Genomic DNA, 244,472 nt, shown 5'->3' on the forward strand with positions numbered 1-244,472 from the left:
CCTTCCACCTGGCAGCGTTTGGGATAAGCCCTTCCAACAAAACAGCCCCTCTGTAGGGTCTGCCTCGCTTTCTTTGGGGCCGGGAGCAGCCAAAAAGGCCCCCGGGATCACGGAGCTCTGCGCCGCTGCCCACCGTGTGTCCTGAGCGGGGATTTATCGCGTCCCCGTGCTCTGCGCCCAGCGCCGGCCTTGTCATGAGACCGAGGTGTTTCAAGCTTCAAATCCCACAGCTCTGGATGGCTCAGAAAAGACTTTGCTTGATCGATCCAGGCAGAGAAAGTGGGTTGGGGAAGATTTTTAAGACTTTTAAGAGAGGAATCCCGGAGCGTGCCCAACTTCTATCCTGGTTGTTGGCAGAGCAGCGCCAAGACGCTCGTGCCTCGTGCGCAACATTTCTCCCTCCGGCTCTGCAAATCAGGGTGCTGAGCCTTCGGTTGACCCGCTCCTTCCAACTGGAAGGTTTTCTATATTTTTCAAAAAGTCTTTAGGGTTTCAGGGCTATTGTGTGTTATTTAGGGGGGTCGTTCTCTGAAGGCCGTGCTTGCTGACAGACCTTTGAGCTCTTGAGGCTGCCTGGAGGACGTAGGAAGGAGGCAGTGCTTCCCCACGAGGTTATTTTTTTCTGTGCTTTTATTTCTCTTCGCACATTTTATATTGCTGCTTTATGCAATCTGATCCCTGGGGAAGGTTGTTATTTAGGGGATACCCATACAGCACCTGGCAAAATGAGATTTTGCTCAATTTTGAGGCCTCCAAGATCAATTATCTTTCCCGCATCAATTAAGTGCTCTGTAATAAACTCTGTTTTATTACCCAAAGTGATCTACGGCCTTCTCTTTATCTTCTCTTGATGCTGAGCAGCAGGAATAGCCAGGAATAAAGAAAACCAGAGAGAAAACAAATAGGCCCTGCCAGAGCCAAATGGGCTTCATACGGAGTCAATTTGTATTTTGCTGTTGCACACATTGCAGTGATTTTTTTTGCCATCCTTTAATTCATCTCTCTCCCAGCCAGCACGGGCTTGCAGGGATGCAGCTGACTGTGGAGTGAGCCCCGTGGTCCATAAACACTTCAGCTAAGATTAAAGGTACTCCGTGAAGGCTGAGTGTGTTTTTGTAAGGTGTTTCCAGACGAGAGAGAACTGGATTATCCCTCAACCCCGTCAAGAAAAACACCGTGTTGCAGAACCAGGTGAGACGACAAGTACCGAGACAACAGCAGCGTGCAAACTGGCTCAGGAAGCAGAAAAAAAATGTTGTGTTTGTGACACTTAAGCGGGCTTTATCGTGACGTGGGGCAGAGCAAAGATTTGGGGATTTGACCTGCTGAGGATTTCAGGTGCGTAAGAGGTGCTGGGTCATTGCTCACCAAGGGCTTAGGGTGGAATATTCCTAAAAAAAATACTATTTTTGCTGGCCAGACTGGCCTGGAAAAGCACTCTGTGACGTAAATTGGCTAAAACACGTGTACCTGGAGAGAGGCAATCGTTTAAAGATGACCCAGCAGGACAATTCATGGGAAGTTTGGCACATGGTGCCATCGGTGTGCTCCTAAATGCTGCGCTCCCCGCTGCCAAGTGGCAGATTTTTGTCAAAACGGTCGTTTTTCACTGCCTGGGGAGATGATGGCTTTGGGTGTTAAGGCAATCTATTGACATAAGATGCTTTGGTGTTGGGAAGACTTCTCCATAAAAACTGATAAAGATTTCAGTCCTGTCCATTAAAAAAAAAGACCAGGAATCGCATCCTCATCTCAGGCATTTAAGTTGGATCTAAACCTTTGGTGTAAGAAGAGCTGAAGAGTAGACAATTTTTTATTTTTTTTTTGGTTGATGTGTTGTTTATTTTTTAAGGAAAACGAGATAAAGACCTTCATGTAGAAACTCTAGAGGAGTTACCAGGGACAATCACTTCTACTGCTGTGTGTAGGGATAGCCAGGCCAACGTTTCAGCTCCACGAACCTGATGGATGCTGCAGGATGTCGACAATTTAGGCAAGGTGAGAGTAAACGAAAGGTGAGTTGGGCTGAGACGATGGAAAAGGGTTGGGGAAAGGTTTTAATTCTGCTGTGTTTGAAGAGCTCGTCTACTTATTGGATCAGCAAGATGATTACGTGGTGACTTCACTGTGTAAATGACCATTTTCAGAGGAGAAAGTCCTAATTAGTGAATACCTAGGAAAAAGGGATGCACATTTAGTGCTGGTGGCTGAGCTGCAGAGAGTAAAAGGAAAGTCATCAGGTATTTAACTCTTGGCACAGCTAACCACAGGAAATGATGCTTTTTATTTCTTTATAGGGGTGAATCAGCGTGAATACTTTCCTGATATATGTGCTCTTGAGCTGTCGGGCTGAAGTGGATGGAATTGTATCACCCGCGGTCGGGATCAGGTGGGTTTATCATCATGCAAGGAAAAGCTTGACCACGGAGAGCAAACCGTTCTGAATTTAAAATGCCCAGAAAGAAAATATAAACCTTTATCTTACCACGTTTTTAGAGCAAACAAACAGTAGTAAATTATTTAGCGAGGAAAAAAAAATCAGCTCTGAATGGGAACTGGTGCCTTTCATACCTGAAGCTGTATTTCTGCGTTCACCAAATAAGCGGTTTTAAGGGCATGTAAGTGGGAAGATTGTGTCTTCAGCATATAATACCAGGAACTTTTTTCAGGAACAAGTTCCAAAATGCTACTCCGGCCCTGAGGCATGGGGTTAAAAATAAATATATATAATTCTGCTGAAGCAACCTCTTCCATTTGGCTTCATGTAAGAGATAGCTTGGGTTTTATTGCAACAGCCCATGAGCGAAAATCGCTCACTTGGGCATGTTAATGCACATCCTTTGTATTTACTAGGTATAAACGGAGTGCTTTGAAAAACTTTCCTTTTTTTTTTTTAGGAAGATATTTGGAGTACTACTAAATGAAGTCCTATTTTCTGTCACTGACCGTGCCAGGAGTTGGATTTATTTATCAATAATAATTGTTCTTCTCTTGAAACCTACAGCGGGTCCTTCTCAGGTTTTCCAGTTTTGCACAGCATGTAATTGCTGGTCATTTCTAAAACCTGTCCAGAGCACAAAAAAATCAGGGTGGAGAGTCTTTATGACTTATTCTTGAAAAGTCAACTTGCAATTTTTCTTCTGTTCTTCCTGATAACGTTCTTCTGTCCTTTTGTTCCCCTGCCCTTTTTCCCTATTCCTAGACTTCTCTTCCATTTTTTATTAGTAACACACAGCTTAATTACGTATTTTTCATGCCACGTACCTTCAAATACCCTCTATATCCCCTAAGCTTTGCCTTGGTCTCCTTCATCCTCTAGCACAGATGTCTGGTGTCGTCTGGTCCACTCTGTATGGGTGGGATAAATCTGAAGTGTACCTTGAGGGTGAAAAAGTCAACAGTTTTGGGTGGAAATATGAAAAGCTCGTGTCAAAAGAAATGCGTTACAATGTATTAAGACGAGTTTTAGTGAAGACCAACCTCAACATAACCAAAAAGGGGTAAAAAAGCAACAGTAGGTGGCTCTTGAAATAATTGTTAGCTGTTTGGGAAGCTCCCTTGGGTTTTTATTCTGTCACGTAGACAGATCCCCAGCTGGGAGCAGAACCCCTTCATGGTGGGAGGCCTTCCCTGCCTCGTGAGGCTCTTGGCACTCAAAGCACCTTTTTAATAACCTGAACTTGCCAATTTTCACACCAAAGGCGCCGAGGGCTTAGCAGTTTGAGGTGTGATCCGCCGTCCTCTCAGTTTGCTTGGGCCAGCTTTGCTTGAAGGTGTGAGGAAGAGGAGCTCGAGGAGGGTTGACAAGAGGCCCAGACCCTGTGCAGCAGGTGAGCGTAGACTTCAGAAGGATTTTATTTTTATCTACAGATCTAGAAATCGGTGCTCAGAGACTAAAATTCCTGTGTATGTAGAAACTCCTGTGCTGAACCTGTGTTTCTTGTCTCTTCAAGAGCGAAAACATCAACCACAAAGTCCATAAAACGTCGAGTCCTGGTGGGAGCGCTTGCAAACATGCTGGAGAACTGGTCTGGGACCTCAGATTTAGGTATGTCATGGTCTCCTCTGCCTTAGGAGACATTGTGTGTGGGACTCAGACGGGCTTGGGTCTTTCTGTGTATCCTAACCTGTGCTTGCACACTGCTGCGTATGGGATTGCCACATGGATAACTGGGGGCACACTTGGCACGTCCTAAGATGTCCCTCGGTAACCTTCCCGCGGCTCTGCAACGCTGTCCTGCGTTTGCTGTGCATCTGCAACACAAATCAAAGAGGGAAACCACAAGCTGGAGATGCAGCCAGCATAAATGTTTGTCTTTCAGCAGATTTTACCCTGGAAAATCACCTTCAACATCGATCATTTCCCACCTCCCGAGCTTCAACAAGCAGCTGGTGTCCAAACCTGGAGCAGTTTCCCCTGTTGTCGAGGCCTGTAGGTGAGAATGAGGTTATCAGAGGGGAGGAATTTGTGGGCTCAAGGCCCAAATAAATTGGGTAGGCTTCACGCATCCTGTAGGAACAGAGACAAGCGACCTCAGAGTCTGGTTTCGGCAGCTTTGCTGAGGGGTTTGGAGCATATTTGGTATGTCTGGGGCCAGACTGTGACCTTAAGGTTGTCCTCAAGTATCGTTGTTGATGACCAACCTTGGATCTACTTCTGCTGTTACAACCAGAGCCCCTTCTTGTGGTCAGCCAGCCAGTCAAAATATTCCAGCTGCGATTGCTTCAGCGTAATCTCCAGGGACTCTGGAGAGTCACCAGGAGTCCAGAAACCAGGAGGGGAGATGCCTGGCCTGCATTTTGCAATGGGTCAGCCCTAATTGCAGTGCCCGGGGAGGCCATCTGCAGCCTAACAGGCACTGGGAGCTTTTCCTTGGCTTCTGCGACCTCCCACAGACCTTACTGCTGTGGGGTGGAGGACCCATCCCGAGCACGATTCACCCTATCAGCTCCTAAAACCTGCAATCCCATCCTAAAAACTCCTTTTCCCAAAAAAAAAAGCAGGATGGAAAAGCTGCATTAATACGTGCCCAAGCCCTGTCTGCATCCTTTGTTTCTCGAAGCTTTGGGATGGGATATTAGGGGCAGAGCAGTCAGGGCAACCTGGCACAAACAGCATCCAGGCTTGTTGGAGCGACAAAACGCCGCTCAAGCTGCTTAGGGAGGTGGAATTAGAAAAACAGATTTCACTTTTCTTTCTTTCTTTTTTTTTTTTTTTCTTAATAAAGCTTTCCTATGAAAGTCGAAAGCTGATTCAGCAAAACCGGGGGGGGAAACAACGCAGCAGGAATTTGAGCAACAGTTTCTGTTTGTCAGCCAGGGCCTCGGACAATGCCCATCTTTGTTCAGATGATGCGGGAATGAAATCATAAATAAAAAGGGCTGCTGAATGGAGCTGACATGCCGTGCCTCCTGGAAGATCCTGAATCAAGAAGGGATAAAGCAGCCTCGGTTTACAAACAAGCAGGCTTGCTCGTGTGCCCGTTATCTCGAGGTGTAAATCAGCCCCTGTTCACCCCTGACGCTGAGCAGATCTTGAAATTCGCCCCTGCAGGTTTGGAGCTGGTGCATTCGGGAGCCGCAGGTTGCTTTATCCTGGCTGGAAAACCCAATGGCTGGAGTGAGCAGGGAGCACGGCTCCGCTGTCGCTTCAAAGTCCCAAATTTACCTTAAATTCAGGTAAGGATCCGGTCACCTGTCGGTGACAGCTTAGGAGCACGGGAAACACGTATAAAATATTGAGGATGGAGCCCATAAAAGGCTTTTATGGGCTCCTCAGCAAGGAGGGGACTGATATTCAGCAGGCCTGATATTCAGTCTCCTCCAGCAGGGAGCAGAGGGTGGCCTGACCCCAGAGCAAGCTGCACTCGGGCGCTGTTTAACGACAAACCTTATAAATCAGGCCAAACCTCAGAAAAACACTTCCCTGACCTTGGCTCTGGAGATGTAGGGACACGGGAGCCTGTGTACACGCTGTCCTAAAGCAGTGTCATCGACCAGCTTGTCCCAGGTGTTACTGGGGCCATGTGTAGGATTTTTTTTTTGGGGTCGTTGAGGGTCTTTTTCAACCAAAATGATTTTACGATTCTGCTCTGGGCTGGGAACAACTCATCCTCAGGTGCTTCGAAGCTCGGGGGCTCTTCTACACCTGGCAGCTCCTCTGCTAAGGAGGGGGAGAGGACTCAGGATCTTCCCCCCACAGGGAAGTCCCGGGGAGGAGCAGTGGGATCAGCAACGCTGAGACTCATCCAGAAGGGACCCGAACCCTCTCCTCCCCCAGATGCCTGGCAGCAGGAGGAGCAGCTGCAGGAACGCAGATGTAGGATGCCTCTCCAGATAAGAGGAGTTGAATTATGCAGAATTAACCGAAATAGTTGCCGTTTTATAGTTGGTTTTTTTTTTTTTTTAGCAACTAATGACAAACAGCAGAGCTCGGCTTTGGCTCCGGTTGTCCGTACAGGATGGGATGCGAATTAACATAATCTTCATTAAAATATTTTGGAAGGGCGCTCTTTTGGTCTAAGTGGAAGAGTGGGAAAAAAAAAATAAATCAGGGTTCTTTCTTTCTCCTGTCCCAGTTATTTCCAGTATTTGCAATCGTTATCTTAAGGAGATGCTGTCAATTTAAGTATCACAAACATTTGATTTCCCCCCACGTGCAAACTTATTAACTTGTGATGGGGCTAGAAGGAAATAGGTAAGTACATTTCTATTTTCTTCCTTGCTCATCTGACAGCATTTCACTTATATCGTGAGGCTCCTTGCTTCTCCCACGTAGCTGGCAAGTTTTTCCCCGCTCGTTTCTCGTGGTCTTCCAGCGGGGAAAAGGAAAACAGCTCCGAGGGGCACTAAAATCCCGCAAGAGCAGCAAAAGCTCTCCGACGAAACTCAAAAACCGTCTTTTGGCTCCGTTTTGAGGAGATACACGAGATACGAAGTTCCTCGCGTCCTGGTAAGTAGCTGTTGGACAGGATGCAAGATTTGTAGGTCAGCGCTTTGATGTTGTTCCTGGAGCTGGCTGGGAGGCACCGTGCGGCTTGGACCTCGGACAGGAATTAAGGCCGGTTGCTGAGGATGCCGGGAAGAAGAAACAGGAAAAAAATAGAGAGATGATGATTAATTTTGTTCGAAACTTGCACCTTTTGAAAGCCCAGCCGTGGGACTCGTGCGTGTCCCTTCGAGCAGTGCCCGGGTGGGTGGACTTGAGCAGAAGAGGCTCGTCGGGCTTCGTGAGATGAGGAATTGGCCACGAATGAATGCTCAACGAGGAGGAGGAAAAGCAGGGGAAAAGATGGAAAACCTTAATGGATGAAATCATTAAAGTGAGCACGTGCAACGTGTAAATGAATCAATTCTTGTCTGAGTTGAGTTGTGGTGCCATAATCACCATCAGATCCCTTCTCTACCCTTTAATTTTCAGTTTCTTTTACCTCCTGGCATCTTATATGGGAATAGGGGTGCAGACCCTATTAGGCCAGGCTGAATGAGCAGAAGGAAGCTTCAATAAGCGAAAAACCCAGCCCTTCAAGTGTTTTTCTGTGCCTAAAAACTGCTTGCTCGTGATACAGGCTTGTTCCTTTGGGACTTTTCCGACATGGATTCACGTTCCTTGACAATAAGGTCAACGCTGATAAACCCTATTTAAGGAAACCCAACTTTTCTGCATAACCTTACTCATCTGGAAGCCGGCCAGGTCGATGGCTCTGAAATTCAGAGGGAAATTTGAAGGGTTATTACCCAGCTGACGCTTCGGGATCCGTGGCTGGAAATTCCCTGCGCTGCGCTGGGTGAATAATGCTCAATCCATCCTTCCGTGGGGGGTTTCTTAATTAAGAAATTTTTTATTGTAATTAAGATTTTTTGGGTTGCTCAAAAAACTGATGGATCTGTGGGGTGAGGATCTCCTTCTCAATAAAATCTGCAGATTTTATGGCAGAGGAGGATTGTTTTGGTGTGGCTCCAGCTAAGCTCGAGTGGCCTTTCTCTCGGGAATTTGCTCGGATTCATCTGTTTTCAGCCCAAAACAGGATAGGGGAAGAGGTATGGAAAGGAGCAAAGAATCAACCAGATTTGCCTGAAGGTTTCGTCTAAATCTTACATCATTATTTTGTCTGAACTGCTTTGCAACCATTAGGACAGCTGGCTAAGGAGAAGTGAAACTAAGGATAAAAATCCATACTTTATTTATCCCTTTCCCTTGTTTTTCGCCCTTATTACGAGTCAAATCAGAAGGAAGAGGTTTCAAATGCCTGCGCTCGGGCTGGGAAGTCAATGAGCTGTGTAATTTATGTCGGAATGCCAGCAGCCAAGCAGGCATAAAATTACAACTCGTTATTATTGCTGTCGGAGGAGCGAGGGCTTGGGTTTTTTTTGGGTCGTTACAGCCAAGTTTGGGTGAGGTTGTCCCGGGGAAGCTTTACCTGGTGCTGTGGGGCTGCCTGGTTATCTCGGGAGGGGAAGCCAGCAAAGAACGTGCTGTTCTTGTTCCCGAAAACGCTGCCAGGTCTTTCCCTTCCCCAGCACAGCCCTTGCATTGAATTTATTCTATCCCAACTCTTGCAGCTCGGAAACCGCCTGCGGGATGCAGCCGGAGCCTCCTGAGCCGCGTTACGCAGGGAAATGGTGGAGAAGCAACCCGCAGGCGGGTTTTTTTTGTTCAACCCGCCTTAAAAAGCCGCGATGCTGGGGTGTTTCTGGGGGAATAGTGCCCGATGGAGGCTGCTCGCTGGAGCTGGGGTGGCGTGGAGGGACGGGGAAGGTTGTAAAGCATTCCCCGTGCGGGGCGCCTTGTTCCTCCGGAGACGCAGGCTGACCTTCGGGGGAACCCAGCTGAATGGAGGGGCCGTGACAAAGCAATCCCAAAAAGAAAACCAGGGGGAGGGGGACGCTACGTCGAGCACAGACCCCAGCCTCAGCCCTGCTTGTCATATGGGGCCACCCCAAATTTATTAGAGCTCAGGAATAGGGCCTGCCTCTTTATTTCTTCATTATTTTTTGATTTAATTAGGGCACAGCGGACCTTGTAATTGGGGAAACTTGTCTGACCCAGCCGGGAGAGCATCACCTGCGGTCCCTAACTCCTGGAGGAAGGGCTTGCAGCCCCTGCTTTACTTCTAGGAAAAGGTTAACCGAGTAATTTCATGTAAATCTCCCACAGCTCGGGGCTCTTTGCTTTGTTTGCAGAGTCCTGCTGCTGCTGGATTGGAGCCACCAGGATGGGGTGGCCGCTGCTGGTGGGAGCAACGCTGGGAAAATGGAGTTTGTGCTCCTTTTTCTTTCATGTCCTCCTCGACAGGCTCACCAGCAAGGTCAGGTAATGATTGAACAAGGGCAGCTGTAGACCGCGTCCACCTGGCTGCTGGCCTCTGGGACTTGCTGGAGGCAAGAGACACAAAATGCAGCCCTGAGGAAAGCCTGGGATCGATTAAGAGCGAGACTTCCATGGTTTTTACAAAGCTCTTTATTTGTTTTTTGTCTTAAGGCTTATAAAAAGTGTTACTCCGAACCAAAAATCTTTCAGTTTTTACATATGTACAGCACGAGAAATAAATAAGGTTCTGAAGTCGTACAAAAACCACAATATACAAACAGGGCTTTGAAGCCACTCTGAGGATGGCGTGGTGACAAGCCTCAGCTACTTACCAAAAGCTTCGCTTATTGAAGCCTTTGCTTAAAACCATGGGAAAAAAAAAAAGATCTCCAAATGCGCTTGCTTTGGTTGGATTGAAGCTCTACAACAAAAAAAACGGAGAGCTGCAGGCCTCAAAGGGCTTGCTCGGTCTTCAGAACTCAGTGCACCATGTGGCAACACCCTTTTCAGACTGTCTTTCTGCAGGCCGATCGTTCAGGAGTTGTTAGGCCGAGTCTCCTGCCGAAAATTAAGAGCAATAAATAAATAGTTCGCCCCGGACAGGGTCGACTCTGCTGTGGGCTGTCCGACTCAGAGCAAAGCCCAGCTCATCTGGCACCAGGGAAATCCAAGCAGGGCGTTGGGGCAGTGAAGGCAGGCTGTTGTCTGTTTGGCTCAGTTAAGTGCTTCGCCTAAAAATCAGGTCTGAATTCTGAAAGGAGGTCTTAATTACACGCCGGGACTAGAGCAGCAACGGAGCAGGGGCCAACGGGGTCTCAGTAGTCACGAGGAGTGGTGCCGAGCTCTCCTGAGAGGGTTCAGTTCGTTACCTTCCTCCTCTGCTGCATTTGGTGGCAGGGCAGCTGCCTCTTGCGAGGGGATTAACACCTCAAAGCCTTGCTGGGGAGCAGCTGCCAGCACCACCAGCTGCCCTCAGCCCTGCAGCCAGGGCTAAATACGAGGAGGGGGGGGACGGAGCGCTGCCTTCAGACGAGGCGACAGGCACAGATCTCACCATCGGCCAGACACAGGACGGATTTTCAAGGCACGGGACGAGGTGAAGTGGCGTTGTGCTGATTCCCACCCCTCCCCTAAAGAGCTCCACACCCCTACAGAGCTCCCCGTGCTCGGTGGGTGCAGGTCTCACCTTCCCCCAGCCCCCAGCGCTATAGGATTTGCAGCAACGCCTTCGCTAGACGCTCATTTGTTCTTGGCAGCTCTGTTACCAGCAGCCTGCTGAGCAGCTAGCACAATTATCTTCTCAGCTCCCCCGGCAGGCAGACCAGAAGATCATTGCTGAGGTTTTAAGATCTCATCTGTAGCTCTGGTTAGTGGGAGCAGGCAGGAAACGCAGCGTCTAACAGGTCAAGGTAAGGCTAAATGCATAAGCCAGGCTCCCCAGGGAAGGGAGGACGTAGTTCTAGTTATTCTAGGTCCATCAATGTCTCCTCGGTTTCTTCCACCTGATTCAAGAGGTTTTGTCTTGAAAAAGACATTTGCTTTAAGTGCTACCAAGCCAGGTTTTTGCCAGAGCATCTTCCCACTTCTGTGGTCCTCGTGCATCCTGGTCACTCCGTGGTTATTCTTCAGGAAAGTCTTCAGAGCGAGTTTGAGACAGGCCTGGGAAAAGCAACAAGAGGGGAAAAAATTAAAGAGAAATAGCAGAGAATTCCTGAGAAATTGCGGGACACGGAGAACAGGTTTAAATGGAGGGTTGGTATTTGAGTTTGTCAGAAATAATCAAGAAATCCCTCTGCCCAGTAGCTATTCAGTGGGAACCTGAAGCCATCACGCACTCAAGAAGGTCGCAAACAAATTTTACAGGTCTTGACTCCAGGCTCTGCCTGTTCAGAGCCACTTGGGGTGGCCAAATCTTTCCAGGCTTGTGGCAGAGCAGCGAGTTCTCACGCAGGGTTTCCATTCACCGAATTGTTTGCTACCGTACACACAAACAGCCTGCTGGCTTCTGCCAGGCCTGGAGTGGTGCCAGCTCGTGTTTCTCAGCTGACTTGTGCAAAGCAAGATTAGCAGAGCTGGAGATGAAGCAGGAGGAGCCACTAGTGCAGCCCAAACAGAAGCAAGAGGTTTCTCTGCAGCTCGAGGTCTTCCATCAGGCTGAGGTGATGTTTGGGACGCTCCCCTCCACCCCTAACTTTCCTCTCCTCTGTTTTATAGGATAGTAGCAGTTATTTTACAGGGTAGCAGCATTTAATAGGTGCACCCAATTAGCTCTCCACTACTACTGCAAGGATCTTGGTGGATAGCTGCTTTTCCCTACCTTTTTTTCCAGTCGTCTGCGCACTTGACGAACCAGAGCTCTTTGCCAGGAGATATGCGGGTCAGCTGCGAGTCCTCTACACAGAAAGCAAACCTAGGAGGAAGAATCAGAAGTCAAGAGAAGGAACCTGTCGTCTCCGTGGTCAAAAACCAAGATGTAAATACGGATTGCAGGGAATTCTAGGGCAAGTTGTTTGGTTTGACATCTCTCTGGACCATCTTGATGCATCAGTACCTCCTCAAACGGAGGAGGCGATGTTTCCTTTCCGACTTTCAGATTCCACTTCATGGAATGGAAATGGAAAATGGAATGGAAAATACTACCCAAAGGATTCTTTAGGTATTATTTTAATCGCCTTGAAGTAGGCCAACTCAGTCCCCAAAGGCAGGGGAGACTGTTACAGGGTCGAAATAAAGGAAAAGAACATCTCAGAGCTGATCTGCAGTGACTTAAAATCTGGTTTGTGGCCTCATGCTGGCCAGCAACCCACTCCCCTCGTACCACGAAGGTGCATGAGGTGATAACAAGGAAGATGAGGCGTTCAGACTACCAGGTAAGTTCAAAAACACTCTTTTTTTTGCTGCTAGATTCTGAAAAATCGCCCCTTTTGATTGACGTTTCGAGCTAGGTGTGTGAGGCTGCCTGTTTGCTCCTACCTCTGCTGCGTCTCCCCCGATTTCACGCGTATCCGCCTGATGTGCAGTTCCTGGGCAGCCTTGGCAGGCCGGTACCAGTAACTCTTCAGCTCCTTCCACAGATCGTACCAGGACTGCGACGTGCCCTCCCAGGTGAGCTTGATTTTTAACAGCTCCCCCATGTCCTCTTCAGTATAGACCAGGAAGGTGTTGGTAGCATTGAGGCCGATTTGATCGAGCCTGGAATTAAAGCAGAGAGTCAACATTTCTCCCTTATGGAAGCAGGCCAGATGCTTATTCATCCCCTTGCAAGAGGTTAAACAGAGCCTCTGCAGCTTATCAGCTGCTCCACAGTCACCTGCCCCCGGTTAATTGCTGATTGCACTGCAGAAAGGGAGCTTGGGTGGCTGGTTCAGTCCAACGCATCACAAATTCGGCTGCTCAGCCAGCTTTCCATAGCTGAAGGGTGGATTTCACACCTTGGCTCTTCTGGGAGAGGCTAAAGGAGGTCAACAACACCTCCAGAGATCTAAATGCTCTCAGACTACCCAGATGGTGGAAGGAGAAAGCAAAATGCTTCACCAACAAGCCCCAAAGGCCAATACATAGAGCACTGGGCACAATTTACTTCATCAGCAATCAAGTTCCCAGCTGAAAAGCTCCTGAATGGTGAAGTGGGGCTGCTGGGTACAGCTGCAGTGCTGGGGTTAGCAGAGGAAAAAAAAAAAAAGCCACCTTGCCCAGCCCCTGGTTAGATCAGCTTACTTACATCTCCAAGGAGAGGGGCTCGGAGTCCCCGTTGGTGCCATGCAGGGTGACAGAGAAAGTGGGGTCAGCCTCTGCCGAGCCTTTGTAGCTGAAGACGTGCATTTTCATCTGGTAATGGTAGACTGGAGGGAAACAAGAAGAGCACACATTGAGCCAGCTGTGTGAGCTGAAAATACCGCTCAGAATTACTCTGTGAAGTAGCGTTGGCTGGCAAAAGCTAAACCCTTTCCTTATTTTTTTTAAAAGAGCAAAACCAAATCAACCTACGGGATTTCAGGTGCACCCCGCGCTTCCCCTCCTAGAAGTCAGCCTTGGCTCTTTCAAGAGAGAGGCAGCCTACCTTTGAAGGGCATGTCAGCTCTTGTTTTTAAGTACATCTTGCTGTTCCTTTTGTTCCGCGTTCTCCTGGCGTTGTAGCCGATGCCGCTGCAGCGGTTCTTCCGGCAGCTCAGGCAGATTCCCTTCTTGAAGCGACTGGAATCAGTACATTGAAACGCGAAGCTTTGTTTATCTTGGTTCACGAGGGAGTCCACAAACAGGTGCACAGACCGCTCGTGCTCACATTTAACCACTTCACCAAGTGCTAGAGGAGCAGAGCGGCAAGGGATACATTTTGTTTAAGTACTTGTCACCCCAGCAGCTGGTAAAGACACAGCGAGCAACAGCTTTTTCAGCTGAACGAGGCCAAACTGGACTTTTTTTTTGTTGGAAGAGCAGCAATTCGAGAGGTTAGTGCTAGATTCCTGAAGAGGATGGGTCGCTTAGGGCTTTATAGGGGATTCCAGAGGCAGCACGGGACAGCCACAGGTTATGATGAGGTGTTAGTAAGTGTTATTCGGAGCTAAAAGCAAGTCTAGTTTCCAAGGGTACAGACAGTTTAGGAGGGGAAAAAAGTCATTTCCTCTGCTCTTGTAAAAATCAACTCATCCCCCAGCATCAGCCCAAGTCTATTTGTCAGCAGCCTAGAGGTTAAATAAGTGATGAGGAACTTACTCCCGTAGGCAATCGCTCCCAAGACATCGCTTAATCCACAGCCGGGCTGGAAGTCTCCCCCGTTGGGGTAGATGTCAACGTGGCCTACGGGCATCTGGATCCCAATGCTAACCCCCAGCGTCTCCCTCGTGTAGGTGTGCAGGACGTCCACGAAGCTGGCATCGTCAGGGGAGAGGCGCTTGCTGGGGTCCACTCCTTCAAACATGGGGCCGGCTGGATCCAAGCCTGGCGTAGCAGGTAAGAAATTGGGTTATTTCACACGGAATCAGCAAGAATTTGATGCCAGGAGCCCTCCCGGCCAGGTGCTGCACAGCCAGACCCTGCCCCGTTGCAGATACTGCTCCCCAGGAGCCCTTCACCATGGGTTCACAAAGAAACAGATGAAGATACCCCATAAAACTCTTGGGGCGACACCATCCAGGCTGCTCCATTTCCAGCAATTACATCCAACAGGCAACCTGGAGCCATCAATCCGTGCCAGGTCAGTGACAAAAACGCTTCAGAGGTGGCAGAAGACTGCAGACCAGAAGAGGTCTAGCACCCCACAGGGACTGCTGGCAGCCAAAGCTGCCTTGGCTTCCATTTAGCTTATTTTCAGCCTGGCCATATGGAGGGACTAATAGGGGTTTTAAGCAGCAGCCAGGTCATTTTTACATCTGAGATCCCATCAGGGCTTTGAGTCTGTTACCTCTGAGCCTCGCTCACAGCCTTAAATTGGGGAACAGCTCAGGTGCTTAACTTGTTTGGTGCTTTTCCTGCTTTACCCATAGATTTATTTTTTTTTATTAGGCTGAGGAACTCACTGCCAATGTCAGATTTAAACCCTTAAAGCTCTCTTCTATCACATCCTAAGTTATTACACACTGAAATCTGTTTCTCTGAAGTACAAAGCATCCTGTCCAAGATCCTGTCAGAATGTGGAGTTGATTTCTTTTTGACCAAGCATCTCATGGGACAAACTGGACCCAGGGGAGCTCACCCTCATTAGTTTGAGCTACGATTACAGAATCAGTAACACTCACAGGCTTTGGATTTTGAGTCCACATTTGAGTTCAGAAGCGTTCGAGATCAATGGATCCTCAGATTTTTCACCGACACCCCCCACACTTCGATTTTTGCAGCTCAAAATTAAAACGGTTTCATGTGGAAAGAGAGCCGTGCCCCACACCGCAGCCACAGGTAGGAAGCTTGTCATTTCTGACCACACCAGCCCGAAACATCACAGCAAAACGAGACGAGGCTTTTCGGGGAAGCTTGCTGCCCCTGTTAGAGGTGAGAGGCTGCTTACAGAGCCACTTGCCTGTAATTCTGCCGATCGTCCCATGGACGTGGTTGCCAGCGAAGCCAGCGACGTGGGCGCCCAGGCTGTACCCGATCAGGTGGACGTTCTCAAGCTTAAAAAGAGGATTTTCCTGAAAAGGAAAAAGAAATAATCCGAGCTGACCCAAGCAGCATCTCCCAGGTAAGCACTGCAGCGAGGCGTTGCTCCACTATGCCTCGGGGTCGGGATTACACCAGCTCCTTCCCTTGCTCGTGAGCATCGGGGCTGGCGTAAACTCGGCTCCCTTGTGCAAGAATCGCTCGTGGAAGGTTGCCACAGCCCCCGTTCCCTCTCACCCTACCTGTAACCAGTCGAGGAGCCGGGCTATGCTTCTCCCCACCACCTGCGTGTTGTTCACCGCGTCCGTGTAGAGCTGGTGGGCCAGCGAGAGCCAGTCCACCACCACCACGTTGGCCTCCTTCTCCCGCTCCTGCAGGGCGGCCACCAGGCTGCCCAGCCACGTCTCGAACATGCCGCTCATCTGGGGGAGAGAGCGGGGTCAGAAGCTGGATTTTAGGGCCCCCATTAAGCATTCTGGGAAGTTTTCATCTAGGATATGCGTCCTGCCCTGATATAGGCTTCTCTGCAAACCCCATTACAGCATGCTTATGGGGTAGGACAGCCAGGTTTTGACAGATCCTGGCTGTAATTAGCCACCCTGCCTCTTAGGGTGGCCACCTTATCGCTCGTTCCTCAACAATTTGAGGAAACCTGATGGTTTGCAACATAATTTTTCAGTCCTGGAACTGAAGAGTCCCCAAGCAGCCCAGAAAAGGCAGAAAGGGAAAGCTTGGCAGGCTTCATCTGCCCTCTGCTGCTTCATTGAGGAGAGCAAATAAGGGATACGGAGCTACACGTGTCCCAACTACCACCTTTATGGGGTTAGTCCCATTTTAAGGGGATCAAAGCAGAAAAAGCACTGAATTGTGCTCACCCCATGAGGCACAGAGCCATATGGCACAGGTGCATTTGGAGATTTGGGGACTCCTTAAGCAACCCCTACCCCACGGTACGGGACTCCTGAGGGGTGGCAGCACCCGGTAGGGTGGCAGCTGTCCATAGGGTCACATCCCCTTGTCCCCCCTCACCCCCTGGCCCTATATAGGGTCCCCTTTAGGGCTCACCGTCCAGCCGTGGATGATGAAGAAGCTCTTGGCGGTGGCGTTGAAGCCGCACTCCTGCAGGCTCCCCTCCCGCCCCAGGGCCAGCGGGCAGCCTTCGGCCTCGGAGGCCGAGTGGAGGCTGAACCTCACCCGTGGCGACAGAGGGGTCGGCGATACTGTCGGCGATACTGTCGGCGACATGGGTGGCGATAGGGGCGACCCCCTCCCTCCTCGTCCTCCCCCGTCCCCGCCTCGGCCCCTGTGGGGTCCCCCCTCAGCAGTGAGGCCGGTGCTGAGGAGGAGGAAGGTGAGGAAGAGGAGGAGGAGGCTGCTCATGGCCGAGGCGGGGGGTCGAGGCTGTGGGGTTGAGGCAGGGGCCGGCCGGGAGCCGCTCTTATAAGAGGCCGCCTGTGGGGCGGCGCTGGGGGCCGCCCTTTAAGGGGCCGGTCCCATAGGGCACCCCCCTCCCCTCCCTTCCCAGTGACGTTTATGGGGTGGGAGGGGGCTCGGGGACACCTATAGGGACACCTATAGGGATAGGGACACCTATAGGGGGGTGATGCCTATAGGGGGGTGACGCTTATAGGGCCGCGGAGGTGGAGAGGGAGTGAGGGGCGCCCATGGGACACGCGTGGGGTGGGCTGGGGGGCGACCGGGGACCTGCTTTGGGATAAGAACCACACACCTCTTTTTTTCCCCTTCTTTTTTCCCTGTTTTCCTCCTTTTGCCCCCATTTTCCCTCCTTCTTCCCTCCCTTTTCCTCTTTTTTCCCCCCTTTTTCCCCTGTTTTCCTCCTTCTTCCCTCCCTTTTCCTCTTTTTTCCCCCTTCTTCCCTCCCTTTTCCCTCCTTTTCCCCCTCCTTTCCCCCTTTTTCCCCTCTTTTCCCTCCTTTCCCCTCTTTTTCCCTCTCTTTCCTCCCTTTTTCCCTTATTTTCCCCCTATTTTCCCCCCTTCCCTCCCTTTTCCCCCCTTTTTCCCCCTTTTTCCCTCCTTTTTCCCCTCCTTCCCCCATTTTTCCCCTCCTTTCCCCCCTTTTCCAACTCCTTTTCTCCTTTTTCCTGCTCCTTTCCACCTTTTTCCCCTCTTTCCCCCCTTTTCCCCCTCCTTTCCCCCCTTTTCCCCCTCCTTTCCCCCCTTTTCCCCCTCCTTTCCCCCCTTTTCCCCCTCCTTTCCCCCCTTTTCCCCCTCCTTTCCCCCCTTTTCCCCCTCCTTTTCCCCCTTTTCCCCCTCCTTTTCCCCCTTTTCCCCCTCCTTTTCCCCCTTTTCCCCCTCCTTTCCCCCCTTTTCCCCCTCCTTTTCTCCTTTTTCCTGCTCCTTTCCCCCTTTTTCCCCTCTTTCCCCCCTTTTTCCCCTCCTTTCCCCCAAAAGATGCTCAATCCAAAGCTCGAGCCGGCCATTTTAGGCCATTTATATGCATTATTAATCCCACCCTGGACACCTTTATTCTGCGGGCATGAAAACGGGGCGAGAGCGGGTCTCATATCTTCATTTCACACCCATCCTTCACGCTGCTGACCCTAAAGCTCTGACCCTACAGCTCCGGCCCTACACCCTTTGAAGCACAGCCCCTCGACGAGGGCCCTCGAAGCGGCGCGAGGCTCCGTAGGCCTCTCTGGCTCTGCTTGCTCCCCGCTAATCTCCACCGGGTTATGAAACCACCTCACATGCTCCCACAGCGTCACCCATATCCCCGGGGACCTCTCTGTGTCCCCTCACATCCTTCCGAACCCATTTCTTACACCACAGCCTCCGGATCCCTGGCCCCAAAGGACCGGAGGGAAAATAAAAACGCTTCAGCTGCCTCTCCGGTCACCGTCTTGACTCCAAATGGTCCCTTTGGTTGTAGTTTTACTCAACCACCGAGCCCCCGGCGCGTAATCCCGAGCTGAATGCCTTTGATTGTGAGGGAATATTTACAGCTCAGCCTGCCAGCGGCCCTACAAAGCCGCCCCGGGCCTCCTGTCCCACATTAAATCCCCTGGCATCTGGGCCTGGGGGGTCTTAGCGAGCACGTGCTCTCCTGGCCGAGCTGTTTGGGCGGCCACGGTGGGCCTGGAGGGGTAAATCCCCGCATTCCTGCCGAACCCTAATTCCTCTCGGCGTTGGGAACGGGATGGTTCGTACCTGCCTCCGGCCATCTCCAACAGGGGGAGGTTGCCAGAAGGCTTTGATCCCAAATTGGCCGCCCTCTCCCTCCCCGGCAGGTCCCCATCGTCAAGGACAAACTCTTCCCGCTCCCTTTGTGTTCTCCCAGATGTGCTTGAGCAACGTGATGTGGTTTCTTTGATGACTTTTATCTCTTTTTCTCTCTTTTTTTTTCTCTTTTTCTCTCTTTTTCTCTCTTCTCCATGTATCAATCTCATCCTGATCATAGGTGGGACATTACAGCACCTCCAGCCACAGCACGAGCACGGGTTGGAAGCCGGCCCCCGCATCAACACCTCTGCAACCAGCAAAACGAAAAATAAATAAATAAAACCACCTTTTTTTTTTTTGGTAATTGCACCTTTTTACCGTGCATGCGTTCCCTCCCTGTCACAGCCGGGCTGGAGCTGCTGCAGAGTCCGGAGAGGAGGAATTTGGGGTTGATGCACGGAGAGGGTATCCTCATCCACGCGCTTATTCCCTTAAATTTGCAGATTTTGCATAAACGTGGCCAAATCTGGAGGGGAAGCGTGGTCAGTAGATGTCCTCAGAGCTCAGATTGAAAGGGGACGTGGTTGCCCAGCTCCCTAATGCCTTCCTAGCCCCCAAAATGCCTTCCTAGCCCCCAAAACACCTGCCTTGCCCCCAGCAGCAGCAGCCTGGAGGGCTCTTCGGGACCACCACGTGGTGATCGCCCTCCAAAAGACCCCAAAGCAGAATAATGGGAAAACTTCCCAGCCTATATCCTGCCCCAGCTGTCCAGGGCTTGGTTTTGAGCGTTCCCAAATCCATCGCTTAGACGTAGAGCTCAGCGATACAGTTTAGTGGAGGACTTGGTGGTGTTCCTGAAAGCCAGGAACAAGCAGTCACGGCCCTGCACGACCTGCGTAAATGCTTCGCTGGCAGGGAACGCGTCGAATAAACACCGACTTCGGCTACAAGGTTATTCAATCGCACAGGAGGTTTGTTTTACCACTGATTTCCCCCTATCTGGGCGTGCAGGGGTGGATGAACCCGTCACTCTTGGCTGAGCCGCCAGCAATCATCGAGTCTTACAGCCTCACCTATTGATGTGTCCTTTTGCCCGTGCTCCTGGCAGGTCCCCACTTTGTTTTATAAAAAAAAACAACACATGAATACATCATTATATTTAACTTACATTTATTATACAACACGTATTTTATACCTATATTTAAACACACGCATGCATAAGGCATATTATAGAGCTCAGGGAGAAGGTGCGGGCAGCTGTGGGAAGGCTGCGAAGCCTTCAGCACTTTCCAGCTCCGGCGTTCAAGCTGGTTTTGATTTAGAACAGGTACTGGGTGCTTTTTGCCTTCAGGTTTTTCTGCTTAACCATTAGGGCAAGCGACCCGTTTGTATGGATTTCTGTGAAAGAAATCTTTGGGCTCCACAAGCCGCGGCTGTAAGGTAAATGCCAAGGACCAAGCAGGACGGGTAGGAACATCTTTGCCCCTTGTGGTTAGGATGTGGCTTCGGATTCGACTGATGAATGACCCCGGGGTGATTCCCATCGCGCTTATTTTTCACATCTCCCTTCCAGCTTTCTCTCAATGGCCCGTTGCTCCTGGGCTCTGCTGCTGAGCAGCTGCCTGTAAAGGTGCTGCCCATGGTTTCCTTCCCATGGAGAGCAGAAGTAACGATGGAGAGTTGCACTCAGGCTGGCCGTGAGTGGAGATTGCTGCAGTGGAAGTGCTTGAGGACCTCAGTTTTTGCTCAGTTTTAATCTATTACATCTGGACGCGTAGTGTTCCTGGAAACATCACCATTTCTGTTCCACAGAAAAAGAAACCGAGACACTAAGGAAGTGTCGAAACCCCTCTCAGAGAGATCTTCTTCCATTTTTACTGTTCCTCAAAGTCATGAGTCTCTTTTTCTCTAGTAATCCTTGGCTTAGAAAGGCTGTTGCGTGTGTATTTTGACAAGGCTCATCCTCCTTCGCATTGGCTTCTATTTATTTATTGTTTTCCACAGGAACCTCGTATATAAAATGAAGAAATAATATCTGCCCATACCCCAGCAGTGCTGTGAGGTTTCCCTGCTTTGAGGTCGGTCCTGAACGAGTTACTCGGAGACATTGAGGCTGTAAGAAAAGATGCAGAAAGCATCTCCTCGACAGCAAAGTCAAAGGAACCTTTTAAGGCAGGTGAAGGGGGAACTGTGGTTAAAATTACGGCTCTGCGCTTTCCGCCCGTGTAAATATTTGCGATAGCTCAAATATTTTCCGCATCTCATCTGGGCGAAATCCTAGCCTCAAAGCTGTGGAGTTTATTAGTGTTAAAGAGGAGATCTGAAAATATCCCAGTGGTCCGAGCATTCACGTGGGCAGTAGGATCTTGCTCTGCCTGCTTAATCTAAACAGAGTTTAATCCGGACCTCTCTCACACCAGGGATGTGCCTGGACAGCAGATCAACATTTTTTGTGTTGCTTTTTTATTCTCCCACTCCATCTAATTTTTCTTCTAAGCGTTTTGCTGTAGCTGGGTACCACTTTCAGGAGACGTTTTCGTTTTACTGCAAAGCTGCTTGGTCAACTTCCCGAGCAAACACAACCTACAACGAGAAATGCATTTTCCATTAACACATAAAGGTTCGATTTTTATATATATATATATATAATGCTGCAATAAATACTAGTTGTGATCCATAAATATGAATCTTTTGTTTTTTTCTCTCATGCTATGTGGTGTCCCTGCTCTCTAGTCTAATCCTAGCCTGCCATCTAGCTGCAGCACTTGGACTTGCTTCAGCCTCACCGAATTGATCTCCCACCTTGGCCTGAGGGTTAGAAAAATTGGTTTGTCTGGGTCTTTTTTTAATAAATAAGGTGTCTTATTTTAATAAAACAGGTGTCTTCCCTGCATAGCCAGGAAGCTGCCAGGGCAATTTTGGAATTGCTTTCAGTGGCGAATCTGCCTCTCCACGCAGCCCATCTCACCCCCTTCTTGTTGTCCTGGTTATGGGGCAAAGGCACCGGCAGAAGCTCCCAGAAGTGAAATAGGGTTAAGGACAGTAGGAATTACCCAAATGTGCTACAGACGGACTGAAGGGATTAACCTCCCTGGCCCTTTGGTGCCACTCGCCCCACAATAGGCAAAGGACCTGCACAGTTCCTGAAACAGGGCAACCCTGGATGTAGAATCCTAAAATAATTAGGGTTTGAAGGGACTTCCAAGATCATCTGGTCCAGCCATCACCCTACAACCAATGTCACCACTAAACCACGTCCCTAAACACCACGTCCAACCTCTCCTTGAACACCCTTAGGGACGGTGACCCCACCACCTCCCTGGGCAACCTGTCCCTGTGTCTATTGACACTTTCTGACAGAAAATCTCCTCATTTCCATCCTGAACCTCCCCTGGCACCACTTGAGGCCATTCCCTCTGGTCCTATTGCTAGTTATGGGTGAGAAGAGGCCGACCCCAGCTCCCCACCCCTTCACGGAGTTGTGGAGAGCAAGGAGGTCTCTGAGGTCTTTGGGAAGAGCAATAAAACTTCCCCTTCTCCAGATTAAACACCCTCAGATCCTCACAGGACTTGTGCTCCAGACCCTTCACCTCTATCTCTGGACACATCCCAGGGCATTATGTCCCTCTTGTACCCAGGGGTGCAAATATGTACAAACATATACAAATATATACATTTTTATTTGGTCATTTTGGGAATTTTGGACCTTCCACTGTCCCTTTACCCTTTTAACCTCCTCCCCACCGTTACGCCAGCACGATCCCTTTAGGATCTGCAGGACTGACGGACTTTTTCACTGCAAAACCCTAATTTTTAACCCTCACAAACGGGACGGGAGGGGCGGGCTGGGCGTTGGGGCGAGGCTCCGCACCCACAAGTGCTCGGCCACCGGGTTCAGGCTCCTTGTGGACCTCAAACAGCGTTTGGACCCCGCTCTCAGCCACTCTCTCTGTGTTATCGTGTGGTGCACGGCTCTGTCGCGACAGCCGATGGCCACGACAGAGCTGAGGGACCCCGCGCGTTGTCTCGCGAGAGCGGCCCCGCCGCTCTCCCCGCCTCCCGCCTGGCGCCGCCCTTCCTCTTCCCCGCCGCCTCCGTGAGGTGAGGGCTCATCGTCCGCCATCATCCGCCGCCATCCGCCTCCATCCGGCATCATCCGAGCCCGAACAGCTCGGGGAGGCCATGAGGGGCCTCGGGGGAGGCTCGGGCTCGCTGCCGCCATCGATGTTTGTGGCGCTGGTGCCGCAGATGGCGGAGCGCGGAGGTGCCGGGGCTGTGAGGGGGGAGCGGGCCCTGAGGCAGCGGGGAGGGAAGGAGGGGGGGGGACACACGTTTTCTTAAGGCATATTTAGATTTAATCGTGGAAAATCTATCTCCGAGGGGCCTTTTCAGCTAGCTGTCGGCTCTGAGGAAAGAGCTCAGCCTTCTCCATGTCTGTATTAGAAGCTTAATGTGATTTTTTTTCCCTTTTCTTCGCAGCTGAGCTCCCAGGATGGTCCGCTACTCGCTGGATCCGGAGAACCCCACGAAATGTGAGTTGTTTCCCAACCTCTATTTCCATGTTACACCCTAAAATCGTTGTTTTTTTTTAAGAAATTGGTCTCTTCTCTCCGCAGCATGCAAGTCCCGGGGCTCCAACCTGCGGGTGCACTTCAAGGTACGTGGCCGGTGCACGCTGGGGAAACCCAAGCTGGATTTTGGAAGCAGGTGGCCTTTATTTTCCCATTTTATCAGTTAATTACTGAAGTGTGGTGCTGTAGGTTACGGCCTGCATGTGCTCAAGCTGCTTGTAATGACCTTTATCCGCAGGAACAAAAATAAAAGGGTCTGTTCTTAGATTGCGGCCTTATAGAGCTAATAGAGAAGGAAACAGGCAATTGGGGGGAAGGTAGCAGGAGGAATTGGACTAGAAATAGTGATTTGTTGTATTTGTCTCTATTGGGAAGGATTTCCCTGCTCGTCCTGTCATTTTAGTGGCTGAGAAGTATGGCAGCAAGCTTTTGGCATGAGCGGTGATACGAGTTCATGCATTGCACTGGAAAACTTAGCAGGGAATATAAGAATAATTTGGGGTAATCACGAAAACGAAGCTGAGAATATGCTTTTCTGATGAGTGTTATATAGTGCAGGTGAAAAAAGTTTTATTTTGGTTTGTTCTTCTATTATAATCATATATTAAATGCAGAAATCAAAGAGTAAATTCATTAAGCACCGATACCTTATCCTTAATTTTTCTTCTGATGCTTTTCACTCTCTCTTTTTTAATCCCCTTACATAGAGGTTAAATTTTGTGCCTTGTTTGTATAGCTTGTGTTCTCATTGCTTCCTCTGAGGTGCCATATTGGATGTTTTAACAGGAATGTATCATTCAGGCTTCTGCTTTTTTGGATTAGTGGCCAAAGAGGGAGCTGTGATAAGGAGAAATCCTGAGTTTTAAAATTGTGGGGTGGAAAGCTCGGGGTATAAAAACAGTATAAAGGCATCAGAGAGCTGTGAACTCAGTAATGGGGGTCATACTAAGAATTGTAGGTGAAAATCCAGTGCTTTTACTCCCGTTGTAACGTGGAAAGAAGCGTTAAGAGAAGCTTTCACTGGGTTTGTTTGGTTTTTTTTCTTCTTGTCAGAACACTCGTGAGACTGCCCAGGCCATCAAGGGCATGCACATCCGCAAGGCCACCAAGTACCTGAAGGACGTGACCCTGAAGAAGCAGTGCGTTCCCTTCCGTCGCTACAACGGAGGCGTTGGTAGATGCGCCCAGGTGAGGGCTGGGATGAAGACCTGGGAAGGGTTTTGGGTTCGTTTCCTTACGGAAGGAACAAAAAGCGATGTTCATGTGGCGTGGATGATGGGCAGTCGTTGATAACGTCGTGTGAAAGCATCATTTTGAGCCAAGAGTTGCTCTGAGCTCTGATACAGCAAGCATCGCACCTATTTGTGGTATCAAATACCAGATTATATTTAATTCTGTTGGTTTGCTCTTGTGCGAGGCGTAGAATCTCGTTCCCTTCGATTGCTGTGATGACTTTCTTAGGACACCTTTGGATTCAACGTGAAAAGAAATTCTTACTCTGAGCAATCGAAGTAAAAGGACGCGTAATTACAAGCTAATAAGAATAAAAGGGTGAATTACATCGTGCTGGGACCAAAACCCTTCTCCTTTTCTCTCACAGGCCAAGCAGTGGGGCTGGACGCAGGGGCGCTGGCCCAAGAAAAGCGCGGAGTTCTTGCTGCACATGCTGAAAAACGCGGAGAGCAACGCTGAGCTCAAGGTGGGTGGGGTGGATGTTATTAAATGCACCCCGTTCTTGCGGCTCTGTGCGTTTGTGCCCCAGAGGAAGCTCCTAAAATCCCCCAAAAGCACCAGAGGGGGAGAGTTTGGTGCTTCTCTGCCTTGCGGCGTCGCGGTTCTGCTGCAGGATTTTATTTGTGGGGCGAATTAAGGCACAATAAGGCCGAATCCTTCGGGTTTTATTCCTTTTCCGCAGGGGCTGGACGTGGATTCGCTGGTGATCGAGCACATCCAGGTGAACAAGGCCCCCAAAATGCGCCGGCGCACCTACCGAGCCCACGGGCGGATCAACCCCTACATGAGCTCCCCCTGCCACATCGAGATGATCCTGACCGAGAAGGAGCAGATCGTCCCCAAGCCGGAAGAAGAAGTGGCTCAGAAGAAAAAGGTAAAAAAGCGGAGTGCTTTTAAGAGGGGTTTTTTTGGTGTTAAAAATCCCAAATTTGGGTAAGGGGGCGTTTTGGGGACGGGAAGGTTGCCGTGATGACTTCTCTTAGGACACCTTTGGAGTACCCGTGAAAACAAACACCGGTTCTGAGCAACCTCAGCATCATTAGGCGGTGTTAATTAATTAGGGAGGGGTGATTAATGAATTAATTAACTAATTACCGCCCCCCTGTGGTCGTTGCCCCCGCAGATCTCGCAGAAGAAGCTGAAGAAGCAGAAGCTGATGGCCCGGGAGTAGCCCTCCCCCCGCCCCCAATAAAGCTCTGTTCGCACCCGCCCCGTCTCTGTCTTCTCCGCGCCGGTGACGTCATCGCGGTGACGTCACGTCTGCGTGACGTCACGCCGACGAGTTGGGGGGTGGGGCGCGTGACCCGCGCGCGCCGCTCCCTATTGGTCGGGGTGGGCGGGGCGCGCCCGCCGGAAGTGCGGGGGTTGCTTCCGGTGCGGCGGCAGTCGGGAGGGAGGCGCGGCGCGGTGAGGACGGGGGTGAGCTGCGGTCTCAGGTGAGGGGGGGAGGGGGTGTTTTTTTGGGGAGCCGCCGCGCCGCCGTTCGTCTCCAGGGTTTGGGGAGAGGGGAGGGAGGCAAACGGCACCGGGAGACGGAGCTCGGCCGTGTAACGGCGGGTGGGGGACGGCTTGGTGCCGGGGGGCGCCGCGGGGATGGGCTGCGTGAGGTGGCCGGGCTAGGCCGGCTCGGCCTTAAGGGGCTGAGCGAAGCCGTTTGTGTGCCCGGCTTCTCTGTGTTTACGTAAGAATGAGCTGGGAACAAGAAGAGCGAACGTGCTTGTATTTGCAGTGTCACGCTTGCCCTCTGCGCTGCTTTAGGGAGAAACAAAAGCCTTTAACACAAAGGAGCAAAGCCTAAAGAAATTAACGTTTCACCCTTTGTTGTCGCCCTGTTTGTTTTTCCTAAAAATAAACCCTGCCAACCACAAAACAGCATCACGGAATCACAGGGGAATGTTGGGGGGAAAAAACGTTTCAATACGTTAGCCACTGGAACTAAAACAACCGACCTTGGTTCTGTAGCTGGCAGAAGTTGAACTTATTTTTCAGCCTGGACTCTTGATACCCAGTGACTGCACAGACTCAGTCCATTCTCAGAGAGGCAGCCTCTGTTGATTCCCCCACGTATATTCTTTAGCTAGTGGCTGAGGACTCAGCATCACACAGAGGATTTAATATCTAGGAAGCTCTAGAACAGGGAGCATAAATCTTTTCAAAGGGTTTTAATAGATTACCTCATTCCTATTATGTTTTTTTCTCTGCCTTTGGAGACTCGGCTCCTGTAAAACTGCCTTTGAAGTGGCAAAAATTACACTTGGAAGCAGTTGCCTGGAATTGACGTTACCAGGGAGTGGGGCTACACTTCTCTAGGACAGTTTGGGAGAGCAAAGCAAGGATCCCAAACGAGGATTGGCCCTTCGGATCACTGCTTATGTTTTTTTAGTTTGGTTTAAGCAAAACCTTTTTGGCTATGTCTTTCAAACTTGCAGCTGGAGGGGTGATGAATTAATAGCAATCTTTGTTCTTTTTTTTGTTAAGATGCCAGGAATCTCAGCCTTATTGTTCCCGAGGTCTTTATAACATGGGAACATACAGCTGTTCTCCAGGAATAACGGCAGTGTTTTTGAAACTTTAAAGATTTATTGTTAAAGAACCTTTTCTGTTTAAACATTAACTAAAATCCTCTCTTGAGACTTTGCTTTCTTACCTCGTTGCATGCAGAAAGTGTAATCTGAGGTTGTTTTTCTAAATCTGAGGTGGTTTTTCCTAGCAGCTTTGTCCCAGAACAAGAGGAAACCATGGTGTGCATTCCCTGTATCGTCATTCCCGTTCTTCTCTGGGTCTACAAGAAGTTCCTGGAGCCGTACATCTACCCTGTCATCGCACCTTTCATTAAGCGCGTGTGGCCCAAGAAAGCCGTGCAGGAAACGACAGGCACAAAACGAGGGCAAGGAGGCAGTGCTGGAAACCCCCGGGCACCTTCAGCCAGCGAAAGGGATAAGGAGGATGAGTCTGGAGTTCACCGAGTAAGATTAATGCGTTTAAGCCCCAAATCATCACATGTAAAATCAGCAGATGTAAATCTGGGGGCAGATTTCTTTATAGGTTTTCACTGGCCTTGCTTCTGAAAATCATTTTAATCCCCAAATGTCACTGTTCTGGTCTCTTTTGACGTCTCCTTTTAACGGTGCTCTCTTTTATTTCCAGTTTGAAAGCAACGGGGTTGCGAATGGAATCGCTGCAAAGAGAGCCACAGAACTTCCTGACAAGAAAACAGATTAAAGGAATTCATTCAGAAGGATTTCATTCCCTGGTATCCAGTATGAACTGGTGATTGATATTTCTCTCACTTGGAGGCACTTCTTTGCACATTTCAGCTGAATAAAACCCCTTATCACGTACAGCAGAAGGTCTCTTTTGCCACTAAAAATGGCAGCTAGCAGATTTCTTATTTAAAACGTTTGAAAACCGTGTTAAATTATTCTTCATTTCCCTCCCTTGGAACCACTTTGCATCTATAACCTATCGGGCATGACTAGAGATTTAGGTGAAATAGTTTATGGATTAAGCTAGCTTTGGAAGATAAACGTGTTGCTTCTTAGTTTCACTGACTGCGAGTGCAATACTTCATTCTTCCACTTCGAAACTAAGCTGTTCTTGACCTCGCTAGAGAACTATCAATTGCATTGTGGCAGCATAAACATTACGGTCAACTTACGAGGAATACAGACTGCTGTGTGAAATTTGCAGATGAGCTAAAAGAGTTACGCTATATGCAAAATTTCCGTAGCAAAAAGTCTTGATTTGATACTTCTAGTCATTTATTTTTTTCCTTTAAACGTTGTGCCTTTCTTTCCTGAAAAGGATCAGCAGGTGCATGATGCAAGAGAGTTGTTGCGTTATATTCTGTTGCAGTGGTTTCAAACGATGCAGGTCTGTGTTTAGAAAAAAAAAAAAAAAAAAGGACTAAAATCTTTTACCGTGCTTGTGTAATTTGAATGATAATAAAGCAGGACTTTATTTAAAATTTAGCTGCTTCGTACAGTTGTTCTTAGGAAAAGCTGTAGACAGTCCCCAGCCTGAAGGAGTTCATAAAACTACGCGCTTCACGATAAACAAAGCGAACTGAGCAAATCCTATGCCTCCTCCTGGGAAGATGTGTTCTGGTGCTGAATTGCATCCCAAAATGATGCCTCTGTGCTTTGTAGGAGCAGAACTAATAATTCCTGCTTTGTCCTTCTCTGCCAAACCAGAGGACTCTCTAAATGATTCCAAACTAATAATTAAACCAACAATAAATAAATAAATAAATAAAAAATCCAGGAATTTGGGGTTGCTATTTAGGATTTATGGCTTTCCCAGAAATCCTATGGGCATACCTTTTTATTTTAATATATAAATGTTTCATGGATAGCACGTAGAGGGTGGTATCTAGAGGGTATAATGATACCAAGAAGAGCTGGAAAATACTTTGGGACTCATTCAATCCTATTACACATTAAAGGGCTGTGCATCGAAGTGGTAAGAGGCAACTCGCTGCCCTTGAACTGACACCGGGGTCTGGGTTCGTTCTTGAACCGTGTTTTCTTCTACCGAAGACTTATTTGCCTGATAGGCCTGTCAGATGCCTCTGGTGAGGAATGTTGCTTCCTACCACTGCCTGTTTTTTTGTGAAATCGTGGGGATCAGTCTGCAGTGTTCACAGCTGGGTATCGGACCATTGTAATGAGTTGAATCAGAGAAAATTCCTTGTCCCATGTCACCTGATGCTGCTTTATGTCCCTTAATAAACCAGCCTATAAGGAAGTGAAGTTTGTATTACTGTGAAATCAGCTTTCACAACACCCTTTCAACATAAGCCTCCATCTGATCGGTGTTTCACAGACAGAGCTTTCTCCTAGACTGGTATCCCTTTGTGATATTAAAAGCTGGTTTTGTTATTCTGAGCATGCGCACGTGGTATAATTCATGCAATAAAAGACAATACTAACTGTGCACGTTTTGCACTAAGGAGCTCCATCTTGCTCCCTCATGCTCATGTCTTTATTTCCTACTGAAATAATTTGAGGTGAAAGATCACATTTGAAGACGACAGAAGCTTACTCCATGCTTGGGGCAAAAAAAGAAAGTATTAGTACTGTGTTAGTACACAGTAAATCAGACTGCAGTGAAAACTAGGCTTCTAGTTGTGTGCTTAGCACTCTAAACAAGTACAAAAAGGCCTCTCAAAAAGCAAAGCAGGCAGATAATGCAAATACGTCTTGTTTGTTAGAATCACACCGCTTGTGCTTTCTGGCATGTTTTAGTACATCCAATAGCTGCAGTTAAACACAGGAATACACAGTATAAAATTTGCCTGAATGTGGTATTCACTAGAAGTCTGGACAGGAAATCTGTGTTGCAAATCTGTTTTTTTTCTCTTCCAGGAATAGGTCAATAATCCTATTGGAGTGTAAATAGTTTAGCACACAAATAATGTGAAAAACAGGTGAAAGAAACAAACTGCCTGCTTTTACATCCCGAAGCTGGGCAAGGGTGCAGGAGGTCACCTGCAAAGTACTGCACGAAGTTATGTTTAAGAAAAGCAAGCAGAGAGAAAAGAAGGAAGTTCTGAAGTGAGAATACAAATACCAAGAAAAAATAACTGAGAAAAGTTCTTCATGTTACTCAGTAGAAGCAAGATTTACAGATCTATGGCAGCAGGTGGATGTCTACCAGAATTTAGTAAAGCAAGGTAACAGCTTCATTTCTACTGAAGACTTTTAGAAAATAGCAAGCTAGGCATCTTTAGGCACCAAACCACTTGTGCAGATCTCGCTCTAAGATCTCCAGTGCTAAAGCTGTCTGGGTGGATTCAAATCCTGTTGGGGATGGATCAGAAAATTCATTTGCTTGAAAATACCTGAAGAAAATGATAAATTCAAATCAGCCATTAATTTTTTTTTCCACTATGGGGAGGTCTAGGTGTGATGTGGTGCTTTCCGTGTGGTTCATGGAGGAACCTGGATGCTGAGGACTTAAATTAATTTGAGGGCTGGACTGGATGAACACAGAGCTCCCTCCCAAACTCCGCCATTCTGTGAAGCGCACCTCTATATTCCAAATATGTTCAAAAAAACGTAAACTAAAGTTGGAAAAGCTTTATTTTGCTAATTATTCAGCGTCCTAAGGGCCTGAACGTACATTTGTAGGAGGTTCTGTGAGGTAAAACGGGGCGCCAGCAGCCTCCAAAGGCTGCCACGGATGTGGTGCAGAGGGATTTTTATTTGGGTGTGTTAATCGGCCAGATGAACTCCGCCCAAGGAGCAGCAGGAATTACTGGGGGCAGCAGGAATTACTGGCGGGCAGCGCTTTTGCACCACTTTATATTTTATTGTGTATAAAAACCCCACAGGCCCCGCCGCTTCAGCTCCCTGCCGAAAACTACATTTCCCAGCGCGCCCCGCGCCGCGCCCCCTCCCCCCTCCCACCGGCGGCCCGCGCGCATGCGCGCTGGGGAGGCGGTGGCGACGTGGAAGGCCGGGAGCGGCGGCGGTGGGTGCGCGCATGCGCGGGGGGGGGGCGCGACCGTTAGGGGCCGTGAGGGGACCCTGAGGGGACCCTGAGGGGGCGGCGGGGGCCGCGCTCGTTCCCTTCGTGTGCTCGGTTTCGCCCCCCGGCGCCGCTATTTTTTGCTGCTTTTTTGTCTCCGGGCGCATTCTGTGCTGGCTTCCTGAGCCCCGAATCTCCCCGGGTGTGTTGAGTGCGGGGCGGAGCGGGCTGCCGGGCACCCAAATCCGCCTCCTGCCGTCGCCGGCGCTGAGGGTAAGGTGCTGGGTTCCCCTGGTGGCGGTCCGAGCTGGCTGTGTGGGTACAGCGCTGTTATTTCCTCCAGCCGACGCTTCTTGAAGGCAGGGGAGCGGAGAAACCCCTGCTTATTGGGCTCGTCGCCTGATTGTAGGGCACCGTGTTATGTAACCCCCGATTTTACCCCTTTTTCAAGCAAAAAAGCGGCCAGGTTGCTCCAGCTGGGGTGAGTGGTGTCGCTGCTCGGGTCGCAGGGTGCTGAGGAAGGCCCTGTTCCCTTTTCCACCCCTGCTGCTGCCTCAGGGGAAGCCCCTGGCCGGGTCCTGCTCTGGGGTTTTAACACCACAGCACCTCGTGGGATCAGTTCAGCAGGAAAAAAAATAGAGATATAGCAAATAAACGCTGAACTCAGGTGCCTTGGTGATTTTATCAGGTGGCCAGGAAGATCCCAGGGTGGTTTTAATGCGCCGATGGCTGACAGTTGGGCTCACGGGTTTGTTAAGCCTTGTGAATGTAAGAATCCTCCTCCTTTTGTGTGAGGAAGGTATCAAGAGTCAGAAATCCTGCTCGGTGGCTGATGAGCTGCTGTCAGAGAGGGTGGATAAAGGTGGCGATGACATTTCCTCAACGTGGGCTCTCCAGGGTGGAAAGCCTATTGAACCTGCTAGTAATTATACAGCTTCATTCGCAGTAGATCCTGAAGAGGGGATATAAATCGTGATGTGTAGGGCAGTATAAAATAACATATGCGTGCAAAACACATTTGGCTCTCTGTACTACGTCTGCCTTTTGTGCTGGAGGTAGGTTTCTGGTTGTGGGAAACATTTCAAGCAGATAGCTGTTGTAAAAATGCATGTAATGCCCAATTACAGGAGAGCAGAGATGCCAAAATAACTGTGTAGCCTGTGAGATAGATCAGGATTAAAAAATTGCAGCCCTTTTTAATGGTGTCTGAGCATCTTTCTGAGGCTTAAAGGTAGCTGAATTTTTATTTCTGAAATGCTGCCGTGGTTGATGGACAAGTTCTAGTTGTGTTGGTGGGAAACAAGGAGAACATGTTAAATGTGTGCAACTGCAATCCTCGTGTCCTTTCCGTAAAGAAATAATAGATCATCTTGGTTGATTAAAGCACTGGGCGACTGGAAGAAATTGGAGAGCAACTCCTGGGTTCTGCAGCTGGGCCCGTGCATGCAGACTGGGGGACAAGGGGCTGGAGAGCAGCCCTGCAGGCTAGGACGTGCTTTGTTCTTTATATTTTTTGTTTTTTTAAGCTCTGTCTTCCACGATAGTCTTGCTGAAAGCTATATTTTTTTCTCCTAATGCCTCTAGCACAAGCAGCAGGAGTCTCACTGGTGAGGGCAAACAAAAAGAAATACCTGTCCAAGGTGAAGAGCAGGATTAGTGTTTGAGTTGTTGCTCCTTGAAGCTTTCTCACAGAGGTAACATTTCTTACTGCCCCTGTGCCTTCCCTCTGTGGAGGGATGTGCTACAAAACCTGACGCTGTCGTTCTACCCTCGGATTTGTAGGCGTGATGAAGTAATTATTTAATAAAAAGTTACAGCTGGAATTATGTCGGAGAAACAGAAAAGTTGCTGGTTGCTTTTCCAGCAAAGCAAGCGGTGGACAACAGATAAATTGCTCGTAAAGACTTTAAGATGTGGTTTTCTTTTCTTGCTGCTGAGCATTCCACTTCGTAACAGTGGTGTCCAAAAATGTACCTGTCCCGAGGTGCTGGGACAGGTATAAATCCTAAAATCTAGTTCAGATCCTAAAATCTCCCCCCCATTGGTTGTAAGCGCCTGGTAGATGAGGGAAGGTGAAATCATGGTAATGGGTCAATTGCAATCTGCCAATGGCATCAGTGAAATATTTCAATACAATATTTCAACTGATCAACTTTCAGGCTGTTCGCTGAGAAACGAGGTTGCCCTGAAGATGGAAAAAAAATAACCAGGAAGGGTGAATTGGCAGATTTTGGAGGTTAACCTTGATGCTTTCGGAGGACGTCTGGAAACGTTAGGCTCAGATCCTGCATGTGAATATTCAACTGTGAGGAATAAACAAGGCTTAGACTGTTTATTATCCATGGGGGCAATCTCTGCTCATGTGTTTTGTAGATAAACGTTGCATGTGATGTTTAATCCACAAAGATTTGACTGTAGGTATAAATATTCCTCTAACATGAGGGAGCAGAGAAAATCCGAAGACGTGTGGGTAGTAGAATTCAAATATTGCAGCTAAATAATGCCTACTGTTCCTAAGTCTTCTGGGAAGCTCTGTCTTAGGATTTTGTGGGACGTTTTAACATTTCACAGGTGAAATGGGGTTTGAAATGCTGGGTTCTTGGATGCAAACGGGAATTAGACATTGTGTCAGCTTCCTTGGTACTTGAATATGCAGTGTAACATCTCGTGTTCTTGTCTTTTCAGTGATTCTGGCTACTTTGGCTGAAAGGAAAACAATGTCCTTTTGGATCAGTTGAGAAAGCAGCAAATTGTAAAGGTAAGCCAAGTGTTTATTATATAGAATTGACTTTTTTATTTTTTACTTTTTATTTTTTCAGACATGAAAGTATCAGTTCTTCATTTATTTTCCTGAGATTGTATTCAAGACGCAGCCAAGAGGCTAGATTGCCCCAAAGTCGTCTGTACAACCGTTCCTTATTCTTATATTTTAAAATGAGCACTTCATAATGTATATATATTTGTTTATATTTTGCCATATAGAGATATATTGATAGCTGTATCTTCATCTGTGCACGCAGAGTGTTTTTCAGGCTGTCTGCAGATTCAAGGGCAGCGTGGGAAGGGGGAACTGCTTTGCTCTAAGCCAGCTTTGCGGGCTGGATTAGTAAAATGTCAAAGTTGTGCGACCAGTTGGGGACTTAGTACAGGAATTATAGGTCCAGTATTAAAACTGTTCAAACAGAAGGTGGAGAGGGCGTGACAAGCTTTTCTCCAAGCCCAACAGTGCACGTACTGCTCCTCCATTTGTTCTTGGAAGCTGCTGCTGTGTCGAAGCTCAAATTTTTGTGCATGCTGAAGGGCAAAGGAAGATTTGGCACGCGCCAAGCTGTGAAGAGACGTCGTGTGTCTTGCCCAACTGCTTTTAATTTAAAAAGGAGAATGATAGTCCTGTAACCACTGTTAATAATTAACATTCAGGTCCTGTATAAGGTCAGTAGGCATAAGATTTATGAGTACCCCGATCTGTTTGGGATTGGGGTGGGTCCCGATGCGCAAAGCCACCTCTTGCATTCGGTCTGAAGCATCTGCTTCTCGTGGTGGAGCCGAGTTCCGCCACTGAACAGATGTTGGATGTACAACAGCATGACACAGACCAGGTTATGATCCTTTGGGGGTGTTCCCAGCTTGTTCAGGAACAAAAGGTGTTACTGGTAGTGGTAACAATGCCATATTGAGCTAAATGACTTGCTAATAAATTGTTTCTGTATTTTTTGAGCGAGCAGATGAATCACTTTTCAAGAGAAATATCACTTTTTTTTTTTTTTTTTTTTAACAAGAACTAGTTCAGAGCTCGTTGCCACCTGAACCTCAATTCTTCTACCTTTAAATGATGATCCAGTATCCTCTTATTATGCGATTTTGTCTCTCTTCTGCTTTATTCTCTAGCTTTTTATTGGCTTTATTTCAAAGGCAGTTCACACTGAGTCTTGTGTTTTTGTTTGTGTTTTTTTTTTTTTTTTAACTTGAAGTGGCAAAATTTCTTTTCAGGTAAGATGCGTTTGTTCTGTTCTAGGAGTAAACACCCAGAGTTTTGAAAACCTTTTTAAGCTTGTGCCGTCTAAGAATCCCCCAGTGCTTCTCTGCAGAATTCCCTGGCAGGATCTTACACCAGACCACTTAAATTTTTCTTCCTGCAGGTGATCCCCATGACCAAAGGGCTTCTGCAGGTGCTCCAGGTAGTGTCTTGAGAACTTTTTTTTTTTGCAAAATGCGACCTCTGTCAGGTAATGAGGTTATTGTACCTCTCTCCCTTTCGGTCAGGCTTAAAGGGAGCCTTTTAAAGGAGACCTCTTTATTTCTTAATAGTCTCCCTTATTCAATCCTGACTATACTGGCATCCTGCTCCTGAAATACTTGGGTACTGTGTGCTCACGCTACATCTCTAATACAAGTTCTTCAAGTAGCCTCCACAACGGCTGCAAACATTGCAGATTTTGGTTGCATCTGTTCATTTCTTTTCAGTTTTCCTTATTTTTTTTTTTTTACTGTTTATTAAACTAACTGCTGTGAGAGTTGTCTTGTCTGGAATTAGCTGCTTCTGCACAGATGATGAGTCTCAGCAGATTACTGCTAGAGTGATAATTGATCCTGCATCTTCGTTGAGACCAAGAGTTGCTTCTGGGAAGCATCTTCTACTATACCTGTTCCTGTCCTTACTCCTTGTGCAAGTTCAGCATGAGAAAATACTTCTAATGCCTTCCTACGTGCCTCTGTTTTCTACTTTTCAGTAACTCTTTAAGGCAGTGAACCAAAGCCTTACGGATTGCTGGTTTAAGATCTGGATATTCCTTATTTGTACCAAAAGTTGCAAATATTTCTTTTCTTTTTTAAGAAATGAAGATTTAGAAGGTGATCTGCCAAATAAAGAAGATGGGAGCGAATAGCAGCAGCATCAGCGAGCTTCCAGAAAACGAATACCTGAAGAAGTTGTCAGGAGCAGAGCCTATCTCCGAGAATGACCCCTTCTGGAATCAGCTGCTGTCTTTTAGCTTTACCACTCCAACAAACAGGTAAGATGGTGCTTGTGGAAGAAATAAACCTTGTAATATATTTATAGAAGTGCCAAGTCTGAAAACAAATGAGTATTTTTTATATATGTTCCTATTTTAGGTAGCAAGGGAATAAATGTCTGTATAAAATACTTTTTTGTTTTGTTTTTGTGAGTTCCTTTTGTCCTCATAGCTATATTTGCTATTTATTCCCCCTGATAGACAGAAAAATAAATAAATCAAAAGTGCACTCTGTAGTGTTAGGATTTTTTTGTTTGTTTTGGGGTGGCTTTTTCTGAGCTGAGCAAACCTCTGGTGTTTCTGCAGCGCCAGAAGAATCCAATGCATGATGTTTCCTCTGAACTTACAGTGAATTGTACATCCCCTGTGGCTTAATTGTAGGTTAGCTGTTGAGTTCCTTTTTTTTTTTTTCCTGTCTTTTTTTTTTCCTCCTCTTTTACAATTTAAAGGAAGTTTGGCAGTTTTGTACATCTTACCACTCTAGCAACTGATGTGGCAATAAACGGAACGTGCTCTCCGTAGCACGTGTCCAGAAATACGTGTGTTCAGACTCATTTTAACCCAACTCCGTTGCCCTGCATAAGGATTATCAGTTTTACAAGAACAATCTGGAATTCTTAATCTCTTTTTACATTTTACAGAGTGACCTGATACTTCTCTGTCAGGCAAACGTCGTATTTAAACCCTTTATTATTAGCAGTATTCCCTTGTGAAGTGCTTAGCTTTTGAATAAAGGTTCTTAAATGTCTAAACACACTTAAAACAGGTGTAAATAGACCAGTATGTGTTACTGCTGAAATATGGACCAGTTATCATCTTTAATCAATTGAAAATATATTTGAGAACTGTTCTGGCCGATGTTATTCACATCTTTCAGTTATTTCTTAAAGCAGAATCCCTGTCAAAGTGAATGAAAATCAAAGATTTTTTTTAAAGAAGGGGGTAAAACTGGTGCAGAATTTGACTACGCTGAGCTCTTGAGTATTTCGTATAAATGAGTGATTGAGTAAAGGATGAAACAAAATTTCTAGTGAGATAGTTCACGTGTTTTATGACTTCAGGGAAAATGGTCAAGGTAAGCAACCGAGTGGCATTTACTAACCTCTATTTTTGTAATGATTGCGGAGAGGGAAGGATTTTGGCTTCTGCATCATGGGAATAGCCAGAAGTTAGCAAGAAAACCTCAAAGTGTTGTAAAGCTTGTAAAGGACAGTACGTATTTGGCAGTGGGTGAGGGAACATTGCTGTCTCTTCTCTGAGGAAGCAAGAATTGTTTAGAGCCCACCTGTGACAAGCTGGGCAGTATTCTAAGAGGTCATGTATTGCTGCATTGGGGCTTTTAGGGGGAAGTAAAGAAGTAAAGAACTTCCTACCGAGGTAAAAAAAAAGTCTTTCGTAGCTTGATTTATAATTTTTTTTTTTGTGCCTATTTCGTGGTGTCGGATCTGGTGCAAGATGAGTGTGTTTAAACAAAAAAAGAAAAAATATTAAAAAAAAAAAAACACACAAACTTGATCCAAAAGCAGGTTGAAAGTTTAATTAGCTGAACACCAGATGGTGCTCTTGCCTGGCAGCTGGAAGAGATGTATTTTTAGAGACATCTTTTGTCCGGATTAATTGGAAGGAAGCTGACATTTCCCATGAAGTTGCACCTACCTGCGAGAACCGTTTGACAAATGATGTCAGACAACGTTGGCTGCACAGCACCCTCAACCGTTGTCTAAATCGGATAACCTTGCCTGCAGGGACAGAACGATAGAGGTCAGTGTTCATTTTAGAGATTGAAAGCTCGTGGAAGATCAAGTGAACCCTGTTTTGTTGTAATGAGGATGGAGTGTAGGTCATACTCTTGACAGGAGCAAGGTGCTAGTTTTGGACTGTGGGGGAGAGGAGCCAATTTTCACCTGTCAAGACAGAATTTAAAGTTTTCTGCTCTTCCCATTCTATTTTCCCATTAGCCTGTAGCAAAATTAGTGTGTTTATGGTAGGTGACACAATGCCTTAGCCACCAATCTACCAACACTTGAAGGAGAATGTTTGGAATCTCTTAGGCATTTTTCCTTCTTCTCTGTTCCAAATGAGTCCGAGTACCTGCTGATCGCAGCAGCTAAAGGAAAATCTGGGCTGAAATCCTCAGTTGGATCTTTTTCATTATTTGTTTAATCCCCAAACTCAAAAGCTCAAGACCTGGGCTTGAGAGTTGATCTGCAGTTGATGATTTTGCCTTTTTTCCTTTTCAGTTTAGTTGATTTCTTCCTCCATTCATCCATTATTTTTCATTTTCCTGCTTCTTTCTTTTGCTTTCTCTCCTCACCCCCACCTGATGGCTTAGTAAATGAGTGTGCTTGAGAAAAACATATAAAAAAAGAGGTTTACACACACAATATCTTCACTGGGATTATTTTTTTGGCTCAGTTAACTTCTGGATCTGTTTTTCTGATGAATGCAAGGTGGTTTGCAGGTGCAGTTTGCCAAATACTGGTGCTGGTGACTCCAAAGTTGCTGCGTTGGCAATCCTGATGCAAGATAACTCTTACCCACGCAGTAGCCCTTTAGCATTTACATGGGTCCTGCCCCTGCACTGCCCCTTCCAGTATTTAGAAGGATCTTCTGTGAGTTGAATCAGGAATTTGTCACGATTACTGAGCAGGTAAAATACCTGCTGCAAAAACTCCTGTAATTCTGTAAAATGCAACCTCCTCCTTGGCAGTGTTGTGAGTTACAACACTTTTATGATGGAAAACTTAAAACGGAGTGAACTAAGGCAGAGCTTGCTGAAAATCATGTGCTTAGTATTTACTGTCCTGCTTTTTTCCTTCCCTGGAGTTTTTAAATGAGTGGCTGCTTACAGAATAGTGTGCATGAGCCTTTAATGGAAAGACATAAAAACGAGCGACTTTTTATGTTGCCTTAATATGGCATGTTTTGAAATCGGTGCCATCAATTATGTGCAGCTTTTTATTCTTTGACGTCTTTCCTCTGAATACTCCATTAAAGTCAGCATTCCCACAGTATGAATTTACTGAATGGGCCGATTTTTCTGTTGTTTTTTTTTTTTTTTGTATTCAATGGCAAAGTGAAAACTGTCAGGAAATCTGCCCCCTGCTTTTTTTTTTTTTCTTCCTTTTTCAGAGGGGTTGGCTGACAGCTCCAATTCGGATCTGGTAGGTGTCCCTGTCTGTCTAGGTGTGTTTATAATTACAGTTTGTGCGCAGAGCACTTCGACTGGCAAAGCTGAGATGTTCTAAAACAGAACATCATTTTCTGCTGCTTAAAAGCCTCTTGCATCGTGATGCTTTTAAAATGAAAGCAGAAAAAAACATATTCTTCAAAGATAAGTGCTGGGAAGTAACTTTCACTCTCTTTTATTAGTTGCAGTTTTGCTCAAGTTTGTGGGGACTGAGTGTTGGTAAATATCAAGTCAGGCAACTGAAACAAATTCAAGCACTCTAAATTAACTCCACTAATTATTTCTTATTTTTTTTCTCCTTCTCTTTTGGAGTTAATGTGTTTTTTACAATATATGCCAGAACAGCTGTCACAGAATCTGGCTTTCTGGTAGGATGGAGCCAGAAATATAAATACGTTGTCAATGAAAACTGATTTTTCTTCTTTTTTGAGCAGTAGGCTGCCTAATTTACCTTTCTTCCCCACCTTTACAAAAACAACAACCTGCTGATGAACTTCTTGTTTTCTAAGTAAGCAGAAGTACCAACAAAATAGAAAACTTGACGTGAGATTGGTGATTAAACAAAAGAAGAGTGATTTTAGCAGGACAGAGGAGAACGCATGCTGTTTAAATACCCTTTCAATATTGTTTTACTTGGTCCATAATTGCTACCTAAACATAATGGTAACTCATAATTTTTCTTTCATATTTTCACTACACTCTTCTGAAATACAAAAGGGCAATTATTGTGCTTGTTTCTCTTCCCCTTTGTCCAAGGGTAAGTGCATCCAATCCCCAGATGGCATTTATATGAATCATTTAGTTTGCAAAAAACCTTCAAGATCTTTAAATTCAACCATCAACCTGACCTGCTGGGTCCCATCACTAAACCAGCATCCCTGAGGGGCTGCAGGTGGGTTGCCTGCACAGTAATCCTCAGTGGTAACGTGAAGCAGAGCAAGAGTTCACTTAGCTTGCTCGTTTATTGCTAGAAAGTTTTCTTAACAGAAGCTCGTTGGGCGTGTGCTAATTGTTCTCATAGACCAGGCGATGTTCTACTCTTCCAGCCCAAATCAGTCTCCTCTATAATTGTGTCCTAGAGAATACCGTGCCTCAGAAGCTTAATTTCTGAAGCATTTCTTTTGTGCCATCTTAGGAATCTTAGCTCTGGCATTTTCCACCTAAATGTTAATATAATGTTATCTTCTGTGTTCACAGCACACAAAAAACCACGCAGACAGCTTTTTCCAGGCCTCTCACTTTTCTTTCCTGCTGGAGTTGATGAAAACTGCTTCTAAGCTAGTGCTAAGCTTTGCCCCAGGTACCTGGAAATGGGCTTGTATGGTTTTTTTTGCCCTTCCCACAGCCAGTATGCTCTCTCCATGAATTTATCCTCGCAGGCCGAACAATTAGCAATAGTTTTAATTCTGTTGGGTGTAAGGACATTATGTTGTGTGCATAGTAGTTGCCTCTCCCTAGGTGTCTTTAATGCTCCAACTGAAGCTTTGCAGATGTTGCCTGGTGTTCAGGATGGCAGGATTCAGGCCTGTACTCTTGTTCTGTGAACGAGGGGAGAGAGAGGGGTGGTTTATAAGCATTAAACTTCATTTTGGTGGTGTTAGGAGAAAGAATCGCTCCGTTGTTTGACTTCTGAAGTTCTGAATTTCTCGCTTGGTTTGCCCCTGTTCTTGATCCTGGCAGCTGTGCGATTTGTTCCAGGGTTGTGTGTTTTTGAATAACTTGGAGGGGGGGGAAAAAGCAACGCTTGGAAGAATGCTTTCTTTTAAAACCTAAATGCTTAGAAATTAGGGGAAAATGAAATGTAATTAAAAGATTAGTGCATACGTCTACAGCTTAAATCAAAAAAGCAATTACAATAATCACGCAGGCTGTATTCCAGAAGTCCCTAGCATATCTGGATAATAGGAGTTGGATCGTTTTTTGTTGGATTAAGATTATTCAGGACCTAAGAAGCCTGTAGCAGGTTGGTGTCCAATATAATGTTCATCTGGCTTTTCAGCACTAGGGAGGGAATACGTCCTGATGACAAGTGGCCAGCTGGACAAAGCAGAAGTCAAAACAGAAAAATCCTTTTCATCCAGACCTAGCAAACAGCACTGTGAGAAATCTTAAACTTTTAAAAAATGAACTTGTTTCTTTCTTGAAGTATTTCCTATTGAAAAGCTTAGAAATACTTCTTTCAGTTCCTGTTCCTACCCATGTCTTGACCTCTTCTAGTCCTTGATTCTGGGCACAGGTTACTCATCAGAAATGAAATTGATGCTTAGGAAGCAACAGCACCTTTGGCACTCTGATTATGGCAATATTAATTTTTTTGCTATGTTTTTATATGAGAAAAATGCTTGTGTGGAGGCCACAATGTTGAGTTGAATTAAACCCCCTAAATTTTATCATGGCCTCTTTGAATTGAGGATGAATAGGAGGGGAGAGTCAGCCCAAGAACTCCTGGAGAACAAATGTCTACCCCTGACTATTTTTTTTTTAGGGATTTATTCTTTTTAACACCTTCTTTTACTGGAAAAAGTGAAATATTCTGTTGGAGGCCTGGAAGTAGTGTACAGAATGAAGAAGAACAGTTTGTAACAGGTGTAGGTAAGATACACTTCAAAGTGCACGAGAACTTTTTCCCCCTGAAAGATGATTTCATTCTGACATTTCACTGTTTACCTACCAGATTCAGTTTTACCTCTCTGGTAGCTGCTTTTCTTGAGGCATTGGTTGAACATCCAAAGTTTATTCATCTACCGAGCCTCGTGTAATAATTTTCTGATGAAATCCATCACTGCACGCGTTTCATCGTTTCAGAAAAGCGTGTTGGTTTTCTCAGCTGTTTTGAAATGTGAGTTTGGAAACCGAGTTAATTTCTTAAGCAAAGTGGCATAGGAGATCCAGAGAAGTGTTTCATCTTTGAGGATTGATTACTTCATACTGGTAGGTTTGTAAAGATAGAGTTATATAAATATTTCTACGTGTTTGACACAGCTGGTGTTCAGTTTCAGTGGCTGTTGGCAGGTTCTGTGTTGGTGTTTTATTGTTCTTTTAAGCTGATGTTTTTCCATTGAGGCGTACCAGCAGGCGATTTAGTGAATTTATGAAAAATTTGGTATATCCGACGTGATTCTTGCAGTAAAGTAATAACATTGGCTGACAGAGAGGGGTTCTTGGCATGAGGTTGAATGTCAGGGTGAGGATTCTGAATTTACGCTTTTTAATAAAATGTTACTTCACAGGCTAACTTTTGTTTTAAAAACAAAGCAGTTTCTTCTGCAGGCTGCAGTTCTCTGCCCGTTTTCAGTAGCATCAAACCAAACATGGCAACATCAAAGCCAGAAAGGTGGGAATAGAAACAAGCGATGGAGTGACATCATCTCACTGATGGACAATTCACTTGCAAATATTAATTTCCTCTTTTAATAGCTTCTCTGCTTCTGCAGCTGCAAGATTTGCTTCACATTGTACTGCTCAATACCTGTGTAAATCAGCTAAAAGATGGCTAAAACGAAGTGCTCCATAGCAATGCGTAATTATTTTGTAAAGAATTTGCAGTTTAAGTGTGGGAACTCCAATTATTAATATAACCACTCTTTTTTTTTTTCCCCTTAGTGCGGAATTAAAGCTCTTGGAAGAAGCCACTATCTCAGTCTGCAAGTCTTTAGGTGAGAAATTGTGACATCTTTTTGCCATGTGGTTGGTCAGTAAATTTAAGAAACACGATGCGTATATCCATATCTTTTTTTATATATCCCAAATTTTTAGAAACTTAGTCTGTTAACTATTTTTTCTAGAACTTAAAATGACTAAAACGATGAAATAACTCCATCCCTACTCTCTCTCTCTTTCCCTGTGCCCTCCGAGCTAATCGGGGATGAAAGGGAAGGGATAATACAAATAACATCAACGATGTTCAAAGAAAGTAAAAGCTAGTTGTGAAAAACCTGCACAGTTTCCCCGATAGGAAACTGCTGTGCTGTATGCAAGCCTTGGTAAGGAAGTGGTATGGGGCTTCACATTTGGAATATTTTAAATTGAGGCTGAAAAGTGCAAAAAGAACGATCTTGGAGTAGCAGGGCATGTACTGGGGAATCTTAGAAGTAAAATAACAGCTGCATGGGAAAACATGCTGCATTTGATGTGGAAATACTTAAGGCATTAAAATTTGTTTTCACTCTGAACTAAAATGTCTCAACTTATTAAAGGTACCTAATTATCATGTCTATTCAATTCCTTACCTAGTTGAGAAGAATCCTCGAACGGGAAACCTCGGGTCATTGATAAAAGTCTTTCTTTCTAGAACCAAAGAATTAAAAATATCGGCAGAATGTCAGAAGTAAGTACCCAGAAATAAAGCTGTGTGCCATTTCACGTTGTTTACCTTCCTTTTTTTTTTTTTTTTTTTTGCTAGCTGCTTTGCTCTAGCTAGTTAACATGTTTACAGACTGAAAGTTAAGACATTGTTTGAAATAATTAAAAGCGTTTCATACTTTATCAAGGATAGATCGTGAAGTATAATAGATTGTTGGGGGAAAAAATAGATGTTTGTGTTCCGTGTGGTGCATAGCCATAATTGTGTACAGAAGAGATGTGACTTTAGGCTAACTTCTGCCTTCCCTATTGTGAAGTCCTGAGGGGTTTTTGTCATAATTTTCTCTGGGTGGACCCCACAGTAGTAAACATGCAGCACACATTCTCTGTTACCAGAACTCCAACCCCTTGGAACACAAATCAAATTTCAGAGGAGAACTGAATAGCCTGTGATGCATGAGATTTCCTTCCTATATGATAGGTGTAAGGGTTAAGAGTGTATATTATTCAAAGCAAATGTTAATTTAATTCTTAAGTGCTTGATTTAGAGAGATTTTAAAAATCACCTGTCTACCTAAATCTTGATTAATCAAGTTTCTCGGGAATGCTTTCCAATTGGATTGGGTTTGAGCATTAAAAAAACAAAACAAAACAAAAAAACACACACACACAAAAAAAAAAAAACTTTTGTATAAAGACACATTTCAAAAATGTTCTTTTTATTGTCTTCTGCTCTAGGAATCCCCTTTGTTACTCTGTCATGTATCGTGTGAGTTTTGATGCATGCTGGCACTTCACATGTTACTGATTCCCATTTGTTTCTGCTTCCTTTCTAGTCACCTCTTCATCTGGCAGGCTCACAATGCCTTATTTATCATCTGCTGCTTGCTGAAAGTGTTCATCAGTAGAATGTCAGAAGAGGAGCTGCAACTTCATTTTACTTACGAGGAAAAAACACCGGGCTCATACGGTATGTCTATGGCATTGCGAATAAAACAAATATTCCACAAGAAAGTAATGAGTTCTGATGTTGTAGTAAGAATCCAAAACTTTGTTTGAAAACCAGAAGTAATAATATTGCCACATCGTACACCACCTTTCACTGTTCAGGACAACCTGCGAGATTGAAAGCATATAGACAGTGTTAAAACTGGCTTCTTTCTTTGGAGTCTGAAGTAATTCGGTGTTTAACAGAAATATTCCCAGGCATCATTTGGCTTTTTTTTAAATAGTTATTCAAAACAGGCATTGTAGATTTAGAATTGTAGACTTATTATTGGTCATACTATTTATAAGCAGTAGCGATTGGGTTTGTAACAGCTCTTTGATTGGAAGTGATCCTTTGCGAAGGCAAAAGCTAAATTGTGGCTGATGGGCAATAGTTCTTCCAAAAGTACAGGGAAAGTGAGTTTAAGCAGAATGATTAAAAAGAAAAAGTGCTTCTCTAGGAAAAAAAATGTTCTGCATAAAAAAAGGAGATGGTTTGGGGGAATGGCTGTATTATTTGAACAATTTCCCTGCTACCAGCTGGTTAAACAAACAAAAGAAATTAAATAAAAAAAAAAGCTCACTTCTTGCTTTAGTGGTGTGGTGTAGCACGGTAAAAGAGCTGCAAAAGCTGCGATGTTTCCTTAGCTCGAACCTCTGCAATCTTTATTCTTTGCTCTGGGAGTTCCTAAGAGTATAGGATGACAAGTGGCTGTTATCACTGGGCTAGCTCCGTGTTTATAGGATCTTTGTTAGCACTTGACTGTAATTCTCTGTGACATTTATTAGTGATAATTTCGTGCATATTGATGGCAGGCGTACTTGGCAATTATCTTTGAGCTGAATGGGAGCTGGATGTTCCTGATTAGGAAGGTAATTGTGTGTGGTCTGCTGTTAGAGCAGGGGACTGAAGGCAGGAAATGAGTTCCTCATCAGCTTTCCCCGCTCAACTATGGGCTGAGGCCAGCTTCTTGTGCCTCGGGTTTCCACTTGGGGACCGTTTTCGGGACCTTTTTTGAGGTATTGAGGTTCAGAGCATGTTATGCTTATGTAGCCATCCGTTCTTGTTGTGAATAAATCCTTCATGTATAAAGAAATCCTTTAAAAAATATATATGGGGTGTATATATTAATACCTTCACTATATGAAATGTATGAATATACACTATATGAATTATAATATTATATAATTATCTATAATTATATATTCATATATTAATTATATATTAATATATTATTGTATAATATATGAATATATAATGTATGAATTCACTATATGAAAAGTATCATTTGCAGAGTGTAATGAAATGTTCTTGTATTAGGGCTTATTAGATTAAGCGGAATAAAATGATTTTTGTTTTTATTTTCGTAATTAAGCGTAGCTTTCTGGAGTATTCTTTACATTCTATAGAGTGTCCTTTAAAAACAAGAAAAACAGAATTTGTTCTGAAGTTTATACAGATTTATTAATACTTAGGGTGCACTCTTCAGTCTTGGCCTTCTGAGAAAGGTAAATTTCACCGTAAAACCGTGCGGTGGTCTTTTTTTTTTTTTTCTCTTCAAACCATTAGCATCATTTTATTTTCCTTTCAGCCTGGGAATCGTAGTATCATTGATTTTATTTATTTTTTTTTTTAATGACATCCTAGTAGCATTCTGTGAGTGTCAATACAGCACCTGTTAGCTCAGAGAGCCTAACTGCAGTGTCAGCACATTGATCTGCTCGCTCTGCAGTCAGTATCAGTCCCTGCTGTGTAATGTTTGGTATTTCAGGCAGAAATGTAAATGACAGAAATGATCTATGGAAAACATCCTTGTCACTGGCTACTGAGAAATGTTTTGTCATGTATGACACATCCACTATTTAGGTAGCATTTTATAACTGTCTCATCTGGGAGAATCGCCTCCCAGACTTTGCAGTTCATTGCTTTCACTCTTTCTGAACGTATTGATCCCCTTCCAGAATAATAAATCATTAATAGAAATTTGCTCCTTTTGGCAGTTTTCAGATGGTTCCTTAGGCCGGGAATTTACAGCCTTTACCACTTCATCCATAACTGGGAATTTGTGTATAACTTCGGAAGGTATTGCGCAACTTTTGGTTGTAGGAAAGTGCTTACAGACTTAAATCACATCTTAATTTCAGCTAAAACTTCTTGATATTAGTAAATCCTAAATTGGGCTGGGCTAAAGTGGACTGGAGTAAGTGATACTAGCGTAGACCATTCATCTTTTGCTGTTTCAGGACTTAAATACGGCTGGTGAAAAATGCATACTGGCCTTTTTTAAAACCGTGTCTCTTTGCAGTTGCTTCTTCACCACGATAATTTAGAAGATGTGCTTGGTGTTGCTCTGTGCAAGCGTGCTCTAATCTTGTCCGGACAGCTTCACCCTTTGCTTCTTTCCCCCCCCCGAGGCTTTACATGGGTCTTTTGATCCAAGTATGCGATCTATTAACGCGGAGGAGCATTGTGTGTGTTGTCTTTATCCTGCTATTGAAAGCCGCTGTTTCTGAAAACGCTGTGTTCTGTGTTTACAGCCCTCTCTCACGTTATAGATTTGGCACGCCTCCGGGTCATTGTCTCGGAAAGACGAGAATTCAACGAGAACGCCTGCGCCCCGATGGGGGGAAAGGATACATTAATTATTGGAGCTGAATGACATTGATTACAGCAATTAAGTTTGTTGGGGGGGGGAGGAAAAAGTAATTTGAGAACAGCAGGAGAGGCGAACATCTTCCATTCTACGTGATTGTGCCAACCTAGTAGTTTCTTCCTTTATTTTGAGTATCAAGTGTGGGGGAAAGCCCTCGAATACTTAGCTAGATGACTTTTCAGAACTTGTTCTGTAAGCATTTTTTTTAGATGCTCATTTTTTTTTTTTAATTTTGATTTCTTTTTCCTAACAGGAGCTGCATTGTTATTACTCATGGGGGATCCTATATAAAGGAAACCATGTTTCCATGATAAAAAATAAACCGATTTCCTTTAGATTGTGCAGTTCACTAGGTGACGATTTTTAATGCGATCTTAATAAACCCATTGTGGAAAGCAATAATTTGTGCTTTATCGTGGATATTCCCCCCGGCGTGCTTCTTAAAATTAAGTGTTTGGAATTGAGAACAACCTAGGTTAAACGGAGTGACACTGCCATAACCCGGCTATAGTGCTGTGTTTATTGCACGACCCGTTGATCTGAAGATACAATATCAACAAGCACTTGTGTGATCGTTGTGCTGTAATGCCACTTTGGCAGCGCAGAAGGAAAAACTGTGCTCTCAGGCATTCAGCACCATAAAACCCTGCACTTTTGTGTCATTTGTATCGTCTTATTTTATTCTGAGAGCATTAAAAAACTCCTGAGCCAAGGGATGCATCTTCTCTTACTTCTTATTATATGCCATCGTCAAATGGCTTAATGAACTTTTTTCCTCTGGCGAGGAACTCTTTTGTTCCACTTGCATTGAAAAACTGCAGGGCTGATTTAAAACACTGCCGGGTTCGTTGCTTCCAATAGCTGTAGCTTTCAAATAATTGTTGATCATCCCATGAATTTTTAGTTGCATTGTAAATCGGCTGAGAATAATGTTGCGCTTTTAAAATTCAAGAATCTTTACTTGTCGTTGAAATGTGTTTAAAAAAATCTCTCTTCCAGAAGTAAACCTGTGTTGTTGCAAAGTATTTTGTGGACTTAATTGTTTAAGAGTAGCAATAATGGGTGCTATAGGCTGGATTCATTTGGAAGTCCACCATTCAGAATATTGTTCAGGATGTTCTAGATGAATGAAGCTATTTTTTTAATCTGTCTCTGCTTATTCTTCATTTGGGGGAAAAAAATGGTGGGGAAATAGGAGGAGTGCAGGGAATTTTGAGAGGAGACCTGAACTGTGGGCATGTCAAAGTCCCTAGTGATCAATCTGTTAAAACTGTTAGTAAAAACACCATTTAATAAGAGCTTAGGTAAGTAGTGAAGTAAAGCTTGATATGTTCGATATTAGCACACATCTGATGATACCAGTATCTAATTTAACGTATCCAAATGTTATTAGTTTTTTGTTTTATATATAAAAGCCCTAGCATCTCTGCACTCTCTGGTGACGATCCCAAATGCATTCCATTTCAAGTAAAAATGCTGTCGTCTTAAATAGAATTCCCCTTCTGGTGTTTGTCCCTAAATTAAAACGTTGATCATCTGGATCTGTGCTTAAATCTATGCTTTCTTCTGGTGTTTGAAAATCCAGAAAACCTTTGGTATGCTTCTTTTTCAGGAACAGAGTGTGAAGACCTCATAGAAGAGTTGCTGTGTTGCCTCATCCAGCTCATTGTTGAAATTCCCCTCTTGTAAGTTGCCTTTTTTTGTTGTTTTTTTTTTTATTTTTCCAGCCCCTTTCTGTTTATTAAAACAGAAAACCCACTCCGTTTATTAAACGGAGCATTTGAGAGAACATAAAACTCAAAGAGTTTTGCATCTCCAGAGCAAAGTTGATCTGTTGACACTGCTTTTCCGATGCATCTGCTTTATCTGAGGTGTGTTGATTCCACGTCTCATTGCAATGTGAGCCGTAGGTTGAACAGCAATAAGTGGGACAATAAAACTTAGGAAAATGCATATTATGGTCTTGTTCTCCAGCATAAAATATTTACCATGTTGTAATGCCTTAATTAACACCTTTTGCCTGCATCATGGAAGGGGAAGTAAGGAAAAGTAGATACAGGAAAAGATTAGAGATTACTTTTTACTTTCTTTTCTCTTAGATCGTGTTTACTCTGTAAATTACGTCCCCGCTTTTTATCAGAGGGGTAGTTCCTTTCCTGCCTAGCTGGAATAAATCAAGCAAATTTTAAACCAAGCAAATTTTAAACCAAGCCTGTGAATTTTGGGAAAGAATAGATTGTCTCGGTGGCCTCCGTGAAATATTTTGATTTGTAATGATTTCCATAGTGGGGTTTAGGGCCACTTGCTAGAGGATAGGCAGCTTTGGCGGCTTACAGCGACGCTCCTAACAGAGCGTGTGCCTGTAAAGCTGCTAGTAAAGATGACTTTGTTGTGACAGATCATGCAAATCTCCACGCTGAGCCTATCTTTCAAACTGAATTCAGAACAGGAACGTTTTTGTTCGGAGCATTCGATAGTCTTAACAGAGGATTGTCACCGTTAGTGTGTCCCTCGGGTTCTATAGATGCAGTTTCAGGAAGGAGTACAGCTGGCAGCAGCTGTCTAGGTAAATCCAGGTTGAAAGTTTGTTTTTTTGTTGTTTTTTCCTTTCCTTCACTTAAATGCTGAGATTATTTTTCAGGCATGGAAGGCCATCCCCATATCCAAAATATATGCAGAGGTAGCTGTGTAACAGCCCTGCTAGCTTTGCTTTTGGACTCTGCAGCATTGTGGTCTGATATCTGAGAGTCACTATGAGGATCCGGAATAACCCTTTTGAGAAGCAGGCTCCGCTGCGTTGCACAAAATGTCAGTGGGGAGAGGTTTCGCATATTAACGTTTAATTTTGAGAAGTTTTATAGGAGCTGCAGCGTTATTGCGTTTCAGGAATCAGACTTGTGCAGTCCACTATAACGCTCGCGTTCCAGCACGTTGATGTTTGATTTATGGCTCCCTTGGGTCCGTTATGGATACTCTGCTGCTTCTTTGGTCTTGTTAACACCCAGGAGTCTACATTAATGACCCAAACTGCACAGTCAGCAAAAAGATACGACTCGAGCGTTTAATTGTATGAGTTTTACGTAGAAACCATCGCGTTTTGTTGCACAACGGAGCTCCCAGGGCTTGAAATTAGGAAGGTTTCTTTCAGCAGCTTGTTAAGGGCTGCTCTACATGACTGCACATCTGGTTGTTATCAGTACATTTTCACTTCATTAAAAACTGCAAATGCGTGTGGAGGAAAAATGAAATGCTGTGATCTGGTTACATCACCGTTATGTAGCACCCTGTAGTGCCAGGAGAAGTGAGTTGATGTTTCTATTGCATTCCATTATTTTTTTTTTATAGCTGAAATTGTTTTAGGCTGCGATCTTAGTGACTTCCACGTTTAAATGTTAACCGTGTTTGACTCGTTTAAGGGTGCTCCCCACGCTTCCTGGCAGCTTAAAAGTCAAATTTAACAAGAAAAACGGAGCGATGGCTGATTATAAAGCTCCATGGAATGATCACTGGGTCCGAACAATGCTGTTGAAAGATAATGAGAAATGTTTAGTTCTACTTTTCGGAAAAAAAAAGAAAACATTCAAGGAACTTTTATCACAATTGTAGTAGCTCCAGTGGTTGAAGAGCTATTTGAGCGTTTTTGGCAACTCTGACTGAGCATCAAAGGGACACTTCCATCTGTTGAAACTTAGGTTGAAGCCAGCAAAAGGATCCAAACTGAGAGGTCGGTGTTACTTTGCACTGGAGATCCTCAAGGTTTTAGGCTCTTGTGCTCTGTGTAGGAGAGATTTGAGCATGAAGGCAGCTTTGCTTGCTGCTGTACCTCGTGGCGCAGCAGAGCAAAATGTTCATCATCCTCGGAGAAGTTTTGCGTTGTGTTTTTTGGTGAGACCAGGCCTGGGATGTTTCCTTTTTGCCTCTGGAGTGAGTAATGAGCAAGTTTGGCTGCATGTGTGCTGTTCGATGTGACCGTGACACACAATCTGCTGTGGGACTGCTTGCTCAACAGCATGGCAGAGTAGGAACACCTTTAGTCAGCTGGTTTTTTGTTCAATAAATCAGTCTTTCAAGGTTTTTTAAATGATTATTGAAGAATTTTCATCACCCTTAGATCCCTTCTTCTGGTGGCAGACGTGTGGCCTCTTACGTGTTTAAAAGTCCTATGCAGAAGAATCTTTATCTGTCACATTCTTTTTTTTTCTTCTAATTTTATTCCTTTTTCACTGCAAATTGCTAACTCACATTCACCTTGCAACAGGCTTCTTAATCCCAGGCTGCAGCAGCAGAGGTCAGTGTCATTTATCGTGTGCTTTGCTGTGTAATCAAGCTCTCGATAATGTGCTTTCTCTGTGTGGTTTTCAGCCCTGTTTTTTTTACAAAAGATACTGGACACATCTTGAAAAACGCCCGCTTTCTAGTACTTCGTTTGTTCTCTGGTCTGGGTAGCGAAGACACCAAGGGATTGAAGTCAACCGTGTGTCCTTTTGGTGCCTTAAGAGCTGCTCTTTGCTTTCCTCGAGCATAATTGAGCTGTAATTAATGTCCCGTAGCACTGGCTGCAACGCTGCACTCTTGCCATCAGCGGGTGTAAAGTTAGGAGTGATTCCAAGAGGAAAGAGTGCTCATTTTGAGTTGTGCTTGCATCCTGAGACTGATAACCAGACGCTCTCCTTGCTTTTCAGTTTTCAGAACCGATCCTATTCTCTTCGGTGACTCCTCTTTCACCTTTCTGCTGGGCCCTCAGGAAGCAGGGAAATGCAACCTGGTTCCTGGATGATTTGAGAGGCTTTTTTTTTTTTGTACGAATCAGCCCTTTTGGCAACTCTCCGAAATTAGAAAACGAGTTACCTTTTAACCTTTTAATGCTCCGAGTAGGCAGCTCCGGCTGGGTGAAAGTTCAGGAAAATATTTAAGCAGGGAGGGGGTTTGGTATAGCGGTGCAAGCTGAAATTCAGAGGTTTTGTTTCTGACCCTTCAGCCTGTTTGCTCTGTAGGTGTGAACTAATTAGCTCTCGGCCTCTGTTTGCGAAGGTGTTGAAATAGTTGCATTTCACTGAGGTGTTAATGAACGTGTTTACAGGAGGATGTGTCTCCGGAGCAGTAATTGAAGCTCCTAGCAGAGATTTTCTTCGATCTTAATCTCGGGTCCTCTTTCACAGACCTCTCTCCGAGGCAGGGAACGAAGCTGAATGATGCGGTGAGCACAGAAAGCAGCTGCTGAAGTTCTTGGTAGATAATACCCATCCACTTCTTAATTTTGAACAGGAAAAAAAGCAAATTCCAGGAGGCTTGGGAGCTGTCCACTTGTCTGTGGGTGCAGGCAAGTAATGGCAAGTGCTCAAATAGAGAACTACTGCTCAAACAAGTCGCCTTAACTGGCTGCTTGTGTGCCCTTTTCCTGTTTTATTTTTGTTCGAGATTAGGGTTTCGGCCACGGAACTCCTTAAAACATTTGGAACTCGCAAACGCAGCCTCGGCATTGTGTCACGTTTGAAATAACTCTGCGAGAGCTGGAAAAGGGCAAGGGGAAATCCTCGTGCAGCTCGAGCTGACAAAACCTTTTGAGGGAACGATATGCAGCTGGATAGCCTGGCGTGTGGGTGCTGACTTCTTCGAGTTTTTGTCATTTGATTTAGTGAATCGTTGAAACTCCATCGAAACTCTGAACGTCATGCAGTTCTTCTGGTTTTCTGAAACAGATAAATGATTCCTACGTGCGATTGAGACGTGAGTTCATCATTTCTAGTTTCCTCCTTATCTGCAAGCAGGCAACTTGAAGAGGAAGTCCATTAGGAGAGTGATAGTTTTGAATAAAAAAAAAAATCAACGCTCCCCCATTCTATAGTCTCTCAATATAAATAAACAGCGTTTCCTTTGAGGTTAAAAGAGGTTCCTGGTAGTTCTTGTGACCCTTTTGAGGTGTTTGGAGTTCAGAAAACTGTGCATTTAACCCTGGTGGAGAATGTTTTGCTCTGAAGCTTTATCCTTGTGCTGCTAAGTTAAGGGTGTCTGTAGCTTAGGGGGTCACCACAGATACTGGGACTCCAGTTTGAGTGAAAATCCCCCGTTCAATGCCCCTTAATTGGGGTTTGAATAGAAAGAAAATAAGGAACTTGAGTTATCTGAACTTATTAACTGTTTTCATTCAGTTATAAGGTTGTTGAAAGCAGATTATTAAAAAAAATAATAAAAACACAATACAATACGGTAAGTTGTTTATTTTTATATGATTCAGCTTAAAGAAATGAAGAATTTTGTGATATCTCTTCAAATTCACACTTCAATTGTGTGATTTGTCAGAAAATAAGCAAAGAAACACCTGGAACCGAGAGCCAGCATGATGTAGCCTCTGTAAAATTTGTTTCCTCCCAACAAAAAGTGACCCAGGTATTTTGGATGTTGCAGCATGTCACCCACTCAGCCTTTTCATTCATCAAGTCATGCTGAACTCAGCTTTGAAGACATCCTAGTATTTTCTCAGCCTCGGGAATAAGTTTCTGGCATTTTGTGTACCTAACAAATGTTTCTCCCAAGTTTTTGGGTTTCTTTTGATAGGAGCAAATTTAGGAAGTGTTGTTTTCCTGGGGGCTGACGTTGTGATAATCAGTAGCTCTTCCCTGCTTTGCCTGGGACAGGCGTGGGTAGCTGAGCCCAAAGCATCACAGCTTGGGTGAGGGACTGGGAACCGTTCCTAGCTCGGTCTTGCTCCTGGCGCAGACGAACGTGCAGTGGAACCAGATCACAGCGTAACCCCTGGCCCGATGTAATTACCAGCATTTCCCCTGGCCGACTTCCTCCGTAGTGGGCAAAAAGTCAGGTACCTCACAAAACCTCATTAAAACGTACCTCAGGATTTGAAGGAAGAGTGTCATTTAAGCAGTAAGTCGCTTCCTGATGTGAAATGTTAGGGATTCAGAGACTCAAAGCACACCAGAAAAAATAGGAGCAGTGAGTTTGTGTAACCTTCACTTTCCAAAACATTTTTATATCGCAAGCAGTGCGGCTCGCGTTGGACTGCAGTCCAGGAAATCGTGCTTCCCATTTGCTCTTGCCGTTGAACAAATAACTAACAGTCACTTTCCTCAAACTCTGACCTAGAGCTTCTCCAGAAGAGTTTATTTTAAGCTATTTTCACACCACGATGTACGTATGAAGCGGCTCGTCCTTGTGTTTTACAGTAACGCGTGTTAGTTACAGTGTAATATTCACATTTGTACAATATTAAAGTACCTGAAAGTGCTAAAAACAGAACTGATTTCATTTAATGAATTGTTTTGATCAAGACCACTCCAATTCTAATCCTGAGATGAGTGAAGACTTCTGTGTCAGCCACTCCTTTCTGCTAACTTACTTCACTGTTGTTTTTAAGCTGTCGTTATTTGAAGGAGTAATTAGTGTTGTTTACACGTGGTTTTTAACTGTTAAAAACTGTTAAGTGCACTGCATTTGTGTGTTACATCCCTTTCTTAGGGATCCGTTCTTCCAGGCAGGTGGGATGGTGTTTGGCTAGCTGGCCATTTCCCAGACTTACAATGACAATTTTAACAGGACAAAGGACGTATTTTTGAGATCTATTTAGTATTTTTAGCGTGAAGTGTACTCCGAAAATCGCAGGTGGACTGTTCTGGGCAACGCTGTGATGTTTTCATGTTGTTTTCTGGCATATCAAAAAAAAAAAAAAATGCTTGCAGCAATAAAAAATAATGCATTATCTGTGTGAAGTGATGTGGCTTTTTCCTGGTGAGTTTAATTTGTTGGTTAGCTGTTCCCAGTTGAGGCTTGCTGTCAAATGCACAACCTCCAGTGAAGCCATTAAGTGTTCTTGTAACTCAGTCAGTAAACAAAGCCTGCAGATTAATCTTTCCAAATTTTTCCCTTTTTCCCGCAGAGATATTACCTACAGCATTTCCTTGGAAGCTGTCACAACGCTCGTCGTCTTCCTCTCCTGCCAGTTGTTTCACAAGGAAATTCTGCGAGAAAGTCTCATCCACAAATACCTGATGCATGGTCGATGGTACGTCGTGTTCTGTGTGCTTCTGGACCAAATAGCAGGGGAAAAAAAAAGCTTCTGATGGCTTGTTTAGGCTGTTTGGACTTGAAAACAAAAGACAGTGGAATATATTTTGATAGTAATTTGTTCTCCTCAGAAAAAGACAGAACACAAAACCATCTGTAAAGGCTTTTTTGGAAGGCCTGGGGTTTAAATCTTACAGCTCTGACTTCAGGAAAAGTGTTTTGGAAGCCATCTTTTTTTTTTTTTTTTTTTTGAGAGGGATTTCATTTAAACGGTTTAAACGGTTTTTTACTTATCAGGATGGTTTTTGGGTCAGCTGCAGGCCTTTTCCTGGAATATTCTGGTCTAGAGAACCTGAACCTAATGATCCTTCATGTGATACAGAGAAATAGCTTCTTGGAAGCTGGCAAATAACATGCAAAGTTGAGTTTTAAGCTACAAAGTGAGTAATATCACTTGTTCTGGCGAGTAGGTCTTGTTTAAACACTTCATCGTGGTGATCTTTATCCATTTTGGTCAGGCTACCATTTGTCCTCTTTTACCTTAAAATCAAATGAGCACCTTTAAACGCAGACAGATTTTTAGGAAGTGTTGCTGTTGTTTGGCCTCTGGAGGCACATGGTAAGTGTAGGTGCTGAGGATCTAGGGCAATGCGAAGAGCTCAAAGGCTATGGGGTGAGGAGAGTTGAAGATCATCATAACACAGCCCTGCTCTGTTCACCTCCCAATTAAATGGGAATAGGAGCCAACTGTGTGTTTCTTCAGGAATATTTTTTTTAAATACTGAAAACTTACTTATATCCAACCAATTTCCTGTTCCTTTTTCAGAATCACTGGGATGAGGTTCTGCGTTTCGTTCATCCTTGCGAATTCACCCCAGCCACACAAAGCCACATATTGGGGGGGTGCAGGAATTCTGTTGTTACCTATCCTATAAAACCAAAGCATGGAAGGAAAACTAAATGAATATAGTGTTTTTTTTCCCTTGCATTGATGTTTTTACAGTCGTCTTGGGGGTAGAAGAATAGAATAGTTCCACAAATTGACTTAAAAGTAGTGTTAAAGACAAAATATTTCTGCAACCGTGCTCCTGAAGGTGCTCCTACAGCATCCTGCTGAAGTCAGTGCATGGTCAAAACCTCGGTGGGTTTGGGTCGAAACCCAAGACCGCTATGCACCTTGCCAGCTTTTCATGGTGTAGTTGATTAGACTTGACTCCCAGGTGAGATGATGAGCGTCTCTTATTCCTCAAATAATCACTGGGACTTTTAAAAAGAGTCGAGGTCGAAGCACATCCTCCTTCCAGTGAACAAAAGCGCGTAGCCGAGCCAAATTTCGCAACTTGCGAGTCGACCTGAGCTGCCTGTTCTTTTTCCTTGCAGTCTCCCGTATACCAGCAGGCTCGTGAAAACTCTGCTCTACAATTTCATTAGACAAGAAAGAAGCCCTCCTCCGGGGACCCACGTCTTTCAGCAGCAACCAGACGGAGGAGGACTGCTGTACGGAATCGCATCCGGGGTGGCAAGTGAGTCTTTTAGCTTCTCTAAACCATTTGGCAGATCTTAGGAAGCAGTGGCCCATTTGACAAAGCACTTTTCAATTTAAAACGTTGGAATAAATATTCCTTAAAGGCTCTGTTGTTCAAGAGCTATACGCACTTTCAGAGAACGTGCATATGTTATTCTTTGCTGTTACTGTATGGATACAGCATCCTGCTCTTAGGTGGAAATTTCCTGCTCTTGAGGAGGAAATTTGGACTAGATGGGCTGAAGAGGCTCCTTCCAAACTCAAGGCTTCTGTGGTAAAAGAGAGTAGCCTAGAGATCAATTTCTGTAACATATTATGGTGTACGCCTTTCCTGGTAGGTTGACTAATGTTTTTCCTGGATGTTGTGAATAGTTTGTGACCTGTGGTTGGTCTGTTGGTTACAGATCTCTCTGAGATCTGAATTCTTCAGATCTTCTGTCTGAAGAATACAAAAGACTTCATGACATATCGTTAAGAAAACGGGTTTCAATATTTTTTACACTATGTACTGCCTTTTGATTGGTGCTTGCTCTCTTCCCCATGCCAGATGCGTGGTTTTTTAGCTGGGTATCGCATGTAAAAATCCTCCCTAAACTATTTTATTTATAATAAAAACTAAATACAATATCTTACGAACAGTAATAGTATCTACCACGTTCCTTGATTTGATAAATCTAAGTAATACTTTGCAAGTCAGTTGTTGTTATAACATATCCTATTTATTTGGATCTTGTGTGAAATCCAGCCGCTGGAAGCATCCCTAGGGAATATTAAACTTCGTGCCGCGGGTGGCCTGCCAAAAAATACTTCTGCAGGCTGTGACAGTGCGTGTGGATCTCCTCCTGGAGGCAGTAAAAGAGCATGCCTCTGTGATGTAGTGCCGTGTATCCGAAACATTCCTGCTTCTGTGTAAGGTGAGGTTACGTGGAGCCCGGTGCATTCGCAGGAACGCACTCATCTTCTTTCTGGCTTCTGGTTTATATGCTTGGGGCAGACCACTGCAGTGTTTGGGTTATGCCCAGAAGGGAAATGTGTCAGAAAACAGTTGTTTGGGTTGCTGTTTATTTAGACAGAGAAGAGAAAGCAATTAAATTGTTCCTTACAACGTGTTTTTTTTTCCTTTTGGAAGTCCCAGCAGGTACTTGCTTTTCCTTCTTGTCAGTTGCTGGAGAAAATTGCTTTCAAAATGTTTTCCAAAGCAGATTTCGTTCTGCGGTTTGTGCTTCAGCTTGTGACTGTAGAGTGGTTTTCACGGCGGATTTCGTTGCTACCTGCACCACATGTTTTCATTCATCTTGCTTCTAGTCGTGTAGTCATGCCTGAGTATATTTCTGCCTTAGTACAAAGAGCTTTTTTCCCCTCTTCACTCGCTTAACCTGTGAAGTCCATCCCAACTGTCACCGCCTTCCCTTCCCTCACAGCTCGTCTGGTAACATATCCCCAGATGACTTTTTACTTCTTTCCCATCGACTTTGCATTTCTTAATGCAAATCCTCAAGGTTTCTGCCTACGTATGTTCTTGTCTCTTCCTACGTTTCCACCCCCCTTTGCTCCTTCTTGAACCGTTCTCTTAACAGCTCCCTTGGCGCACTCCCACACTTATTTTTGTTGCTTCTTTCGTGAGTAGTTGAAGTGCCATCGTTTCTCCTGGTGAATTAAGTATCTTCATATGAAGCTTTAGGTAAAAGGGCTTTTGTAAAGAGCTCTCTAATAAACCATCCAGGAAAGGGGAAAAAATAAATGCCATCTCCTGTTGGAAAATTGGAGTAGTCCTTCTGTTTGTGCACACATGGTTAATTAATATTCTTCGCCTGCATAAAACGCTGGACTGTAGATGAAACTTAAAGACACTAAGATGGGTAGAGTAAATGGCATATTTTTATCCATATTTATTTTTATATTGATCCATGTTTATTTTAATGTCCATATTTATTTTTATCCATATTTTTATGTTATTGGAATTAAGCCCTTTGTCATCTTTCTTAAAGCTTCAGGTACACGTGTAATAGAGATTTTGAAAACAGCAACACAAATTGGTTGTTATTAAAAAAAAAAAAAAAAAGTGAGATTTGAGCAGATGTGGAAAAACTTCCAGAAGTGATTTCTGTATCGTTTTATTTTTGTATAGTTCTGTAAGCTTTTATGATTTTACAGGATATGTACTGAAAGAAGGAAAGAATTGAAAACTTTTATGTCTTTTAAATACTACATAATTCGTAAAGTAAGTCTAATGAAATAATCCATCATTCATTTAGGATGAAAAGAGGCAGGAGCCTGGTTTTTACAACCTTTACTTTTCATACGAAATTTTGAGGCCTAAGATAATCATTGTACGTGTTAATTTGGAATTATATAACTTGATGCCACAGTTACCTACCTTATTTTGTATTTTTTTTGTGCATATTTTGTAGCCTCTTGCACAGCAGCAGTACGTCTGCAGGCTTTTATAAGCGCTGTATTTCAAGCCCCACTCCTTCCTTTCCTTCCTCGTGATCCTGCAGGAGCGATAACTACACACAACACGAGCAGCAGTTTACCCTTTCCCACAGTTAACCTTGTCCTGCTTCTCATCCTTTGCAGCCTGTTTCTTTTCCTCTCGTGAACCTCCTTAACCCTGAAACCACACAGCCAACATCCTCACACCGATTTCTTCTCCTTCGTTTGACTGCATGCGAGTTGCCTGTGTGCTGCAAGTTCCTTTCTCTGCCTTGTAGATAAAGCACCTTGATGAGAATTGTGTTGCCAATTATGCCATCGTCCAATACACAGCTGCAGGTTTGGAGTGAGGGGGGGATGATATTTTAATTTTCTAACCTCATAAAGGACGTTTTTCAAGCAGCATCTTTGGCATTGAGTCAACTGTGTTTTGAATCCTAGTAGTCTATGACAGGAAGATTATAAAAAAAAAAAAAAATGTAAATGGTTTCATTTGGAATAGTTGATCCAGTTTACGTTTTGCTGTTAAAAAGATAACCCCACCTTAATGCATCTTGAAGTACTTAGGAGTTACTTAGTGTGTGTTCAGATAATTTTAACTGTGATGGGTACCAAGGTTTCTTCTTTTTCTGCTGGTGTTCTCATTAACAGGAGCACTTGCATGGTTATCTTTATAAGAAAACTGCTTGTTCCCATCTAGTGTTTAATGTCAATGAAAATGTGGATCTAAGACTTCTGTCCCACTCCTGTTAATCTTCCTTCTTGCTTACAGTCCATACCAGCAGCATCCTCTTGTCACTGCAATCATGGCTTTTTGATTCAGCCAGTACGTGAACATTTAGATGGGGTCCTAATCTTCAGATTTCTTTTAGTTTCTGTGAAGATGTGTCTGAACTGCAGCAGAACATCTGCCTGCATCTCAAGTGTGTGTTCTTTGAAATGAAGAAGTTGGGGGTTAATAGTCGTGTAGCTGGGGGAGGTTCAGTCTGCAAGAGCTGCCCAGGAAGCCGGATTTTAGGGCAGCTTCATCCTGACCATTATCTGTGCTGTGGGGACCAGGTGAGGAGATCTGAACGAAGGTCAAACTTTTCAGATAAAATTCATCTTCTGTGTTAATCGTAGTAGCACAGAAAAACATTGCCTCAGGCATAAATCTGTTCTGAGATTTCTTCTGCAGGGATTTCTTCACTGTCAGGCTCTCGTGTAGTTCCTTTGGTGTGTTTTTGTTTCTTTTTAGTTTATCTTTGTGGTTTGGAATGATGTGAGTATACGACAGTTACACAGCAGTAGCACTTCTGGTAGCGTGACCAGGCCCCAGGTCCAGCAAACATTTGGGGCTTTCAATCACGAGGATCTGCAACCAGCAGAATCGTAATATAATTACTTATGAAGTTGTTGCTCTGCCTTGTAAACCTCACCAACGTGTTTTTGGTAGTCAACCACTAGTTAGAAACAGCTGGGCAGGTGGCACAGACTTTGCTATGAGACCCCCCACACACAAACTCTTTCTGTAAACGTTGATGGCAACGATAGCAAAGCGTTTCTTTTAAGGAAGAAGGCCTGGTTGTTCACGGAAATCTTCCACTGACTCCAGTGAGCCCAGTTCCACTCCTGCAGGGAGCAAACGGTAGGATGGGTTTTCCTTCATTTCCTCTCAGGGAGACGCTGCTGGGGACCATATTTTGTAGCTAAACATCCTCAAAGCTTCTGTTTTTATTCTTTAAGTCCTCTCGATATCCTCTGTGATACCTACCTGATGCTGTTTTGTGGTGTGCCGAGGGCACTGCCCGTGGTGCTGCCTCTTTCCTCTTGTGAATCCCTCTTTTTCTCGCCGTGAATCCCTTTTGTCTCATCCTACACGTAGGTTGTAAGCTGTTGAGGAGAGGGACCATCCTTCAGCATGTACAGTACGTAGCATAACGAGGTTGTGGTTCGTTTCTGGAGCTTCTGATTTCTGTGGTAATACGGATCATAATTGCAACCAGATGTCCCAGCTTGTTTACTGCGAGTTCTGCAGCGAGTTTCACGAGGTGTGTTGGTGATTTATCTGCCTGACATTTATTCTGATATGCCAAAACCTTGAACAGCTTCAAATAACCCATTATAAAAGAGAAGTTGCTTTTTTTTTTTAAGCCCAGCACTAATAAACAAATAAAGAAATTAAAACCCGAGTCCCCTATTGGCTCAAAAAAAATATTTTTATTTTTTTTAGCAGAAATTGCTTGTTAAAGGAAAAAAAAAAAACCACAGATATCTTGCAAACATTAGGGCAAGTGTGAAAGAATTTTATATTGCTGACAAAAAATTGAGGCTTTGCAAACTTTTTCTAGCTCTAAGGGAATTACAGAAATTGAAACTGAGAACTGCAGAATTAATCATTACAAAACGTCACCTAAAATTTTTGTTTTTCGAAAAGAAAAACACTGTTACGCTGACAAGCTTGATCTTTCCTGAAATCCTCTGCGTTTCAACTCGGGGATGGCGAGGGAGCTGTTTTGACCTCTTCACTTTTGAACCAGTGTCACCGAGGGTATGGTTCTCCTCTAAAACATGTCTTAGCAGTAAACCTGAAAATGTTTTAACACGATTAACACCATCATTTCTGCTTCAGTTTTGAGCATCCTGCAGTTGATAAAGTGGGTTGACTGTGCTAAAATCTGGGAATCAAATGTCAAGTTTGCTGGCTCGGGGGCTTCCAATAGCCCACTATTTCTGAATTTATACTTCTCATGATTTTATACTCGGTAGCCAATTATTGGCAGGCCCTTTGGAGGGGTTGTAAAGTGAGTGGACAGGAGAAACTTCAGGTCAGGGTGAGGAACGCTGAAGAAGTACAACAAATGATTTATTTATTTTTTATTGACCCGTGTCCAGATTTGGTTTGCGGGTCCCCGAGTGGATTAATTTCATCAGAAGCTGCATTTGTTATAAAATTATGTGTTGAAATGGTTTCTCTTCGTTCTCCTGCCAAGTGGCTGCAACGCCTTTTTGGGATCGGAGCGTCCAGCCACCAGCTTGTTCCCATAAATCATAGCAAGGGAGCTGCTTTGCCTTCTGGCTGGTGCGTAGACTTCTCCTACAACACTTCTGGGGTCTGGGGGGGGGAGCTGCTGCCCATGAGGGACCATAGTTCTCCACTCCCTATCTACCAAACTTCTCATCCACTCTCCAGGGACGCCCCGTTTCTTCCTAGGTCAGGGATTCTGGAATTTCATCAACCTGGATGGAGCTCACAGTGTGATTTCTCTGGCGTCTTGCGGGGTATGTATTTAAGAGCGCATATTCACAGCGTCGCATACGTGGGCTTGAAGTGTTTGTTTCTGCTTTAGGGGGTTGATTTCCTGCAAGACTTCATTTCAATAGCTGTCGTTTCTAATGAACGCTTCCAACGGTGAAGGGAAAGTGTTCTCCTTTACCTTTTGAGCATAAAAAGCTTGGAAATCTTCCCATCTTTCTTTTCTTTCTCCAGATTAGAGCTGTACCTCCTTGTTTGCGTAGGCCCGTGGAGGAGCTGAGTTGTGTAAAGAATGATCTAAGATTTAATGAGACCTTTCACTAAAATCTTTGTCTCGAACCCACCAAGACAAACCCTTAATACGATTATAAGGTAGTTATTTTTTACTTCATGTTCTAGAAGGGCCCGTGGTAATTAAATGTGTTCTGCCAAACTGTAGTTTCCAACACAAGTATAAGATTTTTACATAACCTGATAAATGGCTATTTTTCCTTTTGAACAAGCCATCAAAAACATTTTCCCTCGTTCTGTGAAAGCCTTCCCAGCCAAATTAGAGCAAAGCCAAACAGATCATATGCTCAGCAGCGTATTAGAAGAAACTATTTGAACAGTTGCAGGTTTAAATGTTTATTTCCTTCCCCTGAAGCCAGCAACTGCTGTTGTTGAATAGATTTGGAACTTCTCTTTTCTGATTGAACTTTTAAGCTCTTGGTATGTGGTAGTCGTAGTATATAGCAGGGAACATTATTTTTCATGACAGTTGGGTTTGTCAATTCGTTCTCTTTCAAGCGAGTGGCGTTTTCCAGAGTGACTCACTTTGGGGAAAGAAAAATACTTTTAAGAAGAAAAGAATGTGGCACCTAGGAGTATGATGAAAAGAATGGATTTCCATTATTGAAACATAAACTTCTGCACGACGTGGAAATTCAATTATTATCCGTGTAGGAAAGTGTGAAGTTTTACTTCTCAATAACTTGATTTTTTTTTTATATGGATTTAGAACTTGCTCCAAGTCCAGAGCTGTGTGCTGCCAACCTGTGTTGGTCGATGTCTGGCTGATAAGTGCCTGCGACGGCCGTAAGTGTCACAGGTTGGGGACGTGGCTTAGCCAGAAGTGACCGGCTCCTTTGGTGTGCAGCAGGTTGCAGCTGTAGGGGTACAGACAGAGAAGCCATCTTCACCCACCTGTGTAGCTTTATTTTGTTTTAAAACAAGAAATGTGTTGATCCACATCTGCCCGCATCAGGGGAGTTGGAAGGGGATGGTCTTTAAGGTCCCTTCCAACCCAAACCGTTCTCTGATTGATTTTACTGGGAACAGCGTGGAGACCTTGAAATGAAATTCCACTTATCAGCTCTGAATTGCTGTTGTGGATGTAAAAACGTCGCTGATACAAACGTGATGAAGTTAATATTGAAGTTGTTACTGGTAAACAAGCTCTCCTTGCTGGAGTAGCATTAGAGGCTTGAGCACGCAAAATGCAGAGCGAGTTGGGCCAACAAGTTCTTGCATGTTATTGTGCAGCGTTTCAGGTAAACGTTTTCATGTTTGACCTTTCTAGATAAGCCCCTGGATCGTTTTCCTTCCTTTGTGCCAATCATTGCCGTTCTGTGATCTTTCCTTACTCATTTTGGAAGGTTTTTGTGAGGTTTAGAATCGCCTGTTACTGTAGGACTGCTGCAATTCAAAGGACAGATTAATTTTTATTTTTATTTTTTTTTTTACTTGGCGGAGATCCAAACCTCGTCTTCCTGTTGCGGATATTAATAATGACAGAGTTGAGACCCTGTCACTCTCCTGAATCGTGGAGGTAATAAATTTAGAAACCAGATTTCATAAGAGGGTTGTGGTCAGGAAAAGGACAAGGTTTTTTGTCTAAATGAAAAATTTGAGAATGAGCATAGCCCTGGAATAATTCCTAATAATTGTTAAGACTCAATTTCTTGCCGCTTCTCTGAATATTTTGGAGTGTTTTTTTCAGTATTATAAGGATCTGTAACTGATAATTATACAGACACAGAATCCCAGAATGAATGAGCAGGGAATTCTTACTTTCGTAGTGGTCTTAGCTCAAAGAAAACCACATGAATTAGTTAATCCAGTGAGTGAGATGGTTTTATGCTGCAGTTAAGTCGGTTTGAGTTAAATCCATTTATTTTTGCCATGAATATAAACGGGTATAAGCATATAAACGGGTAAGCATAGAAGCTACACAGTTCTTACCCTAAAGAGAACATACCCTCAAGATTGTCTTTAATCCTAGATGACAATGGCAAATTCTAGGATGTGTCACACATAACCCTTCCTAGCGCTCTGCTTGGCAAAGGGCACGTATTTACGGCTTCAAAATTGGTTCTGGTGTTGATCTGGGCTGTGGTTACCCACAGAGAATTGCTCCTGCAGCATCCCAGTAGCTTCAGTGGAAACCTTGTGAGGTCAGTCCCTCAACTTTTCAACCCCTGAGCTTTGGCGAAGGTGCTGAGTGCTTGCAGGGAGGAAATTAAATATGAGGGGGATGGATCTTTATCACGTTTTATAATTTTTAGCGTTGGAAGAAATAGAGATGTTTCATTTTTCGTAGTGTAGCAGGTAGAGCACTTCTTAAATAAATAAATAAAACCCACCCCCACCTCGCTACAGCCTCCTTTAAGGCTACTTGAAGTACCTTTAGAAAACTTCTTGCTATTTAGATGCTTAAATGATAGTCTGAAAAACTGTTTCTGTAGTCACTGGTGAACGTAATTCCATTTTCAAAGCAAAATTTTTGGAACTCTGTTGGATTTCTGTAGTGCAAGATCAAGCAGGTATGATGACATGCATGACAAATCACCTATAAAGGAAACTTTTAGAATTTTAAAAATGTTAAAGCATAAATGCTATAAAAACATGGCTGGAAAATAGAATAGTAATTGATCGTATAAGCTTGTTGGGCCAGGATATTCTTCTGGCAATGGGATGGAAGCAAAACCACTCCCGATCCTGCTGAATTGAAGACTGCTTTTCCATTTCACAACACGCAGAGCCAAGGCATGGAGAGGTTGAATTTCATCCGAACATGCGTGTGGCTGACTTCAGAGCTTCTCAAGGTACTCGTCCACGAACTCATCCCAAAGTCGTTCCTTTACTGAGTAGTCTGATAGAAGGAATCGGATTGATCTCATCAGAAAGCTGTCAAGATGACTCTTGTTCAAATTATTTTGCTGCGACCGGGAAGGGAGTGGAGGCCAAGCCTTCTTCCATTGACATCTTCGGGCAAAAAAGCATCAGTCTCGTAAGGTCTCTCCCAAACAGCACCCGGAGTATCTGCTCCCAAAACAAAGTCTTAACATCACACTGCAACTTCTAGGGGCAGGCCTGGTATTTCAGTTAATCCGAATAATGCTTTCGTGGTTGAGTGGTATTTGCCAAAAGCCTTAAACATAACCTTTGTCGCAGAGAAAGGTTAATGACACGTAACCTCCATCAGAGAACTGCTTGTGATGAAAAGCGTTTATGCAGCTGAAAGCACAGCATTTTACATTTTTGTCCTGTCAGTTGTCCTGAAATAGTCTTAGCACGGATGGAAAATGTGCCTGTTAGCCACGTTCCTATAATTACCCAACATTCTTCTTAATTTTTCTGTAAACTTGTAACTTGCACTGACTTCTGACACCGCTTGTTGCTGTTACAACCCTTGCGTTGGTCAAAAACCTTCACGAATCAACTCTGGATTTTGGTCTTTTTGAGCTTTTTCTTCCGCTATCTGGAGCTCTCACCCACTGAAGCTTTGCCAAAGCTGTCCCGTTGCCCAAACAAACAACTTCCAGCTTCTGTAGCAGTCACAAAAGAGAAGGCCTGGTGACAGCACTTGGTGCAACTGAGTGATTTAATTGCAGCATTCTTAAACGAACAAAGGCGGGGGAAATTAGTGCGCTCGGCTGGCCTGCGTGCCTTTGCCATTTATGCTAATGCTATTTCGTGAATTGAAAATACATTATGTTTAACGTGGGCACTTCTGGGACCGGGTAAGTTTGCTAAATAAGTACAGCGAGCAATATTAGTGGTAGGCTGTAAGCCTCGTGTCTCTTCTGCTTTTTTCTCTTCCCATTTCTGCACTCTTGTCTACTTGCAAGACCCCCTCAGAAGGGAGAATTTAGGTAAAAACTTATTTTGAGCAATACGTAGAGGATTAAAATCTAATTAGTGATTTCTAGATCGGTCTAAAATGTGTTTAAACACAGTCCCATGGAGTTTATCGAGTTAGGTTCATGCTTTGTCACACCATTTGTACCTACCGGTGGATTTTTCTTCTTGCTAAATAGAAAACGTTTCTCTCTTGCCATTTGGCTCCGTCGTATTTTCACTGGAAGAAGAAGAAGAAAAAAAAAAATCTCGTGTGCTTTTGCAGTTTGTGTATTGGAAAATAACGTGTTCTCAATCAGCGCTGGAGTTTCTCTTCCTGTCTTTTTTAACAGCATCTTTTTTCCTCTGTTTTTTTTGTTTTAACACCTCTGTCCTGTCCCTCCACATCACTCCCTAAAACTCAGGGCATGCATGGCTATTTTAGGTCGTTTCAGCACCTTAAAGAGCCAGCATAATTGCAAATTGCAGTAGTCAATCCATAAAGCATACGTATGACCCGTGTAAAACTTTGCTTTGGCACGTATTTACAGCTCTGCAGTTCATTAATTTTAAAGGAAATTTGCACGGTGGCTTGGCACAGGGCTTGAAAGAAGCATGAGGCAAGTACTGAAGATGGCAACCTGCAACTCTTGTAATTCCTGCACCTTATGTACAAAGGTAATTCTTTCGCTGTGCAGCACTGACATTTTCGTTGTCACTTCCTCCTCCTTGGGAGGCAGGACTTGAAAAGAGGTAATGCCTGTAGAAGTGACAATTTCGAGCGCTGCCTGCTTGGTGCTAGCCATAATTCCTTCTGAAGCCTTCTTCTGAGGCATCTTTATGCAACTTGGTGCTGATTTAAGTCTGTTTTTGGGTTGGTTGGTTAGTTGTTGTTGTTTTCTTTTCCCCCTGCCCTATTAAGGGAACATAAAGTGGGAAGAAATGCCCAAGAGGAAGGGAAGGGGCTGCCCGTTTTGGTGGAAGTTAGGTTAAAATCTCCATTGACACGCACCCTCTATCAGTGGGAAGTCGGTGGTTTTGTTTTTTTAGGAAGAAAACCAGATCGTGACCTGGAGTGGAGATTTTCCTTTCCTTCAAACTGAAGCAGAAATCGAATTGTGGGAGGTTTTAGGAGGGTTTGCAAGTGACTGGAAGGAAAATCCAGATCAAATCCAGATCCAGCACCTTGCTGGGCTGGCTGGGTTTGAGCTGATTAATGGATATTGTCCAGTGCCCTAACCAAGAGCAAAGAGAATATATTCAGGCCAAGGGCAGATAGAGGTAAAAATGCCCTTATTAAGTAGAAAATTCTCATTTTTACAGATAGGGGAAATAGAGGAAATAACAGGCTTGCAGCTTGACTACGATTATACAATGAGTTGACGTGACAGCTCAGAATGAAATGCCACTGTCCTGATCTTTATCCTCATGATTTAACTGCTGGGGCCTTGCTGCAAGGTTACTAAAACACACTGCTCGCGTGTGATAACTTGTGGAAGAGCCCCGCTTAAACTAAAACTGTTTCAGGTGGTTTTAGAAGATGTAGACAGAGCGTATGCATGTCTCTTTTTGCCTACTCTAGGGCTCCGTCACCAGATCCGCTCTCCTAATTCACCCTGACAGCTGGCTGGGGGCAGCGAGCAGACGTACCCAGCAGCTTGGCGACAGCATCAGGTTGTGATTTTGGGTTGGGATAACAGAAAGGCTGTCACAAATAATATCTAAAAATATTCAAATTGAACTACTCCACAGTAGTTTAATGCTGCAGCTCGAGCCAGCCTTTTAATCACAGAATTTCTAGGTTGGAAGAGACCTCAAGATCATCGAGTCCAACTTCTGACCTAACACTAAACCATATCCCCTAAGCTCTACATCTAAACGTCTTTAAAAGACCTCCAGGGATGGTGACTCTTCTAATGCCCAGGTTAGTCTTGTGCAGAATGAGTTACAGCATATTTTAAATCATAATTTCCCTTTCTCAAACATGGGCATAGACCAATCTTGAATACCAACATAGCTGCAGGTCGATCTCAGTCTTCCCTAATCGTGCTCCCAGAGACCGAACGCCCTGTGGTTTATGGGTTGGCACTGTTATGAAATCTCTACGAGCAGGAAAAGCCTAAAGAAATTTTTCTGGTAAAAAATTTTTAGGTGCCAAAATTTTCTGGAACTCGCCATGCATACTAGAAACAAAATAGAGCACCTTGAAATGTGGCTCCTCACGCTGGGGCAAATGGAGATCTTTTATCAATTTCATGCAATGGAGTAGTTTAACATATAAAATATAAAACTTTTATTAGTATGTTGAATGTAATTGTAGTCTTTTAAAGGATAGTTGAATGTTAGCACACATTTTCATATAATTTAAATATTAACTTCCAGTTTTTGATGGAGGAAAAAAAACATACAAGCAGGGTTAATGCTTAGCTTTTTTCTCCCCTGATAGTGCTGTATTTTTGTAGCTAGAGGATTTGATGCATCGAAGCCTTTCCCAGCACCGTTCCCTTTGCACTGGCCGTCTCCTCGAAAGACAAGCGACTTGGTAACAGATGCAGAAGAGGACTCTGAGTAGGGCATCACGCGTCGCAGCTCCGTTTTCTTGGTTTGCATCCAACCCTGGTGTCTGGTGACAAAAACTTGTTACTCTCTGATGCCTCTGGCCTTGATTTCAGGGCAGAGCACCAAGCCCAAGGGCAGGTGCTAACATAAAACAGCTCATTAATGTTGGCAGTAATCTGAATGCCCTTATTTTAAGGGTGAGCAGAGAGGCGGGATTCTTCCAAGTGAGGTGCTGTTTTCTGCTCATCCAGATACTGAAAAATTTTGTCCTGGTTTACCTTGATTTAGGGACAGGACTTAATTCTACGTAGCACTTTCTGTAGTGAAATCCAATCTCCAATTGCTCTTTTTTCAATCTTTTTCCAGACTTCGATTGTTTGTGATGAAACTTTCCATGCCGCGTATCTTCCCTAGGCTGATTTTTATTTTATTTCATCTTTTTGGCCCCGCTTTGATCGAAAACGGGTTTCTTCTGTTTTTGAGAAGGAGGTTAGGGAAAAATGGTGTTTAAACAGCTGTTTTATTGAGGAGCTTGAGTCTTCATGCCTCGGAACGGGCTCTTGAGATTTGGGAGGGGGGCTAGGGGAGAGAAACCATGGACAAAGATGTGCCATTTGCAATCCCTGTTAAAATTGACTAAATCTGGCCAAGCTGCAAGGTTCTGAAACTTGCTCTTTGCATACATTAAGCAGAAACTTGCTGAAAAACTGGCAGCAAAGTTGGTCTGAATGCAGTTTTCATGCCGCTTGGGTTCATTTTTGAAAGAAGTGCCTAAAATTACACCATGTCCATTATTTAATATGTAATTTGTATATTAATATGTGTAATTGATCCGAGAAACCCACGGATCCATGAAATAACAATCGTCAGTCCAAAGGAAAGTTCGAGTCGTCTTATTTATGGTTATGTCATCTGATACCAAAAAAAATGATGCCTCAAAGTGCTACTACGATCTTCATAAACGACAGAAGTGAACTGAAGTGCAGCATGGACGTCAGTTAGAAGGGGTAGGAGTTGCTTGTGAACTGCTCTGTTCGTGCACATTCTTCTCCAATTGTTCTTAGGGCTCATACTTTGGTATACCAAGATCAGGACTTGAGCATTCCTGACTTCTCCTGCATTGCAGAAGTGGGAGATAGTTTCACCTGGAGAGACCCGAGTAGGGTTTATGGAGCACTCTTGGACACCAGACCCTTCCAAGACTTGTCATCTTTTCATTTTCTGGAGTGTTTTTAAGATTTCTTGTGAATTTAAAACACCTCTTCAAGCAGGTAGCCGTCCTAAAAACATTGACTGGAATATCCCTGAATCATCCAATGATCTTATGCTTTGGGAAATTTCCTTCCTTTCTACTCAACTTCTAAAACTTTGGCCTTTTCCATCCTCTTCATCTGGTTTCTTTGAGGCATCAGTTTGGTCATTATAGTGTTGTTTTTGTTTTTTTTTTTTTACTTTCAGTGGACTAGCTTGATGGTTTCGTTGTCAAAATCCCTGCTGCAAATCAACCCTGCTCTCCTTTTGCCAGGATATTATTTGAGCCTTTTCCCATGTTTGTTTCTGTCCTCGGTTTTGTCTGGTTATGTTGACAGAAAATGTTACTGATTTGCCAGTGGGATCGCGTACACTCACAGCTCTCCCTCCTCTTCTGACCGAGCCACCACAACAACCAAGTACCAGGACAGTACGCTGGGCCAAAGCCAGAGGAGATTTCTATTTAAAGTCAAAAAATAAATAAAATCACCCAACAACTCCTTTTCAACATCTCTTCTGCGAGCTTGTTGTTGGCTTGAGGTTTGCTGTTCCAAGGCTGAGAGCTGATTGAGTCAGACAGTTGTAAAATTGAATCCGACTCTGGGTTGATTGCAGTTTTTTCCCACATTTCTCATATGTTTTTCCTCTCTCTCAGCCTCTTCTAACTTGAGTTCGCTTTCCCAGGTTTCAAATAGTCACAACACCGTGGCGTGTTCTTATATAATGCCATAAAACCTTGATATTTTTGTATTTTGGTCACGTTTGCAGCTTCAGGAATACAGGACAGTCTTCAAAGTTGCAGCAGAAATATCCTTCCGTCAGAAATTGTATTGCCTGTGCCCGGAGGAGTTGAAATAGTAGCTTCCAGCAAGATGTGCAGTGCATTAAGCAGCGGCTCTGACGATCCCGTCTGTCCTGGAAGTTTTTCATTCTGTTATTGCCGTGAAACAAGCAGAACTCCAAAGAAATTCAAGTCCCGTGACTCCTAGTTCAGTGGAGCTAAGGAAAATACGTGAATGTTTCCTGCCTTGTTCAAGTTGTTCTCTTTCTGTAGCTTTTTTTTTTGGAGTGTATTGGCTGAGGTGAATTAATGGCTTTATTACAGTGGCTTCCAGCTTTATTTGGCTTAATTTTAGACTTGATTTAGGAGTGTGGTTTGTAATTCACTTAATTCCTCACGGTGTCCATCATCAGACATGCCTGATACTCAGGTTTGCCTTACAGACAACCAAAAACCTCTTCAATTTCTAGCTAACAAAGCTGCCCTGTTCTTCAGTGTCTGCGTGCAGAAGAAAGCCACATCTGAGGACGTTCAGCGCATAACTTCTTGATGTGTTCCTGCTACGGCCATGTTGTCGAAAGCTTTGACAGCTCTGTAATTGAGCTGGAGATGGAAGGTAGTCTTATTTTGCAGTTCAACACGCAGGTTGGGCAATCCAACGGCAAATAAGGCTCCAGAAATGAAAAGAAGCCTGTATTGTTTTAGGCGTCACAGTAAGAGAACTCCTGAGATGTGGTGATAAAGAGGATATATGACGTAAAACAAAATAAACCTTTTTTTTGTAGTGAATAAGGGATGTGCTTTTTTGTTATTAAATTGATGCAATTTAGCATCTGTAGCATTTGCAGTGACCTTCGGGAGGTCGCAAAGTGTCGGAGCTGGGATTAAACGCAGGAAGAGAGGTAAAAAAGAGAAATGAAAGAAAAAAAATCTGTGTATATAATTTGGCCAGGCAGAAAAAGAGAAAAGATAACTGTGCCTTTTTATTTAAAGGCAGTAAACACTGAACTGGGAAGAAATGTTTTCTGGTCTTACAGAGAGAGTACCACTTAGAGGAATAAATGAAGTTGAACCAAGGAATACTTAGGCTGAGTATTAGGGGGAAAAAATCTGCACTTTGAGGTTTATTAGATTATGGAGCACTCTTCCCAGAGGATGTGGTTGAAGCTCCATTACCAGTCCCTTCAAATTAGGCTGGGTAAAATAACAAAATGTACTGGAGGGAGCGCTTCTGCATGGGTAGGGGATGAAGGCAGTTACCTAATCCATCTGCTCATTTCACTCGCTTCCGTGATTCATTTCCTGAAAAAACCTGCTTCCAAAATGTGTCGGTGACATCACGGCCTCAGCCTCCTCAGCCATGTCGATGCTTCTTGGTAGCGCAGCTTTCAGGTGGAGTTTCTTTGGGGGGGAAAAAAAAATAAAAAAAAAAAATCAGTTATGATCAGAGTCACGATCTTTGTTCCCCAGGCCAGCCCCCCAGAAACTAACCTTTCATCCAGGTTTTAAAGTGGCTCTGCTTCTGTACTGCAAGCTAGCTTGAAATAAGATCATCAGCTGTGTAAGTATACCTCATATCCCTCACAATTAGCAGTTTAAGCTTCTTAACTACAGCCCTGAGATGTTTAAGGATGTGCTTCTGAAACAGAAAATGACTTGAGACGTAACGTGAGCTCCGTCTTCGTGCAGTATTTGCCTCGCTGATCCAGCTTTTATGGTTCCGTGGACCGCTTTTTCCTCTCCCGTTCGTTCTTACATAACATCCCCGTGGCAACTCGAGGGATGGCTTACATGGAAAAGTAATCGTAGGAAAGTATTTCTGTATTTTTAGCTGTCTTCTAACACAATGCAGCAGCTGGAGACGAGGGCAGGAGCCAGCACAACGCGAACTGCCAGCTCTCCGGGGGCCACCAGAAAGCCTGCGTCAGACCACAATGTGAGGCTCGTTGAATTGACTTAAGAAATGTGACACACGTAAAAAACGTTTAAAAAAATAATCATAATAAAATAAAAAAAAGAAAACCTCTCAAGTTCCCAGAGCGGCTGCTTGGTCATAAGAAGGGTGAAATGCTAACGTCAGTGGTTTTGAATGATACTTTGCTCGCTGGTTTTGGTGGAAGAAGTACGTGATGGTATCAAGTGAATGTGGTGAAAATCTCTTGCTGTAGTTCTTCGTAATTATATTATTTAGTGTTATAGCATCGAATGATTTCCTGTATGCTCCCAAAACAAGGTGTGGAGCTAGGGCTTGATCTGCAGGACACATGAACCAGGGAGAGTCAAAACCACAGAATGGCTTGAGTTTGGAAGGGCTCTTAATTTCAGTGCTTTTTGCTGAGGACATTTTTAAGCCCTGTCTGTGTTCTTACCTGTCTTTTGGTTTGAAAACCTTCGAAATCAAGCTGTTAATATTTTATTTAGTCCTGTGACAATGTAAGTGTACGTAAACTTTTCTCCAAGTAAGTACAAACACGAACCTTACTCGTTTTCTTTACTGTTTCTTTAGTGTTTCTTTACTTGTTTCCTTATTGAAACGAGTAAAGGAGGCTGAGATTTCTGCCTCCTCCTGTTTACATTAAATAACAGTCTGGGAAAAAGCAGTTCCTTTTTGATGAATGTGTCATAACTTCATTTTGCCATGAAGTGTTGTTCCACAGGCTGTCAACCTAGATTAAAATCCCGGCCTTGTTTTCATGGCTCGGAAAAGTGTTTCTAGCCGTCTTAGAGCAGCTCTTGGATTCGCTATTGCAAAAGCTGCACCTCACCCTTCAAATGAGGTTTTCGTTTATCCTGGTAGGAACCAGATGCAAATATTGCCTCGTATTGTTCAGTTGTAGCTGTCGGAGAGCTCTGAAGGTAGGAGTTGATTTTCGAATCTGGAAAGAAACCCAAAAGGGGTGATTTTGTTGTTGGTTTAGGAAATGCTTCAACAACAACTTTGACAGCACCTGAAGTACCGGACTAGTACTGGAGCCCTGTTTGCTTTACCTGCTGTGTTTTACACAGAATTGTATGAAAAGGGGGAAAAAATATATATACACACGTGGTGTGTAGCTCTGAGGAAGAGCATGGAAAACGGAGCTGTTTGTTCTGCTTTTGAAACTAAAAGCAGCGTGTTCCCTCCTCGCAAAGTATTTGCCAGGAATAATTGGCAAAATGTTAATGTTGCTCTAATTGACCCCGAAAAAAAAATAATAATATCTAGTAATGTGGCTCCCTGTGGAAATGGATAAACGAATAAAGCTGTGTTGGAGAATGGCAATGAAAAGTGGATCGTGTTTTGCAACAGGCAGAGCTTCAAGAGGTTACTTGGGTCAGAGATCAACGTGTCTCGGTCATAACGACCTCCTTCTCCCTGGTGGAAGCTTCAGCTTTTGCCAGTGCTTTGGCCATCTCCCTCTTTTCCTAAATATTGAGGAAAGCAATGGTAGATGCCAACCGCAGAAGGATGGGACGGTGGAAAAGTGAAAAGCTGGCTTAGTTGAGAGTTATACCAAACTTGGAGAAGAAACGTGCTACGTTTGAATTCATTTAACAAATGACATTGATAAATAAATAGTAAATAGGCTGGTTTTTTTTGGTTTTGATTGTTTTTTGACTTTCTTTGCATGTATCTGGAGCAATCATGAGTCGAAAAGCAAACTTTACGGTCAACGTTTTTCTTTGACCTCCTCCTTCTGATTTGAGGACAACGGATCAAAAACATGGTCATACAGGGCTGTTAAAGCAACGTGAGATTTTTAAGAGAAGGCTCTAATTATGGTGCTTTTTATTATAAGAGGTCCTCCAAGCTGCTTAGCAGTGAATAGCATTAGTTCCCTTTGTCTTTGACGTGACAGTAATTGCCTTGCAACTGTGTTGGTGAAGGGAGCGTTGGGTTATTACAAAATCTGCCTATATAATTATATTGGAGAAAAAAAAATAATATTTGGCTGTTTTGAAATGTTGTTGGGTTAAGAGCACATTAAATTCTTTTATGTTTTCCGTTCCAATAGCCTACAGGTTTTTGTCCTGTGCAACTTGAAGCTGGAAGAGTAGAAGGCTGGAAACTCAACTGCTTGAATTTTTCTTGAAGAAAGTACATTAGAGTTAATTCTGACTTTTGACATTAATAAAAAAAAAAAATAATATGAAAGTCAAGATTATTTCCTGTTAGTATCTGTTAACTTTCTTCTCATGGTACCGGGGTGAAGTGTTGTTTTAGTTCTTCCATGTACCTGTGTGTCCGATGTTTCCCTCTAAAGGGGGATTTGTTCATTAAAATTTCAATGCCCCTAACGTTGTTTATCCCTTCTGCTTTTTCTCTGCAGCTGGCCTGCGGACAGTCTTCACGTTAGGTGGAGTGGGGAGTAAACCAACGCCGCAGCTGGAGCAGTGCTCCCCTCTAGCTCATCAGAGTCTGCTGCTTCTCCTGGTCTTAGCTAACCTGACTGATGCTCCGGATACACCAAACCCCTACAGGCAAGCTATTATGTCCTTCAAGAACACCCAAGGTTTGTATGTCCTTACTTCTAAGCATGAACTGATGAAAAAGAAGCATTAAGTTGCTGGAGATTCCCCTTACAACATTTATTTTCTCTCTAGCAAGCCCATGTAATACTACATTTTCCTCTGGGATTTTTGAGGTGGAGTTGCCCAGCTGCTGAAACTTAATTGAAGGGGGAGAGTAAAGAGGATGCTCTTTCCTTCAGACTTGATGAATTCAAGAAAGCTTCGTAATTTCAGAAGACACAAAGCTGACTCATAAGCAGATCACTTATCTGATAGTCTGGAGGAGTCTCCTAAAACTCTGTAGTACTTGGAGAAATTCTGGTTAGCTGGCATCACATCCCTTAGAGCTAAGATAAGCAGTTGAATTTCTAATTGTGTTGCTCGCTTCTTGTACTTCAAGTCTGAAGAGAAATTGCTGAAGTGTAAACGCTTTTATGAGGCTTACATACAGAAAGTTTCAGACTTTTTATAGTTCCAGGATCTGTATCAGGTGGGACACCCACACCTCAGGGGGTGTAGGTAGCGTTCGTGTGGTCGATCTCTACTGGTACAGAGATGATCCAGAACAGTGGGAAAATAGTAGCAGTAACATTGAAGTAGTAACATTGCCACACTGTTTTCTGCAGCAGAACTTTCCCAAATGAACGCGTTTTTACTAAGCAATAACCAATTCAGAAATCTGTAGCCTGTCGCTGCAGGAACTAGGGAATTTTAGTTAAATTCTTCAACTTCGGGTGTCTTGTTTGTAGAAATATGGCAATTTTTAAGTCCAGACTTGTAGAATGCTTGAGTACCCAGACTGCTATTGTTCCCAAAATACCCTCCTGCCACGAAATTGCTGTAGCTTTTCCATATGCTCAGCTTGTTTGTGTGCTCAGCAAAGATAGCCTTTGTATCCAGTTGCCAAGATGCTGACATAAATCATCCCCAAAAGGCAGATTTGCCCAACTTCGTGTGTCATCGCATGGTTTGGATGGGTGTTTCCGAGCAGAGCTGGACAGGAGCAGGTTTTAAATTTCTGTGGAGGTTCTTGAGAGCTGAGGAAGGGACCTCTTCTGCACTGGAACAAAACTTTTCACTCTCCAGAGGTGTTTTGTGAAGAAAGCAAAGGCAAAATCTCTGATTTGGGGAGATCAGGAGGCTGAGTGAGGACATAGATCTGGCTTTCTGACGTGCTGTATGAGCGCATTGATTGTCAGACTTGTTTTTTTCCATTTCCTCTGGAAATTCCTGGATATTCAAGATCTGTGCTGATGGAAGTTGTTGTTGAAGCTGGTAAAGCTACCTGTGAAAAGCAAAAAACCATTTTGTTCTCACTTCCAGCTCTGCCACGAATTATATTGTGAATATGAACAATTTAATGTTAGCTTAAGTGGTGTTAAACTATGTTTTGGGGTGTTTTAAATTATTTTTAATTAGCCTATATGGTTATGACCGTCAGTGTAAGGGTGGGTTTTGTTTCCTCCTTACTCTGGTATCTGTATGAAATATTCCACCCAGAGGATTTTCTAGAATTAACAGGTTATCTGCATGGTTAAAAGTATATTTGCTAAAGATTATTTTTGTTTTCTTTATTTCAGATAGCAGTGCTTTTTCGTCATCAAATCCGCACGCTTTCCAGATCAATTTTAACAGCTTGTACACGGCTTTGTGTGAGCAGCAGAGGTCTGATCAAGCGACCCTCCTCTTGTACATGCTTCTGCATCAAAACGGCAACGTACGGACATACGTGTTGGCACGAACAGACATAGAAAATCTTGTAAGTGTTGTTCTCCTTGCACTATACTCCTTGCTCCTGGAAATTTGGGTGTCAGCAGCTTCCAGTGTCCCCTGTTTTATCGTGGGGGCAATAGGATGCGAGGGCAGCACTGGTTCTGAATTATTTACCCCACTCACTTCATTAGGCCAGCTCAGAAGGGCAGCTCTGCATACAAATGGCTTACAGGGTCTGAAAGTCAGGGCCTACTTGGTAGATTTGATAAAAATGCAGCTGTAGTGGCTGCTTTAAATAGGATTGTGGTTAATAGCCAATATAGCAGACACCTGCCACGTTTTTTTTTGTAGGTTATAGGTTAGCTTCTGCTCCCTGCTACGTTTAGTGATGTCACAAACCACTTTAACAAACCTGACTTATTAAATAGCATTCTTTTAATAAAATAACGGCTGTCTAGGGGAATTGTTAACAGAAGAGAGAACCTTTTCCATTTGAAGACGTGCAATCCTGCCAGATAATTAGATCCCATGCCTGTTTGATGGCAGATAAGGAATGAGGTTGGTCTTAATCCAAGCTTGAGCAGATGCATTGCTAAAAATCGGGAGTTGATAGACACCACTGTTGGCAAACTCAGGCAGGACGGTCGATGTTGAATGGATGATTCAAAACTGAGCTCCTGGGTAGTCTGCAGATTATCTAGGGCTGGAGTTGAGTCGTTTTGTATAGATTCTGTCAACAAATCATCGCATTTAATTTTCTTTTATTGAATGGAGCATGTCAGGTTTCACAGCTGCTAAACGCATCCATTTGCTCTGGAGAGGCTGAGGTGAGGTGTGTGCATTTTCTAATCGTGGTGTTTGATATATAGCTCCCAGAAGAAGCACGAGGTGTGTGTGTTAAAACAGCTCAAGATGCAGGTCCTCAGATACTCTGTGATACTGTACGTGGCTTTATCAAGCATAAATTAGTGGGCTCTTCACACAGTGCCAGCTGGGTGAAGTAAAAGGGGCTGTGACATACGAGAGCAGGCCAGCATTCGGCTGAGCTCTCACCTTAAACTTGTGGCCGTTCTGGAGGTTGTTCCTTTTTCCCTTTATTCCACACATTATGTTTACTGTCCGTTTTTTTATTGTTTTGGGGTTTTGTATACTTTTCTGGCTTTGGTGCCCAGGAAGCATCACTAGCAGATGTTCTTTGGCATTTCCTAGGGTGGTTTTTTTTTGTTTTATTTTTTTTTTTTAACTTCAGTTTAATTTGCAAATTGATTCCGTGTGGATTTGTTAAATGGTACAAGAGATTGTATCTGCTCGGGTATAAATCCACCTCTGTCATTTGCATGTAGATCCCTTTTTTTTCTTGTTTTATCATTGATAATGCAATATATCTTTTTTTTTTTCTTACAATAACAGTTTGTTTGATAGAAAGAATAGGATAGGTCTTCTACATTTTATAGCAAGTCACTTTGTATAACTTCATCAAATACTTGGTTTAAATACCTGATGCTATCAGGGATGTTCATGTCTGGAATTTGGCTACGTGATCCAGTGGAGAAAAGCTATTTTAAAACTCTTTGCTTGGGAAACTGCTTGTGACCCCTGACTGAACACAGCACCTGCAGTTCGCAGTGTCTGTTTTTACCTGCCCCGTGTTTTGGGGGATTAAAAGTGATTTTTTTTTTTAATGGTGGCTGTACCTTCCTGGTTCAAAGCTCCTCCTGGTGAAGGAGTGTTAGTAATAATCCAGTAATGATACTTGAATGAAAGGCTCTCAACAAAAGGGCCTGCAGTACAAGTAGAAGTGGGAATTGTATGTTTGGTTTTTTTTTTTTTGCAGTTTCATTCAGAAATCATTCATTGGAGGGTGTGACTGCACGTTCAGAAGATCAGGGTATGCCAAGGTTTTTTGAATAAAGAGTTGCATCACAGCAGTTTTGCTTTAAAAAACCAAAAACAAACAAACAAAAAACACGTCTTTGCATGAGTGTTCCTGGATGTAGCCCTCATCTGCTTGGAAAAATGGATTGGGGGAGTTTTCTGTTAGCCACAAGAGTGAGTGTGGATGTTGCATCAAGCATGACTAATGCAGGGTCTTCTCAGCATGGCCCATGCCAGTGCGTAAGGAGATAGATATGAAAGTGTGCAAGTGCATTTTGGTTACAATTCTTGATAAATTTGAAGGTAGCTACAACTCTAACTCAATCTTGCCTCCTGATTTTTTTTATTTAAACGGTGGTTTGCCTGGATAGCTTTTGAACAGTACCACTTGTCCTCAAGGCACGTGTACCCCAGCAGTCAGTATACGAAGGAAGAAGTGCCCGGAGGAGGAGGAACGTAGAAACTGTACGTGTTGATTTGCTTTCCACCTGGACATGGCACGGAAAGTTTGCCTCCTTCAGTTCCTTCAAAAATTTAAAGGAAGGAAGTTAGCAATGTGTAATTTTTATTTTTATTTCCTTCTCTTTTGCTGTGGCGTTGTCCTGACCCTGGCTAAAGCATCTGTGAGAAAGGTTTCATGGCCTGCGGCACTTAGCTCGGTCTCGTAGGTTTTAGCAGAAACTGTCGTGGGTTTAACGTGTTCCAACTGTTTTTTGGGACTTGTTGATTGTAACAGAACATTCTGGTAATTTCAGAGGCTCATGCAGTGCTTGGAGTCCTGGCCTGTCACCAGAATAGGTTTCACATGATTCATCCTGTTTCACTCGGCTTGTTTTGAAAAACAGCAAAGCCTTTAGGTGTCTAGAGTCGTCTTGGAATGAATTCTGCTTCTCATTCCCTATCTTGGAATTCGGAGTTTTCTCAAGTTCCTTTTTTCCAGGGTATTTTGTGATTCAGGCCGATTTCTGCAGCGTGGGGAAGCCACGTTGTAGCGAGCCAGTGGAAAGCTAATTTTCAGTTGGTGAGAGGACAACGTTTGCATCTGGATTAGCTTTAGACTAGCATTCAGGTATGCTTTTGCAGTTGCAGTGAGATCTCCTTTTCATTATTATTGCAAGACCTTGGCTGGAGCTGTTCATCCTGGTGGAAATGTTGCAAGACCTTGGGCTGAACTCTCATCGTAATGTCAGCTCTCTTTGGCTGGGTGTTGTCTAGAATTGGAAAAACAGGCTTTTTCTAGCCTTAACCCAACCCAAACTGGTTCTTTGCTGGGATTAGCTCCACACACCAAAACGGGAGCTGAATTTCAGGGCTTAAAATGACCCTGTGCACCTCGGCTTTAATATGCCCGGCTATATTTCATGAGGAAATTCATCTCAGACCAGGCCTGTGCTAGCAGAAATGGTTAGAAACAACTCTTTTCCTGTCTGAACTGTTGAAAATCTCATTTAATAATTTCATTTTCCCAGAGTCTAGGAGGGAACTAAAGCTTTCAGAGCCTACAGGAGCGAGTATGGCTGGAAATCTCATTTCTTAGGAATTGAAATTCCGCGTCTCACCACAAGAAAGAATTTGTTTAGACTCTTTCGGAGACAGAACAAAACAGATGGAAGGTGTTTGAACACTCTACGTCACCGCTTAGGGGTGGTTATTTCAAGAGGGAGAAATTTGCTACGTTATTGTTAAGGGCAGGGAGGTTTAGAGCCTCCTCTGTTTATTGTCTGAGGTATTTGAAAGGCTAAACTAACACACGCGTTTGTTTTCCCTGAAAGGTTCTGCCAATTCTTGAGATCCTGTACCACGTCGAAGAAAGGAATTCACACCATGTTTACATGGCTCTTATAATTTTGCTGATCCTTACCGAGGACGACGGCTTCAACCGATCCATTCACGAAGTGGTGAGTCGTTTTAATAAATCATTCTTCAGACCCCGAAACGGCTTAAATCTTTATTTACAAAGGTGCATCTGCGTCTCTTTTCTCAGCAGACAGTGTTTATGGGCTGGATGTGTTCATCCAGGTTTGATGCCATGTATGGATTTCTTTTTTTTTAAGGACGAATAAACTACAGAGTCTTTTCAGATCATTCCTTACTGATGTGAACCAATGTGTTCCTGCTCCCGTTTCTCAAAGGAGATGCTGCATTACATCCTTTTCTCTATTTTTCAGTGTTCTCTGTCCCAGGTTAGCGTAGTGATAACCAAGCAGGCTGTCTCAAAGACGTGTAGTGAGAAAATGGAGGGGATAGAAAGGAAAAAAGAAATATTTCTCTCTAAAAACTTTCCTTAACCAGTTTGAAAGGAGTTTTTAGTTTGGAAAATAAACTTCCAGCTCAATGTTGCTTCCTTACTTGGCATTTCTTTTCTGTCTTTCTGCTAGATTAATATCTGTTTCATGTTGTCCACATAATATGATCCAAATTTTGACTAGCTGTGATGGGCCTTGACCATCTGTGCTGGAGATAATAATGGGTGATAACGTTCTAGTTTCCTAGCTTCTAAATCTAAGATAACACAGATGTCTGCACTGGTTTTATTTACATTCCTGCCTAGGAGGTGGAAACTGTCTTTTGGGGTTATGTGAAATTATTGACATGCAAAAAGCAGGAAGCAAGCGTCCAGGTACCAAAATAAAACTTCTCCCAGGTGAATTTCCAGCCTGTTTTGGAGCCAATTGGCGTTTTTTCTTGGTGCCAAATGGTCAAGCCTTAACAATATTTATTCTCTGAAATCTCAGACTATTTTCTGTATATATACATACGTAGCTCTGTATGTGGAAAGTAAGAAGAGATGATACTTATATCAAATTCCCTGGGAAGTACCTTTTAGGAAGCAGCTTTTAGAAAGAGCATTTTTGGTAAGCATGCAGATGACCGAAACATTTTCCTGAAGACTTTCTTCTGCCTCATGGTTCATATGCCTTGAACCTCTACGTTTGCACCATAAATGCATGTGTGTGACGTGTATATTCAAGTTCCATGTCACAAGGTCTTCTACATTATCTCATCATTATTTGAGCTTGTCGAGGGTTTAAGGTAATACCCACAAGTTTCACTCCTGTCCTCCATCATCTCTTTCCACGGTGTTCATTCATTTTAAAGGCTTTACACACACTCTTTCAACAAATTCCTTACTGGATAAGTAAAAGTGGAAGATTTCCCTAACATTGTTAGTGAGGATCCAGCTGCGGAACGAAAACATAAATCAAGTTTCCTTGTCCAGCTTATTCTTGCCATCACCACTAACCCTGCCAATGCAGTTCTCGTGTTTTCGGTGTAATGTGGATGTTATTTTACTACTTCCATTTTAATTACAAAAATATCTGGTTCCTTTTACCCTATGCTGATTTTCTCAGCCCTGCTTTTGCTTCTTCCATTTTCTTCTCAATTAAATCTTCGTTTTACTTAAGGCTTTCACTGACTCTGTTTTATTCTGTGGCTGTTCCTCCCTACTGCTCACTCCATAGTGCCTGGTGAGAAGCATCCATTTGGTAGTAGTGCTGTGTGGCTAGGATTTAGCTATTTTTGCTCTTGGCTAGGTAGTGAGAGGTGGCTGAGAGGTCCCAGAGTCTGTGAGCCCTGTGTATGTGAGCTTCTTTGTCACCCTGACTGTCTCCCCTCGGTCAAAATTTCCGTGGTGTACTCTGAGAAACACCTGAACGAAATGTGATAAAGAGAGTTGATGGCTGTGATTCAAAACCCTCAGGATTCCTTTATTTACAGAAAAAAATACAATCTGTTATACTTTCTAAAAGTGACTTTCTTGGTCAGTGGCATTTCTGACCTCTGTGGAGGGATGTGGATAGCCAAAGACAAATGTGAGCACTGCAGCTTAACTCAGGTGCTGTTGGCAAACGGATGTATTGGTAGCGGGATCTTACAGATCCCAGGGTGGGGAAGAGACATTGTGCCTCACTTTGCCTTTATAAAAAATAAAATAAAATAAAATAAAAGGATACAAAATCATACTGATTCATCAATTCTCCTCACCTGTGCTTTTGAATGAGAATTAGAGGTGTGTTTCCAGGTACGTATGACCAAGTTACTATTCAAAAAGTAGAGTGTAATGTAATTTATGCCTTAAACTTTCCTACGTATTCACTCCACGTGCCCTAAAGTCTGAGAGGGTATTCCAGGGAAGCGAAATAGTATGAATGGAGTTGGGAAAACGTTATGTGTTTTTGTCAAATGTAAACATCCAGCATCAGTTACATAACTAGAATGAGCTCTTGTTCACTGCAAAAACTTACCAAAAAAAATTATTTTAACAAATACAGGAGATTTTTTTTCCATCGCTTGGGTAAAGTATGAAGAACAAAAGAATTTAACCCGTTTTTCTCTCTGCTGCTGAATATTCTGTGTAATGTTCGTATAAGCAGCATGACTGCACGGTCCATTTATGGGCTATTTTCCTTTGTGGTATTTCACCCACGCTTATTTATTGATTTTTGAGATTAATTTTAGTGAGCGCAGTTTTCTAAATCTTGTGATTATACCGACTGGTAAAGAGCTCAGGAAACCACAAAAACTCTTTTTGACTGCTGAAGCATTTTTGTTGAAAATGAATGCGGTCTTAACCGCCTGGAAAATATGATCAAAACCATAGGTCCTGTTCCCACAATTGGCTTAATGCAGTTAGGGCCCTGTAACCATGTAGAGCTCAGTTTCTTTCACTAATAATAATAATAATAATAACAACAGGGTAAATGAGTAAATGCAAGAATTCCCCAAAGGGGGGCAAATATTGGTGATTTTTCTTTGCTGATTTATGAAACCGTAAATAAAAGGAGATCGGATGTCAAAATAACTTTGTGGAATACTTTCGGTGGCAGCAACCTACAGCACCACTCTAGTACTTTATGCCAGAATAAATACCAATAGAGTGTAAATCACAATTGAAGCGTGTTCACTTCCATTGTGATAAGAAATATCTCAGAAGGAAAGTTACGGGAAACGGAGAATCTCAGCGCTTGGTACGTACAGAATTCATACAGAATACAGCTCCAGTTGTTTGTGTCTGTGTTTTCTGCATGGTGTCCACGAGCCTGGTGTTAAAAAGGGTCCTTAATCAGCCACTGTTGGTTAATTTTTTTCCTTAAAGAGGAGCGGACTATTTCAGGAAGATGGGGTTGTCTCAGAAATGGCAACTCGCTGGCGTGGCTTCATCCGAAAAGATTGCTATTCTCTGAAAAGCTGCGTAGCTCCACGAAGGATCTGGAGCTCTTCACCGGAGAGGTCTGCACTAGGTCTCCAAGCAATCTGCTGTGATAAAAACTAGGAGAAATTGCAAAGAGAACGAGGACAGGCCATAATAGGGAAGAGAGTAGGGAAGAGAGTTTGATTAATGATCATTAGGATACTATTTTGACTGTCCCTTGCACTCTGAAAGAGGTTCAAGAGGCAAATTTACGGTGAGAATGAAGGTGGGAAGTAAATAAAAGAAAAGTTTTTTTTTTTTTTTTTTTTTTTTAAATAAAAAGAAAACCTCCAAAATTTTGAAGATCATACTTACAAAATATTATCCTCTAGAATAAGGCCTAGAGGATTCTTTTTTTCTACTTGGGTTTGCGTCTTAATCTCTTGAATAAGAGTTTTGGTAAAACATGTGTGTAATTTTGAATGTCTTGAATATTTATTTTTACTGACAGTATGATCTTACACAGTGCCTAGGGGAAATGCTGGGAAGACCTAGGGTCTTTAGGTTGCTCGAGTGCCTCTTGGGTCCTCAAAAAAAACCAAACACACATAGTAGTGATGATCTTTCATGCTTTACAGATCGTGGTGTGCATCATCTGCTTAGTTCGTAAGGCTTTAATGTGATTAAATGTGATTTAATATTCTTACAAGACTCCTATATAGAATATTCATCCTCCCCTGTAAGAAAATGATCGTGTAATTAATGTTTTTAAAGCGTCTTCAAACTGTGCTTTCATCTCACCTGTGCCTATTTTATTTTTCTTTGGTTTTGTTTTTAATGCAGAGAGTGATTATAATTATCTGGATCTTCAGTATCCTTCTGGACACAGATGTATGATTGGAAATATTTTTACGTGCTATGGCAATTAGTCCCTTAGCCTCTAATAAAGAAGTGGATTATAAAGATGGCACGGTTTCTGAGAGAAGAATGCATTAATACAGGGAAAATCCCTGTTTAAACAAGGTCATCTGCCAATTCTGAGTTTTGATTACCAGGGAATAAATAAATCGAGAATGAGGTGTCCTTAAAAGTTACTACGTACAGCACCTTAATTAAGTTTTGACACTTGTTAAAGAGCTTCATCGTTGATCTAGAGAGAGATCCTTGTAGCTTGTGAGTCCGTCTAGAGTTTTTGGTGATGCTACAATTTTGGTTTCTATAGATAGAGACATCAGGGTGTTTCATATCATGGCTGCAGCAGATGGGTTTTGAGAAACACCTGGAAATCTTCAAGAAAAACTCGAGGTTTTCTTGCACGGTGACCCAAAACAACAGCAAATGGAAGAACTTCCCTGTCTAATTACCAAATGCAAATCTTAAAGGGAGTAAAGGTGCTTATGGTGGTGGAGTACCAGAAAATGGTCGGGGACCATTAGAATAGGACTAAACAAAGATTTTTACTACAGGCTCTAGAGACCAATCCTGTTTTTTGGCAATAGTATGGGATAACTCATTTCTTTCCCGTTCTCATGCAGTCCTGTGATTCATAATTTCCATAATCGTTAAAAACCAAACCAAACTAGGATTTAAATATCTTCAGTGGGTGTAATGCTACGGGGAACAAAAGCCAACTTCAGTGGCTGATGGTATTTTTCATTATACATGGAGTTTCAATGAAACATCCTTTAAAATATCAAAGATAAAATCTATGCAGAGTGGTAGCCTTGCGTGGAATAGTCCTTGCTAAGCAAATCTTTGGTTTGACCCAAAATTATATAAATCCCTAAAGAATTTTCATGGTTTTAGGACACTTCTGCTTACTCCTTTACAGTTGGTTGCTGATAATTCTGGGTGTTGATCCTCTTCCTGCAGTAAGCTCTGGGATAGGGGTAAAGCTCATTCTCCCTGCTCATGAAGAGCACAAAAGGATCTACAAGCTCTTAAAAGATTAGAGAAGGTCATCGGCTGGGTTAAGGGGAGACCACCTACGGCAGGAGAAGGCTTTTGGTGTGAAGTCAGATGTTAACCTGTTGATCTGCTCTGCGTCCTTCAGCGTGTGTGCACTTGCCAATCGGTCAGAGCTTGCGTGTGCTGCCTCTTACCCAGTTTGTAATGAGGGAGAACGGGAGGGAATTGGAAACCCTGTGCAGGTGGCTAGGGTGGAAGTGGAGACAGAAGTGTAAAGGGTAAGATCGAAAAATATATCAAAATACATCAAAAATAGGACATCAAATATCAAAAATAGAATATCAAATATCAAAAATAGCATATCAAAATATCTCCTATACCAAAAAATATAGGAGAGTGGTGGCACAGGGCATGGAAATTAAGGACTTGTGAAATGTGATCGTCTTTCTGCACTTAGTTTACATGACTTCTAATAAACCTGATTGACTAGATGATGATATCGCAATTTTTTTTTTAATTATTTCTTTAGAATGCAATAGGTTTTGTCGCATTTAAGGCTGGAAGTTAATTTACCTATCTTAAGGAATGTGAGAGTGGACAGCTTTTTATGTTCTTATCCAGACCTAGGTGCTAAAGAACTCCTTTTTCTTCTTTTTCAGATCCTGAAAAATATCACTTGGTACGCTGAGCGTGTTTTAACAGAGATCTCACTTGGGAGTCTCCTGATACTGGTTGTGATAAGAACCATCCAGTACAACATGACACGGACAAGGGTAAGAGTTACGTGGAGTGCTTAAGTACACAGTGTGGGTTTCAAACTTCAACAGAGCGATTTCAGGTTCAAACAGGGTGTGGGATTTTTCTTCCTTCTGTCGCAACCAGTTGGCATCTGAAGCTACGGGATGGAAGCAAAAGGGGAGAACAGTCATATTGACTAAGCACGGCATTATGTGGTTCTGAACTTGCAACACAATTTCTGTATTATTACGTATTCAATTCATCAAATAGCATTTGCTGAAGTCCTTAATTCAGGTACAGAATTCCCATCTTCAGATGAAAAGGAAAAGTTCCTTTGGCTGATGAGGTGAAATGATGCCTGATAGGTTCTTTGCCTCTATTCAATCACTAAAAAATGGAAATTCCAGGTCGATTTGTTAGTGTTTTTATGAAGTAGGATGGTGGCTGGGTCGTGAGACCTTTCTAAGCTGTCACAGAGCAAAACTGCTTCAGAGCAGATTGGTCTTACGCATTTTTCATGCATGTGATTCTAAACCTTTTATCTTGAACATATAAGCTTTGTATTGCCTACTCTTAAATATTTTCAACGGTTAAATGCATGGAAGTTTTTACATGAAGTAGAAAAAATGTTTTAAATATATTTTAAACTGGAAAACTTGAGGATTTCATGTTTGTGATCACAAGAATTAGAAGAAATGAGAAAGATCTTAACGTATGTTTCTAGGATATGGAATCTGTTATGCTCAAGCTTAAACGTATATTTTAGATCTGAAAATGGAAAATAAATCCCTGAACACTGATGCATAGAGGCTGGTCACCCTCAAGACTCAAAATAATGTCTGAACATGGCTGCATTTCTTTCCAAATTTGAATATAACGTTGCAAGTCCTGCTATTAGTAGTAATACCAAGTCATTACGTGGATTTGAGATTAATTCTTCTTTTCCCTTTTGAGCAATGTCTCATTCCATGTTTACTTGTCTGAGGCCAAGATCATTTGGTACAGAAGATTTCCATCAGACTGTGGACTCTGAAGTTTGGTTCTGTGAAAACCCTTGAATTCGATAGGGCCATCATTTAATTGCTTCTCTGCTCAAATGGTTTAAGGGATGGTAACAAGAGGAGCAGAAGCCTGAAGTATCTTGTAATAGTTGTAAGATACATATGGAATAGTTTCCATATATATGGAAACAGAGATCTTGAGGATATGACTACAAAATGGAGAGAGAGAAATGGAGAGGAGGAGAATTTCTTTTAATATGCTACATCTGTGATATTTTTGTAAATTAATATTGCTTAAAATAAGAAGATGTACACATGTAGATATGTCTATATGCATACACACTCTGAAATCTGTGTGAAATGACTCCTAAGCCTGATTATCTAAAGAAAAAATATTTAAAATACCACCAAGTGTGTGCATTTTGCAGTTTTGCTATATGCTTTTGACCTCATCCTTTAAAGCAACACGTATCACTCTGTTGAGTGGTTTCCTGCAATAGGTGACAGTATTTATATATATATATATATATAAATAAATGAAAGTTTGATGTGTTTTTTTTTCCTCTTCCTTTCTGACAGGACAAATACCTTCATACAAATTGTCTGGCCGCCTTAGCAAATATGTCAGCGCAGTTCCGCTCTCTTCATCAGTACGCAGCTCAGAGGATCATCAGGTAAATATAAACCTTCTGAAATGGACTTCTCATCCTTGGTAAAACTCAGCAGCAGAGGAACTTGAATTTTATAAGCTGTAATAGGTAATGGTGAAGTAAATAGCTGAAACTGTATCAGAGTAACTAGGTAATACAAGAATAAAAAATCATCTTTTTCTTGGATCTTTCCTGAATGCACAAAAATAATTAGTTTCTCTTATCTCAGAAATTTCTGACTTTTGATTCTCCTAACAAAACAGCAGAGCAGCTGCTTTTAAACTGAAAGGTTTTCAGGGATTCGTGTAAATTACGCATTTTTAGTCATGTATCACGTTATAAAAATGCACTGTTGGCTCTCAAGTACTGGATTTTCAACTTGCTTGAGTTCTTCCTACACATTTGACAAACGATTTATTTCTTATGTCAGATGTAATGATTATTTTATGATGGGGTGCTGCAAATCTAGGCAATAAACCTTACACTGATGCTTCTCGAGTGATCAAGTATATTAGGTCGCGTAGTAATAAATACTCGATTGATCATAGAATGGCTCGGGTTGGAAGGGACCTTAAAAACCACCCAGAGAAGTAGTTGAAGTTGGTCTTTTCCATTTGTGTGTGTGTGTGCTACAGCCCAGTTGGTAAAGGCAGGTAATCACGTGTCAGGCATCCTCATCTTGGCAGCCACCGCTGCTCCATGCTCCAAGGGAAATCGGGAAGGTCCTTATTAATGCAAGCTGGAATAAGCTCTTACAGTGCTTGTCAAGTCCAGACAGTGTGCCAAAAATAAGTACATGATAATTGCGTGCCTGTACACTTTGTAAAGGGCTCGGTTAACAAGAAACACATCTCATTCTTAAACCACTGCGATTTAGGATGTAATTCTCTCCTAGCCTCTTCTCTTTTGGAAATGCCTGGTTGCAGAAGTATCGACTTGTAATCAGGATGAGTGCTTTCTGATTCTATCTTTTACCTGTTTGATGCACACACTCTTTTCATACCCTGTGATAACGAGTGCTTGAGAGCCAGCTCAAGACCCCAACGAGGCTGTGTAACCCAATTAAATTATCTTGCACTCCTTCTATGCGGCATTTCAACATCTGTGGAGTTGGGGTGCATTGTCATCTGTCTAGACGTGCGTAGTGGAAATGTGACTTTAATGTTGCTACTTTAATTTAGTTGTGAAATAATTGTGCTGTTCCTACTGAAGGTATCATTCTGTTGCTGGATTCATGCAGTGAGGAGGAATAACAGTGAATGACATAAAAGAGGAAAATAAAATATGTACATCTTAAAAATAGGTAAACATGGCCACCAAGATCGTGATTTAATTTGTCACGGTAGGCATGATTGCTTATAAAGCAAAATACCTTAATATAAAATGAATTAAATTCCGTTGTAAAATGTTTTGTACAGCTAGGAGTTGGGCGGGCCGGTGGAAGGAGGAGTTGGTTCCAGAGGCAGGCTGTGGACTTCACTGCTCCTATGGTTGAATTTTCATTTCAGGAGCTTTCAGCCAGGGTTTCCCTGGCAGGCTTAAGTACCGTGATGGAAATTGTTTAGCTTTATTTCTTGTCAAGATACATACTTCTAAAATAATAATCAAATATTGTAGTTATTAAGAAAAATAATAGGAATAAGTATTTATGAACACATTTCATAAGAGATTAATGCTTTGAAGCATACATTGTCCTTTCTTTTCCTATCTTACAAAGTCACAGGTTTTAAATTTAACCAGCAACAATGGACCCAACTTGCTCCATGATCCCAAAGTAGAATATTTTTATTTAGGTTCTTACTCTGATACTACTATCGGAGTGCAAGCTTGTGTGAGAATATAAACCACACTACCCTTAATTCAAAAAAACAAACAAACAAACAAAAAAAAAACCACACCACTTTCTCTGTGAAGGAAAAGACCAAAAAGAAGACAGGACTTCATAAGTAAGTATTTTAGGGTGTAGGTTTTTCAATTAAATAGCTGTGAAATACTGAACTTAAAATCTGCTTAGCAATACAAATGAATAGACGGTCATAATTTAAGCCTCACCAGATGCTCTAATGAGTCCTTCCTTAATGTGAGAAGTAATTCCATTTCCATGCAAGCTTTCTCCTAATCCTGTTCTGAGCAGAAATTGCCAATTGTTCTAAATTCTTAAGACTATTTTCTGTGAAAGAATTAGCAGAAAATATTCAATATATTACACTTACGATCTCGGTAAAATACAACTTCATGATCTTGGGTAATTTGTTTCACATTCCAGCAGGCATAAAAATTGTCCGATTTGTATGAATTTATCACAAGCAGCTGCGGGAAGTAAAAATAGATGTAAAAGAGGGTTTGTGACAAGATCCAGGGCGGTATTCATTTAACGTTGGATGCGTAGACTTTGTGTATACTGAAATCTTTCCCCTTTTCTGTCCATTGTTAGCACTGGTTTGGTTTTAATTACACAGAGCTGTGTTATCAGCGATGTGCCACGGATATTATTCCACTGTGCTGTGACTCTATCAAGAGCTGACATTTGTAGTATTTTTAAATTATATTAGCAGACTTACTAAAAAAAAATGGTAACAAAATGAAGAAAAAAACCTATATTGAAGTCGCTGTTGTCACAGATGATGAGGCTACAGTCTCTAAGCAACAAAACCCAGCCAGGTGGAGTGCTGCGTACCTGCTGCGAGGTTTTTTCCTTTGCTTGCTGCATTGGACAGCTTCTCTGCTGTCGGATTCATTTGTTCTGCTTCGTTCGACAGGTCCAGTTAACCACAAAGTGAACCGACAAACCTAAGTGATCCTGTTATCGCAGGTATTCAGTTTGGCCCTTAAAACCACAAGCTCCTGGGCATTAATTCCTTGATCCTATTTGGAGAGGGGTTTTATGACATTCAGCTTTTCGACAGCTAGCCTGCCTGCTCTGGGATGTGGCACACAGTGCAAATGAAGAAGTCTTCCCCTGAACAGCAGGATTTTGACATCTCATCACTGAGTCATTCTAGTAAATTACTGACAAAAAGAGGACGGATTACCTAAGGCAAATGTTTTTCCTCCATCTCTATGTAGGAATGTTTGCTGTTTCCTAAGCAGGCATATACCACTAGAGGTTGCCATACACCTCGCTAATTAGACGTGAACATCTAACATTAAATGAGCTTATGGGGCTAGTTCTACCTTTTTCCTATGCTGTTGTAACAGCTCTTTATGTGCATGGCTGTGTGACCCACTGTGAACACTTTTCCCCTTTAGATAACCTCAGAGAAATATCCAGAGGTGGCACAATTTTACCTGTGTCACGTTTCATTGACTTCTTTTGCTGTCTGGAGACTTCAGCTTGTTTCACCTCCCCAACCAAACCATTTGTTTTGTGGTTTACTGTGTGTATTATTTGATTATTTTTTTTTACTATCATTTCATCTTATGGGCTATTCTCGAATTAAAATATTTATGAAAGCTCTTTAGGAATAAGAGTGCATCGTGTTGCTTTAAACTGCACCTTTTGAGTCCAGGTAAAGACCATTTTTAATCCAGTGTCATCTCAAAGTTTGTCTTGAGTCTGTAGAAACGTTGCATTGCTGCTGCAAGGTATTTGTTAATAATTAGCAGCTGTAAATAGCATCAATTGGCAAATTTCATACTGGCCGAAAAGAAAGCTTTCTGGAGTTAGTGCTAGGAAATACGCGTGGCAGGACTGCAAAATGTAGTCCCCATCACAGTGCTCTTTTAACTTGATTTATTCCTAAAGAAATCTCTGGATTTTCTTAATGTGGCTGTGTGTTTTATAGTGCTGCCTGTGGAACCACGTAGCTGGTTCGTTGAAATACGGAGTAATTTGAATCTAGACTCTAATGATTTTATTGACTCCCAGATCAAAACGTGAGCTATAGAAACGTTTTCTCTGAAGGTTTTCTTCCATCTTTATGATTTTTTAATCACTAAAATTCGTGCCTTGCTCCTAGGTACCGGTAAACTGCTTGAATGCTTGGCTTTGCAGAAATGAATACTGACTTATTTGCAGAACAAGTTCACTGCTTATCCAAGAACGGGTTCGTTTACAATACAAATATCTGCTGGGATGGTCAGTCTGATTTTTGGTTAGTGCACAATGTCCCTTATTGTAGTGGTCATTGTTCTTGCAGTGTTTTCATTCGTCATCCTCATAGAATGGCACATCTTTGTAATGCTCCTGAGGTAATTTGATGGAGTGCTAGACCATTTATCTTCCCTTGGTATTGTTTCTGCCTACCTTATTATGGGTCTTACATAATCAGATTGATTTGTCACATTATCAGTTGTTATATTCTGTTATTCTTAAAAGAAGAGGGCGTGTTACTTGCCTCCTCTTTTCCCTAGACGATCAGTCGTTGTTTTTTGTTGTTTTATTTTTTTATGAATTAGGAACGAGGAGAAAATTAATCATATATTTCATGTCTTCTTGTGTTTGGCAGACTGATGCTGGACTCTGTAATGCATCTGTTCATTAGGTGTGGTACCCTGGCCTTTTTTTCCTGGCTTGTGACTATTTAAAGTGTTTTCTTACTTATTTTATATATAATATATAGGTGAAGTGGTTTTTTTTTTTAAATATGTAGGTGAGTTCACTTAACCTAACTTAACTCCTTAAAATGAGAGCCAGAGGAAGAGCTGAGGCTGAGAAACACATTCACATCCCTGCCTTGTAAGTCTGAATCCTATTTGCTTTTCTTTCTGGCAGCTTTTTGAATTTGTCCATGCTAAGGCCCTGTTCAGGTCTGCACGTGGAATTTTTCTGTTTTTATGGCTTTGGGGAGAAATTGAAAGCTCTCCTACCTACTTCACAAGCTTGATTTCTAAAGCGAAAAAGAAGTGTCAGCGTAGTTTCATGTTTATCATCATTTCCTTGTAGTATTAATGTGTTTTGGGGGATTGGGACTGCGGTTTCATTTGTTTTTTTGCTTTGTCTTAAGCTAAATTTCCCTCAAAAAGCATCTCTTTGTACAGAAGCAGCAGAGATTTTGCGTTGGCCAGGCAATTGGTTATTCAAGTAGTCCGGTTTGCGTGCGCCCTACAAAGAAAGGAAAACATTTGTGCAGCAGCGAGACCTGTGATCTGACCTGCTTCTTCAGGCCCACATGAAACTGAAAACTCTGAAACGATTGTGCGAAGGTGATGAAATTAGAACTTAACCAATTGCTTCGTAACATTTCCTAACGGCGGCAATGATGAGATGTAATTGCTGGCTCCGAAGCCGCCAGGCTGCTCGCATGGAGGAAGATAAATCCATTTCTCTCCCACGTGGCTCTTCCAGGCTGCGAGCCTTCTGATTTTCCTGCCTTTTTATTCCCTTTGATGTCCACGGTGCTTTTGGGAAGCCCTTTAACATTCAGCTTCCTCTTTCATTTGAGTGTGGCAATGGGACAGTCGGTGCAGAAACCAAGTGAAACCGAGTTACCCAAATCAAAGGCGGTTCTTAAGGAGCAAAACTGGAATAAAAAAAAAAATAAATTGCCAGGTTTCTGCATGAATGCTTCAAAGCTGTTTGGTTTCTAATTTCATTCTCGCTCGCAAACTTCAGGAAAGGTGCTTCTCATGCAGGAGTCTCGCTTTTAATTGCTAGAATTTCAGCGTGGTCGGCACTGCAGATTTTAAATGAGGTGTGCGAGGTGAGTGAAAGAAAGTAGATGAATGGAATATGCAATACTTCTGGCAAACTCATATTTCTGGCTTTATTGCATCAGGTATTAAATGAGAAAGAACCATGTTTTTCCAATATGAAGGTGCTTCTATTCTGAATTTGGGGGTGCAACTCTGTGACCCTATATTGGAAAAGTTTGATTTCAGAAATGTCAGCTTTCAGTTCTCAGTAAGCAAAGAGCAAGGTAAAAAAAAATAATAATAATAAAAAAAAAAAAATGCCAGTAGATAGAGTCATAGAGGAATAACCTTTATTTTTATTAATGCATAAAAGAAAACTAGTTGCTGTGCCCTTTATTACTCTTCTGTGGGTTATAACAAGGTATTTGCATTGCTCAGAGCTGCGTGGCTTGGAGGATGCTCTGAAACGTGCAGGTTTGCATCGTGCCGTACAGGAGCCTGGACTTCAGCAGCAGTTTCTCAGTGCAACCGCAAGCCTGATTTGTAGGCAAGCCTTTTAAGTTCTGGGTTCAAATTTTAATTGGGCAATTAAATCCCAATTTACCTTTCTCTCTATCATAATATCCAAGCGTCCATAATGGCAAACCCTTGAGAAAAGAGGCGTCTGATCTCACACTGGTGTGTATCAAGAGACTTCACAAGTCACGTTACGCAGTAATAAAAGATCAAATTCCGAAAAGTGCCCTTGGAATAAATGCCCTGTGGCCAGAGCTGGTAAAATATTGAACCCCCCAAGCATCAGCTTTCCCTTTTTGTAACCAAAAGCAAATGAATAGAGGGCGATGAACAGTTGCACTGAAGCAGTGATTTCTGCCTCTGCAGGCGTTGGGAGGGGTGTAGTCACCAATCCCTAGTTTCTAATAGTGATGTGTAAATATCTCTGCTCTGAGCTGTTTAAGAGTAAGAGGTAATGATTTCCCTTGATTTACTTCTTCATCGCACATAGATTATACTTGTGCTAGAAGGAAATTACCTTAATGAAAGTAATAGAAAGGAACCTAGTCATGCTGTTGCTAAGTTTTCTAAACAAGAGGCGTTTTGTTTTTTTTTCTAAATCAGAATTACGCTGCCTTTCATCACCTGTGTTCATGCCCTGCAGGCCTGACCGTGCTTTGGGAGACCGGTTGATAGAAACGATGGCATCCTCTAATTCCTGTCCCCTAAGTCTTTCTTCAGCTTTAGATGACCTACCTGCAACTCAACTAGCACGTTTGATTTTTTTTGTTGCCTGTCCTTTGCTTTGGTGGCATTTACTACGTGCTGCGTGCCTTAGATTTTAGCAGTAACTCCTACTCAGTATCAAAGGCCACAAAAATGACCGATTGACATTGCCTGGGAAGTCAGAATTAGAAGCCTCAAAGACATTTTGAAGCCTCAAAGACATTTTGCTTTTAATGCTGCTTAACTTTCAGATAGTTTTGTAGCCTGGTAGATTAGAGGAGAGCTGACTTAAATCCAACCTGGATGTAAATGATACCCTATTTATGAGAAACTTCTTTATAATGAGATTTATTTTTTTTCCACGCAGAGCAGTGTGGTACAAAAACCATCATCCCATTTTTCTGGGATGTTGCAAGTGAAAAACGAAGGGCTTTTCAGAAAGGGGCCTTCGTGGTATCCTAGTGTGCCGACTGCGTTTGAGAGATGACATTTGGGGAAGGGAAGATCAAACAACTCCAAGCCACCGAGTCTGAGGTTGGATTTTAATCCGAGGGCTGGTAGCAGAAGATGTGTGCACAGCAGGATACTCAAAGAGATTTTTATATCACCTATGCAGTGTTGGGTCTCTGGTAGTCGCAGCTTGCTCTTGCAGAGTGGATCAATCTTCTACTGAAATCTTTTGCTGACCTGTAAAATGTAGACGTCGTGATAATTCTTGCGTTTCTTGAGGGGAATTCATTGCTACAATTCATGAGGCTTCTGCCGTCTAGGAAACTGTGCAGCACTTCAGCATCTCTCAAGCCGTAAGTCACCGCTTGGCCGAATGTGTGAGTAGTGAGCATAATTCAAATTAGCACAAAACTTGGCCTCAGAACTAAAATTCATTGAAGTCTTGATACCTATTTCATCTGACACCAGCAAGTCCATCACTAAACCATGTCCTAAACCATCCACATCTCTGAAAAGCCTCCAGAATAATGTATTTTGGTTTTTCTTTTTCCCCAGTTTGCAAATTGATCTTGGATTATGTAGTGTGGGTTTACTGCTAATTGCTACATGGCAGGACAAAGCTTTAAAAACTCTTCTCTTTTTAGCAAGTTCCAGAAGGAACAGGCTTACACATAAATTGATTTCAGCATTTTTCCATATTTCCAATGAAATTGGACTATTCTCCCATTCAGGGCTAAAGAAGCTGTTTGCACTTTCCACCTGCAGGTAACAAAAACAAACCACCGTGACCAACAGCAAGCCAACAAGAAATCCTCAAAGACAAAAAGGACAGCAGGTTTTGTGACTTCTAATAGTGGTCTAAAAACTATTGTTGTCCTAGCAGAATTACAGAAACTGCAGTTTTGCTTTTGCAGTTTGTTTTGAATGGAACGTATTTATAGGACAGCGTGCCTTAAAAGAAATAACCAAGTGATTCAAGATGATGACTTGCTTGAACCTGTCTTTTATCTTCAGTTGGAAGCTATTTGGCTCATTAACTGCTCGATTGAGATACAACGTGTACTGTTTCCTTTTTCAGAAGTTTTCTTTCTGGAAAAAAAAACCAAAAACCTGTCAACTCTGATCTAGATAGATGAATGAGTAGTGAACTTATCAGGATTTACCTGACAAACTCAAATTGGATTCTGGCTGTAAGCAAGCATCAGTATAAAATAATGCAGTCGATTCTAAGTCCTGACTTCTCTTCTTGTATGGCTGCTGCATCTTTCCCATTTTAACTGGTGTCAATATTTACGTGCAGTGCTTTACCAGCTTTGCAGTTGCTCATAGATCTATGCCACATCGATCTATATACATACATAAGGAAATATATATGGATATATAAAGAAATCTTGCTTTTGGACCCCCCAGTTACATGAGCATTTTAGAGATTCGGGAAGGACAGAAAACAGGTGGACGTTTTTGAGTCTGTAAGCCAAGGTTTGTTTCTCACCACCGTAGACTTTCGCCTTATTTTGCATGGCTAAGAAGTAGAATATTGCACTTGAAAGCATCGGACACTTTTAAGTGGAGGGTGAAACTACAGGTACAGAAGAAAGAATCGGGATTTAACAACTTTAATGTGCATCAGGTCTTTGTAACTGGTGGATGACTCAACCTTTTTAATGGTAATGGCCTTCAGCAAGTTGAGGAAAGAACAGGCTTTTAGGTAAAGTAAATACACTTGGATCTGCAACGAATAAATCAATTTGCTGCGAAGCTGTGTAGAGACATGTTCCTGTAACTCGTTAATTGTGCTCTTGGGTCCACAAATAGGTTTCTCCAGATGCCGCGAGTTACGCGGGGCTCAGATTTGGAAGGATCCTGTTGCCAAACAGGATGAAGGCTCAGACCAGCAGTGCTGCAATACCCACTCTACTCATCATCTGACTGCCCGAGAGCCTCCTCTTCCCCTTTTTGCTCTGCCCCAGCATCTCTCCGGACAGGGATCCGAGGTCTGTGCAGCCTGCAGGGTTGTAGCTGGTGCGGGGATGCAGATGCCTGCTCCGATGCCCATGTAGGAGGCATCTCCTGTCACATCCCCTGTAGAGCCTGTGAATTATTGTAGGTGTCTGGCTGTTTGAGAGGAGCTGTCCCATACCTAGGAGAAGGTTACTGAGAAAGGGGACCAAGGTTTATTATAGAGGAAAGGGGAGAGAGAACGGTCACAACCTGAAGCCGAAGCTTCCAGCCTGACGGAAGATGACAATTTCTCATGGTCTTGAAAAAATGCCTACGAAAAACCACACGGAAAAGCTTTCGGTCGAGCACTGTCACAGGAGCCCGGAGAGATTGTAGGGTCTCCATCCCTGGAGGCTTTCAAGATCCAACTGAACACAATACACGTAATGTTTAGGTCGTGTGGTACATCAGTACCATATTTCGTAGCATCCTAAATAGCAGCTGGCTAAACAGAGCTGCCCGTTTGCCCAAAATTCAGATTTTAGATCGGACTTTTTCTGTGGGCAAGAAGGCAGCTATGCTTTTGATGGTTGCATTTCTGCTGTTCCTAGTGCATGAAACAGCATGGATAACGTTTTAGGCAGAGAATGAATTAAGCCATTCCCACAAAATCGTTGATCTAATGAGTTAATGTCGTCCTCTCTGTAGTATTTGAGTGAGTGTGGCGTGCGTTTTTGTTGCATTTGTCTTTGGGAACACGAAAGTAATGACTAATAGGCTTCCTCGAACACAGGTTATTTGACATGAACAGTAGTAAAAACTTCATAGCACGTCACGACCTTCTCCCGGCACGTATACAGATAGTTCAGGATGCTGACTAACATGTGCTGGAGTTTAATTAGCTTCTACTTTGATTGTTTTTTTATTAAAAAAAATGATTTCATTCCGGCTTTCCCATCGAGTCGTGTTGTAGCACAACTCCCTTTTGAAAGGATAGCAATTAGGATTCTTCCAACCTAGCAAAAGATGAATTTTTCAGATTCTACCGCAGAAACAATATGACCTAAATATTTAATCAGGCTTAGCAAAATTGGCTTTTTTTTTTTTTTTTTTAATTATTATTGCTGCAGATTAATCTCGTTTCTCTGAGCTAATACATGTGGCGTGTATGTTTTCAAGCCCTTACTTTTTCTCAGTAAAGCTGAAGATTTATAACCTTCGTAAAATCTGGCGTGCACTGAGATGAAGATTGTGAATTACTATTATTTAAACATCAAAATCGGGATTTCTTCTTTTGAATCCTGTATATGCAGTTTCAGTCTATATTATATTTATAGAGAGCTTAGTGTTTAGACCGCTCTTCTACACACCCTGCCCAATGTGCTTCGTTTCTGTGTTGCTAAAAAGACGTTGGCCTGGTGCTGTTTATGTTTTTGCCTTTTATATATTTATTTTAAAACTTCGGTTGCCTTCAGGAGAGAAAATATTTACTTTCTGGTTTAAATAAATAAGGATGGAAGTGGCTTTGCATGTTTTGCTTAGTGCTGTTTTCTTGTTCAAGTCTGTCCTTACGGTTTCAAAGAAGGCATATCATGAATTTTAGCACTTGATATTTTTTAACTGTTGATTTTTGCTACGTTTTTAGCTGGTGGCTGTAGTCTTGCGTACACCTCTTGGATTTACAAGGCGTTGAAGTTAAAAATTTGAAGTGATGTGATCACCTAAACCGAAGTATTTGCAATAAGTAGCAACTGCACAGTTTGCTTTTCTGGTTGTACCGTGTCAGCTGGCAGTCATGTAGGCCACATGTCTTGTTTCTGCTTCGTTGTTCCCTAATGATTTAAGTGTTTCCCATTGACAGATTTTATTTAAGAGTGCTAGAAACTGCGTAGAGCTGCTGGACAGGTCAGGCTTCCTTCCATCCTCTGCATGTGGGAGCTTAGACTGACTCTTTGGCCCAAGAATGGGACAATTTAGGACATGGGATTTTCTTCGGAGAAACGTGAAAAAGAGCAGGTTTGGAAGATCTTCAGCAAATTGTCATTTCTTTGTTCATTTTCTTTATCACTGTGTTTCATACAATGTCCTCTGAGGACCTCAGGCAGTCAGGGGAGAGAGATTCCCTACAGCTCTGCGGAAAGCCTCTGCACCCATTCACATGGGATGGGGCTCTGCTGTCACACCAGCAGCAGCACGGCTCCCCAGGGCTGTAGACATCTAATTCCCATTGACTTTAAAGTGTTTCTTTGCCTTTGCTTAAGTAAAAGTCACCAGAAAGCCTTTACCAATTTCCAGACTCTACAGAAAGGACACTTCTATTTGCCTTCATTAGAGCTGCACTAAAAGAAAAATAAAATGCAGATATATTGGGTTTATTTTTGATGTATATTTATGAATTATGCTTTTTTTTTTTTTCCATGGGCTTGGGTGGAAGATACTGTGTTTAAGAACTTTCTCTTGTGTTAGAGATCATGGGAGCATCCTTTTTTGTAACTACTGCTGATCCAGACAAATCGAAAAAGCTCTCAGAAAGCGGAGGACCAGAGCTCCAAAATTACTGGGAGGCTGAGATGAGCAGGTGAGAGTACCCTCAGAGCAGCCGAGTGTAAGCTTTCACCAGTCTGAAGATCTATGAGAACAATCTTTTGCCCAGCAATACTGAAGTTTCCCCTCTACCTTCTCATTTTATACCTTGCCTCTGCGCAAGATGAGGCAACGCCAGGATCAGGGAAGGAAACTTTTTCACAAATGCCAGAAACTTGAATAGAAAAAAGTTCTCAAGTCTAGTAGTTTACCGGTCTGTTCACCGATGTCAGGTTCTCTGTTTTCTTTTGGAGTATCAAGGTATTTTAGGTACGTTTTTATTCAAAAACATGCGTTTTTCATGGTTAGCAAACAAGGCTTTTCTGTGTTGTTTCTGGTGTTTCATTTAGTTTTTGCTCTTTCTTTCAATTCCCCACCCACTGTGCTTGGTGGAAGCTTTTGTGCTGTGCTGGAGAAAGTGAAAGACAAACGAGAAACCCCCAAGTAAACACCCTTGGGAATAAAAGAAACCCTTGGAGATCTCTAAATGCCACTTTCTGACTTTTCTCAGCCACCCTTGACGTCAAAGTGCAAATCAAAGGATTCCAGTGGCGTAGCTGAGGAGGGAGTCGGGTGCTTTGACTTGATCCCTGTCAGGTTTGAGCATCTGAATTTATCTTAAAGATGTCTTTATCTTCAAGATGTCATTGGCTTTCCATCTTTGTCATGCTCATTTCCAGCCACTTTGCATTTGGGAATCGTGGATGATCTGATGGAAGAGATGGTTTTTTACCAGATTCCTCTAACTGCAGTCTCCCAAGTATTGTTGCTCTTCTGCATTGGTTTCCATCTGAAAATCTGGTGGGATCCTTTTGGTTCTCGTTTCACAGTGGCTATTTAATACAAAGAATATTCTTAATTTAAGATTTATGGAACATATGAGAATTTATTTTTTTACTTAATAAGTTTAAACATGTAGAGGATATAGCTATAATAATATTTACGTAGTGAGAAGACATTCAAAGAGTTGTGGTTTTTTGTTTTTGTTTTTTTTTTTACTTTCAGTGCCTCAAAAACAGGAGAGTGAAAGCTTATTGTTATGTAAGGTGAAATGTGCATCCCCATGACAGCATTGATGGGAAGCAAAGATAAGTGATACTAGAGCGTGTCCTCGATTCCTTGACATTTAAAATTGTAGTCAAAAAAGTTATGGTGGCTTAAGAATTACCTCCTAGCGGCTGCTTCCTCTGCTGAAAGTTAGCATTTCTACAAACAAACTGCCAAAAAGGGTTTCTCAACTTTCTCAGCAAAGGTAGGTGGTTTATTTTAACCCAGTAGTAAATGCTATTTAAACTGAAGCAGTCAGAGAGCGTGGTCCTGATAAAATTTTAGGCTTAGGGGCACACCGACTGTGCCCCAGGATCAACTGTTTGACACTCTTTTCTATGCTGTTCTCAGGTACACAAGTGATTTAGTCTCCTGAGTGTGTTTTAGCTCCACGTAGCTGAGGGATTAGAGACAGAGGATTGTAACCCATGAAACACAGACGATCGGGGTAGAAAATTAGGAGTTTTAACCTATAAAACTAGGAAATCATGGCTGTTCATTGGGTAAGGATGCTGCGGACTGGAGTTCAGGTGTCTGTTTCTTTATTCTGAAGTCAATGAAAGAGACTCGACTTCAAAAATAACTCGGTCTTCAGTCTCTGCACGTGTAGCTTTGCCACTTCAGCACTCCAAGGGAATGTCCAAACGGGAGAGATACCCACACCTGGATGGCAGTGGGGCCGGCAAACCTCTGGTAGGAGCATCCTGATGCTTACGGAGATCTGTCTCATCTGTCTCCTAATGTTGAAGGCACTTTCTGGAGGACGTGCCGCACACAGTCCCTTGCCCCAGAGTTCCCCTGTGACCTGAGCTATCGCGTACATTTGGGGAATACTCGGTTGGTTTCTGATTGTAAACTTTCTACGTTGTAAACTAGGTTCAGATTCACACGTTTCTATTTTCAGGGCAAACTGAGAGAGGCAAAAGGGCCCAATTATTTGCATCTCTAACGCGTGAGACTTGGCAAATCCCTTTGCAGTACTGACAGAAGCAGCCACGGGCTAGCAGGTCCTTCTGTCTCGTGAAACTGTTGTTTTATGCCAAACTGCTGCGTTGCTCACATAGGCATCTTCCACTGACTCTTGGCACGCAAACCTCGTTGGACGTGAAAACGTGAATTAGTTTTCTTAAAGGAAAATTCCTCTCTTTCTGTTTTTTCTCCCTTTACCCTTGTCTTTCAGTTATACCTGCCGCCACTTGCGGAGATATGTATATGTCTTGGACAAACTGTATTTCCCCCACTCTCACTGCTCTACGCTGCAGCATTGCTTCTCGACCCTCAGTGACAATGGAGAGGAACTCTTGTCTTTAACTTGTTCTCACATTCTCAGATCCTATGCTTCCAGGTTGTTAACCTCTGCTCTCCGTTTACTGCATGCTGCATGCTCTGTGACTGATCTGTGCATGTTCGGACTTCATGCTGGATAACGTGAAATGGCACTGGGGATGGTTTGTGTCTATGGCATCGTTGGTATGTATCCTAAAAAGGGTGGTAGAAGTGGAAGTTTAATTATCTTTTTGTTTTTTTTTTTTTTTTTTTTTTTTGATTCAGAATACTTTATCTGTCATCAAAGGTCGAACCCCACTTCTGGAATTAACGCGTGTCCCTCGGGAGTTTTAAATCCTTTTTATGTTAGAGTGCAAATATCTTAATCCTTGACTGTGACATCAGGGCTGTGAGCTGTGATTCACACAGCTTTCACGCAGTTGTGTAGTTTGCTTGGAATTAGGCTGACATGGAAGTGTCTAACACTTCCCTGATGCCCAATTACTTCAATAATAATATATATAATTTGTTTTTCGAGAATGAGGATGAACGTTTCCCTCAAATTCAGTAAATTGTCACAGCACTTGCAGATCCCTCTTAATTTATCTTTTTTTTATATGCCTTATCAGTTTTGATTAAGGCAAAGGAGGGGAGTGTCAGCCCAAGCTAACAATATAACGTCGTGTTCATGATGCAGAACTGTAGATGCTCCACAGAAACTGTAAAAGAAGGGGAATTTAAAAATCAATTCTACTTGGGATAGGATATTTCCTCTAAGATGTTTATTCCAAGTAAAAAAAATTAAGTTTTAATGTTTCACTTCTGATGCTATGGACAATGAAATATTTTAACCAAAATGCCAGAAGCTTTAGGAAAACAAGTTAAAAAATTGCATGACAAAGTTGACGAGAAGATGGAAAGCATCCAGCCTGGAAACGCAGCTTCCCAGCTAAGCCAGCATACAATAGCAGCAGACCACACAGTAAAGCTAAGTAAAACCAGCTTGATTGTCAAGCGAGGAAAATACAACATGCGAGCTGAAATAGCTCTGCTGGTACAAAAGACATTTTATAGTAGTACTTAATGATGGAGAGTTACACTGAAGGATCTCAACAGGAGATGAAAATCTAGCTGTCCCAAGGGGCTTTCTCCGGATTAATTCGGAACAGGGATACAGTATTTAAGTAGGAAAAAAAAAAAAACACATAAGATTTCACAGGCTTTATTTTAAAACGAATAATAATCGTGAGGGCAGTGCACACCAAAATCTTGTTAAAGACGGGATGTTTTTACATGTAGGAATATCCTGAAAACGTGAAAGAAAGATGTCTTAATTATCCCAGCTTGTTTAAATGAAACTTTGGTGCTCTGTGCAGTGGAAAGTCTACAAAATTCTGTTGGCAAAGCCCTCCTTAGGAGGCTACGTGCTACACCATCCTTTAAAAGACTGGAGATGAAAGCCCCAATTATGGCTAAATCAGGTGGATTTCACATGTAGTCCTTCACCTGCAGACGGCTGACACTTTCTGCTCTTTTGTTAATATTCACGTCTTCTGAAATGTCTTTGGTTTGCCTGGTGGCTTGATTTATGAAATACAGCATCGATAACCATAGACTCTTATTTCCATATAGCAAGCTCGTGACGTTTTTAGAGCAGGAAAAAAACCAGGAAAACATACATACAGCAGTTTTTAGTAGATAATTGTGGTTTGGGTTTTTTTTATTGTTCTGATTATGTATGATTAGAAAATTCAAACAACTTCCAGAGTTTGTACCCAGAAAGATCACCTGCGTCAGGCTGGAATTGGTGTCAAATATAGTGGCATAATTAGAGCTGGGAAACAAAAAAAAAAAAAAAAAAAAAATGTGTTTTATGTGAATCTGTGCATGCATCCTGTATTAACCGCAGTGCTTTTTCACCCTGTGAACGACCTACTCGTAATTTACGCATTCCATCTCTCCTCTGAAGGCAGGACAGTAATTAATGACGATGATTTACAAATTGCAACCTTCCCGTTGCACGCCTTTCTGCGGGACTGCTGGTAAAAAGCGTAAGACTTGGCCTTGATGAGTGTTGTTCAAGCTACTACGGATTTGTGCAACGAACTGGTCCCCTGTCAAACCTGCAGACACATCTGGTGGCTTTCTTCTAAATTTTGAAGCAGAGGAGAGACGATGCCTATTTTACGGTGCATTAACATAACGTAAATACCGAAAGTGGGATTGTCATCTGTCACTGGTGATGTGGAATGTGTTCGCTCACTCATACCTGTTGAATTGCATGCTCGTTGTGTGATGTTTTAATGCTCGTGGGTGTTCCTTGTCTTGTTTTAAACCTGTGTTCAAGCTGCAGTCAATCCCAGGAAATCACTTCTTGAAAATGAGACGGGCTTAGCGCGTGCACTAGCAGCTAACGAGCAATGATTTGTTTTGGGATGCCGAACAAACGAAGGATGGTTTTATTTTCAGAGCTAGCTCGACATGGTGTGAAAGCAGGAAATACGGTTTTGCTGAGCTTCGTAAATTGAGGAAACATGTTCGTGAAGCAGCAGAGCAAAAGGAAAAATTACATGGGTTCATGTGAATTAAGTTTTTTGTTGTTTTTTTTTTTTTTTTTGCCCGGGGAAGAAAGGCAAAAAGAAACGCGATGTCAAATTTGCACGGTTTATCCGTTTTGCATATCTTTTATTACTTAATGCTAGGTTTGTGGGAACAGCAAAACATATCTAATAAGATTTTAAACCCCCCCCCCTCCTTTCGGAAGTGTTTTGGCACGTTGTCTGAAGCCTGTAGCGGATAAACTTTGCAACCATGTTCCTCCCATGCCATCAGAGTCAATGGAATTATGCAATTACTTTAATTTAAGAATGTGCAGTCTTTGCGGGATCAGGGCCTTGGAGGTTAGCTTTGAAAAACACTGCTGATTACCAGGAATGTTTCTGTAGCTGCAGTGCGATGGCGAAGCACTGCTTAAAGCCAATTTGTGTTCGTTATCCGGTTTCAAACTTTTTTTTTTTTTTTTTTTTAACCCCAAATGGGAGCTGGGGGGGCTGGATTCCAGGGCCGTATAGACCGTCCCGCGTCATGATGCAGGTTACTGGCCCGACCTCGAGTACAAACAGGAAAGGTGTCCGAATATTGTCCTTGAAAAGAGCGAAAATGAATGAAAACATTCGGGAGTCTGACATGTTTTCGTTGGCTTTAGTCTCTGCAGGGAAGATTGGGAGAAAGAGATGAGTATAAACGCAACTGAGCTCTGCCTTCTGCTGCTGTAAAAGGGCTGACAAGTCAACGAGAGGAGCAATATTTCTTTGACTTCAGGATCTTTTAATGGAAAAGGGTCCAGTTGGTGTGACACCTTCGGTATAAAGTCCCCCCCAGCAGCGTGGAGCAGGCTTTGGTCCACGGTTGTGGGTGAAAACCAAAAGGCTGTAATAAATTGCTGGGGGCAGATGAAATTGAGTGAGATGGAAAGGGTTTCCAAAGGTGACAAAATGTCACTTTTGCAGGAAAATTGGGCTCTTAAGTGCTTAACATCCTGCTGAACCCGAGGCAGAGCTGCTTTGGAAGATAAGACCCGTGGCTCCCCCAGTCACGGGAATTACTGAAAATCTTTATTAGTAAATAACTCAGGAAGAAAAATCTGCGAGAGAAGCAAAGTAATTTGTGATGGAGTAATTGGACCTTATGTAAAAACCTTTGAAGTCTTAATAAGTTTTGGCAAATGGCTTGTTTTTTTCTCACTTTTTCTGCATAGCCTCGTTTGCATCGTAGGTTTCAACTGCTCTGTGCACGCTCTGCATCCACCAAGCCAGAAGGCTGATGAGAACATCATTGGTACCCATTCAGGAATTTCAATCCCATTGCATTATCATCGTGTATAATTATGGGTTGGTTGGGATTGATTTTTTTTGGAGACGTGCTGTTATTCATCCAGCTTCTAACGTCGAAGCTGGAGATTACACGTTTTCATGTCAATTGACAAAATCTTTCTCTACAGGTACCTCTAAATCAACATTTCTTTAAAAAAAAAATAATCATCATGACGAGTTTTACTTTGAGTAAAATCATCAAAGCAAAAAAAAAAAAAAGTTAAGCTAATATTTCTTTGAGTTACTACAATTTAACGTTTTACTGCTTTTTGATTGTGATTTTTTTAGTCAGCTGCTGGTGATTTTCTTGAAGAGGTTTTTTTTTTTTTTAATTATGGAAAGATCACTTCACACTCAACGTCGAGTGACTTGGCAGAAGGAAATTGTTTATAAATTCCTTGCAAATTATTTGTCTGCGTGCTGCACAGCGTATTGATCAAGAAACCAGTGAGATATAAAATCGATGCTGCGGGTACGTGGTGGGTGAGAAACACAATCTCAAAATACAGTTCGAGTGGCTTTTCATCAAGTGGCTGCATGTCTACTGGAAACTTCTGCACTGGTTTATTAACTCCAATTTAGAACAAGATATTGAGCAGAGTTTTTAGGGAATTGGTGATCAAGGAAAGGAAAGGATTGCTGATACCAAAAGGAGATGAAAAGGTAAAGAAAGTCTCTAGTAAGGGGCCCTTTTGTTCAGCATGCACAAGTATAGTGCACTCCAGTAGCTGGAAATTGAAGCCCAACCAATTCAGACTCGTTCACATTTTCTACATGGCGGATGATTCATTGGAATAGTTTAACAGGGGTTCTGGATTTCCCAAGATTGGACTTTTTAAATGAGATTGGATGTTTTCCGAAAAGATACGGCCAAGTCCAGCCGCAGCTATTGGACTCGGAGAAGGAAGCTGCAGAGGGAATTCCTATGGTTTGTGTCAGACTAGCAGATCAAAGTGGCTTCTTTTGGCATTAAAAATCGGAGTTACAGGCAGCTTGCCACGCGGGATTTTGTTATTTTGTTTGTCTTACGGTTTTTGTTAAAAGGCTTCGTGCTGATTTAGAGTTTTCCTGTTGATCCGAACGCTGTCGTCCCAGGTACTGCCCCCCAGGTGAACGGACCCAAATAGTGCAAAACAGCACAGGCTACCAAAGCACTGCATCCTCCTGCGTAAAAAACAGAAATAATCATAAGAATTAATTTTTTAAAAGGAAAAAAAATGCCAGAGCCATGCTCTTTCTATGTAGTATTTTCTTTATTTCTTCCACCCTGGTAAAAAAAAAATTATCACGGGCATGGTCTAGATGCATTCTGCCACATTAGCATGTGAAACTCAAACGCATCCTGATCAGACAAAATTATTGTTAATTGAAGGCTTATGCGCCCACATTCCCATGAGATGAAATTGGACCAAAATTACTTTCACACGTTGCCATTGGAGCAATATGTTCAGAGACTTGGGGGGGGTGGGGGGGAGTTGCGTTCATACGTAATGTCTGGCAATTAATCAGGATTGGGGAGGGCATCTTGATAAAATATGTAAATGAGCTATTGTCTGGGGACTAAAATGAGAGATGTCCTATAGCTTGCCGAAAGAATTCAGGAGAACATTAATAAAAATGAATGTGAAACACTACTAAAAATGAACGTCAGCCTGGATGACGTTGAACGGCTTATAGCAGAAATCAGAATTTATGCTCGTGTAAGGCAATCTGCTGCTCAACCCCAAAAACTTGCCCTGAGTTTTACTCCTCTGTAGTATCTGCTTGATCTTCCTAGGGTGCAGAACATCGCCTCTCCAGCAGCTTCGCTAAGACCTTGTCGCTGGCAGCCTGCTCTTTGTTTTGTCCAGCCAGGTGATGCATTTTTATCTGTGTTGCTTTCCCAGCCAGCGTTGCTTGAACTTCGGCGGGTGAAGGCAGCTTGGTAAATTGTGTAATTATTGCCTAAATATAGAGGATTATTCACTTGGAAAATAACAAACACGTGTTGCTGATTCAAAACATCTTCTGATTCGTCAAATTCAAGCGCGGATTCTCACCAAAGCTACGTTTTGGCTAATGCAGAAGTAGTCCCCTTCATCATGAGCTCTTGTTGCAAATCAACAGGCTGTGGCTGTGATTCCAGGACTCATTCTGTTCGGATGAAACTAGTGGAAAGTGCTGGCTGCAGCTCGAGTATGCACTGATAATTGTGATTAAGATGTTCCAACCGGAATGCCTCAAGTTAAGCATCAAAATTTATTAATTTTTTTTTCCTCTGAATAGCGTGGATTACTTGCTTCCTCCAGTGAAACTGAGACCCAAATGTTTAATCCACACACATGGATGCCTAGAGACATTTTTGGGTGTCTACCTGCACTGTGAAGAGCTTTACAGACTTAAATATTTTGAGGAACTTCGTAAACCTGAGTAGCAAATGATTCACGAGCACCCCAGACGAACGATGGAGCAAATAAATGTCAAGAAATCGTAGCTATCTCTTGGAGATGAAGATGAAAGTGGTTGAAGGATTCAAACGATGCTGAAGGTTTGGAAACTGGCATCCAGATCGGTTCAGACCGATTTAAATTACCCAGAACATGCCAGTTTGGCAGAATTAGTAATATTATAAGAACTGTTCCTTGCATTCATTTTGTTTCCAGCTTCTAATGAGAGCATCCAACAGTAAGAACCATCATTTCCTCTTGCCTTTTGGTAACGCCACTCCTAACCACAGCATGAGAAATGGGGAGGTGGAAAAAAAAAAAGTCAGTTCTTCACTTGTAATCCTCCGAAGGCTTGATTTTTAAGTTGTGTGAGGAGGTTTTGGATCCCCGCGGCACGGCAGGATGGAGGGGCTGAGCGCTGCGAGCTGTGCCGAAGTGTTTTTCTTCCGCCGTGTTTGCCCGCTGGAAGTTGTGAGAAAACGTTGATGAGAGTGCTCCCACTGCCTCAGCCGCAGATCAGAGAAAAAAAAAAAAAAAAAAAAAAAGAAAAAAAGAAAAACAGTGGGAGAGGAAAATAAGAACAACCACAACTGGTTTCCAAAGATGACTAATCCTGCAGCCCCACTGTAACCTCCAGGACAGTGATTAGTGTTTGGCTTGTCTTCTAAATGCTGGAAAAGTTTTCTGGGGCATCAGCCTAGCTGAAAACGAGTTCAATACGTCTACATTAATGCAAGGAGATTATTTTAAGTTTCCATTTAATGTTCCTGCCTCGTGTGCTCCGTTACTCTTAAATACTTCTGGGTGCATAATGCACGGTATCGCGTTGCATCTGTATTCCTTATTAGTTAACAAAACCTTTTTTTATGGAAGAAGAAAATCCAATTTTGTGGGGAGGATAAAGGAAGGTGCATTAAGGGAAAGAGACCCATCAGGGCAGCCTTAGCGTCAGGAATGGTGATAGGATTTTTGGCCATCAGTTGGTGCCATTTCAGCCCCTGCAGTCGTGATTGCTCCTCGGTTTTGCAGAGCAGTTTTTAAGAGAATTCAATGTAGATGTGTTATTTTTCTCCGTAGTGCACGAAGATGCACGTCCTTGGAAGGCTTTCAAACTGGTGTTTGCCTAGCAGAAATGAAAAATTGGTCATTAAAAAAAAAATATCAGACCTTTTAATGTTGTATTCTCCCAATTAATCACCAAGCCATCCTCTTGCCGCTGTAGGATTTCACCCTGAAATATATTTCCTATCCTTCCCAAGATGTTTTGTAGTGTAATTGTGGCTTTGTGGAAGTGTCTACGTGGACTTTATATCCCGTTGTCCTAGAGTTTGTATTTGGGTCCCATGCTCCTCCTCTGTCATTTGCTTCCTAAGGTGGATTGGGCATTAACATCCTGGGAGGGCTGAACTTGCTTTTTGTACAGTATAGAAAACAGTTGGTGATGCTAATTCTCTTCTTGATCGTGTTTCCTTTGTCTTTGAAAAAGCACATTTTAGGGAGGACGTGTTTCAGGAGTTGGGGAGGATTTTTCGGCTGACAGAGGCAGAGAGAAATACCCAAGGGGATAAGATGCATGAATCTGAGTGGGAGGTAAAGCGCGAAAGCCCAACCTCTTTTCTCTGCGGGAATGAGGTTAATTTCCAAATAGATTGGAGACAATGTAAATTTAATTACCGAGCGACTTGAGGGACTGGGACTTAAATAAAAAAATAAAAATAATAAAAAAAAAACACACCACGTTGGTTCTCAAGATGGAAAAATATTGCACAACTGCAAGTCTGCTGAAATGAATCATTAAATCAAATCCGTATCAATTTTCCCACCGATCGTGGGGGTTGCATGTGCTTGTCGAAGGGCAATAAAATAAGTTCTCTTTAGGATGTGAAACTCAGTAACGAGCAAGGTTCTTTAGGATGTCGGTGTATGTGGGAAATAACCTTTTTCTATTGAAAAAGCCATAAATGAGAACCTAGAAGCGGTACCTAAAATAAAATCAGCTTTCTCTTGCTTAAGGGCTCTTCGTGCCCGTATTTTTAAATCTTACTTAAAATTATTTAAAATCCTATTTAAAATCTTACTAAATCATATTTCTAAGTCTTGTTGGTAATGTCTGCAGCACCTTTTAAACTCGAGAACAAAACTGAAAGAACAGGCAGATTACAGCGAAATGTGATTAATTTTTAGCTCTGTCAAGGTTGGGTCATGAAGTGCGGGTAAGGTGTGCTTTTTGCTAAAAACAACGACTTTCCGAAAAGGTGGAGGGAAAGTCTAAGGCTGAGCTCCTTCAGTAGAGCTGACAAACCTTATCCTGCGATGTGCTGCAGGGATTTTGATGGCATGGGTTTGTCATTTCTGCGAGAAGAGTATCAGCGATGGAGGCAAAAGCTGTGCAAATTCAGGACTCCAAACATTTTCCTTCTTTAAAGGGTTCCGGATGGATCTGTTCCGTTCCTGCCAACTTCCTGCTACGACAAGGGGTACGCAGAATTTCAAACCGGCTGCAATATATCTCCCAAAATGTTGTGTAAATGCTACAGGCTGCATTATGTTCTTGATAGTTATATGCTGCGCTCGGGGGAGTGTGTAGGAGTTGCGTTTGTAACCACTACAGGTCCTTGCTCTACCATTGCACAGGTTGTTTTTCTCTTTAATGTTTTTCAAGAGCCATAGAACAAGGCAGGGAAATCGCTCAGCTCCCCAAATTCACCCCAGCTTTCAACTGGCAACGCTAGGAAGGTCAAAAAAACGCACGGAAAATGAAGCAAACGAAAGGCACCGCAGTTATTTTCCAACAGAGGAACGGGCGTGTGTGCTGCTGAGGGGCTGCAGCTGCTAAAAAGTCTTCGAAAGGAAAAGGTTGAATAACAGGAATTAAGATTTTGCACGTTTATATCATAAATTCACACAAAGTCAACGAAGGGGATTGATGTTGGCACTACAGTGAAGGATATAGACCATTTTTACTTGTGATACTTCTTTCTGAAGCACGTTGTTATCCTTTTACAGGAAATGTTTAGTAATAGGGATTGTACTTAATCTTGGTCTCAGTATCGAGAACTATTTAATATACTACTTTATTTGATGTTATCCCGCATTTTCCCTTTTTTTTCAAGTAGTGGCACCTTTATGTGCTTCTGAAAACTTCCTACGCATTTCTCTTTTGAAGCGTGTCTATCTGCGTGTCCGTGCTATTTGCACAAAAGTGGGATTTCCACCAAACATCTCTTGGAAGGTCTCTCTTGGAAGGTCTCTCTTGGAAGGTCTCTCTTGGAAGGTCTCTCTTGGAAGGTCTCTCTTGGAAGGTCTCTCTTGGAAGGTCTCTCTTGGAAGGTCTCTCTTGGAAGGTCTCTCTTGGAAGGTCTCTCTTGGAAGGTCTCTCTTGGAAGGTCTCTCTTGGAAGGTCTCTCTTGGAAGGTCTCTCTTGGAAGGTCTCTCTTGGAAGGTCTCTCTTGGAAGGTCTCTCTTGGAAGGTCTCTCTTGGAAGGTCTCTCTTGGAAGGTCTCTCTTGGAAGGTCTCTCTTGGAAGGTCTCTCTTGGAAGGTCTCTCTTGGAAGGTCTCTCTTGGAAGGTCTCTCTTGGAAGGTCTCTCTTGGAAGGTCTCTCTTGGAAGGTCTCTCTTGGAAGGTCTCTCTTGGAAGGTCTCTCTTGGAAGGTCTCTCTTGGAAGGTCTCTCTTGGAAGGTCTCTCTTGGAAGGTCTCTCTTGGAAGGTCTCTCTTGGAAGGTCTCTCTTGGAAGGTCTCTCTTGGAAGGTCTCTCTTGGAAGGTCTCTCTTGGAAGGTCTCTCTTGGAAGGTCTCTCTTGGAAGGTCTCTCTTGGAAGGTCTCTCTTGGAAGGTCTCTCTTGGAAGGTCTCTCTTGGAAGGTCTCTCTTGGAAGGTCTCTCTTGGAAGGTCTCTCTTGGAAGGTCTCTCTTGGAAGGTCTCTCTTGGAAGGTCTCTCTTGGAAGGTCTCTCTTGGAAGGTCTCTCTTGGAAGGTCTCTCTTGGAAGGTCTCTCTTGGAAGGTCTCTCTTGGAAGGTCTCTCTTGGAAGGTCTCTCTTGGAAGGTCTCTCTTGGAAGGTCTCTCTTGGAAGGTCTCTCTTGGAAGGTCTCTCTTGGAAGGTCTCTCTTGGAAGGTCTCTCTTGGAAGGTCTCTCTTGGAAGGTCTCTCTTGGAAGGTCTCTCTTGGAAGGTCTCTCTTGGAAGGTCTCTCTTGGAAGGTCTCTCTTGGAAGGTCTCTCTTGGAAGGTCTCTCTTGGAAGGTCTCTCTTGGAAGGTCTCTCTTGGAAGGTCTCTCTTGGAAGGTCTCTCTTGGAAGGTCTCTCTTGGAAGGTCTCTCTTGGAAGGTCTCTCTTGGAAGGTCTCTCTTGGAAGGTCTCTCTTGGAAGGTCTCTCTTGGAAGGTCTCTCTTGGAAGGTCTCTCTTGGAAGGTCTCTCTTGGAAGGTCTCTCTTGGAAGGTCTCTCTTGGAAGGTCTCTCTTGGAAGGTCTCTCTTGGAAGGTCTCTCTTGGAAGGTCTCTCTTGGAAGGTCTCTCTTGGAAGGTCTCTCTTGGAAGGTCTCTCTTGGAAGGTCTCTCTTGGAAGGTCTCTCTTGGAAGGTCTCTCTTGGAAGGTCTCTCTTGGAAGGTCTCTCTTGGAAGGTCTCTCTTGGAAGGTCTCTCTTGGAAGGTCTCTCTTGGAAGGTCTCTCTTGGAAGGTCTCTCTTGGAAGGTCTCTCTTGGAAGGTCTCTCTTGGAAGGTCTCTCTTGGAAGGTCTCTCTTGGAAGGTCTCTCTTGGAAGGTCTCTCTTGGAAGGTCTCTCTTGGAAGGTCTCTCTTGGAAGGTCTCTCTTGGAAGGTCTCTCTTGGAAGGTCTCTCTTGGAAGGTCTCTCTTGGAAGGTCTCTCTTGGAAGGTCTCTCTTGGAAGGTCTCTCTTGGAAGGTCTCTCTTGGAAGGTCTCTCTTGGAAGGTCTCTCTTGGAAGGTCTCTCTTGGAAGGTCTCTCTTGGAAGGTCTCTCTTGGAAGGTCTCTCTTGGAAGGTCTCTCTTGGAAGGTCTCTCTTGGAAGGTCTCTCTTGGAAGGTCTCTCTTGGAAGGTCTCTCTTGGAAGGTCTCTCTTGGAAGGTCTCTCTTGGAAGGTCTCTCTTGGAAGGTCTCTCTTGGAAGGTCTCTCTTGGAAGGTCTCTCTTGGAAGGTCTCTCTTGGAAGGTCTCTCTTGGAAGAAATGGTGTGTAGCTGTACAAGTATGTACACACTCATGTTATACAAAGTCAAGTAGTGGGATTTCATGATAAATTACCATGCATTTTTCATGTCAAGTTGTATTCTCTGTTCCTTCCAACGTCTTTCATGTCCAACTTGACTTACGCAGAAAGGAATGCATAACTAAAATTTTTAAATTGCCCAGAAATTCTGTATTTGCTGGTTTCCTTGGGAAACCTACTTTGCAAACCTCAGTCACTCAAATGAAGATTTATTTTTTTCGTGCGGCTGGAGAGAATGATTTTGGATCGAAACCAATCTCCTTCCTCTTGGGAGGCGAAGGGTGGGAATAGTTAAATACAAATTTTGAAAATTTGTAGGTTTTGTACCAAGAAGGAGCATCCTTCTGAACAACTGCCTGGTGAAATCGTAGGGGTACAAACCGTCTCTCTGAATTCAGCTTGTTAGTAGCAGCTCAAACCACCTTTTCTTTATTTTTGTGCACAACTGCAGGTGTATGAAATATGTTTCAGATGTGGTTCAAACTCGACTTTTGAGCCAAAATCGCTGTTGCTCTGTAGGTGGAGATACTCTGCTAAAGTGGGTTGTAACGCGTTGTCAAATCAAGATACTGTGTTTACACATTTCTTACATAAAAAAACAAAAAATATATATATTTTTTTTATCGCTTCTTCCTTTTTTTGTGGCCTCAGGGCATGCTGAACGCATGCCATCAACCAAGACAACAAATGTTCGTATCCTTAATTACTGATCTTAAATTCCTGTGGTGCTCACCAGCCTATCTCAGTGGTTCGCAAATAACAAAAAGTGGTTCGCTCCATAAAAAGCAAAATACGCCTGGCTTTGAATTTATAAGCCACGCTTCATCACGAACAATTCAGAAGTTATCTGCAGATGCAGGTGCAGAATCTGTCAAATTTTCTTCCCGTGTAGGGTTTTAGAAGCCTAGAAAAAAGGCATTGCTCCGCAAGAGACGATCCATGCATTGAAGATGGAGCACTCCTTAACGGTGAGGTGGATGGTCTGGTTTGGGACTTTGTGTCTTAGTGTGAAGAGGACTGCTAGCAATGCACGTATGCTGATCTTTGGGAGTCTGTTAATTCCTAATGTGGATCCAGGTTCATTTCCATGAGTACACAGCAATTTCCTTTGGAAATGCAGCAGTGACCCCAGTGCATATGTGTGCACACGGTGCATTTAAACAAACCAGCATCAAGTAAAAGTTGCTCAAAGGATAAAGATTTGTCCTTAGCTTGCATGGCAGCGATGTTTCTTTCATTTTCTTCTTGTCGTTTCATTGTTCGGAGTCTGTGTTTTTTTGGGGGGGAGGAGTTTTGCTCAGCCTGCTTTCTCCAGCAATTTCCTCTGATTCTCACCCACAGAGCTTTGTCCTAATTCAAGACAAATGTCTTCTCTCGGCAGAAGTGAATTAAGAGCGAGCGGATGAAATGGAAGAACTGCAAACTCGGTTGTCCATTCGGTTTTCGTATAAAATATTAACAGGACAAGCATGGGGAAACGCTGAAAGGAAAATACATTCATGCCTTGAGACTCCTATGGCAGATTTCAGGGCCGTTGTGCTAGGAATGAACCTTATAATCAGTTCGACCCTTCCTGAGTTTTACAAACACTCGCTGCAAATGAAACCCCAGGCTTACTTTTGTAAATATTTACTTCGGTCTCACCAGCTCAGATTCCTTGCTTCCATGTTTCTTCTGGTCTCATTGTCTTTCTGGTTCCCTTTTAACAGGAAATCCTGCTTGCTAGTGCGAAACCTCCATTAAGGGTTCAAAGCTGCTTCTGAATTTGCTCATACACTTTCGTCCCAAGCGTGTGTGGTGACCGTGTGCTTTTCTGCTTTTAGGAATAGGAAAATTTCTTCTTCCTTCCTCTGGGAGGCAGAATTCATCATGTCTTCATAGCACATCAGTTGGAGATCTCTGCTCGCTTGTAAGCAGTGGCAGATCCAAGTATACTCTTTAAAATTCACGAGAAGCTTTTGCCGTGAACTAAAGATACCTTAAAGCGCTTCATCTATTACGATCAGGTTTAGGACTGTAGAATTAAAAGAGTGCTCTGCAGTGCTTGCTGTTGAACAGGGAGACAGGAATGAAAAAAAATGGAAATCATTTGGTTACCCATACTGCATTAAAATCAGTTGCGGTGCTTTGGGATTTGCCCAGCAATACCAGGCGGCTGAGTCAGGCTGAGTCACACAGGGTATTTCCAAAGAGACACAGGTTTGTCTTTTTGAGGAGGCCCTAGAGAAGTCAGAAAAAGCCTGATCACTGAGCTGAGGGTCCGTACGTGGCAATACCAGTCCAACGTGGATGTGCCCTTTGCTCCCAAAAAGCGCTTTTCATTTCTTGGGCCTTTAAACACTCGGTGGTGAATAAGTCCATCAGCGGTGACTGTACGAGTCATCTTCCTTGCGGAGAAGACCTTTGCGGAGGTTGCACGCCCTGAGTTTGTTGCCCGTGCATCATCTCCACGAGTCAGATGGACCCTAATGGTAAGCGTAGCAGAGAGTTTTTCGGCAGAAATTTCATGTCACGCTTCAGTTTTACAAGGTTAGAGAAAGATACGAAGTATGTTACTACGTTCTGCCTAGTGATTTGTTGTCTTCATCGCTCAGCTTCTGTTACCCGGGAGCCTACATCTGCCAGGCATTAGAGTGAACAAGAGCAGTGCCTGCTTCCAGTGCTTCCCCCTGCTCTGAGCCCATCTCCTCTGCGGCACCGATCGGCACCTCCACCCAGTATGCTGCCCTGCAAGGCATTTTGAGTTCTCCATGGCTATTTTCACACATTTCCATTTGTCTGACATGACAGCTTGGGTAATTCAAACGCAAAATGCCTCAAGGTCTCTTCAATAGGCATGGGCATTTGGGGACTTAGTGATTTTTCTCCATTCGTTCATGTTAAATGGATTGCTCCCAGGGTGTAGTTCCTAAAGTGCTTACAGATCACTTCTCTAACGCCCATAGAAAGTCTGCCGAAGTGCCAGTACTGCATCTGCCCAGGCACAGTTCTTCCATGCTGGCCTAGCGATGCATTTATTGCGATTCAGGTGAAGCAGTATGCTGCATTTGTTCTGACCTGACCTTCCACGTGTTACCAACTTTCTAATGTTATATATGGAGTGGTAATTCGTGTCGAGAAGATGGTTGATATTAATAAAGAAGGGGGAAATGTGGGAGTGTGGCCATGGGGGTCGGCAAGCCCCGTGGTTGATGGTAACATCAGACTGTTAACAAGGAGGCCATCAGGAATATAAAAGAGTTTAGAGGGAACAAAGAAGGGTGATTCAGGAGACTCCAGGCAGTCTCCGGTTTCTTGTTCTCCAGCTGTTAAGGCATTGAAGTTGCTGGGGGTTTGCTGTTGCTGTTATATTCAAAGTTGTTTGACCAATGAAAAGCTGTTTTTGAAAATGTAATAAATATTGTATAATAAGTTTGTTAATCAAACCGGTGGGAAAGCTTGTGGGGGCTGTGACAACCCTGTATAGCTGGAGAGTTTCCAGCTGCCCATCCTGATAAGAACATGTATAGTGCTTGCTCAGCAAGATCGCAACCCACAACGCAGAGGAAGACTACGGCCTTCATCCTCACGACCACCAGGAGGTCCGAGACGACCCCCTAGCAACAGCACGCGCAACCGCAGGACATACCAGGATATGCCACGTACACCCCGAACAACCAAGCTATAAAAGGGGGACTCTGGCGGGGGTGAAGTGTGCGCCCTTGGTGGAGCAGAGACTCCCCGGCCGCCCAGCGCTGTTTTGCTTGCTTAATAAATTTGGCTCTGATAAAGATTATTCTGAGAGTGGTTTGGTTCCTACCACTTATTACAATTTGGTGCCGTGACTCGGATGCAGGTCATTTTGGTCTGGGATCCGAGCTCGGGGGGGCGCACCATCTTTGGATGGCCCTCAGGTGACCGATCCCTCGTCCAAATCCTGTACATCTGAACTCTAAATTCAGGCAAGCAGGCAAAAGAATCCTGCGGTACCCCATAATTTTTGTGCACGAAGATCCGAACGAAGACTCAGGATTGAGTGAGTATTGATAAGCGGTGCCATTTGGTCGGGGTGGGTTTCCTGAAGTGCGACTGAATGAGACACTCCTGGGGAGCGAAGTGAGTGCGGACCCTCCTGTAGTGTGGTTCCCATTGCCCGCGAAGGCGTGGGCCACAAACGAGGGGAGTGTGTGTGTGAATGTAAGGAGGCACTTTGGAAGATGGGGCAGCAGAAAAGCAAGCCTTCTGACCCCATGGGTGGCCCTAAGGTAGGGTTGCCCGCTATACCGACAGAAAGTCCCTTAGGGTTGATGATTGCCTGTTGGGATGACTGGCCTTCGAGACAAGGCAAGATGAGAGAAAAGATGGTATATTACTGTATGCAGGTGTGGGGAGGGAAACAAATAAGAGGAGATCACCTATACTGGCCCGTTTTGGGGTCCTTTGAGGATTGGGTTTGCCAAGCTCTAAATATATATGTGAATTCCAAGGAACCTTTCAGTTCAGAAGAAAGCGAATATGCCGGTTTATGGATAAGATCAGATACCCGGACTTATGTATTTACCCTAAAGGAAAAGGGTCAAGAGAATCCCAGAAGGAAGACTAAGAGTCCTGAGGACCCCCTGTTGTCCCCTCCTCCCTATGTCGCTCCCGCTCCTGCACCGGACCCTATCCCTCCTCCTTCCTCCCCCCCTGCACCTTCCAAACCCTCTAGACACTGACCTGGACTCCCTCAGTTCCCTTGGGGAAAATCGAAAAGTAACTAGGAGTCAAAGTAGAAAAAAGGGGCAGTCAGAAGAAGGGCTTTACCCCTTAAGAGAAATAGCTATGGGAAGGCCGCAGCCAGGAATGGGGTTTGTGTCTGTTCCCCTGAGTTCAGGAGACGTGAGAGAATTTAAGAAGGAAATGGGGAATCTTTTGGAGGATCCTCTGGGAGTGTCTGAGAGGCTGGACCAGTTCCTGGGTCCTAATGTATACACCTGGGAAGAGTTGCAGGCAATTTTAGGTATACTTTTCACAATGGAAGAGAGGGAAATGATTCGGAGGGCAGGCATGAGAGTTTGAGATCAACAACACCAACATGGTCCCAGCACAGATATAAAATGGCCGTTACAATGGCCGAACTGGGACAACCAGAATGCTGAACACAGAACCCATATGGCAGATCTGCGCACTATAATTGTTCAAGGGATTAAGGAATCTGTTCCCAGAGGACAGAACATTAATAAAGCATTTAGCGAACACCAAAGGAAGGATGAAACCCCCACTGAGTGGCTAGAGAGACTGCAGAAGAATCTGCAGCTCTATTCGGGATTATACCCTGCCACTCCTGTAGGACAGGCTCTATTAAAAACTCGGTTTGTAGCAAAATCATGGGTGGATATTAGAAGGATATTGGAAAAATTGGAGGATTGGCAGGAGAAGGGATTAGATGAATTACTAAGGGAAGCACAGAAGGTGTATGTGTGGAGAGAGGAGATTCAGAAGAGGCAGGCAAGGATTTTGGTGGCGGCAGTCCGAGAAGGACAAAAGGCAGCTCCAACCCGTACAGGGGGAGCAGGTATTTCAAAACCCAGGGAAAAGCCCCACAGGAGTCAGAGTGATTTGAGGGACATGAGGCAGGTTGAGTGTTTTTATTGTCAGAAGAAAGGGCATATGAAGAGGAATTGCAGGAAGCGCATGCAGGATGAGCAGATGTTTAAGGAAGATTAGGGGGGTCAGGGGCTCTATTTGCTGGGGACCCATAAGAAAACGGAGCCCTTGATAAAATTAAAATTAGGTCCTCAGCACCAAGAAATGGAGTTCCTTGTGGACTCAGGGGCAGAAAGATCTACTGTCCAGGCTGTGCCCCGGGGGTGTTCGCTTTCCCCAGAGAAATTGCAAGTAATAGGAGCAAAAGGAGAGCCTTTTAAGGTCCTGATAATAAAGGGAGTAAAAATAGAAACCCTATCTCGATGTATAGTAGGATCCTTTTTACTGGTGCCCGAAGCAGAATATAACCTATTAGGAAGGGATCTAATGGTAGAACTGGGAATCACTTTAGAAGCAAGAAATGAGGAAATCGCAGTTAAGCTGTGTACCCTCACTGTGGAAGACGAGGCAAAAATCAATCCAGAGGTGTGGTACACTCCTGAGTCTGTGGGGAAATTGGACATCACTCCTTTTGAAATTACCATTAGAAATCCTGAAATTCCCATTCGAGTAAAGCAGTATCCGATGTCGCAAGAGGGTAGAAAGGGGTTGCAGCTGGAAATTGCAAGACTATTGAAGCAAGGGTTATTGGAACCCTGCATGTCTCCCCACAACACTCCTATACTACCCATTAAGAAGTTAGATGGCTCTTACCGTTTAGTCCAAGATCTAAGAAAGGTAAATAAGAGAACAGTCACCAGATTCCCAGTGGTAGCCAATCCGTATACCTTGTTGAGCCAACTTTCCCCAGAACTGAAATGATAGTGTTATAGACTTGAAGGATGCTTTCTGGGCTTGTCCCTTAAAGGAAGAATGCAGAGGTTACTTTGCCTTTGAAGGGGAGGATCCTGAGACCCATCGGAAACAGCAGTTAAGGTGGACCCTGCTTCCACAGGGATTTATGGAGTCGCTGAACTTGTTCGGGCAGGCCCTGGAACAGGTATTAAGCACCTATGAACTAAACCCAGAAGTAACGCTGGTGCAATATGTAGACGACCTGCTGTTAGCAGGGGAAAGTCAGGAAGCTGTGAAGAAAGAAAGTATTAGGTTACTGAACTTCTTAAGCTTAAAGGGACTAAAAGTATCCAAATCCAAGTTACAGTTCACTGAAGAAGAGGTGAAATACCTGGGACATTGGCTAAGTAAGGGGACTAAGAAATTAGATCCTGAACGGGTGAATGGCATCCTGTCACTACAGGCACCTAAGAGTAAGAGACAAGTAAGGCAATTGCTGGGATTGCTCGGTTATTGTAGGCAATGGATAGAAAATTACAGCAGTAAAGTAAAATTCCTATATCAGAAATTGATTGGGGAAGGACTAATAAAATGGAGCTGGACAGACGAACAGTGCTTCGAGAATTTAAAAACAGATTTAGTAAATGCCCTGGTGCTAAGCCTACCCGATACTAGGAGACCCTTCTGTAAACACAGAAGAGGGAACAGCATTTGGAGTTTTAACACAGAAGTGGGCAGAAAGAAAGAAGCCCATAGGTTACTTTTCAAAATTGTTAGACCCAGTTAGTAGAGGTTGGCCCACCTGCTTACAGGCTATAGTGGCTACAGCCCTCTTAGTTGAGGAAGCCAGAAAAGTCACCCTGGGGGGAGAATTAATGGTATACACACCTCATAACATAAGAGGGGTGTTACAACAGAAAACAGCTAAGTGGATTACTGATGCCAGACTATTGAAGTATGAAGGTATATTAATACACTCCCCCAAATTAGAACTCGAAACAACTAGTTTACAGAATCCAGCTCAATTTTTATATGGGGAACCAAGTGAAGAATTGACACACGACTGTGTCCGATTAATCGAATCCCAGACCAAAATAAGGGAAGACTTGGAGGAAGAGGCATTACCAAATGGGGAGAAATTATTTGTAGATGGATCATCAAGGGTAATAAATGGGAAACGAAAATCAGGTTATGCCATAATAGATGGAAACACCTTGGAGGTAAAAGAATCTGGTCCCTTGGATACGACCTGGTCGGCCCAGGCATGTGAGTTATTTGCAGTATTAAGGGCTTTACAGCTGCTGAAAGGAAAGATGGGATCTGTATTTACTGACTCCAGATATGCATATGGAGTGGTTCATACCTTTGAGAAGATCTGGGAAGAGCGGGGGTTAATAAATTCTCAAGGGAAGGGTCTGGTACATGAGGCTCTGATAAGGCAAACTCTGAAGGCCCTGAGAGGACCTAAGCAGATTGCTGTTGTACATGTAAAAGGCCACCAGAGGGGTGCTTCTATCCAGATAAGAGGAAACAACTTAGCTGATGAGGAGGCAAAACGGGCTGCACTATTGATAATGAAAGAAGCAGAACAGGTCAGAGAAATAGCAGGAGGTAGCAAGAGCTTTACCGCCCGAGAGGCAGAAAAACTACAACAAATGGGAATCGTTGAGAAGGAAGGGAGGTGGGCACTCCCCGATGGGAGGGAGGTTATTCCTAAAAGCATGGCGTGGAGAATAATGAAAGAATTCCACAGGCAGACCCACTGGGGAGTACAGGCGCTTGTGGACCACTTTGGGACTAAGTATATGTGTATTGGGATTTACGAAATTGCTAAGAGAATTGTAGGGGAATGTTTAATATGCCAGAAGGTTAATAAAAGACAGCTTAGAGAAAAAGTGTCGGGAGGGCGGGGGCTAGCTAAGAGACCGTTTGAAAAGATACAGGTCAATTTCACAGAACTTCCCAAGGTTGGGATGTATAAGTACCTTTTAGTGTTGGTGGATCATTTAACCCACTTTGTAGAAGCCTTCCAGTGGTGCGAGCCACTGCACGGACGGTAGTAAAAATTCTGTTAGAAAACATTGTGCCGAGATATGGTAACATAGCAGTAATTGATTCAGATAGAGGGCCACATTTTACTTCTAAAACCATCAAAGAGGCCCTAGGTCCTTTAGGAATCAAATAGGAATATCATACCCCTTGGCATCCACAAAGTTCGGGAAAAGTGGAAAGAGTAAATGGAGAGATTAAGAAACACTTGACCAAATTGATGATTGAAACCAAAATGAGCTGGATAAAGTGCCTACCAATGGCCCTATTAAATCTGAGAACACAACCTCGGACCGATACTGGCATCTCCCCTTTTGAAATGTTGTACGGGATGCCTTATGATTTGGAAATACCAGTTGAGCATCCAAAGGTAGAAGAAAAGGTGCTACAAGAATACATCATTGAGCTAAAGAAACGAAGACAGGAGCTAATAAAGAAAGGATTAGTAGTACAGAGGCCACCTTTGGACATGACAATCCACAAGGTTAAGCCAGGGGATAGGGTGATGATCAAGACTTGGAAAGAGTCCTTCCTGACCCCTCGTTGGGAAGGACCCTTTCTCATTTTACTTACTACAGACACCGCAGTCCGTACGGCAGAACGAGGATGGACGCATGCTAGCAGAATAAAGGGAACTGTCCAGGATTCTCATTGGGAGGTGGCTGGAAACCCCGACAATCTGAAGGTCACTTTCCGGAAAAAGATTAATGAGTGATAACACTTCAGGAATCTGATATCCTTTCGTTTGTAAAGAAAAGTGGAGGGCTCATTGCTCCTACGGGTATCCCTCCCGAGGTATTTGTGACAGCATTAGTGTGTGGGGGTGGCAAATGGAACAATATTTTTTTTTGTATCACTTCCACATAAGTGAGCCACGCCCAGCAGCAAATATTTCAGTGGTCTGTGGAAGGACAGCGGCCAGGATAAGGTGTGGAACTGGGGAAGTGGAGCATACACATTAAGGTGGGTTAAAGATGAAGGAGGTTCCCCTGAAGGATACGGCTGCTGCCGAGAAGATGGTACACCTCATTGCTCTAAGCAAAAGAGTAGATGACGGAGGCAGAGACGTAATGCGGTGGGGATCGAGGTTAGTAAACTACCTCCTGAACCAGCTCACGAGGCCTCTTGGAATGATGGTTCCAAGCCCACTTACCCCAGTACCTCCCCAACACCTCCCGCCTGCAGCAGGAAGCAACAGGGATAAGAGACCAAGTGCACAAAAGCCCTGGGATACCCGTAGTAAAGGTAGGACCCCTCCATTTTTCTTGGGTTTAACATGGTCTGTATGTGTAACAGGATTTCTGATAATCTGCATAGATGTAACTAAGGGAGAAGGAAGCCCCCACCAACCCTATCGGTGGAGTTTAATTAGGCGGGATGACTCTCGGACCCTCAAGGTCAATACTACAGCAGGCTCACCCTCCTTTAATATAACTAATTGTGAATTATTTGAAACAATAATAGGATACGGAGGTAACACACTACACCACGGGTGTAGTCCCCAGAGACAATATTCCTGGGGGGCTACAAATGTAAAAGCAACCTACTGGTGTCCTAGCTCGAACCCAGGAAAGGGGTACTGTAACTCTCCAGGACACTATTACTGTACATACTGGGGTTGTGAGACCATAGCCACAGGATGGGACACCCATACCAAGGATAGATATCTCAGAGTTACCTGGATACCAGGAGGTTGCCGCAAGCCTACTTATAGTTATGATGGTGGTGTAAACAATGCTGGAACCTGTAAATCTTTAGAAGTTACAATATTACAGCCTCAAGATCCAGGGTGGATGATGGGAAGAACTTGGGGTGTAAAGTTCTGGGAACCTGGAACAGATAGGGGAATACTCATATTGATAAAAAAGGAAGAGGTAAGATATACCCATGCTGTGGGCCCTAATAGAGTCCTCACGGGACCAAAGAATAGAAAACTACGTAAGAACAAGAGACCATCTCCCTCGAGTATGATAAACACAGTAACCCCGGCTGAGAATCATACCACAGTTATAACTAGTACCATACCACCCCCTACAGGTGAGTCTGAGGAGAACCCTCTTCGGAAAGTAATGCAAGCTACTTACAAGACCCTGAATAGAACTAGGCCTGAACTGACTGAGAATTGCTGGCTGTGCTACGATATACAACCCCCTTTTTATGAAGCGGTATGAGTCAACAGTACATATAATTTGAGCACTGAAGACGCACCCTCCTAATGCTCTTGGGGAGATAGGAAAAATGGAATAACCATGCAACACGTCACTGGGACAGGAGCCTGCATAGGCAACGTACCCAAATCTAAACGATTGCTTTGCAGCTCTCTCCAACTCACTATCAACCAAACTAGAAAAGCATGGATCATTCCTCAGGAAGGAACCCGATGGATATGTGTCCTGGTTTCAGTTAGAACAGAATTAATTTTCTTCCTAGTAGCTGGTGGAATGCTGTGTTTTGGCTTAGGATGAGAAGAGTGCTGATAACACCCCGATGTTTTAATTGTTGCAGAGCAGTGCTTATACCAAGCCAAGGACATCTCAGCTTTTTGCTCTGTCCTGCCAACAGGCAGGCTGGGGGTGCAGTAAGAGCTGGGAGGGGACAGACCCAGGACAGGTGACCCAAACTAGCCAAAGGGGTATTCCATACCATCTGACGTCATGCTAAACAATATATAGGGGTGGCTAGCCGGGGGGAGGGGGCCGGACTGCTCGGGGTTAGGCTGGGCATCGGTCGGCGGGTGGTGAGCAATTGCATTGTGCATCACTTGTTTGTACATATTATTATTACTTTCCTATTATCACCATTGTAACATTATTATTATTATTGTTATTATTATTTTGTTATTATTATTTTCCTGTCTTATTAAACTGTCTTTATCTCAACTCACGGGCTTCACTTTCCATTTCTCTCCCCCGTCCCAGAGAGGGAGGGGGGAGGGTGAGCGAACGGCTGCGTGGTATTTAGCTGCCAGCCGGGTTAAACCACGACAGTCTTTTTGGCGCCCAACGTGGGGCTCGAAAGGTTGAGATAACGGCAGATCTGACCACAGTGTGTTAAACTAAAATTGGTGTAAGTATTAGACCTGCTTAATAGTCACTTGTCATAATGCTGATTGCTTTAATCTCAACTCTGCTGCGCCTGTTTTCCAAATTGAGTATTATAGTACATTATTTTCCGTATGTGCTCTCTGTCATGTTGTTTATCCTCTCCGGGCCCTGGTTTCAGATCATTATGGTACTGAGTGTTGTAGCAATGGCTTATGAGACGATGAGATATCTGGTCATGACTCTAACTTGGTATTTGTACTCAGTAACATCGTCGACTCTGTATTTTGGAAACTGTATCTTGGAAACTATTAGCAATTATACCTATTGTTTTTTTCCATTAGGGAGTCAATCTGTGGAGGGGAAAGGGGAAGATATTTTTTCTTACTTGATTACTCTCCCTTTCTCCTTCACCACCCCTGTATCCTCCTGGATCACTATGCCTTCCTCCTTCACCACCCTCTTACCCTCCGAGCTTGCTACAATAGCTCTCCAAGATATTGAATATCCTTGGGATACTCAGACCAGCATAGTCCTGTTGTTCTGCCTCCTGAATGCACTTCAGGTTCTGCTTAAAGTTAAACAACTACTTAGGAAGCTCATCCGGAGATCTGCCCGGAGGCAGTATAGTTGTGGGTGGCAGGGAGTATGGGAGGATATGGGCAGGCATCTAGAGCAGTTGGCACCCCCAGTGTTTTGGAAATTCACCCCTGAACACCTGCAAAATCCTCAAAAACTGGCAGAATGCTTGAGAAAAAGGTGTCATGATTCTGGCAGTTCCAAAGTAACACAAATCATTGTAACATGCTGGGGCCTGGCTCATGCCTATCGAGCTGCCATTGATACTGCTATCAACTTAGTGACAGACCCTGCGGCCACTCCAAGCCCTGTGACAGATCCAACGGCCACTGTGACCCCTACGGTGGACTCTGCAGCCGCTCCAATCCCAGCTCCTGCAGCCACTCCAGTCCCAGTTCCTGCAGATGCTCCAGTTCCAGCTCCTGCAGCCACTCCAGTTCCAGCTCCTGCAGCCACTCCAGTCCCAGCTCCTGCAGATGCTCCAGTCCCAGTTCCTGCAGATGCTCCTGTTCCAGCTCCTGCAGCCACTCCAGTCCCAGTTCCTGCAGATGCTCCAGTCCCAGCTCCTGCAGCCGCTCCAGTCCCAGTTCCTGCAGCCGCTCCAGTCCCAGCTCCTGCAGCCGCTCCAGTTCCAGCTCCTGCTGCTACTCCAGTCCCAGCTCCTGCAACTGCTCCAACTCCAGTTCCTGCAGCCACTCCAGCTCCGGTTCCTGCAGCTGCTCCAGCTCCTGCAGCCGCTCCAGCTCCTGTGGCTGGGTCAGAGAAAAGAGCTGTAGCAGTGCAAGTTGACCCTGCAGAGGGTATTCCAACCTCTGTGGCAGACCCTGTAACGGGGTCAGAGAAACGAGCTGTAGCAGTGCAAGTTGACCCTGCAGAGGGTATTCCAACCTCTGTGGCAGACCCTGTAACAAGGTCAGAGAAACGAGCAGTAGCAGTGCAAGCTGCCCCTGTAGAGAAGGTGAAAAAATGGTATAGAGATTCAGGTCGTTTAGAACGCAGAGAGTCTTCTGCCAAATCTAGGTATAGAGACGACGGAGACGACGACGACGCTGGGCCATCAAGGGTTCAGGAGGAGGAAGATGAGGATGCCGAAAAATCAACAGTAACTACCCAAAACCTATACCAACGTGAGTTACAAGATGTGCGAAAAGATTTTGGTCGCTGTATAGGTGAGCAGCTTGTCACCTGGCTGCTCCGATGCTGGGACTCTGGAGCCAATTGTGTGGAATTAGACGGCAGGGAAGCCAAGCGACTGGGATCCCTTGCTAGAGACGCAGGCATTGACAAAGCAATTGCAGATGGAGCACAATCTCACAGCCTCTGGAGGCGTCTCCTCTCAGCTGTGAGGGAAAGGTATCCCTTCAAGGAAGAACTTTTATGTCTACCAGGCAAGTGGACCACTATGGAGAAGGGAATCCAGTACCTGAGGGAATTAGCCGTACGGGAAGTGATTTATGAGGATCCAGACCTCAGACAAACATCCACAGATCCAGATGAAGTCAGGTGTACACGACCCATGTGGCAGAAGTTTGTACGGAGTGCACCATCATCATATGCCAGCTCATTGGCAATAATGGCCTGGAAAGAGGATGAGGAACCCACAGTGGATGAAGCGGCTAAACAACTCCGGCAGTACGAAGAAAGTCTCTCTTCTTCCTTACAGGCCTGCGTCTCAGCTGTGGAGAAACTTTCTGAAAAGGTTCACCAACTTGAAGAGAATCTATCATCCTCCCCACCTGAACCAACCAGTGTCCACCGACCAAAAGAGAACACTTGGGAGAAACTTTCTGAAAAGGTTCACCAACTTGAAGAGAGATTATTCTCCTCCGCACCTGCACAAAGCAGTGTCTCAGCTATCAGGGGTAGGCGTTTATCCACACAAGGAAGACGATATGGTGGGTACTCACCCCGTGCCACCCTGTGGTTTTACTTACGAGACCATGGAGAGGACATGAGAAAATGGGATGGAAAATCTACTGCGACCCTAGAGGCACGGGTACGTGAGTTGCAAAAGAAAACAATCAAGAAAAAGGGATTCTCTGAAAAGTTTGCTGCTCCAACTTCCAGCAGACAGTCCTTCAAACACAGAAATGAAGAAGATTCTGACCAGGATTAGGGAGGCCCTGCCTCCAGCCAGGGGGAGGAAAGGGACAATCGAGTTTATTGGACTGTGTGGATTCGATGGCCTGGCACGTCAGACGCACAGAAGTATAAGGCTTTAGTAGACACCGGTGCACAATGTACTGTAATGCCATCGAGATATAAAGGACCAGAGCCCATCTATATTTGTGGAGTGACAGGCGGATCTCAGCAGTTGACTGTATTGGAGGCTGAAGTGAGTCTGACTGGGAATGAGTGGGAAAAGCACCGCATTGTGACTGGCCCGGATGCTCCATGTATCCTTGGCATAGACTATCTTAGAAGAGGATATTGCAAGGACCCAAAAGGGTTCCGATGGGCTTTTGGTATAGCTGCCTTAGAGACAGAAGGCATTAAACAATTATCTACCTTGCCTGGTCTCTCAGAGGACCCCTCTGTTGTGGGGTTGCTGAGGGTCAAAGAACAGCAAGTGCCAATCGCTACCACAACTGTGCACCGGCGGCAATATCGCACTAACCGAGACTCCCTGATTCCCATCCATAAGCTAATTCGTCAATTGGAGAACCAAGGAGTGATCAGCAAGACTCATTCACCTTTCAATAGTCCCATATGGCCAGTGCGAAAGTCTAATGGCGAGTGGAGACTAACAGTGGACTATCGTGGCCTGAACGAAGTGACGCCACCACTGAGTGCTGCAGTGCCGGACATGCTGGAACTTCAGTACGAACTTGAATCGAAGGCAGCCAAGTGGTATGCCACAATTGATATCGCTAATGCATTTTTCTCCATCCCTCTAGCAGCAGAGTGCAGGCCACAATTTGCCTTCACTTGGAGGGGAGTTCAATATACTTGGAATCGGCTGCCCCAGGGGTGGAAACACAGCCCTACCATTTGCCATGGGCTGATCCAGTCTGCGCTAGAGCAGGGGGAAGCTCCTGAACACCTGCAGTACATCGATGACATTATTGTGTGGGGTGACACAGCAGAGGAAGTTTTTGAGAAAGGGAAGAAAATAGTCCAAATCCTTCTGAAAGCCGGTTTTGCCATAAAACAAAATAAAGTCAAAGGACCTGCACGAGAGATCCAGTTTTTAGGAATAAAATGGCAAGATGGGCGTCGTCAAATCCCAATGGATGTGATCAACAAAATAACAGCTATGTCTCCACCAACTAACAAAAAAAAAACACAGACTTTCCTAGGTGTTGTGGGGTTTTGGAGAATGCACATCCCAAATTACAGTCTGATTGTAAACCCGCTCTACCAAGTAACCCGTAAGAAGAATGAGTTTGAATGGGGCCCTGAACAACGACAAGCGTTTGAACAAATCAAGCAGGAAATAGTCCATGCAGTAGCCCTTGGGCCAGTTCGAACAGGACCAGATGTAAAGAATGTGCTCTACACTGCAGCCGGGGAGAACGGCCCCACCTGGAGCCTCTGGCAGAAAGAACCTGGGGAAACTCGAGGTCGGCCCCTGGGGTTTTGGAGTCGGGGATACAGAGGATCTGAGGCCCGCTATACTCCAACTGAAAAGGAGATATTGGCAGCATATGAAGGAGTTCGATCTGCTTCGGAGGTGGTCGGTACTGAAGCGCAGCTCCTCCTAGCACCCCGATTGCCAGTACTAGGCTGGATGTTCAAGGGAAGGGTCCCTTCTACGCATCATGCAACTGATGCTACGTGGAGCAAGTGGGTTGCACTGATTACTCAGCGGGCTCGAATAGGAAACCCCAGTCGCCCAGGAATATTGGAAGTGATTATGGACTGGCCAGAAGGCAAATACTTTGGGATATCATCCGAGGAGGAGGTGGGTCGTGCTGAAGAAGCCCCACTGTACAACCAGTTACCAGAGAATGAAAAGAAATATGCCCTGTTCACTGATGGGTCCTGTCGTATTGTGGGGAAGCATCGGAGATGGAAGGCTGCTGTATGGAGCCCTACACGACGAGTTGCAGAAGCTGCTGAGGGAGAAGGTGAATCGAGTCAGTTTGCAGAAGTGAAAGCCATTCAGCTGGCTTTAGACATTGCTGAACGAGAAAAATGGCCAGTTCTCTATCTCTACACCGATTCATGGATGGTAGCAAATGCCCTGTGGGGATGGTTACAGCAATGGAAGCAAAACAACTGGCAGCGTAGGGGCAAACCCATCTGGGCTGCTGCACTGTGGCAAGACATTGCTGCTCGGGTAGAGAACCTGGCTGTGAAAGTACGTCACGTAGATGCTCATGTGCCCAAGAATCGGGCTACTGAAGAACATCAAAACAACCAGCAGGTGGATCAGGCTGCTAAGATTGAAGTAGCTCAGGTGGACCTGGATTGGCAGCATAAAGGTGAATTATTTATAGCCCGATGGGCCCATGACACCTCAGGCCATCAAGGTAGAGATGCAACATACAGATGGGCTCGTGATCGAGGGGTGGACCTGACCATGGACGCTATAGCACAGGTTATTCATGACTGTGAAACATGCGCTGCAATCAAGCAAGCCAAACGGTCAAAGCCTCTTTGGTATGGAGGACGATGGCTGAAATATAAATATGGAGAGGCCTGGCAGATTGATTACATCACACTCCCTCAAACTCGCAATGGCAAGCGCCACGTACTTACAATGGTGGAAGCAACCACCGGATGGCTGGAAACATATCCTGTGCCTCATGACACCGCCCGGAACACTATCCTGGGCCTTGAAAAGCAAGTACTATGGCGACATGGCACCCCAGAAAGAATAGAGTCAGACAATGGAACTCATTTCCGAAACAACCTTATAGACACTTGGGCCAAAGAACATGGTATTGAGTGGGTGTATCACATCCCCTATCATGCACCAGCCTCCGGGAAAGTTGAACGATACAACGGACTGTTAAAGACTACATTGAAAGCAATGGGCGCTGGAACATTCAAAAATTGGGATACGCATTTGGCAAAGGCCACCTGGTTAGTCAATACTAGGGGATCTGCCAACCGAGCTGGACCTGCCCAATCAAACCTGTTACGTACTGTAGATGGGGATAAAGTTCCTGTAGTGCATGTAAGAAATATGCTGGGTAAAACAGTCTGGGCTACTCCTGCCTCAGGAAAAGGCAAACCTATTCGTGGAATTGTTTTCGCTCAGGGACCTGGATACACTTGGTGGGTGATGCAAAAGAACGGAGAGGTCCGGTGTGTACCTCAAGGAGATTTAATACTGGGTGAGAATAGCCCATGAACTGAATTGTACCATGTTAATTACTATATAATACTGTATGTTATCACTACTATGACTACTGTAGGTGACTAATTAGAATGTATGGAAAAGAGTGTAACCTGAGCATGACATAAATGGTATGGAATAAGGGGTGGATAGGTGTCCTGGTTTCAGTTAGAACAGAATTAATTTTCTTCCTAGTAGCTGGTGGAATGCTGTGTTTTGGCTTAGGATGAGAAGAGTGCTGATAACACCCCGATGTTTTAATTGTTGCAGAGCAGTGCTTATACCAAGCCAAGGACATCTCAGCTTTTTGCTCTGTCCTGCCAACAGGCAGGCTGGGGGTGCAGTAAGAGCTGGGAGGGGACAGACCCAGGACAGGTGACCCAAACTAGCCAAAGGGGTATTCCATACCATCTGACATCATGCTAAACAATATATAGGGGTGGCTAGCCGGGGGGAGGGGGCCGGACTGCTCGGGGTTAGGCTGGGCATCGGTCAGCGGGTGGTGAGCAATTGCATTGTGCATCACTTGTTTGTACATATTATTATTACTTTCCTATTATCACCATTGTAACATTATTATTATTATTGTTATTATTATTTTGTTATTATTATTTTCCTGTCTTATTAAACTGTCTTTATCTCAACTCACGGGCTTCACTTTCCATTTCTCTCCCCCGTCCCAGAGAGGGAGGGGGGAGGGTGAGCGAACGGCTGCGTGGTATTTAGCTGCCAGCCGGGTTAAACCACGACAATATGTTCTAAAACAGGACTTACCCCGTGTGTAGCTCTTAATGTGTTCAAACCCTCCCAGGAATACTGTATACAAGTCACCATCATTCCGAAGATAATATACCATGCAGAAGGAGAGGTTTATGATTATTGGGATACTGGAGCACATCGCAGGATAAAGAGGGAACCTATAACTGCAATTACCATAGCCACATTACTGGGTATTGGAGCGGTGGGAGCAGGAACTGGAATAACTTCTTTCATACAACAACAACAAGGGTTTAATTCTCTAAGAGCAGCAGTAGATGAGGATTTAGATCGAATAGAAAAGTCGATCACAGCATTGGAAAAGTCCCTAACTTCATTATCGGAGGTAACATTACAAAACAGAAGGGGGATGGATATCCTTTTCCTACAGCAAGGTGGGCTCTGTGCGGCATTGGGAGAAGAATGTTGTTTCTATGCTGACCATACAGGGGTAGTACGGGACACCATGGCTAAACTACGGGAAGGGCTCGAGAAGCGTAAAAAGGAGAGAGAAGCTCAACAAGGATGGTATGAATCTTGGTTTAGTCATTCTCCCTGGTTAACTACCTTGCTGTTGACAATAGCTGGGCCTTTGCTACTTCTAACGTTCATTTTAACATTTGGACCCTGTATACTGAATAAAGTGATTGGGATAGTAAAGAGCAGATTGGAAGCAGCACACCTAATGTTAATAAGAAAACAATATGAACACTTAGAGGGAGACCAGGTTATAAGTAAAGAAACTCCCATCCTCCCACTCGTGCAAGAAGCTGTTGCCCGGTTTGATGAACAAAATGGTAAAAACAAAAAGGGAGGATTGTAATAAATATTGTATAATAAGTTTGTTAATCAAACCGGTGGGAAAGCTTGTGGGAGCTGTGACAATCCTGTACAGCTGGAAAGTTTCCAGCTGCCTATCCTGATAAGAACCTGTAATAAATTTTGGGGAAGCTTGTAGGGGCTGTGACAACCCTGTATAGCTGGAGAGTTTCCAGCTGCCCATCCTGATAAGAACATGTATAGTGCTTGCTCAGCAAGATCGCAACCCACAATGCAGAGGAAGACTACGGCCTTCATCCTCACGACCACCAGGAGGTCCGAGACGACCCCCTAGCAACAGCACGCTCAACCGCAGGACATACCAGGATATGCCACGTACACCCCAAACAACCAAGCTATAAAAGGGGGACTCTGGCGGGGGTGAAGTTGGTGGAGCAGAGACTGCCCGGCCGCCCAGCGCTGTTTTGCTTGCTTGAATGCTTGCTTAATAAATTTGGCTCTGATAAAGATTATTCTGAGAGCAAACTGAGTTTGAGGGGCAGTTGTGTGCGCAGGTCCGCTTCTCTCAGCTTGAGCTTCTTTCCAGCTCCGGTGCACCCATTTCCAGCGACTTTCTGTACAAGCTTCTCTGAGCAGTTTGCTGAGTTTGGCCGAACCTATCTTCATGAGGTGATCAATGTGCCTGTTCCCATCCTGGTCTCCGTTCTGCTAGCTTGTTCCTCTTCATTCCTTCTTTCTGCTTCTTTATTGATGACATAACTTCATCACATCGTGCTACCTTGTTTTGCTTTAATCTTGAGGGCAGACTCCCCTCTTATACCCTTCTCCCCACAGCAGTCCTTTTCAAACAACTTTTCATTGGTCAAACAACTTTGAATATAACAACAACAGTAAACCCCCAGCAACTTCCATGCCTTAAGGGCCGGAGAACAAGAGAACCAGCTGGGGAACAAGAAACCCCAGACTGCATGGAGTCTCCTGAATCACCCTTCTTTGTTCCCTCTAAACTCTTTTATATTCCTGATGGCCTCATTGTTAAGAGTCTAATGTTCTCTCAACCACGGGGCTTTCCAACCCCATGGACACATTCCCAAATCTCCACCTTCTTTATTAATATCAACCATTTTCTCCACACGATTTACCACTCCATATGTAACAGGCCACAATCACAAACGTGTGGTTTGCCAGATAGTGAGGGAGCTGCGGGCTCCTTTACTGATCTGACTGCTATGCCATCAGCCCCTCTGCTGCTACAGCCATCACAGGCCTTTGCTGTTATGCCCCCTGGTGACCTGGATGTGCCTTTTGACCCAGGCCCTATTGGTCTTGAAAAGGAGATGGTGAAACATGGAATTAGAAATTAGAGAGTGATTGATTAAGAATGAATATGTGCTACATTTGCAATGTACTGTGCCTGTGCTGCGCTTAGACCTCCAGATAACAGGAGCCCTTCGGACCCCAAGAACCAGATCAAAACAACCTCATAGTTGGACTTTAACCAACGGGTCTGAGATAAGGAGGTCTGTTCACAAAGAGACAAGATAAAGAATGTCAAACATGCAAGAGATAACAGGAGCCCCTCAGACCTGGAGGAGAACCGGACCAAACCAACCTGATGGCCCAAATTGTGACCAAGGCCTGAGAGCATGCGCAAAGAGATGAGGTGAAAAGTTCAACCCTCATGAAGACTGTTATAAGTTAGACCACACAATTTACTGGTCTATTTAAATTATTTTATTAATCAAGTAAGCAGACAGAAGCAAAACAGCGCTGGGCGGCTGGGGAGTCTCCGCTCCACCACGGCACGCAACTTCCCCTTTCCAGTGTCGCTGTTTTATAGCATTGAAGTTCCAGCTTGTCGAGACTTGTCGAGACCTGTCGAGACCTGTCGACTTGTCGAGACCTGTCCACTTGTCAAGACCTGTCCACTTGTCGACTTGTCGAGACCTGTCCACTTGTCGACTTGTCGAGACCTGTCCTGAGACTGCGCAGTCTGTTGTTGGGGGTCGTTATTCTTCCTCCGGTGATCATGCGTTGTGGAGGAATGGTTAAGTGAAATAGGACACGAGGATGTTGGGCAGTTAAGAGGCAATGGGCTAGTAAAGTACCGTACTCAACTCACATGAGTCTGGCACGTACACAGCTGGCTGAGAGCCAATCAGGCTCAAGGACACGATGCCCTTGAGCGATTGGGAAAGTCCCTAAGGCGGGACGGTGGCTAAAAGAAGGAGGAACTACCTGAAAAGAGCGGGAAATGTTAGCCAATCCTGAGCTTAGTTTTTGCAATATGTATGAGTTGACTATGTTCGAACTAGATAAAAGGCGACAGAGCTATCCATTAAAGTTGAAGTTCACTGTTCACTCATATTGAGCGTCTGTGTCTTCCTTCCGTCGACAACAAATTGGCGCCCGAACAGGGACCGGTCTGAACGGGATTTGGACACTGCTGGCAGTGATCCTGGGCCACGTGTTCGACGGAATAAGGGAGGATCCGGTCCTGCAACGCAGCCCAGGAGGTGGAAGGGACAAGAATCCCCGCACACGCGTCGAGAAGGTGAAAGGGACGTGGAGTCCCCGCACCCGGGAGAGGATCCCACCGGTCACGTGTCGCCGAGGTCTGAAAGGTGAAAGGGACAGGAGTCCCCGCACCCGCAGCTCAGAAGGTGGAAGGGAGTCCCCGCACTCGGGATGAGCCTATAAAGGGTCCCGCCGGAGAAGTGCCGCCGAGGTCTTTGCAAAGGCTGCAACTGTATATATAAAGGTATGAAAGACAAGCGGCGTATAATTTGCTCAGATGCTTTTTAGAAAAGCGGAGTATTTTAGATATAGATAGTAGAAAAAGATTTGCCAGGGTTATTAGCATATGCAGTAGCGCAGGGTTGTTTTACAAATCCTGATAGTTTTTTGAACAAACAGAGTGGCGTAAACTTGGAGATAAATTGTTTGATGTTATTAATGATATTAAGTCTGCTAAAAAATTTATTGAAGCCTTGCAGAACAGTCACTAGCGCTTTAGCTACACATCAGGCTGAGCAGAGAGTCGCTGCTGCCGCTACAGAGCGACTGGGATTGCCGGGAAATGCTGGAGCTGGGCATTGCCCACTGCTGCCTTCAGAGAGAATGATAACGCTGCCTTGGGGCTACGGGGCAATGGGAGCCTCCCCACCCCCCTCAGTCACCGCCAGGAGCAGCGCTGCGCTTGGAGCTCACCGTGTGGCGAGTCGGCACAGAGCAGAGGGACGGACATCAGGACCCTGCAGCCTGTCTGACGTAACCATGGAAGCAGCGGCGGCTGTGCTGCTTCTCTCTGGCATGTTTTTGATCTGTGGAGACCGTGCATGGCAAGGAGTACCAGCCAATGCTTTTGGAGGACCGTGTTACCTAGGGCGACTCACACTTTTCGCTCCAGATTTACACTCATGGCAGAACTCGACAAGGAGCAGAAGAATTAAACGAGAACTAAAAATTTTGGGTTCTGACTGTAATGATGATGTAGAATTGTGGGGTCCAGCAGAAAGATTCTTTGCTTCTTTGGTGCCTGGTGTGGGAACTGCACACGCTTTGACTAACATTAATAAGCTTGCTTGTTGGGCTGTTAAACAATCAAATGTAACAACACAAGTTCTTTCTGAAATGTCACAAGATACGGAGAGTCTAAGACATACTGTATTGCAAAATAGGGCCGCTATTGATTTCTTATTGCTGGCTCAGGGACATGGGTGTGAAGATGTAGAAGGAATGTGTTGCTTTTATCTTTCCGACCATGGTTAGTCAATTCACGACCAGTTGAAATTGTTAAGGGATCATACACAAAAAATTGTAGTACAAGATAGTTGGTTTGAAGGTTGGCTTAAATCTGTTTTTGGGAACATGGGTGGATGGGTTTTCTTAGTTAAAGAGGGACTTCGCTTTCTACTTATAATTATATTGATTATAGTTGCTGCACGTATAATCTTTAACTGCCTAACTAAGAAACTAGAGCAACTCACAGAGAAGGTATTTGTAGCGCAAAATAAAAACGGGGGAATTGTGGAGGAATGGTTAAGTGAAATAGGACACGAGGATGTTGGGCAGTTAAGAGGCAATGGGCTAGTAAAGTACCGTACTCAACTCACATGAGTCTGGCACGTACACAGCTGGCTGAGAGCCAATCAGGCTCAAGGACACGATGCCCTTGAGCGATTGGGAAAGTCCCTAAGGCGGGACGGTGGCTAAAAGAAGGAGGAACTACCTGAAAAGAGCGGGAAATGTTAGCCAATCCTGAGCTTAGTTTTTGCAATATGTATGAGTTGACTATGTTCGAACTAGATAAAAGGCGACAGAGCTATCCATTAAAGTTGAAGTTCACTGTTCACTCATATTGAGCGTCTGTGTCTTCCTTCCGTCGACAACAATGCGTTGTGCTTGTGTTCAGGTGGGGGCAAAACAGGATGTCTTGCTTTGTCCCCATGTTACAATGCTGTGAGTTATGAAACCTTATCTCCTCAGTAGATTCTTTAAATTCTCAAGGACAATGAACAAACCCCTACTAATTTATCACAATCCCTCCTTTTTCTTTTTCTAACATATTTTGTTCATTGAATTTTTGCAATATCTGCTTGCTGAGCATCAAAGTTTCTGCGTTGTCCTCCTCCTGCTCAAGAGATTCATACTTAGCACGCACAAGCATAAGATGAGCAGCTTCTAATCAACTTTTCACAATTGCAATTACTTGATTGAATATACATGGTCCAAAAGTCAGTGTTAATATAAGTAACAACAAGGGGGCCCTGCTATGGTTGATAGCAGGGTAGTAAGCCAAGGTGAGTAATTAAACCAGGATTCATACCAATTCTGACGAGCCTCATGTTCCCTTTTGCGTTTTTCTAATCCTTCCCGCAATTTAGTCATTGTATCCCATACCACCCCAGTATGATCTGCATATACACAACATTCTTCACGTAGGGCTGCACACAGTCCTCCTTGTTGTAAGAAAATCAAATCCAACCCTCTACGGTTTTGGAGTACCACTTCGGATAATGACCTAACCGATTTTTCCAGAGCTGTTATTGACTGCTGTATACGGGCCAGATCCTCATCTACGGCAATGTGTAGAGAAGTAAATTCCTGGCTTTGTTTTATCAGGGAAGCAATTCCAGTTCCTGCACCTGCAGCCCCGAGAGCCATTAAAGTGGCTAAGGTGACGGCCGTAATAGGCTCCCTCTTTACCAGATGGTATTCAGCCACTGTGTGATGGGTATACATATACTCTTCAGTGTGGTATAGAATCCTTGGTATAATGACCACCTGTACACAAAAATCATGAGATGTGCTAAACAATTTTAAAGATAGGCAAGGAGTGACTCCCAACGATGAACATACCCACCTAGTGTTATTTGCAGGAATTAACCATTTGTGTGTTTGGTCCATTTTTTCAGTGGCATGGCACAGATCATTTTTATCTCTTGGAACTGTGCCGATACATCTACCTTTTCCCGTAACTTGAGTCAAAGTTCTCCCGATTTCCTGACCCCAACTGCATTTGGAAGGATTTAACTCATTTGAATATTCAGACCTCCCCATATCTCCTATAGCTTCATAATATGGGGGCTTAACACTTACACATAGCCAGCACCCTTCAGTTATCTCAGGATTAGTTTGATTTAGTACCTGGAAACTAGCATTTATAACTTTCCACATACTACTCTTGGGTACAACCCCTTTCTTTTTTTTTTTTTTTTTTTTTCACAATGTTTGGAAGCAGTGTGGGAAAGGATAACTCTGTCGACTTACTAGAAAACATTGTAGTAGGTTGGGCAGTCCCAGGTATATTTACAGTCTGGACAACCAAACCTTCCCCTAGTAACTCTTTATTAAGCCCGACTACCTTGGAAGTCTCGGGTTTTTCCTTCTTTATTAGTATGAGTCCTCCCCTATCTGTTCCGTGTTCGTAAAATCTGACATGTTTCCTAATACCCAGCTAGTATTGTCCAAGTTTGTTATATTTATATATAGAACCTTGCAAATTTCTTTATTTCCGTGGAAGGTTCCTGTATACCCTATACCATGCCCTCGCCACCTGTAACAAGGATCCAATTGTTGGTTACAACCTTGCAGCCCATATTCCACTTGTAAGAATTTATCCCGACCAGCCCCGAGTGTCCAGTCTGTAGCAATGGTTTCACACCCCCAGTATGCACAATAATACACGTTCAGGCATTTACAGTACCCCTTTCCCGGGTTAGAACTTGGGCAGAAATAAAATCCCATATATTCCCAGCATCGGGGCCTCGAGATCAGCTGACATAGTGTAGAAGTAATGCTTGGCCCCCCCGATGTTATCTGGGTTGCAATAACCTGTTGATCTTTGAATCGACTTAAAGTCCATTTAAAAGGTTGGTGGGGGTGATGTTGAGTCACTATGCAGGATGAAATCACTGCGAGAACCCCCAAATACCGATAGGAATGGCTGAGGCCCATGTCTTTCCCCACTTATTCACTCCTCTGCCTCACTCGTCAGTTGGGTTGCAGCCAACTACGAGGTTTTAGTTCTTCTCGGCAGCAGTAGTGTTCTTCAGGGGAGAGCCTCTACCTTAACCCACGGTACCTATCGAGTTCGTCGCAATGTGAGCTTCAGGTCTTTGTTTCCTGGAGTGATCTCCCACTTCTCGTCACAGATGGGTCCTTTAACACGGCTGGCATGTGTCCATCCTTTCTCCGCAGTCCGGACGGCTGTTTCTGTAGTAAGCAAAACAACATAGGGGCCTTCCCCATCGTGGTGTTAAAAAAAAAAAAGTCTCTTTCCAAGTCTTAATTAGAACTGAGGGTGATCAAGTGGCAATTCCAAGTCACAGGGCATACCATATAGCATTTCAAAAGGAGAAATTCGTACATCAGTTCTGGGCTGCGTCCATATGTTTAACAGTGCAAGGGGTAAGCATTTTAGCCAAGAAGCCTTAGTTTCCAGCATAAGTTTTGTTAGTTGTTTCTTAATTCCACCATTCATTCGCTCTACCTTCCCAGAAGAGGAGGGGTGCCAGGGGCTGTGAAAATCCCACTCAATCTCTAAGGCCTGCTTTAATCCTTGCAGTAAAGCTTTACACCCATTCAGTCACGTGGTCAATTCGGACAAACAAGTAACTCAGTAAAGTCTACCTGTATACTTTGGAAAGGTCAAAGCCCTGGCTCCCGTCCCCCTCTAGATAGGTTACAGAAGACCTTTTTATTTACCCTTTGACATATAGTACATCCTCTGCATGTGTGCTTCCCTAAAGTATATATTTCTACACAGACATGCTTTCTTAGAACAACATCACACATTGCTTGCACCTCCCAATGACTCTTCTGATGTAAAACAGTTAATATTTGCCTCATTATCACTTTATTCAGCATTTCTCTCCCATCGGGGAGTATCAATTTTCCTTAAAATGATCCACATATTTGTAACATTAATACCTCCTTGGGAGGTTGTAATTGCTCCAAAACCTTTTTTAGAATTTACCCAAATAGATAGGTGGCCCCGTAAACCCCTGAGGTAAAATTGTCCACCTATATTGTTGCTTTGATTCAAAGATCGAAGCCGAAATTCCTTTAAGTGGTATATTCTTTATTGCAGCGCTGGATGCACGGGGGATCTCTCCACCTATCGTGCATACCCAAAGCAAAAAGCAGTCTTGAATTTATACAATCAATCTATCAATATTCTACAAGCACCTATACATATGCATTACCTATCCCCGCCTTCCCTCGCTTCTCATGCTAATTAGCCTTTTGGCACCTTGCGCCTGCGTAGAGCCTTCCAAGAATTGTGGGCAGGGGTCTTTGGGACGTGGGCAGGGGTCTTTGGGAGGAAGACCCCGAGTCTTCCTCACAGTGTACTTTTCACCTTTGGTCAGGAATCTGCTGAATTGGCATGTTTCTTAATTGCGAGAGCTGGTTGTTGCCAATTCTTCCGTTTGTTGTATCTTTATAATGAATTCCAATGTCCAGTTTTGAGATTTATAGTCCTTACGTTTGTTTCTCTGTCCGTCTGCCGCTTCCTTATCATGAGTTTCAGTGTCTTGTTTCGAGATATACAGTCCATGTCTGGGGATTGTCCTTGCCTCCCCAATGCCTCCCCAATACCTCCTTAATCAATCCCCCCTTTTCTTTTCCCATGCAAATTCTTTTGCATCAGATACTTTCATTATTTACAGTAACACAACAAAGCAGGCATCTAAACAACATGCACACAAATATTCCTAATACTACTAATGCGATTAGAGCAATGAACACTTGTTTCAACCATTGAAAATTGGGCAACCAGGAGGTTAACTTATTCCATATTTCACTAAAACTCCACGAAAGATCATCTTTACTGATATCATGTAGGATCCTTGTCTGCTTCCATATTTCTTCCAGGTCGGTAGAGATCCTTCCACTCTGATCTACATACACACAACAACTTGTGTTTATTACTGTACAGACTCCCCCTTGAGCGGCCAGTAACAAGTCTAGGGCCATCCGATTTTGTAATACTACCTGTGATAAACTAGATATCTCTTCTTGTTGAGCCTTTATAGCATCCAGAGTTTTGTTTTCTAACTTCTCTATAATTGCAGAAATATTAACTATTGCCTTTTCCAATTCACTCACTCCTAACCATGGGATAAACCATCAAACAAAACTATGAAAAGCGGTGTGTCTCTCTATCAATGGATTGTTAATTTTTCGTCTGATTCTCCGCATATGATTTCTCAAGTAGGCTCGAGGCACTACATCGTGTACTGTCATATTGGGGACTACCGCTCCAAGAGTGCAAGTTCCCTTCCAATTCTCGGGCAAGACCTTACAGGCTGTATCATTGCATAGCCAATACCACCCTTTTCCTTCTGGAACCGTCCAGCTGGTTGAATTTGCCCAACTGCTAGTTGTACTAATATCAATTTTTCGATTACAAGATGTCTGATTCCCCACATAAGTAGTACCTGTATTTATACAATCCTGTTTTCCCATACCCTTAGGCGGGTTACACCTTTGTACACATACATAGTAAGATTCCAACGGCACGAAGCTACTAACTTCTAGTTCCAAAACTTCTTCATATTTTCGACCCCAAGATGTGTTTTCCCACAAATTAGTCCAAGATAAGTTTGCAGGCAACGGAATCCCGATTAACGATACACCCTTATTCCCATGCTGTGGCAGATGGGTGCATACCCAACAGTTCGTCTTATTAGTTACTTGAGAAATTGTTTGTATTAAGGTCAGGTGTAAGTTCTCATCCCAAGTTGCCCACCCCGAATCCGAGAACCGCACCCCTGCAATCATTAGGATCTGGAAAACCGTAATTTTGTTGGTCCAATTGGAGTGGTGGTCTATATCCTCGCTGGGACCTTCTTCACCCTTGAATTGTGGATCCAAGCTGCTTGCTTCTTAATCTTAACGGCGGTGTGTGTTGTCAGTAATACTTGGTATGGTCCCATCCACTTTCCTTCCATTTTTCCTGTAGGGGTTGTCCTGAAAAAGTCTTTATATATATATATAATTCCCGAGCTTAAAGGGGTGGATTGGTTGATCCAACCCTCTAGCCCTGGTCCCTAAAACAAATTTATGTACTTTATTTAATTGTTTCTGAAGTTCAGTTATATAAGCATATAAATATTCTGATCCTAACTGCGTTAGGTCCTCTCCACTAAATAGAAATTGCTATGGCCTTCCATATAAGATTTTGAAGGGACTCAAATTCCCTTTTATTCTAGGTTTAACTCTAATTCCAAGTAATGCTAAAGGGAGGGATTGAGGCCATGACAAATTAGCTTCTTATCCAATTTTAGCTATTTATTGTTTAATTAAATGGTTCATTTTTTCTACCTGTCCATTTGCCTGTGGTCTATAAGGGGTATGCAGTTGCCAATCTATCTTTAGAATCTTACTTATCTGTTCTACCACTTGTGCACAAAAATGTGAACCTCTATCAGAAGACATTGCTACTAGAATCCCAAAGCATGGTATTATTTCATTTAACAAGACTTTAACCACTTCTCTTGCTTTGTTTGTTCGACAGGGAAAGGCTTCAGGCCTTCCTGAAAACGTGTCAGTCAGAACCAGTAATAATGATACCCCCCTTTTCTAGGGAGTTCTGAAAAATCAATTTGCCACTGTTGCCCCGAATAATTTCCTTTACCGATTATTCCAAATTTTATTCTATTCTTGGTATTGGGGTTATTGTGTAAGCAAATGCTACATTGTTGAGTTCGTCCCACTAATGTCTGACTCAGGCTCTTATGCAGTGTGCCAGCTCCCCAGTGCGTTTTATTGTGTTCTGTAAGAACTATGGGCCATGTCAAACTAGAGGCTATTACTATGTGGTTATCTTTTAAATATACTCATCCATCTGGCTTCATTTTACCTTTCAAATCTTCAATTAATTTTAAGTCTTCTTTTGTATAATTTGGATATAGTTTGGATTTTACCGTCTGGTATCAAAGACAATGCCTTCACCTCAGTTATTTCAGCTGCCTGCTTAGCCTCTGCCAATCGATTTCCAATTTCAAAATCGGTGTTCCCCTTTTGGTGTCCCTGACAATGCATGATAGCTACCTTTTCTGGTTGTTTTACAGCCTCTAACAATTTTAAAATTTCTTCAGCATACTTTGTGTTTTCACTGAGCGGTCAGCAATCCATGTTCTTTCCAAATTGCTCCATGAGCATGTACCACGCCGAATGTATATTTAGAATCTGTCCAAATATTTACCCTTTTTCCCGCTGCCAGTTCCAATGCTCCCGTGAGAGCAACTATCTCCGCCTTTTGAGCTGATGTTCCAGGGGGTAAAGGCTTAGACTCGATTACCTGCTGAGTAGTTGTTATAGCATATCCAACTTTACGTTGTCTTTGCATAACAAAACTGCTTCCATCTGTGAACCAAGTTTCTTCCGCATCTTCCATGGGCTCCTCCTTAAGGTCTGGTCAGCTGGAATACACAGTCTCTATAGTTTCTAAACAATCGTGAATCACAGGCTGTGCCGGAGCATCACTAAGAAAAGAGGCTAGATTCACAATATTAGTTATCACAATTTCCACGTCGTCCTGTTCTACCAATATTGCTTGATATTTCAAAATCATCAATTCTTGTTTAAGTTGTTTAAACACTTTTTGTGCTTCTCCAGTCCAGACTAACTTTGACTGGTTAATCTTTATCAATTCACATAGAGGCTTTACCAACAGTCCATAATTATAAATCCAAAGGCGACACCAACCTGTCATTCCTAAAAAGGTTTGTAGCTCCTTTACCATTTGAGGTTCTGGAGTCTGGCAAATGACTTCCTTATGTTCAGTTCCTAGTTCTCGTTGTCCTTCCGAAATTTCAAATCCCAGATAGGTCACACTTTGTTGAGCCAGCTGGACTTTCTGTCAAGAGACTTGATATCCATTTAAACCCAGAAAATTAAGATGACTTATAGTCCATTGAATACAACTCCCTTTAGTCTCGGTAGCTATTAAGAGATCATCTACACATTGTAACAAAGCACCTTCAGTGTCCGGAGGCATCCATGTTTTGAGTTCCCTTGCTAATTGGTTTCCAAAAATAGTGGGGCTATTCTTGAATCCTTGAGGTAGTAATGTCCACGTAAGCTGCGTCTTTCTGCCTGAATCGGGATTTTCCCATTCAAAGGCGAATAGGTTTTGGCTTTCTGTGGCTAAGCCTAGGCAGAAGAAGGCGTCTTTTAAATCCAGTACGGTAAACCAGACTTGACTATTCTTTAATTTAGTCAACAAAGTATAAGGGTTTGCCACTACTGGATGTAGATCCTCAGTGATTTTATTTATGGCCCTCAAATCCTGAACTAGCCTATAGCTTTTTCATCTGCCTTTTTAATTGGCAATATGGGTGCATTGTATTCTGATTTGCATTCAATCAATAATCCATACTGTAAAAATTTATTAATTATCTCTTTAATTCCTTTCCTATCTTCTATCCTCAAAGGATATTACTTAACCTTAACGGGTTTCTCTCCTGGCTTTAATTTAATAATTATTAAGGTCACATTTTTAGCTCTTCCAGGGACTTCGGTAGCCCAAACTCCTGGACATACTTGATCTGTGGTCTCTAAAGGTATTTCACTTTTAGGGTCAGTTTGTATTAGTGCCAAGCTTAACACATTTGTTAGTTGTTCTTCTCCTGTTCTTAATTCCATTTTCCCTTTTTCAAAGACAATTTCTGCTCCTACTTGCTCTAATAAATCTCTACCTAAGAGTGCCCATGAGGAGCTAGGCATAGATAAAAATCTGTGTATGCCCCATTGTTTCCCTAACTTGTACTTCAAAGGTTCACAAAAATAAGCCTTTTCGGTTACACCTTGTCCTGGTTTCAGTTAGAACAGAGTTAATTTTCTTCCTAGTAGCTGGTAGAATGCTATGTTTTGGCTTAGGATGAGAAGAGTGCTGATAACACCCTGATGTTTTAATTGTTAAAGAGCAGTGCCCATACCAAGCCAAGGACACCTCAGCCCCCCCCCCGCCCCGTCCTGCCAACAGGCAGGCTGGGGGCGCAGCAAGAGCCGGGAGGGGACAGACCCAGGACAGGCGACCCAAACCAGCCAGAGGGGCATTCCATACCATCCGACGCCAGGCCAAACAATACATAGGGGTGGCTAGCCGGGGGGAGGGAGCCGGACCGCTCGGGGCCAGGCCGGGCATCGGTCAGCGGGCGGCGAGCAACCGCACCGTGCATCACTTGTTTGTACACACTATTAGTAGTGGTACTATTATCATCATTGTAGTATTATTATTATTATTATTATTATTATTATTATTTTGTCTTATTAAACTGTCTTTATCTCAACTCACGGGCTTCACTTTCCATTTCTCTCCCCCGTCCCAGAGAGGGAGGGGGAGGGTGAGCAAACGGCTGTGTGGTGTTTAGCTGCCGGCCGGGTTAAACCACGACACATCTTTTACCCTAACATAATAATTCTGTGAAGGCATTAATGCTTGATTTAGAACTGAATATGTTGCCCCATATCAATAAGAAATTTCACTTCCATTCCTCCCCTAGCTTCATTATAACCAGTGGAGGATCCGCTAGGGTAGATTCCCCAAGTCCCCATTATTCCTGTTGAAATCAGGGGTCGATTACCCTAGGAAAAGGCTAGTCAATTTGTCCTCCGAAGCCAGGTCCAAACCGTTTTGTTTTATTTATTTATTTATTTATTTATTTATTTTCATTACATTTCAGAGTTGGTCCAAAAATTCCATAGGGGTTTCTTTTAGACCTTGTTGGAAGCATATTCTCAATTCCCAATTCATCCAGGTTTTAGTATTTACTTAACCGTTCATAATTTTCAGGATGATTCGGGTCTTAGTGGGGGTCGGTCAGGGGAATGCAATTGTCCACAGTTCCCTGAGCGGTCCCATCGGCAATCTGAGCCCGCACATGAACTCAGGTTGTTTTAAGAGTTAACTGGTTTTCTGTTTCTGTGACAACTCTCTCGGACCCATCATGGTCCCTTTGCCCCAAAGGGCTAACACCCATGATTTTAAGATCTCTGCCTCGGGCAGAGGCAGAACTATTATCATTCCTACATCCTCTTTCCCTGCTCATTCAACTTCAAACACCTTTAACACTTTCAACAACCCTTTTAACACTTCCTTTATCTTTCTCCAGCCTGTACTTCTCTAATGCCATCATCAAAGGCTCAGTCAGGGGCCAACTTAATTCCGTACCTTTTCCCACCAAGATGCTGAAACATCAGTATACAGCATTTCATCCTGTTCTGCTTCTCAAAAAACAACATTAACTGTAGCAAAATATTATAGTTTAAAGTTCCATTTAGGGGCCACTTTTCTCCACATTCCAGCTTATAAAGCGGCCACCACTGATTACGATATTTTATCAATGTTTTCCTGTTCACACTTCCACCGGCAGATCCTCCAATATCCTTCCAGTGACTTAAAACACATCCTAACACACTTTTCTTTAAAATTTCACTGCTTGTTTGCCCCCCCATTTTCCAGTTTACACTTTCAGAATACACATGTTACTTACAAAAGCATATCACAAAACGTATCACTCACAAAAATACGGGCACGCATTATCTTTCAGTAGAGATGTCACAAAACTACTATTACCAGCAATATTGCCAAAATCACAATAACAATAGTCAGAGTCAAATTCCACATGCGATAAGTCAGAAAACCGAACTGTGTAACACCGTAACGATATCTCTCTTATAACAATGCCACGAACCTACTATTACCACCAGAAAAATAGCCAAAATCACAGTAACAATAACCAAAGTTAAATACCATACTCCATGAGTCAGAAAACCGAAATAGACAACACAATTCCAGATGGACCTTAAAGCGAGCTCTTTCCTTAAGGTCCCCAAATATACTTATGGTGCTTACCACAAAGTATATACCAAACACTGCCTCGCAGAAGGTCACCTTCTGACTTACAGACAGTTCCAGATACAGATGGACCCCAAGGTCCCCAGATATACTTGTGGTACTAACCACAAAGTATATACCAAATACTGTCCTGCAGAAGTCACCTTCCGACTTACTGGACAGTCCCAGATGACCGGTCTACCAGAAAACCAAACCAGAATAAAGAATATACTCACTTACAATGATGGGGTCCTTGTCTGCCTCCGCAGTGATCCGGTGAGTCGAGGAGTCCCTCCGGGAAATCCCGGGGGTACCCTAGGGAGTCCTGTCCCCAGCAGGTCCTGCGGTCCGGCAGAGAGGTTGTCCCATCTGGGGTGCCAGATTGATTCAAAGATCGAAGCCGAAATTCCTTTAAGTGGTATATTCTTTATTGCAGCGCTGGATGCACGGGGGATCTCTCCACCTATCGTGCATACCCAAAGCAAAAAGCAGTCTTGAATTTATACAATCAATCTATCAATATTCTACAAGCACCTATACATATGCATTACCTATCCCCGCCTTCCCTCGCTTCTCATGCTAATTAGCCTTTTGGCACCTTGCGCCTGCGTAGAGCCTTCCAAGAATTGTGGGCAGGGGTCTTTGGGACGTGGGCAGGGGTCTTTGGGAGGAAGACCCCGAGTCTTCCTCACAGTGTACTTTTCACCTTTGGTCAGGAATCTGCTGAATTGGCATGTTTCTTAATTGCGAGAGCTGGTTGTTGCCAATTCTTCCGTTTGTTGTATCTTTATAATGAATTCCAATGTCCAGTTTTGAGATTTATAGTCCTTACGTTTGTTTCTCTGTCCGTCTGCCGCTTCCTTATCATGAGTTTCAGTGTCTTGTTTCGAGATATACAGTCCATGTCTGGGGATTGTCCTTGCCTCCCCAATGCCTCCCCAATACCTCCTTAATCAGCTTCCACCCCCATTTCAGAGTCTTTCCAGTCAGAGGTGAATATACATGTATGTTTGCTCTCAGGGCCTGAGAGCACTCCATTAATAACACTGTTATTCCAGTCTAACAATTTACTATTTGAATGCCCAATTTAATCATCAAATCCCTTCCCAACAAGTTAGTTTCCGCCTTGGATACATACAATAATTGCCCAGTGATCATTTTATCCCCTGGTCTCAGCTTAGTATTCCCCAAAAGTGGCACTGCTATCCCAGTACCTTCTACCCCCATCACATTTAGGGTTTCATTAGTTAATTTAATCCCTGAAGCTTTACAAGTCAGTAATGACTTAGCTGCCCCAGTGTATTGGGTTTGATGGCAAAGTTCGGGCAAGGTGTGAGGGGTGTGGGAGTGGGAAACTGCAGTGGCAGCCCCCGTGAGAAAAACCCAGAAACCTCCCCGTGGTAGATAAGGGACAATTTCATCTGGCCCCAAAGGGGCCCACTGCTGCCCAGAGCCAAGCCATGAACAACACAGTCCGTGCCTCTGTGAGAGCACATCCACGAAAACAAACAAACAAAGAAACAAACAAAAACCTGCTGCTCAACAGCAGTTGGGAGAGCGAGAAACCTCCCTGCAGACACCAAAGTCAGTGCAGAAGGAGGGGGAGGAGGCGCTCCAGGTGCTGGAGCCGAAGCTCCCCTGCGGCCGCTGAAGAGGCCCCTGGTGGAGCAGGCTGTTCCCCCCTTCCCGATGCTTGGGAAACTGAACAAACACCACAGCAAATATGCAAATATACCAAAACTTCTAGACTGTTACTTAGATAATGCCTACATCACCTTTCCCTGCTCATTCAATTTCAAACAGCTCTGTTAAATACTACATGCCACACCTTTAACACCTTCAGCAACCCTTTTAACACTTCCTTTATCTTTCTCCAGCACGTACTTTTCTAATACCAGCACCAAAGGCTCATTCTGAGTCCAACTTAATTCCATACCTTTTCCCTCCAAGATACTGAAACAACATATCAATCAATATACCATATTTCATCCCATTTTCCTTCTTTCCACAAAAACAACATTGACTGTAATATGGTGTTATAATTAATAGTTCTATTTAGGGGCCACTCCGCTCCATCCTCTAGTTTATAAAGTGGCCACCATTGATTACAATATTTGATAAGAGTTCTTTTACTTTCTGTACCCTCTCACCCCACTATATCCCTCCAATGTGTTAGTATACATCCTAGAAGGCTTTTCCTCGGGATTTCTTTGCTTTGAACTTTTCCTATTGTAATCTACAGTGGTTAATATTCCACTGTTTTCCTAGAAGCTCTTTACTAGTCAATCCCAATCCCTCCAAAATCCACAATATATAGATACACAAGTAAAATCAGACCACTGTAAATTAACTGCCTGTTGACAGTTACACTGAGGACATTTAAACCTGATGAGCCGATGATATGCCTGGGCAAATTTTGTTCCCTTAGACATACACCTCAATGGCAGTTCTTATATTTACATATTTACATATTAACATATGAATAAAAGAATACTTTAACAAAAATGCCCGGGCTTTTATATATACAATATACAATGTACAGTTATTATTCCAGTTAGAATTATTCCTCAGCAGCTGCAAACATTATGCCAGTTGCCATTAAAGCTCGCTTACCCTCCTCCTGTCCTTTTCTTAAAATCTCGGACATCCCCGGAGTTAATGGGGATGGCCACATATTCCATTCCTGACTGGGGTCCCCCCATCGCTGTTTCTCGTAGGGGATATAATCCCTCCCTTAAAGCAGATTTCTGATTTCTTGCCCTGCTTCTGGTTACCGGCCCCTGTGTTTCATGACCCGATTCTGATTCTCCTGGATTAGCTAATTCGGGGAGTCCATTAAGGACGGGAGCCGTTGGTGCAGGCGGTGGAATATAGGGCGGGGGCGGTGTCGGGACTTCCAAGTCCTTTCTCTTTTTATCCCACCCTCCTTTTTCTTTTAGAGGATATAGATGCGTCCTCGTATCTGAATTTATCCAGAGGTGTGCATACTCACTTTCTTCCAGACTAAAGGTTTCCTTTGAGTTTACATAAATATTTAGGCCTGACAAACCCAATCTTCAAAAGACCCAAATACAGGCCAGTAAAGGTGGTCTCCTCGAATCTGTTTACCACCCCAAACTTCAACACAATAATGTATCATTTTTACTTTATTCCTTCCCCGCCTAAAAGGGGAATCCTCCCAATTTTTAATCATTAATCCCAGGGTAACCTAACATCAGACGTTACCCCACCCATGGGACCAGAAGGCTTACTCTTCTTCTGTCCCATCTTCCGGAACACCTTCACACACACACGCATGGATCGCTTCCCCCTTTTCGTGGCCCAGTCCCTCGCGGGATGTGGGAACCGCACTACCGAGGGGTCCACACTCGCTTCGTCCGCAATTGGACGTCTCGTTTGTTGTGTTCCGGGATACCCAACCCCAACCGAACGGATCACCGGCCTATAATTACCCACCCCGTGGGTCTTCGTTTGGGCTTCGTGCACAAAGGTTGCCTGGGGTTTACCGGTTTTATTTGCTTGTGTCTAATTTTGGGTTCGTCGGTGAAGGATTTGAATGAAAGTAGTCCTAGCGAAGGCCGCTGAAATCAGCGGGGCCCTCCCTCCGAAGGTCTTTCAATCAGATTGCCTTCATCCGAGTCACTGCACCAAATAGTTATAAATTAGACCACACAATTTACTGGTCTATTGAAATTATTTTATTAATCAAGTAAGCAGACACAAGCGAAACAGCGCTGGGCGGCTGGGGAGTCTCTGCTCCGCAACAGCACGCAACTTCCCTTTCCAGTGTTGCTGTTTTATAGCAGTTGAATTCCGGCTTATCAGGACTTGTTGAACTGGCTGAGGCTGCGCAGTCTATTGTTGAGAGGGGGGGTCGTTATTCCTCTGCTTCATGTTCAGGTGGGGGTAGTGAAGCGGCAAAAAGGATGTCTTGTGGTAAGGAATTTCACAGAGTCTGGTTTAACTCAAGGATGTTCACCCAACACCCCCTCCTGCTTCCTCCCTTATTAAGGCCATTAAATTTTACAACCATTTCTCCCCAGCAGATTCTCCAAATTCCTCAAAGACAATGAACAAACCCCCACTAATTTATCACAGGTGCACCGGAGCTGGAGAGAAGCTCAAGCTGAGAGAAGCGGACCTGCGCACACTACTGCCTCTCGCTGATAAGCAGTTGCGCATTATGGGGAATCATACATCCATAGAAACAAAGACTGTCCTGGTAACCTTACAGCTTATTCTCCTTATTAACAATTGGACAGTTTATGAGCCTGAAATATGGGACCAAACTGAGGTCAAGGTGTGGGACTCTGCAACTAAAAACGACAAGGTTGCAGTGGGATTGCTCGGCACCTGGCGAGCAGTCTCTGAGGCCTTAAAGAGCCCTGTGGGACCACAGTCAGAAACGTGTGGTTTGCCAGACAGTGAGGGAGCTGCGGGCTCCTTTACTGATCCGACTGCTATGCCATCGGCCCCTCTGCTGCTACAGCCATCAAAGGCTTTTGCTATTACGCCCCCTGATGACCTTAACGTGCCTTTTGACCCAGGCCTATTGGCCTTGAAAAGGAGATGGATATGCTTTTCTTCGATCCGGGAAGAACAGGATACATAAGGCCTGAAGACTGAGTTGCTTGACAACTTGGAGCGAGACATATTGTTCGAAAGGAATAGAAAATGGAGACTTGTCTGTAATCAAGAAAAGGAATGGAAAATGGAGACTGTTAAGTTATGGAACTTAAAAGATTGTTTGTTACCTTTTCTGATTGTACATATGTATAGGCATACTCGAGTTTAGTATGTAAAAGTGATGTTCTATATATTTAGAATGTTTGATGTTTGTGTATGCGTGTTGGTGGAGCGTAGACTCCCCGCACACCCAGCGCTGTTTACTTGCCTTTTATACCTTTTAGAAATATTTGTTTTATAAATATTACAAAATTCAGATTGAGTTGAGACCTCATTTATAACAGGGCTATGGAGACATTGCAAAGATTCTATAACAATTGGTGTTTTGGCATGTGAACAGAGAACTTTCCTGCATAATCCACAGTATATATCTGCATTACTGTGGAGTTGGCTAATATCCACTCCAAATTTTTCTTCGGCAATGGTATATAAATACAGGCAGGTTCTTCTGCCTTAATAGTCTGTAATCAATGTTGCGTGCACTGAATAACCACAGTGAACAGTTCATCCTGAGATGTTACTGTCTTCAAAAAGGCATGAGGGAAAAATACCCATTTTAGAATTAGCAGTGGGTCTTTGTGTGATTTTTCCCATTGACATAAAAGTCCATAGGGTTGAAATTCATTAGGAACAACAATCAAAAAGACAGGAACTGAGAGACAAATGAGATAACTATATTGGTTCTGCAATTTGCTAGCAAATTTGTCTAAGCAGGCTTGGGCTTCTGCCGTTAATCTGCGTGGAGATGTGAGGTCGGGATCCCCCTTTAAAAGCTGAAACAAAAAGTGAAGTTCCTGTGTAGTGATGCCTAACAATGGTCAGAGCCAGTTTATAGTACCTAATAATTTCTGCAAGTCATTTAGTGTTTTTACTTGTTGTATAATTCATATCTGCTGCGGATGGATAGTTTGGGTTGTTATCTTCCATCTCAAATACTTCCATGGGGGAATGGATTAAACCTTTTCTTCGGCCACTTGCAACCCTATTGAGGTAACTGCTTCCTGTACTTGTGTCCTGGTTTCAGTTAGAACAGAATTAATTTTCTTCCTAGTAGCTGGTGGAATGCTGTGTTTTGGCTTAGGATGAGAAGAGTGCTGATAACACCCCGATGTTTTAATTGTTGCAGAGCAGTGCTTATACCAAGCCAAGGACATCTCAGCCTTTTGCTCTGTCCTGCCAACAGGCAGGCTGGGGGTGCAGCAAGAGCTGGGAGGGGACAGACCCAGGACAGGTGACCCAAACTAGCCAAAGGGGTATTCCATACCATCTGACGTCATGCTAAACAATATATAGGGGTGGCTAGCCAGGGGGAGGGGGCCGGACTGCTCGGGGTTAGGCTGGGCATCGGTCAGCGGGTGGTGAGCAATTGCATTGTGCATCACTTGTTTGTACATATTTTTATTACTTTCCTATTATCACCATTGTATTATTATTATTGTTATTATTATTTTTGTTATTATTATTTTCCTGTCTTATTAAACTGTCTTTATCTCAACTCACGGGCTTCACTTTCCATTTCTCTCCCCCGTCCCAGAGAGGGAGGGGGGAGGGTGAGCAAACGGCTGCGTGGTGTTTAGCTGCCGGCCGGGTTAAACCACGACAACTTGTGTGACCACATGTGACAATTCATTAGAGCTCTCTGTTGTGATTAAAAGATCATACATATAGTGGTATATAACTGCTTGAGGCCAAGCCTTTTGCACAGGATGAAGTGCAGACATCACCTTCAGTTGACAAATAGGGCTATTTAACATTCCTTGATGGAGTACAGTCCAGTGGTAACACTGCACCGGGCTCTGACAATTTACTGATGGAACTGAAAAAACAAATCATGGAGCATCCTTGGGGTGGAGCCATATAGTAAGAAATTGTCTTTCAAATCAATAACTATTGTGGGACAATTTTCTGGTATCATTGCAGGAGATGGGACCCCAGGCTGCAAGCCTCCCATTAGTTCTATTACAGCATTAATTGCCCTCAAGTCCTGTAAGAATCGCCACTTTCCTGACTTCTTAAGGATCACAAAAACTGGAGTGTTCCGGGGACTTCTCGTAGGCACTATATGGCCTGCATCTAGTTGTTCCTTAAATAGTTCTCTTAGTGGCAGCGACTTTTCCTTCTTTAAGGGCCATTGATCAATCCAAACAGGTTGTTTGCTTTTCCATGTTAGCTGGATTGGTTGCTGCTTGTCAATGGCCCTTAATGAAAACGCGTCTGCAGCACGAGGCCCCACTGACTTAAAACATCTTGACCCCATAATGTGCAGGGCACTGATAACACATAAGGGGCAGTACGGGCTAGTTGGCCATCTGGGCCCTTTGAAACTCGGTTGTTTTCACATCAGCTCCAGTGTCCACTAATCCTGTCATCTGGAGACCATCAACCATACAAGTCAATAAGGGCCGACTGATAAACGGGACCACAGAATCGCCAGAGAACCTGTGCTGCCAAATCCCCCCGAACAAGACACTTCACTCGTTCCAGCCAGTGAATGAAAAGGCACTAATTGTGCAATCCTTTGACCATGTGGGATGTGGCAGGGAGGTGACGGTGTCTGTGTCATAATTTTAATTTCCCCTTTATAATCAGCATCAATAACACCTGGGAGAACAAAAAGTCCCATCCTGGTAACTGAGGAGTGTCCTAATAACAAAGCACTTTTTCCTCCCCCTGAAGGCCCTCTGACTCCTGTAGGAATTAAGATGACTGAGGCATCTTTCAGGGTGATGGGTTGGGCGGTGGCCAAGTCCAATCCAGCACTGCCTGAGGTAGCTGGTCAGAGGGATGGCGGCACAACTGGAGCTGGGGTCTGAACCGTACTTCCTATTGTCATGCGGTCTCGCGCTCTTTTGCCCGTTTAAAGGCTGACCGGTCACATGAAACCTGGATTGGCATTCACTCGCCCAGTGAAGACCCTTTCCACATCGAGGGCACGGCTACATCTGTCTAGTGGATTTTAGCGATTTTAGTTTTATTTATTTATTTATTTATTTATTTATTATATTTATTTATTTAATTATTATTATTATTTTTTTTACAGTTTCTCTTGAGATGACCCTGTTCTCCACAATTAAAACAAATGGCCTTTTGTGCCAGCCTCACCGTGACATGCGAGGATGTCAGCCAACAGCGACATCTTGTGGTTTTCTGTTCCTACATCCTGGCAGGCTTTGATCATATCGGTTATAGTGGGGTTAGTGGTTTTAATAGATCGCAAAATTTTCCTACAGTCTGCATTAGCGTTTTCAATTGCCAGTTGTCACAATAGAATCTCCCGTGTGGCAGGATTCTCCACCTGACATTCTAAAACATTCTGCAAACAACCCAGAAATTTTATATAGGGCTTGGTGGCTCCCTGCTTTATAGTTGCAAATGAAGCATCTGAATTGTTAGTATCTGGGATCCTTCTTATAACACGCAATACTAACGTTTTACTTACTCAAAACATTGTCTATCTAATTGTGCTCGCATTTGTGGATGTGAGAAAAATCTCAATAATTTTCTTCAGACAGGATCTTCTGTGAAGCTATTTTATTCGTGATTGCAATGGCAAGCGTCCTGCAAATAGGAGCGCCCCACAGAAAGCATATCATAACCTTATATTCCCTATTACCCAACACCTGATCACCTCCCCATTTCCTCATTGGCTGAGTACTACAGGTTCAGAAGCTACTCGATGCCCTTTTATACCATATACAATTTTATTTGATCAACCCTTTAATTTCTCCTCTATTCTCCTTTTTTTTTTTCACTTTCCTTGCAATTAGAGAACTTGTGATCTTTGTTTTTTTTACTGTTCTCACACTGCTCATCCTGTTTTTCTCAGTCTTCTACCTTATTTTGGAACAGTGAGGCCTTCTACTGTCCACTTACCTACTTAGCATTTCTCCTTGTTGACTACACAACTACCTTTGAATACAGAAGTTTGGTTTTCTACTGCCAAAACACACTCTATCTCAAAAACAAGTTCTACTGCAAAAACACAACTTGGTTTCTCACAATTCCCCCCTCTTCTTTTCTTACTTCTATTGTTTTTGCACTTCCTCACTCTTCTTAACTCTTGAGTCTTTTCAACACTAGGGTGCAATATTTCTCTTCAGATGCATTGGGGAATAATCATTTCTGTTAAAAACTTCAATTTTCAAAAGATGCTATACAGGGATTAATACAAGGAATAAGCAAACAAACTAAAACACACAATACCACTATTATTATAATACCAACAAATAGTTGTTTGAGCCAGTTCCATTTAGGTAACCATGAAGTTAGTTTCTCCCAAATATCTCCAGTTTCCCAGGAACTGTCATCTTGAGACACATCATGTAGGATCTTGGTTTTTTTTCCCAATATTTTTGAGATCAGTCTCAATTTGTCCCATTTGGTCTACATACATACAGCAACTAGTATGAATTACAGTGCACACTCCTCCTTGTTAGGTTAGTAATAAATCTAATACCATTCGATTCCGGAGTACTATTTTTGACAAACTTTTTACCTCTTCTTGCAGTGCCTGGACTGCATCCAGAGTGTTATTTTCTAGTTCTTCAATTATAGCTGAGATATTTACAATAGCTTTTTCTAATTCACTCACCCCTAACCAAGGTAAAAACCACCTTGCAAAACTGTGAAATGCCTTGTTTCTTTTTACTAGAGGATTTTCTGGAGTTCTCTTAACTCTGCATGGGATGTCAAGGGGGGGTTGGCTCTGTGAGTCTTCAATAATAGTTACATTTGGAATTATTGCCCCCAGGGTGCAAACTCCCTTCCACCCTAGGGGCAACACCTTCCTGGCTTTTTTGCCACATAGCCAGTACCACCCCTTGCCATTCAGGATAGGTCATCCAGTGTGGCAATGAATGCAGATTCTGATGCAAGTTGCAAGTGAAGGAAAAGAAGTTTATTTTTTGTCTCTACCTCTGCTCTTTTATATCCGCGCCGAGATAGCACAATACTATGGAAACCTCCTAGTGACAGAATACAGCCTACGTGCACTTTGTTACTTTCTCACTGTCCAAGGTTAAGCAATCTCACGGTAGCACTTATATTACAAAAGCAGCCTTTCGGTGCTTTCCTTAATTCCTACTAATCGTCACATTCCCAGGGCCTTCTGCCGACCAAAGCGATAAGACTTTGGTGGCTATCCAAGTTCATATACGCCTCTGGCCCCATACCTGGTTGTCCAGGACAGTGAAAAGGCTGAGGTACTGAATGCATTCTTTTGTTTCAGCAAGACCAGCATTCAGGAATTCATGGGCCCCAATGGAATGTACCCATGGGTGCTGAAGGAGCTGGCCAATGTTATTGCTAGGCCACTCTCCATCATCTTTGAAAGGTCATGGAGAACAGGAGAGGTGCCTGAAGACTGGAAGAAAGACGATATCACGCCAGTCTTCAAAAAGGGAAAGAATGAGGACCCAGGAAACTACAGACCAGTCAGCCTCGCCTCCATCTCTAGAAAGGTGATGGAACTGCTCATCCTGGAGGTCATCTCCAAGCATGTGGAGGATAAGAAGGTGATCAGGAATAGTAAGCATGGATTCACCAAGGGGTTTAACCAATGATATCCTTGTTTAACCAATCTGCTATCCTTCTGTGATGAGATAACTAGCTGGGTAGATGAGGGGAGATTGGTGGATGTGGTCTACCTTGAATTCAGAAAGGCTTTTGACACTGACTCCCATAACATCCTCATAGACAAGGTCAGGAAGTGTTGCAGGAAGAATGGCCGAAAACACGACAGACACCAGTATGGTCAGATCATGCTCTCCCTTTATTACCCGAATAGCCTGACTTTTAGAGCAAACTTAACAGGGGCGGATAGTGTCTCACACAAGATTATTGGTCAAAAGCATTCAGACAAACAACTGCAAGAAAACAACCCCACCTGCAAGAAAACAACCTCCTTGTGATTAGCAGTCACGTAGATCTTGTCCTTGAAGCCAGCTGCTAGCAACAATATTTTTTAAATTCCTCAACCAGGCGATGTGGGAACACTGTCATGGGAACTTCTCATAGTTGTTCTGGTAGCTTGGTTTGCTCAGCTGCAGCAAGTCATGGCCTCCTTGCTGTTTCAAAAATCCCTCAACAAGGAAGTGCAGCCTAGATAAGTGGAACATGAGGTGGACTGGCAATTAGAATCATAGAATTATAGAATCATAGAATCATTAAGGTTGGAAAAGACCTTCAAGTTCATCTGGTTCAACCATCACCCTACTATAAACATCACCCAATAAACAATGTTCCGAAGTGCCAGGTCCAACCTCTCCTTGAACACCCCCAGCCACGGTGATGCCACCACCTCCTTGGGCAACCTGTTCCAATGCCTGACTACTCTTTCTGAGAAGAAATGTCTCCGAATTTCCAACTTGAACCTCCCCTGGCGCAACTTGAGGCCATTCCCTCTAGTCCTATTGCTAATTATCTGTGAGAAGAGGCTGACCCCCAGCTCCCCACAACACCCTTTCAGGTAGTTGTAGAGAGCAATAAGGTCTCCCCTGAGCCTCCTCTTATCCAGAATATTGGCTGGATGGTAGAGCTCAGCAGGTTGTGCTTAGTGGTGCAGAGTCTAGTTGAAGGCCTGTAACTAGCAGTGTCCCCCAGGGGTCAGTACTAGGTCCAGTGTTGTTCAACTTATTCATCAATGACCTAGACGATGGAATGGAACGCACCCTCAGCAAGTTTACTAATGACACAAAGCTGGGAGGAGTGGCTGATACCCCAGAGGGCTGTGCTGCCATTCAGAGGGACCTTGACGGGCTGGAGGGTTGGGCTGAGAGGAACCTCATGAAGTTCAACAAGGGCAAGTGCAGGGTCCTGCACCTAGGGAGGAGTAACCCCAAGCAGCAGTACAGACTGGGGGCTGACCTGCTGGAGTGCAGCTCTGCAGAGAGAGACCTGGGAGTCCTAATGGACAGCAAGCTGACCATGAGTCAGCAATGTGCCCTTGTGGCCAAGAAGGCCAACAGTATCCTGGGCTGCATTTGGAAGAGTGTTGCCAGCAGGTCAAGGGAGGTGATCCTCCCCCTCTACTCAGCCCTGGTGAGGCCACACCTGGAGTATTGTGTCCAATTCTGGGCTCCCCAGTACAAGAGGGACATGGAGCTCCTGAAGCAAGTCCAGAGGAGGGCTATGAAGATGATCAGGGGACTGGAGCACCTGTTGTATGAGGACAGGCTGAGAGAACTGTGCCTGTTTAGCCTGGAAAAGAGAAGACTGAGGGAAGACCTCATGAATGTGTATAAATATTCGAGGGGAGGGTGTCAAGAGGATAGAGCCGGTCTCTTTTCAGTTGTGCCCAACAGCAAGAGGACGAGAGGCAACGGGCACAAACTGAAGCACAGGAAGTTCTGGCTGAATATGAGAGGGCACTTCTTTACTGTGAGGGTGACAGAGCACTGGAACAGGTTGCCCAGAGAGGTTGTGGAGTCTCCTTCTCTGGAGATATTCAAAACTTGCCTGGATGCCATCCTGTGTAACGTGCTCTAGGGGATCCTGTTTTGTAGGTTCATGCCCAGTGCGCCGCACCAATAAGTACAGTCAGAATCCACACAAAGGTCTTTTAATTAAATAATTATATAACTCTGCAGAGTCAGGTGCTTGGCGTTCTTTCACAAAGCAAGCACACCTTTGACTCGAATCACTGTAATTTATACACAACCAACTTGTGAAAACTGTTTGGCTATTTTTGATCGGCTATTAGAGCTCATCTAACACATCTCTACTGAGTTTGCGCATTACAGAGGACCATGGGGGGGGGGCATCAAATCCCAAATTAGCATACATTAGCATTTTCATGGGTGTGTTTTTTAATACATTAATGACCCTTAATGAACAAAAGGCTACTATAGGGCAGTCTGGAGCTGTTTTTCTCCTTCTTGTTTTTTACCTTTTATTCCTTATCTTCCTTTCTTCTGCTAGTTCAAGGCTACCTGTCTCTTGCTTTCAGCTCTAAGACTACACAAGCTATAGACCTCCCAATTTTCTTCAAGGTTTTCTTATTTTTTCCCAGCTTTGGGACTACACTTTCCCCCCTCTGAGACTATGAACCTCACTTTTAGGCTTCATAGTTCTCACTGCATAGTTCTTACCTATTTTTATTAATTTGAAGAAATATTCTGTTATCTATATCTTGTTTCACTAACATTACCTGGTGAGGTTTGCACTTGCTGAATAAAGTACTATATAGAATCATAGAATCATAGAATATCCTGAGTTGGAAGGGACCCTTAAGGATCATCAAGTCCAACTCTTGACACCGCACAGGTCTACCCAAAAGTTCAGACCATGTGACTAAGTGCACAGTCCAATCTCTTCTTAAATTCAGACAGGCTCGGTGCAGTGACCACTTCCCTGGGGAGCCTGTTCCAGTGTGCAACCACCCTCTCTGTGAAGAACCCCCTCCTGATGTCAAGCCTAAATTTCCCCTGCCTCAGCTTAACCCCGTTCCCGTGGGTCCTGTCACTGGTGTTAATGGAGAAAAGGTCTCCTGCCTCTCGACACCCCCTTACGAGGAAGTTGTAGACTGTGATGAGGTCTCCCCTCAGCCTCCTCTTCTCCAGGCTGAACAGGCCCAGTGACCTCAGCCGTTCTTCGTATGTCTTCCCCTCCAGGCCTTTCACCATCTTCGTAGCCCTCCTCTGGACACTTTCCAACAGTTTCATGTCCTTTTTATACTGTGGTGCCCAGAACTGCACATAGTACTCGAGGTGAGGCCGCACCAGCGCAGAGTAGAGCGGGACAATCACCTCCCTTGACCTACTAGCGATGCCGTGCTTGATGCACCCCAGGACACGGTTGGCCCTCCTGGCTGCCAGGGCACACTGCTGGCTCATATTCAACTTGCTGTCTACCACGACCCCCAGATCCCTCTCTTCTAGGCTGCTCTCCAGCGTCTCATCGCCCAGTCTGTACGTGCAGCCAGGGTTTCCCCATCCCAGGTGCAGGACCCGGCACTTGCTCTTATTGAACTTCATGCGGTTGGTGATCGCCCAGCTCTCCAACCTATCCAGATCCCTCTGCAAGGCCTTTACACCCTCATTCGAGTCCACAACTCCTCCAAGTTTGGTGTCATCAGCAAACTTGCTCAAAATACCTTCTATTCCTACATCCAGATCGTTTATAAAAATATTGAAAAGTACCGGCCCTAAAATGGAGCCTTGAGGGACCCCACTGGTGACCGCCCGCCAGCCTGATGCAGCCCCATTTACCATAACCCTTTGGGCTCTGCCCGTTAGCCAATTGCTCACCCATCGTATGATGTTTTTATTTAGCTGTATGGTGGACATTTTGTCCAGTAGGATCCTATGGGAAACCGTGTCAAAAGCCTTGCTGAAGTCCAAAAAAATCACATCAGCTGGTTTCCCTTGGTCCACCATACGGGTGATCTTATCATAAAAGGAAATCAGGTTAGTTAGGCAGGACCTACCCTTCACAAACCCATGCTGGCTGGGACCAATGACTGCTTTGTCCCCCAGGTGCGCCTCAATAAGTTTGAGAACCATCTTCTCCATGATTTTACCAGGCACTGACGTGAGACTGACAGGCCTGTAATTGCTAGGGTCTTCTTTCTGACCCATCTTGAAAATCGGCACAACATTTGCCAGCTTCCAGTCTACCGGGACCTCTCCAAATTCCCAGGATCGTTGAAAAATAATTGAGAGAGGTTCCGCGATGACGTCCGCCAGCTCTTTCAGCACCCGGGGATGAATCCCATCCGGACCCATGGACTTGTAGGGATCCAGGTGGAGTAGCAAATCCCGCACACGTTCAGGGTCGGTTGGGAGTTTGTCATCCCCACTGTCCCGGTCCTCCAGCTCAGGGCACCCTGGGTCCCGAAGCCCATCATTGGCATTGAAGACAGAGGCAAAGAAGGCGTTAAGCGTCTCTGCTTTGCCTATGTCATTGTCTGTGAGGAGACCTTCCCTATCAAGGAGCGGCCCTATGTATTCTTTAGTTCTCCTTTTTCTGTTCACATATCTAAAAAAAACCTTTTTATTTTCTCTCACAGACACAGCCAGCTTCAACTCTAGGTGTGCTTTGGCCACTCGAACTTTCTCCCTACAAACACGAACAGCATCCCTGTATTCTTTCCATGACACCTGGCCCTCCTTCCAGTAGCGAAACACTCTCTGTTTCCGCCTAATCTCCATTAGAATGTTCCTGGTCAGCCACGCCGGCCTCCTGCCCCGCCTGCCTGACTTGCGATATTTAGGAATTGCCCGTTCTTGTGCTTCTAGGAGGCATCGCTTAAAGAATGACCAGCACTGGTGGACATCGAGGCCTTCAAGAGCAGTTTCCCAGGGGACCTTGCTGACTAGTTCCCTGAGCAGCCTGAAGTCCGCTTTCCCCATATCTAGGGATGAGGTTTTGGTGGCACTTTTCCTTCTGTCACCGTAAATTTTGAACTCAACCACTTCATGGTCGCTATGACCAAGGCGGCCACCAATCACCACATCTCCCACCAGACCCTCTCTATTTTCTAGCAACAGGTCTAGGAAGGCACCTTTCCTAGTTGGCTCCGTTAGCACCTGCACCAAGAAGTTATCATCTAGGTGCTTCATGAACCTCCTGGACTTGCTCGTGTCAGCCGTGTGGCACTCCCAGTTAACGTCCGGCAAGTTGAAGTCCCCCATAAGGACAAGGGGAGTTAATCTCGAGGCCTCTCTTAGTTCTGTAAAGAATAATTTATCGGCGCTATCGTCCTGGCCAGGCGGTCTGTAATAGACTCCCACAACGACATCCCCTTTATTTGTTCGTCCCTTGATCCTTACCCAGAGGCTCTCAACTTTGCCATTGCCGACCTGAAGTTCCACACAGTCCAGCCCCTGCTTCACATACATCGCCACCCCACCACCTCGCCTACCCTGCCTGTCCCTCCTGAAGAGCCTGTAACCATCTATCGCAACACCCCAGTCACAGGACTCATCCCACCAGGTTTCGCTTATGCCGATGATGTCGTAGTTGCGGGACTGGGCCAGGACTTCTAGCTCATCCATTTTATTCCTCATACTGTGTGTGTTCGTGTAGAAGCACTTCAGGTGCGTCTCCTTACACTCAGCACCTTGTGGATCTGACCGAAGGACCTCACTGGCACACAGCCCCTCTGATTCTAGCGTACCATCCCTTAGGTCTTCACCGGCGCGCCTGGTTTTAGCCCCTTCCCCCTTGAATTCCCTATATGAATTCAAACAACTAGGCATGCATTGCAGAACACAACTACGTATCACTACTATTGATACAATTATTATAATAATTAAAATCAGTTGTCTTAATCATCCAAAATCTGGCAGCCATGACCACAGCCAGGAAAAATCTGGTCCACTACCAAGGGTTGCATCCTGAGATATTAGGTGAAACAGTTGAGATGCTTGCCAGATTTGGTTAATGTCTGTTTGAATTTGCTTCTTCTCATTTACATAGACACAGCAGCTGCGGTTTATCACAGCACAAACACCTCCCCGGGCTGCAAGTAGCCCATCTAAGGCAAGACGGTTTTCTAAGGTTATTTGGAATACTTGTTCTATTTCTGTTTGTATTCAACCAAGAGCATCAGTAGTGGCATTGATTATGATTTCTAAAGTTGCAGAAATATTTACTATTGCTCTCTCAAGTTCTATTACTCCCAGGGATTAATGCCCTCCACAAAGTATGAAACCAGGTATTTCTTTTTGCAAGAGGATTATAAATTTCTCATTTCTCCTGAGGTTTCATAAAGATGGCCTGTGATCTTAGCCAACCCCTTACGTCTGCAGACATAAGGTTCAAGGTTTTATTATTTTTTTCCCAACTTTGGGACTACAACCTACAGATGACAATCCTACTGGGCAAGGGGGTTGGACTAGATGATCTGCAGAGGTCCCTACCAACCTTGGCCATTCCGTGATTCTGTGATAAGCTGGGACTGAAATGCGATATTTATTTCTGGAATGGTAACAGATCTTTGGATTTTAAGCCTTCAAAAATGCTTAAAAACAGTTACTTTATATTTCTAGATCTTCCCACCCCCTCCAGCTGTAAAACAGGAAATTTAATTAGAATGTTGTTTTAATCATTGGTTGTGTGGTTTTGTTTTGTTTTGTTTTTTTTTTTCTGTTATCTGATTGCTTGTCTACAGGTCTTCCATCAGGTACAAGTGATGTCACAAGTCCTTTTCAGATGCTCCAGCAGCAGATCAGTCTCACAGAAATAATGAATACCAGCCATTCAGATACCTCTCAGTTTTTAGAAAATACAGAGGATAATGGGCTACAGGAGCACACGGATGAGAACTGCCTTTATTGCGTCTGCATTCAAATTCTGGGTTATCAGCCTAACAACAAAGTGAACTCTTCATATAGTTGTACAGGTTAGTGTTCCATGTGGGTAAGTGTGATAAAGACTGAATGAGAATGCTGAACTCTGTTCATCTCTAAAATTGATCAGTCTGTAGTGTGTTTTTTTCTTAATATCTTGAAATGAATTCTCATTAATAAGCTTATTATGCAACCAGTGGTATTTCTATGGTCATTTCCATCTTTTCTATTTTTATTGGTCTTAGTCTGACAATATGCCTGCGTATTTTCAAAATATTTCTAAAAGCTTATCAAAATACAAAACTTGAAACCTTACTTACAAATCAACGTTCTGAGAAATTAGGCTTCCTGTCAAACCGATGAGAAGTCTAACTTCTAAGCAAGTTTCTACCATAAAGCACAAGAAGGCTGTTTCAGCACAAGAAGGATGTTGATCTGTTGGAACAGGTCCAGAGGAAGGCCATGAAGATGATCAAGGGGCTGGAGCACCTCTCCTACGAAGAAAGGCTGAGAGAGCTGGGGCTGTTCAGCCTACAGAAGAGAAGGCTCCAGGGTGGTCTCATTATAGCTTTTCAGTAGTTAAAGGGGGCTTATAAAAAAGATGGAGAGCAACATTTTGCTCAGTCAGATAACAGAATCACAGAACTGTAGGGGTTGGAAGGGACCTCGAAACATCATCGGGTCCAACCCCCCCTGCCAAAGCAGGTTCCTCAGAGCAGGCTGCCCAGGTAGGTGTCCAGACAGGCCTTGAATATCTCCAGAGAAGGAGACTCCACAACCTCCCTAGGCAGCCTGTTCCAATGCTCTGTCACCCTCACTGTGAAGAAGTTCTTTCGCATGTCAGTGCGGAACTTCCTGTGCTCCATTGCCCCTTCCTGTGCAGCCATTGCCCCTTATCCTATCCCCACAAACCACTGAAAAGAGGTTGGCTATATCCTTCTGTCCCCCACCCCTCAGATATTTATATACACTGAGGAGATCCCCTCTCAGTCTTCTCTTCTCCAGGCTGAACAGACCCAGGTCTCTCAGCCTTTCCTCATAAGGAAGATGCTCCAGGCCCCGTATCATCTTTGTGGCCCTCCGCTGGACTCTTTCCAGGAGATCCCTGTCTTTCTTGTACTGGGGAGCCCAGAACTGGACACAGTACTCCAGGTGAGGCCTACCCAGGGCAGAGTAGAGGGGGAGGATCACCTCCCTTGACCTGCTGGCCACGCTCCTTTTAATGCATGCCAGGATCCCATTAGCCCTCTTGGCCACAAGGGCACACTGCTGGCTCATGGTCAACCTGTCGTCCACCAGGACCCCCAGGTCCTTCTCCTCAGAGCTCCTCTCCAGCAGGTCATCCCCCAGCCTGTACTGATACTTCGGGTTGTTCCTTCCCAGGTGCAGGACTCTACACTTGCTCTTGTTAAACCTCATTTGGTTTCTTCCTGACCAGCTCTCCAGCCTCTCCAGGTCTCGCTGAATGGCAGCACAGCCTTCTGGCGCATTGGTCACTCCTCCCAGCTTTGTGTCATCAGCGTACTTGCTGAGGGCAGACACTATTCCCTCATCAAGGTCGTCGATGAAGATGTTGAATGAGACCGGACCCAGCACCGACCCCTGGGGAACACTGCTAGTCACAGGCCTCCAGCCAGACTCTGCTCTGCCGATCACCACCCTCTGAGCTCAGCCAGTCCTCAACCCACCTTGCCGTCCACTCCTCTATCCCACACTTTCTCAGCTTTGCTAGTAGGATGTCATGGGAGACAGTATCGAAAGCCTTGCTAAAGTCAAGGTAGATGACATCCACTGCTCTCCCCTCATCTACCCAGCTGGTGATGCCATCATAGAAGGCAACGAGATTGGTTGAGCATGACTTCCCCTTGGTGAATCCATGCTGACTACTCCTCATAACCTTCTTCTCTTCCAATTGCTTGGAGATGGCATCCAAAACAAGCTGTTCCAACACCTTTCCAGGGACAGAGGTGAAACTGACTGGCCTGTAGTTTCCCGGATCCTCCTTCCTGCCCTTCTTGAAGACCAGAGTGACACTGGCTGTCCTCCAGTCTTCAGGCACCTCACCCGTTCTCCAGGACCTTTCAAAGATGATAGAGAGCGGTTCGGCAATCACATCTGCCAGCTCCCTTAGCACACACAGATGCATTCCATCAGGACCCATGAATTTGTGTGCGTTGAGCCCACTCAGATGCTCCCGAACCACTCCCTCATCAACCGGGGGGAGCCCTCCATTTCCCAGACCCTTTGTCCTATTGCCAAGGGTGAGGAGTCCCAGGGAAGTATCCTTGAAGCAAAGACTGAAGCAAAGAAAGCATTCGCTATCTCTGCCTTCTCAGCGTCTCCCGTGACCAGGACACCCCCCTCATTCAGCAAGGGACCTACATTATCCCTAGTCTTCCTCTTGCTGTTTACATACTTGAAAAAACCCTTCTTATTATCCTTTACCTCTTTCGCAAGCTTCATCTCTAGGTGGGCTTTAGCCTTCCTTGCTTTAGCCTTCCTTGTTGCGTCCCTGCAGGCCCTGACAACACATCTACATGTATACTCCTCCTAAGAGGACAGGCCCTTTTTACACATATAGAACATTCTCTTCCTTTTGATCTTATTGATTAGCTCCTTGCTCATCCATGTGGGTTTCCTGCCCCCTTCCCCGATTTCCTATTCTTCAGGGATGCACCAATCCTGAGCATGGAAGAAGTGCTCACTAGATGATCTTCAGAGGTCCCTTCCAACCTTGGCCATTCTGTTATTCTGTGATTCTGTTATGCCACTGTTATGCCTGCACAATCACTTATGAATATGCACTTATGAATTTTTCACTGCAAAACTACAACTTTGTTTCTCATACTAAGTACAACATTTAACCTTTTCTTAAACACCCACAGAGACAGTGACTCCACCCCCCTCCCTGGGCAACCCATTTCAATGCCTGACTACTCTTTCTGAGAAGAAATATCTCCTCATTTCCAACTTGATACTCCCCTGGCGCAACTTGAGGCCATTCCCTCTAGTCCTATTGCCAGTTATCTGCAAGAAGAGGCTGACCCCCAGCTCCCCACAACTCCCTTTCAGGCAGTTGTAGAAAGCAATAAGGTCTCCCCTGAGCCTTCGCATCTCCAGACTAAACGACCCCAGGTCCCTCAGCCACTCCTCATAGGACTTGTGTTCCAGACCCTTCACCAGCTTTGTAGCCCTTCTCTGGACATGCTCCTCAATGTCTTTCTTGCAGTGAGGGGCCCAAAACTGAACACAGTACTCGAGGTATGGCCTCACTAGAGCTGAGTACAGGGGGATGATCACCTCCCTGGTCCTGCTGGCTACACTGTTCCTGATACAAGCCAAGATGCCGTTGGCCTTCTTGGCCACCTGGGCACACTGCCAGCTTATGTTCAGGTGAGCATCAACCAAGACCCCCAGACTCCTTTTCCTCAGCACAGCTTTCGAGATACTCTGCCCCAAGCCTGTAGCATTGCATGGGGTCGTTATGGCCAAAGTGTAGGACCCGGCACTTAGCCATGTTGAACCTCATCCCACTGGTCTCTGCCCATTGATCCAACCTCTCCAAGTCCCTCTGCAGGACCTTCCTACCCTCCAGCAGATCGACACTTCTCCCTAACTTGGTATCATCTGTAAACTTACTGATGGTGCACTCAATTCCCTCATCCAAATCATCAATAAAGATATTAAAGAGGATGGTCCCCAACACCAACCCCTGGGGAACACCACTGGTGACCTGTCACCAGCTCAATTACACTCCATTCACCACCATTCTCTGGGCCTGGCCATCCAGGCAGTTTTTAACCCGGGAAAGAGTGTACCTGTCCAGTCCATGGGCTGCCAGCTTCTCCAGGAGAATATTGGGGGAGACCATGTCAAAGGCTTTGCTGAAGTCTAGGTTGACAATGTCAATAGCCTTTCCCTCATCCACCAAGTGGGTTACCTGGTCATAGAAGGAGATGAGGTTGTACAGGCAGGACTTGCCTTTCATGAACCTATGCTGGCTGGGCCTCATCCCCTGGTTGTCCTGCATATGCTGCGTGATTGCATTCAAGATGACCTTTTCCATCACTTTTCCTGGCTAACAGGCCTGTAGTTCCCCAAATCCTCCTTATAACCCTTCTTATAGATGGGTGTCACATTAGCAAGTTTCCAGTCATCGGGGACCTCTCCGGATTAACATGACTGCTGATAGATGATGGAAAGTGGCTTACCAATCATGTCCGCCATCTCCCTCAGCACCCTCAAGTGGATCCCATCTGGCCCCATGGACTTGTGACAGTCCAGGTGGAGCAGCCAGTCTCTGTTTCCACCTGAATTGTGGAGGGGTTATTTTGCTCTCCATCCCAGATTTCCAGGTCAGGAGGCTGAATACCCCGAGGATTAGTGGTCTGGCTAGTAAAGACAGATGTAAAGAAGGCATTAAGAAACTCAGCCTTTTCCTTATCCTCAGTATTCATGTTCCCCACCACGACCAGTAAAGTATGGAGATTCTCCTTGGCCCTCCTCTTACTGTTAATACATTTGTAAAAACCTATTTTGTTATCTTTTACCACAGTGACGAGGTTGAGCTTGTTTCGAGCTTTAGCCTTCCTGATCTCTCTGTATATTCTGGCAACTTCCTTGTACTCTCCCCAAGTTGCCTGTCCCTTCTTCCACTCTTTTTCTCCCAGAGACTCAGCAAAAGTTCACTGTTCAGCCACGCCAGTCTTCTTCCATGCCAGCTCATCTTACAGCACATAGGCACAGTCTGCTCCTATGCCTTTAAGACTTCCTTCTTGAGAAGCGTCCAGCCGTCCTGGACCCCTCTGCCCTTCAGGACTGACTCCCATAGACCCTCCCTATCAGTGTTCTGAACAATTCAAAGTCTGCCCTCCAGAAATCAAAGGTAGCAGTTTTACTGCACCCCCCCCCCCACACTTCACCAATAGAGAACTCTACCATTTTGTGGTCACTCTGCCCAAGACAGCTCCTGACTACCACATCTCCCACCAGACCTTCTCTGTTCACGAACAGTAGGTCTAGAGGGGCACCCCACCCCAGTAGGATCACTAACCAGCTGAGTCAGGAAGCTATTTTCCACACACTCCAGGAACCTCCTAGACTGCTTCCTCAGGGCTGTATTGTATTTCCAGGATATGTCCGGGAAGTTGGAGTCCCCCATGAGAACAAGCGCTGGTGATTGCGTAACTTCTACTAGCTGCTCATAGAATACCTCATCTGTCTTTTCATCCTGGTTTGGGGGTCTATAACAGACCCCCTGTGGAGTAATTGCCGAAGATAACTAGGAAAATTAAACTAACATTCACATTTTAAAGAAAATGTACAGCATTGAAGAAGCTTTCAGAAACAATGATCCTTATCTAATTAAAAATGTGGGACAAAAACAAGTTCTCTTTAACCCTAGGTAGTCTCTAAAAATGGTAGAGCTAGCGCTGCACATTAATATCTCAGAAATCAACTCAAAATGAACCTCCTTTTTGAGAACTGCCCACACTGGCTGGTTAGCATGGTTACATGGACGTTCTCTGAATAAACCTTGGCACATGCCAGGGGATACAACTGGGTTATTGAAACAGGATTAGGTATATTAAAGAGCATTGATTCTGAGGTCCTAATGAGTAGAATAACTGCTACTACAGACAACCTAAGGAAATTGGAATGACTGATAAAACCATCCTTATCGGCCTTAGGAGCATGTCAATGGCTTCTATTACACATTTTACCCCATTAGGAACAAATTGAAGAAAATGATCATCAATTAATTGTAAGTGCCCTTGGAGAAACCCAAGGTGATACTTCTCTTGCCTTGAGTTGCATCCAAAGAGCAGTTATGGATACAGTTTGTAGCAGCAGCTATTATTAGAGAGGGAGAAGGAGGAACTTTACCCACTGAAATTCAAGAATTGATTTGGGTTAATGTTTCAGAATTTGAAAATTAGTTTCAAACATGGTGACAATTAGTCAACTTTACCTATTATGCAGAAAATGATAAAATTATTGCCTTTATACTTACCATAAGCAATGCCACCATATACAATGTATATCCAATCATTGCATTAAGACTCAATCATAATGGAACTATACTTTATCCTAAGGAGCATAAAGTATGGGCCCATCAAAAGAGAGGCAAACAATTGATGTAAATGCATGTATTGTGCATGAACAAAAAGGCTTCATCTGTGAAAGCAAATTTCTTTGCGGAACTAAGAGATGCCTCGAGATCAACTCCCCTTGTTCTTATGGGGGGACTTGCCAGACATCAACTGGGATCACCGCATGGCCAACACAAGCAAGTCCAGGAGTTTCATAAAGCACCTAGATGATAACTTCTTAGTGCAGGTGCTAATAGAGTGCCAACTAGGAAAGGTGCCCTCCTAGATCTGTTGCTTGAGAACAGAGGGGGGTCTTGTGAGGGACGTGGCAATTGGCACCCATCTCAGCCATAGTGACCATGAAGTGGTTGAATTTAAAATTTTTGGCGACAGAAGGAAAACTGCCACCAAAACTTCAGCCCTGGATATGAGGAAAGTAGACTTCAGGCTGCTCAGGGAACTAGTCAGCAAGGTCCCCTGGGAAGCTGCTTTTGAAGGCATTGCCGTCCATCAGGGCTTGTCAGTTTTTAAGCACTGCCTCCTAAAAGCACAAGATCAGGCAACTCCAAAATATCAGAAGTCAGGCAGGTGGGGCAGAAGGCTGGCCTGGCTGACCAGGGATCTTCTACTGGAGCTTAGGCAAAAAAAGAAAGTGTACGGCTGCTGGAAGGAGGGTCAGGCAACAAGGAAGGAATACAGGGATGCTGTTCGTGTTTGTAGGGAGAAAGTTCGAGTGGCCAAAGCCCAACTAAAGTTGAAGCTGGCCATTTCTGCGGGAGACAATAAAAAGTTTTTTTTTTTTTTTTAAATATGTGAACAGAAAAAGGAGGACCAAAGAAAACATAGGTCCACTACTTGATGGGGAAGGTCTCCTCACAGACAATGACATAGGCAAAGCAGAGACATTTAATGCCTTCTTCGCCTCTGTCTTCAACATTGATTATGGGCTTCAGGACCCTGGGTGCCTTGAGCTGGAGGACTATGACGGTGGGAATGACAAACTCCCAACCGATCCTGAACGTGTGCAGGATTTGCTGCTCTGCTTGGATCCATACAAGTCCATGGGTCCGGATGGGATCCATCCCAGGGTGCTTAAAGAGCTGGCTGATGTCATCGCGGGACCTCTCTCAATTATTTTTCAACGATCTTGGGAATCTGGAGGGGTCCCAGTAGACTGGAAGCTGGCAAATGTTGTGCCAATTTTCAAGGGCAAGAAAGAAGACCCTAGCAATTACAGGCCTGTCAGTCTCACATCAGTGCCTGGTAAAATTATGGAGAAGATGATCCTTGAAGTTATTGAAGCACACCTGGGGGGACATGAGGGGTAGGTCCTGCCTTACAAATTTGATTTCCTTTTATGATAAGATCACCTGTCTAGTCAATCAAGGGAAACCAGCTGATGTGATCTTTTTGGACTTCAGCAAGGCTTTTGACACGGTTTCACATAGGATCCTACTGGACAAAATGTCCAACATACAACAAAAACATCATACGATGGGTGAGCAATTGGCTGACAGGCAGGGCTCAAAGGGTTGTGGTAAATGGGGCCACATCTGGCTTGCGGATGGTCACTAGTGGGGTCCCTCAAGGCTCCATTTTAGGGACAGTCCTCTTCAATGTCTTTATAAATGATTTGGATGTAGGACTAGGTGTTCTGAGCAAATTTGCTGATGACACTGTAGCGGGTTTACATGGCAAGGTTTTGGTAGCAGGGGGCCATAGGGGTGGTTTCTGTGAGAAGGATCTAGAAGCTGCCCCATGTTTGGGAAGGGCCCTACTGCTGACCAGAGCCGAGCCAATAAGCGATGTTGTTTTGCACCTCTGTGAGAGCATATTTAAGACAGGGAAAAAAAATGCTGCGCCACACAGCAGTATGGAGAGTGAGAGGAGTGAGGAACAGCCTCGCAGGTGCCAAGGTCAGTGAAGGAGGACGGGGAGAGGTGCTCCAGGCACCAGAGCAGAAGTCCCCTGCGGCCTGTGGTGAGGACCATGGTGAAGCAGGATGTCCCCCTGCAGCCCATGGAGTACCACGGTGGAGCAGGTTTCCATGCTGCAGCCCGTGGAGGAGACCACGATGGAGCAGGTGGCCCTGCACCGATGGAGGCCGCGGCCTGTGGAAGACCCCTGCCGGAGCAGATTCCGGGCTGGACCTGTAGCCCGTGGAGAGGAGACCACGCAGGAGCAGGTGACCTGGCAGGAACTGCTGCCCATGGGGGACCCAGGTTGGAGCAGTTTTCTCCTGAGGGATGGACCCCGTGGTACAGACCCATATCAGGAGCAGTTCTGGAAGAGCTGCTGCCTGTGGGAAGCCCACGCCAGATCAGTTCATCAAAGACTGTATCCCGTTGGAGGGACCCCACAGCACAGGGGACAAGAGTGACCGAGAAGAAGCAGCAGAGAAGAAGCGCTGTAGACTGACCATAACCCCCATTCCCCCCTGCCGCTCGGGGGGGAGGAGGTGGAAGAGGGTGGATGGGGGGGAAGGTGCTTTTGGTTTCTTTCCTTTGTTTCTCACTTCTCTAGCTTGTTAGTAATAAGCAATAAATCTTACTATCTTACTATTGGTTGATGAAAAGCTCAACATGAGCTGGCAATGTGCACTTGCAGCCCAGAAAGCCAACCATAACTTGGGCTGCATCAAAAGAAGTGTGGCCAGCAGGTTGAGGGAGATGATTCTCCCTCTGCTTTGCTCTGAGACCCCACCTGGAGTTACTGCATTCAGCTCTGGGGTACCCAGCACAAGATGGACACAGAAGTATTAAAATGAGTCCAGAGGAGGGCCATGAAGATGATCAAGGGGCTAGAGCATCCATCCTATGAAGAGAGGCTGAGAGCTGGAGAAGAGAAGGCTCCGGGGAGACCTTGTAGCAGCTTTCCAATACCTAAAGGGGCCTACAGTAAAGTTCATGAGGGACTCTTATCAGGGAGTGTAGCGATAGGAGGAGTAATGGCTTTAAACTAAAAGAGGTTAGATTTAGATTAGATATAAGGAAGAAATTCTTCACTATGAAGGTGGTGAGGCACTGGAACAGGTTGCCCAGAGAAGTTGTGGATGTCCCCTCCCTGGAAGTATTCAAGGCCAGGTTGGATGGGGCTTTGAGCAACCTGGTCTAGTGGGAGGTGTCCCTGCCCATGGCAGAAGGGTTGGAATTAGATGATCCCTTCCAACCCAAACCACTCTATGAATTTGGGTTACCAATTGTGCAATATTTGGCACAGTGGCAGTTAAAGGTGCAGTATTGACATCCAATCACCTATAATCAATCATAAGCTGCCGCTGTCCATTTGGCTTTTTTACTGGCAAGACAGAAGAATTGTAAGGGGAATGCATGCGAGTAATAATACCTCTTTCTTCCAAGCCTTATACCACCCTGTCAATATCCAAATGTGCAGCTGCTGGTAAGGGGTACTGCCTTACATTAGTAATTTTGCATAGGGGAAGAGGTATAGACATTAATAAATGTATAGAATTGGGCTCATCCTCTTCAAACCACACTATTTCCCCATCACCTTGTCTTGTGAAACTCCAGACTGATCCATCAGGGAGTTTCCATGTTCTGCCATATAACGAATCAAACCCTAAAACATTGCTATTAGCAGCACCAATCAATACAGCACAGGTCAATTTCTTTTCACCTGGGAGCCAAAGAGGTGCTTTTTGCTGTAGGGCATTCCTTTATGACTCCATCAATCCCTGTACACTTTACCTTAGTGACTGGGCTTTATATTCAAGTCCTCTGCTGTTTCAGAACTAATTACTGACATCTGTGTCAATAAGGGAATCTACAAAAATTTTCTTTGTTCCTATTGGGATGGTAATGACAGGTTCGTAGTGTTTATCAAAGAAACATAGTATAACTAACACCCACCAAGCAGGATGGCTCACTGCCCTGCTCACGGATGCAAGTTTTTTTGGGTATTTTTAAAAAATTAATTATATCATGCTGTGGGGCTGAAGGCATGGGTCTAATTGGAATCAATCCATTTCCCATTGGCTGACTTCTCTCTACTGAATCAATGCTTTGGCTTAGCAATTGTACCAGAACATGAAGGTTGGTGGTGGATATACTTACTATACAATAACTAACTGCTGTGGTACTTCCAATGCAAAAGCTCTATGCCACAGGTCATTACGTTCTTTGTCCACTTTTGGTTTAAGCTTAGGCTCAGTGGTATGGACTTGGCAAACCCATCAGGGGGGTTCTGGCAGTTTCCCAGTGGTCAATTTGACCCAACCCATACAACACCCATAATTAATCACCATCAAACTGCCCAGACATGGAATTCATTCTTGCTGCAGGTAAAATTCTCTCTAAAAAAGTTTGTAAGCTTGGAAAGTTACTGCAAGTCATTGCAAATTTCAGTCACTATTACCTACGTTATGTATTATACAAATGCTTGTTTTTCAGGAGCGTAATACAACACATGCCGAGAAACTAACAGGTTGCAGCAGCAAATGGCTAAGCAGTTGCCTTTGGAGCATATCATGTTATAATGTCAGTGTAACAGGCTGCTGAAGACAAAAATCTAACATTACACAATGAACATGTAACAAAAGCTTTCATTTCTACCCAGTTAGAATACTTGCTATACGATTGTATACGATTGCCCAGCAAGCCCTTCTTGCCTTGCTGACCTCCTGTTTTAAGATGCTTTGAGGGGATGCAATAAAAAAAAAAAAAAGTGCATTTATGATTACTTCCTCTTCCATTTAAGCATTTCCCAGCATCTCATCAAAAAAGCACATTTTCAGATGTACTCCTGAGACCCGGGAATACACAGATGCATAATATGTGCAAAATGTTTAAGTTTTTAAATTAAAAAACAGATACAATACTTATATTCTTAATCTCTCAGGCTGACTGATTGCAAGCAGAATGAGTACAGTATACTTGTTACATGCTGAGGTAAAAACAAGACAAGTTTTCTTTTGTTTAGAAACAGACTAAGTAGATACACTGAATTATCCAAGAGCATTACCTATACTTCATTTAAAACATAAAATCAGTCAGGTACACACAAATTCCAAGCCTGTGAAAATTTCTTTAGTGATTTGTATTAGCCAATACATTTGTTAACTGCTGATCCTTCAGTATTGACAAAGCAATATACTATTTCTGGAAATTCATGATGAAACCAAAGGAATTTGTAAGAACAGACTCAGAAGCTTAAAGCAGGTATCATTTTTTTATTTGTTTTTTAAAAACATTTTTTTTTCTCTTCAAGGCATCTGAAAATCCTCTAAATCCTTCCAGTGTTCACCATCCTCTATATTATGAGCTTCTTAAAGGCTGAGAGTTTGAAAGCCAGCTGAGTGACCCAGTAACACACTATGCAAAGTTTATCAGTTATCAATCCATAATTCAAATGTACCAAGTGACCTATTCACTTCTGTATCTTACTACCTACCATTTACTTGTTTATGCCCAGCATAACTTAACTCCAACTTATTTTCAGGTTGGAAATTAAGAGAAATTTCTTCTCAGAAATAGTCAGGCATTGGAATAGGTTGCCCAGGGAAGTGGTGGAGTCACCATCCCTGGGGGTGTTTAAGGAAAGGTTGGACATGGTTTAGTGGGTGATATCAGTGGTAGGGGGATGGGTGGACCAGGTGATCTTGGAGGTCTTTTCCAACCTTAATGATTCTATTTGTGCCTCAACTTTCCATACTGACCATCCCAGACCATTTGGGTAACTTCTGTCTCAAGTACAGCAGATCCCCGACACCTCCACCCCCCCCCCCAAGCAATGACCCACTGAATAAGGAATACTTTATACTTTTACAGGCCTTTCAGAGCCACAAAACACTAAGACTGGGCATCACCCTTAAACTATTGCATCTCAGAACAGCACTATGGCCATTATTCAAATTCATGTTTGAGATAAATTCTCCATGCTAGGGTGTTCTGAGCCCTTTTTCTGAGCACTTTACAGATACAGTGAGACTCGGATGCAAGCCCAGTGTCAAAAATCAATTTCTCTTGCAAGTGATTTCTTGAGTAACACAAGCCTCTTTTTAAGTCCAGCACAGAGATAATGGCCCTTTTCAAGGTAGAGATGCTATCAAATGATGAGCCAATTAAAGAATTATTTTTAATGATTCTTCAATGCATACCATCAAGAAATTGTATATGTAAGTGTATATATATATATATTATTCAGGAATCGTGTATTTCACCGAAGTAAAAACATATATGAAATGTGATATTTCCTGGATAAGACCATGTATTTTCACAAATAGATGAGTCTTTATGATGAATTGGAGGCTGCAACAGCTGCTGCTCTCTTGGGTTTTGGTGTGGTTCCCTCATGAAATCCATTCCTACAAGTAGAAATACAGTTACTACTTTTTGAAAGAATTATTTTTCTGCTCCTTCTCCCCCCCCCCAACTTGATTATAGATTAAGTTCACCAGCTTTTTTTCCAGCTTATCTCAGCACTGAAATCAATATGAAGTTCACCTGTTTCTTATTAAAAAATATCCAAACATCATTGACAAGCTGTTTGGAATAAGTGATGCAGTATGTTTTTCTCTCTGTCTTCTGCTGAAGTAACTTTGACTTCTTCAAATAGGGAAAATTTCAGTAATTGAGTAAACACACAGACTAAATCAGATATAGCACACCTACTAAAGGCACCCCATATTTTTATGTTCCTACTAAACAACTCAACAATAGATTTCTTTGCTGGTACTAAAAGAGCAAGTTGATTTCTTACAGTTCTCCATGCCTCCAACCAAAAATTAACACAGGCATGACAAAAGAGCCAGCCCCAAGCTCACTGTTGGGTATGACATTTCTATTTCAGCCAAACTTAGTGGAACACAGGTTGCGTTTATACATAAGGTATCTTCTAGCTGCTGCTGGAAAAGACTGTGCTAATCAAAAGACATATAAAAAGGATCACTCAACTATACCTAGCTCCAGGACTTTAGAAGACAACTACTTTTCACTATTAAACACAATCTACGTTCTTCAGAAAAGACTCTTGAATTACTTGGTATTTTTCATCAAGTTTTTTAATGTATTGAGCCAGAAGTTACACAGCTATGTTTTAGAACAAAGAGGATATGCCAAAGAAATTCTTAATGAATTTAACAGCACAGTACCTTATAAGTACAACTCAAGGCATCATAATACATTTTAGAAACCTCTAACAAAATCTGATGTCATAGCTACCTACTTACTGGTAAGTCCCCAAATAACATTGACTAATGAAGTACTAATGAAGTATTTCAATTCTGAACTTTCTTTTTTTTATGGGCTAAAGAGGGTTGGGGGGAATTAGAATGCATTTAAAGAGATATCTCTTATAAAAACCCACACTTAAATGCAACCAGCAACTTAATTGACTAACAAATTGAGGCAATGCCACACAAGGCACCACACCTTTTCAAATGTGGTTATTTTATTACAATCCCCTCTGTGTTCTTCACTATCTGCATTTAACAGAAATATCAGAGCTTTTATACATCCTATGTATTACTAATGGTAAGCTTTTTAAACCTCAAAGAAATATGCTGGCAATTATAAGCCATCTTTTATTTCATGATATATTTTAAAAGAAAGACCATACTACGTTAAGCATACTAAACAAACATGTTAACTTTGAATGATGGGTTTTAGAATTAGGTGAAATCCATGCAAGACTTCACAATACGCTATTTTGTGATAAAACATCACACCTGAATCGACGGTAGACCTTTTTCAGGTGCCTCATGCGACCAGTACCAGTGGTGTTGCGCCTTTTAGCCTTAGCACTCCAGTTATCTAGAACATAAGTTTCTGTTACTCATCCGCACAAAATAATTAGTTGCACAGTACATTTGAATAGCACAAGTATTAACTGGCAAGAGCAAAAAAAAAAAAAAAAAAAAAGAATTATGAATCAAGTCAATTTCTGTGCAGTAATACTGCATATTGCTGACACAGTTAAATCAGTGTGAAAATTAAAAACAGTTCCAAACACTTTAAGATGGCAAGTTATTCTTCCCTGGTGTAAAAAAAGTCAAACTAAGGAAGAAGACAAAGAAACACAAATTTTTAAACTAAACTCAGTTAAGAGTTCCTTACTTACACTTTCTCTTACGCTTGGCAGGGTAACCACATTTCCCACAGGTAGATTTCTGCAAATGGTATGCCTTGGACCCACATCGACGACACAAGGTATGTGTCTTATTTCGTCGCTTACCAAATGATGATGTACCCTTTGTCTGAAAAGCAAGTACAAACTGTCTAACTCCAATAACAATGTCAGAGGCATGCCAAATTCTAAAACAGCAACTTGGTTTTACTTGTAGGTCTCCATTTTCAGAAATCAATTCCTTACAACTCTCTTGGCTGTTCCTACCCTATTCCCTGCCCAGTGCTGAACTAAACAAAACCACCAATGGATTATCTCTAAGGCACTTCTCATTTCCCTTAAATTCATCACTAGTACATACTAAACTTATTTTTCATGAAGAAATACATTTATTTCAGTCAGGTCTGCCACACGCTTCTTACAGAAGACCAGGGTAACCGAAACGTCTTTTACTACAGTACCTGCATACCCTCAGCCCTAGAAAAAACCGACCCGACCAAGCCCACAACAGAGAGGAGGCACCTGAGGAGCTCGGCCGACACCGCGGCCTTACACCCCCATACATCCTCCCCGCCTGGGACGAGCGGCACCGTTTTCTCTCTCTGAAACAGAAGCAGCACCGGGCCCGCCCCTAGGCCCTCGGGCCCGGCCCTACAGCGGTCCCCCCGCAGCATTGGCCCACCACCGAACCCAGTCGTAACAGAACACGACGCGCCCACGCCCCGCCCTCCCCACCGAGGCCCTAGACAAGACCCGCAGAGGCCAACACAACGACAGATGTCGACCGATACTTCCCCCCCCCCCAAACCTACAGCCCACCACTCACCATCTTCCCTGGCCACCAGCACCAAAAAGGCTGAGCTCCGCCCCGCTTCCGCTATGGGCTATAGTGCACAAGCACTTCCGGGTGAACGGCTAGGGCCAGGCGGTGGGGCACGAATGCTGTCTGTGGGCCTGGCTTCGCCCTAGGTTGTGTCAGAAAGGGTCACCACACCTCCGTGTGGTGACCCTTTCCTGCCACCAGGCTGGCCTCCCAAAAGGATAGGTGCTCCCAGTGATATCATCTACTGGGTCCAATGAAGATGGAGTTAACTTTCCCTGCAGTGGCCTATATAGTCTTGTGCTCTGCACTTGTAGCTAGAACAGCACTGGTGTCATAGTGATTCAAAGATTGAAGCCGAAATTCCTTTAAGTGGTATATTCTTTATTGCAGCGCTGGATGCACGGGGGATCTCTCCACCTATCATGCATACCCAAAGCGGAGAGCAGTCTTGAATTTATACAATCAATCTATCAATATTCTACAAGCGCCTATACATATTCATTACCTATCCCTGCCTTCCCTCGCTTCTCATGCTAATTAGCCTTTTGGCACCTTGCGCCTGCGTAGAGCCTCCCAAGAATTGTGGGCAGGGGTCTTTGGGACGTGGGCAGTGGTCTTTGGGAGGAAGACCCCGAGTCTTCCTCACAGTGTACTTTTCACCTTTGGCCAGGAATCTGCTGAGTTGGCAGGTTTCTTAATTGCAAGAGCTGGTTGTTGCTAATTCTTCCATTTGTTGTATCTTTATAATGAATTCCAATGTCCAGTTTTGAGATTTATAGTCCTTACATTTGTTTCTCTGTCCGTCTGCCGCTTCCTTATCATGAGTTCCAGTGTCTTATTTCGAGATATACAGTCCTTGTCTGGGGATTGTCCTTGCCTCCCCAATGTCTCCTTAATCAATAGCAGTGTGTTGTGTATTGCTGAGCAATGCTAGTAAAGCATCAAGACACCCTCCAAACCCCTCCAGAGTCAGTGGGGTCTGAGGTTTGGGAAGAGGTGGGGAGGGGACATCACCAGGGCAGCTGACCTAAACCAACCAAAGGGATATTCCATGCCATATGTCACACTCAGCAATAAAAAGTGGGAAAGGAGAAGGAGTGGTTGGGGGGGGGGGGGGGGGCTATTGTTACAAAGAGGTCACTCCTCCCAAGTAACTGCTATGCATGTTAAGGCCCTGCTTCCCGGGAAGGGGCCAAACATCACTCGTTTATGGGAAGTAGAGAATAATTTTCTCTCTCTCTCTCTCTCTCTCTGTGCTTCCGTGTGGCCTTTGCTTGTTGTTGTTGTTTTTTTGTTTGTTTGTTTGTTTTTCCTCTTCCTTTTCCCTTTAATTAAATTATCCTTATCTCAACCCATGAGTTGTTTTGATAGAATATTTGAAAGAAGTATGCCCTGACCCTGGTAATGCCAGTGAACTCCAGCTTGCAGCACTGTGCTGGGGTCTGGCTTGCGCCTATCAAAGGGTAGTTAGCACTACCCAGCACCCTCAAGGGGAGGAGGAGGTCTCTGCATTGATGACCAGATAACAAACACTGTGGCTAAACCAGAGGGCCAAGCAGCTGGGATCCCTCTCTAGAGAAAGGGTCACTGATAGAGAGAGAAGGAGAGAGGCACGGGTTCTCAGCTTCTGGAGGCAACTCCTGGCAGGTGTGAAGGAAAGGTATCCCTTCAAGGAAGATGGTGTTTATCAACTAGGCAAATGGACCACCGTGGAGAAAGTTCTCCAGCACCTGAGGGAATTAGCCATGCTGGAGATGGTTTATAGTGATTTAGACAATGACCATACACCCAAAGATCCCCATGAAGTCCAGTGTATGCAATCCACGTGGCAGAAGTTTGTACAGAGCGCACCATCATCACATGCCAGCATGCTGGCAGCGATGAATTGGAGAGGTTGTGGCCAACAGTTTTGTGTCCAGCCAACTCCAGCAATATGATGAAAACGTCTCTGTCCCACTATGGGCCTGCATCTCGGCTGTGGAGAAATTGTCCCAACAGGTCCATCACCTTGAAGAACATATATCTTCCTTCTTACCCAGATGGAGCAATATATCAGCTACTGAGTCAGCATTTTCCTGCTCGAGGGAGAGAGTACCTGGGACACACAGCACGTGGCATCCTATGGTTTTATGCATCCCATGTCTTGGACAAGTACACTTTTTGCTGGGTTAAAAACTGGCTGGGCGGCTGGGCCCAGAGTAGTGCTGAACAGAATGAAATCCAGCTGGTGACCGGTCAGGAGTAGTGTTCCCCAGGGGTTGGTGTTGGGGACCATCCTCTTTAATATCTTTATTGATGATTTGGATGAGGGAATTGAGTGCACCATCAGTAAGTTTGCATACGACACAAAGTTGGGGGGAAGTGTCAGTCTGCCGGAGGGCGGGAAGGCCCTGCAGAGGGACCTGGACAGGTTGGGTCGATGGGCAGAGACCAGTGGGATGAGGTTCAACATGGCTAAGTGCCGGGTACTGCACTTTGGCCACAACAACCCCATGCAGCGCTACAGGCCTGGGGCAGAGTGGCTGGAAAGCTGTGCAGAGGAAAAGGATCCGGGGGTGCTGATTGATGCTTGCCTGAACATGAGCTGGCAGTGCACCCAGGTGGCCAAAAGAAGGCCAACAGCATCTTGGCTTGTATCAGGAACAGTGTAGCCAGCAGGACCAGGGAGGTGATCATCCCCCTGTACTCAGCTCTAGTGAGGCCATACCTTGAGTACTGTGTTCAGTTTTGGGCCCCTCACTGCAAGAACATCGAGGCCCTGGAAGGTGTCCAGAGAAGGGCTACGAAGCTGGTGAAGGGTCTGGAACACAAGTCCTATGAGGAGTGGCTGAGGGACCTGGGGTTGTTTAGTCTGGAGATGCGAAGGCTCAGGGGAGACCTTATTGCTCCCTACAGCTACCTGAAAGGAAGTTGTGGGGAGCTGGGGGTCAGCCTCTTGCAGATAACTGGCAATAGGACTAGAGGGAATGGCCTCAAGTTGCGCCAGGGGAGGTTTAGGTTGGAAATTAAGAGACATTTCTTCTCAGAAAGAGTAGTCAGGCACTGGGACAACCTGCCCAGGGAGGTGGTGGACTCACCGTCCCTGGGAGCGTTTAAGGAAAGGTTGGACTTGGTGCTTAGGGACATGGTTTAGTGGGTGACATTGGTGGTAGGGGGATGTTTGGACCAGATGATCTTGGAGGTTTTTTCCAACCTTAATGATTCTATGAATCTATGATCACAGAGAAGACATGAAGAAATGGGATGGCAAACCTACATTGACCCTAGGTGCTCTGGTATGTGAACTGGAAGGAAATACAGCAGCAAAAAAGGGGTCTCCTAGGAAAATTACTGCTCTGGTTTCTGTTGGACAGTCCTTCAGAGGGAGTAGAAGGGTTGATGTTCCTCATGACCCTGATGAAGGGACCTCTGCTTCACATTTGCAGGAATTAAGTGATAGATACTCCAACTAGGACTAGAGGGGCCCTGCCTCTGGCCAGGCAGAGGAAAGGGACAACTGGATTTACTGGACTGTGTGGATCCAATGGCCTGTCTTTTGCGTTAAAGGACACTGCATAATCCAGTGTTTGCCAGTTTCAGAGCCCTGTTAGGAGCTTTCACTGAGAGAGTTTCACACGAACGTATTTAATAAGGAGACACATGTAACAGATTCTGATTGCCATTGATACATACACCTACTGCAATAGCACTAATATATGATAATAGTGTTAGCAAAATGCTGTCCCGGGTATCTCCCACCAAAGGGTATAGGCGCAAAGCTTACTAACTAATAATACTCTTTTATATCTTAACCTTATCTATTCCCTCCCTGGGGTGACGTTTAGCATGATTTGGGTGAAGAGTTGCATACTATAGTTGTATATGTTGAGCACGTACTTCTTTAAGCTCATTATCATATTCAGGGGTGTGAACTCTAATATTCGTTTTACACATAATGAAGCAAAAGGTTTCTGGGCACCGTGGCCCTCAAGATTCTGTTCTGCTGCCAAAACAGGGCTGTCCCGCCAACATAAGACTCCCTTCTTCAGCAACCTCTCATGCCATGCTTATTTGGCAAGGTTATGTGGCTTGCTTATGAGGCAAGCTTTTGTTAGCTGGTGGGGCTGCAGGGGTGGCCTCTGTGAAAGAGTCCAGAAGCTGCCTCATGTTAGAAAAAAGCTGGTTCCAAAAGGGACTCGCTGCTGTCCAGAGCCGAGCTAATAAGTGACACTGATTACGCCTCTATGAGAGCATATTTAAGAAAGGAGAAAAACTGTGCAACAGCAGCTGGAAGAGAGGAGTGAAAAAATACAAAGACAATCCTGCAGACACCAGGGTCGATGAAGAAGGAGGGGGAGGAGGTGCTCCAGGCACCTTAGCAGAAGTTCCCCTGAGGCCTGTGGAGAGGACCAGGATGGAGCAAGTTGTCCCCCTGCAGCCCATGGTTTACCACATTGGAGCAGATTTCCATGCTGAGTCCTGTGGAGGAGGCCACAGTGGAGTAGGTGGATGTCCTGATTTCAGTTAGGATAGAGTTAATTTTCCTCCTAGTAGCTGGTAGGGTGCTATGTTTTGGATTAGGATAAGAAGAGTGTTGATAACAAGGACATTTCAGCTTCTCACTCTGTCCTGCCAGCAGGCAGGCTGGGGGTGCAGCAAGAGCTGGGAGGAGGGCCAGACTGCTCGGGGTTAGGCTGGGCATCGGTCAGCGGGTGGTGAGCAATTGCATTGTGCATCACTTGTTTCGTACACATTACTAGTAGTACTATTATCATCATTATTGTCATTATTGTCATTATTATTTTCTTGTCTTTATCTCAACTCATAGGCTTCACTTTCCCATTTCTCTCCCATCCCAGAGGGGGGGGGGAGGTGAGTGAACGGCCGTGCGGTGTTTAGCTGCCAACTGGGTTAAACCACAATAGAAAGAAAAGCTGTAAATGAACTTGTAAAAGAAATTAAGAAAATTGCACATGTCCCAGTTCAGACTTGGAATGGAATCGATCTAAGAGGATTATGGGAGGGGGCTTTATAGGCGGTGATTGGTTTGCTAAAAGAAGGATGGTTGTATTGGGGATATGTGGAGGATTGTTAATAATTCCATGTTTAATACCCTGTATTACCAGACTAATACACTCGGTTATACAAGGAATGCAAATATCTGCGGTACCCGTTGACCCAGAACCAGGGAAAGTGAAAACCCATTCCCTGATGATAATAAAAACAAACAAAGATCAAAAATTGGTATCAATTTGGCAAGTATTGACTCGATTGGAAAGGAAAACACGAATCAATACCATGAAAAAGGAGATGGGGGATTGTGAAATGTGTTCATCTGATTCGTGTCAGTATGGAACAATGCTAGGGCCGCATGGTATGATGAATGTGACCTTCTGTCTTACATACCCTTGTATAACCACAAGTCTAAGAAAAACAGAGTGGTTAATGTATATAGTTCTTGTATCTTGCAAAGGAATGTTTTAGCAATTCGTGTCAATAGAGAGCTTGAAGGGAAATGTATTTGTAGGCTTTCCTTGAAGTCTCTGATATCTGGGGGGGGTTCAGAATAACTAACTATTATGACTATTGCATGGGACACTATGCAAGTCTCTGATATCTGGCCAGAAGATTAAGGAGAAGGGGAAAGCTGAAGAACGACTAAAAGACAAAGCTTGCAGGGGACGCTGCACAAGTCTCTGACATACAGCCAAGTTGGACAAGTTGGAGAAGGACAAGAGGGAGGAAGACTATGAGCCTTCAGCATGAGAGACCCCCAGAGGGACCACTGGAGACTGATACGCATGCTCCAGTAGGAGGGTTTGGATTCCGGAAACTAATTATAATAACCCTGGTTTTTTTTAGAAGTAGTAATGAATATGTATTAGCCTAGGAGCATAAAAATCAGCTGCTTGATGTAACTGGTGTGCGTCTTGGTGGAACAGAGACTCCCAGCGCACTCAGCACTGTTTGCTTACCTCTATTCCTTTAATAAATTGTAAACTTTGATTATAGTCCTATTTTGACGACTGAGCCATTTATTACAGTTTCCTCAAATATCCAGTTTCAATGTGCTCTTAGGTTTTAAAGAGACATACAAACCTAGTACTAGTATCACAGAATCACAGAATTTCTAGGTTGGAAGAGACCTCAAGATCATCGAGTCCAACCTCTGACATAACGCTAACAGTCCCCACTAAACCATATCCCTAAGCTCTACATCTAAACGTCTTTTAAAGACTTCCAGGGATGGTGACTCCACCACTTCCCTAGGCAGCCTGTTCCAAAAAGTCCAAAGTAGTACAGCTAGTACTACTAGCTTTGTACCCTAATATCCACAGGGCCACTTTCAGGTTACAATAACTAAAACCAATGAACTATCACAAAAAGAAGTATTTCCTTCTGTACATAATTTTTATTATTTACATAATACAACAGATCACAGATGCTGGGTAGCACGATTATGTGCAATATATAAACATGAGTTATCTGTACATTTGCATATCTAATAACTAAATTGGAAGAACAAAGTTAAAGTAAGAGCCTGATGCTTTTAATATTGAACTAAAAGCTAAGAGTAAACACTGCAATAGAAGTCAGAAGTATAATTTTGTGTGCATACACAACTATTTACAGATGAGAACAGACATTACCACAACACTAGTCTAAACTATACTTGTTTATAAAAAACACAAGTTCCATACAACACAAAAAAACTCACATTATAACACAGAAGTGATATTACCAGACAAGCATCAATGCACTATACTGCCTTTTCTAGTTATTGTACAGTGCTGTAGATAATATAGCCCATGCAATACACCCAAGAACATTAGTCCTACACTCAAATATAATTTAAAATGATAAAGCGGCCCTCCAAGAGTGGTTCCAGCTCCCACTTAAGTCTACAGCAGCCATGTTGGGTATGGTTTTCTATACCCAACAATTGTTGCACGTGCAATTATTACATTAATAATATATATATATTTAAAGCTCCTAATATTCTTTTTAACCCAGAACATACTGAATTCAAGTAATTCATGAATAATAAACTGTTCAAATACTTCTGCAACTTACACATATGTCACTTGATAGAGCTGTTATGGTATGTCTAAGAAACACAGCTTTTCTTTTTGGTAAGCCAATTTTACAATATTGTGCTACACAACATTTTTAGCCTTGAAAGGAAAAGCAGAGAACTGTTGCAGGCCAGTTCTTAAGTTTTTAACAGGACATTTCCTCTGGAAACTTTAGAATCCTGAAATTAGGTTAACATAATCTGTTCCAAAATGGTTTTCTTCTCATACATATCTATTTTTTTCCATTTTCCCCATTAATTGTTAAATGACTTTTTCTTAAATACAGCACCAACACTCATCTTACTTGAAAGGCAGACAGACCCACATGGCTTATGTTCTGCTGGAAAATAACGGACTATGGAAATTAAAATTAGAATGAGATCTTTTCCTTAGCAGAGGAAGCAGTCCAGGAGGTTTCTAGAGTATGTGGAAGATAGCTTCCTGACACAGCTGGTACAAGAGCCTACCGGGGAGGTGCCCCGCTAGACCTGCTCTTCACTAACAGAGAAGGACTGGTGGGAGATATGAAAGTTGGGGACTGTCTTGGGCAGAGTGACCATGAAATTGTAGAGTTCTCTATTCTTGGTGATGTCAGAAGGGTAACTAGCAAAACTGCTATCTTGAACTTCCGGAGGGTGGACTTTGACCTGTTCAGGACACTTGTTGCAGGGGTCCCTTGGGAGTCACTACTTCAGGGCAAAGGGGTCCAGGAAGCCTGGACACTCCTCAAGATGGAAATCTTAAAGGCACCCTCAGTAAGTTTGCAGATGACACCAAGTTGAGAGGTAGTGTCGATCTGCCTGAGGGTAGGGTGGCCCTTCAGAGGGATCTGTATAGGCTGGATTGCTGGGCTGAGGCAAATGGGATGAGGTTCAACAAGGCCAAGTGCCAGGTCCTGCACTTTGACCACAATAACCCCATGCAATGCTACAGGCTTAGGGCAGAGTGGCTTGAAAGCTGTGCAGTGGAAAAGGACCTGGGAGTTTTGATCGATGTTCGGCTGAACATGAGCCAGCAGTGTGCCCAGGTGGCCAAAAGAAGGCCAACGGCATCCTGGCCTGTATTAGAAATAGCATAGCCAGCAGGAGCAGGCAGGTGATCATCCCCCTGTACTCAACTCTGGTGAGGCTGCACCTCGAGTAGTGTTCAGTTTTGGGCCCCTCACTACAAAAAGGACATTGAGGCCCTAGAACATGTCCAGAGAAAGGCAACAAAACTGGTGAGGGGTCTGGAGCACAAGTCTTATGAAGAGCGTCTGAGGGAGCTGGGATTGTTTAGTCTGGCAAAGAGGAGACCCAGGGGAGACCTCATTGCACTCTACAACTTCCTGAAGGGAGGTTGTGATGAGGAGGGGGTCAGCCTCTTCTCCCAGATAACTAATGATAGGACTTGAGGAAATGGCCACAAGTTGTGCCAGGGAAGATTTAGATTAGATATCAGGAAAAACTTTTTCTCTCAGAGTGGTCAGGCACTGGAACAGCCTGCCCAGGGAGGTGGTGGAGTCACTGTCCCTCACAGTGTTCAAGAAGCACCTGGATGAGGTGCTAAGAGATATGATTTAGTAGCTTAATGGGTAGTATTGGTGATAGGAGGACAGTTGGAGTAGATGAAAGTAGGTCCTTTCCAACCTTGTGTTTCTATGATCTTCAGTGATAGAAGTAGACTGCCAACCTTTCTAACCCTTCTCTCAAACAGGCACATAACCTTTGGCTAGTGCTATACACCTCAAACATCTTAAAAGGCAGATCTGCTGCAAGCATTCACATAGTAGACATCTGTTTGGCACATATCCTCTGTGCATGTCTATTTCTGTGCCAATTCTGATCATCCAATTATACTCTGAGGAGGGCATAAATGTTTCCAAGGGCTTTATCTATCCAATTCTCCCTGTAACAAACACCTAAACATTCTGAAATATTATTAAGACAGACAAGACTAAAAGTAAGAGTTGGTAGAACAAAGGAAAATGGCCATGCATCTGCTCTTTAATGTTTTCCTAGGATATATTAAAATTAAACAGTCTTTTCATAAATAGGTTAGTTTATATTCTCTGGATTTTTTCAGCCACCACAACTGGGTTCTCTTTCCTGATTTTTGCTGCAGCTTCTGCTTTGTAATCATATGGGCAGTTATGCTTGTCAGAATAACGGTGAAGTCCACAAAATAAGTTTCCACATCGGCAGTCAAATCCTGTACAAAGAAAATGAAAAGAAAAAAAAAAAAAACATCACTAGGAAGCTTCAGATTTTAAGCAAGCTGTAAATTAAGGGCTTAGTTAACACAAAGGGGGGATACATGCATCTAAGAGTAAGCAAAATGAGTATTTCCAAATTATCAGCTCTATTAAGTAGTCTAATGTTACGGATTTTGAAGCAGCAAGCAAGTTTAACGTCTGAAGATATTTCAACAAACAATCTAGTAAGAGACAACTAATCATATAGCTCTGTTCAACATTGACAAAGTGCTCTCATACCTGTAAGGCCAACCTTCTTTCTGCACATGAAACATCTGTTCTTCTTTGGTTTGGGAAGTTCAGAAGCTCTCTCTTCACTCTGTGAATTACTACTCTGGGAAACCGATGGACTTGGTTGAGTAATAACTGTTAAAGCAAGCAAAAGAAATAAAGGTTTTTGGTGTTCTGTTTTTCTCCTTTTCTTGACTTCACTAGCTATTCAGTAGCAAACATATATTTAGTAGAGGGAAATTAATCCTTAATAAACTTCAGGGTTTTATATTATCTAAAGTACTATATAGAACAGGTATTCTACTAACTTCCTTTTTAGCTCTACAGAAGACAATCATATTTTCCTTACTGTTCCATCATCTAAAAAATACAAGATACCTAGCTGTTATCTCCTGTATACGCTGACATAGGTGTAAACACTTAGAAAGTGCTCTAGAAGTTCCATGTACACACAAAACTAAAAATCATATCACAGAATCACAGAATTGTCTAGGTTGGAAGAGACCTCAAGATCATCGAGTCCAACCTCTGACCTAACACTAACAAGTCCTCCACTAAACCATATCACTAAGCTCTACATCTAAATGTCTTTTAAAGACCTCCAGGGATGGTGACTCCACCACTTCCCTGGGCAGCCCATTCCAATGCCTCACAACCCTCTCGGTAAAGAAGTTCTTCCTAATATCCAACCTAAAACACCCCTGGCGCAACTTTAGCCCATTCTCCCTCGTCCTGTCACCAGGCACGTGGGAAAATAGACCAACCCCCACCTCGCTACAGCCTCCTTTAAGGTACCTGTAGAGAGCAATAAGGTCGCCCCTGAGCCTCCTCTTCTCCAGGCTGAACAAGCCCAGCTCCCTCAGCCGCTCCTCGTAGGACTTGTTCTCCAGACCCCTTCACCAGCTTTGTCGCCCTTCTCTGGACTCGCTTGAGTACCTCGATGTCCTTCTTGTAGCGAGGGGTCCAGAAACCGAACACAGTACTCGAGGTGCAGCCTCACCAGAGCCGAGTACAGGGGGACAATCACTTCCCTAGCCCTGCTGGCCACACTGCTTCTTATACAAGCCAGGATGCTGTTGGCCTTCTTGGCCACCTGAGCACACTGCTGGCTCATATTCAGCCGACTATCCACCAATACTCCCAGGTCCTTCTCCGCATGGCAGCTTTCCGACCACTCATCTCCCAGCCTGTAGCTCTGCTTGGGGTTGCTGTACCCCAGGTGCAGGACCCGGCACTTGGCCTTGTTGAACTTCATGCAGTTGACCTCAGCCCATCGGTGCAGCCTATCCAGATCCTCCTGCAGAGCCTTCCTACCCTCGAGCAGATCGACACACACACATAACTTGGTGTCATCTGCAAACTTACTGAGGGTGCAGTAAGTTTGATCAAGCTTAAATTTATTTCAAAACAATAACATTGGCACAGTCAAGATATTGAACAGAGGGGATACCTGTGGAGAATACAGTTAAAAGGAACATATTTTAGAAACAAATAACATTAACAGTAATGTGTTAGTCATAGTACTGTAATATAGTAATACAATAGTATTCAATAGTAATGTGTTAGTCATAGTACTGAGTTACTCTGCCACTATATTTGCAGTGGGGGGATGTAATTAGCTTTGGTTTCTGATCCTCAGTAGCCCCGGCTCCAGAAACCCAGAGGTCGACCTCGAGTTTCTTCTGGGGTTTTCTGCCAGAGGCTCCAGGTGAGGCCATGCTCCCCAGCTGCAGTGTAACGTATGTTTTGCACAGCTGGTCCGGTACGGACAGGCCCAAGGGCTACTGCACGAGCTATTTCTTGTTTGATTTCTTCAAATGCCTGTTGTTGCTCGGGGCCCCACTCAAAATAGTTTCTCTTTCGAGTCACTCGATATAGAGGACTCACAAGCTGACTATAGCCTGGAACATGCATTCTCCAGAATCCCACAAGGCCTAGGAAAGCTTGCGTTTCTTTTTTGCTAGTTGTCGGAGACATTGCCATTATTTTATTGATCACATCCATTGGAATATGGCGACGTCCATCCTGCCATTTTACCCCCAAGAACTGGATTTCCTGTGCAGACCCCTCGACCTTACTCTGTTTAATGGCAAAACAAGCTTTCAGGAGAATTTGGATTACTTTCTTCCCTTTCTCAAAAACTTCTGCTGCTGCGCTGCCCCACACGAGGATGTCATCAACGTACTGCTGGTGCTCAGGAGCTCCCCCTTGCTCCAGTACAGACTGGATCAGTCCATGGCAAATAGTAGGGCTGTGTTTCCACTCCTGGGGCAGCCGATTCCAGGTGTATTGGATGCCCCTCCAAGTGAAAGCAAACTGCGGCCTGCATGCTGCTGCCAAAGGGATGGAGAAAAATGCATTAGCGACATCAATTGTGGCGTACCACTTGGCTGCCTTTGATTCCAGTTCGTACTGAAGTTCTAGCATGTCCAGCACTGCAGCACTCAACAGTGGCATGAATTCATTCAGGCCACAATAGTCCACTGTTAGCCTCCACTTGCCATTAGACTTTTGCACTGGCCATATAAGACTATTAAAGGGTGAGTGATTCTTGCTGATCACTCCTTGACTCTCCAGCCGGTGAACCAACTCATGGATGGGAATCAGGGAGTCTTTGTTGGTGCGATATTGCCGTCAGTGCACCATTGTAGTAGCAATTGGTACCTGCTGTTCTTCAAGCTTCAGCAATCCTACAACGGAAGGGTCTTCTGAAAGGCCAGGCAGGGTAGACAGCTGCCTAATCTTCTCTGTGCTCAAAGCAGCTATGCCAAAAGCCCACCAGTATCCTTTTGGATCCTTGAAGTACCCTCTCTTGAGGTAGTCTATGCCAAGGACGCACGGAGCCTCTGGGCCAGTCACAATGGGATGCTTTTGCCACTCATTCCCAGTTAGACTCACTTCAGCTTCCAGTACAGTTAATTGTTGGGATCCCACTGTCACTCCAGAGATATAGATGAGTTCTGTCCCTTGGTAGCCTGATGGCATTAAGGTACATTGTGCGCCAGTGTCCACTAGAGCTTTGTATTCTTGTGCTTCTGATGTGCCAGGCCATTGGATCCACACAGTCCAATAAATCTGGTTATCCCTCTCCTCTACCTGGCCAGAGGCAGGGCCCCTCTAGTCCTGGTTGGAGTGTCTGCCACTTAATTCTTGCAAATGAGAAGCAGAGGTCCCTTCATCAGGGTCAAGAATAACATCAGCTCTTCTACTGCCTCTGGGGAACTGTCCAATAGAAACTGGAGCAGCATTTTTCTTAGGAGCCCCTCTTCTTGCTACTGTATTTCCTTTCAGTTCACGTACCTGAGCAGCTAGGGTTGAAGTAGGTACACCATCCCATTTCCTCATATCTTCCCCATGGTCACGCAGATAAAACCACAAGGTGCCACGTGGTGTACGTCTTGGGTACTCTCTCTCTTGAGCAGGCGAATGCTGATTCTTAGTGGCTGAAGTATCACTCCGTCTAGATGAGGGGGAATATGGGGAATATGCTCGTTCTACGAGGTAGTCAAGTCTTTCAGACAGTTTCTCCACAGCTGAGACACAGGACTGTAGCAGAGCAGAGAGACTGTCTCCATATTTTTGAAGCTGGCAGGACAGATTATACACTGTTGGTCCCATCCCCTCATCCCAGTTAATTACTGTCAGTGTACTGGCATGTGCTGATGGTGCACTCCGCACAAATTTACGCCACATGGATGTTGTGCACTGGACTTCATCGGGATCTTGAGGTGTCTGGGCATTGTCCAAATCACTATAAATCATCTCCCGCACAGCTAATTCCCGCAGGTGCTCTTGAACTTCCTCCATGGTGGTCCACTTGCGTAACTGATATACAATATCTTCCTTGTGGGGATATCTTTCTTTCACAGCTGCCAGGAGTTGCCTCCAGAGGCTGAGAACCTTTGCCTCTCTCCCAATTACTCTGTCTATCACCCTTTCTCTAGAGAGGGATCCCAGCTGCTTGGCTTCATTGCCTTGTAATTGTTGGCTATTGGCCCCAGCATCCCAGCATCGAAGCAGCCAGGTGAAGATGTGTTCACCTGGACATCGACCATAATCCTTTCGTATTTCTCGCAACTCACTCAGGGATAGGGATCGAGTGGTTTCTGATTCCTTTATGATTTCCATCTCTTCTTCCTGCTGTTTTTATGATGGCTCTGCTTTAGAGGTGCCTGCCTTTTCCTCTTCTCCCTCCTTCTTAGGAGAGGCTTCTTCCCTTACCAAACGAGCTGACTTCTGTTTCCATTGTTTCGACTTGACTATGGGGGCAACTGATACCATAGTCGGTTGGTCCTCTGGGTCAGCCACAGCATGTGTTATCTGGTCATCAGACTCAGAGACTTCCTCCCTCTCTTCAAGATGCTGGATGAGGTTAAACAGTGTTTGATATGAGTAAGCCAGGACCCAGCACAACGCTGCAAGCTGTCGTTCTCTGGCATTATCAGGGTCAGGACATACAACTCTCAAACGTTCTACCAGGTTTTTAGGATTTTGCATTTGCTCAGGGGTGAAGTTCAAAACTATTGGAGGAGACACCTGTGACAGGTACCTGCCTATATCCTCCAACACACCTTGCCACCCACCACAAGACTGTTTCTGGACAGATTCCCGGGTAAACTTTCTAAACAATCGACTAATCTTAGAGAGAAGAGGAAACCCGTTATTCAGAATTAGAAATAGCAATATATGGGTTACACATGTGTGAGGAATGTTTTAACAATTTGTGTCACAGAATCACAGAATCACAGAATTTTCTAGGTTGGAAGAGACCTCAAGGTCATCGAGTCCAACCTCTGACCTAACGCTAACAGTCCCCACTAAACCATATCCCTAAGCTCTACATCTAAACGTCTTTTGAAGACTTCCAGGGATGGTGACTCCACCACTTCCCTGGGCAGCCTGTTCCAGTGCCTCACAACCCTTTCAGTGAAGAAGTTCTTCCTAACATCTAACCTAAAACTCCCCTGGCTCAACTTAAGCCCATTCCCCCTCGTCCTGTCACCAGGCACGTGGGAGAACAGACCAACCCCCACCTCGCTACAGCCTCCCTTGAGGTACCTATAAAGAGCGATAAGGTCGCCCCTGAGCCTCCTCTTCTCCAGGCTGAACAAGCCCAGCTCCCTCAGCCGCTCCTCGTAGGACTTGTTCTCCAGGCCCCTCACCAGCTTCGTTGCCCTTCTCTGCACCCGCTCAAGCACCTCGATGTCCTTCTTGTAGCGAGGGGCCCAAAACTGAACACAGTACTCGAGGTGCGGCCTCACCAGAGCTGAGTACAGGGGGACGATCACCTCCCTAGCCCTGCTGGTCACACTGTTCCTGATACAAGCCAGGATGCCGTTGGCCTTCTTGGCCACCTGAGCACACTGCTGGCTCATATTCAGCCGACTATCTCCCAGGTTCTTCTCCGCCAGGCAGCTTTCCAACTGTTCCTCTCCCAGCCTGTAGCTCTGCTTGGGGTTATTGTGCCCCAGGTGCAGGACCCGGCACTTGGCCTTGTTGAACTTCATGCAGTTGACCTCAGCCCATCGGTGCAGCCTATCCAGATCCTCCTGCAGAGCTTTCCTACCCTCAAGCAGATCGACACACGCACCTAACTTGGTGTCATCTGCAAACTTACTGAGGGTGCACTCAATGCCCTCGTCCAGATCATCGATGAAGATATTAAAGAGGACCGGCCCCAGCACCGAGCCCTAGGGGACGCCACTAGTGACTGGCCTCCAACTGGACTTGGCTCCATTCACCACGACTCTTTGGGCCCGGCTATCCAGCCAGTTTCTAACCCAACGAAGCGTGCGCCAGTCCAAGCCAAGAGCAGCCAGTTTCTTGAGGAGAATGCTGTGGGAGACGGTGTCAAAAGCCTTACTGAAGTCAAGGTAGACCACATCCACAGCCTTTCCCTCATCCACCCAGCGCGTCACTCTGTCATAGAAGGAGATCAGGTTCGTCAGGCATGACCTGTCTTTCATAAACCCATGCTGACTGGGCCTGATCGCCTGCTTGCCCTGCAAGTGCTGCATGATGACTCTCAGGAGGATCTGCTCCATGAGCTTTCCTGGCACTGAGGTCAAACTGACAGGCCTGTAGTTTCCCGGATCTGCCCTCTGGCCCTTCTTATAGATGGGCGTCACGTTTGCTAGCCGCCAGTCGATTGGGACCTCCCCCGATAGCCAGGACTGCTGATAAATGATGGACAGTGGCTTGGCCAGCTCCTCTGCCAGTTCCCTCAGTACCCTTGGGTGGATCCCATCCAGCCCCATCGACTTGTGCACATCTAAGTGCCGTAGCAGGTCACCAACCAGTTCTTCATGGATAATGAGGGCCACATCCTGCTCCCCATCCCCTTCCACCAGCTCAGGGTACTGAGTATCCAGAGAACATCCGGTATTGCCGCTAAAGACTGAGGCAAAGAAGGCATTGAGCACCTCCGCCTTTTCCTCATCTCTTGTAACTAAGTTTCCCCCCGCATCCAGTAAAGGATGGAGATTCTCCTTAGTCCTCCTTTTTGTGTTGATGTATTTATAGAAACGTTTTTTGTTATCTTTAACGGCAGTAGCCAGATTGAGCTCCAGATGAGCTTTGGCCTTCCTAATTTTGTCCCTGCACAGCCTCGCTACTTCTTTAAAGTCCTCCTTAGTGGCCTGCCCACTTTTCCAAAGCTTATAAACCCTATTTTTCCTCCTAAGATCAAGCCACAATTCTCTGTTGAGCCAGGCCGGTCTTCTTCCCCGCCAGCTCGTCTTTGGGCACATGGGGACAGACCGTTCCTGCGCCATTAAGACTTCCCTCTTGAAGAGCGCCCAGCCTTCCTGGACCCCTCTGCCCTTCAGAACCGCCTCCCAAGGGACTCCACCAACCAGTGTCCTGAGCAGCTCAAAGTCAGCCCTCCGAAAGTCCAATACAGCGGTTTTACTGGTCCCCTTCCTGGCCTCGCCAAGAATAGTGAACTCCACCATTGCATGGTCACTCTGCCCAAGACAGCTCCCGACGATCACGTCCTCCACCAGTCCTTCTCTGTTTGTGAAGAGAAGGTCTAGCGGGGAACCACCCCTGGTAGGTTCACTAACCAGCTGCGTCAGGAAGGTATCTTCCACGCTCTCCAGAAACCTCCTAGACTGCTTTCTCAGGGCTGTGTTGTGCTTCCAGGATATGTCAGGGAAGTTGAAGTCCTCCATGAGTACAAGAGCTGATGATTTTGCAACCTCTGTCAGCTGCCTGTAGAATTCCTCATCCGTCTCCTCATCCTGGTTCGGCGGTCTATAGCAGACCCCGACCAGGACACTAGCCTTGTTGTCCCTGCCGATCCTAACCCAAAGGGACTCGACCTTGTCATTCCCAACCTCGAGTTCTACAACCTCGAAAGACTCTCTAATATAGAGAGCCACACCACCACCCCTTCTATGCTGCCTGTCCCTTCTATAGAGCTTATAGCCAGGCATTGCAGCACTCCAGTCATGAGACTGGTCCCACCACGTCTCCGTGATGGCAACCAAGTCGTAGCCTGCCTGCAGCACAATGGCTTCCAGCTCCTCCTGTTTGTTACCCATGCTGCGTGCATTGGTGTAGATGCACTTCAGCTGGGCCATTGCCTTATCCTCCGGCCTTGCCATTGTTCCCCCTGGCACAGCTCCAACAATCCTAGCCTCAGCCCCATCCCCCTTCCTACCTAGTTTAAAGCCCTCTCAATGAGCCCTGCCAGCTCCTGGCCCAGGATCCTTTTTCCCCTAAAAGATAGGGACCTGTCTGCGGCCATCAGGCCAGGTGCTGAGTAAAGTGCCCCATGATCAAAAAACCCAAGATTTCTGCGTTGGCACCAGTCCTGGAGCCACGTGTTTAACAGGTGGGCTTTCCGTGTCCTCTCTGTACCCCTCCCTGCCACTGTAGGGATGGATGAAAACACCACCTGCACTCCCGCTCCATCCACTAACCGACCCAGTCCCCTAAAGTCCCTTTTGATAGCCTTGAGGCTTCTCTCTTCGATGTTATCACTGCCCGCCTGGACTATCAAAAGGGGGTAATAGTCAGAGGGGCGTACCAGGTTAGGAAGCTTCCTGGCAACGTCCCTGACCCTGGCCCCAGGGAGACAGCAGATTTCTCTACGGGTATGGTCAGGCCGACAAATAGGGCCCTCTGTTCCCCTAATAATCGAGTCACCAACAACAATAACCCTCCTGTCTTTCTTGGTGGAGGCAGTCCTGAGGCGCAGAGTTGACCTCCTCCGTGTCCATAAAGAACAATTCTGTTTGAATCCTGTCTGCCTCTGGGCCCTGCACTGGCAATTTAATTCTTGAACCACAGATGCAGTGTGTCCCAGTCTCCCCATCATTCTAGTCAATTTATCACTTCTTAAATTTATGAACCTGTTTGCTTTTGTTATTCTGGACTTCTATTTCTAACACTGCTATAGATGTGTCTGTGAATGGCTGGGGAAGAATGTTTTAATTACTCGTGTGTCTGGGAGTTTCAGAACAACTGATAACAACTAGTGACTGTTATGGGATACTATGTGGATCTTTGGTATCTGGTTAGGGGGGCCGAGAGATAAAGAGGAAGGAGAAAGAAGCTGAAGGATGGCTGGGAGACAAGACTTGAAGAGAATATTCTATGAACTTGGTATGGTGCCCAGTAAGTACAAAGGGGGAGAGGAAGACTACGAGCCTTCAGCATGAAAGACCCCTAGAGACCCCCAGAAGAGACCCCAGAGGAGACTGCGCATGCTCCAGTAGGAGGGACTGCACCCCGGAAGCTAATTTCAATAATCTATATTTTTTAGAAGTAGTAATGAATATGTATTAGTCAAGGAGCATAAAAATCAGCTGCTTGATGTAACTGGTGTGTGTCCTGGTGGAGCGGAGACTCCCAGTGCACCCAGCGCTGTTTGCTTACCTCTATTCCTTTATATTCTTTCAATAAATCCTATTTTTTTTATTTAATCCTAATTTGAATCCTGAGCCATTTATAACACATGGATATTCAAAATACTCCCAAACTGTTGTAATTAGCCCACTGTGAAAGAAGGAGGAGGTACCCTTCCTAATATTATTCATAAACTGACATCCAGATGAGGAAAGGAAGGCAGTGTAGTTCTGAATATTCTCTAAAAGATAGTTTCCATGAGACCCAAACGATAACAGCGCAGAGCCTGAATGCCAGATTAAACTCAAGGCCAGTGCCTGGTAGCACAACGAATCCAAAAAAAAGAACATAGATTGTAGCACATTCTCGGACTGGATATAGAGGAGAAATGAGAACATGACACGGATTGCATGACATACGATCAAACAAGCCATTATTAACAGGACACTGAACATGGTGACTAGCAAGTAAGCGTGTTAGTTGTACGCATTTTAATCAATTCTATTCAATCTATTCTATCAATTCTAGCCCTTCGAGCCCCACGTTGGGCGCCAAAAAGGACTGTGGTGGTTTTACTGTGCTGGGTAGCTAAACACCACAACCGCTCTCTCACTCCCCCTCCTCAGATGAGGAGGGGAAGAAGTAAAGCAAAGAACAACTCACAGGTTGAGATAAGGATAATTTAATTAAAAGGAAATAATAATAATAAAAGAAAGATTATTATGAACTAAACAATTTAACTAAAGGGGAAAAAAAAAGGAAAGGGAAAAAGAGAGGGGGAAAGGAAAAAAAAAGGAGGAAAACAAACAAATAAAACAAATGAAGGCTATGTGGAAGTGCAGAGGAAAGAAATTACTCTCTACTTCCCACAAATGAGTGATGCTTGAGCACGTCCTTGAAGCAGGGCCTCAACGAATGTAACCGGTGTTCGGGAGGAGGACTGACGTTTTCACAATGAGAGCCCACCCCTCCCCTCTTCTTCCTGTTTCCACCTTTTATTGCTGAGTGTGACATCATATGGTATGGAATATCCCTTTGATTGGTTTAGGTCAAGCTGCCCTGGTGATGTTTCTCTTCTCACTTTTTGCTCACCCCCTAGGAGGGTTAGAGAGAGTCCTGATGCTGTGCCAGCACTGCTCAGCAGCAGACACAACACTGGTGTGATAACACTGCTGTTGTAGCTACAAGTGCAGAGCACAGCACTGTATGGGCTGCTGCAGGGAAAGTTAACATTCCAGCCAGACCCAGTACAATTATCTAAAACCTGAGTCAACCAGAACAGCAGTTAGCATTCTTGAGCTTTAAACCACTGATTCTGAGACATCCAACACACAACTACAAATTACACACAGTTCAAAAGAGCCTTCTTGTTTCAGACTTTTTTCCCCCGATTATTTAAAGAGCAAACTACAGATTTACACTGGAAATCTGTATCCTTGCACTGTATTCAGCCTTAATGTTCAAGCAGATATAATCAAAAAGACTCATTTTTCAATCAACATTATTGTGAACAGTTTTGGTCAAATTTTAGTCACATTTTACTCAAGTCCTCTCCAAGACAAAAATGGGTCCTTTTTGTTAACTTCTCTGAATCATGTTCGTTTCCATTAAAATATTAATTTTTTCCATCGAGAGATGTTGTTTTTTAAATACTTTTTGTACACAAATTGGTACAGAGGAAGTCTGAGGGAGGTATGTTTGTATACAAACTTGAACACATACAAGCCAGGGAGTTTCAGTTTTCCTGAACACTCACAGTTGCATGATGATGTCTATTATTCTAAAAGATAAAGAGCAAACTATAAAATGCAATCCAGAATTATTGAGAACATAGGCTTAAATTGTTTGCAATAAATTTCATGCACACAAATACGATTTCTTAGTTGATCCTCTTGGATCAGTAAGCATCACATTCTGTGAAAAGTGCGTTATTTCCAAGCATGAAGAACCAGTTATGTTGACTATCTTTACTATTTATAACTGCTCTTTAAAAATCAAAATCCTATTATTATGTTTGTATACCTATTACTACTAACAGAAAGCCTCACAAAACAGTTCTGATTCTATCACTGCTGCACTTTGATGGGTTCCATCAAAATTCATTTGTTATTAATCCAGGTCACTCTTACTGTAGTGCAGTTGATAAGTACGATAGCAAGCATAGTAGTTATGACATACAGCATTACATAGCAATTAATATTATACAAAAATCATGGGCTATTCTTACCCAAGATCAAACCCACTTGAGGTACACAACAGGCTTTCCCATTCTTCTGCATTACCCACCAAGTGCACCCAGGTCCCTGAGCAAAAGCAATCCCACAAATGGGTTTGTCTTTGCCTGAGGCAGGAATAGCCCAGACTGTCTTCCCCAGCATGTATTTTATGTGCACTAGAGGGACTTTATCCCCTTCTACAGTACATAAGAGTTATAATTGGGCAGGGTCAGCTCAACAGATCCCCTAGCATTGACTAACCAGGTGGCTTTTGATAAATGTGTATTCCAAAGTTTGAATGCCCCAGCACCTGTTGCTCTCAGTGTAGTCTTTAGCAATACATTGTATCGCTTGATTTTCACAGAGGCTGGTACGTGATAGGGGGTGTGATATACCCAACCAATGGCATGTTCTTTGGCCCAGGCATCTATGAGGTTGTTTTGGAAATGAGTCCCATTGTCTGATTCAATTCTTCCCAAGATGCCATGTCACAATAAGACTTGCTTTTCAAGGCCCAGGACAGTTCTGGGTAGTGGCATGGGATATGTTTCTAGCCATCCAGTGGTTGCTTCCACTATTTTAAGTACATGGCACTTGCCATAGGAGGTTTGTGGAAGCGTGATGTAATCAATCTGCCAGGCCTCCCCATATTTGTATTTCAGCCATCACCCTCCATAACACTAAGGCTTTAACTGGTTGGCTTGCTTGATGGCAGCACATTTCATATTCTATGGAATAAGGCCCTAGAGGGAAGAGAGGGCTACAGGCAAGTTCCCAGGCCTGGTTCCCAAGCTAGCAAGTGTTTTCTCCTAGCAGTGTTTAGCAGCCATTTTATGTCAGTACTTTCTCATTACAATTTGGTTATCTCCAAAATTGCTCCCATTGGTGGCTAATACATGAGAGGGTTGTGCTGCCATGTAGAGGGTCCTTGACAGGCTGGAGAAATGGGCAAACAAGAACCTCATCCAGTTCAAAGGAGAAGGACAAAGTCCTGAACCTGGGGAAGAACAACCCCAGGCACCAGTACATGCTGGTTGAATGTTAGCCATCAGCACGTCCTTGCTGCAATAAAGACCAATGATATCCTGGGCTAAATTACAAGGAGCATTGCCAAAAGTTCAAGGGAGGTGATTGTTCCCCTCTATGAGATGTCCCCCCTTTAAACTCCCATTCTCACTCAGCTTTCCATTCTGCCCTGTCTCCTTCATCCCAACAGGCATCTGGAGCTAACTCCACGGTAAAAATGTAGTTCAGGATATGTGGCCCAGTCACCTACATACATTCCATATCATAGATAATATAGTCCTGTCCTGCTTCTGGATTTTTCATGAATGGGCACAAAACACTGATGCAGGTTTATGTTACGGACCTGTTCATAGCAAATTCTGCTCATCTAGCCTTTACATTTGTGATGTTTTTCTACATAGACCTTACACTTCTCAGTGAAAATCATAGCCAAACAATCCACTTGTTTATGTAATAGCCATGGCCTTGTGCCTCTATAAACATTCCCAGACTTCCACAACAGCCTGCAGCTGGTACACCTTATCCTTGTTACCAAGTTAAATGCACAATCATGAGACAAGGAGAGCCAGCATTAACATTTACAGCTACGGCCATAGTTATACAATGCGTGACAAAGCTCACAAAAGGATTTTTGTCTGAAATAATTTCTTGACATCCTTAACACCATATACATGTTCATAGTGTAAAAGGTTAAAAGAGGTCTTGATATATTGTTGTAGTTTAACCCAACAGGCAGCTAAGCATAACACAGCTGTTTGCTCATTGCCCCCCAGGGAAGGGAATTGACAAAAGAGAGAGAGGGGAAGAGAGAAAATAATCATAAAAATAAAAACAAGTGATAAACAATGCAACTCCTCACCACCAACAGACCAAAGCCCAGCAAGCCCCTGAGCAACAACAGCCCCCTGGGCCAACTCTCCCCAGTTTTATTCTTGAGCATGATGTCATATGGTCTCCCTTTGGCCAGTTTGGGTCAGCTGTCCTGGTTCTGTGCTCTCCCAGCTTCTTGTGCACACCAGCCTCTTTGCTGGCAGTGCAGTATGAGAAAAAGAGTCCTTGACTTAGCGTAAGCACTGCTCTGCAACAAATAAACCATCAGTGTGTTATCAGCATTATTCTCATCCTAAACCCAAAACAAAGCACCATACTAGCTACTAGGAGGAAAATTAACTCTATCCCAGCTGAAACCAGGTCAAAGGGTCTTCTGAAAGGCCAGGCAGGGTAGAAAGCTGCTTAATCTTCTCTGTGCTCAAAACAGCTATGCCAAAACCCCACCGGTAACCTTTTGGGTCCTTGGAGTACCCTCTCCTGAGGTAGTCTATGCCAAGGATGCACGGAGCCTCTAGGCCAGTCACAATGGGATGCTTTTGCCACTCGTTCCCAGTTAGGCTCACTTCAGCCTCCAATACAGACAGCTGTTGGGATCCCCCTGTCAGTCTAGAAATACAGATGGGTTCTGCCCCCTTTATGGCTTGATGGCATTAGTGTACACTGTGCACCAGTGTCCACTAGATCCTTGTACTCCTGTAGGTCCAATGTGCCAAGCCACTGGAACCACACAGTCCAGTAAATCCAGTTGTCCCTTTCCTATGCCTGGCCAGAGGCAGGGCCCCCTCTAGACCTGGTTGGAGTATCTATCACTTAATTCTTGCAAATACAAAGCAGAGGTCCCTTCATTAGGGACAGGAAGAACATCAGCCCTTCTACCCCCTCTGGGGGACTGCCCAACAGAAACTGGAACAGTAACTTTTTTTTTTTTTTTTTTAGGAAACCCTGTATCGGCTGCTTGAAGTTCATGTACCCGAGTTGCTAGGGTTGAAGTAGGATCGCCATCCCACTTCCTCATGTCCTCCCCACAGTCACGTAGATAAAACCACTGGTTGTGGATGCCCCATCCCTGGAGGTGTTCAAGACCAGGTTAGATAAGGCCCTGAGCAACCTGATCTAGTGAGTAGCATCCCTGCCTATGGCCGGGGGGGTGGGCTGGAACTAGATGATCTTTGAGGTCCTTTCCAACCCAAGCCATTCTATGATTACCACTCTCCATGGTGGTCCACTTGCATGGGTAACATATATCATCATCCTTGAAGGGATACCTTTCCTTCACACCTATCAAGATTCACCTCTAGAGGGTGAGGGCTTGTGCTCCTTTTCCAATTGCTTTGTCAATGCCCTTCCCTAGAGAGGGATCCCAGCTGCTTGACTTCTCTGCCCTCTAATTCCAGACTATTGGCCCCATTATCTCAGTGACAGAGCAGTAAGGTGACAACATGCTTGCTTGGACGATGGCTGAAATCTTTTCACATATCTCATAGCTCACCCTGGGATAGGGATCAGGTGGTTACTGCTGCTTTTATGATATCATCTTCTTTGTCATCCTGTTGCCATGATAATCCTACTTCTGGTGTTACACAGTACAGCAAACTAATAACCTTAAACCAGCCCCCCAAAATGATAAATAGCACATCAGGGAACACATACAGTAAGTAATGTGCCATATAAAACAATTCTGAGAACACAGTCACACTGGGGGTAAAAGCTCTTGGGTTGAGATAAAGTCAGCTTAATAGGACAGAAAATGAATGGAAATATAATTATGATAATAATAATGATAAAAGAACATAGGAAGCAAGATCAATTGCATTGTGCATCACATCACCCGCTGACTGATGCCTAGCCTGTCCCCAAGCAGCAGTCCCCCCCCCGCCCTGGCCAGCCACCCCATATAAGGACCAGGTACTGTTTAACATCTTTGTCAGTGACATGGACAGTGAGATTGAGTGCACCCTCAGCAAGTTTGCCGATGACACCGAGCTATGTGGTGCAGTTGACATGCTGGAGGGAAGGGATGCCATCCAGAGGGATCTTGACAAGCTTGAGAGGTGGGCCTGTGAAAAACCTCATGAGGTTCAACAAGGCCCAGTGCAAGGTCTTGCATCTGGGCCAGGGCAATCCCAAGCACGAATACAGGCTGAATGGAGAATTAATTGAGAGCAGCCTTGATGAGAAGGACCTGGAAATCTTTGTTGATGAGAAACTCAACACGAACCAGCAATGTGCACTTGAAGCCCAGAAAATCATCCATATCCTGGGCTGCATCAAAAGAAGCACAGCCAGCAGGTTGAGGTAGGTGATTCTCCCCCGCCTCCTCACTGGCAGGGCAGCATAAGCAGCAGAAGAGTACTTGACTTAGTGTAAGCACTGCTTGGCAATAATTAAACCATCAGTGTGTTATCACCATTAACCTCATCCTAAATCCAAAAACACAGCACCATACCAGCTACTAGGAGGAAGACATTCTATTCCAACTGAAACCAGGACCTATGACATAAAAAAATAAAAAAAAAAAATCTTCCAAACAAAAAAGCATAGTCAAGTTCCTTTTAGATTTGTTATACTGCCAAATTATTTAAAAATGAAATGCTAATCATAAGCCATGGCAGACTGAAAACAGAGGAAACAAATATTTGCACATTTTGTAGATTATTACATAGCTGCCTGGGAGAAGCTTCATCTGTATCAGAAACAAAGCACAATATGAACCCGTGGGAACACATTTGCTGTTTCCATCAGATGCAAAAGAAAATGTGATAAAAGGAGCCTTGAACTGAATAATTTAAGTCACTTGAAACATGGCACTAAGAGGAAAATTAAAACTAGAAATGGAACAACCTTCACTGTTGGACATGCTCACAAAAAATGGAAGTGGAAAAAGGAGTTTCCCAGAACCACCAAGGTAAATAGTCTAGTATATAATTTTATGCCACAAAACAAAGACATTAAAAGCAAATCCATCTAGAGGGAAAGCATTACTACCTACTACAAACATACTTCCTCCTCGGTATCAACTAACTGAGAAGCTTTCACTGGCATAACCAGCAACATCAGAATTAAAAAGCAATGAGAACAATCCTAAGAAAGTGCAAAGGCCCATTTCCCAAAAGAGCTCCTGAACAGTATCACTCACTCAAAACTATAATAAATTCCAAAAAGGAAAAGCAGCAGATGGCACACAGAAACATGCAACTAAAAGTTCCTTGGTTATCGCCTTGGCTGATTTCTCTTCCCAAGCACTAGTTCAAAAGATTACCAGATGAGGTTTATTTATTTAAACTAGACCAGTTCTTCTAACTACAAGGTTCAAGGTTGAAAGACTCAGGAAAAAAAAAAGAGTCATGTCTTCATAATTTATTAAAAATTTAAGACAACACTGTGATTTAGCCTTGCAGACAGCTAAACACTACAAAGCCATTTGCTAGCCCTCTGTATTGGGTTTACGTGACAAGGGCTTAGTAGCAGGGGGGCTGCAGAGGTGGCCTCTGTAAGAAGAGTCCAGAAACTGCCCCATGTTAGATAAGGGCCAGATCCAGCTGGCTCCAAAAGGGACACACCGCTGGCTAGAGGTGAGCTAATAAAATTTGTTGGTTGCACCTCTGTGAGAGCAGATTTATGAAAGGGGAAAGAGTGCTGCGCAACAGCAGCTGGGAGAGAAAAGTGAGAAATCTGGCCTGATGAATCTGGCCTGAAGGAGGCTGTGGCACATGGAGTGCCCCTGCTGGAGCAGACTCTGGGCTGGACCTATAGCCCATGGAGAGGAACCCACGCAAGAGATTGTGAACTGGCAGGAGCTGCTGCCCGGGGGACCCATTTGGGGTGTTATCAGTATTACTCTCATCCTAAATCCCAAACACCATCCATACCAGCTACTAGGAAGAATATTAACTCTATGCTAACAGAATCCAGGACAGACAAAAATAAGTTATCCGCAGGCATTATAAGATATGGTACCATGAGAAGCAACAAAACAGGCCCAAGAGTGATCATTACAATTCTACTGGAATTATGTTGCTCTTTAGCAGTAGATAAGTGCCTGAACAAAGCACAAGTACAGGTGTTGCACTGTAAATTTGGGGATATTTACTTCACTCTGTGTGAAAATTAGTTGCATCTTTAAGAAAGGCACATGGGAACAGTAAGGTTACTGATTATTGGTAGCAAGCCACAGCACTACAGTTGCTCAACCTATACACAGAAAAATCCTACAAACAGCAAGAACAATGCTACTCTGACCCCAAAGCATTAAAACCACAGTGACTCTGTGAGACTTCTACTTTAAAGTAATGACTGCTGTAATAACTAGAGAACTGACAGTAGTTTTCCTTATATAAACCAATACAACTGCTGCAGAAGAGTATGCCTACTGTAGATATTTTCCCATTGAGATTCAGATTGGCTCAGCTTGTTTTGTCTATCAGTGAAGCTGTTGGCACCTCTGTGATAAGATTCTTAAGAAAGGGTTAAAAAAAACCACAAACAACAACAAACCACCGTACACCAGCTATGGGACAGAGGAGTTAGGAAAAAAATGTGAGAGGAAACAACTCTGCAGATACCAAGGTCAGTGAAATAGGGAGAGGAGATGTTCCAGGTACTGGTGCCAATATCCTCCTGCAGCCTGTGGAAAAGACCACAGTGAATAGATAGGGAGATTGCTTACTAATTACCAAAAACAAAACAGACTTGACTTAGGGAAAGTTAATTTATTGCCAATTAAAAATAGAGTAGGATAGTGAAAAACAAAACTAAAAACACCTCCCCGCCCTTCTTCCTAGACTCAACTTCATTCCTTCACTCCTGAAGTATCTACCTCCTTCCCCCAAACTCCAAGCAGAACAGGGAAGATGGGGTAATGAGGAATGGGGGGAGGGTATTTGCAGTCAGTTCACAATGCCTCATCTCTGCTGTTCCTTCCTCCTCACACTCTTCCCCTGCTCCAGCATGGAATCTCTCCCACGGGATACAGTCCTTCCCAAACTGCTCAAATATGGGCTTCCCACAGTGCATGGGTCCGTACCACAAGATGCAGTCCTTCAAGAACGAACTGCTCCAGCATGGGTCCCCCCAGGCCACAGTTCCTGACAGACAAGTGGCTCCTGCATGGGCTCTCCATGGGCTGCAGTTTCCTACAGGCTCCAGCATGGGATCCTCCACAGGGTATGGTGTGGATATCTGCTCCCCCGTGGTCCTCTCAAGAGGCTGCAGGGGAATCTCTGCTCCAGCACCTGGAGCACCTCCTCTCGCTCCTCCTTTGCTGACCTTGGTGTCTGCAGAGTTGTTTGTGAGCAGCTGCAGGGTGCTTAGCTGCCTACAGGGCTTAACCCCACAATGCCACATAGGGATTTAAGAAAAGTTTAGGTCATCTTCTCTTCACTGCAAGACACTTAGGGATAAATGTACCAGTGAATACAGCTAACACTTGGTTTATCTTAGATGTCCAATAAAACCTTTACAAGTTAAGAACAGTATATAAGGGCATATAAGGACACTATTCTATGCAATTTATAAAATCTACCCCCAGCTTGACAAACACTTAAAAGGGAACTTCTACTTTTAGAGCAGCTGAAGATTGCTTCAAGAATTCACGGATATGTGCTAAGGAAGACAATTTGGTTCCAGAAGTTTTTTTCCAAAGATTTAAATTCTATTGTAGTTTTCCAAGCGTTCTCTACTCAAGCTTGTAACAGAGCTTTGGCTGATTTCAACTCTGAGTTTCAAGCTGCAAGATTATTTAGAAATGTAATTATCTTGAGTTCCTTTTACTGATTAGAATAGGGGGGAAATCCCTAAAGAATGTAAAAAGCATTTAGTTACCTCATTAAGAGAAAACAGATATTGAATCAACAGAAATAGAAGACTACCCTTTACAGCTGACAGAATAACAAATCCCCATTTTTAATAAGACAAAATTTGGCTCACTTGACCACTGCTACCATTTTATGTATTTTTTCTATCACTTTTTCCAGGTAGCAATTCATAACAAGACAATATTGGTTTAATAAATAATTTATACTTCATTATTGTATTTAAAGTTACATACAATAAGCCTTCAGATGACATCAGTTACAAGAAGCTGAAACATGTAAAAGCCTCCACTTAGTTTGTACATAACCAAAAAAGAATACAGTAAAAGCAGTTGTAATTTAGTTCACGTCACAGAATCTTACTTAGCATGACTTACTTCAAATAGTGAAATCCTATGTACAAAATCCTGACCTGTAACTATCATCTGTAACAGCAGTCTTTATTGACAGATATGCATCTATATAGTGCTGAGTAGTACCTTCTGGGTTTTTTAACTCAGATTTCCAAAAACAAACAAAAATCTTTGGTTATAATTAACAGTTTTTCCTCCTATAGAACATCAGCTTTTGATGTTTTCAGACTGTTTCAGACTATGCTGAGTCTGTTTTGCCAGTGATGAGTGACCTAGTGACCTCCCTGTCCTTATCTCAACCTGTGAGCCCTTTCTGTCATATTTCCCCCCCCTTTTTTTTGGGGGGAGGGGGTGAGAGCGCAGTTGTGGTGGAGTTCAGCTGCGTAGCAGGGTCAAACAAATACATTAAGATATCCATTTGAGTATACTGCTATACAATGAAACAAATCCCTCACTAGTTGTAGGTAAGGGAGTAGTCCCTCTCCACCTCCCACCAAGAAATACTTCCAAGTTTAAATAGTACAGCTGTACAGGAATAAAAATTAAATTGAACACTCTCACTGATCAACGTGTGGTAAATATTCTACACCCACAGAACAATGCTTTAGTTATATCTATTGACAACTTGATTAGTCCAAGAACCTTTAGCAGTCTTTGTTAGCGTTTTAAAGTAAATAAACTGTCAGCTTCTGTTAAGTCAGTTGTACCCAGTGTTACTGTGCAAACATACCTGGCTCAGTCTCTGTTTTCGGTGTTACTTTTTCCTCTCTTGAAATGCTCATTTCTGTCATTTGCTGCATTACAGGCAAAGCGGCAACAGGCACATTTCTGTTTACGTACGGTGAAATGGGTAATTTATGTTAGTTTTGAGTTCATAATAAAAGCTCAAACTGTCAAAATCCATCAATAGACTACCTGTTCCTGACCTCTACTTCTACCATCTCTAAAATACATCTTCCAATCTATTTTAGTTTCCCTATAGGAAAATAGGAAATCTGTGGCAAATATTTCTCCAGATAAACCAAAAATGTTCTTGTAAATGCAACAGTCCAACACCAACCACTAATTAGTTCTCATTTATATCCATAAGGCACTGTCTGGTGCCCCATCCCTTTTTCCTCTGCAGAAACTCATTATAATAGCATAGTGTTACTGCAGCGTTACTTTAACTTGCTATTTGCTCACATTTCATTCAAACCTGAAAATAATACCTTCATCTTACCTTGATTTTTCAGATGTGCTACTGGCAGCTCCTTCACAATTGTTTAAACTTGCATCTGCTCGTTGTATAGATGCAGAGTCTGAGGTAGGAGTGTTTGAACCACTAGCTGTGCCTGTATAAAAGGGATTTGAGAAGTTGATTATAAACAAACTCTAGAATACAAGTTAGTCAAGTAGCTTTGCATAGATTTATAAACTGTTTCCATTCATTCTACAGCATTTTCTTAAAGACAGGCTATAATGCTAATGACCAAAACACAGGGATTGTGTAAGAACACACTTTTAGTGGAAGGTAAGTTGTAAATTAAAGGCTCAACACCAAATGGGCCAGAATATATTATGCAAAAAATGCATTTTTTTAAATTGATTTAAAGCATTATTCCCTTTGAAATACATAGTTTTAGTACACAGCTATCAGAACTCCTGAAATACATTCTGTAATTCCTCTCATTACCTACTATTTTAAAAACAAAGACTCAAACCTTTACCTGTTGGGCTGATTATACTGCTATTCTGCTGACGTTGAAGATATTCTTTGTAGCAAACAGAACACATGCCACTTGTCCTAGGATTTCCATAAAATCCACATCCTGTACTACACAGCATGGGCCCTGGGGTCTGGTTTGTCTCCTGAGCCATCTTGATGCTGTAAATAAAACCAAGAAAAGCATTAGGAAACCACATTTACACAGCCTATGTATTACCAAAAAGCCACTTAAATCTTTTGTCTTAATGTTATAAACAGACTTCTGCACCTCCCAAAGGTAGGCAATGCTAACCCTCATCTTTGCCACCAACTACAAACTTTAGGAATAAAAATACTTCAACCTCACTAGTATTTAACCTCTGCAAAGCAAGGTTTATAGAAAAACTGATAATAGCAACTAAATCCTTGGATCCCAAGGGCAATGAAACTAGAACACGGTAATCAAGCAGTCTACTACAAGTTGAGAGCACAGAACAATATCACACTTGTGCTCCAAGAAATTAGATTTAGTGGAAGTACTGCCTATGATTGCCTAAAATATCCCCACTTGGAGTGAAAACTCTAGATTACTATCTTACAATTTAGAAGCGGACACAATAAGGGATATTTGACTGCTGATGCTCATAAAAACTCAAGCGTACCAAAAGGTAATTAATTCTAGTGTTTAAATAAATACTTTTTAATAACTTGAAAAAAAAGCCACACTACAAGTTGTAAACATATCTCAGTAACAACTGTAATGGATGGCAGCATTTGTCTAGTTAAACTAGATTTCTGGGATCAAAGTAAATCAGAGGCAGGACGAAAAAGTAATTAAAATCTGCTTCCCTGCTGGTGGTCGTAGGACTTCAATGATTTATACTGTTGTTTCAGGACTACAAAACAAGGTTACATTTATTCTGATAGAACTCTCAACACTGACGCCCATGGGGGACCCATGTTGGAGCCGTTTGCTCCTGAAGGATGGACCCTGTGGTACAGAGCCATATTAGAGCAGTTCTTGAAGAGCTGCTGTCTGTGGGAAGCCCATGTAGGATCAGTTCAGGAAGGACAGCATCCCGTGGGAGGGACCCCATGTCAGAGCAAGAGAAGAGTGACCATGAAGGAGTGGTGGAGACAAATCTTTATGGACTGAATACATCCCATGTTCCCCATTCCCCTGTGCTGCTCCGGGGGTAGATGTAGAAGAGGGTGGACTGGGCAAAAGTGTTTTTAATTTCCTTTTAATTTCTCACTGTTCTAGCCTGCTAGCGATAGGCAATAAATTATATTAATCTCCCTATGCTGAGTCTGTTTTGCCTGTGATGATAATTGATGAGCAAGCTCCCTGTCCTCATCTCAAACCTCAAGCTATTTTCATCGTATTTTCTCCCTTTTTTTCTTTGAGGAGGGGGAGTGAGAGAACGGTTGTGGCAGAGCTCAGCTGCATAGCAAGGTAAAACCACCATCTTTCATAGAATCATAAAGGTTGGAAAAGCCCTCCAAGATCATCTGGTCCAACCATACCCCTACCACTAATGTCACCCACTAAACCATGTCCCTAAGCACCACATCCAACCTTTCCTTAAACACCCCCAGGGATAGTGAGTCCACCAGCTCCCTGGGCAACCCTGGAAAGGGCAAACCCCCTCCCTACCCACCTCACCTCCCCAGGTGCCCTTACACAACAAATGTGAGGCTCCCGAGCTTAAGGGACAGTTAAGGGAAAACTTGGGGGAAGGTCCACCCAGGAGGTTGTCTAGAGCAAGGAAGGCAACTCCATACCTCAAGACTGCCTCCACCAGGAAAGAAGGGTAATTGTCATAGATGACTCCCTTCTAAGGGGAACAGAGGGCCCTATATGTCAGCCAGACTCTACTTGTAGGGAAGTCTGCTGCCTCTGTGGGGCCCGTGTCAGAGGCATTATCAGGAAACTTCCTGGCCTGGTTTGCCCCTCCAATTATCATCCATTACTGATAATTCAGGCTGGCAGCGATGAAATCACTGAGAGAAGCCTGAAGGCTATCAAAAGGGACTTTCAGAGGATTGGGGTGGTTAGCGGATGGAGTGGGAGCACAGGTGGTGTTTCCCTCTATCCCTTCAGTGGCAGGAAGAGATAGTGAGAGGACCTGGAAGGCCCAGCTGATAAATACATGGCTGAGAGACTGGGGCTATTGCAGGAATTTGGGAGGTTCTGGACAGAGGGAGGTTTACTCAGCACTTGGCCTGATGGCTGCAGATGGGTCCCACCTGCCTCAAAGGGGGGAACAAATCCTAGCCCAGGAGCTGGCAGAGCTTGTTGAGAGGGCTTTAAACTAGGTACAATGGGAGATGGGGATGAAATGAGGCTCAATAGAAATAACCCCCAAGGGAACAATGCCAGGGTTGGGGGCAAGGGCAGTGGCACAACTGAAGTTCATCTACACCAATGGATGCAGCATGGACAACAAACAGGAGGAGCTAGAAGTCAGTGTGCAGCAGGCAAACTACCACTTGGTTGCCATCGCTGAAATGTGGTGGGACCACTCCCACGACTGGAGTGCTGCAATGGATGTCTATAAGCTCTTCAAAAGGGACAGTCAACAAAGCAAGGACAGTGGCATGGCTCTCCCTATTAGAGAGTATTCCAATGTTCTAGAGCTTAGGGCTGGGAATGATAAGGCTAAGTCCCTATGGATAAGGATCAGTGGGAAGGCCAACAAGGCAGACATCCTGGTGGGGGCCTGTTATAGACTGTCAAACCAGAATGAAGTGACAGATGAGGCATTCTACAAGCAGCTGACAGAAGTTGCACAACTGCCAGCACTTGTTCTCATGGGGGACTTCAACTTCCCAGACGTATGCTGGAAATACAATACAGCCCTGAGGAAGCAGTCTAGGAGGTTTCTGGAGAGCATAGAAGATAGCTTCCTGATGCAGCTGGTTAGTGAACTTACCAGGGGGTGCCCTGCTAGACCTCTTCACAGAGAAGGACTGGTAGATGTGGTGGTCAGGAGCTGTCTTGGGCAGAGTGACCACAAAATGGTAGAGTTCTCTATTCTTGGTGAAATCAGGAGGGAGTGTCAGTAAAACTGCTACCTTGGACTTCCGGAGGGCAGACTTGGAATTGTTCAGGACACTGGTAGGGAGGGTCCCTTGGGAGTCAGTCCCAAAAGTTAGAGGAGTCCAGGAAGGCTGAATGCTCTTGAAGAAGGAATTCATAAAGGCCCAGGAGCAGGCTATTCCTGCGTGCCTTAAGATGAGCTGGCAGGGAAGAAGACTGGCGTGGCTGAACAGGGAACTTTTGCTGAGCAACCAGGGAAAAAAAGACTTTATATCCGTTGGAAGAAGAGACAGGCAACTCAGGGAGAGTACAAGGAAGTTACCAGCATATTCACAGAAAAAAGTCAGGAAGGCTAAAGCCCAGCATGAGCTACTCTATTTCCTTGGAAAGCTAGCTAATACCATTACATGTCTACTTTCCTAAATTTCTCAGAAACTTGGGTCTGTATTGGGTTTACATGGCAAGGTTTTGGTAGCAGGGGGCTGCAGGCATGCCCTCTGTGAGAAAAATCCAGAAGCTGCACCATAAGGGCCAATTTCAGACAACTCCAAAGGGATACACCACTGCCCAGAGCTGAGCCAGTAAGTGATGTTGGTTGCACCTGAGTGAGACCATATTTAAGAAAGGGGAAAAAAAAAAACAAAAACAACACACTGGTCAACAGCAGCTGGGAGAGAAAGGAGTGAGAAACAGCCCTGCAAACACCAAAGTCAGGGATGAAGGAGGGGGAGATGCTCCAGGCACCAGAGCTGAAGTTCCCCTGCGGCCTGTGGAGAGAACCATGGTGGAACAGGTTGTCCCCCTGTAGCCTATGGGCACCACATCAGAGCAGATTTCCACACTGCAGCCTGTGGAGAACCCCTGCTGGATTATACTCCAGGCTGGACCTATAGTCTCTGGAGAGGAGGCCATATGGGACCAGGTGACCTGGCAGGAGCTGCTACATGTAGGGGACCCATGTTGGAGCAGTTTGCTCTTGATGGATGGACCCATATTTGGAGCAGTTCTTGAAGAGCTGCTGCCTGTGGGAAGCCCACACAGAATCAGCTCAGGAAAGACTGTGTCCCGTGGGAAGGATCCCACATTGGAGCAGGGGAAGAGAATGACTTTGAACAAAGCATTACGGACTGACTGCAACCCCAATTCTCCCACACCACTCAGAGAAAGGAATTACAAGAGGGTGGATGAAAGGAAGGTTTTTTTTTTTTTTTTGTATATTTCTCACTGCTCTAGCCTGTTAGTAATAAGTAATAAATTTTATTTATCTTCCTATGCTGAGTCTGTTTTGCCCATGAAGATAATTGTTGAGTGATCTCCTTGTCCTCATCGCAACCCTTGAGCCCTTTTCATCATGTTTTCTCTCCCTCTCCTTTTTTGGGGGGGGGGGGGGGGGGGGGAGGGGAGTGGAGTGAGAGAGCAGTTGTGGTGGAGCTCAGCTACACAGCTGAGTAAAACCACCCCAGGGTCACAAAATTGAAGTGAATTAGCTTCTACCTGTCACAAGGCTGCATTGTGACAGGCCAACCTAGAGGCTTACACACAAAGCCTTGTCAACAGGGGCCTCTGAAATCAGCTTCTATTTATATCTCTGAAGGCTGCCAACACCAACAACTCACAGAACTGAAGCATCTGAGCATATGCCCACTGTAATAGAGAAAAAAATAGAATTAACATGACTACAGCTTCCTTTCTAGAGGAAAGGCAAGTGCAGATACTTGAATTCAATCAAGAAAATGCATCATCATGATAGTCATGTCAGACAGCCATTTTCATCTCTATTTTACAGTAAGGTGAGAGAACTGGTTGTGTTCAGAAGCCTAAGATTATCATTGTCTCATGGGCTCAAAAATACATCCCCCTCAACTTCTATTTGGGTGGTTATAACCAAACCCCTTTGGAAAAAAAAAGAAAAACAAAAACAAAAAACTTCTCTTTTACCCCCAAAAGGAAGAAAACTTAAGCCCTAAGGATGTTCCTATTTAACCCTGAATTCCCAACATAAAAAGGAGCTATTTATTCTCTTTTATTTATTATGTTAACTCAAACAATAACTTATAGCACTGGCCTTCGTAGTTGCTAGCAAGTTTACCCAGTAAAACTAAAACAGGAACACAAGCACCTTATTATTATGATTAATGAGGTCTCATAACTAAGAGATCTTTTTAGTTCCAAATTAGAACTAAGCTGACAGTCAGTTTTAATAACAGTAGATATTAAGACTATTTAAATGATCAACTAAGCTCTTTTCCGTACACCAAGGCCACTTCCAGTAATCTACAACTGAATCCTAACACATATGCGCTTCACCAAACACATAATGAATGCACTTAAAGTTACCTTAACACTTAATTTAAAAATAATAAAGGGAATAAAAATCCAAGTTAACTTTAAATCAATAAAAGCAGCTTGGAGTTGTGTCAATGGTCAAGCTAAATTGGCTAGTTAATCTAAATACTTATTTATCTGAACACCCTCCGCCAGAACCCCCTCCCCCAAAAAAACACACACACAAGAACAGCAAGGATGTTTCTGGCATATGTGCTCTAGATGAGACAATAAGATGAAGTAAACACGGAGAAAATATATCAAAAACGGACATTTCCCAATGATGAATAAATCCAGCTCAGCGAGTCAGACAAAAGGGAAGACACTACCAAGTGTTCAATGCGTGATACTTCTCAATTGTTTCCCCCTTCTCCCCCGAGAACACCGGAACACAAAAGACTCAAAGGTTGCCAGGTTCAGTTAAAAAATAAAAATAAATATGCAAGCAGGATGCCAAGCTGGAGCTGTGGAGACCAGTGTGCTCCCGGCCGGGCCCATATCTCACACCAACCTCCGAATCACGATCGATACATCAACCGCTGTGAAGCCCCACACGACCCCCTCGTTCCCAGCGAGGGCTACAGAAGCCTCATCGTATTGTTTCCTTTGTCTGCCCTGTTGAGTGGGGAAGGACCACCAGTCCAGACCGCGGCCTTCCTTCACAGCAACTGCCACGCCAGGAACCGAGAGGGAGGAGGCCACACCATAGTAAGCAAGAGACTCCCTACCACCTCTCGTCTCATGGAAAGCAGCGGAAACACTGCGAAAAGCTTTAAGTATCCCCGATATCACTCCTCTACGCACACTACCACCGCCCTAACAGCTCTTAAGAACCAAGCCCATTATTTCCCTCTCCCCCCCCCATTCTTCAGTGCTCGCATACCTGCTACGGGGGGCGGGGGAACAGGAGTGGGGGGGCGGGGCGGGGCGGGGCGGGGCGAAGCGAAGCGAGAACCCTCACAGCGGATGTTGTAGGCGCTGCAGATGGCTCCGGACCGTTCCTAGGAGAGCGGTGGACGAGGTGCAGAGCTAGCAGCGCTACTACCACCCTTTCTATCCGCAGTAGGGATACGTAAGAAGAGCTGTGATGCGCAAGAGTTAGATGAAAAGAAGAAAGGCAGGCGAAACAAAGAGAGAATTAGGGAGGAGAGAAAAAGCCGAACCGACTGGTTCCGCCTCCTCCTAGCTGCTGCTAAGGCCTGTACGCCCACGCGCGGAAACAACTAGGGGGAGGTAGGGCGCATGCGAAGTAGCTTGTGGTACTATTACAGCCGCCCGCAGTCATCAAACCCTATACCTCGGGGACTATACAGTAATGGACAGGGAGTTTGCGCGTAATCAGAGAGTCTGCTCTTCCAAGGGGAGAAAAGCCCGTGTGCCTTCAACAGCTCAACCTTATCATAAGAATAGGGTATTGGGTAGGGCTATTGATTCATTGGCTGATATCTACTTACACTTCCATACCTAAACAAATGTTAAGGTACTAGTTGGCTACCTTTTTTTTTTTTTTTTTTTTTTTTTTTCCTTTTTAAATAGGCTGACTTTCCTTTTTAAATAGGCTGACTTAACAAATTACTTGCAGTGATAAACCAGTCTAAAACTGGGGTAATCCTGTGCTTGGTGATTTTGTGGATTGTTTTTTTTTTTGTGAGATTACAGTGTGAATAAATTATATTTTCTGTTACTTTTGTTGATTTAAATTCTTAACTTTTGAGTATTTACTATAGAGAGTCATTTGCTTTTAGTAAATAAAGATATCAGCTTGAGACATGTTTTCTGGACAGCTGAAGTAGGAAAAGATTTGTGGTATATGCTAAAGCCCACATAGCACAAATTTGTTGTATGGTTTGCCTGAAGGTTTGCTGACTTTTTCAGCCTCGTCTTTTAACTCAGTGCTTACATTTTGAGGGCTTGCTATTATTTATTGGCTGCTATTATTTATTGGCTGTGACCACCTATAGCCATAGGATGAACTTGAAATCCAAACTTTAATTTGTATTTGCAAACTTGTATGTCCATGAGCCTAAAAATTAAGCGTTTCTATACTTTTCCATGTCCAAAGTTCAGATCAGGCTTCAACAATGGCTTAGATACAATAGGCTGTCTACCATAGACATAAATCTTCCAGGATGTTGATTACCCTGACCTGGATAGGTAAAAAACAGAAAGAAAGGTTATATTTCTATGGAGAGATGAAGTTGGAAGGTTGTGCAAGCATGGAGCACACTTGAAGAGGAAAAATAAATCAAAGAATTAAACTTATTTCAGACTTTCTGCTCACTCTGGGAGTAGAAAAGGGTAATTCATAGTTTTAAAATGCTGTTAGTAGGTATAGGATAATGATTACTTTGTCATAATAAATTAAAGGCAATTAATATTTTAAGGTAGTATTTCTGGGAAATGGAAGATAAATATACCATGTTTGTGTGAATATATTCATCTTAGGAATAGAAGATCTGTAAAATTCAAAGCTGCTTTAGATGAATGGTCTAAATAGTTCAGCTTTGCTTAAATGCAGTTTCTACCACATTGTATTGATACTCTGAGGCTACAGTGTATTAGGACACACATTTATGGGTCTCTCTAAACCTTAAGAAAACAGCTAGAATTGGAAGGTATGGCTTTATAGGAAATACACCACTGAAATCATTAGAAAAAATATTTTTGCCTGACGTACCTTGTAATGCTGACTTTGTCAGAGGGATGACTCCTGAGACCCAAAAGCTTCTATCAGAGACAAAACTTTCAGGTAAATGGAACTATACTCTGATGAAGTATAGCATGCTTTACTTAAGTATAAGGCACTAATAAGGGATTTCCAACACAAAAAGGCAGCATACAGAGGATGAAAGCAGAGACAGGCTACAAAGGAAGAATTGAGAGATGTCCAGGTATATAGGGATGGTATCAGGAAAGTTAAAGCTCAGTTTGAGACTTGTAAGGAATATGAAGAGCAACAGCAACTTCCACTATTGCATTAATAGTAAAAGGCTGAACAGGGAAAATAGGGGACTGCTACTGAATGGGGTGGATTATTTAGCGATAGCAGACATACTGATAAGGACAAGGTACTTGCTGCATAAATTTCAAGAAGTATGTGCATAAAAACAGTAAAGCTGTATAGAGTTCAATTGAAGTTGAGCTTTTCCCAAATTGATTGAGAAAAGTTTGTTAAAATTGTTTTTCACAAATGTATCTTTGAAAACATGTTCTATAAAGATATGTCAGTAAGCCTTTCTATTCTGTATTCACTCAAAAATTTGTTGCTTTTCAAACCCTCCATTGTAATAATACTTATTACCATTATCTAGTTGTACCTAGGAATAGCAGATGTATCTAGGATCACATTATGCAAAGTGACACATTATACTTTGATGAGCCTCCTTTCCCCCTCTGTCAGATTGCTCCCCATCTATCTCTAAAAACATCTCTGCCAAAATATTTTGTGGATGCTGCACTTTATCCCAAGACTCTTCAAAGCGAACCCATCCTTCATGAGGAGCTTGCACTTTCAGGGGGAATACCCAGATGCTCAGAACTGTGCTCCACACCCTGTCACCTTGGGATTCCTAAACTAGGCATTTCCTGCCTTCCTTACCTTCCAAAGCACAGGTGAGAACATGCCTCCACTCTCAAACAAGACACAAAATACTACCAGGAATGACAGCTGTAAGATGGTGGAAGGTGTATATGTCTTCTCTAACTACTAATTTAAAATAAGGATGTTCACCTCAGAAGACTCATTTAAAATCTTCTCTCCCTGACTAAGGTTTCCTACTTCCTCAGAAGTATGGCTAACTTACAGCCCAATGCTATTGGACAAACCAAGGTGAGGTATAAAACCACTCCCTTCTTTTGAAGCTGTGGTTTTGAAGGGTAGAAGTATCCTTTTCCTTTCATCATTGCTCCTTGGGTTACATATTGAGGTTACTCCTTTTTTTAGTTTCATGATGTTCCATTTGTTGTGTAAGAAAAGTAGCTTGTATGAAACTCAGAGTATTCTTGACAGTCCCAGGATCTTATAAGATTAAGTACTCTCTAAAATAGGGTCTACAGTCAGCTTCTTATGACTGAGTCAAGTAAAATGCGTAGCCATTACTTTATTTTGACACTTTTTTCTTTAGTTATGTTGGGGTTTGGTCTTGAAGGAAAGTATGGCCAGTCATTTGGCAGTCAAGTTAATAATCATTAGAATCGTTAAGGTTGGAAAAGCCCTCCAAGATCATCTGGTCCAACTGTCGGATAACCCGACCAAAAGGCCCTGGGACAAACGGACACAATGACCAGAGTTCTGTGCCGTAAGCCCAATTTATTGCTACGTGACAGTATCTTATATAGCGCAAAAGCGTCCCACCCAGGACCCCTCCCACTGTGCTCGCAGGCACCCCAGACCCTTCCCCTCGTGCACGCAGGCACGACCCAGAGTAACCCCACATCTCCCCCCTCTTTATGCAGTAACGTACACCCTTTAACCCGTTACGCTAAGCGTGATTTAATCATAACTACTTAGGGACGAGTCCCAGGAGCAAGTGGTGATAGTGGGAACTCCTCATGATTTTTGGTGAAAATGGTCAGCATGCTGCGATTCATTACACTGCTTCTAGCTATTTTTGCTTTTATACATGAATATACTAGCCCTATCACAATGAATACTATTACTAGTAGCAATATTGTTCGCAAAAGTGATTTAAGCCATCCCTCTAGATGAAGGCCTAGCCCCTCAAGAGTTGCCCCCAGCCAATTCTGTTCTGCGTCACGCTGCTCTTCTTTTATTTTGGATTCTACCTGGGCTAGTTGGGATATGTCACGTTCTACATCGGCAGTTACATTTGGAATGTGTATACAGCAATGGTCAGCCTTTTCTTTCAGGTATCCACAGACACCGTGTTCTTTTAACAAAAGCATATCCAGGGCCAATCTATTCTGCAGGGTCATTCTTGTTGTGGCTTGTAACTGTATATTCAAGTCCTTAAACCCCTTTCTGGTAATGCTGGCCAATCTACGTACTTGCCCCATCAAATTGTAAATCAGCTCTCTGTTTTGGTAGGAAGCTATCAGGGCAAACAACGATTCTGCCATCCATCCAAATTTAATCCCAGTGGACGGTTCCTGCCACTCATAATTTTCTTCACTTACTTCTCTTTTTGTCCTTCTCCTTATGAGAGAGGATTTCTTCCAAAGTGGGCAAAGGGTGGGCAATCCTAAAGTTATTTCTTTTACTGGGCCATCCAAACTTAAATGAGTTGTCCAAGTTCCATCACTGGCGGCCCACATAATATGTCCCATGCTTCGTATAGTTGAAGATTTACAATTCACTAAGATCTTTTTCCTACCGGTCTGTCTGGCTATATTCCGATTGGTGATACTCATGTTAACTTGTAGACCTCTGCATGCACATCTGGTGGCTAAGGCTATCTTTACCGGGAGCAGAGATATTGTTTCTAAAGCAGTGTCACAATTGAATATTTGTGTACAATTCCACCACGGGACTGCCTTCACTCTCTCCTGACTACTAGTTTCCCTCTGAGCCGTCTCATATAGTAAACTCTGGTCACTATTCGTCCTTTCTACCCATTGCAAACACCAAGGAGTATTCCCCCCATATTGGTATTTCTGCAGTATACTTAATGCCCATGCTGACTCCCAACCCTCTAATCCACCTGTCTCATTACTTTCTTTGCACTTCCATATAACCTTTTCCTTTTGTCATGTGCGTGGTGCATCATACTCACACATCCCTAGTCGTCCATCCTCATTGTCTAGGTCCGTAAATATGTAATTTCTTTCCTTTTTACACCAAGGATAAAGGCGAATCTGACTCTATAAAACCCTCCCAGCATTTCTGTCTCTATGATTGTTTCCGATTCACATTGGACTGTTTTGTTTTTCTCAATCTTGGGTATCGGTGATGTGATTATGCCCCAAGGTATAGGATCACCTGCAGATTTAGGCATAGGTAAACAAGCGGTCACTTGACTCACATTCTGCATTTTTGCGAAATCTCTAATTAACCCTATCATTAAATTTTCCTCTTGATTGCTTCTTGCTTGCTGTGTGTACTGAGCTGACCTTTTATCTCTCATTTTTAACAACACCGGAATTTTACAGACTCCTTGGGTTGCTCGTGGGCTGCGAACAGAGCGATGTGGCCACAATAGCAGACCCATAGAGCACAAACCAAGTGTCATGTTAGCTGGGATCACCTTCCAAGCACATTTCTGAGAACAGAGCAACCAATAGGGGTTAGGTAAGCGCCAATGAACGGAGTTCGAAACGTGTGACGCGGACCAATTGATAAGGGGCCGTCGCATGGCTATTTACAGTCCAAACATCCCCAGGGAAAAAGTCCACCAGTGCAGGAGCTTGGCCCGGTGGCCCCACCCACAACCAGGCCACCGACTGATTGCGCACCGTGGTCTTAACTGTCCACGGCAGAACGGTCACATCTGCTATTGTCCCATTGTCCCAAATGTCAATGGAGCCGCACAATTGCGCCACTGGCAGAACGGTTTCTTTTCCGTCCTCCGTTGCATGCGTGGTGCCGTCCGATGACAAGTGTGTTTCATGTGTCAGATTGATACCTGCCTGCATGGTGGCATGGATACGGATGGTAGTCAGCTTCCTTCCCCGGCAAGTAACAAGCGGGAACGGTCCACGAAGTGTCCCGTTGGGTACTGGCTCAGCAGACCGTAGGTTGTAAGCGTATGGCGTTGGAAACAGCAGAGCAGTCCAGTAGCCCACAGCATACTCCTGCCAGTAGCCCCCGTACACTGCAGGGCACAAGGCAAGGACAAGCAGGAGTCGCTGTAAAGGGGAGAAAGTTACTTACTCATTTCCTGTTCCTTTGAGTCTGCCAGCTCAGGGAGCGGCTGTTCCTTTGAATCCACCTGCTCAGGGAACGGACGTACCCATCGGGCTGGAACCCATCGAACCCCCGATGGTAGTTGTACACAGGCGTAACCCTGACCCATAACTAACAGGGGTACCGGATCCCGATTCCACGGCCCACCATCCAGGCGTACCTGAACAACCCCTAAAGGTGCGTGTTCTGTCATAGCATGGTCTGTGGATCGACCTTCCAAATGATTTAAACTAAAAAGAGCCTTTAATAACAAAGCATGTGGACAGGAATCTCCATAGCCAGTCGCCTCCATTCCCCCCTCTTTAAGAGCATCGAGGCGAGCTTTCAAAGTCAGATGAGTACGCTCAATAATGGCTTGCCCAGTAGAATTATGCGGAATACCCAAGATATGAGTGATACCCCAGGTGCAACACCATTGGCCAAAGAGCCAACTAGTGTAGCCTGGACCATTATCTGTTTTTAGAGTGTGTGGGATTCCCATGACCGCTACTGCAATGCGCAGGGCACGAATGCACTCTCGAGCTTTCTGTGCTGTGAGACCAGTAGCCCACATCATACCACTACAGGTATCCACCGCGACGTGGAGAAACCGGAAACGTCCGAAAGGTGCATATTCTGTAACGTCCATCTGCCACAGCTCGTTGGGACGCAGTCCTCTCGGATTTACCCCAGACGGCAGAGGAGCAGGGTGACTACAGGCTGGACATGTGGCTATTATAGACCGTGCGTCGGCTAATGGAATTTTAAATAGACGATGCAGCGACAAAGCTGATTGGTGAAATTGGCAGTGCGACTGGGCAGCAGCTACACGGGTATCGACAAGAGCAGGGTAGCATGCCAAGTCTGCTGCCGCGTTACCTGCTGTAATGAAACCAGGTAACTGGGTATGGCTGTTAACATGCATTACAAAAACAGGCTGGCTGCGCCGAGAAAGAGCATTATACAGGAGGACTGCGGTTTCAGTCCGTGGTGCGATGCAGGAACAGCAGAGAGCGGCAGAGCGAAAACAGTATTGGCTATCTGTTACAATATTCAAAGGCTCTGTGGGAAAAAGAGAGAGTGCGAGACAAATAGCAAGCATTTCAAGATGCTGTAAAGATACAGAAGTGTTGCAGTGCACTTGGCCTTCCCATTCCGAGCCAGTCCACCACACCATGGCAAACTTGTGAGTGGAGCCAGCTGCATCAGTAAAAACAGTTCAAGCCTGCAATGGCTCTAGAGAGATCGGCAAAGCAGGAATTACATCAAGTATGGAAAACAGATTCGCATAAAGTGACTTTGGATACGCTTGCAAAGCATGAGGGTAAGCTGCTAGGGCAGTCTGCAGCCGCATAGATTGTTGTAAAAGAGACGCCAAGGCATTCGGCCGTAGTTCCACCGACAACAGGCGCGGTTCACTGCCATCTATTGCACGCACCTTCGTTCGAGCCCACTCTATAGCGAGGGCAAGGAGTTCATCTCATTGTGGAAACGCAACGCGGGGCACAGACACATAGCCAAAAAGCAGTGGGCACTGCAGCTGGCCCTGATGTAGAATAATAATAGCTCCCTGTACCTGCAAAAGGATGTGTGCAAGCAAGGGTTGTGCGGCATCGCGACGCCATAAACCTTGCTTTTGGAGACGTTGCATAAAGCGTTCTAATATGTGCTGATGTCGGGAAGACAGCTGGCGCGGGGCTGTCAGGTCAGTGTCGCCCCGCAACTGATCAGTAAATAATTGCATCTCGTCAGGGGGCAGCGGAACAAATTGACGGAGCCACTGCAGGGCACCAACCAACATTTGTAACTGATGCAAGTTATTAACCGAATTCTCTGTGACTAACAATTTTTGAGGTCGCACGAGGCATTCTGTAAGCTGAGTCCCCAGATATTTGTATGGAGACACTAGCTGAGTTTTATCTTTCCCGATGGTCAAATCAAATCCCAATAAAGCGGCCTCTATTTGATCATACAGACCCGAAGGCAGTACGGGGGCAGCAAGCAACAGGTCATCCATATAATGGACAACCAAGATAGTGGGGTGCTGCTGACAAACCGCCTCAAGGGCTTTGGCCACATACATTTGACAAATCGTAGGGGAATTTTTCATGCCTTGAGGGAGGACAACCCACTCGTACCGGGCCGCTGGCTGCATATTGTTCAACGATGGAATGGTTAGAGCAAAACGCTTGGTGTCATCAGGATGCAGAGGTATGCTGAAAAAAACAATCTTTTAAATCTATAATCATACATTGCCAATCTCTAGGGATCATAGTAGGTAACGGCAACCCGGGCTGTAAGGGCCCCATGTCCTCCATCGAGGCGTTAACCACGCGTAAATCATGTAAAAAGCGCCACTTCCCAGATTTTTTCTTAATTACAAATACAGGGGAGTTCCAAGGGCTAGTTGATGGAACGAGATGTCCTTGTTGGACTTCTTGTTTGACGAGTTCATGCAGAGCGATAAGCTTCTCTTTTGTGATGGGCCACTGGGCAACCCATATGGGGTCATCCGACCGCCACGTTAAACGCCAACAGGGGCGCGGCTCCCCAGTGGCCCCCTGGATAAAACCTGCTGTGAAGGTTCAATATGTAAGCGAGCTCCTGCTAACACTAATGCATCACGACCTAACAGAGATATAGGAATGGCTAGAACGTAAGGTCTGAGGGGCCCCACCTTCTGCCGGACACCAGCATCATCCCAGCGAATCAATACTGGATGACGGCTGCGATGACCTTCCACCAAACCACCCACCCCACTGACCGCTAGTGGCAGCGGATCCAGCGGCCATTGTGAAGGCCAGTGTGCAGCGGAAATGGAGGTGACATCTGCACCAGAGTCCACTAAAAAGGTTATAGTGGCTACCGGTGGAAATAGATCCTTCACACCTTGAATAGCTACTCGGGCAGGCAAAGTTGGCCGAGAGCCCATGTCAAAGCTAACTTGTATCAGGGGATAATCCACGCTAGAGAGCCCATCATCACTTTCGGTTACCAGAGGAAACACAGTGGGCTCGGTTGTGGCAGTCCGCAGTTGCACGGGAATCTCCACTCCTTGCTCCACCGCCCGCGCACCCGCAAGCCAAGCTTCTGTATTTACCACTCGTTTTCCGTCCCGAGACTGGATGGCGGACTTGTCCACCCCTGCTCTATGGGGGTTGGGACCCACGCTTGCGGCCGAGACGGTGGGTCCCTTTTCGTCCCGGCGTTGGCGTTTCCCGACTGCCCATCCCTTTTTCCCTCTTTCACTTCCCCTTTGCATTGTGAGCACTCCCGAGTGTGATGGCCAGACCGCCCACACACCCAACAACGAACACGGCTGACTTCGACCACAGGTTCCCTTTTCTTGGGACATTCATGGGCTACGTGACCATGCTGACCACAGCGAAAACAACCACCAGGGTGCATCTGGAGGGCAAATGCCTGGAAGGCAGACGTGACTCCCACCATCTGCTCACTGAGGGCAGCAGCAAGAGGTTGCATTTCCTGAGCCTTTCCAAACGCACAGCCACGAGCGATCAGCTCGCCTGCGCTTGCTGAAGCCGGAAGCACTGCAAGAGCGGCTTTGAATTCAGGCAGAGCTCCTGTTCTTAAGCATTCCCTCAAAACAACATCTTGTGCTTCCGGTGGTAAATTACTGCTTGCCACAGCTGTCTGCACCCTGTCTGCAAAACGCCCAAAATGTTCCTCAGGTTTTTGCCGAATATGCAGATAACTGGGAGTCGGGCTGACTACAGCATTCATCCGCTCTAATGCCCTATGACCCAAATTGGCGGCGGCAATAAGCACAGCTTGCGGCAGCAATAATTGTTCCTGCGGAGTATTCCACCGCCCTCGTCCCAACAACGCTTCCCCAGACATGCCATGTAAAGGATCCTGGGGGTTCGCCCATGCACGCACCGTCAAGACTTCACCCTCCTCTTCCAGCAAAGACTCAAACATGGGTACCTGCGCTGCCGTCAGGCAGGCTCGGGCAACCTGCCGCCAGTCAAACATCAGGGGCCCTTGCAAAGCCACCGCATCCAACAAAACCTGTGTCTGTGGGCTAGAGAATCCACCCTCCTGTACAGCCTTTTTTAACTGTAGCAGCATCTTATAGTCTACCGGCTGCCACTGATGTCCCTGAGACCCCGCGAAAACAGGAAAGCACCCTATCCGCACAGGACTTGGCGTTATTTCACAACCCGAGAGAAGACATTCTTGCGCACTAATAGTCCATTTTTCCCTTGCCTTCTGCACCTCCTCGCGGATGTGCATCGGCTGTCGCGGAGTAGCCTGTCTAGGATCCCGAGACTCCTCATCTGTTGAACTCTCACTATCCACTCGTTCTCTCTCTCGGGACGCAGCACCCGACGGAACGGGAACGCGACACACGGACGACGGTAGGGGCATCTCCGAAAAAAACTCTACCCACGCTTGCCCCCCCTCCCGCTCTCCAGGGTCAAACACCGGAGGGGCATACAGCAGCGGCCGGAGGGAGCCCGAAAACGCCGGCGCCTGCCTGGATGCCACCCCTACCCCTTCAGGACCCCCGGCAGGGAATAGGATAAGGGAGCCCTTCTTATTTACCCCCCAAAAGGACCCGTCCGATGAAGTATGTACCGCGTTCCCTTCTGTCGGGGGAGCACTAGGCACTGCTATTTTTTCATGATCTAACTGAACTCGCAGGGGGGCCACAAGGGGGTTTCCACCTCCTTCTTTCTCCTGCTCCACATTATTTTCATCTCCCGATCGAGCCTCCTCCTTCGCCTGCCCTGACCCCTCCTCTAGATTGTTTTTTACCGGAAGCTCCATAGGGGCCCGCTTATCCTCACCGTCCCCATCTGACAAAAGCATGCGGCGCACAGTAGCCCACAGGCATGCCTCGTTGGCTACCTTTTCTAAAACCGCTCGCACCGACCCATAGGTCGGAAATAAAGTCAGCGCCTCTTTGTTCCCAATGCAGGCGCTATCAAATAAATCCCGTCCCACCATTTCTAAAACGGTCTGTCTCAAGCAATGGACAGGAGACTGCCAGATTCCGGCGTGTCACCCAGAGCAAGAGGGACTGTACGTCCTTCTTTCGTAGTGTTATCCCTACTTCCTCGGCCAAGGATTTAACAGTACTCACCACCTCATCGACTCCAGGCCCCATGGTCACCTGCGTACCTAGCACGTACGCACCACGCCTAACTCGCGCCGCGCCTAACTCGCGCCAACCGGTTTCACGTTCAGATTCGAATCACGTCAGGGTCACCAAATGTCGGATAACCCAACCAAAAGGCCCTGGGACAAACGGACACAACGACCAGCATTCTGTGCCGTAAGCCCAATTTATTGCTATGTGACAGTATCTTATATAGCGCAAAAGCATCCCACCCAGGAACCCAGGACCCCTCCCACTGTGCTCGCAGGCACCCCAGACCCTTCCCCTCGTGCACGCAGGCACGACCCAGAGTAACCCCACATCCAACCATTTCCCTACCACCAATGTCACCCACTAAACCATGTCCCTAAGCACCAAGTCCAACCTTTCCTTAAACGCTCTCAGGGACGATGATGGTACCACCTCCTTGGGCAACCTGTTCCAATGTCTGACTACTCTTTCTGAAAAGAAATGTCTCCTCATTTCCAACCTAAACCTCCCCAGCTCAACTTGAGGCCATTCCCTCTAGTCCTATTGCTAATTATCTGTGAGAAGAGGCCGACCCCCAGCTCCCCACAACTCCCTTTCAGGTAGGTGTAGAGTGCAATGAGGTCTCCCCTGAGCCTCATCTCCAGACTAAACAGCCCCAGTTCCCTCAGCCGCTCCTCACAAGACTTGTGTTCCAGACCCTTCACCAGCTTTGTAGTCCTCTGGACACACTCCAGGGCTTCTATGTCCTTCATGTAGTGAGGGGCCCAAAACTGAACACAGTACTTGAGGTGTGGCCTCACCAGAGTAGAATACAAGGGGATGATCACTTCCCTGGTCCTGCTGGCTACACTATCCTGATACAAGGATGCCGTTGGCCTTCTTGGCCACCTGGGCTCACTGCTGTCTTATGTTCAGGTGAGCATCTATCAGCATCCCCAGGTCCTTTTCCTCTGCACGGCTTTCAAGCTGCTCTGCCTCAAGCCTGCAGCGTTGCATGGGGTTGTTGTGGCCAAAGTGCAGTATCCGGCACTTAGCTGTGTTTAACCTCATCCCATTGGCCTCTGCCCATCAATCCAACCTGTTTGGGTCCCTCTGCAGGGCCTTCCTACCCTCCGGCAGACTGACACTTCCCCCCAACTTGGTGTCGTATGCAAACTTACTGACAGTGCACTCAATTCCCTCATCCAAATCATCAATAAAGATATTAAAGAGGATGGTCCCCAACACCAACCCCTGGGGAACAGAAAAGAAGTGATAAAATAAGCAACATTTAAAATAGAAGGTTGCCATCTAGAGCAATTCTGCTGTATTTCTGCATTTTTACTTTCATAAGGCATATGGATATTATAGGTGGATTTGTTAAATAAATAAAAAATCCAAGAAAACTATATTCTAAGGGCTACCTGTTGTCTGTAGACCTATGTAGTAGGGGTGAACTTCAATAACTAAGACAAACAGATAGTCAAAGAAGCCTTGAAGGAAGAAATTTCTGGTAAATATGATTAGGATCACAGAGGCAATTCTCCTGGATCTCAGAAGAATGGACTCTTAGCTTTGCAACCCCATAATGGATAATGATACTCCTACATACCCTTGTAATCTCCTGGTTTCTAGGCTAGGAGAATGGATCTTCTAAAGACCTACAACTTACTGAGGAATATTGCTCTTCTCAGGCAGTATATACGTGAAAACAAGTATAAGAAGAGCACATTGCAAAATGATCTTAGTAGAGAACTGTGCCCATTTTCTGTTGCTCTGAAACTCCTGATCTTTGAGGAAGTGGGATGGGGCAACAGGGGGGTGGGGGGGGTAACATTTGTCTGTTGACATACCTCTTGAAAATCACGGTTTTGTGAGATTTACCTTGAAAAGAGAAAATTCCAGGGAAGTTAGTGTCTTTCAAATGAAACAGTGTTCTGATTGTCCTATCCCTGTCATAGTAAGAGAGGTGGAAATTACTATCTAGGGCTACTAGTCGATATTATTTTATTTTATTTTTTTACAGATAGACTTATACTCAGTTTTGGTTCTGATCACAAAATCTCTGCAGAGGGAAAATGTGAAATATGTTCATCTGATTCATGTCAATGTGGAACAACGCTAGGGCCTCATAATGAAATGTGACCTTCTGTCTTACATTCCCTTGTATAAATAACCACAAGTCCAAGAGAAACAGAGTGGTTAGTGTATATAGTTCTTGTATCTTGCAAAAGAATGGTCTAGCAGTTCGTGTCGATAGAGGGTTTGAAGGGTAAACCTTGAGACTTGGGTCTGGGAGATAAGAGAATAGGGGGGAGTTTTTTGAGATAACTGCTGACTATTGCACGAGACACAACTTTCTGACATCCTGCCCAGAGACTACTAAATAAGGAGAGGGGGGAAGCTGAAGAACAACCGAAGGACAAAGCCTGGGAGGAAGACTACAAGCCTTCAGCACGAGCGACCCCCAGAGGGATCACCGGAGACTGATACGCGTGCATCCGTGGGATGGTTTGGGTCCTGGGAAACTAATTATAATAACCCTGCCTTTTCCAAAAGTGGTGATGAATATGTATTAGCCTAGGAGCATAAAAACCATCCGCCTGATGTAACTTGTGTGTGTCTTGGTGGAGCAGAGACTCCTGGCGCACCCAGCGCTGTTTGCTTACCTCTATTCGTTTAATAAATTGTAAACTTTGATTGTAACCGTATTTGGGGCTTAGTCATTTATTACAGAAAATAATAGACATCTCAACTTATTTTTCCATTTTTTCTCTCTCAAACTGATCAAGTTATCCAAATCTAAATGTTTTAAGAGCTCTGCTCTCAAGAGTTCTGTTCTATATCACAAATCACGAACCTGCATTTGACTAATTTCTTGCAATAGTTGAAACTATTGTGTAATACCAAATTTGAAGCTAGACCAAACATTTCAAATAATATCAGGGTTATTCTAAGCCCTTGTTACAGAGTGGTTGCTGTTTTGTAGCATGTAAAACACCAGCAGCTTTTGCAATAAGCAGAGTGCCAATATTATATACACAGCTAATGCACAAGATAAGAAGTTACAGATACCAATTCCCTACCTTCAGCAACCTCATGGGCCATTTACCCTGGAAGTCAGTCTCCCTCTTCTGGTCACATGGTCTGTTGTGATTGGCTGGCAGGACTTGCCACCCACTTCAAGTTTACCCAGTAGTACATCAGACCAGGAAGACCTTTTCCCTACATACACACAGGGTTATTATTTTGCTCTAACCACCATTTTATGGCAAGGAGCTGCCATTTTGTTAGACATCATAACACACGTGTTTTCATACTGCTCTGTGATTGGCTGATGGCCATTTCTTGACACCATCATACCCACATATTCTCAGGAAACCCTGTAATTGACTGGCAGGACCAGACAGCCTTTCCTGTTTACCTTAGAATTGTGAGAAAAATCTCAAATAATTTTCTTCAGACAGGATCTTCTGTGAAGTTATTTTATTCACGATTTCAATGGTGGGCATCCTGCCAGTTAGGAGCGCATTTTAGTAAACAAATCATAACCTTTTATTCCCTATTACCCGACACCTCTCCTGTTTCCTCATTGGCTGAGTACTACAGGTTCACAAGCTACTCGATGCTCCTCTATACCATACATGTACAATTTTTCTTTTTTTTTTTTAACCCTTTAATTTCTCCCTTTTCCCTTTTGTTTCCCTTTCTTATGTTTTGAGAACCTGTGATCTTTGTTTTACTGTTCCCACACTGCTCATCCTGTTTTTCTCAAGCTTCCACCTTATTTTGGAACAGTGAGGCCTTCTACTGTCCACTTATCTACTTAGCATTTCTCCTTGTTATGACTACACAACTACCTTTGAATACAGAAAATTAGTTCTATATTGCAAAAACACAACTTAGTTTCTCACAGAATTATGTCAAAGCAGGACATCCTTTCCACTGTAATTAGACACGGTCCTCCATGTTGTTTCAGCCATCATTTTGTGGCTGGTAGCCACCATTTTTGATAATATGCTCCGTGTGTTTTTATACTGCCATGTAATTGGCTGGTAGGACTAGCCACCCCTACCAGAGTACCCAAAAGCACGTCAGAAAAGGAAACCCCCTCTCACTGTATCACAGAATCATCTAGGTTGGAAGAGACCTCCAAGGTCACCTAGTCCAACCTCTGACCTAAAAATAACAAGCCCTCCACTAAACCATATCACTAAGCTCTACATCTAAACGTCTTTTAAAGACCTCTGGGGATGGTGACTCCACCACTTCCCTGGGCAGCCCATTCCAATGCCTCACAACTGTCTCGGTAAAGAAGTTCTTCCTAATATCCAACCTAAACCTCCTCTGACGCAACATTAGCCCATTCCCCCTCGTCCTGTCACCAGGCACGTGGGAGAACAGACCAACCCCCACCTCGCTACAACCTCCTTTAAGGTACCTGTTGTTATAAATTAGACCACACAATTTACTGGTCTATTGAAATTATTTTATTAATCAAGTAAGCAGACACAAGCGAAACAGCGCTGGGCGGCTGGGGAGTCTCTGCTCCGCAACAGCACGCAACTTCCCTTTCCAGTGTTGCTGTTTTATAGCAGTTGAATTCCGGCTTATCAGGACTTGTTGAACTGGCTGAGGCTGCGCAGTCTATTGTTGAGAGGGGGGGTCGTTATTCCTCTGCTTCATGTTCAGGTGGGGGTAGTGAAGCGGCAAAAAGGATGTCTTGTGGTAAGGAATTTCACAGAGTCTGGTTTAACTCAAGGATGTTCACCCAACACCCCCTCCTGCTTCCTCCCTTATCAAGGCCATTAAATTTTACAACCATTTCTCCCCAGCAGATTCTCCAAATTCCTCAAAGACAATGAACAAACCCCCACTAATTTATCACACCTGTAAAGAGTGATAAGGTCACCCCTGAGCCTCCTTTTCTCCAGGCTGAACAAGCCCAGCTCACTCAGCCGCTCCTCATAAGACTTGTTCTCCAGACCCCTCACCAGCTTCGTCACCCTTCTCTGGACTCACTTGAGCACCTCGATGTCCTTCTTGTAGCGAGGGGCCCAAAACTGAACACAGTACTCGAGGTGCGGCCTCATATGAGGAGGCTGCTGCCACTGCTGACAGCGTCATTCCCCATGTGTTTTCATATTGCTTTGTGATTGGCTGGCAGCCATTTCTCGACACATACCCATGTGTTCTAAGATCTCCACCTGACTGGCTGCCTGGTCTATTTGGACCAGGAAGTGCTCGGATATAAAATATATACATTTACATACAATATATACATATCTAGAAATATATATGTACAAATATATATAAACATTTCATTTAGACATAGATACACTATGAAATTTATGAAAAAATTGATTGGGTTATAAAGAAAATTTCTGATAATTTACATCAGCTGTTTGAACCTGGTGATTAGGCTTGGCTTCTTCCTGAAGCTGTCCGTATGCATGACTCTATATTCGGCATTAAACTAGGATGATACTTAGTGTCTTTGCTAACTATATTGCATTGTGCAAATTAACTAAAGCAAGAAGCCTTGGGCCCCTTACCAAGGTTAGTCTCCTAATAAGTGTGAGCCTATCTTAAGAAACTGGTAGAAACTGGTCCTGCTCAGTTGAGGCCAAGCAGCAACTGAGTCTGCGCAAACATGAGATCAACTAGCGGTGACGAGGAAGAGTCATCAATCTTCCTCCCCACGACCCCTGACGACCACCACCAGAATACACTGCGCAAGCACAGATAGGAGTTTATGGAAATGACTCCTTGGAACTAATTTTAATACGAAGCAGGGACGGGTTATGAATATGTATAGGCGTATTGGGAAACTTCATGCATATGTAACTCTTTACTGCATATAACCAAGGCAAGTTGCCGCATCAGGTGCACACGACTTTGGTGGGACTACCCCCCATGCTGTCCAGCGCTGAATAAACATACCTACTTTACTATCTTACTAATTGTGGAGTCCATTTTCCACAAATCACATAAAGTGGCCATTTAGCTTATGTAGTGGCCACCACTGATTGCAATACTTAATGAAAGTCCTCTTGCTTTCTGTGCCCCCAGTTCTCACAATATCCTTCCAATGTGCCAATATGCAGCCGAGGCCTTCTTTAAAACGTCTTTGTTTTGGATATTACCCATTTGTCCTGGTTTTAGCTAGGATAGAGTTGGTTTTCCTCCTAGTAGCTGGTAGGGTGCTATGTTTTGGATTTAGGATGAGAAGAATGCTTATAACACACTGATGTTTTGGTTGTTGCAGAGCAGTGCTTACACCAAGCCAAGGATGTCTCAGCTTCTCGCTGTGTCCTGCCAGTGGGCAGTCTGGGGGTGCAGCAGGAGCTGGGAGGGGACAGACCCAGGACAGCTGACCCAAAGTGGCCAAAGGGATATTCCATCCCACCTGATGTCATGCTAAACAATATATAGGGGTGGCTAGCTGGGGGTGGGGGGGGGCAAACTGCTCGGGGATAGGCTGGGCATCGGTCAGCGGGTGGTGAGCAATTGTATTGTGCATCACTTGTTTTGTACATATTATTATTATTATTTTATTTTCTGTCCTAATAAACTGTCTGTATCTCAACCCACAGGCTTCGTTTTCTCGTTTCTCTCCCCCATCCCAGAGAGGGAGGGGGGAGGGTGAGTGAATGGCTGTGTGGTGTTTAGCTGCCAGCCGGGTTAAGCCACAACAGTCCTTTTGTTGCCCCATGTGGGGCACGAAGGGTTGAGATAACGACAAATCTGATTAGAGTGTGTTAAAACAAGATTCTGATAAGCATTACATCACTTTAATAGTGTGTTGGCTCGGCTCTGGTCAGCACTGGGGCCCTTACCAAACATGGGGCAGCTTCTAGATCCTTCTCACTGAAACCACCCCTATGGCCCCCTGCTACCAAAACCTTGCCACGTAAACCCACTACAAATAGTTACTAATCACAATGCCAATTTTTGTGATCTCAAGTCTGCTGTGCCTGTTTTCCGAATTCAGTTATATAGCACATTACTTAGTGTGTGTGTTCCCTGTCTTGCTTATCTTCCCTGTGGTTGCTTATCAATTCTGGGGGTTGGTACAGGGTTATTATTTTGCTGTACTGTGTAACACTGGCTTACTATATGATAAAATTACCGTTCATGAGACTTATCTGGTATTTGTACTCAGCATTGTCATCAACTCCATACTTTGGGAACCCTACCTCAGAAACTATTAATAATTAAACCTTTCATGCTTTTTCTTCAGGGAGCCAATCTATGGAGGGGTCAGGGGAAGATGTTTTTTTCCCATTTGTTCACTCTCCCTTTCTTCTCCTCCAGGCGAGTTATGGTAGCTTTCTAAAGTTTTGATTATCCTTGGGATGTTCAGACCAGCATGTTCTTATTGTTATGTCTCTTGAATGCACTTCAGGTTTTGTCTACGGTTAAACAAATACTTAAGAGTGTCATCCAGAGATCTGTCCTGAGGCAGGATAGTTGTGAGTGGCAGGGAGAGTGGGAGGATATGGGCAGGCATCTAGAGCAGTGGGATCCTCCAGTGATATGGAAATTTACCCCCGAACAACTGAAAAATCCTAAAAAACTGGTAGAGTGCTTGAAAAAGTTGTGTCATCACCCTAGCAGTACCAGACATACAGAAATCACTGCAATGTGCTGGAGCTTGGCCTATGCTTACCGAACTGCACTCAATGGCAATATAATCCCAGTGACAGACCCAGCGGCCACTTCAACCTCTGAGACAGACTCAGTGGCCACTCCAAGCCCTAAAATGGGCCCCAAGGCTGAGCCAGGGAAACAAACTGTACCAGTGTCGGTTGCACCCGTAACCAAGGTGAAAAAATGCTATAGAGAGTGTCGTGGTTTAACCCGGCCGGCAGCTAAACACCACGCAGCCGTTTGCTCACCCTCCCCCCTCCTTCTCTGGGACGAGATAAAAGGGTACTGAGGCCTAAATAAATTCACTCTCCCCCTTCTTACCAAATTCACAGGGCTCAAGCCTGAACCACCAAAGAAATGACTCTCCCCGTTCTACTGCTTTGATAATCAGTCAGCCCCCTCCCCCCCCCCCCCAGTACTTGGGAAACTGACAAAACACCACCGCGAAAATACCAAAACTTCTAAACTGTTACTTAGATAATGCTCCCGCCTTTCTTCTTGTCACGCTCAAAGCATTTAAGAGCAAAAATAGGATCACAAGATACACTGCCAGGCCCATATATTGGGCACCACCAATCAAAACTTGGATAAAACAGCCCTTCTTTACGGTCTGTCACGCACTTTGTTCGTCTCCGGCCGCTTCCCTTGTGGAGAATATGGAACCGCAGATCGGGACTCCACACTTGCTTCACAGCAATGCTGCGTCTCACTCACACAGCGCAATCACGCCATCACACAGAGAGGCCTCTAGCACATTCATACCACAAGAATATAATTTAGAATGATAACCAACCAAACAAGTATTGTCTTTGACTGTGTTCTTCGTGGAGTGACTTATTCCACTTTGTTTCAAACCCATACACTTAGACAAATACTTTCAACACAAAATACCTGGACACTTAAGAAGAAGACATACAATTATTAACACTCCAGTTAGTATCCCAGCAGCTGCAAATATTACCCAGGTAACCTTGTCACAAATGTGAGAGGCCTGCTTGCCCTTCTCCTGCTTCTTATACAGTCATTAGCAGGTCCGTCCTGGCTCCCAAAACCAGGATGTAATGGTGACCTCGGATTTGCTCGATCTGCTCCCAAGATTGCTAGCAGCCACTCTGTCGGTCAGCAAATCCCCCTTGACCGCTCCATTGGTCAACCTGTAGGGTACCTTCCTCCCTTACGGGGATTATGCTGCACGCCAAACGTCTCTGCATGATTTACCAGCTGCCCTGGCCACGCGTACGACTTACAGGCCCCTCCTTTGATTGTTGGGGCTGTGCCAGGGGGAACGATGGCAAGGCCGGAGGATAAGGCAATGGCCCAGCTGAAGTGCATCTACACCAATGCACGCAGCATGGGTAACAAACAGGAGGAGCTGGAAGCCATCGTGCAGCAGGCAGGCTACGACTTGGTTGCCATCACGGAGACGTGGTGGGACCAGTCTCATGACTGGAGTACTGCAATGCCTGGCTATAAGCTCTTTAGAAGGGACAGGCAGCACAGAAGGGGTGGTGGTGTGGCTCTCTATATTAGAGATTCTTTCGAGGTTGTAGAACTCGAGGCTGGGAATGACAAGGTCGAGTCCCTTTGGGTTAGGATCGGCAGGGACAACAAGGCTAGTGTCCTGGTCGGGGTCTGCTATAGACCGCCGAACCAGGATGAGGAGACGGATGAGGAACTCTACAGGCAGCTGACAGAAGTTGCAAAATCGTCAGCTCTTGTACTCGTGGGGGACTTCAACTTCCCTGACATATCCTGGAAGCACAACACAGCCCTGAGAAAGCAGTCTAGGAGGTTTCTGGAGAGCGTGGAAGATACCTTCCTGACGCAGCTGGTTAGTGAACCTACCAGGGGTGGTTCCCCGCTAGACCTTCTCTTCACAAACAGAGAAGGACTGGTGGAGGATGTGATTGTCGGGAGCTGTCTTGGGCAGAGTGACCACGAAATGGTGGAGTTCACTATTCTTGGCGAGGCCAGGAAGGGGACCAGTAAAACCGCTGTATTGGACTTTCGGAGGGCTGACTTTGAGCTGCTCAGGACACTAGTTGGTGGAGTCCCTTGGGAGGCGGTTCTGAAGGCAGAGGGGTCCAGGAAGGCTGGGCGCTCTTCAAGAGGGAAATCTTAATGGCGCAGGAACGGTCTGTCCCCATGTGCCCAAAGACGAGCTGGCGGGGAAGAAGACCAGCCTGGCTCAACAGAGAATTGTGGCTTGATCTTAGGAGAAAAAAGAGGGTTTATAATCTTTGGAAAAGTGGACAGGCCACTAGGGAGGACTATAAGGATGTAGCGAGGCTGTGCAGGGACAAAATTAGGAAGGCCAAAGCTCATCTGGAGCTCAATCTGGCTACTGCCGTTAAAGATAACAAAAAACGTTTCTATAAATACATCAACACAAAAAGGAGGACTAAGGAGAATCTCCATCCTTTACTGGATGCGGGGGGAAACTTAGTTACAAGAGATGAGGAAAAGGCGGAGGTGCTCAATGCCTTCTTTGCCTCAGTCTTTAGCGGCAATACCGGATGTTCTCTGGATACTCAGTACCCTGAGCTGGTGGAAGGGGATGGGGAGCAGGATGTGGCCCTCACTATCCATGAAGAACTGGTTGGTGACCTGCTACGGCACTTAGATGTGCACAAGTTGATGGGGCCGGATGGGATCCACCCAAGGGTACTGAGAGAACTGGCAGAGGAGCTGGCCAAGCCACTGTCCATCATTTATCAACAGTCCTGGCGATCGGGGGAGGTCCCAGTTGACTGGCAGCTAGCAAATGTGACGCCCATCTACAAGAAGGGCCGGAGGGCAGACCCAGGGAACTATAGGCCTGTCAGTTTGACCTCAGTGCCAGGGAAGCTCATGGAGCAGATCCTCCTGAGAGTCATCACGCAGCACTTGCAGGGCAAGCAGGCGATCAGGCCCAGTCAGCATGGGTTTATGAAAGGCAGGTCATGCCTGACGAACCTGATCTCCTTCTATGACAAAGTGACGCGCTGGGTGGATGAGGGAAAGGCTGTGGATGTGGTCTACCTTGACTTCAGTAAGGCTTTTGACACCGTCTCCCACAGCATTCTCCTCAAGAAACTGGCTGCTCTTGGCTTGGACTGGCACACGCTTCGTTGGGTTAGAAACTGGCTGGATAGCCGGGCCCAAAGAGTCGTGGTGAATGGAGCCAAGTCCAGTTGGAGGCCAGTCACTAGTGGCGTCCCCTAGGGCTCGGTGCTGGGGCCGGTCCTCTTTAATATCTTCATCGATGATCTGGACGAGGGCATCGAGTGCACCCTCAGTAAGTTTGCAGATGACACCAAGTTAGGTGCGTGTGTCGATCTGCTTGAGGGTAGGAAAGCTCTGCAGGAGGATCTGGATAGGCTGCACCGATGGGCTGAGGTCAACTGCATGAAGTTCAACAAGGCCAAGTGCCGGGTCCTGCACCTGGGGCGCAATAACCCCAAGCAGAGCTACAGGCTGGGAGAGGAATGGTTGGAGAGCTGCCATGCAGAGAAGGACCTGGGAGTATTGGTGGATAGTCGGCTGAATATGAGCCAGCAGTGTGCTCAGGTGGCCAAGAAGGCCAATGGCATCCGGGCTTGTATCAGAAACAGTGTGACCAGCAGGGCTAGGGAAGTGATCGTCCCCCTGTACTCGGCTCTGGTGAGGCCGCACCTCGAGTACTGTGTTCAGTTTTGTGCCCCTCGCTACAAGAAGGACATCGAGGTGCTTGAGTGGGTGCAGAGAAGGGCGACGAAGCTGGTGAGGGGCCTGGAGAACAAGTCCTACGAGGAGCGGCTGAGGGAGCTGGGCTTGTTCAGCCTGGAGAAGAGGAGGCTCAGGGGTGACCTTATCACTCTCTATAGGTACCTCAAGGGAGGCTGTAGCGAGGTGGGGGTTGGTCTGTTCTCCCACGTGCCTGGTGACAGGACGAGGGGGAATGGGCTTAAGTTGAGCCAGGGGAGTTTTAGGTTAGATGTTAGGAAGAACTTCTTCACTGAAAGGGTTGTGAGGCATTGGAACAGGCTGCCCAGGGAAGTGGTGGAGTCACCATCCCTGGAAGTCTTCAAAAGACGTTTAGATGTAGAGCTTAGGGATATGGTTTAGTGGGGACTGCTAGCGTTAGGTCAGAGGTTGGACTCGATGATCTTGAGGTCTCTTCCAACCTAGAAATTCTGTGATTCTGTGATTCTGTCCTTGTGAGGATGAAGGGGGCTCTGCCAGGCACTGACACGTCTGGTGGGGAAGAAAGGATTGACAAAAGGCCTTCAGCTTCTCCTGTAGCCCCTTTGAACCAAGAGCTGCTACCTCAATGCCATGTGCAAAGGGGTTGCAAAACTAGGAACATATCTCTCAACCCACTACATGTAGGGGGCCACTGCTGGTTTTCACTGAACACCAGCGGCAGAAGTCTGTAAAACTTGCACCCTATGATGCTGCTTTCCCTTTGCTGTTGTTTCACACTTAAAAACTACACAGCTAAAAACCCTAAAAAAGTCTTTAAAACTGAGGGACATAGAATCATCTAGGTCAGAAAAGACCTTCAAGAACAAGTCCAACCCTCAACCTGACCTACTGAGTCCTATCACTAAACTATGTTCCTTAGTGTCATGTCCACATGTCTCTTCAATACCTCCAGGGATGGGGACTCGACCACTTCCCTGGGCAGCCTCTTCCAATGACATTTCCTTCTGTATCAGAAATACTCTGATAAAATCCAGCTTCCATCAAACATTTTGTGCATTTTCCAATAAATTCTGTTCATTTATATGAAAAAGCCAAACTCAGATTTATAAGGCACTTTTAGAAGTGCTTGAAATAATCACTCCTTTTCGTTTACTCTGGATTTTTTTTCACTGAATAGCTTGTTTGTTTGTTTGTTTTGTACTTCCAATGTAGATTGGGTCTGAGAAAGTACTAAAAATAAGCAACTGCATTCCTGACACCCTAACAGTACATAAGGCCAAAGCCCAGAAATTACATCCATGGAGTCTGACATCTTCAACAGAACATATGATTGATGTTCGCAATTATTCCTGGGTTTACCTTAATGAAAATGAAGAGAGAGACTTTACATCCACACTGTCCTCACTGTCCTTGTTTCGGCTAGGATAAAGTTAATTTTCCTCCTAGTAGCTGGTATGGTGTTATGTTTGGGATGTAGGATGAGAAGAACATTGATAACACACTGATGTTTTAATTGTTGCAGAGCAGTGCTTACACCAAGCCAAGGACATCTCAGCTTCTTGCTCTGTCCTGCCAGCGGGCAGGCTGGGGGTGCAGCAGGAGCTGGGAGGGGACAGACCCAGGACAGCTGACCCAAAGTGGCCAAAGGGGTATTCCATACCATCTGACGTCATGCTAAACAATTAATATGGGGGGGCTAGCCACGGTGGGGTGACCGGCTGCTTGGGGATAGGCTGGGCATCGGTCAGTGGGTGGTGAGCAATTTTATTGTACATCACTTGTTTCGTACATGTTATTATTAGTTGTACTATTATCATTATTATTTTCCTTTCTTTTCTGTCCTAATAAACTGTCTCTATCCCAACCCACAGGCTTTCATTTCTTTCTAACTCTCCCCCATCCCAGAGAGGGAGGGTGGAGGGTGAGGGAACAGCTGTGTGGTGCTTAGCTGCTGGCTGAGTTAAACCACAACACACAGCTACACCTCAGACTCATACTTGGCTTGAAAATTTTGCTTATTCTTCTTATCTTGCAGTTGACTCTGACCCCTATCAAATACCAGAGATGCTCAAAACCAGCAAGCCAGAACCGTCAGCAGTGCTGTCAGGAAGACCAATTAGAGACATATTTCACAAACAGAAACGCACTGCAGTGGGAGGAGGCATTGATGTACCCTCTCTGATCAAGTCTGTCCAATGTTTGGCTTACAAAAATACAAATAAAATTCTGAAAACATGACAACTTTGCTTTTTGACAAAGGCTTTCACAGGCCCAAATGCCCTACTTCAATTAACTGTGCAAAGCTGTTGGTTTAGGGCTAGTTCAATAATACTGAGTTTTGCACTGGAATTATGCGTGCTGAAGTTTGATTGGCATTATGTAAGATTTGCAGGCCGATGGTTTGTGGCCTGTAATATGCAGAGGGAACAATTTTTTTCAACAGGACAGTTGTTTTCAGAGGTGTTACCAAGGCACTCTCTTTTTTGTGCACAAAACCTTTTTTGGCATGAACCTTCGCATGCAGTTAGCAAACTTCAGACAACTAGGTAAGTAGACACAGTAGTCAGATGCATAGATATATTAATCCCCTTTGTGAAGAACATCGTATTCAGGTTCTGTATCAGGTAGATCTTCCAATGATACATCTGCATGGGAAAAAAAAGTCTTCCTCCAGCTAGTGATGAAAGGTGTACTAGCTGCGATTTTAAAGCTCACCAAAGGCATTCCATTTGATACTTAGACTTTTTATTTTGCAGCCTTTGCAGAACCATGAATTGAGCACTGTAGATTTGTTATGACACTCAAAAGCCATACAGTAGGGTGAAGTGAACTTGGTCTTCCATTTTGATTTTTAAAAATTGTACATTTGTAATGAAGGCAAATAGATATCATCGTACCTGAAAGACCATCATTTCAAAAAGGCCTATTTATAAAAGGCTTGAAAAGTATCCTAAATCAAGAGTTACATGTCTAAGACATTCTGATACAGAACTCAGCCAAAAAGTCAGATTATCCCATGAACCACATTTTAAATTTCAACATAGTGCAGGTTCTTCTTCCTGCCAGAGGGGGTGGCTCTAACAAGGCATGATTTCCTACTTCTGAGCTGCTGGGGCTTGGTTGCGGTAGTTTAGCACAGGGAGAAAGTGGAAGGGATAGTGTGGGTGTCGATTCAGCCAGTGCTGCCTTCTTGATGGTGGGGTGAGACACATTGGCCTGTAAAGAGTCCCCATCTCAGCTCTGGCAGAGGTGTCTCCCTTTTTTTTTTTTTTTTCCTGGGGAGATCCTGCACTGAAGACGTTTTATAACCTGGAAGCAAGGAAACAGTTTACCAGGTAGTGTTCTGTGGGAATAGAAATGTTGTTTTTGCAGAGTTACATTGTTTAGAAGGAGGGAATGCGGTACTGAGATATGCTTACAGTGATAAGAAAGTTTAGCAGGCGACCTTGTAAAATGCAGACGATCAGACTCCTTAGGACAATTAGGTGAAAATCATGGTGTCAAGTCAAGTCAGATAAGTGAAGAAACATTACCACTTCAAGCAGTAAAAATGTCAAAAGAAATTTGAAATTTAACAGGCCGGCGACTGAAGGCCATGCATTGTTTGTGAAGCATCAGATAGATTGTGAACCTGGATTACCCACTCAGTGGGGAAACAGGGGAGGGTCCTGCCATCAAAAGGTATATAAACTGTGTTTTGGAACTAGTAGATGCGCTCTCTCCTGCTTGTGGGGTGCCCACCATTGCAATCGCGAATAAATTACTACTTCACTGAGATCCTCGCCTGAGCCTAAGTTATTGGCTACAGAGTGTTTCCCACAATTTGGGGGCTCGTCCGGGATCCAGTCACCTACTGGGGAGCCCCGCCGCCGCAACAGAAGGAAGGCATGCCCCGCTGATTTCAGCGGTCCTGTGCATGACGGTGGCGGTTCTGCGGAAAGCTGACAGAGGGCCCGAGACTGGTTAAAGAGGCAGGATCCGTGAAGTAGTGGGGAAAGGAAGAAGGTAGGCACTCCGGGTTTTTAAGAATTGATCCGGTAAATCTGTGCACAGACCAAGGTAAGAAATATTAAGTATTGCCTTGGGGGTTGGGTGATCTGGTGTATGGTAAGCCCTTGCACGGGGAAGTGCTGGCACTACACCAGGGGAATCTGGTGTACGGTAATCCTTGCACGGGGAAGTGCTTGGAAGTACACCAGGGAATCTGGCAAACACAGGTGTGCGGTAACGCTGGCATGGGGAAGTGCTTGGCGGTACACTCCCATCTTTCAGTACGTTGGTGTGTGGTACACTGCAGAAGGGAAAATTCTGTAGCACATACTGGCGAGGGTTAGGAAAGATGGGAAATATGAGTTCCAGGGAATCTGGTAAACTCATAGGTGTGCGGTAATGCTTGCACGGGGAAGTGCTTGGCGGTACACCCCCATTTTTCAGTACGTTGGTGTGTGGTACACTGCAGAAGGGAAATTGCTGTAGCACATACTGGTGAGGGTTAGGAAAAATAGGAAAATATGAGTTCCAGGGGACAGGGAGATATCCCTGGGGGAGTGCCTACTAATAGTTCTTCATGAAGAATGATAAGAAATTGGAAACATAATCCCAAAATTAGAGGGATTGTAAAAGAAAAATAATTAAAAAAAAAAAAAAAAAGGTTAAATATTGTGTATCAGTCTGGACAAAAGAACCAATTAAGGAAACAGCAGTATTTTGGCGAAAATACGGGTCTGATGAAAATTCAGGCTTTAAATTTATGTGTAAACAATAAGATTCCTTTTTCAGAGAAGGAGCCAAGTTATGCTCCCTATAATCTTAATATTGAACTGGTGGCAGCAGCAGTCACTCCAGGAAGGGAGACAGGGACTGTAATTAACACTGTCCCTAGAGAAGGATCGTACTCTAGGCTCTGGCAAGAATTAGAACAAGGTAGAAGATATATTGAGAATTTTGCCTTCCCTGATACTAACAGTACTAACATTAACTGTCTATCCTCTTAGGTGAACTACCCCCTCCTCCTTACCAGCAGAGAGGTTAGGACTTTTAAGAAGGAGAGGAAGTCTTTATTCGAGGAACCCAACAGCCTAGTTGAACAATTAGACCAGTTCCTACGACCTTATTTATACTCTTGGGGGAGGGAATTATGTCTATAAGTATGTTGTTTACAGGGAAAGAAATGGGAATGATCAGGAGGAGAGCTGCTATACAAGAATGGGAAAGAGCTCATCCTCCAGGACCAGGGGTAATACCGGCAGGGCAGAAATACCCACTTGCCAATCCTGGCTGGAATAATAATAGTGTGCAACACAGAAATCATATGAGAGACTTGGGGTCAGAATGAGAAAGTAATTGGGGATGAGACCTGAGGACCCAGTATCCCAAGGGCTCTTGAAAGCTCATTGTGTGATTAAAGCCTGGCAAAATACGCAGAAAATGCTTCAGAAGGTGGGGGGATGTAGTGAACAGTCACTGGGGGACCCTCCTGCGGGAGGTGTGTGTCCGGAGGGGAGATGAGAAGGAAAAGCAGAGAGCGAAACTAATGGTATTCACAGTGCAGCAGGTAGTGAGGCAGAGGGTTGGAGAAAGATGAAGAAAATCTTCAGGGGGAGTCAGGGCCAGGATGGAAAGGAGAGGAAGAGAGATGAAGGAATGGCAGGCAAAGAAGGCTGCCTGTGTTGTGGCCCGAATCCTGGCAGGGACAGGCTTTCATAAGATGTTTTAAGTGTGGCCAGGCTGGCCACTTCAAATAGGAATATCTGGAGTGGAAGAAGGAGGAAAGAAGGAAAATGGGATGAAATATGCTATATTGATATGTTGTTTCAGTATCTTGGAGGGAAAAGGTATGGAATTAAGTTGGACCCTGACTGAGCCTTTGGTGCTGGTATTAGAAAAGTATGTGCTGGAGAAAGATAAAGGAAGTGTTCAAAGGGTTGCTGAAGGTGTTAAAGGTGTGGCATGTAGTATTTAACAGAGCTGTTTGAAGTTGAATGAGCAGGGAAAGGGGATGTAGGCATTATCTAAGTAACAGTCTAAGAAGTTTTGGTATATTTGCATATTTGCTGTGGTGTTTGTTCAGTTTCCCAAACATCGGGGAGGGGGATGGTGGGGGTGATTAAGGAGGTATTGGGGAGACATTGGGGAGGCAAGGACAATCCCCAGACATGGACTGTATATCTCGAAATAAGACACTGGAACTCATGATAAGGAAGCGGCAGACGGACAGAGAAACAAATGTAAGGACTATAAATCTCAAAACTGGACATTGGAATTCATTATAAAGATACAACAAACGGAAGAATTAGCAACAACCAGCTCTTGCAATTAAG

At 44.3% G+C, this 244,472-nt stretch overlaps 5 protein-coding genes and 2 long non-coding RNA genes across 40 annotated transcripts; 4 read left to right on the forward strand and 3 right to left on the reverse strand.

The window, feature by feature from the left end:
• Nucleotides 1–5,439: 5,439 nt before the first annotated feature.
• On the forward strand, nucleotides 5,440–9,580 carry LOC311426253. The gene is made up of 2 exons (XR_014686635.1): nucleotides 5,440–5,679; nucleotides 9,184–9,580. It is a non-coding gene; the product is annotated as an uncharacterized lncRNA (long non-coding RNA).
• LOC311426249 (endothelial lipase-like) lies at nucleotides 9,443–16,816 on the reverse strand. Its single transcript, XM_084502450.1, has 9 exons — nucleotides 16,469–16,816; nucleotides 15,646–15,825; nucleotides 15,324–15,435; nucleotides 14,024–14,248; nucleotides 13,371–13,613; nucleotides 13,032–13,152; nucleotides 12,284–12,502; nucleotides 11,628–11,720; nucleotides 9,443–10,969 (listed from the first exon to the last, which is right to left on the reverse strand). The coding sequence occupies exons 1-9, from the start codon at nucleotides 16,781–16,783 to the stop codon at nucleotides 10,948–10,950; spliced, it is 1,530 nt and encodes a 509-aa protein (XP_084358576.1). The 5' UTR covers nucleotides 16,784–16,816; the 3' UTR covers nucleotides 9,443–10,947.
• A 5,019-nt stretch (nucleotides 16,817–21,835) lies between these two features.
• LOC311426250 (large ribosomal subunit protein uL22) lies at nucleotides 21,836–25,595 on the forward strand. Of its 2 annotated transcripts, none has more exons than XM_084502451.1 (7): nucleotides 21,836–22,684; nucleotides 23,063–23,115; nucleotides 23,200–23,240; nucleotides 24,208–24,342; nucleotides 24,755–24,853; nucleotides 25,070–25,261; nucleotides 25,511–25,595. In XM_084502451.1, the coding sequence occupies exons 2-7, from the start codon at nucleotides 23,076–23,078 to the stop codon at nucleotides 25,556–25,558; spliced, it is 555 nt and encodes a 184-aa protein (XP_084358577.1). In that variant the 5' UTR covers nucleotides 21,836–22,684; nucleotides 23,063–23,075; the 3' UTR covers nucleotides 25,559–25,595. The 2 variants fall into 2 exon arrangements, with proteins under 2 accessions (XP_084358577.1, XP_084358578.1); XM_084502452.1 differs by having other exon boundaries at nucleotides 22,666–22,847.
• A 113-nt stretch (nucleotides 25,596–25,708) lies between these two features.
• LOC311426251 (UPF0729 protein C18orf32 homolog) lies at nucleotides 25,709–29,138 on the forward strand. Of its 4 annotated transcripts, none has more exons than XM_084502453.1 (3): nucleotides 25,709–25,823; nucleotides 27,101–27,353; nucleotides 27,535–29,138. In XM_084502453.1, the coding sequence occupies exons 2-3, from the start codon at nucleotides 27,126–27,128 to the stop codon at nucleotides 27,607–27,609; spliced, it is 303 nt and encodes a 100-aa protein (XP_084358579.1). In that variant the 5' UTR covers nucleotides 25,709–25,823; nucleotides 27,101–27,125; the 3' UTR covers nucleotides 27,610–29,138. The 4 variants fall into 4 exon arrangements, with proteins under 4 accessions (XP_084358579.1, XP_084358580.1, XP_084358582.1 ...); XM_084502454.1 differs by having other exon boundaries at nucleotides 25,746–25,823; nucleotides 27,098–27,353; XM_084502456.1 differs by having other exon boundaries at nucleotides 25,752–25,794; nucleotides 27,098–27,353.
• A 1,651-nt stretch (nucleotides 29,139–30,789) lies between these two features.
• LOC311426293 (dymeclin-like) lies at nucleotides 30,790–124,524 on the forward strand. Of its 25 annotated transcripts, none has more exons than XM_084502622.1 (16): nucleotides 30,822–30,861; nucleotides 33,544–33,616; nucleotides 34,998–35,036; nucleotides 35,693–35,870; nucleotides 42,664–42,716; nucleotides 43,294–43,387; nucleotides 44,199–44,332; nucleotides 48,616–48,688; nucleotides 54,892–55,017; nucleotides 56,400–56,542; nucleotides 75,218–75,400; nucleotides 76,979–77,157; nucleotides 80,759–80,884; nucleotides 86,688–86,801; nucleotides 88,347–88,441; nucleotides 111,224–111,824. In XM_084502622.1, exons 4-16 carry the CDS (start codon nucleotides 35,731–35,733, stop codon nucleotides 111,465–111,467), a joined length of 1,704 nt encoding a protein of 567 aa, XP_084358748.1. In that variant the 5' UTR covers nucleotides 30,822–30,861; nucleotides 33,544–33,616; nucleotides 34,998–35,036; nucleotides 35,693–35,730; the 3' UTR covers nucleotides 111,468–111,824. The 25 variants fall into 25 exon arrangements, with proteins under 25 accessions (XP_084358745.1, XP_084358748.1, XP_084358746.1 ...); XM_084502603.1 differs by lacking the exons at nucleotides 30,822–30,861; nucleotides 34,998–35,036; nucleotides 111,224–111,824 and adding exons at nucleotides 30,900–31,131; nucleotides 102,414–102,578; nucleotides 115,359–117,792; XM_084502625.1 differs by lacking the exons at nucleotides 30,822–30,861; nucleotides 34,998–35,036; nucleotides 111,224–111,824 and adding exons at nucleotides 30,900–31,131; nucleotides 102,414–102,578; nucleotides 115,727–117,792.
• Nucleotides 124,525–176,402: 51,878 nt separating this feature from the next.
• LOC311426376 lies at nucleotides 176,403–178,542 on the reverse strand. The gene is made up of 2 exons (XR_014686684.1): nucleotides 178,406–178,542; nucleotides 176,403–176,651 (listed from the first exon to the last, which is right to left on the reverse strand). It is a non-coding gene; the product is annotated as an uncharacterized lncRNA (long non-coding RNA).
• Nucleotides 178,543–185,605: 7,063 nt separating this feature from the next.
• Nucleotides 185,606–215,804, reverse strand: LOC311426320 (AN1-type zinc finger protein 5-like). 6 transcript variants are annotated; one of them, XM_084502746.1, is made up of 6 exons: nucleotides 215,781–215,804; nucleotides 209,552–209,709; nucleotides 209,065–209,176; nucleotides 208,573–208,670; nucleotides 188,763–188,888; nucleotides 185,606–188,479 (listed from the first exon to the last, which is right to left on the reverse strand). In XM_084502746.1, exons 2-6 carry the CDS (start codon nucleotides 209,700–209,702, stop codon nucleotides 188,331–188,333), a joined length of 636 nt encoding a protein of 211 aa, XP_084358872.1. In that variant the 5' UTR covers nucleotides 209,703–209,709; nucleotides 215,781–215,804; the 3' UTR covers nucleotides 185,606–188,330. The 6 variants fall into 6 exon arrangements, with proteins under 6 accessions (XP_084358872.1, XP_084358871.1, XP_084358868.1 ...); XM_084502745.1 differs by lacking the exon at nucleotides 215,781–215,804 and adding an exon at nucleotides 212,466–213,157; XM_084502742.1 differs by lacking the exons at nucleotides 185,606–188,479; nucleotides 188,763–188,888; nucleotides 215,781–215,804 and adding exons at nucleotides 190,214–191,086; nucleotides 212,466–212,772; nucleotides 215,409–215,754.
• Between the last annotated feature and the right edge of the window lie 28,668 nt (nucleotides 215,805–244,472).

The sequence above is a fragment of the Aythya ferina genome, assembly GCF_964211825.1.
Source record: "Aythya ferina genome assembly, chromosome: W".
Taxonomy (NCBI): Eukaryota; Metazoa; Chordata; class Aves; order Anseriformes; family Anatidae; genus Aythya; species Aythya ferina.

Excerpts from the sequence above, each read along its gene's own strand:
- LOC311426249 (XM_084502450.1), bottom strand. The coding sequence starts at position 16,783 with ATGAGCAGCCTCCTCCTCCTCTTCCTCACCTTCCTCCTCCTCAGCACC. Across the intron at positions 14,249-15,323 it reads GACGATCGGCAGAATTACAG|GCTTGGATCCAGCCGGCCCC; the intron begins GCAAGTGGCTCT and ends CTGCTACGCCAG. Across the intron at positions 13,614-14,023 it reads GGGAGCGATTGCCTACGGGA|CACTTGGTGAAGTGGTTAAA; the intron begins GTAAGTTCCTCA and ends CTGCTCCTCTAG.
- LOC311426250 (XM_084502451.1), top strand. The coding sequence starts at position 23,076 with ATGGTCCGCTACTCGCTGGATCCGGAGAACCCCACGAAAT. Across the intron at positions 23,116-23,199 it reads TCCGGAGAACCCCACGAAAT|CATGCAAGTCCCGGGGCTCC; the intron begins GTGAGTTGTTTC and ends TTCTCTCCGCAG. Across the intron at positions 24,854-25,069 it reads AGAGCAACGCTGAGCTCAAG|GGGCTGGACGTGGATTCGCT; the intron begins GTGGGTGGGGTG and ends CCTTTTCCGCAG.
- LOC311426251 (XM_084502453.1), top strand. The coding sequence starts at position 27,126 with ATGGTGTGCATTCCCTGTATCGTCATTCCCGTTCTTCTCTGGGTCTAC. Across the intron at positions 27,354-27,534 it reads ATGAGTCTGGAGTTCACCGA|TTTGAAAGCAACGGGGTTGC; the intron begins GTAAGATTAATG and ends TTTTATTTCCAG.
- LOC311426293 (XM_084502619.1), top strand. The coding sequence starts at position 35,731 with ATGGGAGCGAATAGCAGCAGCATCAGCGAGCTTCCAGAAAACGAATAC. Across the intron at positions 35,871-42,663 it reads TTTACCACTCCAACAAACAG|TGCGGAATTAAAGCTCTTGG; the intron begins GTAAGATGGTGC and ends TTTTCCCCTTAG. Across the intron at positions 44,333-48,615 it reads AAAAACACCGGGCTCATACG|GAACAGAGTGTGAAGACCTC; the intron begins GTATGTCTATGG and ends CTTCTTTTTCAG.
- LOC311426320 (XM_084502743.1), bottom strand. The coding sequence starts at position 209,702 with ATGGCTCAGGAGACAAACCAGACCCCAGGGCCCATGCTGTGTAGTACA. Across the intron at positions 209,177-209,551 it reads CAGTATAATCAGCCCAACAG|GCACAGCTAGTGGTTCAAAC; the intron begins GTAAAGGTTTGA and ends CCTTTTATACAG. Across the intron at positions 191,087-208,572 it reads GAAAACAGAGACTGAGCCAG|CAGCATGCAGGCCGCAGTTT; the intron begins GTATGTTTGCAC and ends TCCCTTTGGCAG.